We start from the raw sequence: 254590 nt of genomic DNA, 5'->3' as shown, positions 1-254590 counted from the left end.
GCCTCTCCTGGGACAGGTTAAAGTCCTCTCCTCTGTGCCCCTGCCCATGGCACCCTGTGCTCCCTCCTGTCCCAGCACCCATCCCACGACATGGTCACTGCCTGTGTACAGGTCTGTCTTTGACTCTGAGGATAGGAACGGAATCTTACTCATGGCCTGGCACATGTAGGCACTTGACAGATGTTTGTTGGAATGACTAATGTTTGGCATCACAGTATCTTGCTGGAGGACATCTTGTCCTCTAGATCCCTTGAGGTCCCTTCCATCCTTCCTGAGACGAGGTTCTATAAGCAAGTCCTTGAGATAGCTGTGGAATGGGAGTGGCCATCTTCTACCAGCCTTGGCCTGGCTTGTTTCTCAGCCCCTTGAAGGACTGTAGGTTTATCTGCCTTAATTTCAGGCTTAAGTAAGAAAACGAGGGAAATGGGGGCCCATTACCTTAATTCAATTACAGATGTTTTGTGGGCACCTCCAAGGTTCAAAACGCTGTGCTGGTTGCAGGGCATATGGAGTTCACCAAGACACTGTACTCAGGAGGAGCTAAAACCTAATGATGGTGTCAGACCTAGGAGCGTAATTAATGAGATGGAGTAGGTCCTCCAAGAACTCAGTGGAGAGCCTGACTCACTCAGCCTGAGGGAGCTCGGAAAAGCTTCAGAGAGGAGGTGACAACTGAGCTGCGTCTTGAAGGAAAATGAGGATTCTGACAAATGGAACAGGGGGTGGTGCTGCACCTCTTCTGACCCCCAGTGGGGTCTCAAACCACATCATCAGTCAGGAAGACTACTGATTCCTGTTCAACCCACTGCAGTCCAGAAACTCACCGGAAATTAGGTTATTGCAGGTTCTTCTACAGCTAAAATAAGGCAATAGAGTTTCCTTAGGTTGTTGAGTATTTCCTTCCCACTTTGTGGTTTAAAGCTGGCAATCCAGACATGTATGGTATTTCAGAAGAGAGACAAAAGCTACCATTTATTGAGGGAAGATGAGGAACTTGAGATAGTTTTTCACAAAATCCTTAATTTCATTTGCAAATAGTAAGGCATATGGTGAGATCAGGTTACCATGTTATCATTTTACAGATAAAGAAACTGAGGCTCAGGGAGATAATAATATCCAAGTTAACACAGCTAGTAAGTGGTCAAATAAGGATTACACTCGATTCTGTCTGATTCTGAAGACTGTGCTCTTTGCATTTGACCCCATTTCCTCTTGACCCTGTGAGGGTGCACAGAATGACTTAATGGGGAAAACGTGGGAGTAGAGACACAGGGTATATTTTTAAAAAATCTGTATACAGCAGTTGTTGCCTATACTTACACAGACATTTATGCTACAGCATAACTTAAACCCCCTGCGTTTGCAAAGTCAACCCAACAAAATAATAGGATTTATGAGAAAACTCGGATTAGAGACAGACCACATAAAACCAATGGAACTTTGTAACAGATCACTTTTACAGACAATACAAATCCTAGTGAAAATAGAAATCTATTTAAGTCTTCCCTGGTTAGCATCAAGCATTATGGTCAGTTAGCCTTAAACCTTTGAAGCCTACCACAATTTATTTCTAGTAGAGACCAGTTTCTTAAAATTAAAAATGTCTCAGGCAGTACTTCTGATTGTAGAGTTGGGGATCTCTCTTTTAAGAATTTGGTTTTCATTACATCTGCTAATTTTTAGCTATGTGCTTATCTTTGTACTTGAGTTTTCTGATTTATATATGGGCATATCCTGCCTTCACTGGCCATGGGAAAAGACCAGAATATGTTGCAGGATGGAGTATACTGCCCACTCATCTTTTAAAAAACTGATCCAGCGTGGAGCTTTCTTTATCACTATAGTATTTTTTATGACATGAGGGAAATACCTTTGTGTCAGTCAGTTTAAGTCAAGTTATACTGTGGGAACAAACAGCTCCCAAATCTCAAGAAAGTGTTATTTCTTGCTCATACAATATGTTGTCACAGGTTGATTCAGCACCACTCACGTCTTCCTCATTCTCGGACTCAGGCTGAAGATCAGTCCAGCTCCTGGGACATTGTTGGTGTCACAGCAAAGAGGCAAAAAAAGAGACAGCATCATGAGATGACCCTTATAGCTTCTGCTTAGCAGAGGCTTGTGTCAATTCTGCTCCTATTTCATTATCCAGAGCAATTCACACATCATCAGACAATGGTTTATAATCCTCCCTCAGGGAAAGACAGTGAATATATTAAGCAATAATAATACTATCTACACATCTTCATAGTCTCTTCATCTACATCCATATTTTCACCCATATAGCTTAACATGATGGGAAGTGACTATTCTTTAAATCATTAAATAGCATGAAATGAAGGCATTTGTGCAGAATATTCAGCTTTTTTCTTAAGGCCATATATATACTTGATTTAGATTTTGTCTTTCACAGTGGAAAATCTTGTTCCTTATTACTTCCAAATGGCAATGGAACCCACAGAGCTGATCAGCCTCTAGACTACAAAACCAGGAAGAGAAGGAAAAAGGACAGAAGTGGGTGTAAGGGTACGGAAGGTGCAATGAACGATGACCAACACATTCACCACCTCTAACCAATTGTGAATAGTCTGTCTTAGTGGACACTAAATTTCTTCATCCCTACCCTCTCTCAGCACCTTTAATAAAGCCCCATAGCTCTAGATCAAGTGAGGATAAAACTCACCCTACCTTATAGAATAGGTAAAGCTCATTCAGAGGTGACCCAGTCTAATTCAAAACAGGAATTTTAGAAACATGAACATCATACTTTGAGGATCTGAGAACAAGCGTCACTCGATGTCCCTCCGGTTCCAGAAAATGGGGCATTGATGCCTCAGGTGGCTGATCTTGCATCAGCTCCCAACCTGGTGATCAAGAGAGGCTGAAAGGGGAGCTTGTGTGTTTGCCACACTTAGGCCGGAAGGTGGGGTGATTCTACAGTATCCCCAGCCAGACTCTTTCCCTTACATTTTTCTTGAAACACTCACAAACTTACTGAATACTTGTGAGTACAATAAGAAAGACCTTTTTTTTCCTGAACCATTTGAGAATTAGTTGTCCACATGATGTCCCAGCACTCCCAAGTACTTTAGTGTGTATTTCCTCCCCATAAAGGCACTCTCCTACGTAACCACAACACAGCCATCACACCAAGGAAATCAGCATTGATATATCATTACCTCCCTATCCTCAGACCCCATTCAAGTTGCACAGGTTTTCCCAGTATATTCTTTACAGTAGAAGAATTCGGTTCAGAATTACTTATCGCATTATCCTTGGTCCTCGGTCTGGAAAATGTCCTTGGTCTTTCCTTGATCTTCACGAGCCTGACACCTCTGAGGATTACAAACCAGTTATTTTGAATAATGTCTCTCAGTGTGGGTTTGTCTGCTGTTTCCTTGTACCTGGACCCAGACCATGTGTCTTTGACGAGAACATGAGAGACGTGAAGCTGCGTTCTTCTCATTGCGTCCTGTCAGGGGCACAGTTGGGAAATCAGGCTGCCACCTTCTTCTCTGGGGAAATCACCAGTCCACACTAAGCAGCTGCCCTCTGGCCTTCCACTATCCCCGCCCCCTTTTCTATCACGTGCCACCCCACGACCTGGAGGAGGTGTTGGGTCTGATGAAAAGGCCCCACCAGATCTCCAACCCCGCACCAGGAACAAGCAGCTGCAGGCGCTTATCAGAACAGAAATTCTCAATGGCAGGGTCCCCTCCCCGGGAAGAGGATAGAAACCACACTCAAACAGTGTAGACTCGTCTCTCTTCCCTGGCCCCAAGTGGGGCTTAAGGAGCTGTCATAGATGGACCTGGACCAGGGCAGCTTTTGGACACACCAGGAGACCAGCCGTGATGGGGAAGCCCTACTCTTTCAGCCCTTGTGCTGTGTAAGTGACAAGAAGATTATTTGCCCTTTCTGGACTTTTATTCTGTGCAAGTTGAGGAAGGGATCGTTAATTTGCTGAAAGTTTCTGTTGTGCCCTGAACCTGTGTTCTCATGACACACCATTGTAGCAGCTCACTGCACAGCACAGGATTGTAATATGTCCTGTTATCCGTGGTAGCTTTCACCACTTGATTAAGGACGGGTGTGTGCAGTCTTCTCCACTCCAAAGTTACTCATTCACCCATCACCATGAACAGATACGTTGTTGGGAGGTTCATCAAGACCCTGAAAGCCTCTCAATTCACCAGTAAACTTTCAGTTTATTCATTTATTTATACATATATGCATGGACTCTTGCATTTCTATTTTATTGAATGGGTTAGAATCCATTGTTATCGTTATTTATTATGATGCTCAAATTTCTCCAGATTTGGCAGTGGAAGCTCCTTCCTAACAGGCTTCTTTGACCTCTGATATGTCCATATAATTCTTAAACACTTACTTTCTGACGTAAGGTATTTCAGGCTCATCTTGTGTTTACTCTATCCTAGCTCTGAAATGAGCTATTTTTCCAAGGAGCCCTTGTCTCTTTTAGTGGAGAATGGTATTCAAAAAAGAAGATCTGAGGTATGCTCACTCTTCTCAGGCCCTCTCAGTGCCCAGATCTAGAATTGAGACTGCATATTCTTTACTTTGCTTCTATATGCGTTTCTGCATATACCTCTTGATATTGGAGACCCTTAGTTTATACCAATGCTTCAATTCCGAATCAACATACCACAGAGTTCTCAAGTTTTCTCCCTTTCCATATTTATATCTCCCTTCTCTGACAGTGAAAAATCTCACTCCCATTTTCTTTCATTTATTCACTTACTTGACCAGCCTCTCTCTATGTAACTTCTCCTTGCACTGCTGCTGCTCTCTATCCTATGTTCATGACCAGGAACTTCATGTGTGAACCTCCCTATTCAGGAACTTACCTTGCTTACCGTATGGCTTTTAGACTGAAATTTCCAGGAAAGATGCAAACTAGAAGGGAAGGAAAGGAAAAGGGAAAGAACGAGGAGGAGGAGAAGGAAAAGGAAGAAATTTTACAGCACTTTTATTCCACTTGCTTTTATTACTTTCCTTCTATTTTAAAACACAGGTAGTATTCTATACACTTTTTTCTTTATTTTTTTATGAACTTGATAATATATCATGGAAAGATTTCCATAGAAATATTCTCTTATTACTGCAAGTAGACCATTGTATACATACATCATAATTTAAGTAATCATTACCTTTTATTATCACAAAAAATTTGCAATGAATAACCTTGCACATGTATCCTTTAGCACCCATAAACTTGAAATGGCTGCTCAAAAGATATCTATAGTTACAATTTTCATAGAGAATGCTGGATTGCAAATAACAGTGTATGGAGGGTAATTCTTATTGCATTCCATTGTATGACTATACCTCAACTTGTCAATTTGTTTATTCATTCTCTTGCTGAGGGACGTTTGGGGGATCTCCTCCTCCTCCTTCTTTTTCTTCTTCTTTTTGGTAATTATGAATAAAACTGCTATGAATATTACTTTAGAAGTCTTTTTGTGGACATTTATTTGGGGTAAATTCTCAGGAGTAAAATTCCTGGGTCAAAGTATAAGTGTATGTTCAACTTGATTGGAAATTTCTTTCTCAAAGTGGTTGGACCATTTTACACTCCCATCAGTAATCCATGAGGAATCCAGTTGCTCTGCATCTTAACCAACATTTGGTGCTATTGGTGTTTTCTATTTTAGTCATTCTAGTGGATATGGAATTGTACCTTCTTGTAGCTTTAATTTGCATTTCATAATGACTAATGAAGTTGACCATCTTATTGTGTGCTTATTGGCCATGCGTATATCTTCTTTTGTAAAGTGTCACTTAAGTCTTTTGTCTACTTAAAAATGAGTTGTTTGTATTTATGATGATTAATTTGTAGGAGTTGTTCAAATGTATACTTATATATATCACAAGTCACTTAGCAAATTTGTAAATATTTTTTACTAATTTGGCTTGCCTACTTGTTTTCTTAATGGTGTTTTTTTTTTAAGTTAGATAAGTTGTAGGTTTATAGAAAAATCAGGCAGAAAATACGAAGTTCCTATACATCCTAATGCACACACTCTTTTCCCTATTATTAACACTTTGCATTAGCGTGGTACCTTTGTCACAGTTGATGAAACAATATTATTAAAATTATACTATTAACTATAGTCCATGGTTTACCTTAGGGTTCATTGTTTGTGCAGTTCCCTGGATTTTCTTTTTAATTTTATTCTAGAAAGATATATACAACCTAAAATTTCTCTTTTTAACCACATTTCAATATATAATTCAGTGGTGTTACTTACATTGAAATTATTTTGCTACCATTACCCCATCCACTACCAAAACTTTTCCACCACCCAGACAGAAACTCTGTACATTAATTCCCTATACCTCAGCCTCTGGTAAATTATATTCTGGTTTCTGATATGCTGAATTTGCTTATTGTAATTATTTCTTGGCAATGACATGATACAATATTTGTCTTTTGGTGTCTCATTTTTTACACTCAACATGCTATTTTCAAGGTTCATCCTTGTTGTGGCATGTATCAGAACTTCATTCTTTTAACAGCTGAATAATATTCCATTGTATCTATGTACCACATTTTCTTTATCCGTTCATCAGATGACGGACACTTGGGTTCCTTCCATCTTTTGGCAATTGTGACTAATGCCACTATGAACATCAGTGTGCAAATATCTGTTTGAGTCATTGCTTTCAATTATTTGGAGCATATTCCTAGAAGTTGAATTGCTGAGCTATATGTTAATTCTATGTTTTCTGAGGAACTGCCAAACTGTTTTCCACAGCAGCTGCATTATTTTACGTTCCTACCAACAGTGAATCAGTATTCTTATTTCTCCACATCCTCTTCAACACTTGTTATTTTCCATTTTTGAATAGTAACCATTCTTGTGGGCTTGAAATGTTATCTGAATGTGGTTTTGATTTGCATTTCCCTAATGCTTAACGATGTTGAGCATCTTTTCATGTGCTTTTTGGCCATTTATATATCTTTCAGGAGAAATGTCTATTCAAGTCTTTTGCCAATTTTTAAACTGGATTGTTTGTCATTTTTTTTTGTTGAGTTGTAAGATTATGTATTCTAGATAATAAATTCTTACAGGAAATGAATTTTCCAAATATTTTCTCCCATTCTTCAGGTTTTTTTTTTTTACTTTCATGATGAAGTGCTTTGAAAGTTTATTTTTTATTTTGAAGAAGTCCCATTTATCTGTATTTTTCTTTGTTGCTCTTGCTTTTGGTGTCAAGTCTAAAAACCATTGCCCAACACCAGACTTTGAAGAGGCTTCCTTAAATTTTCTAAAAGGAGTATAGTTTAGATTCTTATATTTAGATCTTTGATCCATTTTCTTTTCTCTGTATGCTGTACGGTGGGGATCACATTTCATTCTTTTTCCATGTGCGCATCCCCTTATTGCAGCACCATTTGTTGAATTTTTTTGGTTTTGTTTGGTTTTTCATTTGTTTGTTTGCTTATGTTGTTTTGTTTGGGAAACGCATGGGCCTGGAATTAAACCCAGGTCTCCCCCATGGCAGGCAAGAATTCTACCACTGAGCTCCCCTCACACCCCATGATCCATTTTGAGTTAATATTTGTATATGGTAAGAGTTACAGGTCCACTTCATTCTTTTATATATAGATATCCAGTTTTCCCAGCACCGTTTGTGAAGAGACTTTTCTTTCCCCCATACAGTGGCCTTGGCACCCTTGGCAAAAATCAGTTGGGATCCTGGGGCAAGATGGAGGCTTAATGAGGTGTAGAATCTAGTTTGTCCCCCAGAGCAGCTAGTAAATAGCCAGGAACAGTACAGAACAACTGCTGGGGCCACGTAAGTGACTGGACACACAGCGTACCCTAGTCTGGACAAGTTGGACCGGCTGTGACCCCAACAGAACTATAAGTCCCCCGTCTGCAGAGGCTGGCATCCCTCCCCTACTGCCATGGCAGCCTGGTTCCCCGAGGGGAAAGGAAACAGACTTTACTAGCAGCAGGGGCTTAGCTTAACCAAGCTCCAATTAATTAACAAATTCTGACTACTGAAAATAGGCCCCCAGCTCAGATAAACCTGTAATAAGAGCTAATTCCTGGAAAAAGGAGTTTTTACCCTGGAGAGAGGAGGCAGAGCTGATGGGGGTGGGGGGAGGGAGAGTGGTTGGGTCGGACAGCACAAAATACTTGAAAATGGCTGGACACTAAAAAGGCACACACAGAGCCTGGAGATACACAGAGCAACGTACCAACTTAAACTCTTGATTAACAAATCGGAGGATGGGTTTCCTGCTTTGAAAGGGATTTTTTTTTTTGCTTTGTTTCTACTACTTAACAGCTCATTAGAAAGAACTGCAAGGCTTCTCAGGCTCCAATTGTCCCAGGCAAGGGTGGAATTAAGCATGTCTGAGGCGCAAAGTGACTGGTCAGGTGAAAATAATTAATTCCCTGGCGGTGTTCCCGAGGAGAGGGGTGTGGCCCAGCTCAGGTGGAATCCCTCCCTCAAGGAATTCAGACCCCAGGATCTGGAAACTGAAGCAATTAAAGCCAGCCTACAACCTCTCCTCTGTCTCAACCATATATCCCCCGAGCAGGGAGAGTCTGCTGAAGTTAAAGGTACCATATCACCTTATGTTGGTGGGACCCACAGGCAGACAAGTGCCACATACTGGGCAGGACAGGAAAAGCACAGTCTAGAGGCTTTCACAGGAAAGTCTGTCAACCTGCTGGGTCTCACCCTTAGGGAAACCTGAGGCAGGTGACTCTTTCCTCCTGAGAGGAGGCCAGTCCACTCTGGGAAGATCTGATTGGGGTCTATAATATCTGAGTAGACCCTCCTAAAGAAAAAAGGCTCCATACAGGTAGGGCAAGAAACAGAAAAACAAGAGCTGAAAAATTCTGATCCGTTAAACAAAACCTGTACTAGAGGTCTAGAATAAGCTGAACAGAATATCAGAACAGATAAAGAACAGAGCCATCCAGTAAGAAAATCTTAGGTGAAAGAGTGAAAATAATCTCCACAATAAACTAATTAAGGAAATCAAATGCCTAGACACCAGCAAAAAATAATCATACTAGGAAAATCGTAGATATGGCCCAAAGGAATAAACTAACAATTCAAGTGAGAGACAGGAGTTGAAGAAACTAATTCAGGATGTTTGAACAGACAGGGAAAAGCTTTTAATCTGGGTGCTCACCCCTATGAACCTTATCCCTGCAAAGGACAGGCTAAGTCTACTTAAAATTAGGCCTAACTCTCTGGAGTTACCCCCAGAGAACCTCTTTTGTTGCTCAGATGTGACCTCTCTCTCCTAAGCTTACACAGCAAGTGAACTCACCGCTCTTGCCTGCTATGTGGGACATGACTCCCAGGGGTGTAAATCTCCTTGATAACGTGGGACAGAAATCCAGGGATGAGCCGGGACCCGGCATCAAGGGATTAAGAAAATCTTCTTGACCAAAAGGGGGAAGAGAGAAATAAGAAAAAACAAAAGTTCCAGTGGCTGAGAGATTTCAAATTGGCTCTAAAGGAGACACCAAAGTAAATGAAATTCCAGGCACTTCTTGGTGCTTCTGACCTTCAGCAGAGTGTCATGGCCTGAAGCACCTTGTGATGATAGGCAGCCAGCATTGTCCTCTCTGACCTTGCCAGGGATGCCAAGGCAGGAGAAATACAGATCCACAGTTGCTTCTTTTTCCTTCATGAAGGGAGTGCCCATCAGATTTTTTTATACGCTATATTCTTGGAAATGACCTCCCCATAATGACTAGAAGCTGCTGTAGATTGGGTTACAAGTAAAGGTGCAAATGTCCTGGCAAAAAGGACAATGAATGAAGTAGCTAAAGGTAGTCATGGTGTCTTAGCTGTAGAACAGTGAGGCAGTTAGCTTACGTCAAGGTCTGAGTGGTTTTGATCATCAGATGCCAAGAGAAGTGACTCAAAGGCAACATGCCTGTCTCGTAGAGCTGATCTCTTCTCTTATTCCTTTTCTGGAAGGCAGTAGAAATTGAAGATAAGAAGTTGTAAGAAGGTGACTGATGTTTACACAATAAAGTAAAAGAGAGACAGCCTAACTTGAGCTGTAATCTCCTTATTTCCTCCTGGGACTCCTATTATTTCAGTAATGACATATTTACTTCTAATATGCAAATCTCTTAACTCTTCTTTCATATTTTCCTCAGCTATATTCCTTCATTATGTCTTCTGGGAGATTTCCTTGACCCAATTTCTAGCTCACTAATTCCGGGGAAAGAGCTGGCTAAATTTCCTTTGAAAGTGAGTGTGAGATTGTTTTAGTTTGCTACCTGCCAGAATATACCAGAAATGGAATGGCTTTTAAAAAGGGGAATTTAATAAGTTACTAGTATACAGTTCTAAGGCCAAGAAAATGTCCCAATGACAACAAATCTACAGAAATGTCCCATCAAAGGCCTCCAGGGAATGATATCTTGGTTCAAGAAGGTCGATGAAGTTCAGAGTTTCTCTCTTTGTGGTGAGCACAGTCACAGTTTCTCTCTCAGGTGAAAGGGCACATGGTGAGCAAGGCGTCATCTGCTAGCTTTCTCTCCTGGCTTCCTATTTCATGAAGCTCCCTGGGAGGCGTTTTCCTTGTTCATCTCCAAAGGTCACTGGCTTGTGGGCTCTCTGCTTCTCGTGGCTATGTCATTCTTCTCTGCTGTCTCTGACTCTCTTTCATTCTCCAAAATGTTTGCTCTTTTATAGGACTCCAGAAACTTATCCAGACCCACTGAAATGGGTGGAGACACGTCATCACCTAATCCATCTTAACAACCACTCTTGATTAAATCACATCTTCAGGGAGATGATCTGATTACAGTTTCAAACATACAGTATTGAATAGGGATTATTCTGCCCTTATGAAATGGGATTTTGATTAAAACATGGCTTTTCTAGGGTCCATGCATCCTTCCAAACCAGTACAGAGATCAAGGATGCAAGTACCTGTCTCAGGAAGCAGAAGTGATGGAGTAAGGAGAGTGGGAAAAAGGGAAAAGCCAATCAAAGGTGTGTTTCTAGACAGTTACTACTCTGGGCAATTATGCTCAATCCCACTGGAGACCCTCTGAAAAACCGTGTGGAATGTGCTCAGAATTTTCCCACTGAAAGGAGGCTGTGTATTCTTAACCTATGCAGATTCTAGCGGTCACACATAGTCCCCCTGGGTTGTCTGTTCCTTAGTATTTCATAGCTGCACCTGCATAGGCGATCTGGCATACTAAGGCAAAAAAAGAGAGACTAGTGTTGACTTGAATTGATTCAGAGACATCATGCACAGACCTACCCATCATAGGTCCATGCCTGTATTGAAATCAGGTAGCCAAGGGGGACAATATGTAAGGACCACAGGCATTTGTTCCAGCCCTAATCTCCAGGTCTGAGAACCAATAAGTCTGCCCTGTCTTTAGGAGACGCTGACCCCACATAGGCCTCAAGCACTGTCTCTCTTCAGGAACCCTTACCTCCTGACTGCCATCACCCCACCTTAAGAATGTAGAGGGGGAAGAGGACCCAGTCAGGACCTCCCTCTCGTTATTTTCTCTGGCGAGGCATCACCTTAATGCTTACAGATGACTTCTGTAGTGTTGGGCTGCAGAAGTCACTCTTCTCTTCGTCAGTAAAGTCTGGGGAGGGGTTGATTTGTCCGGGACAAAAGAGAAGAGGATAAAATGAAAGTCATTCCCCAACCTGAGAGTCCTCCTACTCTACACTCTCTCTCTTCAAGTCAACTAATGACCAATTCTGCAAATTCTGCTCCTTTAGCATGCCTTCAATGGTTCCATCCCACTTTCTCTCCAGTCTCTCTGCTATGATTGGCATTGTTCCATGACGAAGAGACCTGAGCCTCATCTGCTGATGCATCCTCCTTTGGAGAGAAACTTGGATTGATTTCTGTCGATTGGTAGCCCCCAGGGGTCCACATAGACCTCTGTGAAAAAAAAGGTGGCGTGGCCTCTACTCAAGCAAGTGTCTACACTAGGCATTTCAATAAGGTATCACTCATAATTATCCCCATCTCCTTGACTGACTTTTTTTGTATGCTGTATGGTGGGCTCTCATTTCATTCTTTTTCCATGTGAGTATCCCATTATTGCAGCACCATTTGTTGAGTTTTTGTTTGTTTTGCTTTTTTCTTTATTTTTTTGGGAAGTGCATGGACCCACACCTGGGTCTCCCACATGGCAGGCAAGAGTTCTACTACTGAACTACCCTGCAGCCCCTCCTTGACTGACTTTTAAAGCCAATGTCTTTGCACTTAGCTGGTAACAAAGAATATTTATTTGCACTCCATGTTTGAGTTTGTTAAAGCTGCTGGAATGCAATATACCCGAAACGGAATGGCTTTTAAAAAGGGAATTTATTAAGTTGCAAGTTTACAGTTCTAAGGCCGTGAAAATGTACAAATTAAGGCAACAACAAGATGTTACTTTCACTCAATAAAGGCTGATAGCACCCAGAGCAGCTGTGTTAGCTGGGAAGGCCCTGGCTGGTTTCTGCTGGGGTCTCTGGTTTCTGGACACCTCTCTCAGCTGGGAAGGCACGTTGCAACATCTGCTAGCTTTCTCTCCTCATTTCATAAGGCTTCCCCAAGGGCATTTTCCTTCTGAATCTCCAAAGATCTGTGGCTGTGTGTGCTCTGCTGGCACTAAAACTTTTTCCAAAATGGTTCCCTCTTAAAGGACTCCAGTAAGCAATCCCACCTTGAATGGGTAGAGATACATCTCCATGGAAACCATCTAATCAAAAGTTACCATCCACAATTGGGTGGGTTACATCTCCATGGAAACAGTTAAAAAAGTGATGTTGAATGACGATTAAAGAAAATGGCTTTTCTGGGGTACACGACAGTTTCAAACAAGCACACCTCAGAAATCTTATGAGATTGTGACTTTGCACTTATTGTTGCTTTTTAAATTTGGTTTGTTCATTTATTTTTAACCTTTTCTTTTGAAATAATTAAAACTTACAGGAAAGATGCAAATATAATAGAAAAATAATAATACAGAGAACTCCAACATACCCTGTACCCAGATGCACAGATTTGCCAACTTTTCACATTTAGCCACATTTCTTTTATCTTTCCATCTGTCTATCTATCATCTACAAATAATATTTATATAAAACTGTATAAAGTAAATAATACTCATTACTTTACCCTTGGTTCAAGCCAAACCATCAGATCTGCATACTGGCTTGCACTATCTCGACTCCTGGAATTGTTTTACATAGCTTCTTTAGCATTATTCTACTGGACTCTATTATAGGAGATTGTTAGAAACAAAATTATGACACTCATTTTTGTATGTACCGTTAGGGTGTTGTTGAGAGCATTGCTCACTACACTACAAATTTATTGATGACAGTCCACCAGAGAAAGTTTTCTCAGGTCTGTTTACTAGGACAATTTTTTTGCTACTCATGAATAACAAATTTGCGATAGACAAATTGTTTAATTTATGGAAATTATAAACTATACGTGGTGGTTTGGAGTTGTATGCAACCCTGAAAGACATGTTCTTAAAGTGAATCCTTTCCTGTGAGTGTGAACCCATTGTAAGTAGGAGCTTTTGATGAGATTACTTCAGTTAAGAAGATGTGGCCCACCTGAATCAGAATGGATCCTAATCCTATTTCTGGAGTCGTTTTACAAGTGGAGTAAAGTTCAGAATTCAGAGAGATAGAGCATGCCACAGGAAGCAAGAGCTGAAATCCACAAAGCCAAGAAGAGGATGGAGAGGCCAGGAGAGGCTGCCATGTGCCTTGTCATATGACAAGCTAAGGACCAAGGATTGCCAGCAGCCTGCCCCAGAACACCACAGGCTCTGGGGAGAAAGCATTGCCTCGATGATGCCTTGGTTTGGACTTTCTTTTAGCCTCAAAATCATAAGTGAAGAAATTGTGTAACCTGAACCATTGCATTGGTATTTGTTTGAGCAGCCAAGGAAATTAAAATATTATATATAAATTTATGTTTCCTTCTTGCAAGGACTACTAGGATGCACATCACGCAAGCATATTAGAACTTCTCTATATTATTTTGTGAACAATTATCCGTTATTTCATCTTATTTTTTCTGCCCTCATTTTAATCTTCACATTGCTTTTGCTCTTTTTTTGTTACCTTTTTTTTTCATTTTCATATTTTAAGCCTTTTTTGAATTCACCTTGAATACTTTTGGAAACCAGATGGGATTGATTGCAAATAAATAAAAATAATGAAAACGGAGGTGGGGAGTGAAGTATAAGTGCCTGGAGCTCTGAACAGAGTTTTGGCCAATTCAGAAGTGGATGCTCAGGAAAGGGATCAAGTCATGGACATGGAGTAGATACCTTAGGTAAGGATGAGTGTGAAAAAGGAGCCAAGGATGGAGTCCCAGGGACATCTTTAGCAGCAGATGAAGGAAGAGAACTCAGCACAGGAGATGAGAGTGCAAGTTCCGGAGAGGGCTGGAGGGAAGCTACCTGACTCCCTCACAGGTTCTGAGGTAGCAAAGTGATGGACAGTCATGTCTTTAAGAAACACAGACAGATGGAAGGACTTTTAGGATATTTTAATTCTCCCTATTTAGTTTTTTATTTTTATTTGCCTTTTTGAATAGGTAATACAACCATGATTCAGCACCCAAACCACACTCAAATTTACACAAGGAAAATCTCCCTTCCATCCTCGTCTCATGCACCTAATCCAACCCCACCCTCCCAAGTTAGCCACTGTTACTTCCTTACGGATAAGTGAAAGATGTGGATATAGACTCTTCCTTCCTCCCCCCCCCCCTTTTTTTTTTGACATGGGGAGGCACCAGGAATCGAACCGGTGTCTCCGGTATGGCAGGCGAGAACTCTGCCATTGAGCCACGGGTCGCACCACCCAGACTCTTCCCTTTTCAAGTATTGTTTAAACTACTCATGATGCTTCCATTCCACCTTTTTCCTCATAAAACCAACAAGAGGCATTCTACAGTGGAAAGTCTTAACTGGGCATAGCAGTTTCAGTGTGCCAGTCTCCTGACTGACGTGTTTTGTTTTTTCTTTCTGGATCTAAATAAGACTTTCCACGGAGAGACAAGCCTTTCTGTTTCCACCTACAGTTTACTCCCAGGTTCCCAGCGTCCCTGCGGACACCAGTCTGCCTGCTCAGTGGGCAGGTGTAGTGGGCCTTCCAGTATCCTCAGCCCGACTGCGAGCCCGGGACCACGGGGCTTGCTGACCGAGTGCGCACCCGCTGTTGTGACGGGCCTTTCCTGCTCCAGCCGCGGTCGGTGCGGGAACGCTCCAGGCAGGCTGCAGGCGCGTCCCGGCGGCTTTCCCGGCGGCCTGGCGGGTGCGGCGGGCGGCCACCGCGCCACAGTGGGGGCTCCGGGCGAGCCCGCGCTCAGGGCGCTCCAGGCACCCGCGCGGAGAGCCCCGGCCGCAGAGGGCAGGAGGTGGGCCTCTCCGCAGGCACGCACCTGCGCTCACAACGTAGCCTACTTTCGCTCCCTCCCGCACTTGGCCATCGAAACCTGAGATGCTTTTTGGATTTTCTTTTGTGCTGCCCAGAGAGGAGATAGGCTCGTGGTGCCAATCGGCGATTATTTCATGTCGCTTTAAAAAGAGCACAGGCTGCAGCTACCTGGGACGGGTGCTTGGGTCGGTGGATTCAGTGTCTCATCTCGCTCAGGCATCCGGGAAGAGTCTCAGTAGCCGGCTGAAAGACTAATTACGCTATTTTCTAGAAAAATCAGCATCGATCAATCCCAACTAGTCTTCCTAACTAAGTATCTAGTGGGGTGTGTACACAAGTTTGAGGTTGTCAGGGGTGGCAGCAGTTTAGCAGATGTTCAGGTTTCATCCAGGAAATGAAAGAAGCGGTGAGCTTTATAGAGTGTACCCACAGACCCGCGCTGTCCGCCACGCAGTGTTAGTTTGCATATATTGGTGAAGAGAAGCCCAGGCTGGGCACATTGAAGTGGCTTGGTAAGGATCATGCGTGTTAGTGACAGACCTGGGACTCTCACCCAGGCCTCACTGGTTAAGTTCTGAGCTTTATTATGGAACGTTGCCTTTCAGAGGGTGATCCAGGACCCCTGAGTACATATGGTGAGGCTGATTAACTAAGGGCAATTCATCCCGTGAGCCTTAGGCCCTCCCTTCACCAACAATCTATATGTTTTATCAGCTCAGGGCAGGCTTCCTCCTCTCCGGCATGTTGCTTTTATGTTCTCTGATTTTCTCTGATTTTCAGGGTCTCCCTCATAACATTGCAAACCTCCTGTGGTCCGGTGGCCCAGAGGGCTCTGTGGTTTGGGACCTAAGTGTGGTGCCAAGAAACAGTCAAGAAGAAACAATTCCACCACCCCATTAACAAGAGCTGCTGTCTAGACCACACTCAGCCAAAGGCCAGGATTGCCTTGGCACTATTTTGGCTCCCTTGACTTTTTTACAAGGTTGATGTTGTGGAAATAACCCAGGAATACCTGAAACTCAGGGGCCCCGTCTCTGTCATTAGCTGTGTGACTGAGCAGTGACAAGAGCTCTGGATCATTTTCCCCTTATCCATGGAAGGGGAGAATGAGACGAGATGAAGTCTCAGGCCCTCTTCCAGCACTAACACTCATCTCCACGGCAGGACCGTCACCACTGCTTTTGAGTAACTAGTAGGTTTGATATTCAGTTTCTGGAGACCACAAATGCAAACCTGGGGACAATCCTATAAGAGAAGAATATGTTCTTTCAGGTATGATTTCAGCCTGAATCAGGACAATAATGGAATTTTATCCTTCATTAGCTTCCTGAGAGATTAGAATAAGTTCATTCTTATATCTCTAGTGCCTAGAACAGTATTTATTTGGATGTAGCATGTGCCCAATAAATAATGATTAATTGATGAATAAATGAAATTAACTTAAGCAGCCACGAAATCAACTATTTCTCAGCTCAGATTTCTAAACCCTAATCAATATTTGAAAATAGTTTGCTTTTGTCCTTGTGCTAAGTCCATGTCTGTTATACTTCATGATCCCCAACCCACCCTCCAATGGCAGTTTCACCTGGACTGAGGTTTCTTTGGCATGTCCCACTCTTGTTAGAATCTGAGACTTCATCAGTCAATTGAAAGAGAAGATAGTAATCTGAAACATAGGAAAAGCCTGAAAAAAGAACCATCAGAAATATGAACAATGCACAGAAAAGAAGGAGAAAAGTCTCATAACCATGTGAAAAGATGCTCAGCCTCACTCATAGAAAGACAAATGTAAATCAAAATAGACCTTTTTTGATAAAAAGATACTTTTTCTCACCTAGAAGACTCAAAATTTAGATCACCTAGTCTGGTGCTGAGGCCGTGGTGAGGCATTCTTACACACTGCTAGGTGGAATACAAACTGGCATCATTCCATTGGAGGGGAAGTTGGTAAAATTTTGGCAAAATTATATATGCATTTAAAATTCAACCCAGCAATCATCCTGGAAATTTGTCTTTTAGGAATCTATATTCTAGAAAACTATCCCAAAGATTTACCAGCAAAAATCTCCTAAGACGTAAGCGTGAAGTACTACTGCCAGCATTATTTATGATAACGAAAGACTTGCAACAAACTGAATGTCCACAGTAGTGAAACAATTCAATAAACAGTGCCCCAGACACACCATGAAATATGATGCAGCTGTAATAAAAAAGAATGAGGAGTATCTCTATATAATAAAATGGAGTTATCTCTAGTATATAATATTAAACAAAAAAGCAAAGTGAAAAAAATGTATGTAGTTATGCCACCATTTGTATAAGAAAGGTGGATTTGAATAAATATCAAATACAAGTTTTTGTTCATGTTAGAAAGTCAATAAAGGAATAATATAAAATTTTAAAATGGCTATGTAAAAGGGGAGAGGGAAGAACTTTTTTAATATTCCAAAGATTTGTCTTTGGGAACATAAATATTTTACACAATCAGAAAACAAAATTACATGAAACATGACTTCTAAAGAGCATAGATAAAATGAAACTAGTGATTAAATCTGTGTGTTCAGTTAACAGCATAATCAAAACTGAAAGGACCTATTTCAAATGACCTTAAAACAGTAATTTCACTATATATTCCCTGTGATCAACCCTAAGGACAAAAATAACTACTAAGCAAAGCACAATCTTAAACTGTTCATGGTAATCAAACTGTTGGTGGTAGAGTTGGCAGACTAAAGAAAATAAGTAATTATTGGTTATTATTGAGAACCAAGCATTCTTGATATAGTTTAAGGAATACAGATGCAAGATTGATGAATTTAATAAGAACCTGTAATCCTGTACTTCATTTGGAATGTCAATATGAAGTCATGATGTATTTTATCTTAAAAATACGTATTTTCTAGTTATCTACTCAAGATGCCTATTCTCATTGCCTGACCCAGTAGCAGTGAAGCTCCACTAGAATCCAGATGGGGTCCTTAAATGCCATGGCCACTAAAGGAAAATGGGACTTGTAGGAGACGTGGCTGAATCCGGGTCTAGGGCAGGAAATGTACAGGATGAGCCTAGAACGTATTTGGTGCCAGAGTAAGGACATCATCACAGACTATTCGAATTGTATCCATAGGACTCAGAAATCAAACTAAGTAAGTTTTCACTGGCCAAAGATGGGACAATTTGAGCAATAATAAAGATAATGATTGTAGTAGAGTAAAACACATCAAATGCTTATATTCGTTGTTCGTAATAATACTAAACAATGACAACTCATTGGTCCCCTTTGCAAGATGCTAGGAGCGACCTAGATCACTAATATGAAAATGAGTAAATAAAGGGAAAGATTCAGGCACTTGCTCTCTCTTTCCTAAATGATCAAGGCAACCAGAGAGTTGGTGGCAGGGCTGATTTTCTTTTAGAAGTATTGCAGCTAAAAAAAGAAGGACGATAGAGTATCACTGTTCAAACACTGCTAAATTAGTGGATCTGGGCAATGATTGTCACCCACCAAAAGAAAGAAAACTAGATGCTACAGTGCTCCATTAGAAGTACGAACACCACCTGTAAAGCAGGATCGAGAGAAATAACAAAAATGTGACCGAGCCTCTGGATCTAACTACCAATTAATAGTGATGCAGGGGACAGGGGAACACACTAAATGGCACCCAGGAATGCAGCCAGGTCATCAGCAAAATCCAGATTATGGGAAACTACAGGACAACAGCGCTTACTTCTTCAACAAGATATTGTAGAAAATGAAAAGAGATGGAGGGGGAACCCGTAGAATAAAAGATACACATTCCCCAGTTAGAATGTGTGATACTTGTTTTAATCCCAATCCGAACTACCAAAGTATAAAACAAAAAGCAAACACAAAGAATATTTATAAGACGACTGGGGAAATGTAAATATTGACAGAATATTTGATGATATGAAGGTTTTTTTTTTAATTTTAGGTATGATAATGGTATGCGTGTCTTTTTTTTTTTTTTTTTGGTTTTTTTGGTTTTTTTTTTTTGAGTCCTTATCTTTTAAAGGTACATATTGAAATACTTAAAGATAAAATTATGTGATATTTGGGATTTGCATCAAAATAATCTAGTGGGTATACAGGGAATGAATGGGAGTATAGATGAAACAAAATTGACATCCTTATTGTCATGGCATAAAAGAAGTTATATGTGATGCCTCATCATTTTTGCCTAGTCTTAGGTTTCCCTGTTGAGTGAACATTCCAGGAAACCCTGCTTCAGGCATAAACACAACTAGCAAGACATGCACCTCCAGATGGTTTGGATGATGAGAGCTCCCTTAAACCCTTGCTGCTTTTGTTTTTCATGCAAAATAGTTTGAAACTTCCAATCCCCAGTATCCCCAGCAAAGACCTACCTCTCCCTTCTGGGTCACCATAAAAGCAAGAGCCTGGCATATGTGCTCTTCGTCCCCTAGACCTGGGTTAGTTAAGCCCCGGGTCCCTTGCCACCCCCATTCTTTCTTCCCTCTCCAGTGCCTCTGATCTAACAAAGGCATGAAAGCTGCCCATTCGTGCTTTTTTTTAAAAAAAATTTTTATTAATTAAAAAAAAATTACAAGAAACACAAACATTCTTAGTATATGCTCATTCCATTCTACATATATAATCAGTAATTCTCAATATCATCACATAGTTGCATATTCATCATCATGATCATTTCTTAGAACATTTGCATCAATTCAGAAAAAGAAATAAAAAAACAGAAAAATAAAACGAAAACAGAAAAAAAAATTTCACATATCATAACCTTACCCCTCCCTTTCATTGATCACAAGCATGTCAAACTAAATTTATTTTAACATTTGTTCCCCCTATTGTTTTTTATTCCATACGTTCTACTTATCTGTCAACAAGGTAGATAAAAGGAGCATCAGACACAAGGTTTTCACAATCACACAGTCACATTGTGAAAGCTATATCATTATACAATCATCATCAAGAAGCATGGCTACTGGAACACAGCTCTACATTTTCAGACAGTTCCCTCCAGCCTCTCCATTACATCTTGAATAACAAGGTGGTGTCTACTTAATGTGTAAGAATAACCTCCAGGATAACCTCTCAACTCTGTTTGGAATCTCTCAGCCATTGACACCTTGTCTCATTTCACTCTTCCCCCTTTTGGTCGAGAAGGTTTTCTCAATCCCTTGATGCTGGGTCTCAGCTCATTCTAGAGTTTTTCTCAATCCCTTGATGCTGAATCTCAGCTCATTCTAGGATTTCTGTCCCACGTTGCCAGGAAGATCCACACCCCTGGGAGTCATGTCCCACATAGACAGGGGGAGGGTGGTGAGTTTGCTTGTTGTGTTGGCTGGAGAGAGAGGCCACATCTGAGCAACAGAAGAGGTTCTCTTGGGGGTGACTCTTAGGCCTAATTTTAAGTAGGCTTGACCTATCCTTTGTGGGGTTAAGTTTCATATGAACAAACCCCAAGACTGGGGGTACAGCTGTAGCTTTGGTTGTCCACACCGCTTGTGAGAACATCAAGAATTCAACTTGGGGAAGTTGAGTTTTCCACCATTCTCACCATTCCCCAAAGGGGTCTTTGCAATTACTTTTCCACTCACTGATCAAATCACTCTGGGATTCATCGGGGCATCACCTGGACAAACCAACAAAATTTCATGTCCTATCCAAGGTTCCATGTACTTATGGTGTTCAACCAACTGTCTACATAAGTTATATTAGGAGATGCACTAGTCAAAATATAAATTTTGTACCAAATAAACTTATTTTGCTTTAGTCTCACACATAAGTTGAAATTTTAAAAATATTAATTACCATCTATTTTCAGCACCCTGCACTAATGACATTCATTTGTTCTTCCTCATGCAAAAACATTTTTTAAATTTGTACATTAGTCACTATCATTACATACTCTAATCATTCCTAGATTATACCATCTCAGTCTTTATCATCTATCTTTCTTTGTGATTTCATTTTGCCCCCAGCCCTCATCCCTCTATCATTCTCACATTCAGCTTCATTTAGTGTTTTAACATAATTGTATTACAGTTAGGTAATATTGTGCTGTCCATTTCTGAGTTTTTACATTCAGTCCTGTTGCACAATCTGTATCCCTTCAGCTCCAATTACCCAATATCTTACCCTATTTCTATCTCCTGATGGTCTCTGTTTCCAACGAAACATTCCAAGTTTATTCACTAATGTCAGTTCATAGCAGTGAGACCATACAGTATTTGTCCTTTTGTTTTTGGCTAATCACACTCAGCATAATGTCCTTAAGGTCCATCCATGTTGTTATATACTTCATAACTTTATTCTGTCTTACAGCTGCATAATATTCCATCTTATATATATGCCACAGTTTGTTTAGCCACCCATCTGTTGATGGACATTTTGGCTGTTTCCATCTCTTGGTAATTGTAAATAATGCTGCTATAAATGTTGGTGTGCAAATGTCCGTTTGTGCCCTTACCCTCGTGTCCTTTGAGTAGAGACAGCATATAGATGGGTCCTGTTTTTTAATCCATTCTGCCAGTCTACGTCTTTTGATTGGGGAGTTTAATCCATTAACATTCAGTGTTATTACTGCATGGGTAGTACTTTCTTCTATTATTTTGCCTTCTGGATTTTATATGCCATATCTAATTTTCCTTCTTTTTACCTTTACTCATAGTCTTCCTTTCTACACTCCTCTCCACACCTCTCTCTTCTATCTTCCTATCTGTCTCTAGTGCTCCCTTTAGTATTTCTTGCAGAGCTGGTCTCTTGGTCAGAAATTCTCTCAGTAATTTTTTTGTCTGAAAATGTTTTAATTTCCCCCTCATTTTTGAAGGACAATTTTGCTGGATATAGAATTCTTGGTTGGCAGTTTTTCTCTTTTAATAATTTAAATATATTATCCCACTGTCTTCTTGCCTCCATGGTTTCTGCTGAGAGATCTACACATAATCTTATTGGTCTTCCCTTGTACGTGATGGATTGCTTTTCTCTTGCTTCTTTCAAGATTCTCTCTTTCTCTTTGACCTCTGACATTCTGATTAGTAAATGTCTTGGAGTATGTCTATTAGGATCTATTATGTTTGGGGTATGCTGCACTTCTTGGATCTGTAATTTTAAATCTTTCATAAGAGTTGGGAAATTTTCAGTGATAATTTCCTCCATTAGTTTTTCTCCTCCTTTTCTCTTCTCTTCTCCTTCTGGGATACCCACAACACATATATTCGTGTGCTTCATATTGTCTTTCAATTCCCTGAGTCCCTGCTCATATTTTTCCATTTTTCCCCTATATTTTCTTTTTCTTGCCAGATTTCAGATGTTCCGTCCTCCAGTTCACTAATCCTATGTTCTGTCTCTCGAAATCTACCATTGTAGGTTTCCACTATTTTTTTCATCTCTTCTACCATGCCTTTCATTCCCATAAGTTCTGTGATTTGTTTTTTCAGACTTTCAGTTTCTTCTTTTTGTACTTTCCTTGCCTTCTTTATATCCTCCCTCAATTCATTGATTTGGTTTTTGATGAGGTTTTCCATGTCTGTTCGTACATTCTGAATTAATTGTTTCAGCTCCTGTATGTCATTTGAATCGTTGGTTTGTTCCTTTGACTGGGCCATATCTTCAATTTTCCTAGTGTGATTTGTTATTTTTTGCTGGTGTCTAGGCTTTGAATTACCTTAATTAGTTTATTCTGGAGATTGCTTTCACTTCTTTTACCTAGGGTTTTCTTGCTGGATGAATTTGTTGTCTATCTGTTCTTTGACATTCAGTTCAGCTTTATCTGGACCTCTAGCTTGTTTTGTTTAACAGAGGAGAATTTTTCAGTTCTTGTTTTCTTGTTTCTTGCCCTGCTTGTATGGTGCCTTTTTTCCCTCACCCTTAGGAGGGTCTACTTAGGTATTATAGACCCCAGCCAGATTTTGCCAGACCAAAGTGGTTTCCTGTCAGGAGGAAAGCGTCACCTGCATCAGTTTTCCCTGAGGGTGAGACCCAGCAGGTTGAAAGACTTTCCTGTGAAGTCTCTGGACTCTGTATTTCTTATCCTGCCCTGTGTGTGGCGCTTGTCTGACTGCAGGTCCCACCAGCATAAGATGATGCGGTACCTTTAACTTTGGCAGACTCTCCCTGCTGGGGGCGTGGTGGAGACCGAGGAGAGGTTGTAGGCTGGTTTTAATGGCTTCAAATTACCAAGCCCTGGTGTCTGAATTCCTTGAGGGAGGGATTCCACCTGAGTTGGGCTTCACCCCTCCCCTGGGGAAGGCACAGACTCCAGACAAGCTCTCAAACAACCTTGTTTCTGCCTATGCCTGGGGCAGCTGCAGGCTGAGAAGCCCTGCTGCTATATGGAAAGGCAGTCAAGCCTTTGTAGAAACACAGCCACAAAAACTTCTGTTTCCTTTTTTTTTTTTTTTCTTTTTCCATCAGCCCTGCCCCCTTGGCGCTGGGGCAAAAATGAGCGACCTCCACTTTGACCAGGTTCACCTAAGCTGGGGGCCTATTTTTAGTAGTCAGAATTTGTTAATTAATTCCATAATTGGCATTTGGTTGCGCTCAGCCCCTGCTGCTGGTAAAGTCTCTCTCCTTTCCCCTCTGGGAAGCAGCCTGTGGGGGAGGGGCACTGGCCACTGAGTCTTGGGGAACTCACGGTTCTGGGGGTGCTCGCAGCCGGTCTAGCTGGTCCAGACTGGGGTACGCTGTGTGTCTGGTCACTGATGTGGCCCCAGGAGCTGTTCTGTACTGTTTCTGGTTATTTAGTAGTTGTTCTGGAGGATGAACTAAAATGTGCACATTGTTAAGCTGCCATCTTGGCCCAGAAGTCAACCCATTCGTGCATTCTTAACTGGCTGGCCAAGAATCTGCGTTTGTGTCTCATCATGGAAGAATTTCCACATAACACTTATGTAATTGTTCAAGCAGGGTGAGAGGTACAGTGGATTCATTGTATTTCCTCTCCGCATTTTTGTTTGAAAAATTTTACAACAAAAAATAATAAAACAAAAACAAAAGCTCTTATCAAATGCCAAGGTGGTCCCAGTATTTTGCCTGAAATATGAAAGAATAAGTAACCTCATTCATTCATTGAACAAGTATTTATTGAGCATCTACTCTGTGCCAACTGATGTGAAAACAGCAGTAAACAAAAGAGAAAGAAATTTCCCTGCCCTTCTGGAACATACATTCTAATGATGGGAAAAGGCAATTATTAATAAAATGAGTAAGGGAAACAAAATATGTCAGATATGTAACTTCAATGGTGAATAATAAATCAAGCTAGGGTACTAAGGAATGTGAGGAAACTGCTATTTTGAAAAAAAGATCCAGGAAAACCTCACTGAGAAAACCCTTAAAGGAAGTTAGAGAAGAGCTATGCAGGTATTTGTGGAAAGAGCGTTTTAGCAGGTGGACCAGCTCATGCAAAGACACTAAGGCAGCAGCATGTTTGAGGTACTAAAGGACCACAGGGGGAATAGGTGCCTGGAGCAGGGCGAGTAGAGATGAGAGTGGGAAACAAGGACAGAGAGGTCACGTAGGGTCTTGGTGGCTATAGAAAGGAAAGGGAGGGCTTGGACTTTTCAGTGAATTGAGATGGAAAACTATAAAGGTTGGTTTGTTTTTTAACAGCTTTATTGAGGCATAATTTACATTCCTTAAAACCCCTTAAAATTATTTTCATGTACAATTCAATGATTTTTAGTACATTTGCAGAGTTATGCAACTATCATCACAATCCAGTTTTAGAAAAGTTCTGCTAACAGCACCCCGCCCCCACCAAAAGATCCCTTAGGCTTAGTTTGCAGTTAGTGCTGTTCCCAGCCCAAGGCTAATCCTGTAACATACTTTCTGTCTCTATAGATTCGTCTTCTCTGGACGTAAATGGATTCATACAATATGTGTGGAGTTTTATTCTTTTGTTTTGTTTCTTCTGGTGTATTTCACTTAGCATAAGTTTTTGAGATTCACCTATATTGCAACATGCATCAGTAGTCTATTTCTTTCTCTCGCTAAGTTGTATCTCATTGAACCGTGAACCACATTTTGCTTATTCATTTGCCAACTGATGGACATTTAGATGTTCCCAGTTTTGGGCAATTATGAATGATGTTGCTGCAAATATTTGTATCCAAGTCTTTGTTTTTCATTTCTCTTGTGTCTATACCTAGGAATTATTGGGTTGTATGGCAAGTTTATATTTAACTTTTTAAGATGCTGTCAAACTGTTCTTAAAACTGGCTGCACCATTTTACATTCTCACCAGCAGTGTATGAGGGATCAAGTTTCTCCACGTCTTCATATTGTCTGTCTGTCTGATTTTAGCCATTCTAGTGGGGGTAAAGTAGTTATCTCACTGTGGTTTTAATTTGTATGTATCTAATAACTAAGTGATTTTGAGCATCTTTTTATGTATTTATTAGAGATTCTTTTATCTTCTTTAGTGAAATATCTATTCAACATTTTAAAAAGTTGAATTGTCTTCTAAGAGTTCTAAGAATTCTTTATATATTCTTGATACAAGTACTTTACCAAATATATGGTTTGCAAATATTTTCTTTGAATCTATGGGGGTTTGTCTTTTAATTTTCTTAATTGCAGCTTTTTAAAGCTACATTTTATATTTTGGAAAAATTTTAGATTTACAGATTCAGTTCCAAAGATAGTACAGCGAGTTCCCACATTCCCTCCCCCAGTTATCTCCATCTCACATTATCATGATCAGCGTTAAAACTAAAAAATTTATATTTGTATACTATTATTAACTAAACTCAGACTTTATTTGGATTTCACCAGTTTTTCCATAAATGTCCGGTTTCTTTGCCGATCCAATCCGGGGTACTGATTTGCATTTGGTTGCCTTGTGTTTCCTCTGTCCTGTTTTTCTCAGGATTTGATTGAGGTTATGGATTTTTGGAAAGACCACCAAAGAGGTGAAGTGCCCTTCTTGTCAGATTGCAGATTGCATAATAGTGCATATATATATATATATATATATATATATATATATATATATCTGATGAAGTTTGGAAAATTTCTCCACTATAAGGTTAATGTTTTCCCCTTTCCTTGCTCTATTCTATAGAAACACATCACTAAGTAGAGCGCACTCAAGCATCATGGGTGGTGATGGTGGTGAGGACCTGAGTTCCACCTCCTGGAGGGGATGAATCTATTTATATTATCAGAGATTCTTATTTGTTTATTCAATCCTTTATTTATATCACTCTGGGCTCATTCATATTTGCTTTATACTTTGAGCCATGGTTTGGGTTATGATACAGTATTACATTATTTTGTTGCTCACATCGTTCCAACTTTGGCCATTGGAGGCTCTTTCAGGTGGCTCCTCTGTCCCTTAGGCATGCCCACTTCCTTTTGTTCTTTTTGGGCACTCCCTTACTTTCTGCTACAAGTTGCTCCATCCTCATCCTGAATTTTCTCTGCCTCAGCCCTAGATCAGAATGGTGTCTTTTGAAATGCAAAAGTTTTTAGCTTTGATAAAGTCAAACATCAATTTTTCTTTTATGGATCATGTTTATGGTGTCATATCTAAGAACTCTTTGCCTAAAATGATTTTATCCTATTTTTCTTCTAGATGTTTTACAATTTTAGTTTTCAAATTTAGTCTATGATTCATTTCATGTTCATTTGTCTATGGTCTGAGGTAAAAGTCTAAATTCATCCTTTTTAAATGAGGGCATACAATTGTCCCAGCATTATTTGGTGAAAAAACTATCCTTCCCTCCTTGAGCTACTTTGGCATCTTTGTTGAGAATCAATTGACCATAAGTGTAAGGGTTTTTGGACTCCCAATTATTTCCCAATAATCTGTATGACTCTCACTATGTCAATACCACACTCTCTTGGCTAACTTACCTTTGCAGTAAATTTTGAAATCAGGAAGAGTAAGTCCTGCTTTTTCAAAATTGTTTTGTTTATTTCTTTCCATATAAATATTAAGATCACCTGTCAATTTCTTCAAAAAGTTCTCCTGGGGTTTTGATAGGAATTGTGCTGAATCTTTAGATCAAGATGTGGGAGAAGTGACAGCTTAACAATTTTTTGTCTTCTAATCCATAAACATGGAATCACTCTCCATTTCATTAGCTCTTCTTTAATTTCCCTCAACAATGTTTTGTAGTTTATAGTGTACAAAGTTTGAGTTACAATTTCCTGAGTTGGGGAAAATTGGAGAGGAGCAGCCGTTTAAGGGAAGATCACGCATTTTGGACATGGTAAGGTTGAGGTGTCTAATTGACATACGAGAGAAGATGTTGAGTAGGCAACTGGATATTAAAGTCAGTGTTCAGGTGAGAGGTTAAGTCTGGAGGTATCAGATTAGGAATTGTTTGCATATAAGTGGCATTTAAAGACATTGGGCTGGATGAGATTACTAAAACTGTAAGAGTAAGTAGGGAAGAGGTCCATGGACTGAGCACTGAGAGGCTATAAAACTTTGAGAAAAGGAGATGATGAGGAAGCAGCTAATAAGACTGAGAAAAAACAATCAGAAGGGAGAATGTGGTATTGTGGGGCCAAGTGAAGAAATCATTTTAACTGTGTCTAAGAAATGTGATAGGGTAATTAAGATGAGGTCTGAGACTTTTACCATTGGATTTAGTGATGTGATAAGCCACTGGTAACTTAATAAGAGCACTTACAGTTGAGTCACATGGACAAAAGAACTGGACACAGTTCTAAGGACAATGAGAGAAAAGGAATTGATGACAGGATGAATAGACAGTTATTTTGAAGAACATTGCTCTAAAAGGGTGTCAATAATGGAGCATTAGATAGAGGAGTACAAGTATTGTTTTGTTTTTATTTTTAATGGGGAAAGAATGGCAAGTTTGTAAAGTGGTAAGAAAGCTACAATACGAGGGAAATATTGGTGCCAGAGAAAGAAGGGAGAATCTCTGTAAGAATGTTCTTAGTACTAGTGAGAGAAAGGAATGAACCTCCAAGTAGAGGGGGATTGATCAGAAAATAGTATGAACAGGCCATCCATTCCAGTGGGGTGGAGAGGGGGGTGACACAGTGTATGGGTGTTGGCAGGTGGCTGGGTAGATGTGGTGGTGGGAGTGTGTAGAAAGCTCTCTTCTGGTTGCTTCTTTTCTCTCAGTGAGGTATGAAGCCAGGAGTGAGGATGAGGAAGGAGGTATTGAAGTTTTAGAAAAAGAAGGGAAGTTATGAATAGTCATCAAGTAGAATAGGAGAGTGAATGGACTGTGGAAATGTAGCCTGATGGGCAGGCAGCATTACGGGCCTCTTTGAGAATGGTTGTCATGAATTTATAGTGAGAGCTGGCAGCATGTTTGCATGTTTTTCTCCAGCTACATTCAGCTGTGTGGTGCAGGCATAAAAAACAGAGAGCTGGTTTTAGAAAAAGTTTAGATTGTTTCAGATCAAGAAAAGAAATAATAAGCAAGGGAGGTGAGAATGGAGTGATAATAATGCCTGATTGTGGAATTTTCACAGGGTTAGAGCAGTGAGGACAAAAGTATGGTAAATGACAGGGAAAAATGGTGGCAGATTCAATGGGTTATAGGTCCCATATGCAATAGAAGAATTGCTGAAATTTAACCAGAAGGTATGAGTTAAAAAGACAAGAGTGGAATGCTTGAAATAGAATGTATGGAGGTGTTATTATTGGTAATGATAAGGAGTAGGCTATGATAAGGGAGTGGGTAGTTGAGACTGGATGAAGGACAAGTTCCCTGAAGAGAGGAAGTCAAAGAGCTGAGACTATCATAGTCTCATAGACTTCGGCATATCAATACTGAAGTCGCCAAGAACCATGGCAGAAATAATATTGAAGAGTATAATTGGAGAGTCCAGAGCTACGATTATTGAAGAATGAATAGGAGATCTGGTGGAGTAGATGACAACACATGGAAGGGCAGAGGGTGATATAACCTGACAACAAGACACTAAAATCTGGAGGCTTTTAGGGAGACAAAGTAGTCTGTGTAGCGCAGTTAGGAGCCAGGGGCTCCTACCTCCCTGTAGGCCTTGGGGTATGAGGAATGTGGGAGGAAACCAGTCAGTAGCAGAGAGATCTGGGAACATGAGGGTGACAGGAGAGTTGTGAGAGGAGATGATGGATATAGGAGTATGAGCTAGCAATTGCTCTTGAGTTCCAGATGGCCCAGTGAAAGAGTTTCTATGAAATAGGGAGGGAGGGGAGATAGGGTCAGAAAAGAAATGTACAAGGCTGTGTGGGGATTTGAATGTGGGAGATGAGGAATGACCTGGGAGTCTGGTGTTTGGAGGACAGGGAGGAGAGGGTGTGATGTAAACAGGCATAAAGGGCATAATGAGATTGGGACTGATGGTCTCAAGGTATATGGTGGTGAAGCTGTGGTGAGCAGGGTGTGAGGGAGTGGCAGGGTCTGGGAACATGGTGACATTTCTGCTGTTTCAGTTTGCTAAAGCTGCCAGAATGCAATATGCCAGAAATGAGTTGGCTTTTACAATGGAGATTTATTAGTTTACAAATTTACAGTTCTAAGGCCATGAAAATGTCCCAATTCAGGCATCAACAGGATGATACCATCTCTGAAGAAAGGCTGCTGGCACCCAAGTTTCCTCTGTCACATAGAAGGCACATGGCCAGTATCTGCTGGTCCTTTGCTCCCAGGTTTTGTTGCTTTCAGGTTGTGGCTTCAGTGGTGTCTGTGTGTCCTTGCTTACTTCCCCTGGGCCTTTTCTGTCTGAGCTCTCCCAGTTTTTTCTGCCTTTTATCCTCTCATAAAGGATTCCACACAGGAATGGATTAAAAGAACATGGCCTTTTCTGGGAATACATAATGGCTTCAAGCCAGCACACCTGCCAATGGGGATGAGGAGGCTGCAGGGAGAGGTCATCTGATCAGAGCATTTAGAGATCCCTGGGGGTGTAGGAGTCCTTGTGGCTTGTCTTCCTTAGTATTTATTTAGTGCCAAGCAATGTTCTAAGTGTTTTACCTGTCTTAACTTTTTTACTCCTCCTAAAAAACTTGTAAGGTAGGTGCTATTACCCCTACTGTTAGATGAGGAAACAGGAGCTCAGTGAAGTTAAATGACTTGCCCAAGCCCACACAGCCAGTTAGCGATGGATTCCAAAACTGAACAAGATAATCTGCTTTCAGGGCCCTAGTTCTAGATCACTGTGCTGGTTTGAATCTGTTGTGGACCCCTGAAAAGGCATGTCCTTTACTCCTCATTCAATATTGCTGGGTAGAAGCTTTTTAATTGTTTCCATGGAGATATGACACACACAGTAGTGAGTGGTAACTTTTGATTAGGTGGTTTCCATGGAGATGTGTCTCCACCCGTTCAAGGTGGGGTTGCTTACTGAATCCCTTTAAGAGGGAATCATTTTGGAAAAAACTTAAGAGCCATGAGAGCCCATGCAGCCAGAAACCTTTGGAGATGAAGAAGAAAAACACCTCAGGGGGAGCTTCATGAAACAAGAAAGCTAGCAGACTTTACAACGTGCTCTTCCAACGGAGAGAGAAACCCCGAACTTCATCGGCCTTTTTTTGAGTGACGTAACCTCTTGTTGGTGCCTTAATTTGGACATTTTCGTAGCCTTGCCTTAATCTGGACATTTTCACAGCCTTAGAACTTTAAATTTGCAACTTGATAAATTCCCCTTTTTAAAAGCCGTTCTGGGTGGACATTGGTGGCTCAGTGGCAGAGTTCTCACCTGCCGCGCCAAAGACCCAGGTTCGATTCCTGATGCCTGCCCATGCAAAAAAAAAAAAAAAAAAAAAAGAAGCCATTCTGTTTCTGGTATACCACATGCCAGCAGCTTTCAGACTAGAACAACGACTAAACTCTACCAATACAAAGCTTTCATTGAACATTGATTGAGTATCATCTATGTACCCACTTCTCTGTGGTCCCTATGATTAGGAATTTCCACCCATCTTTTCTCTCCTGCACCTGGCATAAAAGCCAATAAATGTTTGAATGAATGAATACATGAATGAAACAAACAAATGTAACTTTGGGAAGGGTAGAGGTAGGGTTAAAAATTGAGTGAGATCATTCATCTCTTGCCAAACTTGTTAAAAAATAGGAATCTATTATGTGAAAAAGTTGTATTTTGAAATTGATGTAAAATATGTATAATGCAATAAATGATGTTAGGAAATTGGGTAAACATCTGGGAAAATATCTGAATCTATATCTTACATGACCATCAATATTTGATCTAGATGGATCAAAAATTAAAATATAAAACAAAGAAATCCTAAAAGTCCTAGAAGCAAACATGGCATGCTTTTTAAATCTCAAAGTGGGGAAAGTTTTTTAAATATATAACACCAAATTCCAAAAGATAAAAGATTGATAAATTTGACCAACATAAAAATAAACTTTTCTGCATGGCAAAAAACCACAATTACCAAAGATAAAAGATGCGCAGCACTTAGGATATTAGCAGCTCATGTCATAGATAAAGGGCTAATATAGAGAGGGTTCTACAAACCAAGATAAAAGTCAACTACTCAATGGTATAGTTGACCAAGGATAAGAACACTTAGTTAGCAGAAAGGGAAATATAAACTGCTCTTAAAGCATGCGAAATATCCTCAGTCTCTCTCCTAATAAGAGACAGTCAATTGTAATTGCACGACAATACGATTTTTACCTATCATATTGGCAAAGATTTTAAAATTTGATAACATACTGTATGGGGAGACTAGAGAAATAGACACACGTGTACTTGCACATGTACAGAATTACATATGTACAAGGATCTTCATTGCAGCTTTTGTTACAGCAAATGATAGAAACAACCTAAGTGCACATAAACAAGACCTGTTAAATACAGCATACAGCGAAATAACATGCATCTATCGGAAAGTACAAAGGAACTCTATCAAGTTATATTAAATTAACTCCCAAGATATATCAAGTGAAAAACAAAAAAAGAGCAAGGTATAGAAATAGTGTGTTTTTTTTAAAAGAAAGATAAAGAATCTATGAATGTATGCATGTTTTGTGTGCTTCTATAGGTGTAAACTACTCTGTAAGGATACCCAAGAAACTGGCAACATTGGTTGCCTCTGGAAAAGAACTGCATGGGGGAGGGTGGCATAATAAATAAAGTACCGATTCCAAATGATAATAATGACAATAATTGAAAAGAATGTCTTTGTCCTGAAGTTGGGGAGATAAAATAGATAGACTTCACTACAAGACGGAAAGTGTTAAGTTCCATAAGGCACTTATGCAGAGATGAGATTAAGTCTGGGTTTGGCTAGGAAAACAAAGCTGGTAGAAATTTAGCATCCGTGTGATCCTGTATTTTGTTTAACGATTTTTTAAAATAGAATTAGAACGAGTACACTCAGCTAATCTCCAAGTCCTCGTCATATTTAGCAGTGCTTTGGACTCCAACAAGTTTTTCTGGTTAAAAACAGGGGCCTGAAAATTTGAAGAGCCCCTGCCCGAAGAGCGCTGATAGCATTTGGTAAAAGTCAAGGGTCTAATGCTACTATTAAGGGTTTTTAAAGCATTTTCACGCTCTTCTGTGACCTGTTCTAATGTTAAAGAGCTGTGCTTAACACTATTGTGTGTCAGCAGGAGACAGAAAATACCTGTTATTCTTAGCAAACTCCAGTACAAATGGTAAATGCTCTTTGGACTCAACGGGCAGACTTACCTCTCAGCTCCTGGGAAGCCAAATTGTTTAAATTGCCATCCTTGCTTGCCATCTCAAATGGTAAAATGGACTTTAAAAATTCCTCAAACTGTGACGTGGTGGTTGAATAAATTCCCCAAGGTGGCATCCAACTGGGGCTGAACTGAAAGGTTTTTTGCTGTTGTTGCTTCACTTTTCTTTCTTTTTTGCGTTTTTTCTTAAAGTTGAAAATTACATGAGCTTCAGCTCAGTTGCTGATAAAGACATCTAATTTACTGATAAAACACATAGGATTCTCCATCTTTTATTTTCTAATATAGATGAAAATTTCAGATAAGACCTCTTTAAAACCAGGTCTTTCCAAATCAATTATTGACAAACTGTCTTCAGGATTAAGATATCATAACATAAGCGAGAGAAAGAAATTCTTTATTTTACTATTTATTGACTGTCACTAAAAAGCCTCTATTAAAATGTGCTCTTTATTATAATTTTATTTACGAAAACGAACAATACATTTTAGAAGCACCAAAAAATGGATATCTTAGTTAGCTTATTCATAGGCATATTTAAATAAAATATCCAAATAATCACTGTAAAACCTGTGTTTGCAAAGGATGTTTCATAAACCAATTTAAAATTAAGGCAACGGGGGTGCAAGGGTAGTTCAGTGGTAGAATTCTTGCCTGCCATGCTGGAGACCTAGGTTCAATTCCCGGCACATGCACTTCCCCCCAATAAAACCAACAATAGGAAAAAACAACAACAAAAATTCAACAAATGGTGCTGCAATAATGGGATAGTCACATGGAAAAAAGAGAAAAGAATGAAATGTGACCCTGCCATACAGCATATAAAAAAATTTAAGGAAAAAATCTGCAAATTTAGATATTAGAGTTTCTTAAATTTCAAATATTAAACACTAACTTAAATACCATTTGATCAGCTGTCAGAACTGTGAATGTTCTGTGAATGATAATAAATGATTATTATCATTTTAAATATAATATTTGACATGCATCCCTCTACTTTCCCACTTCTACTCCCTAAAGGCAATCATTATCTTGAATTTGTGTTTTTAATTTCCAGTTTGTGGCTTTTCCCCCACATTCCCTATAATTTCTTTTGTTTTTGTTTTTTAATGAACAGAAGTCCTTAAATTTAATGTAGTCACATTATCAATAGCTTCTTTTACAGTGAACTTTTTCGGTATCATATGTTAAAGAAATCCTTATACACTCAAAGTCAGAAAGATATTAGTCTACATTTGTGTCTAAAAGTTTTAAAGTTTTTCCTTTTCCCATTTAAGTCCTTAAACCAAGTGGAATTGATTTTTGTGAATGGGTTTGGGCTGGGTCCAATTTCAATTTTTTCCCTTTATGCATTAACTAATTGTCCCTGGACAATTTTTTGAATAGTCCCTCTCTCCCCACTGCTCTGAAATGTTGCTTCTGCAAATGCATGGTTCTTTTGATTCTGTTCCATTGGTTAATTTGTCTAGTCTTCACCACTCAGAAACGTTAATTACCACAGCTTTAAAGTAGATCACAGACCTGGTGGGAGTACGCCCCACCTCCATATTAGTTTTCTATGGGACTGTCCTGGCTTTTCTTGGCCTTTATTTTTCCACATTATTCCTAGAATTAACTTGTGAGGTCCCCCCAAAAAACAAAGCTAGAATTTTTATTGGACCTGTAATTAACCTGTAGATAATCCAGCAAGAACTGAATTTTTACATTATTGAAACTTTCTATCCATGAACATAGGAATACCTATTTATTTAGTTCTTTATTAATGTTTTTCAGTAAAAATTTATAATTTTCTGTATATGGTGTGGTAGTTAGGTTCAGGTGTCAACTTGGCCAGGTGAAGCTGCCTAGTTATTTTGCCGTGGACATGAGCCATAGTCCTGTGAAACTCCTCTGTCACTGACTGCATCTGCGGTGGGCTAGGAGGAGCGCCTCCTGAATGAATGATGTTTGGTTTAATTGGCTGGATGCTTAAACTGGATATCTCAACACAGAACAGCGGGAGCACCTCATCATGCCTCCTCTCAGCACTCGCAGCTCAGCCTAGACCTCTGGAGACGTAGAAAGGAATTACTCCTGGGAAAGCTATAGGAATCCAGAAGCTGGGAGAGAAGACCCAGCAGAGATCTCCCTGTGCCTTCCCGTGTAAGAGAGAACCTCAGATAAAGGTTAGCTGCCTTTCCTCTGAAGAACTATAAGTTTTTAACTAAATAAATCCTCCTTTATTACAAGCCAATCCAACTCTGTTGTGTTGCATTCTGGAAGCTTCAGCAAAGTAGAACAGATTTGGTACCTGAGAAGTGGGGTGCTGCTGCAGTTTGCAAATACCACATGTTGGAGCAGTTTTTGGATGGATAAGGGGAGGATTCTGGAGGAACTGTGGGGAGCTTGAGGAGAAGGCCTGGAGTACTTGAAGAGACTGTTAGTATAAACAGAAGCACTGCCAGTTTGGACATAAAGGGACAGAAGAGGGACGGGTTGGAGTTTGCAGGGTGAGAGCCATGGAAGCTCAGGTCTGAAGCCAAGAAACCTCGGCTGGGAGAGTGGACCCACCCATATACGTGGAGATGGTGAGTTTTTCTTTTTTCTTTTCTTGTAGTATCTTTGTCTGGATTTGGTATGAGGGTGAAGTTGGCTTCATAGAATGAGTTAGGTAGCTTTCTGTGCTGGTTTGAAATGATGTATGTACCCTAGAAAAGTCAGGTTTTGATCCTAATCCCATTTTGTAAAGGCAACCATTTCTTCTAATCCCTATTAAGTATTGTATGTTTGAAAATGTAATTAGATCATCTCCCTGGAGATGTGATTTAATCAAGAGTAGTTGTTAAGCTGGATTGGCTGGAGGCGTGTCTCCACCCATTTGGGTGGGTCTTGATTAGTTTCTGAAGTCCTATAAAAGAGGAAACATTTTGGAGAATGGGAGAGGTCTCTGAGAGAACAGAGCAGGACAACATAGCCATGAGAAGCAGAGTCCGCCAGCCAGCGACCTTCGGAGATGAAGAAGGAAAATGCCTCTCATGGAGCTTCATGAAACAGAAAGCCAGGAGAGAAAGCTAGCAGGTGATGCCATGTTCTTCATGTGCCCTTCCAGCTAAGAGGGAAGCCCTGACTATGCTTGCCATTTGCCTTTTCACTTGAGAGAGAAACCCTAAACTTCATCGGCCTTCTTGAACCAAGGTATCTTTCTCTGGATGCCTTTGATTGGACATTTTTATGGACTTGCTTTAATTGGGACATTATCTCAGCCTTAGACTGTAAACTAGCAACTTATAAATTCCCCTTTTAAAAAACCATTCCTTTTCTGGTACATTGCATTCTAGCAGCTATCAAACTAGAACACCTTCCCTCCTCTTTAATTTTTTTGAAGAGTTTGAACAGGATTGGTACTAATAAAAAAAAAAACTCATACATACCATACACCTTACCCCTCCCTCTCATTGACCACTAGTATTTCCACCTACCCAATTTATTTTACCCTGTTCCCCCTATTATTTATTTATTCTTTATCCATATTTTTCTATTCATCTGTCCACACGCTGGACAAAAGAGCAACAGACACAAGGTTTTCACAATCCCACAGTCACACTATAAAAGTTTTATCTTTATACAATCATCTTCAAGAATCAAAGCTACTGGACACAGCTCAACAGTTGCAGATAATTCCCTCCAGCCACTTCACTATACCATAAACTAAAACAGGATATCTATATAAGAATAACCTCCAGAATAGCCTCTTGACTGTTTGAAATCTCGTAGCCACTAAAACTTCATTTTGTTTCATTTCTCTCTTCCCTTTTGGTCAAGAAGGCTTTCTCAATCCCTTGGTGCTGGGTTCCAACTCATCCCAGAATTTCTGTCCCATGTTTCTGGGAAGATTTACACCCCTGGGAGTCATGTCCCATATAGGGGGGAGGGCAGTGAGCTCACCTGCCAAGTTGGTTTAGAGAGGCCACATCTGAGCAACAAAAGAAGTCCTCTGAGGGTGATTCTTTGGCCTAATTTTAAGTAGGGTTGGCCTATCCTTTGCAGGAATAAGTTTCACAGTGTCAAAACCCAAGATTGAGGGCTCAACCTATGGATTCAGTTGTCCCCACTCCTTGCAAGAATATCAGAAATTCTACAAACGGAGGAGTTGAACAGCTCCTCCTTTCTCCCCAGTACCCCCAGGGGACTTTGCAAATACTACTTTTTTTCTCTCAATATTTTTATTGTCAAACTTTAACAAACAAACATACAAACATTCTTGACATACAAATATTCTATACATGGTGTACAATCAGTGGCTCACAATATCAGCATATAGTTGTATATTCATCACCATGATCATTTTTTGAACAATAGCATCACTCCAGAAAAAGAAATTAGAAAGAGAAAACTCATATATACCATACCCTTTACCCCTCCCTCTCATTGACCACTAGTTTCTCCATCTGTCCAATTTATTTTAACTTTTGTTCTCCCTATTAGTTTATTTTCCATCCATATTTTTTACTCATCTGTCCATACTGTAGATAAAAGGAGCATCAGACACAAGATTTTTGTAATCACTCAGTCACATTATAAAAGCTATATCATTCTACAATCATCTTCAAGAAACGAGGCTGCTGGAACATAGCTCAACAGTTTCAGGTACTTCCCTCTCCCACTGCAATATACTATAAACTAAAAAGGGGATATCTATATAATGCGTGAGAATAACCTCCAGGATAACCTCTTGACTCTATTTGAAATTTCTCAACCACTGACACTTTATTTTGTCTCATTTCTCTCTTCCCCCTTTTGGTCAAGAAGGTTTTTCTCAATCCCTTAATGTGGGGTCCCGTCTCATCCCTGGATTTCTGTCCCATGTTGCCAGGAAGATTTACCTCCTGGGAGTCATGTCCCATGTAGAGGGGGAGGGCAGAGAGTTCACTTGCCACATAGGCTTAGAGAAAGAGAAGCCACAACTGAGCAACAAAAGAGGTTCTCTGGGGGTCACTCTTAGGCCTAATTTTAAGTGGGCTTAGCCTATACTTTGCAGGAATAAGTTTCATAGGGGCAAAGCCCAAGGTTGAGGGCTCAGCCTGTTGATTTGGTTGTTCCCACTGCTTGCTAAAATATCAGAAATTCTCCAAACGAGGAACATGAATATTTCCCCCTTTCTCCACATTACCCCAAGGGGACTTTGCAAGCACTTCTTTATTCACGGTCCAAATCCCTCTGGGAATTATTGGGGCATCACACTAACCTGGACAAACCAACAAAATCTCATGCCCTATTCAAGATACCATGTACTTATGATATTAACTAAACTGACCATACAAGTTAAATTAGGAAATGCCCTATTCAAAAATATATATTTTGCATCAAATAAACATCTCTCCCTTTGGTCTCTCACAGAATTTGAAGTTTTAAAATATGGCCATGTCATCTTTTACTCTGTATTCTGATTTACCTTAGTCCTATCCAGATCAGCTTCATTCATATCTTTATTCAAAATCTGATCACTTTCTCAACTTTTTGAACAGTTCCTGTATGGGGTATTGCTGACCTTCATAGCTTCAGAGCTATAACTCTGAGTCTCAGGTGTCACATAAATACCTGAAGTTTCTAGGAACACCAAGGTTATAAACAGCTCAGTATCTCAGAATTGAGAAATAGCAGTTACAACTCTGGAATAGATGTGACTGCTGTAAGAGCTCACAGTCTAGGACTCTTTACAATAAGACCCAACCTAATAACCCATGTTTTGGAATTCATTTCATGGAGGTTTTATTATTATTATTATTATTTATTACATGGGCAGGCACCGGGAATTGAACCTGGGTCTCAGGCATGGTAGGCGAGAACTCTGCCACTGAGCCACCATGGCCCACCCCATGGAGTTTTTATATTACAGTTAGTCCATATGATTGAGGCATGATACTGTTTGCCTTTTTGTTCCTGACACTTCATTCAATACACAGTCCTTAAGGTTCATACACTTAGTTGCATGCCTCACAACTTCATTCCTTCTTGATATGTATACACCATAGTTTCCTGTTCAATTTCTCAGCCATTGTACCCTTAGGCCACCTTCATCCATTGTGGATCACAAAAACTGCCACCAAAAACACCAGTGTGCAAATGTCTATTTGTGTCCCCACACTCAGTGCCTCCAGATATATACTGAGCAATGGGTTTCAGGATCACATGGTAACTCCACCCCTAGCCTCCTGTGGAACCATCATATTGCCCTCCAAGGGGCTGCACCTCTCAGTTTTCCTACCAGCAGGGAACAGGTACATGTCTTTCATCATATTTTCTCTAGCACTTGTTTCTATCTGTTCATTTTTAAACAGTGTTAGTCACACATCATACAATCTAACTTAAGTGTATAGATATGACTCTACAACCATAATCTATATGAAGACATTTATTCTAAAAGTTTTATGGTCTTAATTCTAACGTTTAGATCTTTGATCACATTAAGATGATTTTTGTATAAGGTGTGAGAAAAGGATCCTCTTTCATTCTTTTGCATATGGATATCCAGTTCTCCAAACACCATTTATTGAAGAGACTGTTCTGTCCCAGGTGAGTTGGCTTGACCACTTTGTCAAAAATCATTTGGCCATAGATGAGAGGATCTATTTCTGAACACTCAATTCGATTCCACTAGTCAGTATATCTATCTTTATGAAGTACCATGCTGTTTTGAGCAGGTAGCTTGCTAATATGCTTTAAGGTCGGGTAGGGTGAGATGTCCCACTTAATTTTTCTTTCTCAAGATATTTTTAACTATTCAAGGCACCCTACCTGACCTTTAAGCATATTAGCAAATTTATTTATATCTCAAGATATTTTTAGCTATTCAGGGCACTATTCCCTTCCAAATAAATTTGGTTGTTGGTTTTTCTATTTCTGCAAAGTAAGTTGCTAGGATTTTAATTGGTATTTCATTGAATCTATAAATAAATTTGGGAGAATTGACATCTTAATATATTTAGACTTCTAATCCATGAACACAGTATGCCCTTCCATTTATGTAGGTCTTCCATGCTTTCTTTTAGCAATTTCTTATAGTTTTCTGTGTATAGGTCTTTTGTATCCTACTTAAATTTATTCCTAAGTATTTTATTCTTTTGGTTGCTATTGTAAATGTTTTTTTTCTTGATTTCCTCCTCAGATTGCTCATTACTAGTTGTAGAAACAGTACTGATTTTTGAATATTTGTCTTGATCCCTGTCACTTTATTGTACTCATTTATTAGCTCTAGTAGCTTTGCTGTGGATTTTTCAGTATTTTTGACATATAGTATCATATCATCTGCAAACAGCAAGAGTTCTAATTCTTCCTTTCCAATCTGGATGCCTTTTATTTCTTTTTCTTATCTACTTGCTCTCACCAGAACTTCCAGAACAATGTTGAATAACAATGGTGACAGTGGGCATCCTTGTCTTGTTCCTGATCTTAGGGGGAAAGCTTTCAGTCTTTCCCCATTGAGGATGATGTTAGCTGTGGATTATTCATATATTCTCTTTATCATATTGAGAAAGTTCCCTTCCATTCTTATTCTTTAAAGTGTTTTCATCAAGATGTTGAATTTTGTCAAATGCCTTTTCTGTGTCAATTGAGATGATTATGTAGTTTTTCCTCTTTGATTTATTGATATGGTGTATTACATTAATCTACTTGTGTTGAACCACCCTGGCATACATGGAATAAATTCCACTTGGTCATGGTATATAATTCTTTTAATGTGCTTCTGGATTTGATATGCAAGTATTTTGTTGAAGATTTTTGCATCTATATTCATTAAAGAGATTGGTCTGTAATTTTCTTTCCTTGTAGTATCTTTGTCTGGTTTTGGTATTTGGGTGATAATGGCTTCATAGAATGAGTTAGGTACCTTTCCTTCCTCTTCAATTTTTTTTAAGAGTTTGAGCAGGATTGGTACTAATTCTTTCTTGAATACTTGGTACAATTCACATGGGAAGCCATATGGTCTTGGACTTTTCTTTCGGGGGAGTTTCTTGATGACTGATTCAATCTCTTTCCTTGTGATTGGTTTGTTGAGATCTATTTCTTCTCGAGTCAATGTTGGTTGTTCATTCCTTTCTAAGAAGTTGTCCATTTCATCTATGTTGTCTAGTTCATTATTAGCATATTGTTTTTCATGATATACTCTCATTACCTCCTTTATTTCTGTGGAGTTAGTCGTTATGTCTCCTTTTCCATTTCTGATTTTATTTATTTCCATCCTCTCTATCTCTCTCTCTTTTTTTTCTGTCAGCCTAGCTAAGGGTCCATCAATTTTATTGATTTTCTCAAAGAACCAACTTCTGGTTTTGTTGATTTTCTTGACTGCTTTCATGTTCTCAATTTCATTTATTTCTGGTCTAATCTTTGTTATTTCTTTCCTCTTGTATGCTTTGGGGTTAGTTTGCTGTTCTTTCTCTAGTTCTTCCAAGTAAACAGTTAATTACTCAAGTTTTGCTCTTTCTTCTTCTTCTTTTTTTATTATTTTTTTATTTTTTACATGGGCAGGCGCCAGGAATCAAACCCGGGTCCTTTGGCATGGCAGGCAAGCGTTCTTGCCGCTGAGCCACCATGGCCCGCCCTTTCTTCTTTTTTGATATAGGCATTTAAGACAATAAATTTCCCTCTTAGCAATCCTTTTGCTGCATCCCATAAATTCTGATATGTTGTGTTTTCATTTTCATTTGCCTAGAGATATTTACTGATTTCTGTTGTAATTTCTTCTTTGGCCCACTGGTTGTTTAAGAGTATGTTGTTGAGCCTCTATATATCTGTGAATTTTCTGGCCCTCTGCTTGTTATTGATTTCCCATTTCATTCCTTTATGATCTGAGAAAGTGTTTTGTATAATTTCAATATTTTTTAATTTATTGAGACTTGCTCTGTAACCTAGCATATGGTCTATTCTTGAGAATGATCCATGAGCAATTGAGAAAAGGGTGTATCCTGCTGTTGTGGGGTGTAATGTTCTATAAATGTCTGTTAAGTCTAGTTCATTTGTTGTATTATTCAAGTTCTCTGTTTCTTTACTGATCCTCTGTCTAGATGTTCTATTCATTGATGAGAGCAGGGAATTGAAGCTCCAGCTATTATGGTAGAGTGTCTATTTTTCCTTTTATTCTTTACCTCATGTATTTTGGAGTACTCTGGCTTGGTGCATAAATATTTATGTTTGTTATGTCTTCTTATTGAATTGTTCCTTTTATTGATACATAGTGTCCTTTTTCTGTTTTAATTGTTTCATATTTGAAATCTAATTTGTTGGATATTAGTATAGCTATTCCTGTTCTTTTCTGATTGTTGTTTGCATGAAATATCTTTTCCCAACCTTTCACTTTCAAGATATGTTTTTCCTGGGGTCTAAAATGAGTCTCCTGTAGACAGCATGTAGATAGGTCCTGTTTTTAAATTCATTCCACCAGTCTATATCTTTTGATTGGGGATTTTAATCCATTAACATTTAGTGTTATTACTGTAAAAGCAGTACTTTCTTCTACCATTTTGCTTTCGGATTTTATATGTCATATCTAATTTTTTTTAATCTTTTTACCTTTACTGATAGTCTTCATTTCTACGCTCTTCTCCATACATTTCTCTCCTGTCTTTTTCTATCTGCCTCTAGTGCTCCCTTTAGTATTTCTTGCAGAACTGGTCTCTTGGTCACAAATTCTCTCAGTGATTTTTTTTTCCTTGTACGCTGTATGGCAGGGGTCACATTTCATTCTTTTTCCATGTGAGTATCCCCTTATTGTAGCACTATTTCTTGAACTTTTGTTTTGTTCGTTTGTTTGTTGGGGAAGTGCATGGGCCAGGAATTGAACACAGGTCTCCCACATGGCAGGTGAGAATTCTACTACTGAGCTACCCTTGTACTGTGCCCCCTCAATGATTTTTTGGTCTGAAAATTTTTAATTTCCCCCTCATTTTTGAATGACAGTTTTGTTGGATATAGAATTCTTGGTTGGCAGGTTTTAGAATTTTAGAATCTTAAATATATCATACAACTGCCTTCTCACCTCCATAGTTTCTGCTGAGTATCTACACATAGTCTTATTGGGCTTCCCTTGCTTGTGATGGATTGCTTTTCTCTTGCTGCTTTCAAAAGTCTATTTTCTTTGACATCTGACAATCTGAATAGTAAGTGAATCTTCTTGAATCTATAATTTTATGTCTTTCACAAGAGATGGGAAATTTTCAGTGATGAATTCCTCCATTAGTCTATCTCCTCCTTTTCCCTTCTTTTCTCCTTCTGGGACACCCACAACACATTTATTCACGTGCTTCATGTTGTCGTTCAATTTTCTGAGAGCCTGCTCACATTTTTCCTTCTTTTCCCTATATATATTTTTTGTGTGTTGGATTTCAGACATCCAGTCCTCTAGTTCACTAATCCTGCCTTTTCAAATCTGATGTTGTAGGTTTCTATTGAATTTTTGTCTCTTCCATTGTGCCTTTCATTTATAATTTCTGTGATTTGCTTTTGCAAAGTTTTGAGTTCTTGTTTTTGTTCATCCAATGTCTTCTTTATATCCTTCCTCAACTCACTGATTTGATTTTTGATGAGATTTTCCTTGTCTGTTCAAACATCCAGAAATAGTTGTTTCAACTCCTGTATCTCATTTGAATTTTTAGCTTGTTCCTTTGATTTTCCTAGTATGACTCGGTATTTTTTGTTGGCATCTAGGCATTTGATTTCCTTAATTAGTTTAATCTGGAGATTATTTTTACTCTTTTACCTAGGATTTTCTTGCAGGCTGGCTTTGTTCTTTATCTGTTCTTTGATATTCAGTTCAGCTTATTCTAGACCTCTACCATAGGTTTTGTTTAACTAATCAGAATTTTTCAGTTCTTGTTTTTCTGTTTCTTGCCCTACTTATAAGAAACTTTTGTTTTAGGAGGGTCTAGTCAGATATTATAGACCCCAGTCAGATCTTCCCAGAGTGGATTGGCCTCCTCTCAGGAGGAAAGCATCACCTGCATCAGGTTTCCCTGAGGGTGAGACACAGTAGGTTGACAGACTTTCCTATGAAGCCTCTAGACTCTGTGTTTTTCCTTTCCTTCCCAATATGTGGTGCTAGTCTGCCTGCAGCTTCCCATCAACACAAACAGATGCAGTATCTTTAACCTCAGCAGACTCTCCCTGCTGGCAGTGTGGTTGAGACAGAGGAAGGGTTGTAGGCTGTCTTTAATTGCTTCAATTTTCTAGTCCCTGGTGACTGAATTCCTTGAGGGAGGGATTCTACCTAAGCTGGGCCCCACCCTTCTGGGGAAGGCACAGTGTACAGGGAGTTAACTCCTTTCACCTGACCAGCCACTTTGTCTCAGACAAACTTAATTCTGCCCCCTCCTGGGACAGTTGGAGCCTGAGAAGCCTTGCATTTCTATCTAATGAGAATTCTGTGTGGGGTCACAGCTGGCCCAGCTTGTCCAGACTGGTGTATGCTGTATGTGCAGTTGCTGATGTGGCCCCAGCAGTTGCTCTGTACTGTTCCTGGCTATTTACTAGGTGCTATGGAGGATGAATTAGATTTCACCCCTCATTAAGTTGCCATCTTAGAATCCCCTCTGGAGCCTTTTTTTTTTTTCAGGGTCTCTTCAATATTATCAACCCCAGTCAGATTTCCCCAGACCAGACAGGCCCACATCTCAGGAGGAAAAAGTAGCCACTATCAAGTTTCCTTGAGGGCAAGAACCAGCAGGAGTCAGACTTTCCTGTGAGACCTCTAGACTCTGAACTTTTCTTTATCCTACCCAGCATGTGGTGCTTGTCTGCCTGCAGCATCCCACCAGTGTAAAGTGATGCTGTCCCTTTAGTATTAGCAGACTTTCCTTACCAGAGGTGTGGCTGAGACTGAGACTGGGGCTGAGGTAGTGGGCAGGCTTTGATTGCTTCTGTTTTCCAGCCCCTGGGGCCTGAACTCCCTGAAGGAGGGGCCCCACTTGAGCTTGGCCCCAACCACCTTTGCTTGGGGAAAATATACCCTTTAGGGGATTGCCCCTTCCATCTACTTTGTCTCTCGGGCATGCTTTAATTTTGCCCTTGTCTGGGGTAGTGCTGGAGCCTGAGAGTGCTTGCAGTTCTATTTAGTGAGCTGTTAAGAAGCTAAAAAAAAGAAAAGAAGAAAGTCTTTTTAGAGTGGGACCCCTGCTCCCTGGTTTGCCAATCAAGAGCTAGAGTTGATACATGAGTCAATGTATCCTTAAGCTCTATATACCCCCTTTACTTGGGGTCTACCCTTTTCCAGTATTTTGTGCTGTCCAACTCAGAAAGCCTCTGTTTTTTTTATTCTTCCATCAGCGACCCCCCCCCCCCCGCCACCACCCAGTGAAAACTCCTGGTTCATTTAGTGCTTACTCAAGGTTTATCTGTGCTCAGGTCTTATTTTAGTAGTCTGAATTTGCTAATTAAATCTGCAATTGGAGTTTGGTTGAGCTAGCTCCTTGCAATTAGTAAAGTCTGTTTCCTTTCCTCTTGGAGAACCAGCCTGCCATACCTGTTGGGGAGGGATGCAGGCCTCTTTGGCTTGGGAAACTTACAGTTGTGTGTGAAATCTCAGGCATTCCACCATTCCAGACTGTTGTACAATATGTCTGGTCACTGATGTTTCCCCAGCAGTTGTTCCATACAGTTCCTGGCTATTGGCTAGCTGCTCTTGAGGATGAACTAAATCACACTTCATCTTGCCCTGCCTCCTCTCTAGGATAGAATTTCGTTTTTTTTTTTTTTTATGCTGCTTGGGGTAAGTTTTCCTTCCTGAATCTAGAGATTCATGTTTTTCATCATTTCTGTAAAATTTTGGCCATTTTCTCTTTAAATACTGCCTCTACTCTATTTTATTCTCTCCTCCTTGGGATTCAAATCAGAAAAATGTTAGACCTTCTCATTTTTTCCTCCATATCTTTTATCATCTCTTTCCTATTTACCATTCAATTATCTTTCTTTTCTGTATTCTAGGTAATTTATTCAGAACTATCTTCCAATTCACTAATTTTCTCTTCAGCTGTGATTAATCATCCATTGAGGTTTTTCTCCACTTCCACAATTATATATCTTTTCATTTTTAGAAGTCCCCCCCCCCCTTTTCTAAATACGTTGTTCACTCAAATACTCATTACTTATTCTCTGGAATGAATCCTTTATTTATTTAAACATTTCATGCACAGTCTATATGCTACATCCAACAAATCCAAGTATCTGTAGTCTTTGGATGGTTAACTCTGTATTTGCAGAATCTGATCTCAAATATAATGTTTCATCTTCTACTAGGCTCTCTGCATGGTTAATGAGCTTACTTCTAGATCTTAATCTGTGGAATGTTAGCAACCTTTCCTTCAAAGAGAACTGTTTTTTGTATCTGACAGTGTCTAGGGGGTGCCACCAACTTGGCAGTATTTCAGAACTGTGAGAAGAAGTAGTTCTAGCCTCAGACTCTCTACCTTGCTGCTAGCCATTGGCTCAAATAATAGCAGTTCTGCTATTTTGCACTGAGCCTATTCCACACTTCCTACCTCCAGGCTGTCCATACCCAAGTTCTCAGCTTCCTAAGAATTCCTCTTGTTCATCAACAGACATTTATAGTGATCAAATCTCCCTCAATAGAGGTCTAGCATGAACCAGCGTATTGAGTCTAGGACCATACATCCCACAGCTCTTCTATCCTGATCATCATGAGTAAAGAGAGAGTTAAAGAACCCTCCAAATCTGCTAACTATCATGGCCTTACTATCACTATCTGCCTTGAATTCACCAGGACCAATTTTACTGTGCCCTTAAATCCCTGTTTTTGTCTACCACAGGAACCATCAGACTCCTATGTCATTGCTTAACTTTACCTAACAGTCTACACATTTCCTATTCTTCCCCTTCTGTCACTCTTCCTCAATTCCTGAAATCCTTACACTGCACTCTCTAGAATTCATTCATGGTTTATCAGCAAAATTGTCTTAATTTCAACCTCTTTTCTGAATTCTCCCTTCACCTCTTTGCCAAAACTGAAATCTGGCTCTCCTCTGAAAGCACTGATTCCCCTGCAGCCTTCTCAAAGGCCAGGCTATTTCTCTTACCCATACCCCTAATTTTGATGTCATCAACCAGCCCCTGGGTACCCCCCTCATTCTCAGCTCTCTCCCCTATTACCCACATCCTTATTATTGTAAATTTAAATATACATAGATGATTCTTTCAACACCCTACCTCTCAAATCCTTGAACTTGATCTTGACCTCCATATACCTCAGCCCCTCATTTCTTAACCATACCAAATTTTGTCATTATAACTGTAAGCCACCTATAATATTTGCATTCATTCCACTCTCTAATCACCACATCTTATCTTTCTAGCTGACTCTCTACCACAAAAGTCAATCTGTCCTTCAATCTTACCTCCAATCTATTGATTTAATCCTTTCTATTACATTCACCTTTCTACCCAGCCCGAATTTCATGAAAAATCATTATATTTGCTTTCTAGCACACATTCTTGATTGTCAGTTCTTATCTTGCCAATCTGCTTCTCAGCAAAACCACAATTGTGGAGAATCCAGATTGCTTCCAGCCCTGCAGCTGCATCTCTGTAGCTTTCAATGGCTGAAGAAAAACACACAACCATGTTGATTAGTCTTTCAATTCTTGACAAAAAAAATACTAAATATTCTCTTAACACAGCCAGGCAATCATAAAATGTGTCCAATCCATTCATTCTCCCACTGTCCTTGACCATTGTGTTAGTCAGGGTTCTCTGGAGAAAGAGAACCAACAGGAGAGATCCGTAAATATGAGATTTATAAAGGTGTCTCATGCAACTGTGAGAATGGAAGAGTCAAAATTTATAGAGCAAGCTGCAAAACTGGTGGCTCCGATGAAGGGTCTGAACAAACTCCACAGGACAGGCTTGCTGGCAGAAGAAGCTGTCAGAGAGTCTCTGTTTTTCCTTAAAAGCCTTCAACTGATTGGATTTTCTCATTGTAGGAGACATGCCTTTGTTGATCATAAATGTAATCAGCCACAGACGCAATCAACTGGCTGATGATTTAATACACCAGCTTTCCGGTTATCAACCAGCCACAAAATATTCTTGCAGCAATGCTTAGGCCAGTGCTTGCCTGACCAGACATCTGAGTATAATCACTTCAAGTTGACACCAGAACCTAACCATCACAACCATTATTTCATACCTTTTTCTCAACCCTCAAACCTTGAGCAGCTCTTTTCTCATACTCCATCTCAGCTGACCATATCAGTTTACCAATCTCAGATAATCTGCTCCATTTCCAGTAGCATACAATCATGTTTCTTCTTTCCTCACCAACTACTGCCCCATTCTTTGCTCTCTTATAGAAAAATTCATTCAAAAGTTATTTGTATTCTCTGTGGTTGATTCTTCTCTGATAAGTCTTTTCTAGACTTATACCAATCTGGGCTTTCACCCCATCACTCCACAATAATTGTCATTGTCAAGATAATGAATGATGTCCACAGTGGTCAGTTCTTAGTCTTCATTTTATTTAACCTAAGAGCAGCGTTTTATTTAAATAATCACTCTCACCTCTTTAATATGTTTTCATTTGATTTACAGGATTGCATACTTAGTTTTCCTCCTATGCCTGCCATTGCTCCTTCTTAGTCTGCTTTGTTGGTTCTTCTTCTCCCTGATTCCTTAAAATTGGAGTGTCCCATGGCTCAGATTTTGGTCCTGTGTTCTAATTGCACTCACTCTCTTCATGATCTCATCCAGTTTCATGAAGTTTGGGACTTCTCTCCCAAACTCTAGCATATCCAACTGCCTACTTGACATTTCCACTTGGATACTAATAGACATCTCAAAATCAACACGTACAAACTGAGTCATAATCATCATCCTCCAAAACTGCTCTACTACCATGTTCCCCATTTCAATTGATAGCATCTCTTCCTTTCAGTTGCTCAGGCCAAAAGCTTTAAAGTCATCCGTGACTTCTCTCTTTTCCTCACAATGTATATTAAATCCATCAGGAAATTCTCCCTTCAAAATATATCAAGAATCCACCTATTCCTCACTTCCTCTGCCACTACCATCATCTCTCAGTTGTATTAATGCAAGAATTTCCTATCTGAATCTACCTGCAATGTATTCTCAACACAGCAGCCAGAGTGATTCTATTAAAGGATTAAAGTTTTGATTCAGATCAGATCACGACTCTATTCAAAACCTTGCACTGGCTCCTATTTCACTTAGAGTTAGAACTAAAATCTTTACTATGTCCTACAATATCCTTACTGATCTGACCATCCCCATCCCTTTAACTTCCTGACTCCATCCCACTGTGATCTTCTTCATTCGCTGTTTCAAATGTATAAGTCTCCTTGCCATTCATCAAGACACACACCAAGCACTTTTCCTCTGCTGGGAGTGCCACTCTCCCAAATAGCTACTTGGTTAGGTCCTTGCCTCCTTCAAGTCTTTTCTTGAATCCTACCTTCTCTATGAGACCTACCCCGACCACCTTCTTTAATAAAGTAATGTGCCTCTTATTCTCGAATATTCAGACATTTCTATTCTCCTTACCCAGGTCTATTTTTCTTTTTTTGTCCCATAGTATTAATCAGCTTCCAGCACACTATATAATTTAAGTATTATGTTTAATGTTTGACTCCCTGACAACTATAAGCTCCATAAGGATTGAGAACTCTGTTTTGTGAGGATGTATTCCAAGTACTTAGTAGGGCATGGCACATAGTTGGTGCTCAACAAATACATTTAAGATTTTTATTGAGGTAATAATTTACATGCTAAAAATTCACCTGCTTTTAAGTGTACAATTCAATGATTTTTAGTAAATTTACAGAATTGTGCAACCATCACAATTTAATTTTAGAACACTTCCATCACACCAAAAACATCCTTTATGCCTATTTACAAGTCAATCTCTTTCCCCACCTCAATAAATATTTGCTGAACGAGTGATATACCTTCAGGAAACCACTCCTCTCAGTCCCAGCTAATCTTTTACTTTTCTTGGCAGAGAGGGAGACTTTTACTATCTCTTAAGGGAACAATGAGACCTCAAAGTGCATGTTCTGTGCAAACTATTTTCAGCAGTGAGAGGATTCTGTGAGTGCCTAGACAGTTGCAATACAAACAGTGGAAGTCTATAAGTCTATTTAGCCATGCTTTCTCTGACTTAGAATCAGCATATTCAACTCAGAGTAGGAAGACCAGTTCTGATTCTGTCTCTTATTAGTGGTCTGACCTTGGGCAACCTTAACTTTGAGTTCTTCTGTGAAATGTAGGTTGGAAAGATTAAGTAATATAATATTAAAATAATTTGTCATTTATAAAGTTGCTTCTATTTGCAAGTTACATATTCTATTTCTCTAGTAGTTTTATCCTTAAACTAGCAACATATGCTTATTTTTTCTAATTATAGCTTTGGTTAACAAAGTATCTGCATTTTTCTTCTGAACAAGGGAAGAACTCTTGGCATACTTTTACTTCCTGTAGTTCACTACCCGGTGCCTACCACATATCTCATTCAGATATAATCTGGAATTAGTTCCAGAATGTTATTTCTAAAAGCCTTGTAAGAACTAATAATTTAGACCAGTAGTTGGTGAAATTTTTCTGTTAAAGGGCTAGGTAGTAAATATTTCCAATTTTGTAAGCCATATATTTGCAACTACTCAATTCTGGAACATGAAGGCAACAACTACTAAGTGTGGCCATGTTTCAATAAAACATTATTTACAAAAATAGGAAGCAGTCTGGATTTGGCTGGAGGGCCATAGTTTGTGTTATTAGTAGGGTTCTCTAGAGAAACAATCAAAAAGAAATATCCGTAAATATAAAATTTATAAAAGTGTCTCGTGTAGCCATGGGAACATAGAGTCCAAACTCTGGAGGGTAGGCTGTGAAGCTGATGACTTCAATGGAGGGTCTGGAAAAACTCCACAGGAAAGGCTCGCCGGTCGAAGAAGGAAGAAAGTCTGTCTCTTCTGAATCCTCCTTAAAAGGCTTCAGTGATTAGATTAAGCATCACTCATTGCAGAAGACACTCCCCTTGGCTGATGACAAATGGAATCAGCTGTGGATGCAGCAATGTGATCATGATTTAATTCTATGAAATGTCCTCATAGCAACAGACAGGCCAGCACCTGCCCAACCAGACAAACAGGTACCACCACCAGGCCAAGTTGACACATGAACCTGACCATGACAGTTTGCCAACCCGTTTTAGACAGTTTTACCAAATTGTTTAATATTGATTCTTGTATCTGTTTCAATTTCATTTTTCTTCTTATTGAAGAACATCTTCTTAGTTCTCTCAGAAAAGAGGCTAGAGATGATGAACTTTGAATCCTTGTACAGTGAAAATGATGTTTTACCTTCATGTTTGAAAGGCTGGATAAAGACTTCTTAAGTTTCTTAAATACTTCAACGATATTACTCCATTGTCTTCTTGCATCCAATATTATTGATGAGAAGTTTGAGGTGAATCTGATTATCAACTCTATTTTGCAGGGAATTTTTTCTCATCTCTAATAACTTTTAGGGTCTTCTCTTTATCCACAATTGGATAAAGATACAGAAAACAGGTCTTGGTATAGTTTTATTTATGCCACTTGGGTCTTGGGTTCTTTCCATTAGCATTTCCTCAACTGCTGATCTTCTGAGAATTTATCTTGTTTTTGAGTGTGATCTAGTCACTTGTGTATAAAGATTTACTTTAAGTTATTTTGGGGTAGATGAGGTAGGCATGTGGTCAGTACTCTTATCTTAAAACCTTGTTTCTTAGTTCCTGTTTGTCAGCCCAAAAGTAAACTACTTGACATAGTACGCTGCATTCTTTTCTACCTCTCTCTCTTAAGCATCCTACATTTCAGTCAAAATGCTTCAAATGTGCCACTTCATTCCAAATCTTCATGCGTTAGCAAATACTGTTCTTTACATACCCTTCTGTTTTAGTTTGCCAAGGCTGCGATTACTAGCACCACATACTGGTTGGTTTAACCAACAGTTTATTTTCCCACATTTTTGTAGTTTAAAGTCCGAAATGAAGGTGTTGTCAGGATCATGCTTTCTCTGAAGTCTGTAGGATTCTAGTGGTGGCTTGCTGCAACCCATAACTAAATCTCTACGTCTGTAACATGGCCACCAGTCTTCTGCTGTCTCCTACTAGTCACACTATTACTACTTCCAAATTCCATCTGCTTAGGACTCCAGTCATATTGGATTAAGGTCCATCTTGATTCAATTTGGTCTCATCTTAATTGGAACTTCAAAGATTCTATATGCAAATGATTTAATATCTGCAGGACCAGTGGTTAGGACTTGGACACTTAATGTCTTTGTGGGAGACATGATTCAATCCATAGACCTTCCCAACTTCTTCTATTTTAAATAGCCCCAATTCATCATCTATTTTTGTAAAATCATCCCAGATTTCTCTTATATCCTTTCTCTAACAAAAGTGAGCTAACCATTCTTTGTCCTACTACTCTACCTTGTCCATGCTTAATAGTATTTTTGTTAAAATATAATTTGCATACTGTAATAATCATGATTTTAAAGTGATTTTTAACATATTCACAAGGTTGTATGACCACTCCTGGTATCTAATTCCAGACCATTTTCATCACCTCAAAAGAAAATCCCATATCCACTAGTCATTCCCTATTCTCTATGCCCCTGGCAACCAATAATCTACTTTCTGTCTCTATGGATTTGCCTGTTCTGGACATAGATAGCATCTAAATGGAATCATATAATATGTATACTTTTCTCTAATTTCATTTAGCACAATGTTTTCAAGGTTCACTTCTTTGTAGCATGTACCAATATTTCATTTTATGGCTGAACACCATGATATGTATATACATCTGTGAGCTGATGGTCACTTGGGTTGGTTTCACTTCGGAGCTATTGTGAATAATGGTCCTATAAATTTTTGTGTCCAGGTTTTTGAATGAAAATATTTTTAATTCCTAGGAGTGGAACTGTTGGATTATATGGTAACTCTATGTTTAATCTTTTGAGGAAATTCCAAATCATTTTCTACAGCAGCTCACTATTATACATTCTTACCAGCAATGTATGAGGGTTCCAATTTTTCCTTATCTTCACCAAATTTTTTTTTGTTATACCAGTCTTAGAGAGTAAGAAGCGGTATGTCATCATGTTGTTTTGTAAAAATAGGCTTTCTTACAGCAGTTTAAGGTTTACAGAAAAATTGCACTAAGAAGCACAGAGAATTCCCATATTTCCCTTATCTCCAGTCACACAGCATGTGATCTTTTCATACTGACTTCTTTTACTTAGTAATATGCATTTGGATTCCTCCCTGTCCTTTCATGGCTTGAGAATTATTTCATTTTATCACTGAATAATATTCCATTGGATGGGTATACCATAGTTTGTTTATCCATTCACCTACTGAAGAACACTGGCTCCTTGCAGTTTTGGCAATTATGAATAAGGCCTCTGCAAACATTCACATGCAGGTTTTTGCATGGGTTTAAGTTTTCAACTGATGTGGTTAAATAGCAAGAAGCTTTATTACTGATCATATGGGAAGACTATGTTTAACTTTGTAAGAACCTGCCAAACTGTCTTCTAAAGTGGTTGTACCACTTTGCATTGCCACTAACAAGGAATGAGAATTCCTGCTATTCACATTTTCACTAGCATTTGGTGTGTCATTATTTTGGATTTTAGCCATTCCGATGAGTGTATACTGGCATTTTTTTTTTGCATGGGCAGGCACTGGGAATCGAATCCAGGTCTCTGGCATGGCAGGCAATAATTCTACCACTGAGCCACCACTGCCTGCTCCATCTTGTTATTTTAACTTGCAATTCCTTAATTACATATAATGTTGATCATTTTTTCATACGCTTGCTTGTCATCTGTGTATCTTTGGTGAGGTGACTTTTGTCCATTTTGTTATTGGGTTTTATTACTGATGAATTTTAAAAGTTTTCTTTATACATTTGGATGCAAGTCCTCTATCATGTTTTGTAAATATTTTCTTGCAGTCTGTGGCTCGTCTCTTCATTCTCTTAACAGTGTAGAAGTTAACTTTAATGAAGTACAATCTATCAATTTTTTCTTTCATGGATCATGCTTACAGTATTATTTCTAAGAAGTCACTGCCTAACTCAAGGGCAACTGCATTTTCTTATATTATCTTCTATAAGCTTTGTAGTTTTGCATTTTACCTTTAGGTCTATGATCCAGTTTGAGTTGATTTTTGTGAGTGGTGTAAGATCTGTGTCTAAATTCTTTTTTTTTTTTTTTTCCATTGGTTACCTAGCACCATTTGCTGAAAACGCTCTCCTGTCTCCATTGAAATGTTTGTCCCTCATCAAATATAAATTGACTATATTTGTGTGGTTCTATTTCTGTATTCTCTATTCTGTACCACTGATCTGTTTATTTTTTCACTAATATCACACTATTTTGATCACTGTAGGTTTACAGTAAGCCTTGAAATTGGGTAGTGTCAGTTGTCTGAATTGGTATTCAGTATTTTGTTGGCTATTCTAGGTCTTTTACCTCCATAAAAACTTAGAATCTGTTTGTCAATATCCACAAAACAACTTTCTGGAATTTTAGTGGGATTATATCGAAATTTATAGGTCATATTTGGAGTTGACATCTTTATATATATCTCTCCATTTATTTAATCTTTAATTTCTTTCAGCACTTATACAGTTTTCTTCATTTTGATCTTATACATCTTTTCTAAGATGTATATATACCATATATATATATATATATATATATATATATATATTTGTTGTATGCTGCATAGCAGGGGTCACATTTCATTCTTTTTCCATGTGAGAATTCTTTCATTGCCAACACTATTTGTTGAATTTTTTTTTTTTCTTGTTTGTTTTGGGAAGTACATGGGCCGGGGATCTAACCCAGGTCTCCCACTTGGCAGGAGAGAATTCTACTAATGAACTAAGCTTGCACCCTCTTGTATATCATATTTTATTTCATTTTTTTGGTGCTATTGTATATGTCATTTTTTTTTTCAAATTCTGTTTATTGCTGGCATATAGGAAGACAGTCGACTTGCTTTTATTTTTTGCTTGGGCAGGCAGCGGGAATCAAACCCGGGTCTCTGGCATGGCAAGTGAGAATTCTGCCTGCTGAGCCACCGTGGCCCACCTGATTATTGACTTTTGAATATTAATCTTGTACCCTGCCACACTGTTGTAGTCGCTTATTAGTTCCAGGAAGTTTTAGTCAATTCTTTGGGATTTTCTACACATATAATCATATAATTTGAGAACAATTTTTTATTTCTTCCTTCCCAATCTGTATACTAATGTAACTCTGTATTAGCTAAGAATTCCAGTACAGCGTTGACTAGGATTCGTGAGAAGTGACATCTTGTCTTATTTTTGATCTTAGGGGGAAAGTGTCTAGTTTCTCACCATTAAGTGAGATGTGAGTCGTAGGTTTTTTTGTAGATTTTTTTTTATCATTTGAGGACGTTCTTTTCTTGTCCCAGTTTGCTGAGTTTCTATCATGAATGAAAGTTGACTTTTTCTGCATCTATCTATATGATCATATGATTTTTCTTCTTCAGTCTGTTGATGTGATGGCTTACATTTCTTGATTCTTTTGAAGTGTTGAGCCAGGCTTGCATACTTGGAATACATCCCATTTGGTCATGGTGTCTAATTCTTATACATGGTTGGATTCAATTTGCTAATATTTTGTTGAGGATTTCTGTATCATGTTCATGAGATATTAATCAGTAATTTCCCCTTATAATGCTTTGTTAGATTTTGGTATTAGGGTATTACTAGCTCATAAAATGAATCATGGAGTGTTATTTCTGCTTCTATTTCCTTGAAGAGGTTGGACAGAATTAATATCACGTCTTTAAATGTTTGATAGAATTTCAGTGAAACCTCGTGCTTTTTGGGAGGCATATTATTGTTGATTCAATTTCTTTAACAGATGTAAATCTATTTAGATTACCTAATTCTCCTTGCGAAAGTTTTGGTAGATTTTATCTTGCAAAGATTTTTTGCATTTCCTCAAAGTTATCTAATTTGTGAGAATAGAGTTGTCCATAATATTCATTGATTACCCTTTTAATGCCCATGGGATTAGTAGTGATACTTCATTTCTGGTATTAGTAATTTGTGTCTTCTATTCTTTTCTTGGTTATCCTGGCTAAAGGTTTACGAAGTTTACTGATCCTCTGGAATAAAAGTTTTTGGTTTTGTTGGTTTTCTCTATTAACTTCCTTGATTTCATTAATCTCTGTTCTTTTCTTCTGTTTCCTTTGGGTTTAATTAACCCTTCTTTCATGAATTTTCTGTGATGTAAACTTAGATAATTGATTTTAGATACTTTTTTCTAATATATGCATCCAATGCTATAAATTTTCCTCTACGCAACTGCTTTTGCAGCACTGCACAAATTTTGATAAGCTGTATTTTCATTTTGGTCAAAATGTTTTTAATTTCTCTTAAGATTTCTTTGATATACATAATTTAGAAGTTCAATTTCCAAATATTTTGGGACTTTCTCACTTTTTCTGTTGTTAATTTCTAGTTTGATTCTACTGTGATCTGACAGCATACTTTGTATGATTTCTATTCTTTTAAACTTATGGTGTTTTTATTGCCCAGGGTGTAGTTTATCTTGGTGAATGTTCCATTTGAACTTGAGAAGAATATGAATTCTGTCATTGGACGATGTATTCTATAAATGTTAATTAGATCCAGTTGATTGCTCATGTTGTTCAGTTCAACTATATTCTTACTGATTTTCTGCCTGCTGGATCTGTCAATTACTGACAAGGGGGTTGAAGTCTCCCTCCATAATAGTTGATTTATAGCTATTTCTATTTTTAGTTCTATCAATTTTTGCCTAATGTATTTTAATGCTTTGTTGTTAGATGCATACACATTAAGGGTTAGGTCTTCTTGTAGAATTAACCCCTTTATCACTATGAAATGCCTTTCTTTATCTCTGATAATTTTCCTTGCCAAGAAATCTGCTTGTCTGAAATTAATTTAGCTACTCCAGCTTTCTTTTGATCAGTGTTAGCATGCTATATGTTTCTCCATTCTTTCATTTTTGATGTGTCTTTAAATATAAAATGATCTCTTGTAGACAAAAGTAGTTGGGTCTTGCTTATTTATCCACTCTAATAGGTGCTATATTTTAACTGGGTGCTTTAGATCATTTGTATCTAAGGTAATTATTGGTATAATGGTATTAAAATATACTGTATTTTTAACTTTGTAACTGCTTATTTGCTGTTCGTTTTTTTTTTTTTTTTTTTTTGTCTTCCACTTTTCCCTCTGCCTTCTCTGGCTTTAATTGGGCATTTTATATGACTCCATTTTTCTTTTAATACATCAATTATACTTTTAAAATTTTTTAGTGGTTATCTTAGAGTTTGCAAAGGGAATGCTATTTCAGAGTGAACAAAATAACCTCCAACCAGGATTATCTAATATCACAATTACTCGAGTATTCTTGAAGGATAATTAATTTTTGGTCAAAAGAAATAAAAAGATTGGAGTTTGAATTTTACAAATATGGGAAGTGGTCTAGGGATTTTGATTATCTCTGAAGGGAAAGACTGGCTATTCTGAACTAAAACCCTGGGGACAGTCTACTGAATTGTTTGGATATTTGGCAGATAGAATACACACCAGCAGTACAACATTTTCTTAAATTTAAATTAAGACAACTTGAATAAGTAACACAAGATTAAATTCAGATGACAGAAAACAGGGTTTAGGCATCTGAAGCCATGAGTCTGAGTTATTTTATGCGTTTTCTCCAATTCCCCAAGTAATCCAATTTTTGTCATGCTGATTTTTATTTTTTTTCACATGGGCAGGCACTGGGAATCAAACCAGGGTTTTGGGCATGGCAGGTGAGAACTCTGCCATTGTGCCACTGTGGCCTGCCCTGTCACACTGATTTTTAAGAAAGATAAAATTGTTTCAAAGTAAGGGTATAAGACTTTTTTTAGAATCTGCTAATAGAATATATATAAATGTAAAATCTCAAAGATCCGTATCAGAAATAAACTGGAAGATAGAGGACAGTGCGGTATGCTAGTAACACAGTCTTCCGAGTCAGACAGGCCTGACTGTGGAGAAGAACAGTACCTCCAGCTTAGCAGCTATGTGACGTGAGTCTTTTTATTTGTAAAATGGGGCTCTCTCCCTTAGAGCTGTTATAGGGATTTCACATGCTGATGTGTAAAATGTCCATACACCAGGTACTCATACTAGTTATTATAGGAGAATATGGATATTAAGAAAACTCAGAATCTCCTGATAATGCTTTTCTGTATCAAAAGGGACCAGGACTTTGGATAATGACAGACATAAATCAGAATGCTGCCCCTGTCATTGCCATGTGTGGTCCTGGTTTGTGGTTTGAAGTAAAAGGGGTTACTACATCCATTTTCCATCTCCCAAAATGCACAATACTCCAGATTGAGAACAGGAACCAGTTTAAGTAAGTTAATATCAAGGTGAATACTTTACTTAATAGAAGATCTGCTTGGTATAATGTAAAGAGTTTTGTGGTCAAACGGACCTGGAATTCGATCACTTTTTAGCCATGTAATTTGGCTAAATTTTGGGGCAAAATATAATCTCTTATATCTTGGCTTCTCATCCTTCAAGAGACTATTAGTATATTTCCAATGGCAAAACTTTGTTTTGCTAAAGACTAATTTTCTTATATTGTTGCAATGAAAATAGTCTTCACCTGTCTAGAGTAAATTAAAGCCCCACATTTCACAAGGTGAAGAAATATACTAACACTACTTTAGAATCTTTCAAAACAGATATTCAATCCCTTTATTGTAGAGGAAAAGAATTAACTTAGAACATTCCCAAAATACAACTCTGAGCACGCCAGCTTTGTTCTTAGAGGACTCAAAACTTGTATGGCATTCTAATCATACAGTCAGGAAGCAACAAGCCCTTGATAAAAAAGCAAAACTGCCAAGTTCTTCTCTAAATACAATTGTTTTTAATCTATGAAACAATTTCCTTCTGAATTAAGTAGCTTTTAGAATACTGATATTTATTATTGATGTGATCTATCTGTTCAATGACTGTAGTCAGAAGGGAAGATGGGCATGTTATTTTTCCAGAAACTGAAAAAGTACCATCATTAAGATAAGGAAGAGAAAGATTTGTATCCATCTTTTTGGGCCATGTAAGGTGAGAGTGAAGCCTCACAGCTGGAGAACGTATGGATGTTGCTGGAGCAACTGGAGATACTATCTAGTAACCGGGTAATCCCTCTTCCCCGAACATTGCTATTTTGGCCAGAAATTTTCACTGCAGATGGATAGGCACCTAGGATATTGAAAATACAAGAAAAGAAATATAGCAATTTTGTAATGTGTTATAAAGAAATTTCTAACAGACTTATCCTGCTGTAGGCTTCTCATTAGCAAAGCCATAATTAAAGAGATTAATTACTTAAACTGGCTAAATCCACCAGGAGAGAAATTCTTAAAGGCAAACAGACTGCTAGAAAAGAATGTTTCTCTTTGGTTTTAGGTCAGGACATATTTAAGCCTGGAAATTTAACTTAAGTTTTTCAGGCACAATCTGAAATTTTATGCCCCTAGATTTTAAAGCATCCCCATCTCCCCAAAACACTACTGCTACAAGAAAAACAGGTTCTCTTTTACATGCCTTGAACAAACTCTGAGGAATAAGTTAAATTGTATTAAACTACTACACATCCAAATTATTTAAAAGTGCTAATGCCAATATAGCCCCCAAATTCAACAACTTCCTTATATCCTAAAGCTAGTTTAGAAGCATCTGTTTAAGTACCACAGCCTGGGATCTTCATAAGCTTTAAGGCCCTAACCTCTCTAGGGTGCATATTATAAAACATAAGATGCTTACCAGTGGGTGCGTTTGATCTTTGCTCCTGATTAGATGAGCTGAAATGAGAGAATCCTGAACTCTCAACCCTTAGCTTCTATAAGAAACAAAAAGATACCAGGGAGAAAAAATGTTCATTTCTCATCAATTATTGGAGGAGCTGCCTAACTTTCAAATTACTCTTTACAAAATGCAAACTAGCATCCAAATATTTTTTAAACATCCAATCAACTTTAACTTTCATAGATAAACAAGTTCCTTATATTCTGGGAGTTGCTTAAGTTGTTTGTTTTTTCATAGTCCTTTTTACGAAGTTTAAGTGTTGCTTTCTTTCCACAGCAACCCTTTAAAAACATTTAAATCACTTCTGCTCCAGAGAATATTCACAGCAGTGCCTGATTTAAGTTGGTACTTTCTAATGGACGGGGGTTAATAAAACAGAAAGTGTAGTATAATGGAACACCGGCTTTGGAGTCAGACTGCCTGGGTTAAAATCCTCTCTACCATTATGTAACATTCTTGTTAAGCCTTGGTATATCATCTGTCAATGGGGCATTTACACAAAGCAATAACAACAACAACATTAGCTGTATTTATTCAATGCTTAATAAGTGCCAAGCACTATTCTAAGTGATTGTCACAAATTAACTTTTAATCTTCATAACCCTTGAGGGAGATACTATTATTTCTATGGAGGAACAAAGATTAAGCAATTTCCCAAGGATCACAGGCCGAGCCATTATATGAACACTTGTAAACACACATTAGTCATACAAGAGCCATGTTCTTAACTTCTATTAATTAAATGAAATAGTGTACAAACTGTCTGCCCCTGAATGCATATGATCCGTTATTCATTCCCTCTTTCAACTAATGTTTACTTAATGGATACTATGTTTTAAACAGTAGGGGTTGGGGGTGGAGACACACTTGCTAGAATGGCTGGTATTAAAAAAGCAAAAACTAACTGTTGGCCAGGATGGAGAAAAACTGCAACAGTCAGGCATTGCTGGTGAGAATGTAAAATGGTGCAGCCACTGTAATAATAAACAGTTTAGCAGTTCCTCAAAGAGTTAAACATAGAATTACCATATGACTCTGCAATTTTACTTCTAGGCATATACCCAAAAGAAATGAAAACGTGGACTCAAACTTATGTTCAAAAAGTGTATCTGTGTGCATATTCACAGCATATTATTCACAGCATATTATTCACAATAGCCAAAAGATGCAAACAACCCAAGTGTCCATCAGTTGATGAATGGTTAAACAAAAAGCAGTATATACGTACAGGAGAGTATCATTCAAAAAGGAATGAAGTGTGCCAGTAGCCATGTTTCTTGAAGATGACTGTATAATGATATAGCTTTCACAATGTAACTGTGTGATTGTGAAAACCTTGTGTCTGATGCTCCTTTTATCTACCTTATCAACAGACGAGTAAAACATATTTATCTACCTATCAACAGACGAGTAAACCATATGGAGTAAAGATGAATAATAGGGGGAACAAATGTTAAAATAAATTTAGAGTGAAATGCTGGTGATTGGTGAGGGAGAGGGGTGGGGGGTATGGTATGTATGAATTTTTTTCTGTTTTCTTTTTATTTCTTTTTCTGAATAGATAACAAATGTTCCAAGAAATGATCATGATGATGAATATGCAACTATGTGATGCTATTGTGAATTCCTGATTATATACGTAGAACAGAATGATCAAAAATTACAAATGTTTGTGTTTGGTGTTTTTGGCATTTAAAAAAATTTTTTTAATTAAAAACTTCAAAAAAAAAAAAGGAATGAAGTTTGGGTACATGCTATAACATGAATGGACCTAGAAAACCTTGTGCTAAGTGAAATTAGATATAAAAGGACAAATATTGTATCATATCACTTATTTGAAACATCTAGAATGAGCAAATTTACAGAGACAGAAAATAGATTAGTGGTTACCAGGGTCCTGGGAGGAGGAGGGAGGAGGGTTATTGCTTAATGAGCAGAGAATTTATGCTAGGGATGATGAAAACAATTTGGTAGTGGATAGTGGCAAAACACCATAACTAGAAATTAAATGAGGGTTAAAATAGCAAATTTTTTAGGTTATCACACTTTTTTTAAAAAGAGTAATGAGTATTAAGATGCACTAAGAAAACAGGAAATAATCCACATGGAACAGACATTTCAGTCAGAAAAGACAAACAAAATAAATCAGAAAATTTGTTAGACATTCTATGGTAAAATATCTTTGTAAAACTTGGGCAAGAATGATGGAGATACCTGCCTGAGATAGAAGATATATATTTTTTCCCTTAGTCCTCACTCTCCAGGCTAAAAGGTAAAAGCAGAGCCCCAAGATTCAAAGGATTCTCAAAGAAAAAATAAATGTGCCAATCCATTATGAAAAGACAGAACAGAAATTATAAACACCTTTCTGTGGTATTAACTTTTTCCCACTTTACTATTGCCTCATTTTAAAATTTTTTTAGCTTTACTGAGGTTTAACTGATGTGGTGATAACTTTTTAATTCCTTCCAATGTTTAAAACCCACAAAGTTTTCATCAATAGCTAGATGTTGTGACTATGAATATTAAACCAAATTGAAACAATACAAATAAAAAAATAAATCAGTAGATTATTATGTTAGATAAGTACCAGAGAGAAAAATAACATGGTTTGATTAAATGCAATAGTCTGGGAAGCCCTCACTGAGAAGGGGGCACTGGCAGAGATCTGAGCAAGGTAAGAGACCCAGTTGTGGAGGTATCTAGAAGAACATTTCAGGCAAAGGGAAAAGCTGATGCCTGATGTTGGCATGATTGCAAACAGCAAGGAAGCTAAAGGAGCTTAATGTAGTGGGTGGGAAGCAGAGTGGGAGGAGACGTGGTCAGAGAGGCAGTGAAGGACCAAAGCATGTATAATCCTGTAGGTCACAGTAAGAAATTTCTTTTACTTGAAGTGAGATGGGAAGCATTTAGAAATCTGAACAGAGAAGTCACTTTAAGTTATTCATATCTTACCAGATCATACCTGTTCTAGCTGAGAATAGATTGCAGTGAGGCAAGAGGAGATGACATAAGAGATTACTGCAATAATCATGGTGGCCCAAACCAGGGAAACAGCAGTGGAGACTGCAGTGAGGAACATTGTTGAATTCTGTATATACTTTTTGAAGATAGAAAGTGAGGAAAATAAGTAAAGGATGACTATGATTTTGGACCTAAGGAACTGAAAGAGCTGCCATTTAATGAGCTAGGGAACAGCAAGGAAAGAAAGGGTTTTTGAGGGAATATTAGGGTTTTGGCTTTAGAAATGGTAATTTAAGACTGTCTATTAGATACCCAAATGAAGATATCAAGTGGTTTGATATAAAAGTTTTATGTTAAATAGGAAAGATCTACTTTAGAGGTATAAATTTAGGAGCAATTGGGTATGGATGTGGTTTATAAAGCCATAAGGCAGATGAGATTACTAGAAAGTGGACGGGAATAGAAAAGAGGAAATTTCCAAGAGCCCTGGACATTCTAACATTTCAAGGGACAAGAAGGACCCAACAAAGAGAACTGGCCAGTGACATAGGAGGAAAAGATCCTGGAAGCAAATGAAGAACATGTTTTAACAAGAAAAGTGCATTCAACTGGTTAAGGCTGCTTTTATATCAAGTACAAAGAGGCCTTATAATTGTTAGATTTAACAACATAAGAGTTCAGTGGTTACCATGACAAGAGCTGTTTCAATGGTGTGGCAAGGGCAAAAACCTGTGTGGAAAAGATTAAAAAAGAACAGTGAGTTAAGTACTCTTTTGAAGAGTACTCCTCTAAAGGGGATCAGAGAAACAGGGAAGTGTTTTTTTTGTTTTTTCTTTTAAAAGATGAGATTGTACAATGCAGGTTGATGAGAATGATTCAGGAGAGAGGGAAACCTTGATGATGCAGGGAGTGGAGAAAATTTCTGGAACTATATCCTTGAATAGTTTGGATGATGGAATCTAATATAAATAGGTTGGGCTTAGATAGGAATACAGACAATTCATTCATTAAAAGAAGAACAAAAGCAGAGTATGCGGCTACAGATTCAGGTAGATGTGACTGTAGGAACATGTGGAAAATCTCTCCTGATCGCTTCTGTTTTCTCAGAGAAAAGGCAAGGTCACCAGCTAGAATGAAGGTGAGAGAAGTGATAGAAGGGTGATAGAAGGTGAGAGGAGAGGACAAAATGTTTGAAACAGTTCTCTAGCAGAGGTAGAGATTAATCAAACTAGAGAAAGCAACAACTGCCAAGCAACGCTAAGGGCCCTCCTGAAGCTGGTGGTAATGCAAAATTAGCAAAACCAGTCAGCAAGGCAGTTTCATTCCATCCTCACTTAGCCTCACAGGTTTAGAAGTAGAACTGATGGAGTCAGATTTAACCAGGGTTGGTATGTGTCAACCACGTATGATGATGAAAAGAAGGGCCAGAGTTGAGGGTAAACACTAAGCAGTGGAAACGATAAACTAAGGTATCTAAGCTGGGAAGGAAGGAGGTGAGGAGTAGGGGTGAAGGGATATAGAAGGGGACATGAAACTGCAGAGCTGTACAAGTGTGAACCTGAAGTTGTGTGATACAGTGGCTCTTAAAGGAGTATGAAACAGTAGAGGCATTAATGAATTGTAGGTCCCAGTAGGGGGTCAAATAATTGTTGACACTGGTATACTAGAAGAATGGGAGTCAGAGATTAGGATACCTGAAATTGATGTTATGGAAGAGGTGGCACTGGGTTCTAGGAAATGATCATGGAAATAGGTACTGATGTGTGGTGGAAGATAGGATTATTGGAGGAGATGTCAAGGAACAGAGGTCAGGCATTTGTAAGGATCATTTGTAAGGAAACTGAAATCAAGAATTCTGAAAGGATCCTGAAAACTATGGCAGCTTAGTGAGACGTGGAATTTAGTTCATCCTCCAGAGCAGCTAGTAAATAGCCCAGAACAATTGCTGGGGCCACATCAGTGACTAGACACACAGCATACACCAGTCTGGACAAACGGAACCAGCTGTGATCCCACCTAGAACTGTGGTGAGCTGCTGAGGCCGGCAGCCTTCCCTCACAAGGCTGGTTCCCAGAGGGGAAAGGAAAGAAACTTTACTAGCAGCAGGCTCAACCAAGCTCCAATTGTGGAATTAATTAACAAATTCTGACTACTGAAAACAGGCCCCCAGCTCAGATAAACCTCAAATAAGAGGTAAAGTTATTATTATTTTTTTTTGCCCTGGTGCAGAGGGAGCAGGGCTGACAGAAAAACAAAACGAAACAGATAATTTTTTGGATTGGACAGCACAAAATACTTGTAAAGGTCTGGACCCTAAAAAAAAAAAAGAGGGGCACATAGGACCTAGAGATACATAGAGTAACGTACCAACTTAAGCTCTTGATTAACAAACCCAAGGAACTGCTCCAGGTAATGGCAGAATTAAGCTTTTCTGAGACAAAGAGGCTGGTCAGGTGAAAGGAGGAAATTCCCTGAAGGCTGTGCCTCCCTGAGGAGAGGAGAGGCACCCAGCTCGGGTGGATTCCCTCCCTGAAGGAATTCAGACACTAGGGACTAGAAAACTGAAGCAATTAAAGCCAGCCTACAACCTCCTCCGTCTCAACTTAGCCCCCAGCAGGGAGAGTCTGCTAAAGTTAAAGGTACCACATCACTTGATACTGGTGGGAAACTGCAGGCAGACAAGTGCCACAAAATGGGCAGGATAGGAAAAGCACTGAGTCTAAAAGGCTTTCACAGGAAAGTCTTTCAACCTGCTGGGTCTCACCCTCAGGGAAACCTAATGCAGGTGACTCTTTCCTCCTGAGAGGAGTCCAGTCTAATCTGGAAAAATCTGACTGGGTTCATAATATGTAAGTAGACCCTCCTAAGGAAAAAAAAATAGGCTCCATACAGGCAGGGCAAGAAACAAGGACACAAGAACTGAAAATTTCTGATTAAACAAAACCTATGCTGGAGGTCTAGAATAAGCTGAACTGAATGTCAGAGAACAGAAAGAAAACAAAGCTATCCAGCAAGAAAATCCTAGGTAAAAGTGAAAATAATCTCTAGAATGAACTAACTAAGGAAATTAAATGCCTAGATGCCAGCAAAACTAATAAATCATACTAGGAAAACTGAAGATATGGCCCAGGCAAAGTAACAAATCAACAATTCAAATGAGATACAGAAGTTGAAACAACTAATTCAGGATGTTCAAACAGACATGGAAATCTAATAAAAAATCAGATCAATGAATTGAGGGAAGATATAAAGAAGGCAATGGGTGAACAACAACAAAAAAAGAGATATCCAAAGTCTAAAAAAATCACAGAACTTATGGGGATGAAAGGGTATAGAAGAAGAGAAGAAAAAAAACCAACAATAATGGAAACCTACAGTGCCAGAGAAGAAGAAAGGATTAGTGAACTGGAGGATGGGATACCTGAAATCTGACAAGCAAAAGAAAATATAGGGAAAAGAATGGAAAAATGTAAACAGGGATTCAGGGAATTGAATGACAACATGAAGTGCATAAATACACTTGTTGAAGAGAAGGGAAAAGGAAAAGAAAGACTAATGGAGGAAATCATCACTGAAAACTTCCCAACCCTTAAGAAAGACTTAAAATTACAGATCCAAGAAGTACAGCACACCCCAAACAGAATAGATCCAAACAGACATACTCCAAGACACTTACTAACTTGAATGTCAGATGTCAAAAGAGAAAGAAAGAATTCTGAAAGCAGAAGGAGAAACGCAATCCATCACATATAAGGGAAGCCCAATAAGACTACATGTAGATTTCTCAGCAGAAACCATGGAGGTGAGAAGACAGTGGTATGATATATTTAAGACTCTAAAAGAGAAAAATGGCCAACCAAGAATTCTATATCCAGCAAAACTATCTTTCAAAAATGAGAGGGAAATGAACATATTTTCAGATAAAAAAAAATCACTGGGAGAATTTGTGACCAAGAGACTGGCTCTGCAAGAAATACTAAAGGAAGCACTAGAGGCAGACAGGAAAAGAAACGAGAGAGAGGTGTGGATAACAGTGTAGAAATGAAGACTATCAGTAAAGGTAAAAAAAGAAAAAAATTAGATATGAAATTAGATATAAAATCCAAAAGGCAAAATGGTAGAAGAAAGTACTGCCCTTACAGCAACAACACTGTTAATGGATTAAACTCCCCAATCAAAAGACACAGACAGGCAGAATGGACTAAAAAACAGGACCCACCTAAATGCTGTCTACAGGAGATGCATTTTAGACCCACAGACAAACATAGGTTGAAAGTGAAAGGTTGGAAAAGGATATTTCATGCAAACAACAATCAGAAAAGAACAGGAGTAGCTATACTAATATACAACAAATTAGACTTCAAATGTAAAACAAAAGAGAAAGAGAAGGACACTATGTATTAATAAAGGGAACAATTCAACAGGAAGACATAACAATCATAAATATTTATGCACCAAGCCAGATTACTCAAAAATATATGAGGCAAACAATGAAAACACTGAAAAGAGAAATAGACACCTCTACCATAGTAGTTAGAGACTTCAATTCCCAGCTCTCATCAAGGGACAGAACATCTAGACAGAGAATCAGTAAAGAAACAGAGAACTTGAATAATACAATAAACAAACTAGATTTAACAGACATTTATAGAACATTGCACCCCACAATAGCAGGATACACCTTTTTCTCAAGTGCTCATGGATCATTCTCAAGAATAGACCATATGCTGGGCCACAAAGCAAGTCTCAATAAATTTTAAAAAGACTGAAATTATACAAAACACTTTGTTGGATCATAAAGGAATGAAGTGGGAAATCAATAACAGGCAGAGGGCCAGGAAATTCACAAATACATGGAGGCTCAACAACACTCTTGAACAACCAGTGGGTCAAGGAAGAAATTATGAGAGAAATCAGTAAATATCTCGAGGCAAATGAAAATGAAAACACAACATATCAAAATTTATGGGATGCAAATTCACTGTCTTAAATGCCTATATCAAACAAGAAAGAGCAAAAGTCGAGCAATTGACTGTTTACTTGGAAGAACTAGAAAAAGAACAGCAAAATAACCCCAAAGCAAGAGGAAAGAAATAACAAAGATTAGAGTAGAAATAAATGAAATTAAGAACATGAAAACTTTGAGAAAAATCAACAAAATCAGAAGGTGGTTCTTTGAGAAAATCAATAAAGTTGATGGATCCTTAGCAAGGTTGACCAAAAGAAGAGAAAGGTTGCAAATAAATAAAATCAGAAATGGAAGAGAAGACATAACCACTGACTGACCCCACAGAAATAAAGGAGGTAATGAGAGGATACTATGAAAAACCTTATACTAATAAACTAGACAATGTAGATGAAATGGACAATTTCCTTGAAAGGCATGAACAACCAACATTGATTGGAAAAGAAATAAATGACCTCAACAGATAAATCACAAGTAAAGAAATTGAATCAGTTATTAAGAAGCTTCTCCAAAACAAAAGTCCAGGACCCGATAGCTTCATATGTGAATTCTACCAAGCATTTAAGAAAGAATTAGTAACAATCCTGCTCAAACTCTTCAAAAAAACTGAAAAGGAGGAAAGGCTACCTAACTCAATATATGAAGCCAACACCACCCTCAATACCAAAGCCAGACAAAGATACTACAAGAACAGAAAATTATAGAGCAATCTCTCTAATGTATATAGATGCAAAAATCCTCAACAAATTTCTTGCAAATCAAATCCAGCAGCATAATAAAATAATTATACAGCATGACCAAGTTGGATTCATCCCAGGTATGCAAGGATGGTTCAACATAAGAAACTCAATTAATATAATACATCATATCAACAAATGAAAGCAGAAAAACCACATGATCATCTTGATTGACAGAAAAGGCATTTGAGAAAATTCAACATCCTTTCTTGATGAAAACACTTCGAAGAATAGGAATAGAAGAGAACTTCCTCAACATGATAAAGACAATATATGAAAAACCCACAGCTAACATCATCTTCAGTGGAGAAAGACTGAAGGCTTTCCCCCTAAGATCAGGGACAAGACCAGGCTGTCCACTGCCACCCGCTGTTAACATTGTGTTGAAGTTCTAACCAGAGCAATTAGACAAGAAAACAAAATAAAAGGCATCAAAATTGTAAAGGAAGAAGTAAAACTCTCACTGTTTGCAGATGATATGATATCTACGTCGAAGACCCTGAAAAAATCCACACCAAAACTATTAGAGCTAATAAATGAGTACAGCAAAGTAGTAGGTTACAAGATCAACATTCAAAAATCTGTGTTTCTATACACTAATAATGAGCAGTCTGGGGGAAATCAAGGCAAAAATTCCATTTACAATTGCAACCAAAAAATAAATTATTTATGAATAGATTTAACTAAGGATACAAAAGGCCTATATAAAGAAAACTATAAGAAATTGCTAGAAGACATCACAGAAGGCCGAAATAAATGGAATGGCATACCATGTTTATGGAATGGAAGACTAAATATAGTTAAGATGTCAATTCTACCTATATGATTTATAGATTCAATGCAATACCAATTAACATCTCAAAAACTTACTGTGCAGAAATAGAAAAACCAATAACCAAATTTATCTGGAAGGGCTGGGTGCCCTGAATAGCTAAAAACACCTTGTGAAAGAAAAATGAAGTTGGAGGTCTCACACTACCTGATTTTAAAGCATATTACAAAGCTATAGTGGTCAAAACAGCATGGTACTGGAATAAAGACAGATATACTGGACAATGGAATTGAATATAGTGTTCAGATATAGATTCTCTCATCTACGGACAATTGATCTTTGATAAGGCAGTCAAGCCAACTCACCTGGGACAGAACAGTCTCCTCAATAAATGGTGCTTAGAGAACTGGATATCCACAAGCAAAACAATGAAAGAGGATCCATGTCTCACACCCTATACAAAAATTAACTCAAAATGGATAAAAGACCTAAACATCAGAGCTAAGAACATACAACTTTTAGAAGAAAATGTAGGGAAATATCTTATAAAACTTGTAATAGGAGGTGGTTTCCTAGATCTTATACCCAAAGCATGAGCATTGAAGAAAGAAAGAGATAAATGGGAACTCTTCAAAATTAAACACTTTTGTGCATCAAAGGACTTTGTCAAGAGTATAAAAAGGACCTTCCTGGCAACATGGGACAGAAATCCTACAATGAGCTCGGACTCAGCATCAAGGGATTGAGAAAACCTTCTGACCAAAAGGGGGAAGAGTGAAATGAGACAAAATAAAGTGCCAATGGTGGGGGATTCCAAACAGAGTCGAGAGGTTATCCTGGAGGTTATTCTTACATATTAAATAGATATCATCCTTTTTAGTTAAGGTATAATGGAGAGGCCAGAGGGAACTGCCTAAAAATGTACAGCTGTGTTCCAGTAGCCATGTTTCTTGAAGATGATTGTATAATGATATAGCTTTCGCAATGTGACTGTGTGATTGTGAAAACCTTGTGTCTGATGCTCCTTTTATCTACAATATGGACAGATGAGTAAAAAATATGGATTAAAAAATAATAGGAGAACAAATTTAAAATAAATTGAGTAGATTGAAATACTAGTGATCAATGAAAGGGAGTGGTAAGAGGTATAGAAAAAATAGGGGGACAAAGGTTAAAATATATTCGGTAGATGGAAATACTAGTGGTCAACGAGAGGGAAGGCTAAGGGGTATGATATGTACAAGTTTTTCTTTTTATTTTTCTCTGGAGTGACGCAAATGTTCTAAGAAATGATCATAGTGATGAATATACAACTATGTGATGATATTGTGAACCATTGATTATACACCAAGTATGTAATGTTCGTATGTTAAAAATGTTTATACTTGTATGTTGTTTTGTTAATAAAAATATTTTTTAAAAAAAGGAATTCTGAAAGGAATACTAAGCAACACCCAGCCAGGAGTACAAAGAAGGAACAACTACTCAGGGATCTTTTGACTCCAAAAGGGCATAATAAGGTAATCCAGCAGCCTGGATGGCATGAAATTCAAAGCCTAAGAATTTTAAGGAGAAGAGAGGAAAAAAGTCAAGAAGCACAATATTAAACAAAAACTACCACCTCAAATCTAAGCCCATGACAAATTAGGAAGAAAAGGATGAGTATCCTTTGATGACGCTACTTCAGTTAAAGCATGACAGGTCTTAATCCTCTTACTGGGGCCCTTTATAAAAGAATGAAATTCAGACAGAGAACAGGAAACTACAGAAGCCGGAAGCTCAATCAATGCAACCCATAAGAGAAGGGAGAGTCCAGCAGATACCACCATGTGGCAGAGGACCCAATGATCACTGGCAGTTGGCCTTCAGGAAGAAAGCACTGCCTTGATGATGGCTTGAATTGGACACTCTCAATGCCTCCAACTGTAAGCTAATAAATTCCCATTGTTAAAAGCCAACCCATTTCATGGTATCTGCTTTGAGAAGTCTAGGAAACTAATACAGAGGGAGAGAGAAAGGTCTTGTCCAGAGTACATATGGAGAGCTCTAGAGTTCCTCTTAAAAAATATATATTACCATACAATAAAATTGACCTTTTTTGGTTGTACACTTCTTTGAGATTTAACATATATAGAGATCTGTGTAACTACCACTATAACCAAAAACCTCCCTCATACTATCCCTTTATAGTCCTTCTTTCCTGTAAACCTGGAAACAACTGATCACATCTCTGTAGTTTTGTCTTTTCAAAAATGTCATAAAAACAGAACCATATAATATATAATCTGTTGAGACTGGCTTCTTTCACTCAGAATAATTACTGTCTTTAAGATTTATCCAAGTGGTTGTTCATATCAATAATCCACTCCATTTTGAGGGGATCCCTTTTCATGAACTGTTTTATTACTATTTTTAAATAGTAATATTTATTTTAGCATCTACTATGTTCCAAGGCAGAGTACGTGGCACTTTCATGTATTGCTGCATTTAATCCTAACAACTAATAGACCACATTAGTGTTCTTATTTCAAAGAAATCAGTACAGAAATTTCAAGTAATTTATATAAAGTCACACAGCCTACATGTTGCAGAGCCTGAAAGGTGATTCTAGCCCCATGCTCTCAACTGTTATACTCTTAGTAGGATAGAAAGGCCAACAGATGAGCAAGGAGTGAAGAAAGGCAAGAGAGAAATTAGGTAGTTATTAATCAAATTTTGAATCACGTCTTACTTTAATGTTTGGAATAAATGTTTGATGTGTTTTGCATAATGAGTAACTGCTAATTTAAATTTTCTTAAAACTTTGTTAAATGTAGCAGAATTACATACCAGGAAAGAAAAAGAAGTTTATGCAAGATATAACTGGATTAAGAACTATATGAAGTTCCATGAAAGATTTCATAAAAGTTTAAGGGAAGGCAGAGAACTAAACAAAGGTTAACTTCTGGCTGCTGTTGCCTAGGACCACACTGTGTATGACATTCTGAAACCACGAGATCCCCCAAAAGTCAGCTCCTTACCTGGTAACGTCCTGCATCCAGTACAACCATTTTGGGTGTCACACTACTGCTGGCCTCATAATCTTGGAGTGGTACATGAGCCTCTGTGAGCTGGATTCCAAAGAGAGTGGCTAGAGAATTACTAATGCAATACCTTTAAAAGGAAACAAGGAAAGTTCACTATCAGAATCCTACCTCATTCACTCTAACAGCATTCACACTTTTAAAATTTCTAACATAAATAAAGCATCTGAGAAAGACTGTTCTAAATTGGAGAAAATTTAGATAATCAAAGCACATCAATACTGATAAGCAGTACCCTATTAGACAAAACTTCAGGTTTATTTTAGGGGGATGGGAATAAGGGTAAAGAACATTAGGATTCTCATATATTTAAGGTAGATAGGGTAGCCCAGAAATAAGCCTACAATCATAAGAAACTTTTCTGTCCTCAAACCCAACAATCATCTGCTGTGGAAAGGGCTTACCAGAGCACCCAGAAACGTATGGGTCTCTAGGTGCTTTCACTGCAAAATAAGAAAAGAGCCTGTATTTTTGAGCACCCTTATAACAAAGTGCTGTCCTTAATGATAACAGGGAATTTCACTCTCTTACAGGAGCCCTGGAAAGAAAAGCTTTCAATAAATAATTCTGAAGGTTCACCCAAATTGTTCAGGAGGTAACCATACCACATATTTAGTGACACTTGTCACTAAGCATAGTAATAAAAAGTAACGTGAAGCAAAAAGTAATCTTTGTTTAAAAGAGAATTGTAAAAATAGAGGTGAACAGAGATTCATTCCAAATGCCAAAACCACAGCAAGCAAAATGGCTAAGAAGAATTCAATCCTGAAAAAAGCATTATAAAGAAACTCTTTCCCTGACTTACGCAATCTTCTTACAAACGGCTAAAGCACAGAAGAGGATATCATTTTCTTCATGCCACTTGCATCTGTATCAAAAAAAAAAAAAGACAACTTTAATACCCTGATCTAACTGAAGTTAGCACTGCTTAAGGATTTTTATATGCCAGATATAGAACTTATCTAGGTGAAATCATTTAAGGAAAATCAACAATATTATTCAAAGATTAAATACAAAAACAGATTTTTGAAAGCTATGCGATCGACACATAACAGTTGCATTTTACTTTTGAAGTAAAATGAGTGCCCTAGATGCACATTAGTGACTAATGTCACTCATTCCACAAAGATTTACTGAGTTCATATTATTTGCCAGGCATTGTTCTAGGCAAGGGATACAGTACTGTATGAAAGACAAAAATTCTCATCTACACAAAACTTACATTCTAGTGGGGAATGCAGACCAAAGAAAATATGTAAGTATACACAGTGTTAGTTGATAAGTTCTAAAGAGAAAATAAAGAAGAAAAAGATGGTATGACATGTTGGGGGACGATGACATTTTAGGTGAGGTGACCAGGAAAGGCATCTCTAAGAAAGTCAAGTTTGAGTAAAAACAACATGTTTTCATGACAAGAACCACCATAAACTTGTGGATATTTTCCAGTGAATACATAGTATCACTGCAAAGACAGTTTAGACTCAGAACAGTACTATTTAAATAACATAAAGCTTGCCTGAAGTTAGTAAGACTCTTCATTTAAAATTATAAGCAGTAAGTGCAAAAAGTCAGCATTGCATTTAGTCATAAAGTGGGAGATTAAATACATGATTTCCCATTCTTTCCAAACAAAAGTGACACAATAAAGGTTTTCATAAAATTCTAAAATTTAAAAACTCTAAAACGAGGAGTGAAGTGCTCAGACAACTTCAGAATCAAGAAATGTTTAGTTTCTAGTTAGTTTTATTCCTTGTCCAAATCTTAAACTTCAAGACTACCTATCTCATATACACATTTTCCATTTGAGATAAAATTTAAAATGGAAAGCAACTGACAAATCAACAATATATTTCAGGATTAAAACAAATAAGCTGGGCAGGCCACAGTGACTCAGCAGGCAGAGTTCTCACTTTCCATGCCAGAGACCCGGGTTTGGAGTCCCGGCGCCTGCCCATGCAAAACCAACAAACAAGCCACTTGTATAAATGTGTGTACATGTATATATATAATATTCACACACGCACACACCTGACACCAGAGAAAAATGCCTCACAATCTACAGTTATATTATGTTTTTACTCATCTTTCTTTATCCTCTTCCCCCAAATCATGCTATCAATATCTGTAAAAATGAGTGTTTTCTAGTAAAGGAAGGTTTGTTCATTCTATTAATCTGTCAAAAACCAGAATTACTTGGTACACTTTGTCAGTCACTAATGTTTACTGGAGTCTCAAATCTAGCTCCAAGTTTACCTCATCACAACCTTATGTCTTCTGAATAAGTTCATGTCCTACTCTGAAAGCTCCAACTCGTATATCTCACCAACTCAAAGGATGTGTAGCATACAGGTCTTTAAACTCTTCTTTTACTCTCGATCTCAGAAGATTGCAATGATCTCCTTTCATCCTACTTCAGGGTTACTCTTCAGCAATAATCCCTGCCTTTACTTGCCTTATGAACTACTGTCATCCTACAGATACATATACTCTATGGTCTAGTCACACTGACTCATTGGTTTTTCTTAAATTGTCTGTGTGCTTTTGTTCCCTTGAGCCACACTATTCAGGTCAGTTTCTTCTCTTAGAAAGGTCCTTTCTTTAAACCTAATCTCTGCTCATAGAAATTCTATCCATCTTTCCAGAAGAACCAAATAATACATTTGTTGTATAACGCATTTCATAATTTTTAACCCTTACAATGAAATTATTTTTTCCTCATTTGGTCTACCACAATCCTTTGAAACTCTTAAAAGTTATGAGCAATTGCCATATATGACTGTAGTGTCTTCACATGCTTAATTGCTCTTATTAGACAGCAAACTGCAAGGGCAAGGATGAGCATTCCACCAAATCTAGTCTAGTGCCTTATATACAAAAGCTGCACAATATTTTGTTGAATATCAAGAGCTCATTAAATTGGACTAGGAAAAATTATTCTAAAGTAATGTCAAATATAAAACTGCATCTCAATATTAATATTGCTGGGGTTTCTGGTTCAAGACAGTGACGTGAATGCATGTATAAATTTATCTCCTCTTGCTATGACCCTATCAAAATGACAGTCAAAGCTAAAGCAAAAAATGTTTATCTGGTACAAAATTTATATTTTGACTAGTGCATTTCCTAATATAACATATGTGGACAGTTTAATTGAACACCATAAATACATGGAACCTTGAGTAGGGGATGAGATTTTGTAGGTTTGTCCAGAGTGATGCCCCGATAAATCCCAGAGTGATTTGAACAGTGAATAAAAAAGTATTTGCAAAGTCCCCATGGGGAAATGGCGAGAAAGGGGGAAAATTCAACTTTCCCATGTGGAGAATTCCTGATATTCTCACAAGCAGTGGGGACAACCAAAGCAATGGGCCGAGACCTCAATCTTGAGATTTGTTCATATGAAACTTAACCCCACAAAGAATAGGCTAAGCCTACTTAAAATTAGTCCTAAGAGTCATCCCAGAGAACTGATTTTTTGTTGGTCAGATGTGGCCTCTCTCTCTCTGCGAACACAACAAGCAAACTCACTGTCCTCCCCGCTCTCTATGTGGGACATGACTCCCAGGGGTGTAAACTTTCCTGGCAACGTGGGACAAAAATTGTAGAATGAGCTGGGACTCTGCATCAAAGGATTGAGAAAACCTTCTCGACCAAAAGAGGGAATAGAGAAATGAGACAAAATAAAGTGTCAATGGCCGAGAGATTCCAAACAGAGTCAAGAGGTTATCCTGGAGGTTATTCTTACACATTTAATAGATATCACCTTTTTAAAAAGTTAAGGTATAATGGAGAGGCTGGAGGGAACTGCCTGAAAATGGAGAGCTGTGTTCCAGTAGACATGTTTCTTGAGGATGATTGTATAATGATATAGCTTTCAGAATGTGACTGTGTGATTGTGAAAACCTTGTGTCTGATGCTCCTTCTATCTACAGTATGGGCAGATGAGTAAAACGTATGGATTAAAAATAAATAATAGGAGAAATAAACGTTAAAATAAATTCAGTAGATTGAAATGCTAGTGATCAGTGAAAAGGAGGGGTAAGAGGTATGGTATGTATGAATTTTTTTTTTAAATCTTTTTCTGAATTGATGCAAATGTTCTAAGAAATGATCATAATGATGAATATACAACTATGTGATGATATGAGTTAATGATTATATATCAAGAATGGAATGATCACATGGTAAAAATGTTCATGTTTCTATGTTGTTATGTTAAAAAAAAATGACAATCAAAGAATAAAAATGGTAGATGTACACTATAAAGAAGAAAATAGTAGAAGGTATCCATGGAAAACAGTTTAATGAATCTGCGGTAAACAGGAAGTAAACAGAGGAGTGGTAACTGAGGAAGTCACAACCTTCAGTACTCAGAACAGGCTGCAACAGAAAAGGGAGATCTGCCTATCAGAACTCTGAGGGGCTCTGAACTTGTAGTCAAGCCCCTATCTAGAGGGGTAGGGGTAAGAGACAAGGCTGCACTACTTTTGTAGAAAGAACAGTACCTGTGCAAATAAGCAATCTGTTCTTGGAGAACTAGGCAGCAAGAGTAGATCCTGGTACCCCACAGCAAAGCCCTCCATATTCCAGCATTTAGGGTTCTGCCTCTAGCTTAATAGCCAGCTGCCTTGTCTGCTTTCCATATAGCAAAGCCTAATGCCTAATCAGTCGATACTTTCCACTGATCAAGAGAGCATTTATGGACAGATCATGGTGGCTCAGCAGGCAGAGTTCTCGCCTGCCATGCTGGAGACCCGGGTTGGATTCCTGGTGTCTGCCCATGTAAAAAAAAAAAAAAAGAGCATTTACTTGATTTTAAATCTGGAATATGAACAGATAATCAGGGGTTATCAGACATTAAGGAAAGCCTGCAACTTGAGAAGGACCAAGAAAGGAAGACCAAGTTGAACAAGAGGTAATATAACCCATAACCCAATAGAATAAGATAAGTCAGGAATGAAAACTTCTTCCCCAACAAAAAAGTATCTCACGGAGATTTGCAAAAAATTTCATACCCATGACCTAATTTTTCTTCTCATCTCTTCAACCCTCATCAACACTGATAATCGCTATGATCTGTTTAACACGAGAAGGCTGAAAGGACAAAGATTAAGTCTCTACCCAAGTTTGAAAATACCAGAACCTTTTAGGGCTTTGTGTCAGGTATTTTTCTTTTTCTGATGTCTACCTAAGTGATCTCAACTATAAGCTCATCAAGGCAGAGGATTTGTCTCTCATCATTGTATCTTCAGTGCCTAGAAGTCTGCCTGGTACATAGGGAAATAATGCTGGCATTATCCAAACCTCTTCACCAAGCTCTGGACCAGGACAACCAGCTGCTTGTCTATTACTGCAGTTCTGATGCCTCACCAGTGCTTCAGACTATTCTAAACTTGTTCCTCTCCTTCTTCCCCTTCTACTTAGTTGTTCACACCAAAAACCTGGGCATCACCCTTTGGCTTCTTCTTTATACTCTCACTACCTATATCCAGTCTATCAGTAAACTCTACCAGTTTTTACCAATCAATCTGAAACCCACCTCCTACTCCTTTCCATCTTAACTGTCACCACCCTAGTCCAAATCATTTCTTGCCTGGACTACAGAAATCACCTACTAAATACAGACTCCTAACTTCTTTTCTTGTCTCATTCCAATTCATTTAAAATTCAGAAATCTTTTAGAAACCTAAATTTAATTCTACTGCTTTTCTGCTTGATAAAATTCCTTCCAAAAGCTAACAAGGCCCTTTAAAGTTTCTGGTCCATGCTTTTTCTTCAACCTCCTTTTGTGCCCTCGCCCTTTGCTCACTAGCCCCCAGTTGTACTGATAGTCTAACAATTCCCAGTAAACACTAAGTTTCTCCTAAAGCCTTTGATCTCTGTGTCCAGGATTTTTGCATGACTGCATCCTTCTCTTGCTTCAGATCTCAGCTTTGTTACAATCTTTAAAAAAAAAAAAAAAAAGCCTTCATGTGTATTCTATTTAAAGTAGTAGCCTATCTTTTCCTCCATTCTCTCCTCTATCAGAATACCCTAATTTCCTTTTAAGCACCTATCACAAGTGAAAACAAACATTTTTAATATTTTCTGGATGTCTTTCTTTCCCATGTACATGTTAACTTCATGCAAGCAGGACTACATTCATATTTGCCACTGTACCTTGAATACAGTGCCTAGCACAATGCCTGACATAGTGGAGATGTTCAATAAATATTTGCTAATTAAATAAAGGCTGCTAGGTTTCAATCATCAGGTCAACGACAGTGAATTAATCCAAGGACAATTATGAAAAGAGGCAAAGCGAGTGGGGGGAATCTATAAAAGTTATATACTAACCTCCAAAATAACATGTTGGTTATTAATTTACTTACTGAGTATTCTAATGTTCATTCTGAATAACTATACTCAATTCCATTAATATAAATTCTACCTATTTCTCATAGATAAAGAGACAACACTTTTGAAGAATTTATTGCAAACGTTAAGGTCTTTTAATAGGTGTTTAAGAATAAGAATAGTGTTTGAAATGAGTTCCATCTGCTTATACTCTTATACTAAGAGATTCTAACACCTGTTTCTACAATCCATTACTACCCAAATTCCCTTGTGATATACTCTATTTTGGAATCTCACTACATTATGACGATCCATCCTGTTCAAAGCAATTATTAAAATGCCTAAAAAACAGTTTAATATTTGACAAAATCCCATGGCACAGACCTAAAAGAATGTTTTAGACCAAAAATCTATTTGGTTTTTGTTGCAGCCTAAACTTACTACTGTATTTCTTCAATTCTAAAACTTTTTTTTTTTCACATTTTAACTTAAGTTGTAATATATATCTTAGAACTGAAGTATTCTACAATTGCTTTTGAATACTTTGGAAATAATTGTCATTGCCTGACCATGTACAAATTTGATTATTCTTGATGATTAGACTACTGCAATCCCTCGATATTTTAATCAACAACCCAGTTAAAGATTATCTGAGGAAGTATTAGTTTATGAAGTCCCTGAAACTTTCTACTGAAAGCTTACAATAACATCAAGAAAGAACCAGCATTAACACTTGGTAAAAGGGTGTCAGTGGCTTGGAAGAAAATCTGAGAGACAATAGTGGAATTCTCATTTAATACGTTGCATCCATTATAAATTATACTATATTAATAATGTATAAAACATAGACAATGAATGACATTGCATATGAGGTTTTAGAAATACAACAGCCAGTAACTGAGGTAATAGTGGCTATATAAATTTAAATAAACACACCATCCATAAACATTACAGATTAAAAAGAACAAAATTAACCAAATCAAAATATATACCTGAGAGAACACTACAAAATTCAATTGTCTGTAAATAGAAAAATGTAAACCTTAATTTCTAATGGAGCAATTTCTCAAGCTCCTTCCCTAAGCCTTTGTATATAGTTTTATATGGAGAGAGTCAGAAAAAACTGTAGGGAAGAGAGAAAAAGGAGAATATAAGATTTAATTAAAATTATCCCTACAATGACAAAGTCCACTCTAGCTGTCTAAATACTGAATGAATACTGGTGAATAAGAGAACTGACTACAGAAAAGGGACTTAAAAGTGTCTGTGGGACTCAAGGAGGCAGTTTTGTAAGTAATGATTCTGGGCAGAAAAGGGTAAAAAGAAGGAGAAGAGCTATTTGGAAACTGCACGGAGAAAAAAAAAGTAGGACTGGGGAAAATTAGGATCCTGCAGGACAAAATAAATGGAAGGACCCATAATCACCCTTCCGAAATCATTCATTAAAGATACTTCACTACTCTAGCAGAAGGAACTTCTGAGCTAAGAATCTCATAAATTTCCTAAAATCATCATCCTTGTCCCAAAAATGCAAAGGAAAATGCATGTTCATTCACAGAAAGCTATTGTAAGAAGAAAACAGAAAATGAGAATCAAAACACTTTGGCTAATAACATACCTGCCTCCAGGAAGAAAACATGAAGACAAAAACTAACATAAAATTCCATATTGAATTAAAATATCCTCAAATGAGAATGGGAAGATAAGAAAACACAACCTGAATGAGAAATTTTTAAACTCAAAAATGGACAAAATAGGATGAACTTAAATAAGAGTTAACTAAACTCAGGAAAGAAATAGAAGACAAAAATTATATCATAAAAGAGCTAAAATTCAAAGCTTCAAGGAAGAAGAGATTCAAATAAAAACTTAATGGAAACCAAAGGAAACAGAAAATAATCATGAGAATAAAAACAAGATTAAAGAAGGAAGTACAAAGGATCAAAGAAAAGTAAAAGGAATGAAAAACAGGTAAGAAAGATTAAACATACATATTAGATTCCCTTAGGAAGAAAAATTAAACAATGGAGCAAGAAATCAAATAAAGAAAAATCTCCAGAAATTGGACCAAATTCTACATATTGAAAGGGCTCACTGAGTACCTATGAAAACTGAACTGCAATAATAAACTCAGAGAAATACCCTAGTAAAATGATTAAACTTTAGAGATGAAAAAATTATATTTAAGGTCTTCAGTTAAAAAGACCAAATAACTTACAGGACAAAGAGAATCAACTGACCAAACTTCTCAAAAACAATACAGAGCAATTCAATAGTGGAGCTGCATTTTATAGAAAGTCAAGGGAATAAAGTATAAACTAAGGATTTTATCTTCAACCAAATATCAAGACAATAGGAAAAGCTATAAATATGCAAGAATGCAGGGGATACGGTACCCACGAACCTTTCTGCATCAATCAATCAGATCAAGGCCCAGCAAAGTTTTTCTGTAAAGGTCCCGAGAGTAAATACTTTATCTTAGGCTTTGCCATCACTGCAGAAACCACTCAACTCTGCCACTGTAGTGTATGAAAGCAGCCATACACAATATGTAAATCAATGGGTGTGGCTGTGTTTCAATAAAATTTTATTTAAAAAGAGGGCTGGATTTGGCCCGGAAGGCACAGTTTGCTGACTTCTGTAAAATCAAAAGATGAACTTCATATAACCAAGAGATGACACAGAAAATTTGAGCAAAATGACTATAGTGAGCATTTAGAATATCTAATTGAAAATAAAAGGTGAAGTATTAAGATGAAGGAATAATGAAAAATTGCTATAAGTTCTGACAAAGCAGAAGTAAATAAATAATGGGAAGAGGAGAAAAAAGACAAAGTAGATTAAGTTTACTGATAGTTGTAAGGCAATAGGTGGGAGGCAGAAGATACCACTGGAAAACTCACAAATCATCGACACATATTCTTGGCAATGATGAAGTAGAAGGGAACAGATTTACCTTCCCATGTAAACAATTAGAAAACTTGACCAAAAACGAAAAACTGATTTCAGACTGTGGAAAATAGGCAAAGGATGGTGATACCTGACAGAGAGGGATCAAACAATGTGTGCCCTACAATTTTCCCAGATTCCTACCTAGAGGTACATACACAAATGTCTTCAGGGTGGGAATGCAAGTTGGAGGATCCCAAGCAGAGCAGTCGTTTTACTGGTTGAAGAGAAAAAGATGAGTTTGGGAAGGGTGAAGTGGCTGGAAGTCACAAGGCAGAGTTCTGGAGTGGAGAGCGCTACACAGAAAGAGCTTCAGAACTTTGTATAAGGGTTTCCTGGAGTCTTTTCTGAGTACATGGCAGAGAACTGTTAAAGAATGATTGGGAAGCTGGAAGCTAAATAATTCCCAGAATACACACACATAGGGCAGGGCAATGGACAAACTCCAACCAATCAGAGTGGAGAGGCCTTGCTGACCAGCTGGGCACTAAGTAGAAACTCCAGAAGGGTCAAGTCTGAGTAAGTAGAGCTAAACAAGCCATAGATTAAGTAAACACTACTGTAAAGCTGCCCTAACAAAGTTTAAAAATAAGATACAAAAGGATCAATCTAATCCACAAGTAATTTAATTCACTCACAGAGAAAATCCCAACATGCTCAATGAAGATGACAGAATCCACAATCTTAACAATGGAACATTCACAATATTCAGCATTTAATAAAAAAAATAAGACATGTCAAGAAGCATGAATATGACTCATCAGCAGGAGAAAAGTAGTCAATAGCAAGAGACCCAGAAACAACAGATGATGAAATTAGCAGACAGAATAACTCCTATAAATATTATCAATATGCTCAAGATTTTAAAAAAAAAAAACACAAACATGAAATTGTGAGAAAAGAAATGGAAGAAATTAAAGAGACCCAAGTAAAATACTTAGAGATGAACACAGTATATGAAATAAGAAATCCACTGTTTAGAACTAAGTGGAACATCTAGAAATGAAAAGTATATCGTATCTGAAATGAAAATTTCATTACATAGGAGATCTAGCTGATTAGACACATCAGACATACTATAAGTAAATCTGAAGACATCACAATATAAAATGTCCAAATGGTAACAGAGAAATTAAAAAGACAAAAAAGATAAACAGAGAATTCAGTGACCTGTGGGACACTTAAGCAGTCTAACATATGTGTAGTTGTGTGCGTGCAGGGGGAGAGTAGTGAAATATATTTGAAGTAATAATGGCTGAAACAGTTCCAAATTTTATTTAAAAAGAAGATATAACCAGAAAGGACAAAGATTAAAAAAAATAAAAACACCAAAACAAGGTACATCATAACCAAATTATGGAAGAGAATACTTTAAAGCAGCCAGAGGAGAAAAAGGATACATTATGGTATAGAGGGAAAAAAAGGTAAGAATTTTACTAATTTCTCATCAGAAACCTTGCAAGCCAGAGGGAAATGGAACACTTTGTTTAAACTTCTGAAAGAGATTATGGGAAGATGGGGGAGTAGAGAGCTCTAGGACTCAGTCCTTTCACCAGAACAACTATTAAATAAGCATGAACTGTCTGAAACACCTATTTTGAAAAACTCTGTAAGTCAGAACACTCTACAGCATCCAGGGAAGAGGAGGAGGAAGAGGCTGATAAATTATGGTAAAGGAGGATAATTTTTCTTTCCACCAGGCAGCTACTGGAGTCCATTCCCCACTCTCATGGTAGGACACCAAGAGGTTCAGTCCCTGGCTAGCTTGCTGATAACAGAAAGGGACATAAAAATCCTCTTCCGAGACCAAGGGTGAGCACAGCCAATGCACCATCATGACTTGATTTGCGGCTTTGGATCGTTGGGGCCCCAGATCTGAGGGAAGCCATTGCTTCTACCCACCTGGGATAAAGGCTGTAGCCGAAGAGACTTAAAAATGCTATGCGCTGCCTCAGGGCTGCAGAGGACAGTTAGTTGAGGAGCTGCACTTGCTGAGCAGGCTAGGAAAGTCCAGCTTTGGGGATTTGTGGAAGAAGGTCTTGGTGCTCTTTCCAATCCCCTTTCCCCAGGACACTCTGCAGCCAATCTGTACCCTTTTCACGGGTCCCTGGCCTGATTTTGGCTGGGAAAGACTGACTTGGGGAAGTCCTCTCCAGTGTGCCCCTTCCTCTCAGAATCTGCCCTCCAGGCAAAAGCAGCTTGAGACAAGGAAAGGAGTAAAAGAAATCACAGAGGCGGACAGCGTAGGACAAAGGCTTACAGACTTCAAACACCCAGGAGAGGGAGGTCTGTCTCCTGGAAAAGAGAAGGGACAACCAAACTCCAGTAAACAGGGAAACGCCAAAACAACTAAAAGGCAAGAGTCCAGGACAAGACACAGGCCCAGAGAGACAGGAAAATCCCTGCACACTGCATTCACCTTGGGCAGACCATGCTGTTGGGAGGGCTGAAGCTTAAGAAAATCTGCCTTATGCCAGCTGTCACAAAACCAGGAAACAGACATCCCAGGGAATAAATCCCAGAATTAACATTTTAAAATATTACAATGTACACTGTGCAAAAAAGAGTACCAAAAAAAGAAATGAGAAATAACTCTTCCAAAGGAATAGGATAAAAATCCAGAAAACACCTTGAAGAATATGAGAATGTGGGCATACTGAAGAAAGCCTTTAAAAAATGATCTTAAAAACGCCCAAGGGTGGTGTGATGGTGGCTCAGTGGCAGAATTCTCACCTGCCATGCAGGAGACCCGGGTTCGATGCCTGGTACATGTCCATGTCAAAAAAAAAAAAATGCTCAAGAAGGGTGCACAGGTGGTTCAGTGGTTGAGTGCTCGCCTGCTACGTAGCACAGCTGGGTCTGAGTCATGGCCTATGTCCCCGCCCACCCCTCACCCCCCCAAAAAATGCTCAAGGAGATGAAAGAAAATACAGAGAAAAAACAAAAGGATATCAAGAAAACAATGAGTAAGCAATATGAGAACTTAAGTAAAGACAGAAATTTTAAAAAGGAACCAAACAGAACTACTGGAATTGAAAACCACAAAACTGAAATGAAAAATGCCCAGGAAGATTTCAAGGACAGACTGGAGTTGGTGGAAAAAATAATCGGTGAAATCAGACACAAGAAACTTGAAATGACTCACTGAGGAACAAAAAGAAAAAAGAATGGCAAAAGGTGAAAACACCCTAAGACACTCTTGGGACACCATCAAGCGTATGAATTATGGGAGTTTCAGAAGGAGAAGAAAGAAAGGGGCAGAAGGATTATTCAAATAATAAAAACAAAAGACTTCCCACATTTAGCAGAAGATGCAAATATGCATAATCACGAAACCCAAAGAATATGAACAGGATAAACATGAGGGAAAACACCCTATCCTATACTGATCACACTCAAAAGCAAAGGACAAGGAGAGAGTTCTGAAAGCTGCAAGAGAAAAGCAACAGGTCATGCAAAAGCGAGTCCCAATTAGCTTGAGTACCTATTTCTCATTAGAAACCATGGAAGCAAGAAGAAAAGTGTGTTGAAATACATAGCGTGCTGAAAGAAAACAATTGCCAAACAAGAATTTTATATACAGCAAGACTTCTTTCAAAAATGAGGAAGAAATTAAGACACTCCCAGATTAACAAATGGACTGATTAGTTCATCACTACTAGACCTGCCCTATAAGGAATGCTTTATAAAGGGAATTCTTCAGACTGAAAGGAAAGGATACAAGACAGTGGTTAAAAGCAGCATATAGAATTAAAGACCTCCGGTAAAGGAAACCATTCGGTTAATCAGAAATGTTAGTATAACTGTAGTGTATTATTTTGCATGTAACTCCACTTCTTACTTCCTACAGGTGCTAAAATGCGAATTCATAAAACCTAATGATAAATTTATTGTTTAGAACACACAATATACACAGATATAAGTGGCAACAAGTACAAAAAACAAAAAGGTGGAGAGAGAGAGGTAAAGGAAAAATAAACGTGTATGTTATTGAGGTGAAGTTGGTATCAAACCAAATGTGATTGTTACATATTTAGGATGTTAAATTTTAACCTCATGGTAACCACAGGAAAATAGATGAAAAATATATCCAGATAGTTATGAGAAGGCACTCAATGTGGTACAACACACAAAAAAATCAAATAAATAAAAGAAGGCATTAACAGAATAACTGAGGAACAAAAAAGTTTTAATACAAAGGCTAAATAGCAAAATGACAGATAAAAGTCCTGCATTAGCAGCAGTGACCCTTGGTATAAATGGATTAAATTCTCCAATCAAAAGGCAGAGATTGGCAGAATGGATAAAAACGCATTATCCAACTACATGCTGACTGCAAAAGATTCAGCTTACATTCAAAGATATGAATAGGCTGAAAATGAAAGGATGGGAAAAATTATACCATACCAGCAGTAAACAAAAGTAGACATTACAAGGGACAAAGACAGTCATTATAAACTGATAAAGGGGACAATTCAACAAGAAGCTGCAACAATTTTAAATATACATAGACCTAACAGCAGATCCCCAAAATTATATATAAGGTACTGACAGATTTGAAAGGAGAAATTGACAGATCTACGTTAATAGTAGCAGACTTTTAATATACTGCTTTCAATAATGGATAGAACATCTAGTCAAAAGATCATTAAGTAAATACAAGACTTGAACAATATTCTAAGCCAACTAGTTTAACAGACATACATGGGACACTTGATCCAACAAAACCAGAAAACAAATTCTTCTCAATTGCATATGGATCATTCTTCAGGACAGACCATATTTTAAGTCACAAAACAAGTCTTGATAAATTAAAAAATATTGAAATAATACAATGTATTTTCTCTGACCACATCAGAATGAAGATGGAAATTAAAACAACAGAGAAATGGAAAATTCACAAACACATGAAAATTAAACAACATATTCTTAAACAATCAATGGGTTAAAGAGGAAATCAGATGCAAAACTAGGAAATATCTTGTGGCATATGAAATAAACATACAACATACCTAAGCCTATAGGATGCAGCAAAGGGATATTTATAGCTCTAAATGCTTACCTCAAAAAAGAAGAAAGACTTCAAATCAGAGACCTAACCTCAAAACAGGAAGAACTAGAAAGAAGAGCAAACTAAACCCAAAGCAAGCAGAAGGCAGGAAATTAAGATTAGAGGCAAATGAAACAGAATAAAAAAAAAAGCACAATAGAATCAACAAAACCAAAAGTTGGCTCTTTGAAAAGATCAATAAAATTGTAAACTTTTAGCCAGACTGACAAAAAAAAAAAAGAGAATACAAATAACAAAACTCAGAAATGAAAAAGAAGTTATACTACTGACCCCACTGAAATAAAAAGGACTATAAAAGGATACTATGAATAACTGTATGCCAATAAATTAGAAAACCTAGTTGAAATGGACAAATTCTTGGAAACAGGCAAACTACCTACACTGACTCAAGAAGAAACAGAAGATTTCAACAAACCAATTACTATTAAAGAGATTGAAAAAGCAATCAAAACATCCCAATAAAGGAAAGCTCAGAACCAGATGGCTTCTCAGAGGAATTATACCAAACATTCCAGGAAAGTTTAACTTCAATTTTGCTCAAATTCTTCAAAAAAAATCAGAGGGGCCACTCCCTAATTCATTCTACAAGGCCAACATTACCCTCACACCAAAGTCAGATAAAGATACCACAAAAAATAAAACTGCAGACTAGTATCTCTAGTGAATAGATGCAAAAATCTAGCAACAAATTATTAGCAAACTAATTCCAAAAGTATATTAAAAGAAGTATACTCCATGGTCAGGTGGGATTTATCCCTGTCATGCAAGGTTGGTTCATCATAAGAAAATCAATTATTGTAATATAGCACACATCAACACAATGAATGAAAAAAACCCACATGATCTTAATGGATGCAGAAAAGGCATCTGACAAAATCCAGCATCACTTCTTGATTAAAACACTTGGAGCACCAGGAATAGAAGGAAACTTTCTCAATATGATAAAGAGCCTACATGTAAAACCCATAGCTAACATCCTATAAATGGTGAAAGTCAAAGTTTTCCCTCTAAGATCAGAGGAAAGACAAGGATGCCCAGTGTTACCGCTGTTATTCAACATTGTACCGGAAATTCTTACCAGAGTAATTAGGCAAGAAAAAGGAATAAAAGGCATCCAATGTGGAAAGAAGTAAAACTTTGTCTATTTGCAGATAACATGATCTTACATACAGAAAATTCTCAAAAAAACAGCAACAAAACTCCTAGAGCCAATACGTAAATTTAGCAAAATGGTGGGGTACATGATCGACAAACAAAAATCAATAGTGCTTATATACACAAGCAATGAACAATAAGAAGAAATAAAAAAAATCCTTTCACAATAGCAACTAAAAGAATCAAATATTTAGGAATAAATCTAATCAAGGATTTAAAGGATCTGTACACAGAAAACTTTAAAAAGCACTGATATAAGAAATTAAAGAAGACCTAAATAAATGGAAGGACATTGCTGTTTATGGACTAGAAGACTAAATGTCATTAAGATGTCAATACTACCCAAAGCAATTTATAGGTTCAATACAATCCCAATAAAAACTCCATACCTTTCTTTGCAGAAATGGAAAAACCAATCATCAAGTTTATATGGAAATGTAAGGGACCCCAAATATCTGAAGCCATCTTGAAAAAGAAGAATTTGAGAGACTCACACTTCCTGACATTAAACATTACAAAGCCATAGTAAACAAAACAGCATGGTACTGGCATATATAGGCCAATGGAATCAATTTGAGAGCTCAGAAATGAACCCCCACGTTTGGCCACCTGATTAAAAAAATAAATTCTTATTGAGAAATATTCATATGCATATAATCAGTGGCTCATAATATCATCACATAGCTGTGTATTCTTCACTATGATCATTTTTAGAAAATTTGCATCACTCCAGAAAAAAGAAATAAAGAATAAAGAACTCATACATCTCATACCCCTTACTCCTCCTTCTCACTGAGCCACAGTATTTCAATCTACCCAATTTTTACCCTTTATCTCTCCCTATTATTAATTTATTTTTATCTTTATTTCCTTTAGTTCTCTGTCCATACCCTGGATAAAAGGAACATCAGAAACAAGGTTTTCACATTTCACACAATCACATCACAAAAGCTATACAGTTATACCATCTTCTAAATGAATCAAGACTACTTAAGAGTCACCCCTGGAGAACCCCTTTTGTTGCTCTGACGTGGCCTCTCTCTCTCTCTAAGCCCAACTGTGCAAGTGAAACCATGTCCCCTACGTGGGACATGACATCCAGGGGTGAAAGTCTCCCAGGTGACGTGGGAGATGACTCCCAGGGATGAATTCAGATCTGGCACCGCGGGATCAACAACTCCATCCTGACCAAAAAGGGGAAAAGAAGTGTAATTAATAAAGTATCAGTGGCAGAGAGAGTTCAAATAGAGTTGAGAGGCTACTCTGGAGATGGCTCTTACGCAAGCTTTAGATAGACCTTGCTACCTATCATAACCTGCCAACCCCCAACCAGGACCATTTCAGCCAATACTAAACAACACTGAAGGCAATTTATAAGATTCCACAAGGGTTCCAGGCACTAGAGTAACTTTCCAGAAACATACAACCTCCAGATGGGTTCCTGGTACAGATTAAGTCCTGAAACCTAGCCCAGCTCTCCAGAACATCAGATAGTTCCATCTCTCTACCTCAAATTAATGACAGACCCTTCCAATATCAAAAACTTAGAATTGCCATGGCCCAAACACCCTAAAGAGAGGTATGGAAAGATCAAAGGTGATGGTGGAATTATACATAGAAGATAGGACTTAACAAAAATATGAATGTTGAATCTTAAACTGATATATCTTTTAGTCTCCAGTATTTTAGAGCAGCTAGAAGTAAAAACCTAAAATTGTGAAGTTGTAACCCATATCAAAGTCCGAAATATGTTCTACAACTAATCGTGGTGCTATGCTTTGAAATTTATAGCTTTTTTGTATATAGGTTATTTTTCACAAAAAAAGAAGGAAAAAGGCGATTGTGATGATAAAAAACTATTTAAGCCCTCTAGCCTCCTATATTTTGGAGAGGCTAGAAGGAAAAATATGAGAGGATCACATGGTAGCCCATGATAAACTCTGGGGTCTGTCCTGTAACCACCTGTTGAAGAGTGCTTTGAAAATTATTGTTTTTATTTCTTTGCTTTGTATATATGTTATACTATACAATAAAAAAAGGAAAGACATCAAAATTAGAAAGAAAGAAGTAAAACTTTCACTGTTTACTGATGACATGATACTATACTTGGAAAATCCTGAGAAATCTACCACAAAGTTACTTGAGCTAATAAATTTGGCAAAATTATTGGATATAAAGTTAATGTCCAAAAATCAATAATGTTCTATACACAAGCAATGACCTAACAGAAGAATCAATTAAGGAAAAATATTCATTCAAAGGAGAAACAAAGAATCAAGTATCTAGAAATGAAGTTAACTAGGGATGTAAAGGACTTGTATACAGAAAATGATATAACATTGCTAAAAGAAATCAAAGAAGCTCTAAATAGGTGGAAAGACATTTCCTGCTCATGGACAGGAAGGTTAAATATAGTTAAGATGTCAATTCTATCTGAACTGATATACAGATTCAATGCAGTAGCAATTAAAATTCCAACAACCTACTTTGAAGAGACTTGGAGAAACTAGTTACCAAATTCATCTGGAAGGGAAACAGACCCCAAACAGTTAAAAGCATCCTAAAACAGAAGAATGAAGTGGGAGGATTAACTCTTTCTGATTTAAAAAATTATAAAGCCACAGTGGTCAAAACAGCATGATATTGACACAAAAATAGAAGTATTGACAAATGGAATGAAATCGAGAGTGCAGAAATAGACCACCAAATCTACAGCCAACTGATCTTTGACAACTGATCTTTGACAGGTCAAATCCACTGAACTGGGACAAAATAGTTTTTTCAATTAATGGGAATGGAAGAACTAGGTATCAATAGCCAAAAGAATTAAAGAGAACCCCTACTTCATACCCTATACAAAAATTAACTCAAAGTAGATCAAACCTAATTATAAGAATCAGTACCATAAAGCTCCTTGAAGAAAATGTAGGGAATCATCTTCAAGACCTAGTAGTAGGAGATGGCTTCCTGAAGTTTACACCAAAAGCACAAGCAACAAAAGAAATAATAGATAAATGGGAATGCCTCAAAATCAAATGCATTTACACTTAAGATTTTGTCAAAAAGGTGAAGAGGTGGCCAACTCAATGAGAGAAAATATTTGTAAATCACACCTCAGATAAAATTTGATATTCTCTATACATAAAGAAATCATGCAACTCAACAACAAAAGAGCAAGCAACCTAATTTTAAAGTGGGCTAAAAAATATGAATAGACATTTTTCTAAAGAATAAATACAGATGGCTAAAAACCACATGAAGAGATGCTCATTCTCATTAGCTATAAGGGAAATGCAGATTGAGACTACAATGAGATACCACCTCACATCTGTAAGGATGGCTGCTATTAAACAAACAGGAAACTACAAATTTTGGAGAGGATGTGAAGAAATTGGGACACTTCTGCACTACTGGTAGGAATGTATAATGGTACAGCCACTATGGATGACAGTTTGGTGGTTCCTTATGAAACTAAATATTCAGTTGCCCTAAGACCCAGCAATAGCCCAAAGAGCTGAAAGCAGTGACACAGACAGACACTGCACACCAATGCTCATAGCAGCAGTATTCACAATGCCAAAAGATGAAAACAATCCAAATGACCATCGCAGATGAATGGATTAACAAAATGTGGTATAAGCATACGATGAGATATTATGCAGCAATAAAATGAAATATGTTCTGAACCACATGACAAGATGAATGAGCCTTGAGGACATAAGGCTGAGTAAATTAAGCCAGACACAAAAGGATAGATACTGTATGATTCCACTCTTATGGCTATGGCCCAGCAGATGGAGATAGCGGAAAGAGGCATTGATTTTCTCAGAAGTAGATTGGCGAACGGTGATGTATACATATGACCAAATACTATGCTGCGACAAAAAGGAATGAAGTTATAAGGCATTCAACAATGTGAATGCACATGTGGGACATTTGGTGAGGCAAAATAAGCCAGAACCCAAAGAGCAAACATTGTATGATCTCATTTAGAAAATACTTATAAGAAAACCGGGGCCTAGACTGTAAGCTCTTACAGCAGTCACATTTAGTCTGGAGTGGTAACTGTTATCCCTGGATTTTGAAGGACTGCTTTATATAACCTGATGTTTAAAGATAAGAAAAAGTTGATTGGTCGGGATTAAGGTAATTTAGAATACAGGTTTAAGGAAGATACTGCCCGCACTTCACCTAGTCTTTGAAACCAAAGGAAGAAAGGTTTCTTTTGTCCAGAACCTAAATTTTCAGTAGCACATAATCTAACTCAACCTGTCTGGATAGATCACTTAAACAATACAAACACAGGGCGCCCGGAATAAGAATGAGAGCCTTTAATCCTGTATAGTTTAATGTAATGCATGGATACATCCCAGAGTTATGTTAAGCAGATAATCAAAAAGTATTGACAAAGTCCCTTGAGGGATGGGAGAAACAATATGGAACTATTAAACTTTACCCCTAGAGAAACTCCAGACAATGTGTCAAACATTAGAGAAACCTAAATCAATAGGCCAACCCCTTAATCTTGAGGCCTACTCTTGTGAAGCTTACATATGCAGCAGAGAAGCTTAACCTACCTCTAGTATGTCTAAGAGTCACCTCCAGAGGACCTCTTTGGTTGCTCAGATGTGGTTTGTCTCTGTCTCTCTCTCCCCAACTCTACAAGTGAAACCATTGGCCTCCCCCCTACATGGGACATGATATCCAGTACTAATGTCTTCCTGGCAGTGTGGGAGATGACCCCCAGGGCCCTGGCACCGTGGGATCAACAATGCCATCTTGACCAAAAGGGGGAAAAGAAGTGCAACCAATAAGGTATCAGCGGTTGAGAGAGTTCAAATAGAGTCAAGAGATTACTCTGGAAGTGACTCATACATAAACTTCAGTTAGACATTGCTACCTATCATAACTTCCCAAACCCCAACCAAAACAATTCCTGCCAATCCTTAAGAATACCTAGGGCATTACATAAGATTTTACAAAGGTTCTATACACTACAATAACTTTCCAGAAACCTACAGCTTTCAGATGGGTCCTGGACCAGATAAATCCTGAAATGCAGAGGGCCAGCCATTCCAGAAAATCAACTAGTTCCATCCCCCATTCCATATTATCGACAGCCCCTCCCAACAAGAAAAAGCCAGAATGGCCATAGCCCAAATACCCCTCAAGATTGAGAGAAAGATCAAAGGTGATACTGGAGTTATACAGAGAAGGTTGGGTTTAACCAATGAGTATGAGTGCTGAATCAGTATACTGACATTTCTTTCACTCGCCAGTACCTAGAGCAGCTAGAAATAAAAACCTAAAATTGTGGAATTGTAACCCATATCAAAGTCTGAAATTTGTTCTACAACTAACTGTTGCAATGTACTTTGAAAAATTCATTGTTTTATATATACGTTACTTTTCAAAAAAAGAGAACGAAGAGTATAATAGAGAACATACGATTTAACAAATAAATATGACTGCTGAATAAATATATTGATATTTCTTTTGGTCTCCAGTATCTTGGGGTAGCTAGAAGAAAAAAATGAGAAATTGTGGAACTTCAACCTATACCAAACTTTAAAATCTGTCATATAACTACTTTTTAAAATGCACTTGGAAATTTGATTTTTTTGTATATATGTTATTTTTCACAATAAAGAAAACATTAAAAAAAAAAGAAGAAGAAGAACTGCCAGAATAACCTCTCAACTTTGACACTTCTCAGCCACTGAAACTGTCTCATTTCTCTCTTCCCTCTTTTGGTCAAGGCTTTCTCATTCCCATGATGCCAGGTCCCAGTTCATGGTCAGGGGTCAGGTCCCACGTTGCCAGCGAGATTTTAGACACCTGGGAGTCATGTCCCACGTAGGAGGGGGGGCAAGGCAGTGAGTTCACTTGCCAAGTTGACTTAGACAAGAGAGGCTACATCTGAACAACAAAAGAGGTTCTCTGGGGGTGACTCTTAAGCATAATTATTATTAGGCTTAGCTTCTCCTTTGCAGGAATTAGCTTCATAGAGGCAAGCCCCAAGATTGAGAACTGAGCCTATTTAATTGTCATCAAGTGGTTTTTGATAAGGTGGTAAAGACCACTCAATTGGGAAAGAACAGTCTCTTCAATAAATGGTTCTGGGAAAACTAGACTTTGACATTTGCAAAAACAAAATCCCTACCTCACATCATACACACAAAAAATCAACACAAAATTGAGATCAAAGACTTGAATGTAAGAGCTAGAACTATCAAACTTCTCAAAGAAAATGCTGGGAAGCATCATCAGGACCTTGTGTTTGCAATGATTTGTTAAGACTTTATACTGAAAGCATAAGCAACAAAGACAAACTAGATAAATAGGACCTCATAAAAATTAAAAAGTTTTGTTCCACAAAGAACTTTATCATGAAAGCAGAAGCACAGCCTAAACAATGGAAGAAAATATCTGGAAACTAGATATGCAATAAAGAATTAATACCCATAATATACAAAGAAATCCTTCCAAACTTAACAACAAAAAGACAAACCAATTAAAAAACAGGCAAAAAACTTGGTATATAAATGGCCAGAAAGCACATGAAACATCATTAGCCATCAAGGAAATGTGTATCAAAACAACATGAAATACATTTCACACCCATTAGAATGACGCTATTAAAAGAAAAATGGCAAATAGCAAGGACTGGTGGGGTTGTAGAGAAATAGAGACACTCACTCATTGCTAGTGGCAATGTATAATGGCGAGCTGCTGTGGAAGACAGTTTGACAGTTCTTCAGAAATCTAAGTATAGAACTATCATATGACCCAGTAATCCCACTAACAGGTATATACCCAAAAGAATTGAAATCAGGGACTCGAACAGATATTTGCACCTCACATTCATACTGGCTTTATTCACAACTGGAAATAAATGGAAGCAATCCAAGTGTCCATCTACCAATGAACAGATTTAAAAAATGTGGTATATACCTACAATGGAATATTATTCACTGTAAAAAGGAACAAGGGGTGGGTAACGGTGGCTCAGTGGCAGAGTTCTTGCCTGCCACACTGGAGACCTGGGTTTGTTTCCCAGTACCTGCCCATGCTAACAACAAAAAAAAAAGGAATGAGATCCCGAAACATGCGATAACATGGGCAAAACTTGAAGGCATCATAATAGAGTGAAATAAACCAGACACAAAAGTTCAGTTATTGTATGATCTCACTGATTTGAAATAATTAGAACAAGCAAATTCACAGAACAGAATCTTGAACACTGGTTACCAGAGGATGGGTAGTGATACGGAACGGGAAATTAAGGCTTAAAATGTACAGGGTTTCTATTTGGAATGATGGAAATCTTTTGGTAATAGATGGTGGTAATAGTGGTACAATATTGTGACTGTAATTAATAGCAGTGAAATACATATCTGAATGTGATTAAAAGGGGAAATATTAGATTGTATTATGGTTACAATATAAAATTTTTAAAAATCCATGGAACTTCACTCCACAGTGAACCCTAAATTAAGTGATGCACTACAGTTAACAGAGCAAATATAAAAATGTCCTACCATCAATTTTAACAACTATTCCACACCAAAGCAAGGGGTTAATAACAGGTGGTCTATAAGAATCCTGTATTTTATGCATATTTACAGAACTGTAAACCCACAATTTGTCTAAGAAAAAAGTATCAACAAAAAACACTTTTTTTCTGCAACAAAAACACCCATCAGTCTAAAATTCTATTCCAACAAAAATATCCTTAAACAATAAAAAGGCTCTTTTTTTCAGAAAGATAATGGCTGAGAAAATTACTTTTGAATAGTCTCACAATATAAGAAACATGTCAGGACATTCTTTGGGCAGAGAGAAAATTACATCAGATGAAAATGTGGATCTACACCAAAGAATGAAAAGTGCCAGATATGGCAAACACGTGGTTTAACATGAAAAGTTTTTCAGGTTCATTAGAAAAAACTTTAAAAGATAGTTAACTGCTTAAAACAAAAATAACAGGAGTGGCGCGCGATTCCCCGAGCTGAGGCAGCTGGCAGCCGGAACACCTTTCTCCCTCCTTCCTGGGCCAGCTGAGAGTCTCGGAGAGGCAAGTTTCCCAAGCCACGGCGGCCGGTGCCCCTCTTTTGCAGGTGGCTTCCTAGACCGGCTACGAGTCTCGGACCAGAGGGCTACCCAAGCCGCGGTGGCCGGCGACCGGTACGCCTCACCCACGAGTGGCTTCCTGGTCCGGTGGCGAATTTCCCAGGCCGCGGCGGCTGGCAACCGACACCCCTCCACCGCAGGCAGCTGCCTGGTCCGGTGGCGAATTCCCCGGGCCGCTGCAGCCGGCGACCGACACCCATCCAGGGAGAGGAGGGAATTTCTGACAGTGGCAGGGACTGGGTCCAACCAAACACCAATAGGGGAATTAATAAAGGAGCTACAGGGTCCCCTCGAGCCACAGCGGCTGACGCCCCCACCACGCGCGGCCCCCCAGTCCAACTGAGAGAATTGGATTGGAAATCCCCAGGCCGCAGAGAACGGTGACCGGGGGGATCCTTTCGAAACACGTGAGACAAACGTGTGCCACGAGCGCCACCTACTGGGCAGGATAAGAAAAACAGAACCCAGAGATTTCACAGAAAAATCTTTCAACCTTGTTGGGTCCGACACCCAGGGAAATCTGACTAAATGCCCAGACGCCAGCAGAAGATAACGGTCCATGCTCAGAAGATTGAGAATATGGCCCAGTTAAAGGAACAAACCAATAGTTCAAATGAGATACAGGAGCTGAGACAACTAATGCTGAATATACGAACAGAAATGGAAAACCTCTTCAAAAATGAAATCGATAAATTGAGGGAGGACATGAAGAAGACATGGGTTGAACAAAAAGAAGAAATAGAAAAACTGAAAAAAAAAATCACAGAACTTATGGAAGTGAAGGATAAAGTAGAAAAGATGGAAAAAACAATGGATACCTACAATGATAGATTTAAAGAGACAGAAGATAGACAGTGATTTGGAGGATGGAACATCTGAATTCCAAAAAGAAACAGAAACTATCGGGAAAAGAATGGAAAAATTTCAACAGGGTATCAGGGAACTCAAGGACAAAATGAACCGCACAAATATACGTGTTGTGGGTGCCCCAGAAGAAGAAGAGAAGGGAAAAGGAGGAGAAAAACTAATGGAAGAAATTATCACTGAAAATTTCCCAACTCTTATGAAAGACCTAAAATTACAGATCCAAGAAGTGCAGCGCACCCCAAAGAGATTAGACCCAAATAGGCATTCTCCAAGACACTTACTAGTTAGATTGTCAGAGGTCAAAGAGAAAGAGAGGATCTTGAAAGCAGCAAGAGAAAAACAATCCATCACATACAAGGAAAACCCAATAAGACTATGTGTAGATTTCTCAGCAGAAACCATGGAAGCTAGAAGACAGTGGGATGATATATTTAAATTACTAAAAGAGAAAAACTGCCAACCAAGACTCCTATATCCAGCAAAATTGTCCTTCAAAAATGAGGGAGAAATTAAAACATTCTCAGACAAAATGTTACTGAGAGAATTCGTGACCAAGAGACCAGCTCTGCAAGAAATACTAAAGGGAGCACTAGAGTCAGATACAAAAAGACAGAAGAGAGAGGTATGGAGAAGAGTGTAGAAAGAAGGAAAGTCAAATATGATATATATAATACAAAACGCAAAATGGTAGAGGAAAATATTATCCAAACAGTACTAACACTAAATGTTAATGGATTGAATTCCCCAATCAAAAGACATAGACTGGCAGAATGGATTAAAAAACAGGACCCTTCTATATGCTGTCTACAGGAAACACATCTTAGACCCAAAGATAAACATAGGTTGAAAGTGAAAGGTTGGGAAAAGATATTTCATGCAAATAAAACCAGAAAAGAGCAGGAGTGGCTATACTAATATCCAACAAATTAGACTTCAAATGTAAAACAGTTAAAAGAGACAAAGAAGGACACTATATACTAATAAAAGGAACAATTAAACAAGAAGACATAACAATCATAAATATTTACGCACCGAACCAGAATGCCCCAAAATACGTGAGGAATACACTGCAAACACTGAAAAGGGAAATAGACACATATACCATAATAGCTGGAGACTTCAATTCACCACTCTCATCAATGGACAGAACATCTAGACAGAGGATCAATAAAGAAATAGAGAATCTGAATATTACTATAAATGAGCTAGACTTAACAGACATTTATAGGACATTACATCCCACAACAGCAGGATACACCTTTTTCTCAAGTGCTCATGGATCATTCTCAAAGACAGACCATATGCTGGGTCACAAAGCAAGTCTTAACAAATTTAAAAAGATTGAAATCATACACAACACTTTCTTGGATCATAAAGGAATGAAGCTGGAAATCAATAATAGGCGGAGTGCCAGAAAATTCACAAATACGTGGAGACGCAACAACACACTCTTAAACAACGAGTGGGTCAAGGAAGAAATTGCAAGAGAAATTAGCAAATACCAAGAGGCGAATGAAAATGAAAACACAACATATCAAAACTTATGGAACGCAGCAAAGGCAGTGCTAAGAGGGAAATTTATTGCCCTAAATGCCTATATCAGAAAAGAAGAAAAGGCAAAAATGCAGGAATTAACTGTCCACTTGGAAGAACTGGAGAAAGAACAGCAAACTAATCCCAAAGCAAGCAAAAGGAAAGAAATAACAAAGATTAGAGCAGAAATAAATGAAACTGAAAACATGAAAACAATAGAGAAAATCAATAAGACCAGAAGTTGGTTCTATGAGAAAATCAATAAGATTGATGGGCCCTTAGCAAGATTGACAAAAAGAAGGAGAGGATGCAAATAAATAAGATCAGAAATGGAAGAGGAGACATAACTACTGACCTCACAGAAATAAAGGAGGTAATAACAGGATACTATGAACAAATTTACGCTAATAAATACAACAATTTAGATGAAATGGACGGGTTCCTGGAAAGACATGAACAACCAACTTTGACTCAAGAAGACATAGATGACCTCAACAAACCAATCACAAGTAAAGAAATTGAATCAGTCATTCAAAAGTTTCCTAAAAAGAAAAGTCCAGGACCAGATGGCTTCACATGTGAATTCTATCAAACATTCCAGAAAGAATTAGTACCAACTCTCCTCAACTCTTCAAAAAAATCGAAGTGGAGGGAAAACTACCTAATTCATTCTATGAAGCCAACATCACCCTCATACCAAAACCAGGCAAAGATATTACAAAAAAAAGAAAACTACAGGCCAATCTCTCTAATGAATATAGATGCAAAAATCCTCAATAAAATTCTAGCAAATTGTATCCAACAACACATTAAAAGAATTATATATCATGACCAAGTAGGATTCATCCCAGGTATGCAAGGATGGTTCAACATAAGAAAATCAATTAATGTAATACACCATATCAACAAATCAAAGCAGAAAAATCACATGATCATCTCAATTGATGCAGAGAAGGCATTTGAAAACATTCAACATCCTTTCCTGTTGAAAACACTTCAAAAGATAGGAATACAAGGGAACTTCCTTAAAATGATAGAGGGAATATATGAAAAACCCACAGCTAATATCATCCTCAATGGGGAAAAATTGAAAACTTTCCCCCTAAGATCAGGAACAAGACAAGGATGTCCACTATCACCACTATTATTCAACATTGTGTTGGAGGTTCTAGCCAGAGAAATTAGACAAGAAAAAGAAATACAAGGCATCAAAATTGGAAAGGAAGAAGTAAAACTATCACTGTTTACAGACGATATGATACTATACGTCGAAAACCCGGAAAAATCCACAACAAAACTACTAGAGCTAATAAATGAGTACAGCAAAGTAGCAGGTTACAAGATCAACATTCAAAAATCTGTAGCATTTCTATACACTAGTAATGAACAAGCTGAGGGGGAAATCAAGAAACGAATCCCATTTACAATTGCAACTAAAAGAATGAAATACCTAGGAATAAATTTAACTAAAGAGACAAAAAACATATATAAAGAAAACTACCGAAAACTGTTAAAAGAAATCACAGAAGACCTAAATAGATGGAAGGGCATACCGTGTTCATGGATTGGAAGACTAAATATAGTTAAGATGTCAATCCTACCTAAATTGATTTACAGATTCAATGCAATACCAATCAAAATCCCAACAACTTATTTTTCAGAAATACAAAAACCAATAATCAAATTTATCTGGAAGGGCAGGGTGCCCCGAATTGCTAATAACATCTTGAGGAAAAAAAACGAAGCTGGAGGTCTTGCACTGACTGACTTTAAGGCATATTATGAAGCCACAGTGGTCAAAACAGCATGGTATTGGCATAAAGATAGATATATCGACCAATGGAATCGAATAGAGTGCTCAGATATAGACCCTCTCATCTATGGACATTTGATCTTTGATAAGGCAGTCAAGCCAACTCACCTGGGACAGAACAGTCTCTTCAATAAATGGTGCCTAGAGAACTGGATATCCATATGCAAAAGAATGAAAGAAGACCCATATCTCACACCCTATACAAAAGTTAACTCAAAATGGATCAAAGATCTAAACATTAGGTCTAAAACCATAAAACAGTTAGAGGAAAATGTAGGGAGATATCTTATGAATCTTACAATTGGAGGCGGTTTTATGGACCTTAAACCTAAAGCAAGAGCACTGAAGAAGGAAATAAATAAATGGGAACTCCTCAAAATTAAACACTTTTGTGCATCAAAGAACTTCATCAATAAAGTAGAAAGACAGCCTACACAATGGGAGACAATATTTGGAAATGACATATCAGATAAAGGTCTAGTATCCAGAATTTATAAAGAGATTGTTCAACTCAACAACAAAAAGACAGCCCACCCAATTACAAAATGGGAAAAAGACTTGAACAGACACCTCTCAGAAGAGGAAATACAAATGGCCAAAAGGCACATGAAGAGATGCTCAATGTCCCTGGCCATTAGAGAAATGCAAATCAAAACCACAATGAGATACCATCTCACACCCACCAGAATGGCCATTATCAACAAAACAGAAAATGACAAGTGCTGGAGAGGATGCGGAGAAAGAGGCACACTTATCCACTGTTGGTGGGAATGTCAAATGGTGCAACCACTGTGGAAGGCAGTTTGGCGGTTCCTCAAAAAGCTGAATATAGAACTGCCATACGACCCAGTAATACCATTGCTGGGAATCTACTCAAAGGAATTAACAGCAAAAACTCAAACGGACATTTGCACACCAATGTTTATAGCAGCGTTATTTACAATTGCAAAGAGATGGAAACAGCCAAAATGTCCATCAACAGACGAGTGGCTAAACAAACTGTGGTATATACATGCGATGGAATATTATGCAGCTTTAAGACAGGATAAACTTATGAAGCATGTAATAACATGGATGGACCTAGAGAACATTATGCTGAGTGAGTCTAGCCAAAAACTAAAAGACAAATACTGTATGGTCCCAATGATGTGAATCGACATTCGAGAATAAACTTGGAATATGTCATTGGTAACAGAGTCCAGCAGGAGTTAGAAACAGGGTAAGATAATGGGTAATTGGAGCTGAAGGGATACAGACTGTGCAACAGGACTAGATACAAAAACTCAAAAATGGACAGCACAGTAATACCTAATTATAAAGTAATCATGTTAAAACACTGAATGAAGCTGCATCCGAGCTATAGGTTTTTGTTTTGTTTTGTTTTACTATTATTACTTTTATTTTTTTCTCTATATTAACATTCTATATTTTTTCGGTTGTGTTGCTAGTTCTTCTAAACCGATGCAAATGTACTAAGAAATGATGATCATGCATCTATGTGATGATGTCAAGAATTACTGATTGCATATGTAGAATGGTATGATTTCTAAATGTTGGGTTAATTTCTTTTTTTCCGTTAATAAAAAAAAACATTAAAAACAAAAACAAAAAACAAAAATAACAACAGTGTACTGTTGAGTTTATAATGTATGTCAATGTAAAACGTGCAGCAATCACAGCACAAAGGACAGGAGCAAGGAAATGCAAGTATATTGCTATAACATTCTTACATTACACACAAAGTGGAATGATATTATTTGAAAGTTGATTGTGATACATTAGATGCATATTGTAAGTCCTAAGCAATCACTTAAAAAAATAAGAGATAAAGCAGAAGATTAAAAAATACTAAACTGGGACATACAGTTGAAGACAATGGCGGCTCTATAGTAATCAACTGCCCCAAACCTCCTCTTCAAATAATATAACTTCTAAACTACAACTTCACATTAAATCACACCCTCAGTATTATCTGAAGACAGAGAATGCTGAAATTGAGAAACAACTGTGTAAAAAGAGAAAAATCAACACATCCCAGCGTGTGATCCCTCATAATCACAATACATCCTCTTTGCCTCGATAAGGCATTCTCGCTAGTAGAGGCAGATTGAGAAAAATCACCATGAACAGAAGAAAAAGCTAGCAAAAGGGCTTAAGGTGATTTAGAATATCACCGGAAAGATCTAATCTATTCTATATCTGGAAATACTATAAAAGTAACCAGCCACATCACAGCAAGGACTACAGAAAAGAAATATCAAAGTGTATGTTACTGAAAGCACCAAAAGCATAAAAAGGGTCACATGCATGATTTAAGGGCCAGATACCATATAAAGAACCAGGCAATTTAATGGGACAGATACCATTTAAAGGGGGCAAGCATAATATAAAAGGAACAGATGAGCTTTAAAGGGACAGTTTTCAAAGCACACAGCTTTTGGGGGAGAAAAAAATGTAAAAAGGAAGGAAGCAGAAACTGGGTAATAAAAGAGACAAGAAGGGAAAAAAGGAGAATTTGGGGTCCTGAAAGACAAAAAAACATTTAAATTTAAGAAACTCACAACTCATCCACCACTGAAATAAATAGATTTATTCTATTTATTTCATTATACATTATATAGCCTATTATATATATAGCCTAATTATACATTAGGCTAAAGTACACAGATCTAGCCTAACTGATAGAAAAGTATGGCAATTCTTATAAAACACCCCAATGTCTTAAAAATGACCAAGAGGAAAGAAAAATCCACATGAACAATTGCAGAAAATGGAGCTAATTTTAAATGAAATTTCACACAAATCAGCTGAGATAAATATCCTATGCTGAGGCCCAGCTAAAAAATCATGATCAGAAGAAAACTAAGTCTATACTCTAAAAAGAATTAAATACATTCAAACGTGAGAATATGAAAAACCACTCTGAATAGAAATACAAAGACTAAAAATGAAATGGACAAAAAAATAAAAATACTTTTTAAAAAGTTGCTTGAATTCAGGAAAGATATGGAGGAAAAAGACAAATTATAGCAGAAAGGTAGACTAAATTACAAGGTTCCTAAAGGAGAATAGAGGCAAATAAAAATTTAATAAGGGACGTTAAAGAGAGGAGAAAAACCACCAAGAGAATGAAAATGACAAAGAAGTAAACAGGGTCAGAGTAAAATAAGCAGAAATAGAAGATAGGTAAAAAAGGAAAAATATTTGTTCTATGAGAGTCACTGAAGAAGAAAAATCAAACAATGGAATAAAGCTAGTATCTAAAGCTATATTCTAAGAAAATGCTCCAAAAATAAAAAAAAAACATGTATATACATATTAAAAGAGCACACTTAACCCAGGACAATCGAATCTGAAACATATTTTAGTAAAACTATGAGATTTCAAAGAAAAAAGATGAAAACCCTCTAAATCTCTAGGCAAGAAGAGCAAATAACTTAGAAAGGCAAAAACGTTAGGTTGGCATCATAAAAAAAAACAAAGCTACAATGTAGCAGCATTTAAAAAAGTGTGAACCAAGGATTTTATAACCAACCAAGCAGTGTGCTCCAAGTATCAAGGCAATAGAAAAAGTTTTCAACATGTAAGAACTTAGAAATTCTGTATCCATCAGACATTCTTGAGGAACCTAACAAAGGATGAGTTTAATCCAATGAAATGATGACTGGGAGAACTTCAGCACAAGGACTGATGGTTAGCCATTTTAAAGTATATAAATGTACAAAGAAAATCACAGCAAAGGTGCAGGATGAAGATTAATGCATAAATCTATACATTATGATAAAGTACAAAGACTGCAGCTATAATAATGGGTGAAAAGGGACTGGGAAAGAAGAAAATGGAAAAGTCTCATTGCTATATAGGCAATAAATGGGTGTTGAAGAATACCAAGGAAAACATAAAACAAGATAATAAAAGATTAAATAAGAATACAAGGGACTTAAAAAACATGAGCATTAAAAAAAAAGAGGGACTTCCAGAGAAGATGTCGGCTTAGTAAGACGCGCGGGTCTTAGTTCCTCCTCCAGAACAGCAACTAAAGAAACAGAAACAATACGAAACAGCTCCCGGAGCCACGACAGAGACCAAAAAGACAGCGTACCCCATTCTGGAACGGCTGAACGGGCAGGGGGAATCCGCTGCGGTGAGATACCCGAGGGGCACGCGTTTTCCCAGCCGGGGCGGCTGGCGACTGGGGTCCCCTCCACGCACGTGACTCCCTGGTCTGACTAGGAACGTTGGATAGCGGGGCCCTCCCGCCACGCTTGGCGTCTCGGGCTAGCTGGGCAATTTGGACCGGCACTCCCCCAAGCCAGGGTGGCCGGCGACACCCCCCGCCCTCCACGCGCGGTTTCCCGGGCCGACTGCGAGATTCGGAATGGCAAGTTAAAGGAGCCACAGCATCTTTTACCGGTGTGGCCCGCAGACAGACGAGCACCACGAGCGCCACCTACTGGGCAGGAAAAGAAAAACAGAGCCCAGAGATTTCACAGAAAAACCTTTCAACCAGCCGGGTCCCACACCCAGGGAAATCTGATCAACTGCCCAGACACCAGCAGAAAATAATGGATGATGCTCGGAAAATTGCAGATATGGCCCAGTCAAAGGAACAAACCAATAGTTCAAATGAGATACAGGAGCTGAGACAACTAATGCTGAATATACGAACAGAAATGGAAAAACTCTTCAAAAACCAAATCAATAAATTGAGGGAGGACATGAAGAAGACATGGGCTGAACAAAAAGAAGAAATAGAAAATCTGAAAAAACAAATCACAGAACTTATGGGAGTGAAGGACAAAGAAGAAAAAATGGAAAAAACAATGGATACCTACAATGGTAGATCTAAAGAGACAGAAGCTACAATTAGTGAACTGGAGGATGGAACATCTGAATTCCAAAAAGAAACAGAAACTATAGGGAAAAGAATGGAAAAACTTGAGCAGGGGATCAGGGAACTGAATGACAATATGAAGCACACAAATATACGTGTTGTGGGTGTCCCAGAAGGAGTAGAGAAGGGAAAAGGAGGAGAAAAACTAATGGAAGAAATTATCACTGAAAATTTCCCAGCTCTTATGAAAGACCTAAATTTACAGATCCAAGAAGTGCAGCGCACCCCAAAGAGAATAGACCCAAATAGGCGTTCTCCAAGACACTTACTAGTTAGAATGTCAGAGGTCAAAATTGGAGCTGAAGGGATACAGACTGTGCAACAGGACTAGATACAAAAACTCAAAAATGGACAGCATAATAATACCTAAGTGTAATGTAACTATGTTGGAACACTGAATGAAGCTGCACCTGAAATATAGTTTTTTGTTTGTTTGTTTGTTTGTATCTTTTGTTTTTGTTTTTACTTTTTACTTTTTATATATATATATTTTTTATTAGTATTATTATTTTAATTCTCTTCTCTATATTAACATTCTGCTGTTTTGCTAGTTCTTTTCCTAAATCGATGCAAATGCACTAAGAAATGATGATCATACATCTATGTGATGATACTAAGAATTACTGAGTGCATGTGTAGAATGGAATGATTTCTAAATGTTGTGTTAATTTCTTTTCTTTTTTTTGATTAATAAAAAAAAAAAGGTACAAAGTAACTACTAGAACAAAGACACTCACCCTACTAAATAACCTTTAGCATTTTTTTTTTTTTTTTTTTTTAAAGGAAAGACAGAGAGAAGGAAGGAAGGATAGAAGGAAGGAAGGAAGGAAGAAAGGGAAACATCTTTAAACATTTTCTTGTTTTATTGTATTTTGTTTTTCCGTTTTTTGTTACATGGGCTGGGGCCGGGAATCGAACCGAGGTCCTCCGGCATAGCAGGCAAGCACTTTGCCCGCTGAGCCACCGCGGCCCGCCCACCTTTAGCATTTTTAATACAAGAGCAAACACACGTCTTAGGGAAAGAAACATAACAAATGTAACAAAATGTACATAATCATGAAACATTATGATAGATTTTAAACCAAGTATATCAATCATAATAGACTTAACTTGAGCAATGAAGGAAAAACAATTTTCAACCTGGCTCTACAAAAAAAAACCCAACTAAATGTTGCTTACAAGTGACACACCCAAAACAAAGTGATTAAGAAAGGCGAAAATAAGGAGCTGGAGAAAAGTGTATCAGGTAAATGGAAATATAATGAGTACGGGGGTAGATTTTGTTATCAAAGTGGAATTCAGATCTAACAGTATCAAACGTGACGAAGAAGAACATTTTTTAAAGTTAAATGTACCATCTACAATGAAGATATCATTTATTAATGTTTATGTATCAACAATTTTGTGAACCAATTTAAAGATACGAGACACAGAAACACAGTAATAACAGGAGATTCTAATACACCCCTCAATATAAGACAGAGCAAGTGGACAAAATATAACCAAAGACATGATCTAAACAATAATCAATTTAGATTTTACAGATACATATTGTTATAGCTATTAATTTTTTTGTGTGCTGCCCTGGCATTCATCTCATTTTGGCTAAGCCACCTGCCTCCACAATGACTTTTAGTCTAGTTAATAAACAGTTTTCCACCCTTGGGGCCTTGACTGGCCAAAGCTCAAACCCACATCTGTAGCTACACCCCACACCACCCACATGTCTCACCTAGAACCCACAGCGGGCCCCAAGTGATAAGTTAACCATCCCCATTGTCCTTGGTCCCGCAGTTCCTTTCCCTTTTTGCACATGTTTAAATCATTCAAATGGGCTAATATCCATAGGTCCCATTGGCTCCTTGAGTAGGTGTAGGGACAGGAGATGGGCAATGCCCTCCCTGGTGCTAGGGCTGCTAGGGCAAAGAACATGTAGATGTTAAGAGGTCTGGTTCTGTAGCAGCTGGGACAGTAAGCTGGAACCAACCACTAGTTGTGGTAGACTGTGCACTTGAGACCACACATATTCACACATACGTATATGTACACATACACATATACAGACACACAGATACACATATACACATACTAACAGCAAGAGGGGCACCCCTTCCAAAGAATAACATGACACCTGCTGACAATGCTGTTGTTGGGGCCTGTGGTCCCTTTTATGGTAGTTGCTGCCTCTGTCATTGCTTTTCATTTCCTGGCTCCAAGGGTACTGTGGGTCTAGTCCCTGGAACAAGGTAACTAAAGTGCTATGGGTAAGACAAAGAGTCTGAGCTTGGGTGCTAGCTCCCCTCTACAATGCCAGGGGATGCCTCAAATAAAAAAAAAAAAGCACAACACCACACAGCGTGGTCTAGTCCTATGAAATGCTGTAGATTATCAGTAGGCCAAGCGCCTAATACTGCACTCTTTTATATATATATATATGTATTTTATTGGTAACTGTTTACACACATACACTCCATACATGATGTAAAATCAGTGGCTCACAATATCGCATAGCTCTGTATTCAACACGATGATGAGCTTTTAGAACATTTGCATCACTCCAGAAAAAGAAAAAACTCATATATACCATACCCTTCCCTCTCATTGACCACTAGTATTTCTATCTACCCAATTTATTTTACCTTTTGTTTCCCCTATTATTTATTTTTTATCCGTATTTTTTTATTCCACACCCTGGACACAATATTTTATTTCACAATCCCACAGATATAAAAGTTTTACCTTTATACAATTGTCTTCAAGAATCAAGGCTACTGGAACACAGATCAACAGTTTCAGGTACTTCCCTCCAGCCACTCCAATATACCATAAACTAAAAAGGGATAGCTATATAAAATAACTTCCAGGATAACCTCTCGACTATGTTTGAAATCTCTCAGCCACTGACATTTTATTTTTTCTCATTTCTCTCTTCCTCCTTTTGGTGAAGAAGTCTTTCTCAACCCCTTGATACTGGGTTTCGGCTCATCCCAGGATTCTGTCCCACATTGTCAGGGAGATTTATATTACTGGGAGGCACATTCCACCTAGGGAGGAAGGCAGTGAGTTCACCTGTCAAGTTGGCTCTCTCCAAGCCACATCTGAGCAACAAAAGAAGTTCGCTGCGAGCGAACCTTCAGCCTAATCTTAAGTAGGCTTAGCCTACCCTTTGCAGGAGTAAGTTTCACAGCGTCAATCCCCAAGACCGAGGGCTTGGCCTATTGATTTGGTTGACTCCACTCCTTGCAAGAATACTAGAAATTTTCCAAATGAACAAGGTGAATATTTCCTCCTTTCTTCCCAATTCGCCAAGGAGACTTTGCAAATACTTCTCTATTCAATGCTCCAAATTACTCTGGGATATATTGGGGCATTACACTAACCAAGAAAATCTCACACCCTATTCAAGATTCCATGTACTTAGGTGTTCAACTAAACTGATGATACAAGTTAAAATAGGAAATGCACTACCCAAAACATAAATTTTGCACCAAATAAACATTTCTCCCTTTGGTCTCACACAGAATCTGAAGTTTTAAAATATGAACCATAACATCCTTTACTCTGTATTCTGATTTACCTTAGTCCTATCTGGATCTGCTTCATTCATAGCTACTCGAACTCTGATCACTTTTTCAACTTTTTAAACACTTCCTGTACGGGTTATCGCTGATCTTCACAGCTTCAGAGCTCTAACTCTGAGTCTCAAGTATCACAGAAACACCTGAAGTTTCTGGGAAAGACAAGGTTATAAACAAACATCTCAGCATCTCAGAATTTAGAAATAACACTTACAACTCTGGAGTAGATGTGACTGCTGTAACAGCTTACAATCTAGGATCCTTTACAATAGGACCCAACCTGATAAGCCATGTTTTGAAATTCAGTTCATGGAGTTTCAATATTACATTCAATCCATATGATTGAGGCATGATAATGTTTATCTTTTGGTTTCTGAGATTTCATTCAATATACAGTCCTTGAGGTTCATACACATAGTCGGAGGCCTCAAAACTCCATTCCTTCTTGAAGCTGCTCAGTAGTCTATTGTATGTATACACCACAGTTCCTTGTTCAATTCTTCAGTCATTGTACCCTTAGGCCACCTCCATCCACTGTGGATCATGAATATTGCTGCCAGAAACACCAATGTACAAATGTCCATTCATGTCCCCACACTCAGTTCCTCCAGGTATATACTGAGCAATGGGTTTCAGGATCATATGGCAACCCCACCGCTAGCCTGTGGAACCACCACAAAGCCCTTCAAGGGGCTGCACCTCTCGGTTTTCCTACCAACAGTGAACAGGTACATCTCTTTCTCTGCATTTTCTCTAGCACTTACTTCTTTCTGTTCATTTTTAAAGTTTTATTCACACATTATACAATCCAACCTTAGTGTACAGACAAGCCTTTGCCACCATAATCTATATGAAAACATTTCCTTTTCTTCCACAAAGAATCCATACCCCTCCCTCATGTTCCCTACTTGTTAACATTTAGTTTTAGCATAATGTCTTTATTACATTCAGTGTAAGCAAATTACAATGTCACTGTTGAATACAGACGCTTCTCAATCATACTCCCATTCAGTGTACTTATGAAATTCTGCTACAATCAGGTATTGTGCTATCCATTTCTGAGCTTTTACAATCAGTCCGTTGTACAATCTGTATTCCTTCAGCATCAATTGTCCAATCTCTTCCCTATTTCTATCTCCTGATAGTGATCTTAACTTCAGTTCACAAAGTTCACTCATTAATGTTAGTTCATATTAGTGAGACTATACAGTATTTGTCCTTTCGTTTCTGGCTATTCTCACTCATTATAATGTCCTCAAGGTTCATCCCCACGTTGTTACGTGCTTTGTGACTTTATTCTGTCTTACAACTGCATAATATTCCATTGTGTGTGCATATATATATATATATATATATATATATATATACATACACACACACACACACACACATTATCACAGCTTGTTAAGCCACTCATCCGGTTACTGACATTTGGGCTGTTTCTATCTCTTGACAACTGTAAATAATGCTGCCATAAACACTGGCGTGCAAAATGTCTGTTTGTGTCCTTGCCCTCATTTCCTCTGAATCGACACCTAGCAATGGTATTGCCGGATCATATGGCAACTCTATACTTCCTCTATATTCCTGAGGAACTGCCTTCCAGAGTGGTTGTACCATTTTACATTCCCACCAACAGTGGATAAGTATACCTCTTCTTCCACAGCCTCTCTAGCACTTGTCATTTTCTGTCGTTTTGATCAAGGTCATTCTAGTGTGTATCAGATGATATCTCATTTTGGTTTTGATTTGCATTTCCCTAATAGCCAGTGAAACTGAGGATCTTTTCATGTGCTTTTTAACCATTTGTATTTCCTCTTCTGAAGTGTCTGTTCATATCTTTTGCCCAATTTTTAATTGGGCTGTCTTTTTGCTGTTGAGTAAAAAAATCTTTTTATATTTTCTGGATACTAAACCCTCATTGATACACGATTTCCAAATATTGACTCCCAATGCATAGGCTGCCTCTTTACTTCCTTGGCAAAGTTCTTTGAGGCACAGAAATGTTTAATTCTGAGGAATTTCCATTTACATATTTTTTTATTCGTTGCTTATGCTTTGGGTGTAATCTCTAGGAAACTGCCTACTACTACAAGTTTTATAAGATATTTCCCTACATTTTCTTCTAAATGTTTTATGATCTTAGCTGTAATATTTAGGTCTCTGATCCATTTTGAGTTAATTTTTATATAGGGTATGAGATATGGATCCTCTTTCTTCTTTTCACACAGATATCTACTTCTCAAAGCACCATTTATTGAAGAGGCTGCTCTGTCCTAGGTGGACTGACTTGACCATCTTATCAAAGGTCAATTATCCATAGATGAGAGGGTATATTTTGGAACACTCTATTCTATTCCATTGGTCAGTATATCTATCTGTATGCCAGTACCATGCTGTTTTGACCACTGTAGCTTTGTACTATGCTTTAAAGTCTCATAGCGTGAGACCTTCCACTTGACTTTTGTTTCTCAAAATATCTTTAGCTATTTGGGGCACTCTGTCCTTCTAAATAAGTTTGGTTATTGGTTTTTCTATTTCTGGAAAGTAAGTTGTTGGGATTTTAATTAGTATTGCATTGAATCTATAAACCAATTTCTGTAAAACTGACATCTTACCTATATTTAGCTTTTCAATCATGAGCACGGTATGCCCTTCCACTTATTTATGTTTTCTATGATTTCTTTTAGCAATTTCTTGTAGTTTTCTGTGTATAGGTCTTCTGCATCCTTATTTAAATTTATTCCCAAATATTTTATTCTTTTGGTTGCAATTGTAAATGGACTTTTTTTTCTTGATTTCCTCCTCAGAATGCTCATTACTAGTGTGTAGAAATACTACTGATTTTGGGGTGTTGATCTTTTACCCTGCTACTTTGCTGTACTCATTTATTAGCTCTAGCAGCTTTGTTGTAGATTTCTCGGGATTTTTGACATATAGTACTATCATGTCATCTGCAAACTGAGAATTTTACTTCTTCCTTTCCAATCTGGATGGCTTTTATTTTTCTTGTCTAATTGTTCTGGCTAGAACTTCCAACAATGTTAAATAACAATGGTGACAGTAAGCATCCTTGTTTGTTCCTGATCTTAAAGCAAACACTTTCATTCTTTCCCCATCAAGATGATGTTAGCTGTGGGTTTTTTCATACATTTCCTTTGTCATGTTGAAGAAGTTCCCTAACTATTCCTATTCTTTGAAGGATTTTCATCAAGAAAGGATGCTGAATTTGGTCAAATGCCTTTTCTGCACCAATCGAGATGATCATGTGGTTTTACTGCTCTGATTTTCTGATGTGATGCATTATATTAATTGACTTTCTTATGTTGAACTATTCTTGCATACCTGGGATAAATCCTACTTGGTTACGGTGTATAATTCTTTTAAGGTGCTGCTGGATTCAATTTGCAAGTAGTTTTTTGAGGATTTTTGCATCTATATTCATTAGAAAGACTGGTCTGTAAATTTCTGTTCTTGTAGTATCTTTGTCTGGCTTTGGTATTAGGGTGATGCTGGCTTCATAAAATGAGTTAGGTAGCTTTCCTTCCTTTTAAAAATTTTTTTGACAAATTTGAGCAAGATTGGTACTAATTCTTGAATGCTTGGTAGAATTCACATGTGAAGCCACCTGGTCCTAGACTTTTCTTTTTGGGGAGTTTCTTGGTGACTGATTCAATCTCTTTACTTGTGATTTGTTTAATTAGGTCATCTATTTCTTCTCCAATCCATGTTGTTGTTCATACCTTTCTAGGAAGTTTTCCATTTCATCTACATTGTTTATTAACATATAGTTGCTTGTAGTATCCTCTCATTACTTTATTTCTGCAGGCCAGTGGTTATGCCTCCTCTTCCATTTCTGATTTTATTTATTTGCATCTACGCCCCCCCCCCCCCCCACTTTTTGTCACTCTAGCTAAGGGTCAATCGATCTTATTAATTTTCTTAAAGAACCAACTTCTGGTTTTGTTGATTTTCTCTATTGTTTTCATGTTCTCAACTTCATTTATTTCTTCTCTAATCTTTGTAATTTCTTTCCTTTTGTATGCTTTGGGATTAGTTTGCTGTTCTTTCTCTAGTTCTTGCAAGTGAAGAACTAACATCCTGAGTAGTTCCTGCAAGTGAACTAGAGAAAGAACAATTCCTCAATTTTTTCTCTTTCTTCGTTTTTAATATAGGCATTTAAGGCAATAAATTTTCTTCAGCACTGCCTTTGCTGCATCCCATAAATTTTGGTATGTTATGTTTTAATTTTCATTTGCCTGGACATATTTACTGATTTCTCTTGTAACTTCTTTCTTGACCCACTGGTTGTTTAAGATGTGTTGTTCAGCCTCCATATATTTGTGAATTTTCTGGCCCTCTGCCTTTTATTGATTTCTAACTTCACTGCATTATAATCCAAGAAAGTGTTTTTTGTAATTTTAACCTTTATAAATTTATTGAGGCTTGCCTTGTGACCCAGCATATGGTTTATCCTTGAAAACGATCCATGAGCTCTTGAGAAAAATGGGTATACTGCCGTTGTAGGGTGTAATGTTCTGTAAATGTTTGTTAACTATAGTTCATTTATCATATTATTCAAATTCTCTGTTTCTTCATTATGTTCCTATCTAGACGCTCTATCCATTGATGAGAAAAAATGGAATTTTCTTTTTTGAATATGCTATATGGCTGGGTCACATTTCACTATTTTTCCACTATTGCAGCACCATTTATTGAATTTTTGTTGATTTGGTTGATTTTTTGTCTTGCTTGCTTATTTTTTAAGAAAGTACATGAACTGGGAATCGAACCAGGGTCTCCTGCTTGACAGGTGAGAATTTCTACCATTGAACTACCCTTGTACCCCCCTCCCAACTTTGACTTTAAACATATTTTTGTCCTTGGGTCTAAAATGGGTCTTTTGTAGCATATAGATGGGTCCTGTTTCTTAATTAATTCTGCCAGTTTTGATTGGGGAGTTTAATCCATTAACACTTAGTGTTACTATTGTAAAGGCAGTACTTTCTTCTATCATTTTGTCTTCTGGATTTTATATGTCATATATAATTTTTTTTCTGTTTTTACCTTTACTGACAGTCTTCATTTCTACATTCTTCTCTAGACTTATCTCTCCTGCTTTTTTCCTATCTGCCTGTAGTGCTCCCTTCAGTATTTCTTGCAGAGTCAGTCTCTTAGTCATAAATTGTCTGATATTTTTCTCTGAAAATATTTTAATCTCCTCCTTAATTCTGAAGGACAATTTTGCTGGATATAAAATTCTTGTTGGCAGTTTTTAGAATTTTAAATATATCATATGACTGACTGCCTTCTCGCCTCCCTGGTTTCTGCTAAGTAATGTACACATAGTCTTATTCAACTTCCCTTGTATGAGAAATTGCTTTTTTCTTGCTGCTTTCAAAATTCTCTTTTTTGTTTTGACATCTGACAATTTGATTAGTAAGTGTCTTGGAGTATGTCTATTTGGAACTATTCTGTTTGGGGTACACTGCACTTCTTGGATGTGTAAATTTATGTTTTTCGTAAGAGATGGAAATTTTTCAGTGATTATTTTCTTCATTAGTCTTTCTCCTCCTTTTCCCTTTCTCTTCTCCTTCTGGGACACCCAGAAAACATTTATTCATGAGCTTCATTTTGTCATTCAATTCCCAGAGACCCTGCTCACATTTTTCCATTCTTTTCCCTATATTTTTTGTGTCAGATTTCAGATGTCCAGTTCTCTAGCTCATAATCCTTTCTTCAGCCTCTTCAAATCTGTTATTGTAAGTTTCCAATGATTTATCTCTTCTATTGTGTCTTTCATTCATAAGTTGTGATTTGTTTTTTCAAAGTTTTGAGTTTCTCTTTTTCTTCACCCAATGTCTTCTTTATAACCTCCCTCAACTCACTGATCTGATTTTTGATGAGATGTTCCATGTCTGTTCAAACATCTTGAATCGTTTCAACTCCTGTATCTCATCTGAAGTGCTGTTCTTTTTCCTTTAACTGGGCCATATCTTTGATCTTCCTAGTATGACTTGTTACTTGTTGTTGGCATCTAGGCATCTGGTTTCCTTAATTAGTTTATTCTGGAGGTTGTTTTCACCCTTTTACTCAGGATTTTCTTGCTGGCTGGCTGGTTTTGTTCTTTATCTGTTCTTTGATATTCAGTTCAGCTTATTCTAGACCGCTATCATAGGTTCTGTTTAACTGATAAGAATTTTTCAGTTGCTTTTCTGTTCCCTGCCCTGCCTATATGGAGTTTTGCTTGTTTGTTTTTTGAGGAGGGGCTTCCTCAGATATTACAGACCCTATTCAGATTTTCCCCAACCAGACAGGTCCATGTCTCAGATCGAAATTATAGCCACCATCAGTTTTACCTGAGGGTGAGACCCAGCAGTTTGACAGATTTTCCTATGAAGTCTTTGGACTTTGTGCTTTTCTTTTCCTGCCCAGCAGCATGTGGCACTTGTCTGCCCATAGCTTCCCACAGGCATAAAGCGATGTGGTGACTTTAGCAGACTCTCACTGAGGAGATGTGGTTGAGACAGAGGTGAGTTAATACGATGGCTTTAATTGCTTCAAGGCCTAAATTCCTTGAAGAAGGAATTCCATTTGAGCTGGGCCCCACCTTTCTCTTGGGGTAGATACATTCTTCAGGGAATTAACTCCTTTCACCTGACTACTTACTTTGTCTCTCATACAAGCCTAATTTCACCCTTACCTGGGGCAGTGCTGGAGGCTGAGAGAGCTTCCAGTTTGGTGTGGGGTGTCTCAGTTGTTCCACTGGGTCCAGGCTGGTGTACTGTGTGTGTCCAGTCACTGATGTGCCCCCAGCAGTTGTTCTATACTGTTCCTGGCTATTTACTAGCTGCTGTGGAGGATGAACTAAATTTCACACCTCACTAAGCCACCATCTTGCTCTGCCTCCTTGTACTGTGCGTTAGGGAATCTCCTTAATGGTCACACCACCATGCTAATAGAAACAGATCCCAAACCTAATTAAGTTGACTGCGACATGGTTCAAAGAAAGGAAGTTGACTACTAGTCCAGTGACAGGTGGCTGCCTATGAGTTCAGTCAGCAGGAACCATAGATCTTTCCTATCATCACACATAAGGTCAAGCAGGGCCCCAAAAGGGGACCCTAACTGGGAACTGAAACTTGAAATTTTACTTGATTGGACATTCAAATCAAAGCTCCTACTCCTAACACCATCTAATTAATAAAAATATACAAAAAGGAACTTGGCAATTACTTTGCTGTGATAGACTTGGTCAACATGTTCCAATAACTCAAGAATCCTAACCTCTGCCACCAAGATTTTAAGCTATCTTTAAAAATACAAACACAAAAAAACAAAACCATGAAATACTGATACTATACAGCATATCTCCAAACCAATTTAGGGGCAAAACTAAAGAGGGCTGATCAAATAGTGTGCTGCCACAAGAAGGAAAGAAGTCGCACATCCAACACTGTGAATGAACCTGTGGGACATTCAGTGAGGCAAAACATGCCAGAAATAAAAGAGCAAATATTGTATGATCTCATTTAGAAAATACTTAAAAGAAAACAGGGGCCTAAACTGTAAGCTTTTATAGCAGTCACATTTAGTCTGGAGTAGTAATTGCAACTTCCAGATTTTGAGAGGCTGTCTGATATATGTATAACCTGGTATTATAGATAAGAACGAAGCCTTATCTTCTATCTCTAAAGGTCAGGATTTAGGTAATTCAGAACACCAGGATAAGTAAGACATTGTCTATATTTTAAAACTTCATCTATTCTTTGAGACTAAAGGAAGAAAGTGTTATTTTGTCCAGAACCTAAATTTTCTGTAGCACACAATCTAATTCAACCTGTCTGGAAAGATCATTTAAACAATCCAAACACAGGGAGTCCAGAATAAGAATGAGGGCCTTTAATCTTGTAGAGCTTACTGTAACTCCTGGATACATTCCAGAGTATATAAAGCAGATAATCAAAAAGCATTGGTAGGTGTGCAAGGGTAGTTCAGTGGTAGAATTCTCACCTGACACGGAGAAGACCTGGGTTTGATTCCCGGTCCACACACTTCCCTCAACAAAACAAACAAAGCAAGCAAAAATCAAACACAAAACAAACAAAATGTTTGTTTTTGCCCTCCCCTCTACTTGGGACATGACATCCAGGGGTGAAAGTCTCCCTGGCAGTGTAGGAGATGACTCCCAAGGATCATTCCACAGCCTTGGTACTGTGGGAACAACAATGCCAACCTGACCAAAAGTGGGAAAAGAAATGGAACAAAAAGGTATCAGTGGCTGAGAGAATTCAAATAGAGTTGAGAAGCTACTCATACACACACTACAGTTAGACGCTGCTACCTATCATAACTTGCCAAACTCCAACCAAAACCATTCCTGCCTATCCTAAAGAACACCTAGGGCGATATATAAGATTCTACAAAGGTTCCATACACTAGGGTAACTTTTCAGAAACCTACAACCTCCAAATGGGTCCCTGGACCAGATAAGTCCTGAAATGCAGAAGGGCCAGCCTTTCCAGATCATCAACTGGTTCCATCTCCCTATTCCATATTATCAACAGCCCCTTCCAACATGAAAAAGTTAGAACAGGTATAGCCCAAATACCCTTAAAGAGTGGAAGAAAGATCAAAGGAGACGATGGAGTTATTCAGAGAAGGCAGGGTTTAACAAATGATATCACTGCTGAATCATTAAATTGATATCTCTTCTAGCCTCTAGTATCTTCAAGCAGCTGGAAGTAAAACTGTAGAACTATAACCCATACCAAACTCTGAAATCTGTTCTACAACTACCTGTTGCCATGTGCTTTGAGATTTATTGTTCTGTATATATTTTATTTTTCACAAAAAATTTGACTGTGATGATAAATGACAGTTGTATGATGATACTGTGAATGACTGATTGTACACTTTGGATGACTACATGGTATATGAGTATATTATATAAAAAAGAATAGAAGGATAAGGTGAAGTTACAAAAGAGAAGATAGGATTTAACAAATGAGTATAATTCCTAAATCATTATATTGATATTTCTTTTAATGTCCAGTGTCGTGGAGCAACCAGAAGGAAAAACCTAAAATTATGGAACTGAAACCCATATGAACTCTCAAATCTGTTCTATAAATAATCATGTGATATGCTTTGAAACTTATTGCTTTTTTGTATATATGTTATTTTTCAGAATTAAGTTTTTGAAAACAAACAAAAAACTAAAGAGGGCCGCTGAGAGGACCTAGCAACACGCATACAATATTTACAGGAATAAGGTTGGGCAATAGCACCCAGAAAATACAAGGGCCAAACTCTGTCAAATTCTTATAGATCATGTGGTCTTCTAAGAGGAAACAAGTTCCTATTACCATCAAACACAAGCTCACTAAGACATGCAGAACACCTATCAGGAATTTTTCTTATTCTGGTGGTAACACATCTTACATCTTGTACAGCTCACATGGAAAATCACTACATATACTGCTTTCCCTGAGAAGAGCCTAATAATAAACCTCAGCATTGGCACAACGGGCCATTTCACAAGTCATACCCCTTTTCCCCACCAGAAATGGATTTTACATAAGAGGTCTTAGCTACTTCAAATTATGCATCTTGGAGTCTTTGGATTAAGCATAACCAACATTTCCTATGGGCTCTTTGGATTAAGGGACTCCCCTTGTCCACCAATTGACATACCCCCTTAGAGAATATAGATCCTGGCTGTTTACTGTTCTTTTCTAGAGATGGAGGCACTTAACAAGACCACATTGGTCAGCCTGTGCACACAAATTCCTATAACGCCATGGATGAGAGATAACTCTTATTAGAAGCTCAGTGTGGTCACTGAAGCCTCAGTGGTAATATGGAAATGATACTTGCAGGTAAAGGCTAAACATGACAAACAGGGCCTTTCCAAATTATAGCAAGATGTGGCTTTCCCCATGCTCAGCCTCTTGTCCATGAATCTTGAGAAGCTGGTGATGGTGCCCTCACTGCTCCTCTTCAAGCCAAGTGGGAGGCCCCTTGGACCAACTGTCTGCTAGTATAACGCAATGATAGTGACACTATCACTGAATATGATGCAGCTCGCTGGAGGGCCATGGTGTATCACCTGGCCTCAAACACCTTGTTACCTAAGATGACTGCATGGAGTCTGAGAAGTTGGCAGAGTTGGAAGCAGTTCAATTAGCCCTCCAGGATGCTCTGAGCCACCAGTTGCCCAATCTGTGAATCTTTACTAACTCTTGGGTGGTGACCAAGGAGCTGGGAGCAGGGAGGTCAGGCCAACAGAAACAGAATAATTTTCATACACAAGGAAGGTCCTTGGGCCAGTGCTCTACAATTGGAAATAGCTTGCAGTCTCACCCATTTCCACATGCTCTACTCACCACACAGGAATTACTGTTCACTGACACTGCTGATAATCTACCTAAAATTCCTTTCTGCACAGCAGGTTCTTCAGAGACTTCCCACTCGGGCTCCTAAAGTTTCTCCTAACAACTGGTAGTCTAGACCCATGATACTTCAAGGCTCAGAGGTTCCTTGGCCCTGATAGAGTAGGAACATAAAAAGGTATTGTCTCTAGGCCCACGACTGACCAAGACAGTTACTAAAGGTTGTGACAGTTACTAAAGTGTGCTCCAAACTCAGACACTGGCACTTCATAGATGGGTCATGTTCCACAGGAGTGGTAGGTGTGGAAGTAAAATAAACCCTTCTCCTGCTGCCATGTTAATTACATAGAACCACTTCTCATCACTAACAGAACTACCAGGAAGTATAGATTATTGCTCCCAGATCAAACAGTGTGATGGTCTGGGTCACCTTTAGAGGTGAAGAGAAGTTATGTCTGGTCACATAAAAAAATGACCTCCTTTTACCCTGGCACAGGTACCTATTGCCAAACAAGACACGACACTGGGGCTGACAAGCACCAGACATAAAGCAAGCTGTGAGAGAAAGCAGGGTACAATTTCTTGAAAGGGAGGAAAACCACCATGTCTGATTGTCATGATACAAACAGCAGGCTCAGCAGCTGGCCCTCCCTGCCTGGTATGTTAATGATTATGCTGGCTCTAGGTTTTAGCATTTTTGCTGGCTGCATGGGTCATAGACTAATTTACTGACCCATGAGGTCTCACCACACAGGCCCAGGAATGCTCAAACAATACTCTGTTAAGCTTAAAATTGCACCATGAATGGGACAGAGGAGATCACCAGCTACTCCTCAACTGCCTATGCTCAGCATCCCACAACGTGTAGCTAATGGCCCAAAGTTATCCAACACACATTTCAAAGATATATATCCAACATATATATATATCCATTGGCAACAATGCTTGACTGATTCCCATTCCAGGGCATAACCTAAATGAGATTCTCATACAACACAAATGGCCTCACAAATGTAATAAAATCAAACATGCATGGCTTAATTTTCTTCTGCTCTATCTTGCTGGACATACTGTTCCAAGGCAAGAGCTTGGACATATTCTCCCTGTGGTGGGTAATGTGAGAGGCCCTGCAGAAACATGCAGTTACCTTTGCTAAGTACATCCCACAATACCCCTTAAAAGTCTTGTGATGACAATCTTTTACAGAAACCTGCAGAGATATCAAGACTAGAGCTGCTCAATTGTATTTAATAGCCCACGTCAAAACTCCCCATACGTTTTGGATGGTTACCTGGATGGATACCTTTCCCACATTTGGCCCCCCCCCGACATCACCACCTAAGAGAATACTGCCCCAACCCACAAGTTTATCAATGAGGATGACACTGCCCAAAACCATACCAAGGGTCACCCACTGCTACAACATAATCCTGATCAACCAGAGCCACCCCTATGCTAATGAATCTAAACACTGCCTTGAGAAATGGGAAAACTGTCAGAATACCACTTGGCTAAAATGACAGACTGCCTAACCATGGCGATGCTTGCCACCTGAGTTGTGCCTCCCAATACTGCCTGGTGCTATGCTGTCCCCTACTGGCAATCAAAACATTGTATCTTTAACATTAGAGAACAGGGACAACCTTCCAACATCTCTGAGGCCCACAAATTTGCCCTCAGTCGTTCGCCTGATAGCCCATTCCTCGGTATGCTAATAGGGCTGAGGAATAGACTTCCTAATTCAGGTAGTCTTGATAACAGCCTAGCTTTAGAGTAATTCTTGGCCAAAGAAGGGAGTACTGTGTCATAAGAAGCACCTCCTGCTGCATGTATATTAATATTTCAGGGCAAGTCAAAATCAACTTATAAAAGATGGCTCAAGAGATTAAGGTGTTTCACGATAAAACCAAAGGTTTTCAACAGATATTTCAAAACTTCCAACATTTTCTCTGGCTATTTCCTAGAGGGTGGGGGGAATAGCTACCCAAAGCCATTTGTTCTTAGTTTTACTATTTATTGGCATTTTTATAATAATTAATATCCCTAGGTACCTTACGTACTGACTCAATAATGCTAAGCCCCTGGCAGCAAATGTATCAGTCACCCTTACTGCCACACTCCTCCAAATAAATGATGCTGAAGCATCAAGGGATGAATGATTACAACTATCAAAACTGGGTGTGCTGCCTCGGCACCTATCTTACTTTAGCTAAGCCACATGCCTCAACACTGACCTTTGATCTGGTTAGTAAAGTTTTCCACTGCTGGGACTTCAACTTCTCAGAGCTCAAACCTACATCTGTAGCTACAACCTGAACCCACAGATGTCCCTACATGATAAGCTAACAATCTCCACTGTCTTCAGACCCCCATTTCTTTCCCTTTTTATTCAAGGTTGCTTTAAACCAATCCTTGACTCCCATGGGAGATCTACTAACCTCCATTCCTGAATCACAATAAAGGCACAAGCCCATTTGCTCTGTTGTGTGCTCCCCACCCACTGGCTGAGCCTCCCAAGCAGACTACACACCCTGCAGAATTCCTGTTGACCAGTCACCGTACCCCCTCTCTCTGGGAACTGTGAATGACAAAACTATCTTTTCTCATGCATCATGGTTCAATTTCCCATTGTGTCAACCTCCACTTGGACCACAATTTTAAAAGTCCAACTTAACTAATTTGAAATGTATAACAACCCTCATAATAACGCATAGTCTTTCTTCTCACATGTCCACACAACATTCACAGAAACTGATTAGATATCAGGTTAGGAGGAAAAAAGAAAACCCCCAACACCAGTAACTTCCATAAAGTATAAATATTACAAATAATACTCTAACCACAATGCTTGATGTTAGAATTTACTAATAAAACCTTTAGAAAGGTCTTTCCACCTGGACATTTAAAAGCTTCCTATTAAACAGCTACTGGGTTTAAAAGAGAGTTGGAATTACAGAATCTTAAATGACAATGAGAATACTATATAAAAGAATCTATGAGATAAACTGAAAGCAATGATAGAAAATCCATTCTACTAAGCACTTATCAACAAAACTGAATTAAATTCCTAAGCCAAAAAACTAGAAAAAGAACCACAAAGTACCAAAGAAAAAAGATAAAAGCAAAAATGAATGAGGAAGAGAACAGAAAACAGATCTAATAAATTCAAATTCTGTTTTGGAAAAAAAAAAAAAATAGACAAACTGCTAAATGGATTAGGGAAAAAAAGAAAAAATAACCATTGAAACAAGAAAATTTAAAAATCATGAGAAATTACCTTGTGGACTTCTAAACAAATTTTAAAATGAAAAAAACTGCTTATAAAAGCCTTTATTGGGACCACTGGCAAAAATGAGTATGTTCTTCAAATTATATAATAGTACTTTTATTGATCATAATACCCTGATTTTTATAATTATACTGTGATGATTTAAGAGAATGTTATTGTTCTTAGGAAGCACACCCTGAAGTATTTAGGGGTAAAGGGGCATCAAGTCTGCAACTTCCACTAACATAGTTCATTTTAGAATAACCAACACGCATATATTTAGAGAAAAAATGATAAAGAAAATGTATTAAAACGATAACAATTAGGGAATCTGAAAAACGGTTATATGGGGCTTCTTTGTACTATTCTTGCAGTGTTTAAGTCTGAAATTATTTCACAGTGAAAAATAGGTTGACTTAATTTCACTTATATATTCCTTTTTTACAAGAGTTATATACAGTAAGAAATAATCTAAAATAAATCTAAAAAATTATTTTATTAGTATGGAAACGTAAGTGATAAAACAGCAGTGTGCCAGTTTATTTGGCAATTTAAAAAATCTTTAATGGTATCTAAAAATAACACTGTAGCCTAGAATCAACGGAATTTTATATTCAAGGAAATTTGTTTTTAAAGTTTTACAGGAAAATAATGCATAAAAAGACACATATGACTAATTCTACCGTATTTTCTCAGTTCAGAAAAGAAGCATAAAATCACTACATGTACCTTGTGTTGCTAGAATAATCCCACATGGCCACATCTAGAAGGCTCCGAACCCAGGTCTTAGAAGGTTCCTTGAGAAATTTTTTCTGGTAGATCCCCACTACAAGGTCCTCTACAGTGAGAAGTTCTAGATCTTGCCTGATTTCTTCCATTAGTAAATAGAAAAATATAAAATTGGTGCGAATTTAGGTACTGGAAACATGATCAAAGTGAAAACAAATACAGGTATTATGAGACACTTTTGCAATGGCTAAGAGTTTCTTACCTGATGCCTTTGCCATATGCTTCAAACACCAGTTGACTCTGGGTCTATCATCAGACTGGAGAAGGAAAAACAAGACATCTTGTACTTGTTACTTTTCTCCTATTTTGAGCTACTTTTAATTAATGCTGTCCTTTCAAACTGGGGATGGGAGAAACTGAAGAGTCTATGATAAGTGAATGAAGAACTATAAAAACAAGCAACATATGTTAGAAAAGACCACTGCTATTAATAAAGAATTACATTTATATTAACAATTAACATATTTTATGAAAAACAAGTGAGACTTAAGCTAGCCAAATGAAGAAACCAGTGTTCAGAAAAAGATTAGGTAACCTGTTCTCAGTTATACTAACAAGTAGTAAGGAAAATCCAATTCTTTGACTCTTAGCCTAAAAGAATTTAAACAAAATAAAGAACAAATAGAGTCTCTCTAAAAATCTTAAACAGAGGGCAGGCCATGGTAGCTCAGCAGGTAGAGTTCTCGCCTGTTGTGGAGACCCGGGTTTGAGTCCCAGTGCCTGCCCATGGGAAAAAAAAAAAAGTACTAAAACATTTTAAAAAGAAAGGCAAGAGACTGTTGCTCTTTTAAATCAAAATAATCTTGCTTAGAAGAATTAGTATACAAACTAGAACATCCATTCTTCAAGGGAAAAAGATAAAGATATTTCAGAAGCATGAACTCAGAAAAACCATGAGATCTATGAAAGGAGAAATAAATTCAGCTTTTGCAGTCTCCAAAATCTCTCCAAAACCAGAAAAAAGGCATTATACCTAATTACATTTAAAATTATTCAGAATGAACATTTTTCAACACACACAATTAATACACAGCACAACTGCTTTCTGGATCTTCAAAAGAAACTCTTAAACTGAAATTACCTTGCAATAGATAGGTGGCCAGATCCCTGGACTTGGATGAACAAATTTATAAAGGTTTTTTAACACAGTAGCTTGGTCATGCCCAGATTCAAAGTTTGAAATGGGAATCTTGTGACTAGAATCACCTGAAGGAAATAAAGAGGAGGAAGGAGTTCAAAATTTAACCAGGACAAAGATTATGGGGCAGGTATGGGGGATGGGAGTGGGTGGGGAGTGACACAGGAAGAAATAATGGGTAACTCATATTTAAGCACTTTTAGCAAAAGCCTGTTTGGGCTAGGTACTTCACATATTTTATCTCATAATCTTAAAACCACCCTATGAGGTAGGTGATATACACATGTTAAAGAAGAGACAACTGAAAAATCACAGAAGTTAGTAAGTTAATACCTAGTGAATAGTGGAGTCAGGACTCAAACCCTGGTTTAAGTGACTAAGCTTACAGTGTTTTCACTATTACCATACTGCCTTTTATAAATCTGTTTTATTAATAAGACCAAAGAAATTCACAGTAATGACTGCTTTTAAAAAGGCTAGATGATGATTTCCATGTTTGTAAACAAACAAACAAAACAAAAAATGAGCCAGGTAATTCAGACCAACACTTCCACAAAAGAATAAGAACACTTGAGGATATCAAGAGTGCACACAGCAGTGAATTACTGGGTCAAGATGCCACTAAATAAAGCAGTTCCATAGGTAAGCCTAGCTTTTGGGGCAGTTCTTTCCCTGGTCTCATTTGCCTGTTCCAGAAGAGAAAGCTAAATAAATACCTGAGCAGTATGCTTCTAAAAGATTTTGGGGGTTGGCTTGCTAGTGTCCTCTATGTGTCTGGAAGAAGCCAACATAAATCCTTTCCAGAAGAAGGTAACATCACAGGCCTCAAAAGACAAATAATTTTTTTCCCAAATACATTATATGAATAACCAGGTATACAAAGAAACGACGAGAACCAAAACAAAACTGATATAGAGACCCAACAGGGACTCCAGATACTGAAGTTATTAGATACAGACTTCACAAATTTTAAACAATCATTTATTATAGTTGAGAAGATTAAGTAATGAATTAGAAACTACAAAAAAGGATAAGGATGAGTCCTACTTCTGATAATAAGAGACTAGGTAAAAGCTAGACAGCACTGAAGAGATAATGCAGCAAAGAATTATGGGGCCCAGATCTTAGAGAAGAATAAATCCTAGAAAGCTGTATCTGGCATTTGTGATTGTTTTTCCCATAGATGCCTTTGTCAATTAAGGAAGGAGAGACCCAGAAGTAAAGAAACTGAGCAGAGTTTTCAAAAAACCCAGAGCTAGAGGAAAAGAATATTTAAATATTATTCCATTATCTTCTGGCTTCCATTGTTCATGCTGATAATCTTCCAGCATATTTTTATGTAAATTTTTAGTAAACAACTAGAAATTTATTTATTGAAATATAGCTTCAACTCATTCTCTCTCTCACTTTTTTTTAGTAAACAACTAGAAATAGACTGATCCTTGGTAAGGTTTGAAACCCAATTTTAAATGATTTCAATCCCTAAAATTGAATTAAGGTAATTTGAGATGGCAAGTAACTTCAGCTTTCTGCCAGAAACAATCACAAATCTTTGGAGAGGAATAAGTTTTCATATACACTATTTGGCACTCAATTAAAAATAACTAAACATATGAAGAACATCTGAACTTATCAGAACATCAAAATAACCAAGAGTCTATAAAAAGAGATTTAAAAAAAACCTCTGTAACAGGGTTATCAGACATAAAATTTTAAAATAACTAGGCTTATTATTTCAGGGAAATTAAAAACAATATAATTTCAGCAGAACCTTAAAAAAGAAATACAAATACAAAAAACTGAAAACACAGTAACAAAGATTAAGAATCCAAAGGATGGATTTAACAGGTGATTTGACACAACTAAGAGACAATTACGAGACTAGAAGATACAGAAGAAAACATCCAAAATAATGGAGAGACAAGTAAATGGAAAACGTACAAAATAATGTAAGAGAATACAGTGAAAAATTCTAATATTCATGTAACTGGGATCCCAAGTGAGAGAGAGAATGAGACAGAAGCAATATTTCAATAAATAAATTAGTGTTAATTTTCCAAAACTGATGAAAGATAGCAAGTACTACAACCAGCCTCAAGAACGATAAATTAGAAATAAAACCACACTGAGACAAACCAAAGAAAAGCTGCTGAAAATCAAACAAAAGAAAATCATAAAAGTAGCCAGAGATATAAGATGGATTTATTGCCAAAGGAGCAACAATAAAACTGAGTTAAACTTTCAATAGGAACAAAGGTGATCAGAGAAAACTTGCATTATGTAGTTAAGGTGCTGAAGAAAAATACCAATCTAGAATTCTAAACTAGTCAAAAAATTTTTTAAGAAAAGTGACAATTTCTCTAATAAAAAAGTGAAATAAAATAGACAGACAAAACACATTTTATCACCAAACTCTTCACTGAGGGAAATACTAAATGATGTTTTTCAAACATATGGAAAATGGTTTTAACCAGATTATTAGATACTACTGATATCCTCCTTCCCCAATTCCCCTTATTTTGTTAATTTTTTTTTGCCTATCATTTATCACATTTACATACATTTAATTTACTTTTGTTTGCCTTCTCCATGAAAATACAAATTTCAGAAAGGCAGGGATTACATATGTTCACTTATCCTCAATATCTAGTAGAACACTGCTTAGCACATGATAGATCTCAAGCATTTCTTAAATGACTGTGACACACGCATGTTTATTTTCTCCTACTACAGAGTTTTCTTTCTCCCTTTCTCCAGTTTTCTCTATTCTAAGATTATAAGCATTCTCCTATAATTTCTTTAATACATTTATAACTTTGTATTTCTTTTTTTAAACATTTAATTCTTTATTCCATCTGAAATTTACAATGTGTATTTGGTAGGAAAAGTCTAACTTTTATTTTCAAACGGGTATCCAAATGAGTCAATAATATTGGGCTAATTCCCCCATTCTTTTTCAACTGTTTTGAAATGCCACCTTTGTAATAAATTAAGTCTCCATATTTATATGGCTCTATTTTCAGATTCTATTGTTAGTCTCATTTTTTAAAATTCCTATGCCCATATCACATCTGTTTAAATTTCTACAGCTTGGTAAATGTATGGGTCTAATAGTCAAAAAATTTCTCCATAGCTCATGGTTCTTTTTCAAGCATTTCTTGGCTACTTTGGATGTTCTTTTCTAAACATTTATTCCAAATTAGAGTAACTGCTAGACTCAATGACCATTCTGTACAACTCCAATGGGTAAAGACAGCACTGCTCTACTAATTTACTATGACTTTCTTTTACAAATAAACATTTTTAGCGTAATCTTTATCTTTAGACAATAGCACCTCTTCAAATGAAAGGTTCTGATAGTATACCGGGCACTCTGTACCAATTTTTTATGCTTTAAGAGTTCCTCCCGAGACCTAGTACCTTGGTGATCCACAAGGTTTTGCAGGTGAATTGTATGGAACATATCATACTAATATTAAAAATATTTTTCAACTACAAAGTGAGAACCCTTCCCAACAATTTTATGATGGCAAAATAATCTTCATAAAATTAGATTAGGTTAATCTGAGTCTTTAATATAAAGGCACTAATCCTAAAACAAAATATTAGCAAACCAAACTCAGCAATTTAACAGACATACTGTGACTGCGTAGGGTTTGTTCTGTAATGCAAGGTTGGTTTAACTTAGCAAATCACCATATGAACAAAAAAAAATCATTCTGGGTACAGAAAGAGCATTCATTAAAATTTGCAAATGGCGGGCCGCGGTGGCTCAGCGGGCAAAGTGCTTGCCTGCTATGCCGGAGGACCTCGGTTCGATTCCCGGCCCTAGCCCATGTAACAAAAAACGGAAAAACAAAATACAATAAAACAAGAAAATGTTTAAAGATGTTTCCCTTTCTTCCTTCCTTCCTTCCTTCTATCCTTCCTTCCTTCTCTCTGTCTTTCCTTTAAAAAAAAAAAAAAAAAAAAAAATTTGCAACTGATCTCTCTCTAACCAAACTGGGAATAGAAGGGAACTTCTTTATCTTGATAACGGAATAAATAAATAGTAAAAGAAAATTATAGCAAACAGCATACTCCTTTGTGAAACACTAGGAACTAGAGGTCCGAGCCAGCAAACTAAGACAAAACAAATTTAAAAATTAAAAAATAAAGATATGCAGATTAGAAAAAAAGATAAGCCACTACAAAGATCAAACTAAAAAACCAAGAAGCTATAAAAATTCATAATTAGAGGCCAGCAATGATTGGGATAAAATCAAAATCCAAAGCAAACAATTAGAAAATAAAATTTCAAAAGAGACATCACTTTTAACAGCAACTAAAAGGGTAAAATAAGCTATAAACTTGACAAAAGATCTGAAGATCATTATGGGAATAATTATAAAATTTTATTGAAATACTGTAAAGACCTAAAAAATAAGAGTAACCTCATGTTACCAGATAGAAAGAGTCAATATCAAAATGTATGTACATTTTCTCCAAAATAATCTATAGATTTAAAGATGATCCTATCTAAATCCCAACAAGGCTTTCTGTGAAATGTGATAAACCGATCCTAAATTGCGTACAGAGGAGCAAAGGTTCAAGGAAATTCATTAGAATCTAAAAGAACTAGGGTTAGGGTACATGTGTAAATAGATAAATACTATCAAACTATTGCAGTTAAGAATATGGTATTGACACCAAAACCAAGGAGACCAACAGAACATAACAGACAAAAAAAAAAAAAAAACCCACACATAAACAACATATGACATTTGATGACTATTAGGGAAAGGATTCTGAGACAACTAATCATCCATATTGGAAAAAAATGAATAATCTCTACCTCACACCACACCAAGTCAATTCCAGGTGGAATAAGGACTTAGACAAGAAAAACAAAACTTGATAACTTTTAGAAGTATATCAAGACCACAGTCCTGCATAACTTCAGGGTAGGGGAGAATTCTTACAACATCATAATCATAAATTATAAGGGGAAAGAGTGATATATTTGCTAAGTTAAAAATAAAAATATCTGTTCATAAAACACCACGAAGAAATACAAAGCACAAACTAAAAAAAGATACATGAACATGACTTAAAAACCAATAACAGATATGATAAACTTACACAAACCAGTAAAAGACAATCCAATAGAAAAATGGGGAAAAATAGATTGCTTAGTTAAAATATACACACACACAAAATACGTAAAAGCAAATGAGAAAAATTAAATACATCATTTATATAAATATGTATACAAAGTAAAAATTATTCAGAAAAGAAAGGAAATGATTAGCACAAAATTCATCATTGTGGTCTCTCATAAAAAGAGAAGGGGCTGCAATCAGGAAAAGACAGTGACCTTCAATGGCTATGTGCTATTTCTTCAGCTGACAGTGGACGCACTGGTGTTCATTAATATTCTTTACACCTTAAGTGAACCTTATATTCTTTTTTGTGTATGAAGCTGTAGTAGTTACAGTCAGTTGTCAACTTGGCCAGGTGAAGGTACCTAGCTGTGTTGCTGTGGACCTGAGCCAATGGTACACAAACCTCATCTGTTGCTCATTACATCTGCAGTCAGCTAGGAGGCGTGCCTGCTGCAATGAACGATGCTTGATTTAACTGGCTGGTGCGTAAATGAGAGAGTTTAAAGCAGCACAGCCCAAGCAGCTCAGCCCAGGGAAAGTTGTTGGAACCCAGAGTTCTGGAGAGAAGGCCAGGAGAGATCTCCTTGTGCCTTCCCATGTAAGAAAGAATCTCTGTTACAAGTTAGCTGCCTTTCCTCTGAAGAACTAACAAAATAAATCCCCTTTTATTAAAGGTCAATCCGTCTCTGGTGTGTTGCATTCTGGCAGCTAGCAAACTAGAACAGAAGCCTAATTTTAAAAGCTGATGGACCTTTTTGTGGGAAGCTGAAAACAGACACTTTCAAAGCTTTTCTTGTTTTAAAAGTAGAAATTCCCTAAAGAAAAACAGAAGCAGAGCTCCTCTGGATTAAGTGGAGAAGGGCTAAAATCTACCCCCCAATTCCCCATGCATACAGAATCCAAGTACCTTTTCAGAGGAACACAGATGGAGGCAAGAGAGAATCGCAAGACTCATATCAAAATCTCTTCCAATACTGTGATTGCTTATGATTCTAATGTGCTAAACCATAATGCCCATAAAGCATTCAATTGACTTCACTTACACATACTTTATAAAAGGCCAGATGGCACAGGAGTATTTGACAGACATACATACACATTACTTATTAATGCTTAGAGTGATCATATCCACATGTAAATTTGTTTCAGTGTTACTGTATGAAACATGGTCTTCTAATCAGCTTTGATTTACACTAGCTTGGCATTTTTAGTTACGTCGACATAATTGTCACTAAATATACTCATTTATCTTATTTAATTGGCACACCTCCCAGGGTTATCAAGTTGGCAATTTAACACATGCTTAAACTGGTAAGCTCCAAACATTTTAAGTTTCCTGAATAAGAAATACTGTGCTCAGTTTCAATTACATTTGAATAATAAATTAAGAAAACATTCCTAGGATCTTTAATATATTTTTTAAGAACCACACTTTTTGTTAATTTGGTTAATTTGAAATGGCTATAAAAATTAAGCCTTTAAAAAATTATTGATTTTTAAAATCGTACCACCATCAAATAGCAAAGAAACAATAAATCCAGTGATATTCTCACAAATGAGTATCTGGCACACAGTGAGGATTCCAATGCATTCAAACCAGAAACAGAGTTTAAGTAAAAATTAGTTCACCAGCTTGGTTTCTACATTCATCTGGTCCTGTAATTTCAGATGATGCAATACCTGGAGGGACTACTACAGAATTTATTTCCTTTTTTTTATCACAAATTCTTTCACTCAAAGTCATTTAAGGAGACCTACTAAAAATCTCTCCCTTAAATGATACAGCCTCCAACTCTAATTCTATGCAAACAAAAATGGACCAATACATATTTTTCCACTAAGACTGGAAGAAACTCAAAGTGCCCAAGCAACTATTAATCTAAAATATTATCCTCGTCTATGCCAAACAGTGTTACAAATGTTACAATGTAGCTGCCTGTCATGGCAGATTTGGAAAACTTCAGGGTAACTGTTTTAAAGTAAAAAAAATTAAACCTATTATTATTTGTATTCTAATAAAACAGGAGATTTGTTAAAAACCTAATTTCTAGAAGAGTTTATTTCAAGAGCTTATGTACGCATAACCATGTCTCTTGGATGCAAAATACTTAAAAATAAAACCTTTTTCTCATCTACAAAATGAATTCAGAGCTATATTTTTGTTTACCATTATCATTCTATTTATTTTGAAGCATCAACTTCTACCTTTTTTTTTTTTTTTTAATTTTGAATGGACATCCCTATCAGTGGCCCTAGATCTAGATAATCTGAGCTCTCTCAGAAGGCTTACTTTTTAAGTATCTGGCCACTAACAGCAGCTTCTACTGAGGCCAAAAGATATACATTATACAGAAAATAAAACAAAAATCCCCGTATAGAAAAAGTCTATAAAAGTTTAACATTTTTTAAAGATGAACATACATTATCTACCACTTCTATGAAGATGCTCCAACAATAACTTCTCTTATGTTTTATGTTCTATTTAAAACAGTGAGTCTTAACAAGGTACATACATATCCTACTCCATACTTTTATACTTACTTGCAGTTTGACAATGAAACCGAAATCCTCGTGGAATTTCACCTATAATACAAAATGAAGTATTTTACTGAGAGAGGCAGAAATCTGAACGCTCTCTGGTTGTGCTACAGTAATATTTCATAGGATTACCAGGCCATTTACATAGGGAAGTAATTTTTATTATTATGTGAAAATACAAAAGAGTAATCTTCATAGCGCCTTTTTTTTTTTAACCAAAGACATGAGGACTATCAAAGAATTTTGGTATATTGTTTAAGCTACTTTAAAAAGACACTCCTTACAGAGAAAGAACACTCGTTAAATTATGTGTTAAAGGAGTCTTAGCTCTGAGTGGGGTTAGGGGGTCATGTGGCCTTTGACACAGCAAGGGGGGGAAAAAGTCTCCCAATTTTCTTTTTTTTTAAATGTTTTACAACATTAAAGAATAGTCACTATTTGGTCCTAAGCAACTATTCTCATAAGTGTGAGAAGCATTAGTTTTTCTGTCATCTAAAAGTTAAGGAAGAGAAAAAAGTGCTGGGATATCCTAATGGATTTTAAAGTAACAGAAATTCTTTCCCCAATCTCTTCTCCCTATATGTTTCTCTTATTTTCAAGGGCAGGGTGTTCCCCTGCCACCATTTATGCTCTTGGAACTAAATCAAATCCTTTCCTCTCCACGACTATCTTGCCTTAAATGGGATGGAACAATGAAAACATATACCTGAAACATCTGAAAGTCTATTAAGTACTAGGCTAATTACATAGATTTTCTTCTGTTCCTTAGCACAGCCCACCTTAGAATGGCCCCACTTTACAGAAGAGCTAATAGGTTTGAGGAGGCTAAGTAATTTGCTGAAGGTTACAGAGCAGTAACAGGTTAAAAAAAAAAAAAACAGTGACAGCTGAGGTAAAGTGTGCAGTAGAGGAAGATGCAAAGCTTTTAGAAAATCCCCAAATTTAAGGCCCCAGGTAAGATAATAGTAGGCAATGCATTTTTCAGGTAGTCTATCAACCTGACTTTAATGCTTCTTTGAAGTTTAAGCCTAAAACCAAAAATCTCCTGTAAAGACCTCATTCCTAACCATTCTTCAACTAACAGTCATGAAGCCTTGTTACATTTTAATAACTCAGCTGTACATCAACTGTCAAGAAAACAAATACTATTATCAAATGAAGGCAGGATGAAAAAAAAAAACTATATATTCTTTAAAGATCAAGCATGCTTTCATCTACCCACTCGTTTGGCTACTTACCAGGATCTATAAAACTGTGGAAATCTGCCATAATCCCTTCTTGGAGAGAATATTTAACACAGCCAATTTCACAAGGGAGGAAGCGCTGTTCACAATGAGGAGGTAGTTCGCCATGGCTAAAAATGTTTAAAAAATAAAAAATGCCTCCAAGGAGAGCTAAAAACAAAACAAAACACAATAATCAAAAACATAAGACAAAACCAGCAGACGAATGTCTCAAATATATCCCCTGCAAAGTTCTAGAACCATTCTCATGTTTCACTATTCTTAAATGAGCTAGAAAAGAGAAAATTAATTAGGTGTAGCAGACAAATGAATTGAAATTTTTATAATTACATCTGCTAATGCTAAAAGTACAACTATTCTTCGCATGAAGCAACAATATTATTCAAACTTGGAGCCAGCTATATATAAACTCTCAATCTCAGAAATGACTTAAGAGAATCTATGACCCATATTCAACAAATGAAGGGTTTGAGAAACAAAGCCAAAAAAAAGCCAGTGTAGAAAAACTCTGTGAGAATTACTGACAATTTAGTTCTTCTTTACTTTTTACCAATATATGTACCCGAAGCTCCCAATAAATTACCTAAAAAAAGAAAGAAACATGAGAATGGTGAGAAGTGTTCTTATTTATTAGGACTGTCTGCACTTTAAGACTTAAATGTTTATTAATCTTAAAAGAAAAAGTGTATTACTCTTGAACAAAGTCAGAATACAATTAATAAAAACAGCCAGAAGGAATAGTAAAGATCCTTATTATTGTTATAATCTCTTGTAGGCCAGTTTAAGGATTCATCTTTACTTTCACAATTCAATGTATTTCAATGCCTAGCTACAATCACTTAATCTAAAAATATCTTGATTAATAACGTATGAAGTGGCAGAAACCAAGAACCCAGATAATTTGGTAAAAATTCTCCAGTATTACTTCAATGGTGGGAAATTACCTATTTTTTTTACAACTTTAACACCATCATATTTAAATACTTACAGTCAATTGCTTTGAAATGAAGGATTGAAATGAACAGAAAATATTTTTACAGCTCAATATGTCACAGTGTTTACAGCAGGCAAAGTTAAGCAAAATATTTTGGGATTTCTTTACCTTGGTCACTGTCTAGAGACAAGCTTGACATATCTGGAGGTGAAACATTTTGCTTTGGTACAAGCAAGCCTGGCCTCCTCAGTGGTGTGCAGACAGGTTTCTAAAGAGAAAGAGAATGATTGGCCACAAACTCCTGCTATGCACTTTATGGCATTTATTTAAATTTAGCAAATGAATTACAAAAAAAAAAAAAGCCACAGATTACTTCAGTAGCCTCCCCAGGTCAATGAACCCAATGACTAAATAAACACGTATTCCTTAATAACACCAACACCTAATGGCAACAACAGCAAAATCCAGAAATATTCTAAATCAGAAGGTGAGTGACAAATAATCAATTCAACTGCTACTTAAAAGTCATTTGGCCACTACTGAGAGTTAATCTTACAAAGCCACCTACTATATATCAGACCAGTGGCCAAAAGATTATCTGCCAAAATACTCTCCCATTGTTGGTTTTTCACTTAAGTAAAAACTGGATCATGCTGGCTTGAGTCTTACATGAAGTCTACACACAATATATTTTAAATTTTGAGGGAAAACGTTTTATTAGAAGAAAAAAAAAGTCACGGCTTAAAAGTATCCTATGTACAAATTCATCTGACTAGAGTTTAAACTCAAACATAAACCCACAAAATGAAAGTCTCAAACCTAAAGCAAAGTTCTCTTGAATTTCAATCCAGTGCTGACAGCTTAAATTAAGAATGGAAACACAAACGGAGAAAAAAACAACTCACAATTACCCTGCATTTCCTGATATAAACCCGCAAGAAAACAATTTTTATTTAGGATTTTAACATTCTACTACCCAGAAATGTAGTCAAATAAACTTTATTCAAATCTTTCACCTGTAAGACATAAAAAACATTCACCATAATCTCCAAGTCCTGTTATTTCAATATTTTAAACGCAGCAGCTGGCTGGTTCCAAAGCTGTCATTTTTCAAAAGAGAGAATGGCCCAAACAGCTTTTAAGCATCAAAAAAGGCTCTTTAATCAAGGGGAGTTGAAAAGAGACTTAGAAGTCATCTCGTACAACTCCTAAATACCAAACACCCCCATTACTCATCATGGATTATTGGCTGCAGGTTTCCTAATAAGGATTCTACTGGCCTTTCACCACTAAATGAAATACCAGCGTATGTCCCCGATATGGTGTCTGTTTTAAACAGGCATTCTGACACCAGCGGGGGGGGGGGGGGGGATTTAAAAATAAACTTTCCTTTAATCCAAATCACCCAGTCTTCTACCACTCACCCACCCAGCATTTATCGAGCATGCTTAGGTGCCAGGCAGGTGGCCCCTCTTCTCCAGATAGCCTTACCTGCTTCTCTGAAGGCCCAGAATCCTTTCCCTGGGCGGCCCTCCACTCTCGAGCCATCTCTGCATATCTTTCCTTTTCTTCCTCCCTGAGGAGCTTGGGGGATAAAACGGGGAGACAAAGAGAAGACGCAACAATGAGCCCCTGGGAGGCGGTTCTAGGGTCAGTCTACCCTGACCAGAAGCAAGGGGTTGGGGGGCCCCCCAAGGCTTCTTTCCCTTCCACCTGGCCCCACAAATCACACTCCCGCTTGCCCAACTGCCCTTCCCGGCCCTGCTCACCCCGCTCCAGCCTTACCGCCCAGTCGGCCGAGCAGTAGGGGATGGCATCAGCTACGCGAGCCACGGGCAGGCCTCGCCGCCGTAGTTCAGGGATCTTCTCCTGCACGAAGAAATAGTAGGCATTACGGCTGGCCCGGCGGTTGGGCATGGCGAGCTCGGCCAAGCGACGAAGGCCCAAGGACAGCACAAGCCGCCTGCCCCCTCGTCTAGCTCCCACCCTTAGTAACCGTGACCGTCGCCCGCACGCGCGGGCGGGCAGCTCTCAGCCAATCAGGGCGCAGCGCGCAGTCGCATTGGCCCAGCTCAAGGAAAAACAGCCTGAGGCCCGGAAGATTCCATCTCGCGTTGTGGCTGGGTAGGCGGGGAAGGAGGTGGAGTCACAGGTGAGACGCATCGTGATTGGCTGTGATGAGTCGTTGGAGGGTGTGGTGTCAAGTGGAAGGCTTGGAGCCATTTCTGTACTTTATTGCGTAATGTGCGTCAAAGTGGTAGAGAGGAACGGACTGGTAGGCGCTTTCGGTTCTTCCTTATTTTACTTATTTTAAAAGGGCCACCTTTGTGCGAAGTACTGTGAAAGATACCGAATGGGGTATAGAGGGAAGAAAATGACAAAAAAGAGCCTCACCCTCAAGAAGTTTACAATCAGGTGGGGGGCAGGGGGATGACAAAAACAAGTGAACCAAAAATGTTTTTTAATGCAATTTTAATAAGTGTTAGGAAGGAAACATGTATGGTAAGAGGCTTAGATATAAAATAATGTCCTTGAATAAAATTTTATAGATTTCGTCATAAAGGTCTGTTTCATGTCATAGTTTCGAGTTTTGGTGCTGCTGTGAAACATCTATTTTCTATTTATCTTACAATTGCTTACTGTTGGTGTGTAGAGAAAGTATTGATTTTAGTAATCTGTATTTATTCACCCTCCTTCACTCTCATATTGGTTCAAATAGTACCATTTGATTTTCTAGTTAAATGCAGTTCCCAGAGGAAATTCCCTTCTTTGCTTTATTTACTACACGTTATGTATATGTTGCATCTATGCTTGTGTCTATATATGTTGTATGTATTTTTAAATAAGGAATGGAAACTGAAAAATTATCAAATGCTTTTTCTATATCCTTTGAGATGACCATATGATTTTACCTTTTAATATAATAAATATTGATAGATTTTTCTAAAGTTGAAGTGTCGTACCATTCCTAGTATAGACTCTTGATAATGAGGCTGTTCTAGTTTGCTAGCTGCCGGAATGCAATATACCAGAAACAGTATGGCTTTTAAAAAGGGAAATTTAATAAGTTGCCAGTTTACAGTTCTAAGGTGGAGAAAACGTCCCAGTTAAAACAAGTCTATAGAAATGTCCAATCTAAGGCATCCAGGGAAAGATATCTTGGTTCCAGAAGGTTGATGAAGTTCACAGTTTCTTTCTCAAGTGGAAAGGCACATGGCAAACACAGAGTTTCTCTCTCATCTGGAAAGGCACATGGTGAACACAGTCAGGGTTCCTCTCTCATCTGGAAGGGCACATGGCAAACACAGCATCATCTGCTAGCTTCTACTGGCTTCCTGCCTCATGAAGCTCTCTGGGAGGCATTTTCTTTCTCCATATCCAAAGGTCACTGGCTGGTGGACTCTGCTTTTTGAGGCTATGTGGTTCTGCTCTGCTCTCTGAATCTCTCAGTCTCATTCTCCAAAAAAAGAAATAATAAAAGTCCTCTTTTATAGGACTTCAGAAACTAATCAAGGTCCACCCAAATGGGTGGAGACACGCCTCTACCTAATCCAGTTTATCAACCACTCTTGATTAAATCACATCTCCAGGGAGATGATCTAATTACAGTTTCAAATATACAATACCAAATAGGGATTAGAAGAAACAGCTGCCTTTACAGAATGGGATTAGGATTAAAACATGGCTTTTCTAGGGTACATACATCATTTCAGACCAGCACAAAGGCACAGTTTATTTTTTAAACATATTTAAGATTTTGCTTCTTTGCAGTGGGTGAATTATATTTATTCATTTTTATTTTGCCCTAGCCTTACCAGATGTTGGTACCAAGGTCATGAGAGCCTAATAGAATGAACTGCCATCTTTTTTCTGCTTAGATTGATAACAGATAGGATTATCTATTCCTTGACTGGTAGATTTTACCATAAAACGATTTAATCCTGGTATTCATGGAATGGGGTAAAGGGAGGGGATGATACAAACCTTTAGCCACCATTTCAATATCGTGTATGATTGTTTGTCTTTTCAGGTTTCCTAGTTTTTCTTAAGCGAATTTTTGTAACTTATGCTTTCCTAGAAAATTGTCCATTTCATTTAGGTTCAAATATACTGGTATAGAATGCTGGCAAGAATGTTAGCAACTGGAACTCATAAAATTAAACATATATTTAACATAGTACCCAACAATTCACTCATTTAAGAGAAATGAAAATATATATCCACATAAAGACTTATACTAACATAAATGTTAGTTTTATTCATAAGAGTTTTCAACTTGTAATCAACCCAAATGTTCATCAATAAGTACATAGATAAATTGTGGTATATCCATGCAGTAGACTACTACTCAGAAATAAAAGGAATTACACTATTAATAAACACATCAATAGAGATGAATTTCAAAATAATTTCATTGCGTGAAGGGAGGGATATATAAAAGAATACAGAGTGTATGATTCAATTTGTGTGAAACTCAAGAAAAGGAAACACTATTTATAGAAATCAGATTAATAGTCAGCTGGAGCCAGGAAGTGTAGGGTATTGACTGAGAATTGGACACAGGAAACTTTGGGTGCCAGAAATATTCGGTACCCTTGATAGTGATGATAGAGATTACAGGAGTTATATATTTGCCAAAACTCATCTAGCTATACATTTTTAAAATATGCTTTTTGTAAGTGTGCAAACTTGTGAAAATTATTCCTCAATAAAGTTGAAGTATAGAGCAAAACAAATTATTGACATAAACTTTCCTCATAATTTTAAATATATATTCTAATGTATAATTTTGTATTTTATTTATGCATTTGTATTCTAATATTTTTCATTCTTAATGTTATTTGTTTTCCACCTTTTCTCTTGCCAAAATTTGTCCATTTTATTGATCTTTAAAAAAACAGGTTTTAGTTTTATCAAGAAATTTTTTAGCCCTTTTTTTCCTTTTCCTTTTTAGTCATTTCTCTTTTCGGTTATTAATTCCTTCTTGCCTCTTAGATCAAGTTATTTTGTGGTTCTTTATCTTGTTTCCTGAATAAAAATCTTAGCTCAATTCTTTTCAATTTCCATTTACTATGTCCCTAGAATTCTTGTTTTTCCCTTTTCTGCTATAGTTGGATTGATGAATATTTCTTGTTCTACTCTCTCATCTGCTGATATCAAAGTTATATGTTCTGTTTTTCTTTTTTTCAATTGTTGCCCCTTCAACATTTAAGATTTTTTTTAACTAATATTTTTCTAACATGTTCTATAGTAAATATCCATATTCTGTCTTCCCAGACTGCTTTCCACTCCACCATCCCACTCCCATGTTGATATCTGGAATTTTCGTTTCAGATTGCTTTTTAATACCAATGTTAAGACATAATTGATGAATAATAAACTGCATATTATAAAGTGTACAATTTGATGAGTTTTGACACATACTTCTATGAAACCATCATCACCATCCAAATAAGGAATATATTGTACCCATCACCTGCAAGGTTACCTCATTACCACTGTATGCTATTCAAAGTTGTCCCTAGGTTCACTGATGCTTAGTACATTTACCTTTGGTCTTTTTTCTCTCAAATCATGCATTTTGCATAATTTCTTTTATGTTGTATTAGTTTGTTAAGCTGCCGAAATGCAATATACCAGAAATGGAAAGCTTTTAAAAAGGGAATTTAATAAGTTACAAGTTAACAGTTCTATGGCTATGAAATGTCCAAATTAAGGCACCAACAACAGGGTACGTTCACTCAAGAAAGACTGATGCTGTTCAGAACACCTCTGTCAGCTGGAAAGGCACGTGGTTGGCATCTACTTGTCCTTGTTCCCAGTTCCATTGCTTCCAGCTTCTGATGCCAGTGGTTTACTCTCTAAAGCATCTGTGGGCATTCCCTTAGTTCCTCTGGGACAGAACTCGGGGTTTCATCTCTTAGCTTAGCATTTCCCGGGGCTGGAGATTTCTTCTTTTTAAGGTTCTGGCTATTTCTCTGAGTCCTTGCTTAGCACCCAGTCTATTTCTGTCTCGATCTCCAACATCTACATTGGCTCTGCTCTCTGTCATTTATGAGCTCACTCCAAAACGTTTCCTCTTTTAAAGAACTTCCGTAAACTAATCAAGACTCACCTGGATTGGGTGGGGTCACATCTCCTTTAAATCAAAATCTCACACCCACAATTGGCGTGCCACATCTCCATGGAGATAATGTAATCAAAAGTTTCTGCCCTATAGTACCAAATCAGGATTCAAAGAAACAGCTGCCCCCACAAGAGTGAATCAGGATTAAAACATGGCTTTTCTGGGGTACATAATAGGTTCAAACTAGCAAATATGTCATTATGTTCATTAACCTTTTCTTCTATGAGCTACTATTAATTCCATCCAGCATATTTTTTCATATCAGGTAATTTAGTTTCCACTTTTAAAAGTTTGATTTAGGTCTTTTTTGTATCTTCCATATCTCTACTTAACATGTTCTATTTTTCCTCTACAGTCTTTGACATATGAAAGATAGTTATCATAACCATTAAATGTCCTTAACATTTATGTCACTTCTGAGTCTTGACTTCTCTCCTTTTTTATAGCATGATTTGTCCTTCTTTGCGTTTTTTGGTAATACTTGATTTTGTTAGTCATTGTGAATTTTAGCCTGTTGAATTCTGGACATTTTTGTATTCTTATAAATATTCTTGGGCTTTGTTCTGGGATGCTTACAATGCTTGGAAATAGTTTGAGGCTTGCTTTTATGCTCTGTTGTTCAAATTCTCTCCTCCTGTTAACACCTTTCTGAGTACCCTCTCCAATATCCAGAACTTTGGAGGTTTTCCACTTTGGCTGATGGAAACACAAACTATTCCTGGCCCAGTGTGAGTTCCAAAGATTGTTCCTTAAAATCCTTTCAGATTGTTCTTTCCCTGGTGCTGTGTGGTTTCCTCCCACCCACGCTGATCAGCTGAAGCTTCAAGGGAGATCCTTAGCAGATTCCCAAGCTCGCTCTTTGTTCTACTTTTTTTCCTGGAACTCTTCTCCGTGAACTCTAAACACTGCAGCCAACTTCAACACCCAATTCCATCTCCTCAACCCAGGGAGACCACTGGGCTCAAGCCTACATTACCCCACTTGACATACTGCATTCTGGAAACCTTCCAGGCAGCTAGCTGGGGCAATCACAGGGCTCATTTTTTTTTGTTTCTGTTCTTTCAGGTATTACTCACCTGTGCTCCCTAATGTCCAATGTCTGAGAACATTGTTTCATATTTTTGCCCAGTTTTTAAGTTATTTCAGGTTGCTGGATATATCTGTTCCGTATTATTCCATCTTGGCTAAGATGCTTTTCTTTAATACATTTTAGCAATGTTTAGATTTAACAGCTAATTTTTAGATAGGTGATCATAGCAAACCTCTCTGAAGAGCAGGTGATGTAAAATGTGAAAGGATACAAAGGAGCAGAACTAGTCAGAGGGCACAGCATATGCAAAGGCCTCGGACAATAAAAAGCTGGGTGTATTCTCCGAACAGTTGGAGAACTAGTTGGTGTTGCTGTAGAGTATCCAGGCAGGTGGAAATGGTACACACAGTAGTTTCAGTGATTGGCAGGGATTTGGGCATGGCACTGAAACCATCATAAAGAGTTTAAGTATTACTCTAAGTATAGTGGGTGATCATTTAAGGATTTAAAATGAAAGTGTCATGCTGTGGTTTTCAATTCAAGAGGATCAGTCTTGATGCTATTTGGATAATGCATTTAAAACTGCAAGAATAAGTACAGAGAGACCAGGTAGAAGGCTCCTACAGGAGCTCATGGGAGAGATGATGGTAACCTGAACAAAGAAGAAGCAGAGATAGAGAAGAAAAATGCAAATTGTATTTTTTGGGGGAAAAAAAAAAAACACTGGATATGGAAGTGAGAAAAAGGGAGGATTCTTAGGGGTTTGGCATGAGTATCCCAATGGCAAATGGTGCACTTTACTAAAATAGGAAGGACTGAGACAGGGCAATGTTAATGACAAGGGAGGTTCAAAGGTCCCCCATAATTTCCAATATCTGTTTCTCCTCTTCTTTGATAAAATTGTTTTTTTTTCTCACCTTAGTTAAGTCAAATCCTATATAAACAGAACAGATTTCCCTCTTTCCAACCAGATTGATTTTCCTATTCATAAATTCTAGAGAGTGGCAGGTTTTGGTTGTTGGTGATGCATGGATGTGTGTGGGGGGGTGTCAAGAGTTCAGTTATGGACATGTTAATTTTGAGATGGCTGTCATACATTCAAGTGGAGATGTCAAGTAGGCAATTGGCCATGTAAGTCTGAAGTTCTGGGCTAGAGATAGAATTTGGAAGCAAGCCACATAAAGACGGTATTTAAATTCATGGAAATGGATGAGTTCACCTAGGAAAAGAAGAGAGAGTAAAAGGATCCAGGTTGGAGTCCTGAGCAACACCAGGATTTAGAAGTCAGCCAGAGAAGGAGGAACCAGGTAAGGTAGTTGAGAAAAGTCATCTGAAGAAGCAGGAAGAAAACCAGGGAAACCATGAAAAGGAAATGTTTTGAGGAAGGAGTGAATTATTCATTTATTAATTCAGTAAATATTTATTAAGAACCTACTGAGTGCTAGGCTCTGTTACTAGGCACAACAACAAGTTAAATGGAACAAGTCTCTGTCTCATGAAGCTTATAACTTTGTGAGGACAGCACACAATAAAGAAACAAAAATATATAAAAAGATGATGACTGGAGATAATATTTGGAAATGACCTATCAGATAAAGGTCTAGTATCCAGAATTTATAAAGAGGTTGTTCAACTCAACAACAAAAAGACAGCCAACCCAATTACAAAATGGGAAAAAGACTTGAACAGACACCTACCAGAAGAGGAAATACGGATGGCCAAGAGGCATATGAAGAGATGCTCAATGTCCCTGGCCATTAGAGAAATGCAAATCAAAACCACAATGAGATATCATCTCACACCCACCAGAATGGCCATTATCAACAAAACAGAAAATGACAAGTGCTGGAGAGGATGCGGAGAAAGAGGCACACTTATCCACTGTTGGTGGGAATGTCAAAGGGTGCAACCACTGTGGAAGGCAGTTTGGCGGTTCCTCAAAAAGCTGAATATAGAATTGCCATACGACCCAGCAATACCATTGCTAGGTATCTACTCAAAGGACTTAAGGGCAAAGACACAAACGGACATTTGCACACCAATGTTTATAGCAGCATTATTTACAATTGCAAAGAGATGGAAACAGCCAAAATGTCCATCGACAGAAGAATGGCTAAACAAACTGTGGTATATACATGCGATGGAATATTATGCAGCTTTAAGACAAGATAAACTTATGAAGCATGTAATAACATGGATGGACCTAGAGAATATTATGCTGAGTGAGTCCAGCCAAAAACTAAAGGACAAATACTGTATGGTCCCACTGATGTGAACGGACATTCGAGAATAAACTTGTAATATGTCATTGGTAACAGAGTCCAGCAGGAGTTAGAAACAGGGTAAGATAATGGGTAATTGAAGCTGAAGGGATACAGACTGTGCAACAGGACTAGATACAAAAATTCAAAAATGGACAGCACAATAATACCTAATTGTAAAGTAATCATGTTAAAACACTGAATGAAGCTGCATCTGAGCTATAGGGTTTTTTTTTTTTACTATTATTACTACTTTTATTTCTTTTCTCTATATTAACATTTTATATCTTTTTCTGTTGTGTTGCTAGTTCCTCTAAACCGATGCACATGTACTAAGAAACGATGATCATGCATCTATGTGATGATGTTAAGAATTACTGAGTGCATATGTAGAATGGTATGATTTCTGAATGTTGTGTTAATTTCTTTTTTTTTCTTTCCATTAATAAAAAAAAAAGATGATGACTGAAATCAATAGGTCCAATTAAGAAAAATAACGCAGGATAAAGTATTAGAGACTGACAGAGCATGCACCTTTAGGGTAGTGAGAAGAGCCTCTGTTTGAAGAAATGAAATTTGAGCAAAGACTGGAAAGAAGTAAGGAGGCAAACTATACAGATTATCAGGGAATGAGCATTCCAGGCAGAGAGAAATCAAATGCAAAGGCTCTGAGGTAGGAGCATGCCTGGTATGATTGAAGCACGGCAAAGCAAGTCTTGTGGCTGAGTGAAATGAGCCAAGGAGAAAGTAGAGAGGATACTGGAGAGGAAGCTAGGGCCAAATCATATATAGCTTATATAGATACCTTACAGACTTCGGATGTTAGTATAAATGGGTGAGAAGCCATTGGAGATTTGGATGGTTTCTATTTTTTTTCATATAAAGTATGATGTGATTTTCAGCTGAGTGTTTTGGAAACCACCCAAAAAGACCTCAGAATTTTATCATTTTCTTCTGATGCTAGTTAAGATCCTAACATTATTTAGAATGCATCCTCCAACCTGTGCTAATAATAACCAGAGTAATAACAGCTAACATTCATTGAAAGCTGTGTGTAAGAATCTCTGTCAAACACTTTTCAACAGGTCTCTCATACCCTTCTCACAGCAACCCTATGACATAGGTTCTACAATCATCCTCATTTTATAGAAAAGGAAATTGAGGCTCAGGTGGGTGAAGTAACTTTCCCAGACCACAAAGCCTATGAGTGACTCTGAGCTCTGTGAGATAATTGTTCTTTTAAAACTCTTATTCTAATATTGAGCATCATCATAGATGCTCAAGGGATGTTTATTATATAATGCTTTGCGAAAGCAGAAGTGAGAATTTTCAAGTACCTTCTAGACATTGCCTGAATGCATGACCACAACCTGAGGTCTGGTTGATTCTTCCTGCTTGCTCCATCAATATACATGCAACCTCTTATCAGGTCTTGTGCATTCTACCTCTTGTGTCTCCCTGTAATGTCTCACTTGCTTGCCATTTGCTTCCTTTCCTACTATGCCTGAGCCTAGTTTTGGTGCTCATTCCTTCTTCCTGAGCTCTTTTAAAGAGTACCCTCATGGAAGAGGCCTCTGCCTCTTGTCTCTCTCTCTCTCTCTCTCTCTCCACCAATCCATTCTACACTCTGTAGTCAGAATAATTTTCCTGAAACACAGGTCTGAAATTGGCTTTTTGCCCAGAAATCCATATGGGTGATCCATTTCCTGTGGAATGAAGTCCAGATCTAGTGGTCTGGCTTCCTTTGGTCTGACCTCAGTCTACCTTTCTAGCCTTATTGCTGACTCTGTCTTTGGTGAGCTTATGTTGAGGCCAGCACACCCCACTTTCATCCCTCCTTATTGCCTCTGTATCTACATGACCTCCTGCTCCCTTTCCGTCCTAAGAAATTCTGCCCAAGTCATGTTTAAGACTCAGCTAAGGGCTTGCCTTTTCCAAGAAGGCAGCACACCTCACAGATAATGGTCTTTCCTCCTTTGTGCACCCACCACACCTGGTACATATCCTTGTCACACAATCCCACTTAAAAGACCATATGCCTGCCCTCCAGGGCTACAACTCACCTGTAAACTCTTTGATGTAATCCATTCATCTTGGAATTCCTATTGAGAAGCCGTGAATTTCTAGACAGCATATAGTAGGCACTCAATAAATGTGTGTGGAATAGGTGAATGAATTCAAGGAAGAGAAAAGAAGATGAGGAAACCATAAGATGAAAACTCTGAAGCAGTTTTTAATTAATTAGACAAATATATATTGATTATCTTTATGTGTAAGGCACTCACTCAGAATTGGAATAGGGATAAAGAATGAATACTTGTTAGACATTCTCACTCCCAACTCCAAAGCAAAGGTCAAGGTCACTGATACTTAACACTGGCTTTTGGAAGCCCACAAATGAGCCTTCTCTTGAGCTATTGCCTTTCACGATGACCTGTGTTCTGTACTTCTCATTCCAGCTCCCTTCCCTGCCCATTTTCTAGGGTGAGGTCATTGGATGACATACTTGTCTGGCTCACATCTCTCCCCTCAGTGCCGTCTTTACCTGCACCAGAGAGAAGGTCTCTGGGAAAACTCTGCTTAAGGCTCTGTGGAGCAAATGTCCACCTTGATTGCCAAGACCCAGGACCCAAGGACCTGGATGAAATAGAGACAGCCCAACCCTCTTTCTTCTTTTCCCTGTGGACTGAAAGATGTTGCTTGATCGCTGAAATCAGAATTCGTTCTGCTGTTCATTTAGGGGGCTTTCAATGCTGTTCTAGTCTCCAAAGGATGATAACATTGAAACAAAAGCCAAAATTGGAGGCAGAGCTCACAAAAGAGAAGCAGCTTTATTTCATCTTTGGCTGTGTAATTTACAAAGAAATTATAGGTTGAACTATCAGTTTGGTAAGGGCTTCCTGATTAACTGCACATGACTAAAAGACAGAAAGAAAGCAGGCGTGCATTTGGGGGCTTTTTATCTGGCTGTAGGTGTAGGCCTAACAAAATACCTGTCACCCGTTCTTCCTGCCCCTCTCCTTCCTCCGGGGATGTCACAGAGACAGTTTTGGCACAGTGTCTCTTTTGTCCAGCAACTTTTTCTACGTTGTAGAAATACTAGAGTATAGAAAATTATAAAGAATATAAATGAATGGTAATACTACCCAGAGATAACATTGTCACTTTGGTGACTTTGTCTCTTTTAAGTGCTTTTATTCCATATCTGAGATCATGCTATAAATATAATTTTATGTTCTGCTCCTTTTTCCTCGCATTATCCTTGAAAGAACTGTTTTTGTTTCCTGGCTGCTAGAACAAATTCCATACTATGGGTTGGCTTAACAACAGGAAATTAATGGCTCACAGTTTTAGAGGTTAGAAGGCTTGCTTCCTTCCAAGTTAGTACCTTTTGGCAGGCCTGCAATCTTTGGAGTTCCCTGGCTTTTTTTTTTTTTTTTTTTGACATTAATTTTTTTATTGTGAAAAATAACGTATATACAAAAAAGTAATAAATTTCAAAGCACACAGCAACAATTGGTTATAGAATAGATTTCAGAGTTTAGCTGAGTTACAGTTCCACAATTTTAGGTTTTTCCTTCTGGCTGCTCCAAGACACTGGAGACTAAAAGAAGTATCAGTATAATGATTCCGGAGTCATACTCATTTGTTAAGTCCTATCTTCTCTGCTATAACTCCTTGTTCTTTGATCTTTCTCACACTCTTTAGAGGTATTTCAGCTATGTCCACTCTAACATTTTCATGTTGGAAAGGGCTGTCGATAATATGGGGTAGGGGGATGGAAGTAGTTGATGTTCTCGAGCAGCTGGACCCTCTGCATTTCAGGACTTATCTGGCCTAGGAACCCATCTGAACATTGTAACCTTCTGGAGAGTAATCATAGTCCATAGAACCTTTGTAGAATCTCAGATAGAGCCCTTGGCAGGAACGGTTTCTGTGGGGGTTGGCAAACCATGATAAATAGCAATATCTAGCTGAAGCTTGCATTAAGAATAACTCCAGAGTAGCCTCTCGACTCTACTTGAACTTTCTCAGCCACTGATAACCTTATTTATTAAAATTCTTTTCCCCCTTTTTTTCAGGAAAGCATTGACAATCCCATGGTGCCAGAGCCAAGCTCATCCCTTCATCGCTGGGAGTCATCTCCCGTGTCAACTAGAGAGACTTTCACCCCTGGATGCAGGGGGGAGGGCAATGATGTCACTTGCAGAGTTGGGCTTAGAGAGAGTGAGGCCACATCTGAGCAACAAAAGAGGACCTCCAGAAGTAACTCTTAGGCATGCCTATAGGTAGTCTAAGCTTCTCTGTTACCTACATAAGCTTCACAAGAGTAAGCCTCAGGATCAAGGGCATGGCCTATTGAGTGTCCCTAAAGTTTGACATAGTATCAGGGGATTTCCTGATGTAAAGTTTAATAGTTCCATATTTTTTCTCCCATCCCTCAAGGAACTTTGCCAATACTTTTTGGTTATCTGCTTAATACATTCAAGGATGTATCTAGGTATTACATTAAGATACACAGGATTGGACTTCCGGAGAAGATGGCGGCTTAGTAAGACGTGCGGGTCTTAGTTCCTCCTCCAGAAAAGCAACTAAAGAAACAGAAACAATACGAAACAGCTCCCGGAGTCACGACAGAGACCAAAAAGACAGCGTACCCCATTCTGGAACAGCTGAACGGGCAGGGAGAATCTGCTGCAGTGAGATACCCGGGGGGCGCGCGTTTTCCCGGCCGGGGCGGCTGGCGACTGGGGTCCCCTCCACGCACGTGGCTCCCCGGTCTGACTGGGAACGTTGGATAGCGGGGCCCTCCCCTCACGCTTGGCGTTTCGGGCCAGCTGGGCAATTAGGACCAGCACTCTCCCAAGCCGCGGCGGCCAGCGACCCCCGCCTCCACGCGCGGTTTCCCGGGCCGACTGCCGTGCAGACAGACGAGCACCACGAGCGCCACCTACTGGGCAGGAAAAGAAAAACAGAGCCCAGAGATTTCACAGAAAAACCTTTCAACCAGCTGGGTCCCACACCCAGGGAAATCTGATCAAATGCCCAGACACCAGCAGAAAATAATGGATGACGCTCGGAAAATTGAAGATATGGCCCAGTCAAAGGAACAAACCAATAGTTCAAATGAGATACAGGAGCTGAGACAACTAATGCTGAATATACGAACAGAAATGGAAAAACTCTTCAAAAACCAAATCAATAAATTGAGGGAGGACATGAAGAAGACATGGGCTGAACAAAAAGAAGAAATAGAAAATCTGAAAAAACAAATCACAGAACTTATGGGAGTGAAGGACAAAGAAGAAAAAATGGAAAAAACAATGGATACCTACAATGGTAGATCTAAAGAGACAGAAGCTACAATTAGTGAACTGGAGGATGGAACATCTGAATCCCAAAAAGAAACAGAAACTATAGGGAAAAGAATGGAAAAACTTGAGCAGGGGATCAGGGAACTGAATGACAATATGAAGCGCACAAATATACGTGTTGTGGGTGTCCCAGAAGGAGAAGAGAAGGGAAAAGGAGGAGAAAAACTAATGGAAGAAATTATCACTGAAAATTTCCCAACTCTTATGAAAGACCTAAATTTGCAGATCCAAGAAGTGCAGCGCACCCCAAAGAGAATAGACCCAAATAGGCGTTCTCCAAGACACTTACTAGTTAGAATGTCAGAGGTCAAAGAGAAAGAGAGGATCTTGAAAGCAGCAAGAGAAAAACAATCTGTCACATACAAGGGAAACCCAATAAGACTGTGTGTAGATTTCTCAGCAGAAACCATGGAAGCTAGAAGACAGTGGGATGATATATTTAAAATACTAAAAGAGAAAAACTGCCAACCAAGACTCCTATATCCAGCAAAATTGTCCTTCAAAAATGAAGGAGAAATTAAAACATTTATAGACAAAAAGTCACTGAGAGAATTTGTGACCAAGAGACCAGCTCTGCAAGAAATACTAAAGGGAGCACTAGAGTCAGATACGAAAAGACAGAAGAGAGAGGTATGGAGTAAAGTGTAGAAAGAAGGAAAATCAGATATGATATATATAATACAAAAGCCAAAATGGTAGAGGAAAATATTATCCAAACAGTAATAATACTAAAAGTTAATGGACTGAATTTCCCAATCAAAAGACATAGAATGGCAGAATGGATTACGACCCAGCAATACCACTGCTAGGTATCTACTCAAAGGACTTAAGGGCAAAGACACAGACGGACATTTGCACACCAGTGTTTATAGCAGCATTATCTACAATTGCAAAGAGATGGAAACAGCCAAAATGTTCATCAACAGACGAGTGGCTAAACGAACTGTGGCGTATACCTACGATGGAATATTATGCAGCTTTAAGACAGACTAAACTTATGAAGCATGTAATAACATGGATGGACCTAGAGAACATTATGCTGAGTGAGTCTAGCCCAAAACTAAAGGACAAATACTGTAAGGTCCCACTGATGTGAACCGACATTCGAGAATCAGCTTGGAATATATCATTGGTAACAGAGACCAGCAGGAGTTAGAAACAGGGTAAGATAATGGGTAATTGGAGCTGAAGGGATACAGACTGTGCAACAGGACTAGATACAAAAACTCAAAAATGGACAGCACAATAATACCTAAATGTAATGTAACTAGGTTGGAACACTGAATGAAGCTGCACCTGAAATATGGTTTTTTGTTTGTTTGTTTGTGTGTTTGTATCTTTTGTTTTTGTTTTTTTTCTTTTTCCTTTATATATATATATATATATTATTAGTATTATTATTTTAATTCTCTTCTCTATATTGGCATTCTATATCTTTTTCTGCTGTTTTGCTAGTACTTTTCCTAAATCGATGCAAATGTACTGGGAAATGATGATCATGCAACTATGTGATGAAACTAAGAATTACTGAGTGCATTTGTAGAGTGGAATGATTTCTAAATGTTGTGTTAATTTCTTTTCTTTTTTTTTGATTAATAAAAAAAATTAAAAAAAAAAAAAAAAGATACACAGGATTAAAGGACTTCTTTCTTGTTCTGGGCTCCCTGTATTTCAATTGTTCAAATGAGCTATACAGATAGGTTGAGTTAGATTATGTGCTACAGAAAATTTTAGTTACAGACCAAATAAAACTTCCTTCCTTTGCTCTTAAAGAGTGTGTGTGGTTCTAAAGTATAGACATTGTCTTCCTTACCCTTGTGTTCTGAATTACTTTAACTCCAACCTGATCAACTATATTCTGATCTCTAAATATCAGATTATATATATAAAACAGCTTCTTGAAAATCTAGAAATAATAATAACCATTCCAGAAAAGTGTCTGCTCTAAAAGCTTACAATCTAGGCCCCTGCTTTCTTCTAAGCATTTTCTAAAGGAGACCATATCATTGTTGTTTCTTTGTTTCTGGCTTATTTTGGCCTTGTTTTTTTTTTTTTTAATCACATAGCCATAGACGTGGAAGTGTCTTCTTTCTCTTCCTGTTTCTGTTAACTTCCAGCTTCTTGCTTCTCTGGAGCCTTCTATTTCTGAGTGCAATTTCCTTTCTTATAAAGATTTCAGCCCTATTGGATTAAGACCCACCTTCACTCATTTTGGGCACACCTTAGTTAAGAACATTTCAAAGGTTCTATTTACAAATGGGTTCACACCCACAGGACCAGCATTTGGAACCTGAACATGCCTCTTGTGGGGAGCATGATTTAATCACCAATAAGGATTTTTCCAGGCTAAAATCCAAATGGAGGCTGCCCTGTTTTCCAGTGGGATTAAGATCCAGGATATGGCACAACATATCACCTAATTCAGCACCGAGCAGGCTCATGGGTTAAATCTGCCTTAAGTGGAATTTTCAGCACATTCTCTCAATCTTTTACTTATTATATACTTACCACCCTTCTTGGCAATTTAGCTTTTTGTTGGCATCATATACTTTACATTTGCATTTCTTTTCTTTAAACCATTTTCTTAATGAACCAATTTATTCCTCAATATGAAAGGGCTCCCAGATTAAAAATATGTCCTAGTTTCCAGTATTTAGTGCCTACAGTCTCCAGAGTTTTAAATTCTTTCATTTAACTTAAATATATATTTTAACTTGTTATTCATTGTGAGTGGTTTTGAAGATATGGGGAGGATAAAAAAACCTAAAAGGTAGCACAAGGGGAGGAAGATGAATAGAACTTAGATAAGAAACATGGATCTGTTTTAAAGTCAGACCACATATACTCCCCTCGAAACTCAAGATCAGAGAGGAGAAGTAGAAATGTGATGTTATCTCTGTGCTTTTAAAAGACCTATGTTAAGCAGGATTCTTGTGCATGTGTGCCTGTGTGTCTGCAATGAAATCATGTTTGAAAGAGGATTCAGCTGCATTATATTTATAACCATGTGGTTGCTACCAGCTACCAGCAGGTCTCCTTGCAATGGTACACTTCCCTTTCCTCCATATTCTAATTCTGTTCTTCGTTTAACTTTGTTCAAGTGTGTAGCTTTAACGAAGCAGCTTGTTAGTCTACTCCCCTTCCCTACTGCACACAATCCCAAACTGTGCCTTCCTGGGAATCTATTCTGGTCCCACACAGGACCATGTTCTGACATGTTTGTCTCTGGTTTCAGCCAAAAGTTTGAAGTGTTGGAGATCTGCAGTCTCCCTTTGTTTATGATAAATCAGTCTCTTCTGGGGGTTCAGAATAAATGGGCAATTGAGAGACTTTGAGGCTCATGTACAACTGTCAACCTGACAGCTCCCAGGAGAATACGAAGATGATTAGACAGAGTTTCTTCAACATTAATGTGCATCAGAAGTACGTAAGGCAGTTATCATGAAGATTTCCAGGCCTCCACTAAAAAATTTTGATACCACAAAAAATTGTGTATCTACCTAGTTTTTGATAGAGTTTGGGAATCTAAATTTTAAGTAAATACCTGAATGTGAGTCTGATGCTGGAGATTAAAAAACCACACTTGAAAAAACACTATGATTTTGGGTATATATAAACCAGTCATCACTTTGGTAATAACGAGTATTTAGGAGGGACACACACTAGTTTATTCTGGTACATTCGCTTGAGGAGTCCAGAATAGACCAGCTGAATCTCTCTAGATATAAGGGAGACCTGCAAGGTGCTACAGAGAAAACAAATTCTGGAGATGGTGGATAAGGCATCCTGTGTTCTATGATTCACAGGCACATTTCTTTGCCCAGTTTATCTCCCATTTCCAATATTCTCAACTAAATAAACTTGTCCTTATGTCCAAGTTTTGGAAAAAGACATCAGGGTTTTTGTGCCTAGATACAAAACCCTATTCAAACTCTTCCTCATGCACACACACACACACACACACACACACACACACACACACTAGAGTGTAAAACAAAGACATCATCATAACAACCTCTCTGGTTCTAGATGTCCTGTTGTATAATGCAAAGGCTGTGGAGTCAGGAGACTTGATTTCAAATCCTGGTACTGCCACTTACTAGCTACATTATCTTAGAAAAGTCATTTAAATTCCCTGGGCCTGAGTTTCACACATTAAAAGTAAATGAGAGAACCATGCACCCCCCCAAAAAAGGTAAACGAGAAAACTTGTAAAATATCTAGAAGTGTGCTTAAAATAGAACCTAATGGGAATTCCACAAATGTTAGTTACTTCCTTCATTTTAATTTTCTGAATTTTTTTTTTTTGCATATGAAAAGAAACAATCCTCCAAATTTCTCTCATACAGCATATTAGGATTCTTAATTATAAGCAACAGAATTATCTCTGGCCAAAATAAGAAAAAAAAAAGGTGTTCATGAAAGAATATTAGGTAACCCCCAGAACTGCCAGGAAGGCTAAGGAACTGGGCTCAGAAAACAGGCTGGAGCCTAGAAAGGCTACACAGCCAGGACCATAGCCAAAATCCTATCTCAGAATGGCATGCTGGCTGCACCTTCCCCACTGCTAACCGTGGACACTGGTTGTCGCTGTTGCCCCAGTGGCATGAGTGATTCTTCACTGTCCCTGCTTCTTGCATGACTTCATCTAGATCCATAGAGCTCTGAGAGGCTCAGCCTAGCCATGCTTGGGACCTGGGCCTGAACTCCAACTGGGATAGGTGGGGCAGTGAATCTAGACTTTTGGCTTCTGTAGTTGGAATTTTTCAAGACACCTGAGCAGGGTCTACTTTCACCATTCTCACTATTCTCAGGTGTTTCCTATCATCCCTATTTCATAAATACAATCACTCTTAAGTGTGGAGTCTTTCTCCTCCAGGAACTTCTCTCAAGCCTGGAACTCGTAGAACTCCTCGGTTTTCCCGGCTTCAGAGGCAATTTTATACCCCTCTGCTTTGTCTCCTCTCTGGCCTTTGCCTGGAAAGCCCCTGCCTTGCCCTTTTTCCATTCCAATCTCTGAACAGCCAAAACCTTGCTCATTCTGCAGGTGCCAATTCAGATATTACTCCTCCTTTGTTGTTGTGCTTCTTCCTTCCCTGACAACATAAATTGTTCTTTCCTTTGTGTCCCCACCTCATATTCTCTGTATCTCCACCATGGCATTTACCCTCTTCAACTTTGATTATGCATTATGTGTTTAATGGTCTGAACGTCCTCCATTCCCTGGACCTAAAATGACGTTCCTCATCTCTGTAGCGTTGGTTCTTAGTACATGTAGATGTTCAGTATATATACATTTATTAATAAAAGCCTACATTTCTCAGTTGTCTCTTAACACCTACATTTTAACTCCTTTCCAACATACAGGAAACAAATCTGTTTTTCTAAAAAAATGAAATAGTTCATGTGAATGTGCCCTGCAAATTACAAAGTGTTGAAGAAATGTAAGCATTATAATGGTTTCATTCTAGCTTTACATATTTTCAGTCAAAGGGCTGTATGCCCTTACTCTACCTCATCGTGTTTTAAAAGGAAAGAGTTCTTACGCGGAATTCCCGCCTACCTTTCTCAGTTCTGCTGAGCCTCCTGATTCCTTGCACTGTCAACGAGGGAACCACACAGAACAGGGAGAGGCATGTGCAACAGAATCAAGCACCCCTACCTAGAGGACTTACTAGCCTAAGTCCCCCAATAGGTTATGCCAAGTCCCCGCAGGTGTCCCCCACCTTGCTCACTGTGACCCTCTCTCCCAGTTCAGGTTGGCTGAAGCCCACATGTATACACTGATTCCCTCTCCTCAAGTCCCCAGATTTACTTGGGTACAAGTGCCCAGTCTTCCCAAAGGCTTCCCTGGGGGAAGCCACCGTGTTTGTTTTCTGCTCTGCGCAGCGCACCCTGCCGCCTCCCCCGTGTCTCTCCCTGCCCCTTCGCCCCCTCTGCCCCCTCCGCCCCCTCCGGCCCTGAGTTCACTGCTACCCAACGGTTAGGTCCCGGCGGCCGGAGGCCGGCACGTGACAGAGTAACTTTGGAAGCCCCGGGCCCACGGGCGGGGGCGGGCCGGGGAGGGGAGCAGGCGGCGCGGCAGCTGAGCGCCCCCGCGCGGGCTGGCTCTGCGGCGAGGAGGCGCTCGCCTGGCGCCGCGCTGCCTGGGCGTGCGGGTGCGCCGCGGTGGTGGCGGCGGCGGCGGCGGCGGCGCGGGCTGGCGGGAGGGAATGCGCCCTCGGAGCGCGGCGCGGTGTCCGGGAGCCCGCGGCAGCGCGCGCCCCGCAGTCGGCGCGGTCCATCCGGGGGCCCCGCCTGCCCCGGCGGGTGGGCGGTGGCTCGGAGGGACGCCCGAGGCACGCTCACGCCAGCGGTCGCAGCCCTGCGGCTGCCTTCCGCGTCTTGGCCACATAGATTTCTCTATTTCAGCCGTTTCTCACTTTCCTCACTCCTTAATCTGGATGGGAAGTTGGGGATGATGGACAGGATCTTGTTGAGGTGGATTGCTCTCTTCTGGCTAACAGGTAAGAGCCGTTTTCTACAGAGACGAATAACTTTGTGTATTCCGTAGTGATACTTTCTCACCCCAGCCCACCCTCTCCCCCATCCCCCCTCTCCCTTGCAGAGACTGCGTTTCAAAAGCTGCTTAGCAGACTGGTGTTAAGTGGGGGAGGGGGGCTCTGCGTGTGTGTGTGTGTGTGTGTGTGTGTGTGTGTGTGTGTGTAAGGGAGAGAGCGAGAGAGCTGATTCCAAGCGAGAATCGAGATGCAGGTGTTTGACTTGATGATATTAGATGTCCGTACAACGGTCTTTCCTCAGTCTGAGTTTGTAATGCTGTGAGTCCTGGGAAAAATCCGGCTGGAAAAATGAAAGCTCGGAGGAGACTGATAAAGAGAATGGATTTTTTTTTTTTTTTTTTTTTTTTTTGCGGAGGACACCTGGATCTCCTTAATTTTTTCCCTAGAGAAGTAGGAAGCTTTTCATTCTGTGGCTGTTTTGGGGGCGGGAAGCGGGGTGGGGGTGCTGGGAAGCAGAGACAGGGAAAGAGATGGGGATGGAGACATGATTGGTTGTGGAGTTAAGGGAACGGCTCTCTCTCACTTGGTATCTTTTGGGGAATGGTCCCATAGTTAGAGAAGCAGAGCTTTCTTGATAGATGCAGATAATTTGCAAAGAGATTCGGAGTTAACAGTTCAGTGTCAGAGAGAGAAGAGTTGGGCATCTCTGGCAGAACCCAAGCCACTGTGTCCGGCTGGGTCATTTGTGTCCTCCTCCTTCCCTTTTTGTGAACTTCCTTCCCATCTTCCTGAAGTCAAGAAAGACTCTTGTCCCTACCGTGTTACCCCACGTGATGTTTCTGTGCAGTTAAGGCACGGTTGGCTGGGTGGGGAGCCCTGAGAGATTACTTCCTGTTGAGGAATTTGAGAAAGGTTTGGTGGCTTGGAGGCTTGGACTGAATTCAAAGCGAGGAGAGCAAGTGTTGGAAACAGAGGTGAGGGTCCAGAAAGGTTGTGAGTAGAGGATGGGGACGGTACAGGGCATGAGAGAAAATGCGAAATAGTGCAAAAAATGAAAGTTATTCCCCTTTAGGGGTATCAATCAAAAGATTTGGAAAAAAATCAAGTTAATGGGAAAAGGAGAAAACAAATTTAAAATATTGAAGGCAAGTAATTCCAAGAGAGGAAAATACATTTAAGAAGAAAAAGACAAGACTCCATTTCCCTTAGCTTCAGAATAAGATTATTGTTGCCTCAATTTTTTTCTATTCCAAATATAGGGCCCCTAACGCTTGCTCTTGTCCCCATATTGAGTTTAGGTTGAGAGGCGGGGACTCTCAGCAGAGTTAGCCTCTTTTCTTGGCTGCTCTGAGTTATCCCTCCTACATTATTCAAATATGAATCATCTCTAATTTCAGGGTTTGGCTGATCTATGCCTTCCCCCTCCCCTGGGCCAGTGCTTTCCACTTCCACCCTCATTGATTCTGAACGTCCCTAATTTGCCTCTACTCGGTTAGATTCGAGGGGGATTTAGGCCTCCAGCTTGTTGGCCCCTGTCTCACTGGGAAAGGGTCTCTAGGTCAGTGCTTTTCCAGTCACCCCAGGGTTTGTCCAAGAGAAATATTCTGGGGATTTGCAGGGAGGGGGTGGGAGCTGGAGAAGGGAAATATATAGACAGGAAGGGACCACAGTAAATCTAGTCCAACAAGGCCACATGTACACTCCACATTTGGGGTAGAGCATGCACAGAGCCCAGTTCTCCCAAACCCCGGGCCAGTCCTATTTGCACTGCCCTAAACACCCTCTCTGTATTTTTGTCATTGTTGTTGGGTTTTTGTTTTGTTTCTTTTTGTTTGTTTTGAGGGGAGGCGATGCTTTATGACTTCTGCCATCTGCACCTGGAGAGGCTGCTTCTGCCTTGAAGCAGGCAACAGGTTAGTTGTCAGGGCCATCTCAGCTGTCAGATGCTCTGCAAGTGCGGCCAGCTGCAGCGATCCCATCGATCACCCACTGGTGTCCCAGTCCCACCTTTCCACCCCCCACCCATGCCATCTGTTGTCAGAGGTACTGGTGGACATGCTGCCTCTTAGCCTGAGCAAAGTAGAGAAGCTAACAATGGCGGCTGGGGAGGGGGAGGGAGGAGAGGGGAGCAGTCAAGAATGAGATGGATTCAGGCTCATTCTTCACAGAGAATCCATGAGAGGAAAGGTAAGAAATTTTAGTTCAGCCCAATCAATGAATTCTCTCTTGAGGGGGTGGTAGAAAGGGAGGGGAAGGGGAAGGATAGATTAAAACTCAGAGACCCAAAAAAATACACATTGATTTTCCCCTCCCTCTTTATCTCATTCCCTCTCCCTTTACATTCTCTTTCTCTTTTCCTCCCCCCCCTTTCCCTTTCTTTCCTCCCACCCCCACCCCCCTTGTTTCTGTTTTAATGCAGGCTGAGCGATTTCTAATCAACACTTCAGTTTTTTCCTCAGGCTCGAGCAGCTCCTTCCTTGTCTTTCATTGCTAAAATTCCATATTTCTTTCTGCTGTATATTTAGTCTCATGATTTCTTATTGTCATTGTGATGCTGCTTCCTGTAATAGATTGTTTTGTTGTTGTTTTGAATAAAGCAAAATGCTTACCAGCTGCTATTTTAGCAACAGGTGCCATGTAGCAATCAGACTTGAAGAAGAAGGTTCACTCTGTCTTTGTTGCTGAATATGGATGGTGTTTCATCCTTTCCTGGTGACAGAGGCTCTGAGAAACACTAGAGCTGTGTCGACACTGGAAACACACTGCCTGAGCAGTGTGTTTTCCTGGGGATTCATTTGGGTCTTTCTCTGATGAAAATTGCTTGTTCTATTAGCATTTATTTTGATACCCTTTTGGTTTCATTCATTTATCCATCCATCCATTCATTCATTCTGCAAGAGTGTATTAAATTCCTATTGCTTCTAAGTTCTATGACAGGCCCTGAGACTAAAGAGATTAAAGACACAGTGCTTGCCCACAAAGAGTTGTCAGGCTAGGCAGTGACTTAACCAAGTTTGCAGGTAATTTTGATATGGTGAATGGAGGGCCCTATGATAAGAGCCACACATGCTATGAGAGCATAGGGAAGGCATACCCAATCCCAGTCAGGGGTGAAAGTGGAGCTTCTCTGAAAGCAATTCCCAGAAGAGATGGTGGCAGTGTTAAGACATTTATTCATGCATAGCCAGTCATTGAGTTGCCACCGTGTCCCAGGCGCTGTACTGGGTTTAATGAGATGAATAAGACACAGCCCTTGCCTCCAAAGGAAATTTGGATTATTAAATTGAATTAAATAATTTAATTAAAGATTATTAGCCCTGGAGAATGAAGAGTCCCTTTGAGATTGATGACACCTTAACTTCCATTAAGTCCTTTCCTGTTCTATGTATCTTCCATTTTTAATTTCTTCTCTGTTCTACTGCCCCACGGAACAGACCTTGTTCATACTACAACATCTTCTTTCAATACCTTGTCATGTCTCCCCGCTCCCACCTCCTCCTCCTAGCGTGGTTGCTTCTCTCTGGACTAGGAGAGGATTATTTTCAGTATCTCCATTACTCTTTAGATTTTAGACTCACGTGATTCTGCTGGGTACCTTATTTATACAGACTTGGGTATTAGTACTAGTATTCTTAGTACAAACTAGTGCTATATTACTAATATTAATATTAGTACTTGATTAATGGAAAGAACCCTGACACGGGAGTTGAGGGCTGAGTTCCAGTCCTATCTCCTGCAAATATTAACTGTGTAATAATGGACAAATTGGGCCCTTGGTCTTATAATGTGTTAAGTAATGTGACTTCTAAGGTCATGTTCAGCTCTAGGATTCTGTGGTTCTCAGCTTGTCTCCATGTAATTTTGATGATCATCTGGGAGTTGTAGGTCCAAACTAAAAAGCAACAGGCCAGGCTTCATTTTATAATTCATCTAGTGAAGAGCCATCAGGTAGCCCCAGTTATCTTCAGTCTTTCCAACAGCATTTGTGATTGAAACGAAAAACACCAGCTAGGCTCTTAGAATTTTCAGAGGAACAAATGGAGTAATATCCAGAGCATGATGAACAGGGTAGGGTCTACTCTGAGTGATTAATCGTGTTCAAATTGAGGACTGGTAAAGAGAGGCAGTCACATGGCATGAGTTCTGCCCTAGCCAAGAAGGCTCTTAGAATGTCCTTTCCAGTCTCAACTTTGCTTCAGAATTCACCCACTTCACTCCTTCCGACTGTTTTAGCTCCTATGTTTCCTTTTCCTCAATCAGGAATATGAAGAAAGGTATGATGTAGTTGTGGTTGTTCTTATTTTTGTTGTTGTTGTTTTGTAAAGCAGGGCTGACATTATGTACCCATGCATAAGAAGACCAAGGCTCAGAGAGATTAAGTGACTTGTCAAAGTCCATTGTATCTTATTGATCAAAAAAAATCACTGTCACTGATTTAATATACCTTGGTTGCATATTAAACAGTGTCACTGATTTAATATACCTTGGTTGTATCAAGTGCCCGAATCCAAGGAAAACATTCTTTTTCAGTCACAGAGGATCATACTTGAACTTTAGATGAACATACATGATGTCTGTTCCACATATTAGGTATTAAGGCTCAGAGTTCGTAGAATTCAGGGAAATATTGCAGGGGAAAAGCAAGAAAGAATGGCTATTAATATTTATAATTAAATTCTGAGATACATGGAACGGAGTGAGTAAGGTGTTTGCTTGCAAGCCATAGCAGTACGCAGTGATAAGGCAGATACTGCGCTCTTTTCGCTCTCTGAAAATATAAAGAAGTAATTTGGGATGCCTTAGGTTCTTTATGGGCCAAGACAGAAGGATGAACTTAAAGGAACATGTTGCTTCTTCTGTTCTGCTTCAGCATCTGGAGCTCTGCAGGAAATACTGTTCTGAGTTAGGAATAGGACCTTCGCATTCAGCTGGGATCCTGCATCGCTACTCCTTCCATGTCCGTGGCTTATCAAGAGGCAGCCTTACAGGTGCATAGGGTGGGGATAGGCTCACACTGACCTGGATTTAAAAGCCCCCTTAACCTCTTTTAACCTTATTTCGGCGGGGGGGGGGGGGGAGTTGCGGGGGAGGGAGGGCTTTAGAATGTGATGCTTAACTACATTATATGGTTATTATGATCATTAAAATGAAATTATGTAAAACTCCTAGCACAATATGTGGCACATAGTAGACCCTTAATACCTGCTATGAACCTCCTCTTCTATCTATGACCCCATCCCAGCCAAACTAGGTATATTAGCATTTTGGCGCATCAATAAAAAGCCTGCAAGTCTCAGTAGGGCAGAACAACAAACATTTAATTCTTGCTCATATTATATGAAGGCTGCAGTCAGCTGCAGGTCATCTGTGGATTGGCTGAGATTGGCAAACTTGACTCAGTTCCAAATGTCTTCTTATTCGAGGATCCAGGCTGAAGGAGTAGCCACTATCTGGGGCATGGCATATTGTTCTCATTGTGGACAGGAGATGCTCAAGGGAAGGGTCACACAGAGAGAAACCTCACAAGTTCTTTTCAAGCTTCTGCCTGGATATGGCTTATGGCACATCTGCTCTCTTTCTGTTGGCCAAAGCAAGTCATGTGGTCAAGTTCACAGTCAATGGAATGGGAAGTATACTTTATCTACAGGGAACAATTCAAGGATGGGAGGAAACAAATAATTGGGAAAAAATAATACAATCTATCACCTGGGTAAAATCATTCAACAAATGTATTGAGTATTTATTGTGTAGTAGAGCCTTTAGGACCCTGAAGAAAAGAACTTGTTATTAATGGAGGAGATAAATGACCAAATAGGAAATTCTCAGGCAAGGTGAAGTGATTTCCTGGGGTGTTAAAACTTCTGTAAAAGCAGGAAGAAGTTTCTAGAAGCCGAGCCAAGACCTAAAGGATAAGAAGGAGTTATCAGGGAAAGAGTGGCTTTGGGAAAGGGAAATTTGTAGAGGGAACAGCATGTGCAAAGGCCAGGAGTCAAAGGAGGACGTGATGTTTTCTTGAAACTACAAATACTTTAGTATGGTTGGAACATTTAGTGATGCAGGAGGAAGGAGGGAGTTGGCTCAGTCTGAAAGGGACCTTTGTGCTCCTGAATTCTAGAGGGAATCTTTAATGTGTTAGAGCAAGGGAGTGGCATGACCAGATGTGCATTTTAGAAATATCATTTGGTCCTCACTGAGAATGAATTAGACATGGGCAAGACTTGCAACAGCAACTAGCAAGGGGATCCTTACAAAAAGAGAGATAAGATATGATAAGAGTCTAAGCTCACAAGGAGTAGTAGGGAGGAGAGAAGTAGATAAAGTGACCAGAAAAAGATGAGGTAAGACTGGCTTGAATGGGTGTGGACATTGAAGGGAGAAGCATACCAAAGATGCCTCCAGTTTTCTGGCTTGAGAGTGATGAAGAAGTCATTTATGGACACAAATTAATACAGAAGGAGAGAAATATATATGGAGACAGATAAAGGTTCCATTTTGGGCATTATATTAGATAAAGTATAGTCTAAGCTGTTTAGAGAGACCACCAAATATAGTAACTGAAACAAAATAGTTTATCTCTCTCTCCTGTACCAGGCCAATGGTAACAGATCTTACAGGGGAAACTGCTATTCCCAGCATGTGGCTCCAAAGACTGCTCCAGACATAGGAGCAAGGAAAGCAGAGGTCAGGGATAGCAGCTTATCTTTAAAGAGATGCTCCAGAAGTTTGTGCACATCTCGTCTCATATCCCACTGCCCTGAACTTACTCACATGGCCATGAATAGCTGTAATAAAACTAGGGACTGTAGTACTTGGTTGGCTTAGCTGGCCAAATTAAAACCTGGGAGGTTCTCTTACTAAAAGAAAGGGTACAGGCAGGGTCTCCATCTACAGAGTGATGAGTTTGAGGTGTTGTGGAACTTCTAAATGGAGAATGAAGTTGTATGTTTGTGTCTGTCCCACAGAACCCCGTCCCAAATGCACCATTCTGCCTATAAAATCCTGTGTCAGTCCCTGTTCGGAGCTCAGGCTTTCAGAGGCTACTAGGCTGAGCCCTGTGGCCATAGACTAATAAAATCTACTTCCTGAAACTTCGGAATCTCGATCCCGGTTTGTTCTCTTTCCGCATAAAGTTCCTGGTTTCACATTACAATAAGTGCTTTACGAAATTCATTTTGTGTCTTCACATTTAAACATGTTTTCCAAATTTTCTAAGCTACTTTTTAGGAACAACTGATAGGCAGAACTTCTGAGCATAGGAGATGAATACGGGGTGTCCATACATTTCCTCTAGGTTTGGTTCATACTCCAGGAAAGAAAAGAAAGTTTGTCCATCCATTAGTGGCACTGTCAAGGTAGAGGGAAAACATTTTGGGAAATGTTGCTCAGAGGAGAAATCTAGACTGGAAATACAAATAACAAGTTGATAAGGTTGATGAGAGCCTTTTTATAGAAATTTTCTCTGTCTGAAATAGCTGGTCCATCCCAGAAGTCTGAACCACCTGAACTGGAACATTTTACAAAGTACCTCTGCCCTGCAGGGTAGATGCTGACCTCTTTTAATACTGCTATGGTCATACTGGAATAGCATGTGAGCCTGCTAGACATCACCCATGGGCTCGTTTCAGATCTCTGGAAGACTAGGCAAATCAGACAGAAAGAAGATAGGCTTCTGGCTTTTATCTGTACGGTGGTAACAGAGAATGGGAAAGCATGACTTAGTTGGACACATAGAACATATATTTAATGAATGTCAAGGTCTGTATGCACAAGCACTGGAGTTATTTATTGGTAGAAAATAATAACTAGGCCATGAGTAAAGCCCACGTGGGAAAGGTCAGAACTGAGATTTACCATAGCCCCATGGAAAAGGAGGACATACTGGTACATTTTGGTACTCTTGAGGAAAAACATACAAAAGTGCTATAATGTTGTTAAGTCTCAAAATCTGTTCTAATCCTAAAGTGGATCAAGCAATCAAGTTTCATGGTGGCAGAAAAGAGAAACTGATTCTGGCCAGTTTAATTAGGAAAGGAAGTTATTGGAAGGAAATTGATTAAGTCTTAGAGTCAATGAGAAGGCTAGAAAACCAGGTTCAGAAAAAAAGCTGATATGAAGGGAATCTCTATTATTCTTAGTAAAGCCTTTTAATTTCACTTTTAACTCAATTATATCAAGAAAATGAGTTGCTCCTATTTCTGAAAAAAAAAATTCAAACCACATTCTCTTTGGCTTTAAACCTCAAACTTGTCGTTCAGCATTTCCCAAAATGTTTTCCATCTATCTTGACAGTGCCACTAATGGATGGACAAACTTTCTTTTCTTTCCTGGAGTATGGACCAAACCCAGAGGAAATGTTTGGACACCCCATATTCATCTCCTATGCGCAGAAATTCTGCCTATCAGTTGTTCCTAAAAAGTAGCTTAGAAAATTTGGAAAACACGTTTAAATGTGAAGACACAAAATTAATTTCGTAAACCACTTGTAACGCGAAACCAGGAACTTTACACGGAAAGAGAACAAACCGGGATCGGGATCGAGGCTCCGAAGTTTCAGGAAGTAGGTTTTATTAGTCTATGGCCATAGGGCTCAGCCTAGTAGCCTCTGAAACAGGGACTGACACAGGATTTTATAGGCAGAATGGCGCGTTTGGGACAGGGTTTTCCTCATATGGTAGCTAGCGGTGCTCAAGGGAAACGATTGGCTGTGTACCGACGATCAGACCCGGAAGGATTGCCAAGCTGAGTTTACAGGAGCAGATGAGCATTCATGGGGGAGGGGGTCCTACAGAGGCCTCTTATCTCGCCTACGTGCCCTTTCAACCGTCCTTGGGGCCTGGGAGACTTTCCAAAGAGGAAGTGGCCTGAGTAAACAGGGGGCCTGCTTGCTGCCAGGGGCCTGCCTGCTACATTATAACTTGAAGGCAGGAAAAAGAAGATTTATATTCTTATAGTGAGTAGAAGTAAAACCTTAGGAGTCAGAAGGCTGAGATATGCTAGGAATTGAGCAATTCTAAGGTCTAATCCTGCTTCTGGAACTTAAAGAGTTAAGGGAAAAGTGAGCACTATCCAAAATTTCAAAAGATGCCTGTCTCTAATAATGATAATTTCCCCTGACCTTTAGCAATCTCTAAAATGGGGCTGTGCTTGCAGATCTGCCTCTCAGAGATGCTGGCAAGCATAGCATACAGCTAGTGGAGAAAAGGAATTGCTTTGGAAAAAAAAAACCCAAAGTGCTAAAATAAGAACAGCATTGCTTTAGATACTGCTTTTGTTATTTTTGCAAAAACTTAGTTTGTCATATATAGAATCCTTTTCTTTACGTGAGAATTGGGGCAGGACCTGATTTTGCCACATGCAGGGAAGCATTGTTTGCAGTTCTTCAGGAACTCCTCTTTCCTGGCTTGAAGACTAACTGAGGGGGGACAGCTGCTCTGAGCTGCCACTCACCACACCACCTATAGGCAGCTTTCCAATTTATTGCCCAAAATGATTCTCTGCACTGGGTACTGCCTACTAAGGAAGGCCCCTCAGACTCCCTGTTCATTCATTCATCCATGCATTCACTCCACAAACATTTTTTGAGCTGTGCCTATGGCTTTATATTCTGTGGCTTTGCTGTACACTGGGGATTCAAGACCAACTAAATCCCGGTCCCTGCCCTCAGGGACTTTGTAGTTAGATATGAAAATTTACACTGAATTTCTCAAGATCAGGGAGTGGTCATTTAAATGCTTCCCCAGCACTTAGCATAGTATTTTCAAATATGTTTTTGACTGGATTTGCATTAGGTAGTCAAGGGCAGTTTCCCGAGGATCAACTGTACAATAAAACCTGAAAGAATGGTTTCTGTGTTCTATCAGCAATGACTCCCTCCTCTGCAAAGGTAGCATACTCCCATGGAGCGCTTCTTTCATTCAGGAGTCCTTTTTTTATGTACAAGTTCTAATTTTTACGTATGTGTTCTATGCAGTATAATTCCTTTCTTCACTCCTTTTGCTGTTCTTTGCTCTCTTCCATAAGCTGACTCTCTCCAGGTTTCTGGAACATCTGCTTTAGTTTGTAGGATAAAGCACAAATTCTTTCTGCACGTCTGTAGTTTTATTTATAAGAACTTCGAAACACAGGTCTCCTGTGGTGTCACTTGTGTCTGGACTCAAAGTCCCACCTACTCATTGTGCTGGTGTGGACATGCCTTCATGTGTGTGCATAACCCACACTCAGTAATTCCGTCTGGCTCCCAGTAACTCCTTCCCAAATGGACAGAACAACATATTCATAGGCAGGAGATGGAAAATATTTCAGTATGGCTAGAATGTGGTTGGAGCCAAATCATGGAGAAGGCCTTATATGCCTCATCAAGGAATTGGGATTTTATCCTGAAAGGAATGAAGCATCACTGGATGCCTTAAAGCAGGGGACTGGCATGACTGGATATATTTTTAAAATATTACTCTAGAAAGAACATGGAGAGTGGATTGGGCTGGAGACCACTTAGGAAGCTATTTTAAAACCCAGGAGGAAATGAGAACCTCTGCATAGTGATGGGTCAGAGTTTTGGAGTCTGTCAGTCTGGATTCAAATCTGACTGGCACTTGCTGAGATGTTAAGCTGGTTACAAACATTCTCTGAGAATTAGTTTCTTCATCTATAAAATCGGTATAATAATAATAATTCCTATGTTATAGGGTTTTTGAAAGAACTAATTGAAATACTACATGAAAAGTACTTAGCACAGTCTCTGGCACATAATACATACTTAACAATGATGAGCTAGCAGGAAGAATAGAAACCTGGTTTAAAGAAATGACAGTGGGATAAATTTGAGAGCTATTTAGAGTGGCCAACTGAATGTGGTTAGGACAGAGGTAATCAAGTGTGAGTAAGATTTCTATCTAGGGTGATAGGATAAGTGGTATACTGGCAAAAGAGCTGGGAATGGAGGATGGGCCATTTATAAGCAAGATTTGGTGTGGGTTAAGAGGAAGTAATGAATGAGGTTTAGATATGTTTAACTTAAAGTATCTGTTAAGTATGCAGATGATGCTCAAGGGAGTAAAAGGGCTGTAATCTTAACTGCTAGCTGAAACTATGGAAGTGAATAAGATTTTTTAGATCAAATGCACAGATCAACCACATAGTGTCTGTTTAATTTTAATTTATTTAACAAACATTCAGTTATAGTTATATATTCCTATTAGCCTATATAGACATATACAGACTATAAGAAGTACTTGTGGCATAAAAGTACTAGGTTTTTGGCATCTGTAAAATGATGAACTAGAAAAACAAAAAAGCTGTAAGTGGGGCCAAGCTCAGGACACTAACCTAGCCATCATTCGGACCTTTTAGGAATGGGAGCCAAAGCGAGCGTGTTCCCAGGCCAAATCTCAGTATCCATGGGAAACTGACAACCTGGTCCCCACCCCAATTAACTACTGTCTCTGAGAGGCCTGATATAGGAGATGGATCCAATGAGAAATACTTTAGGAAACTGCGTGGGTAGCAGTGTTCCTGGAAAATGGAGGCTCACTGCCCAGAATACACAGGAATCAATTCTGTGACACTAGGGTTTCAAAGAGAGAAAGAGTTTTATTGCATGACTGCCTGTAAGGAGACTGGAGCAAAGCATGTTCAGATGTGTCTCCCTGGGTCAAAAGGTTTCAGGGTTTTTATAAGATTTAGACAAAGGAATGTGGAGATAGTGACATTGGCAGATATTGATTGATTGGTTATGGTTAATTGAAAGTATGTAAGCACGGCCTGAAGACTGACAATAGCCGAGATAAGCATTAGGTTACAGTTTACAATAGGATTGTAAATCATTCAGTTAAGATAAGTACAGAGACTAAGCTAAACAAATGGACTATAAGATCTGACAAATACCAGCTGGGGCAAATAGATTGGTACTGGTTATAGCAGTGTTGTAAAACATGAAATAACAACTAAGGGAATGGAAGTAAACTAAAATTCCATTTACAACTGAAATCTTGTAGTCAGTAGTTATATCCACAGGGAAACAGAGGGTTTTCCCAAGGACCCAATGGAAGGGTCCCAAAGGGAAATGAGCTAACTGGTGACAACAGAGGCTGCACGGTTACCTCAGTATCACTGGTTCAGATTTGGATCAGCTGAGTGGTATAGGAAACAATAGCAAACCCAGAGGAGAAGGGGCTGATGTTGGGACCCTAGGCAGGCAGACTGGAGTCAAAGCAAGGCTTCAGTCCAAGTGGGGCAGCCTAACTACAATTCAGGCCATCAAGACTGGAACACAGTCTTCTGTACAGATTGAGGGAAGGAGATGCAGCTCAATGTACAGGTAGGCCAAACCTCACCCAGGATCCAGGGTTAGGACCAGAAGAGCAATTCTAGACCCACCCTCTGGTAGGAATGAGGTTCTTAATAACGCTTAGCAATTGGGTTGGCATTCATCCTACAATGTGAAGCCTTTGGAGCTGAAACAGGACTGGCATTCTTAAACTTTATCTCTAACTTTTTGTTCTTGTGGTCTTCAAAGATCCAACAAACCTTTAGCATTCCTAGTTTCATCCTCTCCATCTACACAGATCTATCCTAATTTAGAACCCCGGGGTTCCCATTAGACCTGCACATGTACGTATGCCTAGGCAGGTGCAAAATACACACACACACGTGATTTCTCTCTGTTTCTGACTTCCAGGAGACACGTATGTGTTTGTTCTTGAACTACGGATTACATATTCTAGCATTCCTGTGCCCTTCTGCTTTACTCACACTTAGTGTCTCACACACTATGATCTGTGCTCACCTAGCTCACACAGTCAATGCACTGTTCTTGGCCACAGCAGCAAGAGCAGCAACAGCTGTATTTATTGAGTGCGTACTATAAATCCACATGCTCTCCTTAGTATTTAGGATAAAGTATCATTTAACATTCAGAAAACTCCATGAGCTAGTTACTCCTGGTTTTACCAGAGAAAATTGAAACTCAGAAGAGTTGAGTAATCTGCCTGGGTTTGTGCAGCTAGGAAATGGCCAAGCTTGGATTCTAATTCAGGGCCTACTCCAAAATCCGTGCTTTTAACTATCATGCTATAAAAAGGTGCTGTTTCTGAGAATGTGTTCCTTAATCCTGGGGACAAGGGTTTATATGTATATCACGGAAGATGCTGAGAATTGACTAACCTCTATTAATAATTGTTAAAGAAGTCCCATAAATTGCCCAACTGGCTAATCTCATTAACAGAGAATAAGAGGTTAAGGAGGGAAGGAGGCAAGTTTTAGTAACCTAATGAACAAAACACTATTCTTAACTCTCAAAAAGAAAAAGCAATAACAAAACAACCAGAACATTTCTGCATAGCATCTGCCTTCCTTGCTGGTTTTATTTATCCTAGAATAGCTGAGAAATGTGGTTCATCCAAGCAGAGCCTGACTAGGTAGCAGAACAGAAAGATGGTATGGTCATGGGCACAGCATCGTACGGGAAACAATGCCTGTGATAACCCAGCCTCAGCTACTGCTAATTGAAGTCACTTCATCTCTGCCCCATTTTTGGACCCCATAAAATAGGGATGCAAATAAGTGTTTGAAGAAGAATTACAATTAATTTAAAAATTTAATGCAATAAAATTTAAGGAGACAATGTAAAGGAAATACTTATTTTCCTAAACCAGCTGTGTGAGTCAGGGAACATGGAATGAACCCTGTTAACACTTGGGGATGGTGAAGCGGCCTGTCCAGAAGCAGTAGCACCTGAGAGCTGGGTATTCTTCAGTGAGCTTCCAGATGGGAATTATTTCCCCTTAATGGAGCTGATCTGTATAATCAGGCTGTAATCAAACTTGTTGATGCTAAATGACTGTGAGATTTAGGAACCTCAGAATGGGAGGTAAAGAGAAAGGAGAGGGAGATTAGGCATTTGAGAGTCTATTTTCTGCCAGTCACAGAGCTCTGCTATAAAGTCCTCTGCAAGCACCCAATAAAATAATATTTGGTAACAGCACTCTCAGAAATGATTACAATGCTCAGTTTATACATGAAGAAAATGAGTCTCAGAGAATTTGAGACTTCATTAAGGCCTCACAACTAGTATATGACCAAATGAGAGGCAAAGCCCTGTCTTTTTAATACCTATTTAATGCCAAAGATATTTTACTGTGCCACACTATCTATGACTCATTTTATTGATTTTCTCTGCAAAGTCCTAGAAATTCTCATATTAATAGTCATTCATTAGCTTATCCATTCCTTCATTTATTCCATGGAAACCTATTGAATGTATGGTAGGTCCAAAACCCTTCTGCTGATAAATCTCAGATACTGTTCTGTTCAGTTCCGAATTCCATAGAACACAGAAACCTTTTCTTTCTAACAGAAACTGGAACCTAATTTTTTCACAGGAAGACTCCCATTGAAAAGAGACACTGGTCTGGAAATCAGACATCTGAGCACAAATATGGTATCTTGCCCTTGTCAAGGGTACTTTAGTAAAGAGGCAAATTCATGAATAAGTGTATATTTGAGCTGTGAGAGTGAGTTTGCTCTGTAGGATATCATTGTGAACATTAGCACTAAGACAGAAAAGGAGACACTCCAAGAAAATAGTGCCCCTTTCTTACATGTTCCAAGTTGACCCTGTGGTTCTAGGGGGGAAACTGTCTTCCTCAACCTACCTGAAGCTGGTTGGCAGGTTCCTGGATTCAGCTCAAACCTCTTTATCATGTCTTTCTATTCAGATTATATTTTTTTATGTCTCTGATCCTGAATCTATTTCTGCTTCTAACCTAAGATCAAGATAGAAACTCTTTGACTCTACTATTCACTGAGGAAGTTGTGTCCTCTTTGCTTGGAATTTCTAGATCTTACTATTGAGTTCATAAAGACCCTTTGCCTCTCAAACACTCCTCTGGTCTTCCATTCACTGAAATTTCCCTCTCTTTCTTGGGCACCAAGCTTCAGACTGGCTCCTTTCACCACTTAAACTTCTCATCCACTTTCTAGCCCTTTTTTGTTCTTTTTTGATTACCCTTCAAAGCTTTGCTTTTCAACTTAGTCTACTGCTTTTGATCTGAAAATTTCTGTTTTTCTCAAAGCCTGATATCCCCCTTCATCTCTTCCCCTTTGCTTAGTCACCAGCTGGAAGGGAAGTCACTTCCTCCTGAAGTCTTGCCTGCTGGCTTCACTGTCATTATTTATCAAATATTTTTTGGGTATCTATGACTTCACAAGCCAGGGCAGCAAAAATGAGAAACAGCCCTTGCCTGGCAGGTGTGATAGAGGTTTTATTTTGTTTGTTTGTTTTGCTGTTCACATGAAAATAAATACTTGCAAATTACTGTAGTAAATTTCCAGTGCAGAATGCTGGATATATTGATGGCACAAAGAGGAAGTGACTGATTGGTCAGAGAAGGCTTTACAAGAAGCCTTTGAAATGGGTTTTGAAAGAGAGAAAATAATTTCCTAGGGAAAGAAACGAGGAAAAAGCATTCTGGAAATGGTATGAAACAGCATGACCCATTTGGGGAAATGGTTAGTTGTTTGATACTTCTGGATCTTGGGGTTCAAAATGAGATGTTGCAAGAGTTGAGGACTGGGAAGCAAGAGGAGCTAAATGATGAATTACCTAGGAGGCCTTGCCAAGAAATTTGGAATTTATCCTGAAGGCATGGAAGATGAGCAGAGGGTTTTAAGAAGAGCCACAATAGCCAAATTTAGAAAAATCACCTTAACTATAGCAATGAGAATGTACTGGATGGGTAGACTGCAGGCAGGGAGACCAGACAAGAGATGATTGTAGTATTTTAAGCAAGAAATGAGGAGGGCCTAAGCAAAAGCAATGGAAGTGAGGTTGAAGAGGAGGGAAAAATATTTAAAATGTTAAGAAATCAAGTTGACATGACTTAGTGACTGATTGGATATGGGGGTGGGGGTGAGGGCATGTTTCTGGACAAGGCAACCAGATGTATATTGATGCCATTAATTATGATGGAGAAAACTGGGGAAGAAACAAGTTAGGGAGGTGAGGTGAAAATGAGTGACCATGTGGTATGAGGTGAGATCAGAGTTACGGATCCTATTTGGACCTGTTGATTCTGTTTTACAGCCATGACTGAAGGCCTTCAAGTTACAGTACCTGAAAAGAAGAAGGTGGCCATGCTCTTTCAGCCCACTGTGCTTCGCTGCCACTTTTCCACATCCTCTCATCAGCCTGCAGTTGTGCAGTGGAAGTTCAAATCCTACTGCCAGGATCGGATGGGGGAATCCTTGGGCATGTCTTCTCCCCGGGCTCAGCCTCTCAGCAAGAGAAACCTGGAATGGGACCCTTACTTGGACTGTTTAGACAGCAGAAGGACTGTCCGAGTGGTAGCTTCAAAACAGGGCTCTTCTGTCACCCTAGGAGATTTCTACAGGGGCAGAGAGATCACGATTGTCCATGGTAAGAATGCCCCCTGTTTTGAACCCTAGGGAACGGGAGGAGGCTAGTTCCATTCTTCCCAGACAGGGGCCTTTCAGCTTCTCACCCTTTCCAACCTTCAAGAGTTTGATTTTATGGGAGGCTAGAACATGAAGAGAACTAGTAGATGGCTTTGATGAGATTGTGAAAGGAGGAAGGGTGGAGGATGTAGAATCTAGGGCAGGCTGAAGTAAGCTTTGGAATTAGTCTTTCCAGGCCCTGACCTCCAGTCTCATGGGCTGGTTTTTGGAACTGAATTAAAATGGGTTCTAATGAAAGAACTTTTTCAGCCAAACATCCCTTACCTTATATTAGCGTTTATGGCTATTCCCCAAATGCAGAAAACAGCCTTCCCTAAGATGTTCCTCTACTGGGAAAAGGAATGTGTGCACACAGGTTGCAGAGCCAGGTGGATGTCAGGACCCAAGCTGCAGATGGCTTTGCATCAGTTCACCTTTTCTTCTGCTCCTAAAGCTTTGGACAAGAAAAGGTCCTCAGGGTCTGGCATGACCTATTGGATCATTTGAATTTTGGAGAACTGTGAAGTCAGCTCATTTCCAGAAGTCCAGAATAATTCTTGACTTTATCTGACTCTGAGAAGCTTCTCCAGGCCTGGTTCAAAGCAATATTCTACACCTGAAATTGGTCTAGAATGAGCCAGTTTCCAGTTGTGCACTAATTTGCCAGCCTCAGCAATTCTAGTTTTTGTTACTTTTTTGTTGTTGATGTTTTAAATAAAGTAGACATCTTTTCAACTACCACCCAGATAAGAAACCAGACCTTGCAGATACCCCAGAGGCTGCTACCATCCCACTCTGACTCCCATCCCCACCCTCCATATTCAGTAGTTTTCATTTAGAGAACAGAGTTTGAGGACAGGGCCCTTCTTTTTTGTGATACAGATGCAGATCTTCAAATTGGAAAACTCATGTGGGGAGACAGTGGACTCTATTATTGTATAATCACCACCCCTGATGACTTGGAAGGCAAAAATGAGGACTCGGTGGAACTGCTTGTGTTGGGTAAGTGAAAACCATTAGCAACATTTTCATCTTAGACTGCTTGCATTGTGTAACTTCGCCTCCCTGTGTGTATCAGTAGGGTGCTTCATGCTTGCGCATAAACTCGTTTTAGTATATGCTCTTTTATGAGCAGTGGCTATATTTATTATGTCTTGTTTCTTGGAGGCTATAGCCCCCTTTTTAGCATTGTTCGGAATGTTTCTTCTGCTTACTTAGTTTTATTTTTCCACTCTCCCACTTTCACCTTTAACGCTGATTTATCTCTTATTTTTTACTAGTCTTTTACATTGTTGAATAAAATGCAAGAGGCCTTTGAAGCAGGTTAGAGATGACTGAGAGATAAGAATTCGTTGTGTGTCAGGTTCTCCTGAACGTCAGGTGCATTTCCCCATCCAATTACCTCCGCTTAAGACAATCATAAAGAAAGATAACTGTAAACTGGAGAGTTTATGGTAAAAGATGTCCAATGAAGAGAACTGTTGAGGAGGGATGTTGGTGTTTAATTAGAAGGCAAATTTTTGAAACCTATAAGTATCTGAGTTACTCTAAAATCAAATGTATCTAATCTTTATTAATTTCTCCATAAATGAAAATTCATTACTTTTTGCTACTTTTCTTCTGTCATGGATTGGAGGAGTGTTGGTGGGAGATGCTCTCATTGTTTGTAGCTGACACTGAGCATATATTCCATGTTCTATAAATGTTGGTTGAATAGTAAAATTAGAATAAAACAAATTAATTGAGGAAAAAACTATGTTAATAGTGGGAGAAAAGTTAGCTCAGGATATACATTTAAGCCATCTTTCAAAAAGAAATTGCATTCTTTTTTGTTAGTGTCCAAGAAACCAGGTGACAGTGATTTGTTCAAATGGTACTTTCTTTTACAGGCAAATGGGATTTAAGGCTAATTTTACCCTCTGTGGGAAAACTTGAACCCCTAAGGGAGAAAGTGGTATTCACTATTTAGGATTTTTAGGTTTAATCTCTATTATGACTGTGATTTTAGCGAAGCTACTCTTTTTCTACCATTTTACTTTTATCTTTTGCAAAATGGATTAAGGTAATAATGGTCTATGTTGTTAGAGGGTTGACTTATTCAACTACATAGTCCCTGTGTACAATGTATAAAGTATAACTACTCTGATTTGTAAAAGAATGGAAACATGACAGATATTTAAAGGAAATTAAGACGTGAATGGTGTATTTCAGCATTGGAAAAGAACACAGGGAAATCAGATTTTGAATCTGCTGTGGCTCTGTAAACCAGAAGGGAATAAAAGATAAATTTCTGCTTAATCACACAACTCTAATGGCCAAGTTTGAAGGAACAAGTGGCTCATTGAGCCTGCAATTAGCTAATTGTGAACACAGTTATTTGGCCAATGCGGCCATTTGCAGAGAAGTAATTGCCTGTGCAGGAAAAGGAGGCCAGGTAAAAACCACTTTAAATAATTTGGTCCCAGTTCTACAAATGTGGCAAATGAATTGAATGAAAGCCTTGTCTTCTGAGGATGTGCTAAAGTGTATGGAGGACATTTCTCTGGATCAAAACATACAAAGCAACTTGTGTGAAGATGCTATTCCTGGAAAAAAAAGGGGTCAACAGCTGAGAGGTGGGTGAAAGGAAGACACAGATGAAATGATCATCAATGATGTGAGGAAAGCTGAAGAACAGAAATCAAAAGAATTGTAAAAGAAAATCGAGGAGGCTGCAAATTGAAATACATCACAGTTGAAGCAGCATATCCATGTAATAAACATATATGCTAGAATTCTTGGGGAGGGGAAACACATAATTCTGCTGTTTCACATTAGAAATGTTCAAAGCATAGTAAATATGTCTTGTAAACTTTTTAGGGCAACCTTAGCTGTGTTATATATTTAAAGGAGTTAGTATAAAATCTGTTGGAATTTTCTGGGTGCACAAAGTACTGTATTTAGTTTCCAAGTACGCTTAGAGCGATAACAATTTTTAGTTTTCTTTACCTTGACATTCCATTATAAAATTTTTTCAAAACACTTTTGCAGTTTTAAAAATTCTGGTTGTCTAGTTATTATATTCTCCAGGCCTATTTGTTAGTATTTTGCTCTTATGAGACCAGGTGAGCAACGGCCAAGGGGATGAAGACATTTGGTGGGAACATAACTGTGTCCACAGTTTACTAATTGCAGCCACCAAGAACTACGGGGAGGATTTTGGTTTAGTGAAAGAGGACCTGGAACCGGGCATGGGAAGTATCTTCAAGCAGCATCTGAAGTGAAATTTTGTAGAAGTGGGATTGGAAACTTACTCCGTGTGGCTCAGTAAAATTAAAACTATCTTGGTGTAAAGAAAAAAACTGTTAACAGCTGGAGAGACGTAAAGATGGAATAGGTGGTCTCAGAAGGAGTGGCTTCCGTGTCTCTGGAGGTTATTCAAGAGGGTGGAAAATTTCTTATCTGAGTTATTGGCATTTATGCATAGGAAAAGTACTCACGTAAATTACTTTGGGCCTATATTTCAATCTGAAAATCCTTGGATTAAAAAGTAGACGAACATGAGTAACGTGGCTACCTTGATGAAGGAAAAAAGTGGCCTCCCAGGAATTTGATCCTCAAGGCATAGATAAAAGGGGAGACAGGTTGGTTTATAAAAACATACAGGGTCATGCACATTCTCAAGGAAGCCAGAGGGAATGAACTGTGATATTTTGCAGTAAATCAGGGCTCAAGGGACTCATCCCATGAGAGTGAGGAGAAGAAATTAAGGATGATGGCTTGAATTATTTTACCACTTTAACTTTTTCTAGAAATCATCATAAGATGGGGAAGAGAAAATTTGTTGGAATTTCAGATGATGAATTAGTAAGGAAAAAGGAGTCAAAGGAATAAGCTAGAGACAAAGTTAAGAATTTGGTTACCTTATTATGCTAACAGAGATACAGCTGGAAAAGTTGATGGAGCAAGATTGTGAAGTGTCTTAGAAGACAGAGTAGGAAGTTTGGACTCCATTCTGATAATTTTGGGGAGCCTGTGAAGAAACATTAGCAAAGAAATGAAGTTAAATTTCAGGTTCAGTACAATAATCAGCAGTGGGGAGGTGATGCACTGGAGAGAGGAGACTGGGGCTTACAGATCAGTATGGAACTCCTTCAGGAGCATGGCTGAAAGGTTATGAGATTCTAAAAGTAGTGAATTGACAGGAGATAACAGAGAAACAATGGAGCTTAGTGACTAATGTGTGAAGGAGAGTAGAGAGATGAGTCCAGAGGACCCCATGATCTATAGCTGGCTGGGTAGCCATTCATTTAACTAAGAGAGAATCCAGGTGGAAAAGCGAGGTTGGAAGGCAGGAGAATGAGTTTGACTTTACACATGTTGAAAATGAGATGCCTTCAGAACAATAATGTGGAGATGTCTAGCTGATGATTAAAAATTGTCTGGAACTCAAAGGAGAAGTAAAGATTAGAGATAGTAAATTTGAGAATCATGAGTGCTAGTCATGAAAGAATATGAGTCTATGAGAGACTAGATAAGTCACTCAGGAAGATTTTACAGAATTAGTGGTAGAAGAGCCAAGGACAGAACATCTTGGTCTTCTCTCCCAGTTTTACTTGGGGTGAATAGTAACACTGATACTGCATGTGCTGTATTTGACTCGATTTCCCCTCAAAATGGGAACGCTTTTAATGGTACTGGATTGTGAGCCTTTCAGAGGCAAGGACAGTTTTCATTCATCTTTATATCTGCAATGCCAAGCATGATGTCTAGAGTATAAAAGCCTTGATGAATGTTTTTTAAAATGATAAATGAGAAAACTCTATAAATTATACCTATCTTGTGTCTCTTAAATGTTGGCCAATGCTGAGATTACCTTTGTTAATCTGTAAAGCATCAATACTATAAATCTCTACACACTCAAACAACATAGAATAATTTAATCTCCTTGGTCATAATTATTTATTTGGTTATTTAAGTTATTATTACTCGTGATATATCCATCAGGAACTGTGGTTGAAAAGAAAAGAAACAGGCCCTGGCTAACATAAACAGAAAAGGAATTTATTGGAAGGAGATCAAATTTGAAAGATGGCCAGAGAGCCAGCCCCAGAAAAGGATAGTATAACAGGGTAATGCTTGCTAGCTTCTGTAAAAACAACCCTAAAATCTCAGCCACTCACCACAATAAAAGTTTATTACTTCATCTTGTCTTAGTCAGATGTGGGTTAAGAGGCTCACTGGGTGGCTCCCATCTAAGTGATAGTATAGAGATCTAGGCTTCTTCATTGCTTGGCTCTGTTTGGCTCCTTGACACTTTTGCTTCCAGCTGCACAGATGAGAAGGAGAGAGAGTTTGGAAGACCATGTGGGACTTTTTAGGGGCCAGATCTGATGGTGGCATGGATGGTGGCAATGAATTGTGCTGTCATTTTATGTATGCCTGGGAAGAAAATAAGAAAATAAGCAGTCTCTTCCTTATCAGAGATGATCTGGTTGTTCAGGATGACGTTGATCAGGATGTTCAATGTAGCAGGAACTAATGGACAATGTCTTCAGGGATTCATTGCCAGGAAAAATCAACTCAATGGTTTTTTGTTTGTTTTTCTGTTCTTGCATATTCTCACTGAACAATTAAAATCTCAGGAAAGAGTATCGAGTTGGCCCAGTTTAGACAGGTACCCACCACTTAGCCTTGGAGTTGTTCTCTAGTAACCTTGCAAGGTAGAAGGGCAGGCATTATTTTTCTCATTTTCTGAGTGAAGAAATTAATGTTCATATTTATGACTATTATTCCATTAAAGAATAATGTTGATGGTCAAGTCCAAATGTTTTGATTCCTAGCTTCATCCTTCTTCTGCCATACCATACTGTCTATATTAAGAAGCTGTATGGTATCTGTAGTAATATATCAATATTACAATATTAGTTTCCTGATTTTGATGGTTGTTCTGTGGCTATCTATGAGAGTGTTCTTGTTTGTGAGAAAATGTATACTGGCATATTCAAAGGCATCATGTCTACAGTTTGCTCTCACATGGTTCAGGAAAAAAATTTTTTGTACTGTAATGGTATCTTTACTATAAGTTTGAAATTATGTCAAAATAAAAAGGAAAAAGTACTTTGTGATTGATTTTTAAAAAAAAGAAGAAGAAGATATGGAATGCTCCCCTTTAAAAGCCATGTAAAAAATTATGCTTGCTACTTCAGGCCATGGGTCATAATTTTTAATGGCCCCAGGTTGGCTTTAGTGTTTCACTTTATTTCTTAGTGAGACTGCCTACAACCATTGTCCTAGGCTCATGCTTGCTTCAGAGGTCTAGTTCTTGTCTCTATTAAATGCCTCCCCCTTGAACATGACCCAGCCCTCCTTCAACCCTAAGCTACTGAACCATCTACAAATCTCTGTAGATGCTTCTTGGCTTCTAGAACTATCTAAAGATTCCTAGAAAATGGGAGGAATACCACTGATTCAACACTAAGCACAAAAACTATATTAAATACCCTTTCATCTTTTTTTTTGATGATTCAGAAGGTAAAATCACTCTGAAGTTGGAAATGCACACAGTATTTTGGGTGCATTGAAATGACAACAACAGGTACCTTAGAAATATTTGGACCAGTTTTTGGGATTGGAGGGCCATACCAGCAGACAGTCACAGCAGGTGGGAATGTCCAAAAATCTGCCACCCTGAGATTAGACACTGGTCTAGGATCAGTGTCAAGGACAGGATGTTTATACCCTGGAACCATGCCACTGTTTGGATAGGAATAAAGTTTCCTGGGGCAGCTCCAGCTGGCAGGAAAAGGACTTCACCATTTCAGGAAGGCTCCAGCAGGGAAGTTATTATTTTAGAATCTAAAAGGAACTCGCCTTATTCTCACTTCTTTCTATGCACAATATGAGGGCCTGACCTCTTCTTTCTGATGTTCCACGTGGTAGCTTGTTTTTAAGGGCTTTCAAGTAGAAACACGAGAAAAAGGACCCTGATGGATGAACACACCTCCTGCATCTGCACTGACTGAGAAAAGAATAAGAGGACGTGCGCCAAGGGGTGTCTAGATTAAAGTTAGGGAAGGCTTCCCTAATGACAAATAATTTTTGGAAATTGTGGGCAGTTGAGGAAAATTAGAGAGACTCTCTGATGAGCTTTAAACATGAAATAGTTTCTTCCTTCTCACATATTAGAATAAACAGATGACTTTTTAGAGTCCTTTCTCTGATTTTTGACTTTATTTCATTGATCCACAGATTATAGAATGAATTTCCATATAGAGTGATGCTTCAAATACTGTTGTTTTGTTTTCATATTGTTTCTGTTTTAGGAAAAATGATTCAGGACTACTGTAAACATTTCAAATGAAACAGAACAGCCCAAAGGAAGAAAGACTTTCCCAGATTTCACAGCTCAGGGGCAACTGTTGTATTGCTTAGACCTCTTTTGTTTGCAAGGGACAGACATTTAAACTGGCTTAGGATAGCTTTTTGGCTCAGGAAACTAAGTCCAGGAGTTTTTCTAGCTTCAAACATAGCTGAATCCAGGTGTTCAGATTACATTTTCAAGAACCTATCTCCTCATCTCTTGATGTAAACTTTGTTCACAGTCTGGCTTTCTCCATATTTCTCCTCCACAGGTCCAGCCTTATGGTCTTCAGCACCTTTGATCTCAGGAGGATAGAGTGCCCCTGTCTTCATAACTTCAGCAAAGTCCTGTTGCTGGGGTTGTGCTGTGTGTGTGTTTAGGAACATGGTAAACAACCAACCCCAACTAAACCATGCCAACTGAAAAGAGAATGGAAACAGGCTTCCTAAAGGAAAATTGGGCAGTTGTTTCCAAATGAAGAGAAGAATGCCAGACAGGCAAAAGAAACACTGTTAACATTTTGTTGAATTTATTACAAACATCAATTTCTATTTCTTTATGGGCCAAAAGCAGTGCCCTTCCAGGCGGTCAGAAATAGGTGTGCTCCCAGCAGGTCCTAGGTGTGCTCCCGGCAGGTCCTGGAGAGTAGGCGCTAATGTGGGATCGATTCTTTCCCATGAATGTAATGCCACAGAATTAGCTTTTGTTTTCTGTCATGCTTCTGTTTTTCTTTACCTCTCCTCCTCTGACTTACCCAGAGTAAAGAGTATATAACCTAGACCAAGGATGAGGAGACGGTATAGAAGATAAAGCTAGGGTTGTGCATGAATTTTTTTCTTAATCGAGCTATTCACAATACTATGCCCGAAATTGTTATTCTGGTTGAAAATAAACCTTTCAGCCTGTTGCTATTAAAAAGCCATTCAGGACAGAATAAGAAATCAGTGAATTCTTGGGAGGGGCCATCTCTGAACTTCCATTTGCCTTTAGTGATTTTTGACAGGAAAATATTTCCTCAGGCTGTGTAGAGATGCTCTGGCATCCTCCCATGTATCACTGCTGCCTCAGTTTGAATCCCGCCCCACCTCCCACCCCTATGACTTTAGTTCATGCTGTTTAGAAAGGCTACTTGTTGCCAAGACTCCCCTCCCCCTCCTCTTCCTATTTGCCAGCCTAGCCCCAGTGCTGCTAACCAAGGAGATTTGCCGATTAACAGGGCCTCAGCCCGAAGAGTTCCCATGGTAACAGCCTCCTTGGAGGTCTTTGTTGCCTGCTGCAGCTTTGATCTCTGAGAGTGGCTGCTGCTGTTTTCCTGAAGATTTACAAACAGAGGAAGAGGGAAAAAGAATTGGGGTAGAAGAAAGAAAAAGTTTACTCTGGGCAGAAGGGAGAGAAGGAATTGATTGCAGAACCACACTCTACCTATAAATCTGGAAGTTATTCCTTTGGAGCATCTGATTTGGGTTGTGCCCACATTTTCATTTGTAGATTGAATTGTGTGCATCAGATGTCCTAGCCCCACAGGAAAGACTTAAAGTGAGATTTATTACCCTAGAAGGATGTAATCATCCTTTCTATCTTCAGTAATCACCTGTGCCTTCATGTCTCCAGGAGAGCTCAGATAACCTCAAGCCTTTCACAAAAGGAGAGACAGAAAACAAATGAAGAGTGGACTTCTTGGGTCTCAGCCCTCACTACCTTTTCCCTAGTCCTCTTTTGGTCCTCACCTGCTCTGTCCCAAGCTTACCTAGATGTCTCTGTTGGTCTTGTTTTTTCAGAAGAAGCAGAGAAACATATGAGTGGGTAGAGCAGAAGAGGGGGGATGATGGGGATTATGTGCCTGAAAAGTTAGCCAGGCATCAGCTAGAATCTGGTTCTAGTTAATGACCATCAGTAACGCGCATTCTGCTGTGTGAAGTGGGGTTGTGGATGCCTCTTCAAGCCTCCTATGGCTTCAGACCTCTATTGTATGATCTCAATCTTGTTCTTTGAAAGGCACCATGGAGTGGAGTCAGTTTTGCTTTAAGTATGATTTGAATTTAACTAGGAATTTCTGAATACTGACTATGGCTCTAGCACAGTGAGGATACCAAATAAATAAATGGTAGGTCTTGTCCCTATAAAAATTACAATGTTTTGGTGAAGATAAAAGTGATATTTCTGAAACAGAGAACAATGCAAGAGAAGATTAAAACTGTTCTTGGATATTTAATATCTAGGTCACTGGTTTTCAAGTGGGGGCAGTTTTATTTCCCAGAGACATTTGACAATGTCTAGAAACATTTTAGGTTGTCACAACTTGACAGTGCTCCTGGCAGTGATGATATTAAACATTCTGCAATGTACAGGACATCCCCACCCCAAGCAAAAAATTATCTATCCCAAAATGTAGTGCCCAGGTTGGGAAACACTGATCTTGGCCAAAGGTCAGTCTCGATGCTGGGTATGGTCCATTGTGAACAGCATGGGTTTTGGGGCAGACGGCCCTGGACTCAGCATAGCAATATGACTTTGGACAAGTCAGTGTCCTTGAGACTCGTTTCCTTATCTGTAAAAATGGGAGGGGTAATGAAGAATAACATGGAAGACCTATTGTGAGGATTAAATGACACATAATAAGAGTTTAGTGAATGTTGGTTCCCTTCTTTCACCCCTCCCCACACCCCCACATCTCATTGCTATTGTGTCATCCGTAAGGAGGGAATCCTCTTTAGGGAATTCTGTTTTCAGAATTCTGTTTTCGGTCTGCTAGGGAGCAGACTTTCCTTTAGCCAGTACCATAGGCAGAAGCTTTAATGGACCATCTGTGAACTGGCAATCCTATTACTAATAGATTCACATTTTCTCAGTAACATCTATGCTGTGCCTTGCCAGTGGGGGCCCTAATCAGCCCTGTGGGAATCTTCCTGCTAATGGGTTTCAGGTCTGTCCCAGCATGCTACATTTTGGTTGGTGTTGGGAGCCCCCATTTCTTAGTGTATGACCCTTAGTTAATTACATGGTGTCTGCTGCCTAAGCTAAATACAAGAATTAGGCCACACAGACCATCTGATGAAGCCTGGAGGGGTTAGAAGAACACCTAAGACTCGGATTAGGATCTGGGTGAGTCTGGATGGGAAGGCTTCACTTGGGGTGACCTTGTAATTTATTGTCCAAATTAGGATACTTTTGAAATTGAAAAGGGGACATTTAATAAATATGCCAAGACAACCGGCATAAACTGAGACTGTCTAGGCAAACTGGTATGAATTGGTCACCCCATCTTTAGATAATGACCACCTTGAAGGGTCTCATTTTGATTAAGAACAGAAGTTCAGAGGACTTTGAGAGGGCTGGACAAATTAGTGTCAGTCTCCTTCCCTTGCTGAGCCCTTGCTGATAACTGACATTTACCAGGACCTGTGGGCGTGCACATCTTCCACTCAAGTACTTGAACCAAGCAAAGGGGCCTCTCAAAGAGATGGTGGTCTGGCATAATAGTTGTGCACTGAAAAATTTGCGGGAGGATTTCTTAATCCCAAAGGACGTCAGTTGCGCCTCCCACTGCCCTCAGTTGTTATGAGAACAGATGAGGTCGAGAAGGCGACATTTCCCCCTCCCTAATCTATCAGCCACCCAGTCCTGCGCTGTGACTGTGTCGGCCCCCACCCCCGCCTCTCCCTGCTCCCGGCCTTTATCCCGCCTCACTATTTTTGCTTCACTTGTTGCTCATCCCTGTGGGAGGACCTCGGCCTGCCATTAGCGCGCATTCCTGGCGCCGGCGCCCCCGCCCCGCGTTGCCGTGGATACCCCGCCGGAGCCGGAGCGCTGGGTCAGCCCGCGCGCCGCGCTGTGGTCGACTTAACCCGAAGCCGGGGACAGGGAAGGAAGGGCTGGGGTCTGCAAATGGGGAGAAAGCTGGGGGCGAGCGCGAGAGGGCGTGTTACGGAGAAATCGGCTCAGCCCCTGGAAAGAAAGAACAGCAGCCCTTGAAAGCCCGTCAGGAGACAGTCATTGAATTTTTCTCCAAAGCTAGCTGCCACTATTCAAGTGTGCAGGTTTGCGTTCTCACGGGAGCTGGGCCTCCGGCGTTGCTGGATTGGCTTCTCTTGAGATGGCTCTTGGAAAGCCTTCATGGTCAAGCCCCTCGTTTAGCAGGAATTCCAAGCAGGAATTCTGACAATCCAAGACCTACCAAGTTGTCTGCCAGAGACCCTCCTGGCTTTTTTTTTTTTTTTTTAAAGTAGACATTCCCTATATCTTTGTATCTGAAGTGCCTTTAAAACCTGATGGATAGAGCAACGAACTCAAGATAACACACCAGGCACCAAAAAACCCAATTTCCTCCTTCTATTAAATCCCAGCCTCTTTCACATCAGTTTTTGAGTCCCATCCAATTGTCTTCTTCATTTTGTCTGAGGCCAAGTAGAGCATGTTATATTATTAATACTATTTTGCATCTACTTATTGCAGCAGAGTTTGAATTACTATAGCACTTTGCAAATACAGAGTACTTTGCAATGATTTTTATTATTATTAGTTTGTGGCAGCATGCTGAATGCCTTTTAATTAGAGCATACTGTGTTATGATGCATTCAGTAATCATTTTCTGGCCGCAACTTTAAAAGGTGCTGAGATTTTTTTCAATGATCTTCAACATTTCCTACATCTAAAAATTATTCTTTAATTATCTAAGTAGAGCAATAATGCCACAAACACAAACTTAAAGGTTGTACACTGCAAATACTGAGAGACTAGAAAGTAGTTGCTGCACATTTCTGAATTAAGGATAAGCAAATGTTGAAGGGCAGTGAGGTACTAGGGGGAAAATGATGGACTGGGCGTAAAGAGACCCAGGTCCTACTCCTGGCTTGATTGCTGGCTGGCTGTGTTCACTTTGGAGAAGATCCTTAACCTTTCTGAGCCTCAGGTTCCTGAAAACATAGCATGTGGTATGGGCGAGATGACCTCTGAGTTCCTTTCTAACTATAGAATCTAATTGTAGAATTCTGTGTGAAGTCAGTGTCTTACGTCAGACTTATAACCACTGCCAAAAAGCCCGAAAGTATTTATTAACAGTTAATTGCAGATGGTCTAATACAAGCCATTTTATGGAGAAAAATCACTGTCAGAATTATTTTCCTCTAGGAGTTTATAATTTAAAGTGAACTAAAATGTAGAAAACACACAAAAATTAAACACATGAAATACTTAAATATAATGTTTATAAATATATGAATAAGAAAGAAGGCTATATCCACACTTGTGGCATGTAGTCATAAGCTATATTTATTGAATGCATGGTTGCCATGGAAAAATAGCACAAAAACAGGAATATGTGTGCCCTTGGGGAATTTCCAATCGATTTGGGATTCCAAATAGCCATAGAAACAACACTTAAAATTATAGCCATAGAAACGACTTAACACTTAAAAGGGCCAGAGAAAGCATCTGTTCTCCTCGAAGAAATGGGAGAGAAGCATTTTGGGAGGTGAGGAACTGAGAGAATAGGGGGTGGATATGGTTGATCCCTGGAAGTGAATCTAGAGCATCTGAGGAAAGCTTGGATGTGGGATGAAGCCAGATGCGCGTTAAACAGAATGAAGAAGAATGGAACCATAAGGAACTGGGGAGGAAAGCATTCCTGAGTGTCCTGAGCAGAGAGTTCATTTATCCAGTACATTGGCAAATCCCAGAAAGACTCAAAGTTAGTAAATTAAAAGAAATGAATGAATGGCAGTGATGACATCCTAAGTATGAAGGAAGTGTTGTTATCTGTACTATTCATATGTTCCAGTGCAGTGTTTTAAACGCGTCTGTTGTCACTGAGTGATGCAGCAGCAGACCTAGTATCTGAAAACAAGACTGTCGTAAGTCCAGAACTTCTGAATCTTCCGTTGCAAGCTACTCCCACTTAGGATTGAAGCCTGGAATTAATCATCAAGACTTGATTTAAGTTGTGAGAGTAGAAACAGAAACAACCTTATTGACTAAAATTTGTGTTCATATTCTGTCTCTGTAATGGCTGTGTTAAAAATTCTATAACCTTGTGGTTCTCAACTTGGAGGGAAAGTAGTTCCATCCCCCTATGTAGCAAGATGGCATTTTGGATATTTCAGTGACTCTTGGCATTGAGGCCTGAGTACATGGATACTAGATATTCTGCAATCTATAGAATTGTACTACATAAATGAATAAATGTTACCTTCATAATCACAATATTAAGAGCCTATATCCATCTGCACAGAAGGCACTATAATGAGAGGCAGGCCAGAAGTCCAACCAGAAACCTAGTATACCAAACAATGGGGGATTTGCTACTGGAAACCCTTCACAGTCCTAATGCGTGAGGTGCCTCCCCATTCTGGATTAGTGGCGGTGCCAAAGGCAGACCACAGTCACTGCTCTGGAGGGATTTCAGGTCTGCTAGTGCAGGCACAACTCCAGCACAGTATAAATACTTTAATGAAGGCATGTTCAGTGGTGCCAGGGAGGAGGACGTATCATCTCAGTGCATTAGGATTATAGGGTTCTAGCAGACTGTATTTCAAAGTCTTGTAAACTGTGTGTGGTAAGATTCTCATAAAGCAGGAGGCTGAGAATTGATTTAACTGGTTATTTTACTGAAGAAGGTAAGTTAACCCTGCCTTAAAAGTCTACCAAAAAAAAGACTGTTAGAACCTTGGGGAAATGTCACTAGGGCATGGTTTGTTTGAAATGTCCAAAGATAATGTTATGAGTAGAAGAGAGGTAGGAAGCCAGGCAAGGACTGTGATCACAGGGAAAGGCTCATGACCAGGTAGAACCTGGCATCAAAAAAATGCAAAAAAAAAAAAGGTTGATGAATGGTGTTGAATGTACAACTATGTGATGACATTGTGAGCTATTGATTGTACACCATTATGGAATATTTGTATGATAAGAATATATGTGCTTGTACGTTTTGTTTTGTTTTGTTTGCATGGGCAGGCACCAGGAAACAAGCCTGGGTCTCCGGCATGGCAGGTGAGAACTCTGCCTGCTGAGCCACCATGGCCCACCCTTGTACGTTGGCTTAACAATAAAAAATTAAAAAAAAAAAATTTTAAACCAGGGAAGGGTAAGGTAAAACTAACAAACAAACAAACAAAAAAAATGGTTGATGAGAAGGTTGGATTTGGCTGGAAGAAAGTCCTTCTGGCTTTAGTCTAAAGTCTTGTCATTCAGAGGCAGATAAACTAAAGCTTATTCTTATATTCAGGCTGATGGACAAGCAGTGTGGGCTAGACTGTGTGCCCCTCAAGGGTAGGGCCCACATCTTGTCCCTCTCTGTATCTCCAGCACCTGGCCCAACATACATTTCTTTGTTAAATGACTGAATGAATGAATTGGAGACATTCCAGAAATGAGCTTATTCCCAGGAATACACTCAGCGAGTTCAGTCAGGGATAACTCCAAGCTGTCAGTGGCAGGAAACAGCTGAAATAGGAGACTATATAGGTAAAGTGTGTAGGTTGTTTGATTCGTAATATTCGTAATGTGCTTCTACCCTAATCATACACCTAAAGTATGTGAGTGTGTTTGGCCATGAGGTTTATGACACTGTGTTGTAAAACTGGCATTTTTGTGTGTGCATGCACATATTATTAGTATGCCTAATTCGTTTGGTCTATTCATGTGGAAATTTCTTTAAAGTAACGGATTCTGCAAAAAAGCTTGGGAAAAACTCTTGAGTGTTTACATGAAAACTGTATTTTCTACTGATAGTTGGAGCTGGTGTTTGAAAAGATTAAATGTGGTCTTCTATTTGCAGGATCTGCTTTCCCTCCTTTTCTCAGATGCTTAAGTGACTTGTAGTTACCACTCTTAAACTGAATCCTGGAAGAATGACAGTGATTCACAAGTGTTGGTAAAGTGCTACTGAAATCTTGATTGTATTTACTGCAATTGTTAGACTCTCTAAGATCAGAACTTCATTGACTGTGATAGGATAGAATAAGAAAGAAGGGACAAACATTTCTAATTGATGGAAGCATTTCTTAGGAATTGTTAGGCCAGAACTGGAAGCAAGATGACTTTCAGAAATATAAGATTCCAGTGTAAAAAAAAAAAAAAAGATTCCAGTGTAAATCCACTTTCTGAATGGCTTTAGTGCCAATAAAATACAAGTCATGGCATAAAAGCCAGAGAGCTTTGCACTTTTGCTGCTATTCACATGATATAATGGAATTCTCTGCTATCCCAAAACTCCTACTGTGTTCTGAATTCTGAACATTTAATTTCACCCACTTTACTGCAAGAGTCTGTCACCCATACCACCCTGATGCTAACACTATTCAGGTGCATTATGGAATGCTTTCACCTTTTTCTGAAGCTCCAACTATTGACTTGCTTGATAGAAAATGAAAAATTTGATGTATGTCTTCCTGTTGGAGTGATAAGCTCTGTGAGTCTACTGTCCATATTCCTTACTTTTTTCCCTATCCTTACTTTAATTTTTTCAATTTAAAAATAAAATCGAAATAATAATAATAGTAATAATAATAATAATAATAATAATAATAAAATCTCAAGTAAAAAATTAAAGACCTTTCAGTTTTCTACCATGATGCTCGATCCAGCTTCCCAGAAATAAGAAGGGCTAACAGTTAGGTGTGTAATACTATGGCTTTCAAATTTTACTTCTGACATGGTCATCTAGAGCTTATATTCACTATCATTCTGTGTATAGAAGCAACGTTATACATTATGAAGGTTATCTAGGCAGCCTGTGGGTAAGTCCAACATTTGCGTTTTATCAGCCCATAAATATATCTGTGTTTATATACTTAGCAGAGGTTGCTAATGCATAACCTCTGGGCTGCATCTGTCTTACAGATACATTTTGTTTGGACTGCTTAATGTTTTTAACAATATTTGAATTGGTGGCCAACATTTGAAAACCAGAATATTTAACATTAAAATCTTGGGTTCTGGCTAATATTGAATACTAGGATGACTTATTCCAGACTCACTCCTATTGGAGCAACAGTGGGCTATAGGTGAGACACACCATCTGCAGTCTACCACATCCCCCATTGCTCCTTGCTGTCTTACATTGGGCAAGCTCATTTGCATTACCAGCTGGTCCCTATAGGCAATTTGAATTTGTAACTCTAACCACTGTCTATCAGATTTGAGAACAAGAAATGTTATAGACAGAGTGACCATATAATTAATTGTCCAAACTAGGATTCTTTTGAGAGTAAAAAGGAATGCTATCAGTTACACCATGATACTAGGCGTAAACCAGGACTGTTCTGGACAAACCAGGATCTATGGTCTTCTTATTTATAGACCATTTAACTCCTTCATTTTACAAATGAGAAAACCAAGACCCAGAAAGTTGAAGTCATTTGTCTATCATCTCCAGGTGAATTAATAACAAAGGACAAAGCTGCCTTAAGTGCCCTAATGCCCAGGTTACTGCTTTTTCCAGTATAATATTCTGATCTCTAATATGTACGGATTTTCATTGCTAATTATCACATAGTTTCCTGTGAGATCCTACAGATTGGTAGCTTATATAACTTATGGCATTTATATTATGAATCTAATTAATGACTTGGGCTATAGCATTTCTAGAGAGGTTTAAAACATTGGTAGGCTTGAAAACTAGAAGAGTAAGCACAAGTGCACTACTTATTTTGCTAGATACAAGAAGAGATATATTTAGAAGTAAAGGTTCATATTGAAATAAACAAATAAACAAAAAACACTTTAAGTATCAGATGACTATTTTTGCCTAAAAAACACTGTAATGTTCACTTCCTGGTCACTGGATATTGACTGGTTATACATACTAATTATGCTTTCAAGAAATGCTCAAGATTCCCAAATTCTCAATCAGCTATCTATTGCCTTGTTGAGTTTTCAAGAAATATTTGTAGAGAGAAAACTCCAGATGAAGCCAGTGCATGTCCTTTATCCCTCTCTCTGATTCTGGCCCAGATCCTTGTCTGGTCTATTACCGTGGGGAACTGTGTGAGCCTTAAGGGTCCTTCTTAGCCTGAGAAGTGTCCTTTAGGACCCCTTTCTTCAGTGCTCCCTCGTGTCAGCTCCCACATGTCCTTCCAAGGGACTTCCCGAGTGGCAGATCCATCTTACCATGTCAGCTGCATAAGGAAAACAGAAAGAAGAAAGCTCTTCTTGCCGAGCAAGTTACCCATTCTGTGCTTTTTTTCCTTTGCAATACACTCTCATTCCCATTAGCATTCCAAATATGAAGTTATCATACAGGAGACATGAACAGGACACATTTTCCCACACTAGCTTCATAGAGTTGAGGAGCAACAAGAAAAGCTTCAGTGAGCAGAGACCGCTTTTACTTCACTCACTAACATCTTGCCCCTGCTACAGTATCTTCCCCTGTGCTGGGGGAGCTTCATGTTCTTTGCTTCTTCTCTGAAGGGTGGCTTGAGAGAGGAAGGGACAGTGACCAGCCATGGTCTGTAGCCTCAAAATATAAATTAAGTCATGGGTAATTTTTTCTTTAAGGCACCTCAGCAAACTTTAATAGGAAAAAATTGTTTTCTAGATGAGCCAAATCCATATGCATAAAGTATCTCTAGACCTGTCCTTTCCGGTAGTGGCAAGGGGCTATTAAGCCCCTGAAATATGGCTAATGGCACATGTTGAAATTATGGTAAGGACAAAATGCTATTAAATTAATTTCACCAGTTTCTTTTTACTTTTTTAATGCGACTGCTAGAATAGCTGAAATTGTCCGTATGACTTTTGTTACGGTTCTATTGGACAGTGCTGTTTTAGAGGCATATGTTTTAGGTCCTGCAGTGACTTAGTACCATCACAAGTCTGACGAGACGGATGTTTACTAGTTGTTGCTAAGTGCAACTTACTAATTTATTAGCAAGGATTCGGTGTGGTAGAGATAGCTGCAAGAGCAGAAGTCATATCAGGACCTATACATTTACCTTGATGTGTGAACATGGTGAAAGCATTCAGTACTTCCTTCTGTAAATCAGACTATTTTTAAAAAGGGCTGATCTCCCCTGCATCTTTCCATGTCTTGTTTCCTTTACAGCTCTTTGCCTTCCAGAGTCTCCGAGGGGCATCTGTTCTTCACACATCAGCCTTTAAGCTTCCATGCCATGCCATACAGAAGGCACTTGGGTCTGTGCAGTGCCAGATGCAGGTAGCATATGGAAAAGCCATACCATATACATATGTATGGTATGAATGTTTCTGGAGCCAGAAGGAGTGTAGAGAAGTGTGTAACTGATCTAGCTTTAACTTTTTCTTGCATTTGAACATTTTAATCATTGAAATATCTTTAGGACAGGGTGGGTCACGGTGGCTCAACAGGCAAGAATGCTTGCCTGCCATGCCAGAGGACCCGGGTTCGATTTGTGGTGCCTGCCCATGTTTAAAAAAAAAAAGAAAGAAAGAAATATCTTTAGGACATAAATAGAATCATGTAGTGAGATAGTTCTGAGTTAAAACCAAATATGTACTTTTGTTTTTATGTGGACATAGGACTGTGTGTTTTAAGTGTTTGGATGTATGAAAATGGAGATTGAACATTTGGATACTGATGGGTTTGACTTTTCAATGAAGTGTGTGGACAAGGATGCATTAATGAATAGAAATGTATGTCACTTTGCTTAAGCAGGGTTTTGTCATATTGAAGCAGAGATTTCCTCCTCCGATAACTAGTTGGAGAGAAAGTTCCATTTCGAATACTTCCACCTAGTTTAGGTGCAGAGTTCAGAGATGGCTGTCACAGGTTAACGGCAGGAAGGGTAGTCTCTTGACTAAGGCTTTCTACCACAAAGGGAATGGCTCGGTGGTCGTGCACGGGGATGGTACCTCCTGGAGTCAGGATTCAGGCTGTGTTTTCTTTTGGAGTAACCTCTTTCCTTCTTCTTTTCCTTCCACCTCTTCTAGGCAGGACAGGGCTGCTTGCTGATCTCTTGCCCAGTTTTGCTGTGGAGATTATGCCAGGTATTCAGTCATTTAACTCTTTATTTGCTTAATTTGCTATTGTTCCATCTGCCTTGCCTCTACATTAGTTACTAATTGCTCCTTTAATTTATTTGTACATTTGTTTAAGTACGTCTGTAATCTTTTCCAAGATGAGCTAAGCCCATTGGAAGAGCCTTTAAATGTTATTCCTTCTGTAACTAGGCCCTCCCTCAAAGAAGAATAATGAAAAGTTAGGCTCCGATGGAGACCAGCCCCTTAGTGTCAGGCAGGTAGGATCTTTAGCAATCCCCAAGCCCATACCAGTGACTCATCAGCACTACCCTTAACATAGTCATTATTATCTGCATTCCGTATTCCTCAAGTTGTATATTTACCCACTCATTATTGCACAGTCATAATTACTCTGGATTTCCATTTATAACCTTATCAAAACATTTTCTAACCTTATGAAAGCTGTGTACCTGTACCCCCTCCTCCCTTGAAAAATACATATTTATGGACCTCCATTACTTTGCAAAAACTTCAGGCGCTTCTTAGATTCCTTAAGTTCACATGAGATTTCATGGGCCATATGTCAAAGATACCTTCCCCAGTGCACACCTGTGTCTCCTTAGGTAGCTTCCATTGAATGTGCCAGCCAGGCAAGCCAACATCAATTTCGTGCAGCCATGGGAGAAGGTTCATAGAGAAACAAGAGTGAACTGTGGGAGATGGCATATGCAGGCTCAAGGAACAGTAAAGTATATGATTCAGTTCTTGCTTTGGAGGGCTTCTGCCAAAGATTTAAGAGCTGCCTAATGTTAATGACAGTTAAAATATTCCTGGCCATTGGTTTTGACTTGATTTAAATTATAAGAACCATCCAGAGTCTGTACAGTTGAGCTTCACTAATTATTCTTCCATTAATTTTTCTTTTCCCATTTGCTGGACAACCCAAATAGAGACTTCTTCTTAATGGTGTTGATCCCAAGGATACAAGTAGATATGTCTTGGTGACCCAGTTTATCCATACTTCCCTCAATTTAGAAGCATTTGCTCATCACAAAAAACCATGTTGCATTGCATTGCTTCAATTCAGATGTTATGTCCATAGTGGCAAGAAAGAGTTACTGTATTTTTTTCATATCTGGTCCTGGAGGGCTGAATCCACCCACTCCCTTGATTCTAAGAATCCGATCATGGATAACCTTGTTTCATTTCTCAAAAGTAATCTGCTGTTCTTTCTCCTTGGTTGCCTGACCCAAGTTGTAGCCACCAATGGGCACAGCTCATCTAATTCGCAGGACTCACATCTTTCTCAGGCTACACTGTGTATTATGTTATTGCTAAGGTCCAGGCCAGTGCTCTCAGCTCTCTGTCCTTAGCGTGGGTGCTCTCCAGACCATCCTAGCCAGACACAAGGCCTTTGCCAAGAGGTTTGTCTGGTTAATTTGAATGAATTTCAGATGCATGAGTGAGGAGAACACTGGGGAAATGTAACATGTTTGTGTTCACTCTGTGGAAATTATGTTCTGAACAGTGGTCAGAAATTTAATTGTTATCACAAACCCCTTTATATAATGCAAATACCATATTCTCAAGATCCTCCTGAATTCTCATTTAATGAAAGACACATTTAATCATCAGAATTCAGGCAAAGCAATGTGTACTTGGGGATCATTGTCAAGAGGTTTTTGGTGGATGGTTTTCAACCAGAATGAGTCACTCTGTCCCCAGTCTCAGTCGGAAGTGAGGTCTTGTATCTCTTGATCTTTTGAATGAAGTAGAATTCATAGTCAGCCTCTGGCAGGGCTGTTAAAATGGCAGAAGTTAACAAACACACCCAGATATACACATTTAATCCTTGCCATCCATCAGAGCTCTAAGCCAATTTAGCCCATGGCCGTGCTGACGTTCAAGAATCAAAGAGAACCAAGCCTGTTCTCTTAGGATAGGGACGATTCGATGCCTTCTCTGTCTAAGATTATGTCTTTTGCTTTCTCTGGCCATGGTTTCTGGTGTGGGTGTAAGCTGAATATAGGAAAAATGTTAAAGGGGGTGCTGTCAGAGGAAGCAGATGAGTGCATTATAAAGGGCCTGGGCCACCTAAATATGTTCTGCATTTAGACTGTTTAGATATAGAGAATTTTTTCTCAGGACTTAGACTTTTATAGACAAGATTTACTTGACTACAAAAGAGATGTATTAAAAGAACTCACCTTGTGAATATACCAGTAGCCGTTGATTGTATTGGATGGATTGTATGGTGTGTGAATAAAACTGTTTTAAAATAAATTTAAAAAAAAAAGAACTCACTACTTCATAGCCCCGTAAGCAAGGTTTTCCCTCTCCCCAACCAGGAGTCTTTCTACTACTGTCCTGTACTTGCTCTGACACCACAGTCAATTTGGTAAACCCTTTCCCCATTGGGTAACCCTAAAATTACCCCCTCACTTTGTGTTGGCCATTATGTGGTGCCCAGAATGACATGGGTAACCTTCTCCCCTCGTTGACATGTCCCAGCCTTAGGAGGGTCTGCACTTCACAGTTCCTGTTGAGTTTTGAGGCTCTGTCCCCTGTTTTGAGGTTATTTCTTCCCCTCCAGATCCCTCCTATTTGCCTCCTCTCACAGGGGAGACACAGATTAGCACTCCCCCTGTCCTGAAGGTGGGCCACCGCGAATGTGGATTTCTTTGTACGTCCTTTCAGAGTGGGTGTTTGTTGGTCTGGTGATCCTGGGAGTCTTCCTCTTCTTTGTGCTGGTGGGGATCTGCTGGTGCCAGTGCTGCCCTCACAGCTGCTGCTGCTATGTCCGCTGCCCGTGCTGCCCGGATGCCTGCTGCTGCCCTCAGGCCTGTGAGTAAGGCAACCTGTGGGAGACGGGGGCAATAACAAGGAATGTCACCTCTCTGCAGCTGTACGTTGCAAATTCCCTCTCCATCTCCTTTCCTTCCAGCCCTAAATTTGGTCATTCCAGACTCTCAGCTGGGTGCTCCTGGCTTCCAGAGCTGACCATTCTTGTTTTCCTTCTCACCCACACGTACCTCTCCATGCTTTTCATCCACACCTATCACCCCTGCATTTGGAATTCTCATTGATGCTATTGTTGAAAGCAGGGGCACGTTCAGGACAGTGAGGCTGGGGGTGAGGCTTTTGCCTTTTTAGGGCATTCAAGCTAGAGGGAACTTTCTGTGGTCATTCTCCTCACCGGGGCAGGGAACCTCCTTTAGAAAGCCAGCATGTGGCAGCCTTTGAGTACCTTCCAGCCCTAGGGGGGATTTCTTTTACTCTCATGCTGAAATGGACCACAAGAGGGAATAGTCCTCATTTGGGGATTCCGTTTTACTTTACTGGCTGAGCCAAGGTAAGTATTAATGTTTTGCACCCTTGTCATAAACCAAACACATCTTGAAGGAGAGAGGTACAATGTGTTTCTTTTGGATTAAAGCAGTTTCTGGGCGGAGTCAGGTTGTTTGCTCTGCCTTTGAGATGGTGGAGTAGGGGCCTTGTGCTAGGTGAGCGCTGCTTTGTTCCTCTGGAGAAGGCTGAGGACCCTCCTGAAAGTGGTCCTGGGCAGCCCTTGTGCTGGGCCTTCTCCAGAGGAACCGAGGCATATGCAGACAGTGTGGTTAAGAGTGGGCTGCCGCTGTAGCTGGGGATGTGGCTGTGACAGCTTCCAGTGCCGCTTAGTTATTCAGTTGCCAGGTACTAAACATTGTAATTCCTTATGTTGTTCCCTTTTGACAGAACTGGAGAAATTCAAGGGAGTAGGGGAGAGTGGTTTTGATGAATCAATCCAAGCCTAGGAGAACACACACAATCACATATATACACACACATACACACATACACACATGCGCACGCTGTATTGGGCTTTGAAGCCAGGAGCTTCCTTAAGTGCATCCTCAGGGATTTTTGGTGTGAGGGATGTGGAGGGTGGGACGACATAATCTCTTTCGCTCTTCATCTCCCTTCACAGTGTATGAAGCAGGGAAAGCAGCAAAAGCCGGGTACCCTCCTTCTGTCTCCGGTGTCCCCGGCCCTTACTCCATCCCCTCTGTCCCTTTGGGAGGAGCCCGCTCATCTGGCATGCTGATGGACAAGCTGCACCCACCTCCCCTGGCACCAAGTGACTCCACTGGAGGAAGCCACAGTGGTAAATGTAGTTCCAGACTGCCCCATCCCATCTTCTCCTGGGACCTGATTCCTCGTTCATAAGTATGATCAGTTCTGTGACGTTTCTTTGGAAAACAGTTCTCTTCATTCCAGAAATGGGATACTTTCAGTACATCACATATATTCTAGAGTGCATATCAAGCTTTTCAGGGGCTCAGGATATTGCTGCCCTACCTTCTTCCCAGGCTTCTTAAAAATTAAAACCATAAGAAAAAGAGGCAAGATATCCCTTATGCCTCATGCTGGTCATCCAGTTAATAAGTACTTATCTCATCCTGATTTAGTGCTCAGGGTTGTAATAGGCTCCAAGGGAGCCCAAGTATAGGCCACAGTTTCTGCTAACAAGGAGTATGGCTAGTCAGAGAGAGAAAGAGAAAATTTATGAAGACAGTGAAGTGCTGAAGAGTGTGTTATTGGGAGTTCAAAGAAGAGAGAGCTGGAGTCATTACAAAGTCTTCAGGAAAGAGGTGATATTGAGTTGAGTGGAGAGGCATGAATAAGATTTAGGAAGGCAGAATGGGGGATGTTGAGCACCCCAAATAGGAAGATCAGGATGGTGAAAGCACAGAGCTTAGAGAACCCAGTGCCTGTGTCTGACAGTGTCCAAACTGTCTGGAAGAAGGCGGAAGGATATGGTGGAGCCAAATTAGAGCAGACCTTGAAAGGCCCTGGAAGAGCTGGGGCTCGGTATAGTGAGCACTTGAGTGCCCCTGCAGGCAGGCTCCTGAGTGGAGAGGTGACCTGATGACAGCTACATTTAGGATTATTAATCAGTCATCAGTGAACCAGTTGTGTGGTAAGTGGGAGAAAAAGTGGGACTGGAGATGACAAGCTGAGATGCAATTAAAGTGGTTCAGCTGTGAAAAGTGAGCATCGCCATTATGGTGGCGACAACAGGTGTTGAACTGACTCGGTAAATCTGAGAGAGACTTAGAAAGAAGAAGCAATGAGACTTTAGGGAAGGAAGTGAAGGAAAGTGAGGCCCCAATATGACCCCAAATTGTCTAGTCTATGATGTTACAAACCATCGACAGAAATTAAATAATTGGTAAGGAGAGCTGCTTTGTGTGAAAATAAGCCCCATTTGGGGCATGATGAATTTGTAATTATAGGCAGGGATGGAAGGGTAAAGAGGTGGATGGGTGGAGGTGCGCTAAAAAAAGCTTTCCTGGGGCATATGAACAGGATTACAGGGAAGTGAAGATTAGGATTGTGCTTGTGGTGGAGATTTAGGCGGGGATTTTTAAATTGCTGCGAGTGGATGAGCCACTACTGTTGGTAAAAACAGACATTTCTCCCCTGTACTGCCTTAAAGCAGGGTGAGGAGGGGTATCTGGCCCACTTAATGAACTGCCAGTGCCTGACTGGATGGAGTGGATAGCCTCAGTAAGTAATTTGTATTTGTGTTTTTCTCTCCTGGGAACTATTAGTAGAATTCTGACATCTGAGACTGGGAATGAGTCACAAACTGAGAAGTAAAAGTTAATGGTCAAAAAAAAAAAAAAGTTAATGGTCAAGGACACACAGGGAATTAGAGAGATAAAGACAATCTTGTCCAGTTCCCTAAAGGATGGAGCACACAGAAGTGACTTTGATGGATGTTGTCTCGTACTCTTTGTGTGCTTCATCCCCCTTTTTTCTGATCTTCTTTTTCCTTCATTCATTCCTTCCTACCAGAATTCTTTCCCCCTTACTTTTTATGTAATGGATTCTCATAATAAACAATTCTTCATAGAATGGCAGATGCTTCTTTTCTGTTTTCAGCCTTTTCACAGTTTCCTGCTTGTTTCATTCAATCTTTTTGCCCCCTGCCATACTAGTAAACTTTTACAAAGCCACCTGCAAGTGCTAGTGGGTCGGGCAGGATTCTTTTGAATATAAAGTAATGGAAACTTCAATTAGAAGTAGCTTTAAAAATAAAGAAAATATCTTATTTCACATAGCAAGAATTCCTAAGGTAAGGTGATTCTAGAATTGATTAATTGAACAGTTCGAGTGGCATCCCTGAAGGATCTTTCCCTCTTTTTATTTTGTCATCCTGAACACAACTTCTTGTCCTCCTAGGCTGGCTCCTCTCATGATCCCATGATGACTGCCTTAGTTCCAGGTGTTAAATGCATTCAGAGATAGAAAAAGGTATGCCCCTGCCTTGTGCTGTTTTTTTCAAGAGTGAGGAAAACTTTTCCAGAAGCCCCTGCCCTACCCAGCAGACTTTCCCTTGCTGTTTCATTGGCAAGAATTGTGAGCTGTGCCCATTCCTCAGCCAGTCTCTGGTAAAGGGAATGGAATTACCATGATTGGCTTGGACTAATCAAGGCTTACCTCTCAGGCCTGAATACCTATTTACCTTGAAAGTGAACAAAATCAGGGGTCTGTTAGCAAGGAAAAGGGACAAGATGACTACCAGTGTTGGCCACAGCTAGTCTGGCCCATGTTATTATTATCTGGCTGGTTGAGTTAGGACAGAGTTGTACATGATCCCCACTGGGCACATTTGTGTATTCATAGTGCCACGAAGATGGAGTTCGGTTAGTTCCCCTTTAAGAGAGGTGGCTTAGGCCAATGTTTGTATGTTAAAGAATGCTAGCTAAAAAATGTGAAGAAATGCTGATTTATAAAAATGTAAATTTAGCCCGTTTCTTATTTATATGCTACTTCAATTTTAGGGTAAATCATCGAGCAACAGTAATTTTTCAGATTACATTTGCACACAATACTCTTTTGAATACTCTGTGTAGTTGAAAAGGCATCTTTGAAGAACTATATATAGTTTATGCGGTTGATTACTGAATGGGAGAGCGATTAGAGGCACCCTGAATCGATTCCCATTCTTCACAACAGCTATTTGAGACCTCTCCTTTCCTCAAACCTAAATCCTGCTCTCCTCCTGTCATTCTCAACACATGAATTCATCTTTTTCTTCTTATAGAAAAGAGAGGCCAGGGGATTTCCTCCACCCAGTCTACACAATTACCTGCTTCTACGCCCATTGTTGTCATTTTTTCTCCTGTTATAATGAAAAAAGTCTCTCTTTCTGTCCTACTGGATTCCCCTCAACCTTCTCAAGGCTCTTTTCTTAGTAGGTTATCTATCTTCTACCTGTTCCCACCTTACATCTCCAACTTTTCCTTCTTTCCCTTCCTGTCAGCATCCAGAAAGTGCCCAAAACTTTCCCATTAAAATACAACAATTTGCAAAACCTTTAGCCCTGTGATGTTACTTTCCTATCCCTTCTCCTCATAACAGCCAAATGCCTTGAAAGAGTTTTGGAGATTGTCTTCATTTTCTCTGCTGTTGCTAACTCTTCAATATACTTCCCTCTTGCTATTGCCTTTACCACTCCAGAAACTCCAGGGAAAAATTGCCTTTTTGCTCAACCCACATGGATGTTTTTTGGTCCTTACTTCCCTCGACTTCTCAGAAGCATTTGCCACCCTGACCCACTCGTCTTTCTTTGTCTTCCTTCCTTCTGTCTTTCCATACGCTGTGCGTCCCCCAGATGTTGGTGTTCTTCGTTTATTCAAGGTCTCTCCCTGGGAAATCTCATCTACGCCCAGGGCTTTAATGACCATCTACATGCTGATGACTCCCAATCATTATCTCCAGCTTCTGCCCTGTGCCTCAGTCCCATACATCCAGCTGCCTTCTGGACATCTCCACCTGGATGTCACACAGGCAATTAAGGCTTGGCTCTACCTCCAGGAAGTTGAATTGGTCTGCTTCTCTCTGCTTAAAACCAAATTCTGCATGTCTTATATTAACAACTGGTACCACCATCCACCTGGTTACCCAAACCAGAAGCAGAAACATCATCCTCATCTCTTCTCCCTTACTTCCCTCATCTAATTGGTCACCAAATCCATTAGATTTTTACCTCAAAATAACCTTGAATTAATTTTAATTTCTTCCATCTCCACTGCAACTGTCCTAGTCCTAGCTGCCATCATCTCTACCTGTGATTAATGCAGCTATCTCCTACCTACTCTTTTCACATCTCCCCTTGCATTGCTCAAGTCCATTTTATTTTCACAACTACCTGGCCTTCATTTATCCTTCTAACAAAAGAATCGAGTAGGCAGGTAGGTTTTTGAAATGGCATTTTCAAAACTAATAAGTATGTGTGTCTATATATATGCTTACTGTATGTATACAGAGAATATGCATATTTTAAGTATCACTTCTCCCACTACTGAGCTGCTGTCACCCTGGGGGTGGAATCTGGCAGCTGTTCCATCATCCATATACAGACTTACTTAGCTCATTAAGATAGAACAGGAAGAACAAGGCTATATTCACGGGTATCTGCCTTAGAGACTCCTTTTGCAAGTTTTATAAGTTGGATTTTAGCTGTAAAGGGAAATTAGCTGAAAAACAGTAGAGCCTTAATTGAGTCAAAGCTTGAATATTTTAACAATATAAAATTTTTGAAGTTACAGTTTGGCTACAAGGTGAATAGTCCAGTATTTATTCTCCACTAAAATAAAATTTGGCAAGGATAGTAAACTAGAGGAGCTGAAGTATTGTTACCACACAAACCAAAGGACTTGGACCAGACTGAACTGAAAAGAGAAATAGCTCATCCATTGACCCTGAACTGAAACATCACCAGGAAAAAAAGTCACTTTCCAAATATGCTGGACTTTGGCCAATAGTCTGGAACAATTCTTATTAAAATATCAACATGCCTTAGAGAGTTCTTTGATCTTCAGACAAATTACAGATGAAAATCAATCTGACACCGTTCTATTTGTTTTCAAATCAAGAAAAAATTTATGAATGCTATGAATTTTCCCTGCCCTCAAGAATTTACAGTCTGGGGGTGGGGGTGGTGGCTGATAGCTTATGAATGGACTTAAAGTGAGTAACAAATTCAAGGCTGTATCTCTTAAGAACTATCCATGAATGTTGGCTCAGAGAAGGAAAGTCTCAAATGCTTGGAGGAATCAAGAAAGGTCTTCTGGTATTTTGTATGCGCTTAAGCATATATGTGACACAGAGCTACATTTTACCAGGTTGAGAGAATTAGTTGAAACACAATTGAACTTAGAACTCATAATTTAAAAAACAAACAAAAAAAAACAACCAATGCCTTTCAAAGGGAGAATTTAGTTAGCTTTTTAGCAACTAAAATGAAATGGATGCTACTGCTAAAGTCCAAAGATCAATACTTAGTGTTTGTCTTCTCTGACAAAATAAGATACATTTAGATTTCTGAAGTCATGGGCTGGTGTGATGGAGAAGTCAAAGCTGAAAGTACAATGGAGTCTCTATATTGCCAATATTCAAAGTCAACACTACCTTCATCATTTGAGGTTTTAAATAGTTAACTGTAACTTTTCAGGAATAACCTATGCGTATGTCATCAAATCTATTTCCTAATGAGGAGTATAATTTGTTACAATGACAAAAAACAATCTAAACTCCAGTACAAGTTGCTATTAACTGAGCAGCCATTGGCTGTTGCTCAATGTAGGAGCATCTCTCACTGCAGCAAACAGCTGGTACATTGTTCCATCTAGCAACAGGTCCCTCCCCCAATGACCTTAGTGTCAGTATTACTGAATGTTCATTATGCTAGTGCTTCACATATTAGCAACACCTAGATTGAGCCACAGCTGCAAATAGAATAAGCCCCTTACTTACTGCCTTCAAACAAATATCAATAATAATAACCATAGAACTTACCTAAATCTTGCTACTCTGTCAAGCTGCCATTTAAGTCTTCCCCTTCCTGGCCATAATTCCCCAATAGACCACTCACATGGGCTCATCTGCTGTATTTTGAGAGCCCTTGTAACATAGTTTCTACTCCTGATTTCTCCCTATTCATTCATTCATTTATTCAGACACAGGTACTGAGTGTCTACAGTGTGCCAGGTACCATGCTAGATGCTGGGATACAAAGGTGAACAGGAGGGACCTGTTGTGCTTATCTCAAGAGGTTTGCAGTATAGATAGACTCTAAAAATACTCTTTGCAAAGAAACCATTGCCCTCAGGCTAGCAGCAATTCCGTTCAGCAAATATTTAAGTGCCTACTATGCAGAAAGCACTGTCCTAGGCATGAGAGAACAAGAATGATTAAGTATTAGCCATTTGTACAAATAACTTGAAACCAACGAGAATGTATTAAAAGCCACAATAAAAGTTCAAATTAAATGATTTAGAAACTAGGAGATAGAGAGAGAGAAGGAAGCAGGGAAGGAGGAAGGAGAGAGAATAAGGGAACTTTTCTAGTTATAAGAATCAAAGAAAGCCTTGCAGATGAGGGAGCATTTGTGTTGCCCCTTATAAGTAGCAGAGAACTCAAAGTATTCCCATGATTGAGTCTTATTTGTCCTCTTTTCTTTAGGAGAATTTTTTAACTATAGGCAATATTAGCTGCATTTTATAGAATGAAAACAGTCCTAGATAAATCGTTATATTTCCGAGAGGTCCCTCCACAAACCAGTGGCAGCATGCCTACAAGATGCCCAGTTCCCTGCTTCCTAGCCCTGTGGCTCATCCATCAAAGATAAATGCCTCACAACAGACATTGCAGTTCCGTGGGATAATTGCATTTTAATTGAACTGTCTGTACTACTCTGTAAACGCCTCTGCAGAGATGGAAGAGTGTGTAGCTTGATAAATAAAATCATTTTTGCTAATAATTGCTTCTGCATAAGGATTATGGATCTAACCTCTGGGATAAGGCGCCACTAGAATGTATGTGCTGAGATTCATTACTTTTTTTTAATTCCACTGTTGCGAGATAAATGTGAACTGCCCAGCATGGCATCATATGGAAAGTCAGTGCACCTGCGAATGGGTGTGTGGGCGGCGGCTTTCTCTGTCTTCAGTGCCTGGGCTGTGATTAGAGTGCTGTGGAATTTTATATTTTAATCTTCAGTGTAAATAGCGTGATGAAGGGGGAGGTGGGGATTGTCCCCGTTCAGGGTGACATGACCAATTTGCAGGATGCAGGGTTTTCTCTGGAGGCACAGGCGAGTTTATGATGTTTGCCCCATTTTGGGAACTGGGATTATTGGTGTTGGGCGGGTCAAAAGAGAAGACTGTGCAACAGACCGTACAACCTATGGCCCACATAACACAAAAGCTCATTTCTTACTGCCTCTCATCCTAGACTCCATAAAGTCAAGATGGCCCCATATGTTTAAGCTTCAATCAGACTGCATGTTTCCAGTCCCAGCAGTGTCAGTTTTCTCAACTGTAAAATGTGGCTATAGTAATTTCCTTAGGTAATTATGAGAAACAAATACCCATGCATTGTACCTAGCACATTTTTGGTGCCCAGTAAATGTTGTCTCTTGCCACTATTATCTATCTCTTTCTCGTTCATTTCCTTCTCCCATTCCTCCCTCCTCTCCTCTCTCTCTCTCTCTCTCTCTCTCTCTCTCTCTCTCTCTCTCTCTCTCTCTCTCTCTCTCTCTTCGCTCTCATCTGTGCATTAGGTCTGCCTGTGTCTCATAGCCTTGGAGCTGGTTTTGGGATAGACTGATATTTCAGTGACACGGAGTTTAAACAGCCTTTGTCCCTGACAGTATGACTGATGGGCATGTAGGAGATAGTATTATCTCTCATGCTTTAGGCTTTCTTTTTCATAAAGCCCTGAAAAATAACACCTGCTTGTGACAGATAGCAGCAGGTTGAATTAATCATATCTAAAATATGATATTCCCTTTCATAAATGAAACTTGCTAAATAAAATGAAGCCATGATTGGAAATCCATGTATTTTGCATCTTGTTTTGTATTGCTGTTTATATGGCCTATAATCTAAAATTAGCTTTTGTGTACCACCCAGTTTATGGAATTTTTTGTACTATCTCCCAGGCAACTAGAGGCTTTCAGTCCACCTCTGTCAGCATCCCTGTTTTAAAGCTACAATCAGTTGTAGCTTGTAGATTGTTTTAAAGCCACAATCAAATGCTTTTCCACTAAATGAAGATATGATCTTACAGACTATAAAGTAACATGTGTCCTAATCTAGAAAATAGTCTTTTTAAAGTGTAAGTGTACTCCCCCGGTAGAACTCAAACACTTTGAGAAGATGAGCTTTAAGTGGAACTGTAGGAGAGCAAAGGATAGAAAGTAGAATTTAACAAACGTCTCCAAAAATATACTGTAATGGAATTCTGTCTTTGACCTGTTGGCCCTTCATTTCGATGGTACCATTTTAAAAAGGGATTTTAAAAATGATCACATATAAATATAGGTTATTACTTCTGGGTGATCAAAAAAAGAGTTGTAATTGGGAGCCATGTTTCCTACTTTGTGAAATAAATCAAGGCCTCCTTCTCCTGATATTTTCCTTTTCCAGCTCAACTTTTTGTTCTTTTCTCAACAGTTCGCAAAGGCTACCGGATCCAAGCTGACAAAGAGAGAGACTCCATGAAGGTCCTGTACTATGTAGAGAAGGAGCTGGCTCAGTTTGATCCAGCCAGAAGGATGCGAGGCAGATGTGAGCATCTGTTAGTTTTAAGTGATCCATGCATCATGCAGGAGTTAGTAGCTAAAGGGCACTTTGAGTTACCAAACTTGGGTGACACTGAGCTCTCAAGGTCAGAACTAGCAAGGGGGCTGGTGATGCAGTCTTGAAGAAAGTAGCTGCCAATATAAAGAAGAGAGAAAAAAGGGGTTCCTGGTATAAAAAGTAGAGTAATCATGTACTACCTTGTTTTTATTGTGTCCGTGGGGCAGCCAGTTTTGCTGGGACTGTGCAATCCTGGGGTTTGAAATATTTTATTATAACAGTCTTTTCCCCATGACCACCTTTCAGATATCTTCAAAGCAATGACTTAAGATGTGTAAGCTTAAGTATCAGCTATTTCCAATGTGAAGGGCTCTAACATTGAACAATTTAGCTGCCAAATTGCTGCATAGACGCCTCAATGAAAGTGAAAGAAAATGTTTCCCAAATGAATCTGGTTAAAAAGAAGCCTACCTTCCTCTGAGCTGCTCAATAGCAGAAATTGAGGGGAGAGCAAAGAGACTGCCCCTCTTGTTAAAGAACTTTTTAATTGCTAAGTCTGTAGGTGGCAGGGCCCCAACCCTTAACTCACCCACAGCCTTTGGAGCCTCTACAGCTGACATAGCTGATTCTTTGGGGTAGATTCCAAATTACCACCTTTTATGAGAGGCAGCACAGGACAGGTCTGACACAGAAGGGCTAATTATCAGAGAGTACTGGCAGGCATGGTAGTGAGGTCACCACGTCTCTCTCTTTGAGCCCTCCTTGCTTTGGAACCAACTAGAAATGGAATTGTTGGGGAAACAATCCCAGTTTAGAGGAGTTTTATTCAGATTAAGGACAACATATTCCACCCAGTTTGCGATTCTAAATTCATCCTGTCTGAGTTGCATCCATTACTGCATCCTCCCACCACCCTGACTATAAAAAGACCATCTCCAGATTGGAATGTCAGGAATGCAGATGTCACTGCACTTGACAAGCTAGTTGTAACAGTGTTGTCATGGATCCCTATAAGGGGCCAGAGGCAGAGATAGTCGGTGATCAGGAGAAAGAGCCTGCAGAGGGATCTGAGTCTCTCAGCTTGGGGAAAAAAAACAGTAAAAAGGGTTAAAACTAAAAGATGCATCCTGGTTTTTGTGAAATAGCTTAGTGGTCTCGAGGGTCTGGCTGGCCATAAGGTAACAGAATCTTAGAGTTGAAGGGGGTCTAGGTCAGTCTTTGCAGGGTATAGATGAGGAAACTGAAGCCCAGGGAAATGAAGTGACAAAGTCAGGACTACAACCCAACTCTTCTAATACCCAGTCCTGCGCTCTTTACATTCAAGCTGTGGATGGTTCTATGGCTGTAGCAGTAATTTCTGTACAGAGAACATACCTTCTAGCTCTTAGAACTTGAAAATGTTACAATTGGAAGGAACCCTGAGATTACTGAATCCACCTCCCCTCCCTTTACCAAGGAGGACACTAGGGCACAGAGGGAAAATAACAAGTGGCAGCACTCAGTGCTAATGCTAGAACTGGAGTCCCCTTCTCTTGGAACCTGCCAGTTGACATTTCATTAACTGGATAGAGAGAAAGTAGGAATATAGCTCCCTTTAAAGGAGAGGTTCTGTTCCTGAAGAGCAAAGTAAACCCTGAGGTGGCTCATGCAAGTGAGACATTCTTGAAAATCTCCTTATAAAATGATCTCGCAGCTTCAATTTGGAGCAATAAAGTAATAGATTCTGTAAGAATTGGGCATTTCAGATCAAGGATTATGAATTTGCTAGCTGGTATGAATTTCATTTGCTTTGCCTTTATAAGTGGGGGATTGCCCTTGGCTTCCAGGCCAGATCTGATCTGCCTCGTGTTTTTGTAAATGAAGTTTTATTAGAATACAGACATACCAAGTCACTTATGGCTGCTTTTGAATAGTTGTGACGACATGGCTGGCAAAACCAAAAATATTTATCATCTGGTCCTTTAAAAAAAAAAAAGGTTTGCCGATCCCTGTCCTAGAATTACATTATTTACTGTCTGTGAAGCAGGGAATGTGGATATTCATATTCAAGTTGGCAGAAACTTTAGTGCAGTCGTGGACAGTCCTTCCCCATGAATGATGAAACAGAGATAGCCTTCATTATCTGAAGAAGTGGAAAAGACCAAGTATTCCCTGAAGTTTAAGGAAAGTTTTGAGCCAATAACATTATTTGTTAGCTTCACTTTGAGCATTTTTTAATTCTCTTCTGTTTGGTTCCAAGGAAATTGGAATTCTCTGAGATCATGGGAAGAGAAAGGGTCTAGATTTTATTAATCAATAGTATCTGAGTTATTTTTTTTTTAAATAGGCACAAACTAATCTATTTAGGAGATTAGTTCTCTTAGGAGAAGGGAGAGGTGACTCTTTTATTTAAAAAAATGTATATATTAGAGCGGTGCCATGGTGGCTCAGTAGCAGTATTCTTGCCTACCATGCCGAGACCCAGGTTTGATTCCTGGTGCCTGCCCATGCAAAAAAAAAAAAAAGAGAGAGAGAGAGAGAGAAGAAAATTAGATAATTCAAAACTAACTGGTATCAGTGATTAAACTGAATGGCATTCAGGGTAAACCCTGTGCCTAGATGAAACAGGATTAGGAGTCTGTTTGCACCATACAGGGAGGCCCACCCTCCCTTTCATGGGTGGGAACCAGCAAAAACTCTCTGCCCCTTCAAAACTTCTCTGTTGGGGATAGGGAGGGGAAATAGTTGAGGGGAATCTGAGATGCACATTTGTACTGCCTACATCTTATCTTGGTTTACCTTTTACTCAACGGCCAGGCCTTGCAATTGTTGCTTTTGATAATATTTTGAAGTCCTAATGAAAGGGTTTTAGAAAACAAATGTATTCAGTTACATTGCAAATAGATTCCCTAGATTTATTTTTTTAAGTAAAATTCAATTCATTTCAAAGTTCTAATATATATATATATATATATATATAAGATATATATATATCTTTCCAGACATTGATTCTGGCCTTTGTTTCACAAGTGCTTTCGCAAAATGCTATTAGGGCCACCTTAGGAAATGAGAATGCTGTGACAAGGCTCACCCCTTACATTTGGGGGCTGGGTCAAGAGTACAAGTGGAGACCCACAGGCATGATCTAGAAGGGGGAGACGGGCACTAGGTAGACACATCCCCGTGGTCCTGTGCACTCCTTGCTTTGTTGGAAGGGGCACAGCCAAAAGAGGCCAGAATGGGATATCGCTAAAGCATGGGACAATGCTGACTGTGAAGACCCCATCTTGGGACTGGGTGGGCAGTAGGAAAGATGCTGAGATCTATGACCTCTCTTACTCTTCTTGCTGCTTTTGGCCCAACATGCTTGGTATCAGCCCGGATCATCACAAAATTATAATGGAAGAAGGAAAAATTTGGAACAAGGATGATAATGTACCAGAAGGAGGCCAACTATAGAGAGCCCGAATTCTGGGAAGCCTGCCTTGGGTGGAGCAGTAACAATTGTTCTTCCATTCCTAGAACAGGGCGTGTAGGAAGGGTCCCTGTCTGTAAGCAAGTCAGTTTCTAGCTAATCTAAAGATGCAAGCACTACTGTACTAGTCAGGGTCCACAGCCCACCTTGACAGGATTGAGGCTCTCAGGTGAGAGTGTCTCAGAGCCTCTGGTCTTGGCTCTCTTAGTTCCTTTCCTGTCTAACATGTAGAAAGTTCTGTCATGCCTGGTTTTGTTCCTGCAGATAACACCACTATCTCAGAACTCAGCTCCCTACATGAGGAAGACAACAACTTCCGCCAGTCTTACCATCAGATGCGAAGCAAGCAGCTGCCTGTTTCTGGGGACTTGGAGAACAATCCTGACTATTGGTCAGGTGTGATAGGAGGCAACAATGGGACCAGCCGGGGACCCTCAGCCCTGGAGTATAACAAAGAGGATCGGGAGAGCTTCAGACACAGGTGAAGGTGGCTGTGGAGGGGCAACTCTGGGGCTGGGTATGAGGGAGAAGGTGGCAGGACAGCAGCTAGAAGGCAGAGCAGATCTGAGGCTGTTTTCCCAAGATTCTGCCAGCTGTTATTATCCAAGAGCATTTATCTCATTCCAGATTATCCTACCACATCTCTCTTTCAACATCCCCATCTCACATTTATTAAACATGGGAACCCTTATGACACCAATGAAGAATTCATTCAAAGCCCTTTGAAATGAGTGTTCTAGACCTCTTAATGAATCTTGTTTATAATTTCCTGTCCTTCCCATATATTTTATCCTGCAGCCTCTGAAAAAAAAAACCCATCCATCATCTTGTTTATTGATCATTTATTCTGCTAAATTATGCTGTTGCATTTAATTCTCTGACAACTATTAAAGGTAGATACTATTAATGTCCCCATTTTAAGCTAGGGAAATGGAAACTTACAGATGTTAAGGAACTTAGCAAAGGAATATAGGTGGCCAAGATTTGCAGTGAGCTTGGTGTGGCCCCTTCCCCACCGAATAGCACCTTCAACCACTCACATGTCCTTTACCTTGCAAGACCAGTGGAGGTTGTCTTTCTCTCTAATTTACCAGTTGCAGGGGTCCCTGTGGCCTGCTGCTTCAAGAGATAACTTGGTCCTCAGAGTGTAAAGGCCTCTCTGTGTGTCACTGAATATTAACAGAGGCTCCTTGGGCCACAAATAAATGTATTGCAAACACCACTACCTGCCTGGCCTTGCGGGTAAATGAAATGAGATATGTGGCTGACAACTGGAGGTCACATAATGATTGAAAGACCCCTCACTGTGTTTCAGCACTCTACACATCACAAAGTATTTTTATCCATGACTGATTTTAATCCTTAGCACAAATTCATGCACTAGACAAATGCAGTTACCCTCAATTAAATTAGCATTTGAGATTCTGAGGCCAGAAAAGTAATGACTTGCTCAAGATTAATCATCCAGCAAGGAGCAGAATTGTGACTGGGACCCAGGTCTTCTGGCCGAGACCCAAGACTATGGTAGGTCCTCTTATATCCCAGCCTCAGGCTCTCTGCTTTGCACAGGACAGGTGTTTGATACATATGTATTAACTGGCCTACTGACCAATGAATCCTCTGCCAGCAGCCAGCAGCGCTCCAAATCGGAGATGCTGTCCCGGAAAAACTTCGCTGCTGGGGTGCCGGCGGTCTCCATGGACGAGCTGGCCGCCTTCGCCGACTCCTACAGCCAGCGGCCCCGCAGGGCCGATGGCAACAGCCACGAGGCTCGGGGCTCGAACCGCTTTGAACACCCCGAGTCCCGGGGTCACGGAGGCTTCTACCAGGACGGCTCCTTGGAGGAGTACTACGGCAAGAGGAGCCGCAGCCGAGAGCCCCTGACCGACGCGGACCGGGGTTGGTCCTACAGCCCCCCGTGCCGACGACCCGCCGAGGACGCGCACCTCCCGCGGCTGGTGAGCCGGACCCCAGGCACGGCACCCAAGTACGACCACTCGTACCTGAGCAGCGTGCTGGAGCGCAAGCCGCGAGCCGAGGGCGGCAGCCTGGAGACGCCGTCCAAGCAGAGCGCGCAGCTCAGCCGGCGCAGCGCCTCCTACTATGCCTGGTCGCCGCAGTCCACCTACAAGGCGACGGGCACCCCGCAGGGCGAAGACGAGGACACGCCCGACGAGGCGCTGCCGCCCTACAGCGAGCTCGAGCTGAGCCGGGGCCCGTCCTACCGCAGCCGCGAACTACCCTACCACAGCAACTCCGAGAAGAGGAGGAAAAAGGAGCCCGCCAAGAAAACTGTGAGACCGTGTCTGGTGCTCCTCCTCCAAGTGGGCTGAGCAGGGAGCCACCAAGCAGGGTCGCTGTCCAGGGACTAGGGACCAGGACCCAGGCAGGCCTGGGGCTGGGGAGGCGGTGAGAAAGGAAGCTGAGCAGGAGTGCGGCAGAGAGGCTGGGTGGGCATGGGGGGGCCAGGTGGAGGGAGCAGAGCTGCCCTGCTTTGGGAAATTTGTCCACGGAGATAGGCTCCTTTGTTTTCAAACTTGCTATATCCAGAGCTAGGTGATGTAAGTAAGCATAGGGCCCTAGAGAGTTGGAAAAAGGGCAGAAAATAAACAGAAGGTGTGCAGATGGTTTTACAGAGTTAAGAGGCATATATTCCTGGCATCAGGAATTCTAGGCACTATCGTCATCAGATGCCTTTAGGTGGGCTTCTGAGATCTCTGTGCAGAATGTTCTCAGCGTGTGTATGTGCATTCCCACCCCCACCCCCACCCCACAGGGTGAGGTTTGTAACTTTCATCAAATTCCCAAGAATCCTCAGTGCAGAGCAGGTTAGGAGCCACTACTATTTACAAAGGACAACTCACTACTTCTATCCTCTTTTGACACTTTTATTGAGTGTAAGCAGTAGTGTGCCCTGTATGTGTGAAGGAAATCCTTCAGTGCCTGCCCAGTTATTTGTCTACTTTGGAGGCCACTTTTCAATCACAGGTACTTCTGCCCTCTCGATTACCCTGCCTCTCCCCTATTTTGTTTTCATGATCCCAAGTTGGCCATATTCCTCAGGGGAGAAGGAACGTGAACAGGAAAAAAATGTGTTTACATTATTAGTAAACTTTCCAAAGCAATTGTCTTGTTTTGTTCTTTACATAGAAAAATGCAATGACTGAAGTACTTTGAGTAGGAAAATCTTTCAGGTGAATTGGGTGGGAATAGGTTTGTGATGCTCCAGCCACACTTGCTGTTTGTGATGCTGTAAATGTTGTGGTTATCCCTAAGATGATGACCCAAGTTATTCTTGGCCACGAAACTAAGTCCTATTAGATTTTTGTTGGCATCAGCACCAGTTGAGGCTAATTAACAGTCTTCACAAACCTAATTTCCTAAGAGTCAGGGTATTCTAGTTCTGAACAGGTTATGGACCCTACTCATTGAAGCCTCTATTGCGTAGGTTGTTATTTATTTAATTTCTTTTAACCAGCCTGTGGTTTAATGTTAGCTCTTTCTGCTCTTCCCCAGAGTGACTTTCCAACCAGGATGTCCCTTGTGGTCTGATGCTTGTTTTCAAGACATCTCTCTGGATATCTAGAAATCATAAGGAGACTTCAGGAACGAGACTCAGATCCAAAAGCCAGCGGGCCCGGAACCTTCTCTGGCCACCATCTTGGAAGATTTGCTGATCATCTGCTTTGGCAAGGGATGGGAGGCAGTCTTTAAAGGAGGCTGAGGCTGATTCCAAACCTCAGTGCCCATTAAACTAGTTTGAGAAAGTGATCAAGAAAACACCTAAGTGTGAAAACATTCCTATATACAGAGTTGATTACCCCCAGAGTTTATCCTGCCCAGTCTCTCTCCTTAGCTCGACCAAGACTTATTTTCCTATTCTGTAAGGGAGTTAGCTCTGGACTGCTAATCTCCAGAAATTGCCTAATGTATAGAGTATGCTTTTCCATACCTCCTGTGCTGTGCTTAGAGACAGAAGAATTTATTACTACTATTAGAAGGACTTCTGCTGAAAATGGAAGATAACTTCAAGGCAAAATATACCTTTTATCCCCCTCACTTTCCAGTCACTAGTCAATGACTGTTTTTACACTGAAATCAGAAGGTCTTTGTTGAGTTCAGTGGCAGTGACCTGCTGGACAATCACAGAAATGACTTCAATTTGCTGTTCTGAATGACAGTTCTTGAGTGTCTGGAACAAAACGAAGGCAAGCACACCTTTTTGAAAAGCTGTCTAAGTGGTACTTCTTTTTCCATTCAAAGAACATAAACTGCTTTTTCTCCTGCTGTACACATCAACATCTGCATCTTTTTATTAAGGGCTCATTCTTCCTCTCTCCTGGAATTTGCACAGGTTGGTGCCGTCCTCCCTCTACACTTGGATTAGGATGTCATCAGGTGCCTTTTGACAAATGCTTAAAATACACACAGAAGAAGAGAGAGAAAAAGGGAAGAAAGCAATAATGCAAAATAGAGAAGGAGAAGGAATTTAGGAAGAAAATAATTAATGTTCTCGTTATATTTTGAATATGGGCCATTTTCCCCACAAACCCCTCTCAATCTCTGCTGTAGTACTTCATTTTCCCTGGATTGTTTCTGCCGTTCGAATTCTGCCACTCCAGGACACCAGGGACGTGGAGTATGCATCTCTTGGCCTGACCAGGCTACTGCACTAGATGATTTTGGGAGAAGAAAGATACTGCTTTCTCAGGAAGGCACACTCCCCTGTCCCACCCTTGCTTAAATCCCAAAGTTAGATCCCTCTGGACTTTGTAATTTGTCTAGATTGCAAAACTGGCCACCAACTCTTCCCTTCTCATTGAAGGGTGAAGTCTATTTCTTCACCCCTTGAATCTGGGGTTGGTCACATGACTTGGTTTGGTCAATGACAAAATAGCAAACATGACACTAGTAGAATAAGCACAAGGGCCTTGTCCTTTATTGCCACTTAGAAACTTTGGAACTGCCACCACATGAATGAGCCTGGGCTAGCCTGCTATACAGTGAGAGAAAAGGGCCAAATTACCCTGACACCCTGATAGCCTGTAACTCTCAGCTGGTTGCAGTGAGCCTAGCTGAGCCCAACGGAAGAGCTGCCTAGCTGAGCCCAGCCTGAATTGTTGATTCCTGCTCAAGGCATGAAGAGTTGATGCACTGTTTGTGTCCATTTCTCTTCTAGGAGAAAACTGACTTTCCCTTCTTGTCTCAATGTTCAGTCCTGAATCCCTGACTCCACTCAACCTTGGGTGTCTCTCAGCCTCTACTTTCTTGGACAGACTTTTATCAGAGCTTTCCACCTTTCACTATCATGGTGAGGCACATATTTGGGCTAAATCATTGGCAAGCAATGATGCCAGACCTTGCCATCTCCTCTGCTTCCAGTTGTTGTCCCTTCCCTGTCTATGCATCCATGGACAGCCTCTGGAGAAGCTTTCTTCTTCAGAATTTCTTTGGTCTTCTCCAGAGCCAGCTGATTGGTACTAGATGCTATTCTCCAAATACATGCCACTAGTTCCATTATACTTCATGGCATCTCTAAAAAAGACCTATATGTGCAGTGAAATAAAGAAGAGGCTCTGTGAAGATCAGAGGGGATGAGTTAGTATCATTGCTGGAAGAAGAATTGGCCTGTCAAAGGATTTTACAGTGGCTTTGTCCCCAGGGAACCAGGAGGACAGTTAAGCTGACATGCCCAAGGGCTGGAAGACACAAGCCATTACCCTGGTGCTGAGTTTTAGACATGTTGGTCTCCTTGGCCTCTGAAAGCCTAGGTATAGTCTATTTTGGGGGGCCCAATTCAGATGGAAAAAAGTGATTAAAAAAACAAAAACATCATTTCTTAGTCACCAGCTTCAGATTTCAACTTGCTCAGGCAATTTTGGAAAATGTTGGATAACTGCAGTAGCTATTATCTCTTTAAACGGAGCACTGTGTCAGGTTTCTCACCACCAAAGAGCCCCATAGTACCAGCTGCAGACACCAAAAATATTGCTCTTATTAGCAGGGGGCATGTATGATTTTGATGAAGGTTGAAGGAAGCAGTGGGAAAGAATTATTGTAATTGGAAACCTGCAATTCCAAAGACAATAAAATTACAGATGATAAAATATACAAAGAAGATAACAGGCTCCTGAAATAACCAGAGGGGAGAGGGGACAGGACCAGGTTGCCCTCTGTAGGGCTGCTTAAGTCACTCAGACTCCTGGGCTATCAGAGAGAAAATAGTCACTTCCGGGCATGTACACAGCAGATAAGGCTGAATAGAAAAGTAAAGGCAGAGCTGGTGCTCATCAGCACCCCTGACTTTTTATGTCCCTTTGTTTCTTCTCTTGTAGATGATGTATCCTGCATAGGAAGTGCTTATACATGTTAGCTTCCTTCCTAGGTTTTCTTGGGGTCCAAATTCAGTCTTATAATAAGACATGGTCTCTGCCCTTGGGGACCCTGCAATTTAATAGGGGAAATGAGACATACCCAAGAAAGAACTAGGAGATTTTGTACATTTGTGAAATAGTGGTATGGATAAACTACCATTAACCCAGAGAATTAAATGATTTTTTTAATTTCATGAGCATATTTTGATATTTAAGTGTTACGTGTGTCCGCCCATCCCATTTAGAGATATGCTCAGTGATCTAAAAGCCAGTATTTGAAAATCTGAACTCAAAACGAGGTGAATTAGAAGGAAGGAAAGGCAGAAGACCCAGAGGGATAATTTTGTCTGTGAGTCACAGCTGAGTCAGGTATGTGCTGGAGGAGGGAAGATGCATGAGTGTTGGGAGGAGTCCCCTGGTAGATGAGCCACTTCCTTGTGTCCTGCTCAGACTCCCTAGGAAGTTGGGAACATTTCCCTGGACCTCGTGGAACATGTCAGCAGTTCTCCACAAGCTCACTAGGAAGTTGGGAACATTTCCCTGGACCTCGTGGAACATGTCAGCAGTTCTCCACAAGCTCACTTACCGGGGAGCTCTGCATCTGCTTCTCCAGGAGCCCAGAGTTGCAGCTTTGAGTGCTGCTACCCACTTTCACTTGTGAGAACAGGTCTTATGGAGATGACAGACCTCTCTGATTCCCTTTCCGAGCCCCACTTTGCCCTGGCTGGACCGTGCACTCTGTAGGTAGGAAGGGGCTGCCACCCCAGCCCGAGGCGCTCCATGCTGAACACAGCTAACCACGTCTGTAAATATTTCTAAATAGTCTGCAAAACTTCCTACAAGTAATCTGAAGAGACGTTAGGCAGCTTTTAAGAGAGGCTGGAGTAACTATTACAGTAATTTCTATTTTTTAAAGTTAGATGGAGAAACTATCACTGCTATTTGTGAAGTCAGGAACCTAATTAGGTCTTTTCTTCTGGATCACTGTTTCTCCCAAATTACCTAACCATAAGAATTTATTGATTGCTATTGTTAAAGATGTGTTGCTGTGCCCTGCCTTGGAGATTGGTTGGTTGGGTCTGGGATGCATTTCAGGAGATTCCTATGATCAGATGCATTTGAAAAATGTTGCACTAAGTTATACTTCTGGTGTATCCCAAACAGCTGGTCCTGATGGTTCCTTGGGCTTTGGAAGTTTTTCTTTAAACATCCCATTGAGGTCCTTCTCACTCCCTTGGAGCCACAGTCTAGCTTTCATTCTCATGTCTGGTGGGAGAACTATGTAAGGCAGAGAGAAAGGAGAGCTAGCAGAACGCCTCAGGAGCCTGATCTAGATGTTTCCATTCCCAGAATAGTGATTTGTTTCAACCTCAGATCAAACAACAAGGCTTACAGGTAATTGTCTCATTCCCTTGATGCTACTTTGAGCAAAACTTAGATCATGAAAGAAGTTTTGAGCAAAACTTAGACCATGATAGAATCATGGCTGGTCAACACCCAGTAGCACCTTAAGATCCAAAGTGGGGTTGGCAAGAATAATCGAATTTACAGTATATATATATATATATCTGACCAAGGTTGGATTTAAATGCTGCTATAGTCTTGCAGGAGTTTCAGATTGGTTTATAAGGTATAGAAATCCAAACTCACTGAGACAGTGGCTCAGGTACTTAAAATCCTAGAAGAAAAAAGTGCCTAGTTTTTATGTGCCAGGATCCTACCTCGTAGTCACCTGGAAGCTGATCAGTGAAGCTCAGAGTAAGGGGCTTTTAACATCAGAATTGGAGCAAGAATAATGTTGAGCTGCTTTACCCAGCAGCTGGAGCTTTAGCACTGCATGAGGGTAGTAAGAAGGTTGGTAATGACATATGTATTGGTTTTATGATGTTACTCCTTACACACCACTTTCACATGTGTTATCTCATTGGATCCTCACAGCAGCCACCTCAATATAGGCAGGACAATTGTTAATGGTGTCATCACAATGTAAAACTCTGTTTGAAAAAGGCTGTGACTTGCTTATATTTAAGAGATTTTTTAAATTATAGAGCCAGACTTTCTGTCTGTCTAGAGTTCTTTCCAATCCCTATAATCCCCGTGAGACTGGTGTCAGGCTAATTCACTTCATATTCAGATGGGAACAGTGCTGGACTGGGTGCTCACTTGTACCTCAGGTGAGGTTATGAAGACAGATGATGATGCTGCTTCATCCAACCAAGCACCAGTTCTCCAATGCTAAAGGATAGTTTCATTGTCATTAGCCATGCAGTGAAGGGAAAGGGCATGGAAAATAATGTGCGTCAGATTTTGTAATCCTTCTTGAAGAGAAGTTTCTGAGCCAGACTACAGATTCTTCTAGGCTCAGAAGTAGGGGCAAGGGAAAGGAGAAGGAGGCTGCTTAGAAGTGAAATATCTGGCATCTTCTCCACATTTAGGGATTTTAGGTAGAATGAAGAGGGGCAAGATAGATAGACAAATAAGATGAGGAGAAAATGCAGCAATTTAGCTAAAAGTTCTTTTTAAGTTTCTTGGTGGCTTTAGGCCTCAGGTAATTGAGTGTGACTCGTTTCGTCTGGAAAGACTAAGGAGACACCAATAGTTTTTCTCTTACATTGGTTTTGAGGAAAAGCCATTCTTTTTTTCAACTAAGGTGATCATTCCCTCTGGGAATAGAAGAAACAGTGGGAGCAAGAGAGGGTCAGATGTCTGTTTCACCTGCCCACTTGTTTTTGTGCCTTGTACGTGACATCAAAGCTGAATTACTTGTATCACTGTTGCCATGATTTTTTTCAGCATCAGACATATAAAGTGGATTTAGTTGTAATCTTTTAAACTCTAAATAAAGCATTTTCACCTGTGTCTGTTATCAAGGACTCATTATTAACACAACTAAGGTTAATCATGATCTGACATTAAATGACCTCAGCCAGAAAAATAATCATACACTACACAGACTGCTCAGATTGCTTTAAATACTTGACTGGAGGAACAATATGCTGTAGAATTATAGGGGAGGCAAGTACGGACAGAGCATAATGCATGTTTTCACTGATTTTAATAAGCTATGGCCTGGGTACATTCTGTCGCTACTTTTCCCTGTTGTTCAAGAGCTGTTTGACATTCGGGAGGAGATGGAAAGTAGGAAAGACGGTTAGATAGTGTGCTGGCTCTAGCTCATTTTCAAGGAGGACACAGGCATACACAGCTAGAAATGACCCTTGGTAAAGTGAAGAGGGAAGCTATTCATGGGAGCACATTTTAAATTCTGGAGAAATTTGAGAAAATCCAGAATACCAAAATTAAAAGGAGGTAATTAAAGGCCTTTGATGGGGGAAAAAAGTCTTACTGACCTCAGGAAACATCAATCTTCTCTTGATAGCCAGGGGCTCTCCAGACTTTGAAGTCCTGATTGAATGGAAAATCTGCCAATAACTCTACTTACTTGAAACATCTAAGCTGAATTCTCTTCTTTTAGTAGTTTGAAATGTTTACACATAGATTTAACAGAAAGGCCCTCAAATACTTAAACTATTGATTACTTCCTGTGGACTTTCTATTTTTGTTCATTGTTTTGGTTCTTTCTTGTGGGTTTTGTTTTTCAGCTTTATAAAATAAATATATTGTTACTGATTTATACAATGTTGAAAATCACCCAGGCTTTGTTTTATTTTCTACACATTTTTCTGCACCCCAGGTCTTCCTTTTGAAACCTTTTACCTTCTTTCTGAAGGAAGTTTTCTTTAGTGATGGTGTGTTGACAGAGTACTCAGTTTTTATCTAAAAGTATTTCATTCTTGTTCTTGAAAAAGAATTTTACTGGATATGCAAATTCTGGTTCATGGTTATATTCTCTCAGCACATTGGAGATATTATTCCACTCTCTTCTGGATTTCATTGTTTTGTTTTGTGCAATAGGGTTCGCTGTGTTTTTTGCTTTGTTTTTTTTTAAAATTTTTATTCTAGTAACATTTATACAACTTAAAAATTTTCCCTTTTAACCACATTCACGTATATAATTCAGAATTGTTAATTACTTTTGCAATGTTGTGCAACCATCATCATCCATCACTAAAACTTTACCATCATCCAAATAAAAATTTTGTACGATTTGAGCATTAATTCCCTAGTGTCTGCCCTAGCCCAGCTTCTGGTAATTTGCATTCTAGATTCTGACTCTATGAGTTTTTCTTGTTCTAATTGTTTCATATCAGTGAGATCATGCAAATTTTGTCCTTTTGTGTCTGGCTTATTTCAACATGTTATCTTGAAGTTTCATCCATGTTGTCATATGTATCAGGACTTCATTCCTTTTTTTAACAACTGAATAATATTCCATTGTGTGTATATGCCAGATTCTGTTTATCCATTCATCAGTTGATGGCCACATGGGTTGCTTCTATCTTTGGGCAACTATGAATAATACCACTATGAACATCGGTGTGCAAATATCTGTTCAAGTCCCTGGTTTCAATTATTTTGGGTACATAGCTAAAGGAGAATTGCTGGGTCATGTGGTAATTCTGTGTTTAATTTTCTGAGGAACCACCAAACTGCCTTCCACAGTGGCTGCACAAGGCAGGTATATTTTACAATTGGACGACGGGAAAAGCAACAACAAAGTTAGCGGTGAAAAAAGTAGTTTTATGGAGAAACCCAGAAAAATGGGCTGCTATTAAGGAAAATTTTTAAAAACCTCTAACTCACACCCCTCAGAAATTCCTGGAGCCAGCCTCCCACTAGAAAATCCATAGTGGCTGCACAATTTTACCTCCCCATCAGCAATGAATGAGTGTCGTATTTCTCCATATCCTCTCTAATCTGTGTAATTTTTTTTTTTACTAATACCCATTCTAGTAGGTGTGAAATGGTATCTCATTGTGGTTCTGATTTGCATTTCCCTAATAGTTAATGATGTTGAGCATTTTCTCATGTGCTTTTTGGCCATTTGCATGTTTTCTTTGTAGAAATGCCTATTCAAGTCTTTTGCCCAATTTTCTTTCTTTCTTTCTTTGGCATGGGTAGGCTCTGGGAATCGAACCCGGGTCTCTGTCATGGCAGGTGAGAATTCTGCCACTGAGCCACCATTGCACCACCCTACCCATTTTTAAAATAGGTTGTTTGTCTCTTTATTGTTGAGTTGTAAGATTTATTTATACATTCTAGATATTGAACACTTATCAGATATGTCATTTCCAAATATTTTCTCCTATTGTGTAGGTTATCTTGATTTTCATGATAGAGTCCTTTCATGCACAAAAATTTATTTTGATGAGGTGCCATTTAACTTTTTTTTTCTGTTTTTGCGTGTGTTTTGGGTGTAAAGTCTAAGAACCCATTGCCTAACACAATGTCCTGAAGATACTTCCCTACATTTTCTTCTAGGAGTTTTATAGTCCTGGTTCTTTTTCAGGTCTTTGATCCATTTTCAGTTAATTTTTGTAGAAGGTATGAGATAAGAGTCCTCTTTCAATTGTTTGCGTATGGACATCCAGTCCTCCCAGGACTATTTGTTGACGAGACTATTCTTTCCTAGTTTAGCAGACTTGACAGCCTTGTCAGAAATCTATTGGCCATTGAGAGGGACTATTTCTGACCTCTCAATTTTATTCCATTGGTCTATTTATCTATCCTTGTGCCAGTACCATGCTGTTTTGACCACTGTAACATTGTAGTATGTTTTAAAGTTAGAAGGTGTGACTCCTCTGACTTTTTCTTTTTCAAGATTTGGGCTATTCAGGGCCCTTAACCTTCCAAATAAATTTGTTAATTGGCCTTTACATATCTGGAAAGAAAATGTATTTTGATTGGGATTGCATTGAATCTGTAAATTGTTTTTGGGTCAGATTGACATCTTTAACAATATTTAGTCTCCAATCCATGAGCATGGAGTGCCCTGTTTATTTAGATCATCTTTGCCATCTTTTAGCAAAGTTTTATAATTTTCCATGTATTTCCCTTATGATTTCTTCTTTGACCGATTGCTTTTTTAAGAATGCTGTTTAGCTGCTATATACTTGTGGAGTCTCCAATTAGCCTGTTAATGATTTACAACTTCATTTCATTGTAGTCAGACAAGATGCTTTGTGTAATTTCAATCTTTTTAAATTTATTGAGGCTTATTTTTGTGACCTAACATGTGATCTGTCCTGGAGAATGGACCTTGTGCACTTGAGAAGAATGTCTATCCTGCTGTTTGGGAGTGCAATATTCTGTATATATCTATTAGGTCTAGTTCATTTATCATATTATTCAAGTACTTTGTTTCCTTATTGACCTTAGGTATAGACGTCTATTGATAAGAGTGGTGTATTGAAGTCTCCAACTATTATAGAGGTGTCTATTTCTCCCTTCAGTTTTGCCAGTGTTTGCTTCATGTATTTTTGGGCACCATGGTTAGGTGCATACATTTATTATGGTTATTTCATCTCGGTGAATTTCCCTTTTATTAATATATAATGTCTTTCTTTGTCTAATATAACAGCTTTTGACTTAAAGTCTATTTTGTCCAATATTAGTATAGCTACACAAGGTCTTTTTTGGTTACTATTTTCATGGAATATCTTTTTCCATACTTTTGCTTTCAACCTATTTGTGTCTTCAGGTCTAAGGCGAATCTCTTGTAAACAACATGTAGTTAAATCAGGCTTTTATATCAATTCTGCCAACCTGTGTCTTTTGATTGGGGTGCTTAATCCTTTAGTGTTCATTGTGATTATTGGAAAGGCAGTACTTCTTTCAGCTATTTTTCCTTTGGTTTTTATGTGTCATATCTTTTTTTCTTCTTTCCTTTATTGCAGCGTCCTTTTCTGCATAGTTGATCTTTTGTAATGTATCAGACTGATCTTTCTTATTTCGGTTTCTGTATATTTTTAAAATTCTTTCTTTGTGGGGGTTTCTGTTACACAACCTACATCTATAAACTACTAATTTGGAAAGAGACCACCTTAACTTCAATACCATACATGTGCTCTGTTCCCATATCTCTCTGTTTCCCCTCTTTGTGTTGTTTTTGTCCCACATTACCTCTTTATATTCTGTGTGTTCATTATCAGAAAATATGACATTTTCTTATTTAATTATATTCTGACTCTTGCAGGAATTAAAGAGTAGAATAATATATTGAGGATACAGTACTATTGGGTTTCACATTCACCTATTAGTTACCTTTAGTGAAGATCTTCACTTTTTCACACTGCTTCAAGCCACCTTTTTTTCTTTTCCTTTCAATCTGCAAAACTCCCTTTAGCAATTCTTATAGGGCAGGTCTTTTGATAATGAACCCCCTCAACTTCTGTTTATCTGTGAATGTTTAAAACTCTCCCTCATTTTTGAAGGTCAGTTTACTGGATACAAATTTTTGCCTGGCAGTTTTCTCTGTCAGAACCCGAAATATAACACTGCCTTCTGGTCTCCATGGTTTCTGATGAGAAGTTGGCACTTAGTCTTATTGAGGGATCCTCAATAAGATGAATTGCTTTTCTCTTGCTGCTTTCAGAATTGCCTCTTTATTTTTGACATTTGACACTTTGATCAGTATGTGTATTGAAGTAAGTCTGTTAGTATTTATTCTCTTTGGAAAATGTTGTGCTTCTTGGATATCTATACTATATCCTCCATAAGACTTGGGAAATCTTCAGCCATTATTTCCTCAAATATTCTTTCTGCTCCCTTTCCCTTTCTTCTCCTTCTGAGACTCCCAAGATATGTATGCTTGTATGTTTCATGCTGTCACTCAAGTCTCTGAGACACTGCTGAATTTTTTCCTATTTTCCCCTATGTGTTCTTCTGAACATATGATTTTGATTGTCCTGTCTTCTAGTTCGCTGATTCTTTCTTCTGCCTGTGGAAATCTGCTGTTGTATGCATCTAGTGTATTTTTAATCTCCATATTGTGTCTTCCATGTCTATAATTTCTGTTGTATTTCTTTTTAAACTTTGCAATTCTTCTTTTTGCTCAGGTATTGTCCTTTTAATGTCCTTTAGGTCTATATCCACCATTAGTTTATTTCTATCCATATTTCCCATCATCTCCTTGAATTGACCTAGATATGTTTTCTTAAATTTTGTGTCTTCTCTGAAGTTTTAATTTGTTCCCTTGACTGAGCCACATCTTTCTGTTTCTTATTATGGCTTGTAATGTTTTTGCTGATGCTTGGCATATGATTATTTTGCTGTGTTAACTCTTAAGGTCAGTTTCTCCCTTTTGCCTAGGGTTTTATTGTAGATTGGCTATATGTTAAGGCTCTTCTCTGACACTTGTTCCATCTTATATTGGACCTTTAGAGTAGCCTGGGTTTAACTTTTCAGATTTTCTCAGCTCTCCTGTACCTGATTCTTGCCCTGGATATGTGATACAACTTGTAAGATTGCCCTTTTAAGGGCTTCCTCCAGAAGAAAGTTTCCTTTCCTCTGTTAACTGCTCTGAAAATCCTGATCTGTTCTGTTTTTGTGCAGAATTTTCTCCCCAGTTCCTATAATTTGTTCAAATCCTCTTCCTCACTCAGTGTTCCCTATTCATTACACTTTCCAGTTCTGGAACCCATCCTGCCTTACAACAGGATGCCTTACAGCTCCCTCACTCCTGCCCCCTTTTTCCTTTCTGTGAAGTTTTCTGCCTCTGTTTACTACTCTGTTAGGCTTTCCCGCCCCAGGGAGCCAGATATAGGGTCAACTAGAAAGCTCCATTTTTTGTTTAGATCGTCCACAAAGACTGGGCTGAGTGTGTGCCCCTCATGCCAACAGTCCTGTCATGGCCCCTTCATTTTCCTGGGGCACTTTTACGTGGGTCACTTCCCAGCTGCCCTGGGTCTCTGCAGACTTGGGTGGCTGTGTGAGGATATGTGTGGGTTCTCACTCACGGCAGTGGCCCTATAGTCTGCATCTGTGTCCGGAGGCACTGGTGCTGTGCTCTCACTTCGTGGCTCTTAAGCTGTGCAAGTGAGGGGAGGGGGTTCAGACTCCCTGGTCCTGGATGTAAATCTCCTTCCTGTTTCGGGTGTTTACTTTTTCTCCTTCAATTCAGCATTTGCAGCATCCTTCTCCAGTTTCTATTATTTTCTAGAGTTCCATACAAATGGAATGTGTCCTTTCATTACTTTTTTCTGTGGGAGCCTTTTCCAGGAAATATCTTACATTCCATTATGATGACATCACCCCATTTTTCTTCATTGTTGCTTTGAGGAGTCAGTTGCCGATCTAACCGTCCTTTTAGAAGTGATTGGTCTCGTCTATCTGGCTGATTTTCAGATTTTTTTGTCTCTGGTGTTCTTCGGTTTAATAACATGTGACCAGGTCTAGACTTCTTTTTACTTATCAGTATTGGGAATTTGGAGGCTTTTCGAATCTGTGGATTGGGTTTTCCATTAGGTATAGAAAATTCTTAGCTATTAGCTCCTCAGATATTTCCTCTCCACTTTTCTCTAAACTCTTTTAAGGCTTCCAATTAAATTTATGTTAGACCTTCTCATTCTATCTTCCATATTGTTTAATCTAGCTTTTATCTTTTTCATTTCTTCATCTTTCTGTGCTCTTTTCTGGTTAGTTTCTATTTCATCTTCCAGTTCAGTGATTTTCCCTTTAGCTGGCTTCTTCCTTTGAAATTTAATTTTAATTAATATATTGTTCACTTCTAAAAATTCAATTTGTTTTTTTTCATATCTGCATGGTCATTTTTGATACTATCTTGTTCCTTACTCTTTTTACTTTTGTACCTTACTCTTACTCTTTCAACTCCCACTTATTTCTTTGAATATATTAAGCATACTTTGTATTTTATATCAAGTAATTCTAATATATGCAATTTTTGTGGGTCTAATTTTTTTCTTTCTTTTTTAAATGTCATTTTATTGAGATATGTTCTCTCACCTTACAGTCCACCCAAAGTGTACAATCATTGGTTCACAGTATCATCACATAGCTGTGCATTCATCACCATGATCACTTGGAACCTTTGCATTACTCCGAAAAAAGAAATAAGGACAAAAAAGAGAACCCCAAATATCCAGACCCCTTTCCCCACCCTCTTATCGGCCACTAGTATAGTGCTGTACCCAATTTTAAGACTAACAATAGAAGTAGGTTAACTAAGACAGTGTAGAATTGCATGTGTATATATAGTGTGTGGTGTGTGTGATATATCAACACGAACAGACAAAACATCTATATGTGGATGCACACAAACACAGGCAACTGACTTTTTTTTGCTATATAGTTTTACAATTATTATTGTACAACCAGTGCTACTGAATTACAGTTCAACAACTTCGGATATTTCTTATTAGCTATTCTGAAACACTAGACACTAAAAAAAAAATCTTTGTAATGAGTCAGTAGTCATAGTCATTTGTTACATCTTAATTTCTTGGTTACACCTCCTGCCTCTCATTTGATCTCCCTCTCGACCTTCAGGGAAAAATAAACCTACTCAGAACGACTTTTATAGAGAGTTAGATGGAGCCTAGAGCACTCCCTAGGATTTTCAGGAGCTCTGTGGGTTGGGGCTTCACGTACTGTGGTGATTAGCAATACCTGGCTGAAGCTTGCATGAGAGTAACTTCCAGAATGCCCTCTCGACGCTATGTGAAACCTCAGCCACTGCAACTTTATTTTGGTCTTGTGGGTCTGATTTTGAAGTTTGTTTCATCTGTTGACCCTCACTTACGATTTCTTGTCCTCTTATGTGTGTTAGTTTTTTATTTTGGACACACGTTTGGTGGAATGCCAAATTATACTGGCCAACAAAGCCTTTTCCTGCTCTTACCTGCCCTTCCCCGCAATAACTCCAATATACACATCAACCCTAGAGAAGCCAAGAGTTAAAAAGAGTGTGGCTACTAAGTGGGAAAATCAAGAAGGCACACAGTTTCCTCTGATGCAGGCTTCTAAAACTGAAACAAGTCTAAACTAGGGGAAGGGAAGAAGTTTTAGTTCTCCATTTTACTCAGTTTGATCGTTATAACGGAATAGATATTTTAATTACCTAGTTGGCTATTCTTGGAACTAAAAGTGAATGGAAAACTTTACCGTTTGAGTGACCGAGAAAATTATGCATCTAGATATCATCCAGAAAACAAGGAAGACCTAAACCTAAAATGAATTAGATAAGGTATTTGTAGGAGAAAATGTTATTTTATGTCTGAAACCTTATTCCCCATTGTTTAATGTAAAAGTAACTTTTATATACTTTCAATTCAAGAAATGAAGTACATTGTCAGGTTTGCCTTGTAAAATCCTAGCAGAAACATCCTAATAACTCATCACACCATTCAGGCGAAGTTACATTTTCCTGTTGAATTGATTTTAAGCATTTCCTGAATGTTTGTCCGGTAGCCTGAAATGACTCACCAACTATGGCATAGTGTAGAGATAAACGGGCAAACTGGCCTGAGGCGCCACCTGGTGGCATCTGTTCAGGAAATGCCTCTATTACTAACTTTCCAGGCAGGATCCAATGCCTGGTATAAAGATGTGCCTCAGTTTGCTTGAGAGATGCATTCTTGAAAAGCTGTGTATGAATTCACTTTTGGAAAATCAAATTAAGTGCACTCAGAAGTTCTTTATTTAGAAAGGATGAGTTTTCTGTAAGTTCTGCAAGTTTTGTTCTTGCCGTGTTGATGTTTTCTGAGCATCCTGCGTGTACCTCGTGGGGGACAGCTGCTTGGGACCAAAAGGGAATGAAACACACACTCCCTGGCTTAAAGCTATTTTTAAAGTGTGCTTTTTAACACCACAGAATTACAAGTGCTTTCTGAAGTTCGTTCAGACTCTGATTCTGCAGAATTAAAATGAAGACCCTTTCTCATTAACAAACACTCTGTCATAGAACCAAGCAACCAAACGATCTAAACCCTCCCTTCCCTGGCCTTTGACTGTAAAAGCTGAATTAATCTTTCTCATGTTCCTGCTTCCTTTAATATAAAAACAAGCAGGAGAGAAGATTCCACAGTCTCTTATGTTAAAAAAAAAAGTTACATTTTCTCTTTTTAAAAATAAGAGAAAAGAGAAATAAAAATGACTTGCTCTCAGGACATTTTTCTTGTATTTTATTTCATGCTTAACCCCAGTATATTCTTCCTGGCTCATTTTTTTTCCTTGCCCTGAGGTGTTCAGTCTCCAGAACAGCAGAGCCAGAGAGAGAGAAATACACAAACTTCAGTTGATCACTGTTCATAGAAACGCCGCTTGTTCAAATGAACAGAATTCATTTATGACATATATTACCACACCCCAATTCCCAATAGTCATTAGTGTTGCTGTTTTATTCTAGGCATCTGGCTTTTCTCATTCCTTTATATCGGTGAGGTAGCCACTGAGGTGTTTTGAAGTTTTAGACAAAAATCTTATGGCTGCCAATGACAGAAAACCAACTCAGAGTATCCTATTAAAAAAAAAAAAAAAAGAGGGAATGGAACAGTTTATCAGAAGAATCCTGGGAGTTGTGTGCAGGACAGAAGAAGACTTGTTAGAACTAAGGACAATTCTGGATCTTGACATAGGATCTTTTTTTCTATCCATCATCCATCTCCATTCGTCCTTTGATATCTTATATGTTTTCCCTGTAAGGGTAATTTTCCCCCTGCAGGGCAGGAACATAGCTGCTAGTAGTTCAAGAGTTCCAATTTTCCAGCTTCTATGACCAAACACTTAAAAGTCTTTATTCATGAGAACAATCTCGGGGAAAGACTGTAACTGACCAATGTTGAATTTTGTGCCCATCTTTGAACTAATCATTGTGACCAGAGAGGTGGAAAGTCCATTCGTGACCAGGAAGGGGTGATATTGGGATTGCAGATGCAAAAGCAACAGACTCTGGGGCAAAATTTTAAAATCCATTTATTAAGAGCTGTTCGTTCCCTCAGAAGAAGTGAGCATTGCCCACGCCGGAAGAGAACATGGAGGGTACTTATTCTTCCATGGTCGCGCTTCAGACTTAAACACCGTCAGCTGGACTAGATGACGGGATAGGAACATCGCTCCAAAGAAGAGAGGGACGTGTTATTAACAGAAGTAGAGGAAGGACCCTGGGTAGACAAAATACACACACACACACAATAGCAACAACAGGTATCCACTACTGCATCCAAAAGACTTTTTACAGTCACAGAGCCATGAACAACCTTTCCTTTGGGGCTTCTTTTTGTCATCAAACTCCTCAAACATCTAGGGCTTCAGGGAATTTTTTTCTCTGCTGTTCACTGACAGACCCCACCAGAGCCTTCCATTTACCAGCCTATCTCCCTGTGTTCTAGTTTGCTAAGCTGCCGGAATGCAATATACCAGAAACGGAATGGCTTTTAACAAGGGGAATTTAATAAGTTGCTAGTTTACAGTTCTAAGGCCGAGAAAATGTCCCAATCAAAACAAGTCTATAGAAATGTCCAATTTAAGGCATCAGGGAAAGATACCTTGGTTTAAGAAGGCCGACGACGTTCAACGTTTCTCTCTCAGCTGGAAGGGCACATGGAGAACATGGTGGCGTCTGCTGGCTTTCACGTGGCTCTACCAAAAGGGACTCTCTCCAAATGTTTCCTCTTTTAAAGGATTCCAGCAAGCAACTCCACCTTCAGCGGGTAGAGACACACCGCCATGGAAATCATCTAATCAAAAGTTACCACCCACAATTGGGTGGGTCCCATCTTCATGGTAACAATCAAAGTGCTCCCACCCAGCAATATTGAATGAGGATCAAAGGGCATGGCTTTTCTGGGGTCCACCACAGATTCAGACCGGCACACCCTGCTTACTCTCAGCTGCTTCTGTCTTCAGAAATCCATCTCTGTGTCACTGCCTCAGTTAGAACGTTTTATCTCCTTCCTGGATTATTTCAATACTCTCCTTTCTTCTCCTCCTACTTCCAGTGTTGTAGCCCCATAATACGACTTCCACACTGTTGCCAGAGGTTTCTAGACAGTTTCAAGAAAAATGCTTGACCTTGGGCAAAGGGCCTTCTCTCTTCCTCTCTGAATTCCATAGGAGACTTTTTGATCCCCTGTCTACCTCTTCATTCTTTTCTGCACAAGCAGGGCATGGGTAATCAGATTAGAGAGAGTCTGAAGTTCATTTACCACGTTTCTCCGTGTAAAGGTAAGGGCTCACGTAGTATCTTTTCTGGCCCCAAATATTCTTTAATTTCCTGATATCTGGATGGGAAGCAACTTTGTGCTTCCTTCTCCTAAGTAGAAAGAGCACTTGGGCAGTCATTCCTATGCATTTCAGTTTAAGGCCAAAGCTGCATATTTTAACATAGTTCCCAGAAGCCCTGCGATTGTGTGGGGTCCTTCGTGGGCCTGTATTTGATTTATAATTCTTATGGGCATGCAGCACATAAAATGGGAAAATAAGGTTGTGTTACCCCAAATTCATATCAGGATATTTGCTGACCAAAAAAAAAAAAAAAGGTTTGTCCAGGCTATGGTAAATTTATTGACAAGAATATATAATCTGTTTCAGGGCTGCTATGACAAACACCACACAAGTGGTTGGCTTAAACAACAGAAATGTATGTCTCACATTTTTTAAAATGAGAATTCAAATATCAAGGCAATGACAAGACCTGATTTCTCCTAGAGCCTGTAGCGTTCCAGCAGTCCCCTGTCACACGGCAATGTCTCTGTCCTAGTATCTGCTCGCCTGGTTTCCACTCACTTCCGGCGTCTTCTAATTGGCTGAGTCTGAATTTCCTTTGCTGTAAGGACTGCAGGTATATGGATTAAGGCCCACAGTGATTCCATTTGCCCTCCTCTAAATAGGGTCTTTGAAGAATCCCATTCACAAATGAGTCCACACCTCAACTAATAACCACATTATCAAAGGTCCTGTTTCCAAGTGGGCTCACTCCCACAGATACAGGATTAACACTTGAAAATGTCTTTCGTGGGGTATATAACTTAACCCCCAGCAATTGCTTGTTTTACATTAGGTTATGATTTTTAAAACATATTTTTCCCAAAACTCATTAATTCTTCCAAGCAACCAATATGTCACTCTCATTTGACCATACCCATGACACTAAACTTTCTCTCCATTCCAGCATTGGCACAGGAATCCAAGCAAAATATTGAATAAACTTTAATAAATTTAGAGCAGCAGACTTGAGGGCAAAAAAAAAAAATCCATTTATTAAGAGACATTCCCTGAGGAGAAGTGAACACCATGTCCGAGGCACTCCCCACGAGAAGAATTTGGAGAGTGTTCACTTTTCCATGGTGACTTTTCAGATTTAAATAACTCTATCAAATGAAGGCAGATTCTGAAAATGATCCAAGCTCTAATCACTCAGAATGAACCACTGGGAGTTTTCACAGGGAAACTTCTACAGTTGTGTGAGGGCTCTTGAGTACACTTTCAGTGTTTCAGAGGGACGAGTCTTCCAACTGGAAAACGGCTCCTTCCATCACGGCAAATGTATCTTTCATTCCAAGAAACTTCTCCACACATTTTTCTCTCAAAGAAGTTCAGACCTAAATGAAATACTTTGACTGCTTGACTCAAGGAGACCAGCATTTTTTGATAAAGGTGCCAAATGTTCCTAACAAGTAAAGATGACTGAAAATATGAGAAAGATAAAAGTTATGCAAAGAATCATGCTGTGAAAATTGTGAGGGGGGTTAGACGGGAGCTACTACTACACGCTGGCCTGAGGTGGAAGGAGGCCTGGCTGCGGGCGCTGTTGACCAGCAAACAGAGCAGAAGCTCTTGGGCACTGCACTGAGTGACTTGGAGGCTGTTTTAGTTTGTAAGGTGCTGGAATGCACTATACCAGCAATGGAATGGCTAGTAAACAGGAAATTTACTAAAGTCTCCCTGGCAGTGTGGGAGATGACTCCCAGGGATGGGTCTGGCCCTGGCACCATGGGATCAACAATGCGATCCTAACCAAAAGGAGGAAAAGAAGTATAACTAATAAAGTATCAGTGACTGACAGAGTTCAAATAGAGTTGAGAGGCTACTCTGGAGGTCACTTTTATGCATGCTCAGTTAGACATTGCTACCTACCATAACTTGTCAAACCCCAACCAAAACCATTCCAGTCAATCCTAAAGAACACCTAGGGCAATATATAAGATTCTAAAAGGGTTCCATGCACAAGGGTAACTTTCCAGAAACCTACAACCTCCAGATGGGTCCTGGACCAGATAAGTTCTGATACCTAGAGGGCCCAGCTTCTCCAGAATGTCAGCTAATTCCATCTCCCTACCCCATATTATTGACAGCCCTTCCAATGTGAAAAAGTTGGAATGGCCATAGCCCAAATACTCCTAAAGAGTGGAACAGAAAGATCAAAGGTGATGGTGGAATTATACAGAGATGGTAGGGTTTAACAAACAGATATGATTGCTGAATCATTAAATGATGTTTCTTTTCACCTTCAGTATCTTAGAGCAGCTAGAAGTAAAAGCCTAAAATTGTGGAATTGTAAACCATACCAGAGTTAGGTTTACAATTAGTGGCTGTGCTGTGCTTTGAAATTTATTCCTTTTTTGTATATATGTTATTTTTCATAAAAAAGAAAAGTCAATTGTGATGATAAAAAAGTGTTTATTCCTTCTAGCCTCCTATATTCTAGAGCAGCTAGAAGGAAAAATCTGGAAGAATGGTATGGTTGCCCATGACAAACTCTGGAATCTGTCCTGTAACTACTTGTTGAAGAGTGCTTTAAAAATAGTTGCTTTTTTCTCTTTGCTTTGTATATGTTATATTATACAATAAAAAAAATTTTTTTTTAAAAAGGGAATTTAGTTGCAAGTTTACAGTTCTAAAGCTGTGAAAATGTCCAAATTATGGCATCCAGAGAAAAGTGCCTTAACTCCAAAGAAAGAGCTGATGAAGTTTGGGGATTCTCTCTCAGCTGGGAAGGCACATGGTGACATCTGCTAGCTTTCTCTCTTCCTTTCATCAGGCTTCCCTGGAGGTGTTTTCCTTCTGTCTCCCCAAAGGTCTCTGGCTGTGGGGGCTCTGTTGGCACTTTCCAAAATTGTTCCCTCTTAAAGGGCTCCAGTAAACAACCCCACCTTGAATGGGTGGAGACACATCTCCATGGCAACTAACTAATCAAAAGGTTACCATCCACAACTGGGTGGGTCACATCTCCATGGGAATAATCAAAAAGATCCCACCCAGCAACACTGAATGAAGATTAAAGAATGTGGCTTTTTTGGGATACATGACAGTTTCAAACTGGCACAGAGGCTCTGAACTGATGGATACTTGGGCTCCCGTATTCAGGCAAAAAATAAAGCAGCACATACTGCATCCAAGAGGGCCAACCTGAAAAGTAACACACAACCCATATCATACCTTGATAATGACCCTCAGTTATAAAACCCCAGACTTATAAATATTTCCTAAGCAGAAACTCAAATATCAAATAGCCCAGTTGAAATTAAGAACCTACGAGACTAAAATCTGACTGTCACTCCTTGTTTAAAATCTTTCTGGTGCTCCACAGTCGTCCTAACACAATGCCAAGTGCCTTAGAATGCACACAAGGCTCTCTGTGACCGAGCCCCTTCCTGCTGTTCCAGCTTCATTACCTTTCACTCTGCACTTCTTTGCTATGTTCTGATATACAGACCCATTTGTAGCACTTAAACATGCAGTGTCGTTTTGTTCTTCTCTGTATTTATTACAGGATGTCTTCTTCTTCAGCACTTTTCTCACACACTTTTTAAGACTCAATTTGGTGTCACATCTCTAGGAAGCCCTGTTCCCACCAGGCTGAATTAAGAGGCCCCATTCTGTGCTGCCACAGCAGCCTTCGCCCCATCGCTGCATTTAACACGTTAATTCAAAACGATCTCTTTTTGTGTCTGTGTACACACTGGAAGGCAAGTTCTTTGAAAGTATTCTTTTTTGGTATCCTTAATACACAGTAGGTTCCCCAGTGTAAGCTCAGCTAAACCAAAGTGAAATCGTTTTATGGTAACCTGAAAGCTCGGATCACAGGAGGGATGGAGAGAGAGAACTTGCAAAAACTTCTCATATGGGTTGAATATGCTCAAAAGTCTTTATCCAGGTCACATCTCAGCAAGTATAAATAATATAAATAAGTCACTTTAAAGCTTTCCTCTGAACCATATGCTGGAGCAGAGGTTGGAAAACTTTTGTATGGAACTTGCCAAGAAGCTGGTCCTTTTTATAGTAACATGCAAGGCAGGAGGAGTTTGGGGATGGGGATGGTAGATGAATGCTATTTTCACTTACAAGCCATGGACAAGAGGTTCTGAGATAGTAGGTTGTTGAAGATTCAATCATGTCCCTCATAAAGACATGCCCAAGCCCTAACCCAATTCCTGTGGTTGTGAACTTATTATAGATAGGAACTTCGAAGATATTGGTTAAGGTAGGGCAAACTGAATCAAGCTGGGCCTTAATCCAGAATGGCTGAAGTCCTTCTGTGCAGGGGAAATTTGAGTACAGTCAGTTAGGAGAAGCCATAGAAGAAGAGAGAGATCATCATGTGATGAGGCAGAAATGCGTCTACAAGCCAAGAAACCCCAAGGATTGTGGCAAGCCAATACCACAAGGCTACAAGTTCCAGGATAAAGCATGGCCTGTTGATACCTTGATGTGGGACTTCTAGCCTACAAAACTATGAGACTTTAAATTCATATTGTTTAAACCAACCAGTATATGGTATTTGTCATAGCAGCTCTGGAAAACTAAGGAATATGTTCACAGATTTTGAAAGGAGAAATACCTGAGGCCCTAAATGAATGCCAACCTCAATAACTCCTTCCAGCTGATCATCTATAGCTTTGTAGGTTCTTTTTTTTTTTTTTTTTTTTTTTTTTTAAAGGAAAGACAGAGAGAAGGAAGGAAGGATAGAAGGAAGGAAGAGAGGAAGAAAGGGAAACATTTTTTAAACATTTTCTTGTTTTATTGTATTTTGTTTCTCCGTTTTTCGTTACATGGGCTGGGGCCGGGAATCGAACCGAGGTCCTCCGGCATAGCAGGCAAGCACTTTGCCCGCTGAGCCACCGCGGCCCGCCCGCTTTGTAGGTTCTTGATGATGATATGGATCAGACATGGAGAAGGCTACCAGTCCATAAGCCAAATGCTGTTTTATGTGTGTTTTCATCATCCCCCAGACTGGGACTTTCCATCTCCCAGCTCAAGAGAACCACAGAAGGTTATGACTTGTGTTCACATAATAGAGACATCAAGGGGGGCAGAAAACATCCTGTCTTGGTAGTGGTGAGAATGAGACAATAGCCACTAGAGACATCTACTCAGTCTCTAGTAGTCCCTGGGTCTTCTTCCTTTACCCTCCAACATAGCTGGCCCTTAATCTCCTTAGTATAAAAGACAACAAATCAGCCGATAGGTAGAAAAGATCAACCTTATAAGGATTCCCCAACCTCTTCCCACTTCAATGCACACCAAATTCTGAATAGCCAGCTCATTCTGCAATTCATGGCATAAAGCAGGGTAATGAGTGAGGGGAAGAACCTGGAGTCGCCTGGCCTGGCTTGATTGGTTTACATGGAAAGGAAGAGTATGAAAGGGAAAACGGAAAAGATAGAATGGCCAGTACGGGCTAGGAACGGTTGGAGAGAAAAATAATGTAGATTTGGGGATAACCACCACGTATATGAGACTTTAGAGAGAGGTGAAAAGAGGATTTTAAGGTGTTGTTTTTGTTATGGATGCAATCCCCTTTGACATTTTTGAGAGACTTTGCTATGTGCCAAGAGGAGGCTATGGATTAAACTGGTTAAAAATTCTCCCTTCTCAGCAAGACCTTGTGAACGGCACAAAGGGACATGTGTGTGTGTGCGTGTGTGTGTGTGTGTGGCTTCTTGAAAGAGATGCTTTATGCTTTGCATGAAAACCAGGGGAGTTAAGGCCAACATGCTCTATTGCTAACAGCAAAGAGGGAGCTGGTGGCTTGGTGATGGGCTACACACGATGGCCTCTGGACCCCCCACCATCTACTCAGGTCACATAGACTTTCTCTGACTTCTGTCACCTGCCCTGGAATACCACCTTTTACTTCAGTAGAATTTTGGATTGTTCCTTAACATATTCCTGCACATTATGTCACCTGATCCTCATAACATCCTCATGACAGCTCTGTGAGGAAATCAGAACAGGCATTATTTTCTCCATTTTACAGAGAGGAATGTGGAGACCACAAAGAGGAGAATGGCCTTCCTGAGGTGATTACCAAAAAAAAGACAATAATAGATCCTGCTTCCAGATCTCCTAAACTTTGGTGTATTATTTTCTGTGATATTTACTTCTTGCTTTGTAAACAAGTGCAAAGATTGTGGAAGTCCATATGAAAGAGGGGTACAGTGAAAAGTATGTGTAAATTAAAGAAGCTGGGAACCTTGAGTATACATTAAGACAGTAAGAGATGAGACTAACAGCCAACTAGTATAGACACTGGAAGGACCTGCAAATCCATCAGTAGTGAGAAGGTCCAGCACTAAATCCTAATAGAAATCTATAGACTGGGGCCAAATCTAGCAAAATGAAATTAGGAAGTATAAATGCAAACTCTTGAATTTGGGTCCAAAAGATAATTGCACTAGGTGAGATGGGGAGCTGTTGCTTAGTATCTTTTTATCCTTTTTTTTCAATTCACTTTAAAAAGTATTTTTGGCATCTACCATGTGCTAGACAGTGTTCTTGGCACTGAGGTTACAGTGGCATCCTGGCCCAGACCGAGTTCACGCAGAGCACAGGCTGGGGCTGCTGTAAGACCAAAACCCACACCAGGCACAGAACCAGACGTGGATTTATTGGAACTTAGGAACAGAAGTTCTCTGCTGGTGGCAGCCCAGATGTTTAGTGTTCCACGAGGAAGTACCAAGAGTAATATATGATTTCACAACGAAGACATTCCATATAGTATGAGGACATCAGGTCTCTAGTCTAAACATTAAAGGAGCCTAAAACCTGATGTTTCACTGAGATTAGTGTTTAAATCTAAGATATAATCAATGCCATTTTACATCTGTAGTTAAATCTTTGCCCTCGGGGGAGATTGTTTACTTTCTTGACCTTTGTCCTCGGTTAAAGCAGGTTTGTCACAGGCCGTTCAGGAGGGGCTGGGTCCTGGGCTGCCTCAAGTGGTGATTAAGAACCAGACAATTGAGGCATGCTTACGCACGTTATGCTACCTGATCCTCTACCCTATGGAGCTCAGATTACAGTGCGGGAGACAGCAAATGCACAATTGAACAAATGACTTCATGAAATTATCAATGTTTTAATGAAAAGTAAGCAAGTTTATAGGCAGTGACTGTTAGGAGAGGGCGATATTGAAGTGTGTTCAGAGAAGGCCTGTTACCTGAAGATTGTGAGAATCACTGGACAGTATTCTAGAAAAAAGGGGAAGTGAATGCAAAGGGCTTGAAGTAGGGATGGTCTTGGGACATTGAGGGGTAGAAAGGAAGCCACTGTGGCTCATAATTAACGAGAAGCAGAAATATAAGAGACAATGGTGGAGGGGTAGGCAGAGGCCAGACCATGGAGAGCTTGAAGGCACTGGTAAGAATGGCAGGTTGCTAGTCATAACCCCCAAATCTATTCTCCTTTTCTTCTTTGGTTAAGGCTTTTAGCTGGACACACAGTCTCCTAGCCAGATACTAAGTTCCTGAGGCTTCCTTGCAGTGAGGTATGGCCATGCAACTAAAGGTCCTATCAATGTAATTAAAGCAGAAGAGAAGTGTGCAATGCCTATCTCACTTAACTGAAGGGAAATTACCTATCCTTGACTTACTCCCTTTTCCCTTCCCTTGACTGACCAACCATGCAAATGAGGACAATATGCTAGCCTAAGGGATGGCAGAACAACAAGATGCAAGGAACCTGGCTCCCTGAATAACCTTATGGAGTAGAACTGTCTTGCAACTGGACTGTTATGTGAGGGAAGGATAAACTTTTATCTTATTTAAGTGAACATATTCCAAAGTCTTGATTACAGCAACTTAGTCTTCACTGTAATTAAATCAATGAGAAATATGGAATTCTTTCTAAGTGGAGAAACATTAGAAAGTTTCAGGCAGATTAGTGACATGATCTATGTTTTAAAAAGATCATTCTGACTTTTGTATGGAGAACAGATTATGGGAAGGTGTGGTGGCTTGGAATTATGTGCCCCAGAAAAAAAAAAAACATATTCTTGAGCTACTTCCGTTCCTATGGGAGTGAACCCGTTGTAAATAGGACCTTCTGATGAGATTACTTCAGTTAAGGTATTGCCCAACAGAACACGATGGGTCTCAATCCTATTACTGGACGCCATATAGAGAAGGCCATAGAGAGAGAGCTTATGGGAAGCAGCCAGAAGCTGGAAGTCCATGGAACTCAGAATAGAAAGGAGAAGAATGTCACCATGTGCATTGCCATGTAACAGAAAAGCCAAGGAACCCCAAAGGTTGTTGGCTGTGCCCCAAAGGCTGTTGGCTGTGCTGTTTTGAAACTGTTATGTGCCCGCAGAAAAACTATGTTCTTCTAACATAGCTTGTGAGGGTAGATCTATTGTTGGGTGGGGCTTTTTGATTAGTTTTTGCCATGGAGATGTGTCTCCACCCATTCAAGGTGGGAAAGCTTACTGGAGTCCTTTAAGAGGGAACCATTTTGTAGAAAGCTCACATGTAGAGCTTTGGAGATACAGAAGGAAAACACCCAGGAGACACTAGAAACTGAGAGAACCATTTGAAACCAGAAGCCGAGAGAGAGAGACACAGAAGCAGACATTGCCATGTGCCTTCCCGTGTGACAGAGGAACCCAGATGCCTGCTGCCTTTCCTCCAAGAAGGTAACCTCTTGTTGGTGCCTTAATTTGGACTTTTTCACAGCCTTAGAATTGTAACTTGTAACTTAATAAATCTTTACAAAACTTTACAAAAGTCAATCCATTTCTGGTATATTGCATTCCAGAAGCTTTAGCAAACTGCAACACTGGATACTGACCCCAGGAGGAAGCAAGCCTTCTAGCCTCTGAAACCATGAGCAGATAAGTTCCTATTGTTAAGTCAGCCCAGTGTGTGGTATTTGTCTTAACAGTTAGGAAACTAAAACAGAAGGCAAGAGCAGTAAAAGGGAAAACAGAAGGCTATTACAGATTTTATGTGAGAGACAATGGAATAATTTGTTGGTAGTAAAGATGGAGATACAGGGTTGATTATTAATATATAATCAGACAGAGGTGCTAAGATTGCTGATTGACTAAATTTTGAAGGGAGTGAAGGAAAGGGAAAATAAATATGATTCTTAGGTTTCTGACTTGAATAATTGAAGAAAGAATATAGAAAACTTAAGATTCAGGGTGGGATAGGATGGTTTGACTGCAAAAAATAGTAATCATGACTTGAAGTGACAAAAAAAAAGTTAGGGATTTATTAGCTTACAAAATGTAAGGCAGGCTACAATAAAGATTGTCTCATTGGTTTAAATTATAGTAACAATCTCTTTCCATCCAAGTTTAAGCTACATCCTAAACTGGCTCTTCTTATGGTCAGCAACTGGGATAATGTATTTGTTCACATTCGACAGGGAAGAGAGAGAAGTATGTAACACAAGTCCTTCCCTTTAGCCTGAATTTACTGACTTAGGTCTGCCATGTACTTATTGGTTTAGATGAAAAAGGACTATGCTTGGAGGCAGTGTCCTCAAAGTGATGAACATGGCATGGAGGGCAGTGAGCATGCGATCAAAATCAGATCCTGTTGGTAAGAACAGGAGGAAAGATTAATAAGAGTTTATGTTTATGAGTTTCAGCCCTTTGTTTCTTTCTTCCTAACCTGTGAAGTGAAAGAGATAAATAAATGCAGACTTTGCAGACAGAGAGGACCAGAAAATTCGTTTCACCAGGGTCTCAGAAAAGAGAAGAGATTTGTGCAGCTGTCAGAAGCTGAATCTTCTAGCACCGAGGGTGCAAGTCTCTCCTAAAATCAAAGGAACCCATAGAGCAAAACTGCTGCATGGATGATGTAATGGGAGTGTCGGTGACTATATTTTGGTGACACAAATGTACTGCCTGCAACTAATGAATCCAAGCAGCCAGTCGGGGAGCCAGGTCAGAAAGCAGCAAAATAAAACTTGCTGACACTGGTTTCCACATCTTAGAAATTCAGTCTTTTTGTCTGCTAGAGAATGATCACAAAGGATTCTAAAACTGTCTCCCTTTTTAAGTTAGGCCAATGATATTTTGAGAAGTCAAAACTGACTGTGAAAAACATTTGGGACAATGCTATTGAGGACAAACAGGGTCCAGGGTGAGGGAGGCAAGAGAAGAGAATCGGTAGGAAGGATGTGGTTGTATCAAAAAATCATGTTTTCTCCAAGGAGACAGAGTCTCTGGATGGTAGCACTCTCGTTTGTCATTCTATGAATAAGAAACTTGTTAAAAAGCTGTTCAGAGCTGGTCATGGAGAGAAGCTTTTAGGGGAAGTTCTTAGTGAAGCTTTGTTGTAACCCCAGAGTACCAGATGTCTATAGGATTAATAAGAGTTGGGGCCATCTGTCTCCTTCCCAAGAGGAAGGGAACAGGATTTGTTCTCAGTCACCAGTGTCACTGCCAAGAACCTGAGGATCTCAGGGGATAAATATGAATCATTTGAGGCTTACTCAAATAATCACCATCAAACACATAGACTTTCAACCCTGTGGAGCCCCAGTTGTGCTCACAGGCCATCAATTCCAATTGCAAAGGCTGAAAAGTAGCTGAAGACACCAGGAAATGTGACAAATTGGCAGTGCTTCATTTCCTTCCCATTTTTCAAACCACCTTATTTGTGGCTCTTACTAAGTTTTCATATCTCAGCTTGTATGTCCTCTCCACAGAGAAGCCTCCCCAGCCAGACTGTCCAGTGCCTCTATATCTTCACCCTGTTGATCTCCTTCAAGGCACTTAGCACAATCTAATTAGCTTGAGTATTGACTTGTTCCTTGTTTTTTTGCCTCTCTTCTCCACTATAACGTAAGTTTCATGAGGACAGGAATCTCATTTTTTGTTTATCATTATATTCCAGCACGTTGCTGAGAATCGCATCCTGGTCAAATATTTGTTGAATTAGTTAATGTAAAAGCAGTGAACCACCAAGATGATGTTATTTTTAATAAAAAGAAAAGAAGTCACTGCTTGAGAATGTTTCCTTTTATTGTTCTATTCTGACTAGATATTGAGTACTAGAGTAAAGGATGCCTAGATTCATAAAATGTCAGCACGGTAGTTAATAGGGATCTCATTTTATCAGCGAGGAACATGAAGCTTATGTACCTGTCAAGAACCACACAGCCTGTTAGGGTCAGATCAGGGAACTGAAACCCACACCTCTTTTTAACCAACACTCTTTGCACAAGCTTCCCATTGCCAGGGGTTACTAAGAGTAATTGCAATGTGATCAAGTTCAAGTCTTCCAACTTACGCCATTTGACAAACCAAACCATTAGCCCTCAAGTCTAAAGGCACTTGCTTTGAAAGAGTATACACAAGAGCCCTTACAATCAGGTACAGTGTCGGAGGCAAAGAAACTAAGGAAGCAGTTTGATTCTGCTGCCCCTATAATTCCAAGAAATCACACGTATTACATATTACTGTACCAGGAAGAAGTGCTGAAAGATGTACAGCACAGGTGAACAAGTCAGTCTCTTTCTTTCCTTTCTTCTTCTTGAACACCCTCACCCCTGCCAAAACCAAAGAAGGAAAGCTTGAATTCTGAAGTCAGGGAAAGTTGCTTTCTTAGAGCTACTAACAGGCAGGGGGCATGTTGTGTTCTTATACAATCCTGATAGTCAGTTAGTAATGGGTGGGCCTTGTTACTCTTGGGAACACATTTCTTTCCCAATTCCCATTCTAAGAAACTGGAGCATCAAGAGATTGCGCTCACCCTGCTTGGCACCACATCTACCTCTATCAAGATTTTTCTCCATCCTGGGAGAAGGTGATTGAGTCAGAGGTGAATTCTTCCCCATTAGCTCATTAAAAATACTCCGTATCAAGGGTCTTTATCAAGCAGTGAATATTTAGCAATAGGACTGAAATCTAATTTCCCTTGCATAATAATAACATTTCACAAAACTCCATGCAAAATTCTCCAAACAGTGCTTCTCAGATTTTACTGGGTATTCAAATAATCTGGGGATCTTGTCAAAATGCAAATTCTGATTCATAAGGTCCTGGCCTGAGAGTCTGCATTTCCAATAAGCTCCCAGGTGGGTTTTGAGTGATGCTAGCTCCAGAGCAGGGAGGGAATGAAGCCAATCCTTGCATTGTCTTTTGACCTATGTAGCCATTCTTGAAACTCCCATAGATCTGTTTGCCTTCTGCTTTCATGGAATTTGTCTCAGAATGATTCTTCATCTTTCCCTAGACCTCTTGTCTATATTCACATAACTAACTGTTGGTCCAAAGGGGATGAGGATTGTATAAGGGAAAGCTAGCATGTAAGCATATAAAAAGAAAGGATATGAAAAATGCTATTTTAAAAAGGCAGATAAGGTATTAGTGGCTGCGAGAGTACCAATAGAGTTGAGAAGCTACTCTGGAGGTGACTATTATGCGAGCTTCAGTTAAGACATTGCTATCTATCTTAGCTTGCCAACCCCCAACCAAAACCATTCCTGCCAATCCTAAAGAACACCTAGGGCATTATACAAGATTCTATAAAGACTCCATGCACTGGGGTAACTTTCCAGAAACCTACAACTTCCTGATGGATCCCTGGACCAGATAAGTCCTGAAATGCAGAGGGCCCAGCCTCTCCAGAACATCAACGAGTTCCATCCCCTTATCCCATATTATTGACAGCATCTTCCAACATGAAAAAGCTAGAATGGGCATAGTCCAAATACCCCTAAAGAGTGGGAGAAAGATCAAAGGTGATGGTGGGGTTAAACAGAGAAGATAGGGTTTAATAAATGAGTATAATTGCTGAATCATTATACTGATATTTCTTTCAGTCTCCAGTATCTTAAAGCAGCTAGAAGTAAAAACCTAAATTGTAATGGAATTGTAACCCATACCAAACTCTGAAATCTGTTCTACAACTAATTGTTATGATGTGCTTTGAAATTAATTGCTTTTTTGTATATATGTTATTTTTCACAAAAAAAAAGGATTTAAAAAGTCGGTTGTGATGATAAATGCACAGCTATATGATGATATTGTGAACCATTGATTGTACACTTTGGGTGATTAGATGGTATGTGAATAAATAATATAGCAATAAAAAGATTTTTAAAAATTTTTGTGTCAATTTACAAGCCATTATATATGTACAAATATTTGGTTTTCTGAAATTCAGCTCCTTGTATGAGCAAATCCTCAAGAGAACAGCAACAAGGCTTGTGGCTCATCTTGAATATACTAGCCTGTCAGTTTATAAAGGAGCTTTATTGTAGATTACCTCCTCAATTACGACTTATACACAATCACAGGATCAAAAGAATTTGGTGAGCATGCGAGCATTCGAATCTTCTCAGACATGTTAACAGCCATGTCTTTTCATTTTATACCCCTACTACTAAGTATGTTCTAGGTGCTCAAATATTTATTGGGGGAATAAAATTCATGTCTTCGGCATAGAATGAGTGGAGACTCAGCATCAAGGGATTGAGAAAACCTTCTCGACCAAAAGGGGGAAGAGTGAAATGAGACAAAATAAAGTGTCAATGGCCGAGAGATTCCAAACAGAGAGGTTTTCCTGGAGATTATTCTTACACATTAAGTAGATCTCACCTTGTTAGTCAAGATGTAATGGGGAGGCTGGAGGGAACTGCCTGAAAATGTAGCGCTGTGTTCCAGTAGCCATGTTTCTTGAAGATGATTATATAATGATATAGCTGTCACCATGTGACTGTGTGATTGTGAAAACCTTGTGTCTGATGCTCCTTTTATCTATCTTATCAACAAATGAGTAAAACAAATGGAATAAAAATAAATAATGGGGGAACAAATGTTAAAATAAATTCAGATTGAAATGCTAGTGATCAATGAAAAGGAGGGGTAAGGTGTATGGTATGTATGAATTTTTTTCTTTTGTCTTTTTTTTTGTTTCTTTTTCTGAATTGATGCAAATGTTCTAAGAAATGATCATGATGATGAATATGCAACTATGTGATGTTATTATGAATTACTGATTATATATGTAGAATGGAATGATCCTAATAAAAAAAATTAAATAAATAAATAATTTTTAAAAAATAATGAAGCATCTCATAGAGTTACATAATCACGTGATAAGATAAACGTAACATGAACGGGTTCACAGCTATACCCTCCCCACGCAGAAGAAAGAGGTGGAAAGGGTGAGAATCATGTGGGCGGATATCAGATGAAAACCAGTGACAGCAGAAGAGGAACCGTAGGGGGCAAGGGGTGGGGGTGGGGCGGGGGTGGGGCAGGACGGTGGTGCTTAGAGCCATCTGGTTATCCTGGCCACCGACTCAACCCTTGAGCAGGGAGAGAATTCTAGGGACCACTTCAGGCCAGGCTGAGCAGATCATAAAGATAATGGGTTAGTTTTAGGGTAGGGTTTGGGTGGAAAACAGAGAGGCATAGGAAAATCCACAGTGAGGGTGGGAAGTAGATAGGGCAGTGGGGGGGAGTGTGGAAGGAAAGAACCTTAGGGGATCCTCATGCAGAAAGATTCATATTTCAACATCTTACACATGCTTCTAAATTCTTATGCCAGCCCAGATTCTCTCCTGAACTCCAACTGTAACACAACCTAGACCTTTAACCCTGGAGGCACCAGGCTACTTAAAGTCAACAGGTATAACTCCAAATTCTTCTTACCCTGCTCTGACCCAGCCTGCATCTTCTACTGGGTTCTTTATATCCTTTAATCTAGAAATCGGGGAGTCATCCTCAACTAGTCCTCTTTCACCCCCAGCCATCAACCCATTACGAAGCTGTGCTGGTTTGAAAGGAAGTGTGCCCCTAAGAAAAGCCATGTTTTAATATAAATCCCATTTCTTAAAGGTAGAATAATCCCTATTCAATACTGTATATTTGAAACTGTAATGAGATCATCTCCCTGGTTGATGTGATTTAGTTAAGAATGGTTGTTAAACTGGATTAGGAGATGACATGTCTCCACCCATTTGAGTGGGTTTTGATTAGTTTCTGAAGTCCTATAAAAGAGGAAACATTTTGGAGAATGAGAGATTCAGAAAGATTCAGAGAGAGCAACACTACAAAGCAGAGAGTCCACCAGCCAGCGACCTTTGGAGATGAAGAAGGAAGACACCTCCCGGGGAGCTTCATGAAATAGGAAGCCAGGAGAGAAAGCTAGTAGATGACGCCGTGGTCGCCATGTGCCCTTCCAGCTGAGAGAGAAGCCCCGACTGTGTTCGCCATGTGCCTTCTCACTTGAGAGAGAAACCCTGAACTTCATCGGCCTTCTTGAACCAAGGTATCTTTCCCTAGATGCCTTTGATTGGACATTTCTTTAGACTTGTTTTAATTGGGACATTTTCTCGGCCTTAGAACTGTAAACTAGCAACTCATTAAATTCCCCTTTTTAAAAGCCATTCCGTTTCTGGTGTATTGCATTCTAGCAGCTAGCAAACTAGAACAGAAGCCATGCCGATTTTCCCTCCCAAACGTCTTTTAGTGAGGTTCCCCATTCATATTACACTGTGTAGCCCCTAACTGGTTCTTTCATGGACTTGAGCAATGGTCTCTTAAATGATCACCTTACTTCCAGCCCCACTCCCCCAATCAGATCACATGATTTCCTACACAAAAGCCCTCAATGCCTCCCAATAGCCTATATTAGCACTGTCTAATAAAATATAACACAAGCTGCATGTTATTTTAAAGCCACTTATAGCCTCATTTTAAAAAGTTAAAAAGAAACAGGTGAAATTAATTTGAATACTATATTTTATTTAGCCAAACATTTCCAAATTACTATCTCAACATGTAATCAATATATATATATTTTTTACACTGCTTCTATTTTTTTTTTTTTGTATGCTCTATGGCAGGGTCACATTTCATTATTTTTCCATGTGAGTATCCCGTTATGCAGCGCCATGAATTTGGGGGGGAGGGTTGTTTGTTTGCTTGCTTGTTTGTTTGTTTTGGAAGTACGTGGACCGGAAATCAAACCTGGGTCTCCTGCATGGCAGGTGGGAATTCTCCCACTCAACTACCCTTGTACCTCTACACTGCTTCTGTTTATAAATTTACGTGAATTAAAGTGAAACTAAATAAAAGATTCCATTCTTCAATTGCCCTAACCATGTTTCAGGTACTCAATAGCCATATAGATTAGCGATGATCCTACTGGGCAGCGCAGGCCCATGGTACCGGGTTCACCTCCCTCTCACTGTGTACAAGTCCTTCTCCTGCCGCGCTGTCCTCAGGCACAGGCACACTCTTTCCCAGGGGAGACTGCCCAGGCCCTCGGGGCTCAGTCCAGCTCACCTCTGTGCTCCCATCGTGCTTTATGCCTCTATTGTAGCTAAACCATATTTTCTGCATCAAAGATTGCAACACGTGATTTGACACATCAGCTGACAACTTGGCAGACTATTTGAAATCATGGATAAGTGGTTTTTTGGGTTTTTTTTTTTTGACGATAGCACTTACGGTGTTACATTGAAATTGCGTTTGTGCATGCCTGGGCGCTGAGCTTCTCCAGGACACAGACTGTTGCTCCTCCCCTTTGCAGCCCTGGTTCCAGTTCAGGGCCTGGCGAATGCCAGCTCCCTCCCCACTAATTAGATTAAACAGGACAAATCTCTCCCTCTGGATGCAGCAGACACTCCTGGGGGAGAAAGTATGTGGACCAGTTTTATGCACTATATCTTCTCTTTCATCTTGACTCCATGCTGCTTTATTAAAATACTCTTAGAACTTTTGTTCCTATTCAAGGAATACATATTGATGACAAGGGAAACTATGACCAATCATATTAGGCTTTGCATTTTGATAGAGTTCAAAGATGTAAACTAAGAATTTGAAATAGAAAGGGCAGAAAGAAAGGCATCTTCCGGTTAGAGGAAAGAGGAGGGAAGTTTTCTGGAATCTCTGAAAGCATACCTCATAATAGGTACTGCTGGGTACAAGATTAAATTATTTCAAGAACACAACTCTAGGGATAATGCTATAAAATTTTTACATGAGAGCATAGGGAAATCTCTTCAGGACACTGTAGTAGGCCAAAAGCAAAGGGAACAAAAGAAAAGAAAAATAAAATGGAATTTATTAAAATTAAAAACTTACATGCATCTAAGGAAATCATTATCAAGAAAGTGAAATGAGGTCTTATTTCCTCCTCCAAAGCAACTACTAGGTGAACTGAAACAGTTCAGAACAGCTCCCGGGGCCACGACAGGGAATGGACACACAGCGTACCCCAGTCTGGACTGGCTAGTCTGACTGCGAGACTCGGCTGTGGTGAGATCCCCGAGCGGCGTGCGATTTCCTGAGCAGTGGCAGCTGTGGCGGCTGGAGCTTCTCCCTCCCTCCTTCCCGGGCTGGCTGAGAGTCTCGGAGAGGCAAGTTTCACAAGCCGAGGCGGCCGGCGCCCCTCTTTTGCGGGCGGCTTCCTGGTCCGGCTACGAGTCTCGGATCAGAGGGCTACCCAAGCCGCGGTGACCCTCCCCCGCGGGCGGCTTCCTGGTCCGGTGGGGAATTCCACAGGCCGCAGCAGCCAGTGACCGACGCCCCTCCCCTGCGGGCGACTTCCTGGTCCGGTGGCGAATTCCCCGGGCCCGCTGCGGCCGGCAACTAGCCACAGGGTCCCCTCAAGCCGCGGCGGCTGACACCCCCACCACGCGCAGCCCCCCGAACCAACGGAGAGAATTGGATCAGAAACCCCCAGGCCGCGGAGATTGGTGACCAGGGGGATCCCTTCCAAACACGTGAGACAAACGTGTGCCACGAGCGCCACCTACTGGGCAGGATAAGAAAAACAGAACCCAGAGATTTCACAGAAAAATCTTTCAACTTGTTGGGTCCGACACCCAGGGAAATCTGACTAAATGCCCAGACGCCAGCAGCAGAATATAACGGTCCACGCTCAGAAGATTGAGAATATGGCCCAGTCAAAGGAACAAACCAATAGTTCAAATGAGATACAAGAGCTGAGACAACTAATGCTGAATATACGAACAGAAATGGAAAACCTCTTCAAAAACGAAATCGATAAATTGAGGGAGGACATGAAGAAGATATGGGCTGAACAAAAAGAAGAAATAGAAAAACTGAAAAAAAAATCACAGAACTTATGGAAGTGAAGGATAAAGTAGAAAAGATGGAAATAACAATGGATACCTACAATGATAGATTTAAAGAGACAGAAGATAGAATTAGTGATTTGGAGGATGGAACATCTGAATTCCAAAAAGAAACAGAAACTATCAGGAAAAGAATGGAAAAATTTGAACAGGGTATCAGGGAACTCAAGGACAATATGAACCGCACAAATATACATGTTGTCCCAGAAGGAGAAGAGAAGGGAAAAGGAGGAGAAAAACTAATGGAAGAAATTATCACTGAAAATTTCCCAACTCTTATGAAAGACCTAAAATTACAGATCCAAGAAGTGCAGCGCACCCCAAAGAGATTAGACCCAAATAGGCGTTCTCCAAGACACTTACTAGTTAGAATGTCAGAGGTCAAAGAGAAAGAGAGGATCTTGAAAGCAACAAGAGAAAAACAATCCATCACATACAAGGGAAACCCAATAAGACTATGTGTAGATTTCTCAGCAGAAACCATGGAAGCTAGAAGACAGTGGGATGATATATTTAAATTACTAAAAGAGAAAAACTGCCAACCAAGACTCCTATATCCAGCAAAATTATCCTTCAAAAATGAGGGAGAAATTAAAACATTTATAGACAAAAAGTCACTGAGAGAATTTGTGACCAAGAGACCAGCTCTGAAAGAAATACTAAAGGGAGCACTAGAGTCAGATACAAAAAGACAGAAGAGAGAGGTATGGAGAAGAGTGTAGAAAGAAGGAAAATCATATATGTTATATATAATACAAAAGGCAAAATGTTAGAGGAAAATATTATCCAAACAGTAATAACACTAAATGTTGATGGACTGAATTTCCCAATCAAAAGACAGAGACTGGCAGAATGGATTAAAAAACAGGATCCTTCTATATGCTGTCTACAGGAAACACATCTTAGACCCAAAGATAAACATAGGTTGAAAGTGAAAGGTTGGGAAAAGATATTTCATGCAAATAACAACCAGAAAAGAGCAGGAGTGGCTATACTAATATCCAACAAATTAGACTTCAAATGTAAAACAGTTAAAAGAGACAAAGAAGGACACTATCTACTAATAAAAGGAACAATTAAACAAGAAGACACAACAATCATAAATATTTACGCACCGAACCAGAATGCCCCAAAATACGTGAGGAATACACTGCAAACACTGAAAAGGGAAATAGACACATATGCCATAATAGTTGGAGACTTCAATTCACCACTCTCATCAATGGACAGAACATCTAGAAAGAGGATCAATAAAGAAATAGAGAATCTGAATATTACTATAAATGAGCTAGACTTAACAGACATTTATAGGACATTACATCCCACAACAGCAGGATACACCTTTTTCTCAAGTGCTCATGGATCATTCTCAAAGATAGACCATATGCTGGGTCACAAAGCAAGTCTTAACAAATTTAAAAAGATTGAAATCATACACAACACTTTCTCGGATCATAAAGGAATGAAGTTAGAAATCAATAATAGGTGGAGTGCCAGAAAATTCACAAATACGTGGAGGCTCAACAACACACTCCTAAACAACGAGTGGGTGAAAGAAGAAATTGCTAGAGAAATTAGCAAATACCTCGAGGCAAATGAAAATGAAAACACAACATATCAAAACTTATGGGATGCAGCAAAGGCAGTGCTAAGAGGGAAATTTATTGCCCTAAATGCCTATATCAGAAAAGAAGAAAAGGTAAAAATGCAGGAATTAACTGTCCACTTGGAAGAACTGGAGAAAGAACAGCAAACTAATCCCAAAGCAAGCAAAAGGAAAGAAATAACAAAGATTAGAGCAGAAATAAATGAAATTAAAAACATGAAAACAATAGAGAAAATCAATAAGGCCAGAAGTTGGTTCTATGAGAAAATCAATAAGATTGATGGGCCCTTAGCAAGATTGACAAAAAGAAGAAGAGAGAGGATGCAAATAAATAAGATCAGAAATGGAAGAGGAGACATAACTACTGACCTCACAGAAATAAAGGAGGTAATAACAGGATACTATGAACAACTTTATGCTAATAAATACAACAATTTAGAGGAAATGGACGGGTTCCTGGAAAGACATGAACAACCAACTTTGACTCAAGAAGAAATAGACGACCTCAACAAACCAATCACAAGTAAAGAAATTGAATTAGTCATTCAAAAGCTTCCTAAAAAGAAAAGTCCAGGACCAGACGGCTTCACATGTGAATTGCCGCGGTCCAGCCGCAGCAGAGGGAATGGGCTTGAAGGTGTGGAGGGTCGTTGGCACGAGAAGAACACCAAGAGACAGCTTAGAGAATTCTTTTCTGAGAAGAGTTGCTTAGATTTATTTTTGCTTAACTGATTTTATACCCTTATTCTTGGCAAGGAAACAGGTATTACAGAATCATGGTTGTGTCATGGCTTACGTTTTAGGTAAAGTTACAGGTTCAGGGAAGCAAAGCGAAAGTACACGTTTTGATTTTCTTAGGAACACTTACACAAGATTTTAATAGCAGCAAGATATTGGCTTAAACCGCAGACATTGTGTTTGCAGTTTTCTGAGTTTAGACTTTTTTTTCCTATTATTTTACAGGTGAGGCAATATGTCAAGACCTATTTTAATCTGGTTAAAGGTTAGCTTGTTTTGATTAAAAGGTTACATTGTTTACTTAGATTTTTTATTGTTTTATAGCAATGGACCGGTGCCGTGGTGGGGAGTAAATTTCTAGGATGGCTCAATGCAGGGTTTTTTAATTGTAAGTGTTTACTTTCTATGGGGTACTTTTCTGTGACTTGTTCTAAAAGCACTTCTGCCTGCTGTATTTGCAGCATGACTTGCTTAATGGGGGCGTCCCAACCTAATTTTTTCCAAACAGTCATTAACAAGGTTTTGCAATTTGTACAATTTGTACTATTTTTTCCAATTCTTTTGCTTTCTGATTCGTTTTGATATAATGCTTGGAGCACAACCAGCAACAAGAAACACACAATTAGTGTCGTTAATCCCAGTATTTTTCTATTACACCATTTTATGCCTCGTCCTCTTTTGGGGCATTGAAGGCCTTGCCTACCACCCTTCCTTCCAGGGAACCATGTCAAACCGGGGAGGAAAAAGAGGACGCAGCAGTGAATTCTATCAAACATTCCAGAAAGAATTAGTACCAACTCTCCTCAAACTCTTCAAAAAAATCGAAGTGGAGGGAAAACTACCTAATTCATTCTATGAAGCCAACATCACCCTCATACCAAAACCAGGCAAAGATATTACAAAAAAAGAAAACTACAGGCCAATCTCTCTAATGAATATAGATACAAAAATTCTCAATAAAATTTTAGCAAATTGTATCCAACAACACATTAAAAGAATTATACATCATGACCAAGTAGGATTCATCCCAGGTATGCAAGGATGGTTCAACATAAGAAAATCAATTAATGTAATACACCATATCAACAAATCAAAGCAGAAAGATCACATGATCATCTCAATTGATGCAGAGAAGGCATTTGACAAGATTCAACATCCTTTCCTGTTGAAGACACTTCAAAGGATAGGAATACAAGGGAACTTCCCTAAAACGATAGAGGGAATATATGAAAAACCCACAGCTAATATCATCCTCAATGGGGAAAAATTGAAAACTTTCCCCCTAAGATCAGGAACAAGACAAGGATGTCCACTATCACCACTATTATTCACATTGTGTTGGAGGTTCTAGCCAGAGCAATTAGACAAGAAAAAGAAATACAAGGCATCAAAATTGGAAAGGAAGAAGTAAAACTATCACTGTTTGCAGACGATATGATACTATACGTCGAAAACCCGGAAAAATCCACAACAAAACTACTAGAGCTAATAAATGAGTACAGCAAAGTAGCAGGTTACAAGATCAACATTCAAAAATCTGTAGCATTTGTATACACTAGCAATGAACAAGCGGAGGGGGAAATCAAGAAATGAATCCCATTTACAATTGCAACTAAAAGAATAAAATACCTAGGAATAAATTTAACTAAAGAGACAAAAAACTATATAAAGAAAACTACAAAAAACTGCTAAAAGAAATCACAGAAGACCTAAACAGATGGAAGGGCATACCGTGTTCATGGATTGGAAGACTAAATATAGTTAAGATGTCAATCCTACCTAAATTGATTTACAGATTCAATGCAATACCAATCAAAATCCCAACAATGTATTTTTCAGAAATAGAAAAACCAATAAGCAAATTTATCTGGAAGGGCAGGGTGCCCCGAATTGCTAAAAACATCTTGAGGAAAAAAAACGAAGCTGGAGGTCTTGCGCTGCCAGACTTTAAGGCATATTATGAAGCCACAGTGGTCAAAACAGCATGGTATTGGCATAAAGATAGATATATCGACCAATGGAATCGAATAGAGTGCTCAGATATAGACCCTCTCATCTATGGACATTTGATCTTTGATAAGGCAGTCAAGCCAACTCACCTGGGACAGAACAGTCTCTTCAATAAATGGTGCCTAGAGAACTGGATATCCATATGCAAAAGAATGAAAGAAGACCCATATCTCACACCCTATACAAAAGTTAACTCAAAATGGATCAAAGATCTAAACATTAGGTCTAAAACCATAAAACAGTTAGAGGAAAATGCAGGGAGATATCTTATGAATCTTACAATTGGAGGCAGTTTTATGGACCTTAAACCTACAGCAAGAGCACTGAAGAAGGAAATAAATAAATGGGAACTCCTCAAAATTAAACACTTTTGTGCATCAAAGAACTTCATCAAGAAAGTAGAAAGACAGCCTACACAATGGGAAACAATATTTGGAAACGACATATCAGATAAAGGTCTAGTATCCAGAATTTATAAAGAGATTGTTCAACTCAACAACAAAAAGACAGCCAACCCAATTACAAAATGGGAAAAAGACTTGAATAGACACCTCTCAGAGGAGGAAATACAAATGGCCAAAAGGCACATGAAGAGATGCTCAATGTCCCTGGCCATTAGAGAAATGCAAATCAAAACCACAATGAGATATCATCTCACACCCACCAGAATGGCCATTATTAACAAAACAGAAAATGACAAGTGCTGGAGAGGATGTGGTGAAAGAGGCACACTTATCCACTGTTGGTGGGAATGTCAAATGGTGCAACCACTGTGGAAGGCAGTTTGGCGGTTCCTCAAAAAGCTGAATATAGAATTGCCATACGACCCAGCAATACCATTGCTGGGAATCTACTCAAAGGACTTAAGGGCAAAGACACAAACGGACATTTGCACACCAATGTTTATAGCAGCGTTATTTACAATTGCAAAGAGATGGAAACAGCCAAAATGTCCATCAACAGACGAGTGGCTAAACAAACTGTGGTATATACATACGATGGAATATTATGCAGCTTTAAGACAGGATAAAATTGTGAAGCATGTAATAACATGGATGGACCTAGAGAACATTATGCTGAGTGAATCTAGCCAAAAACTAAAAGACAAATACTGTATGGTCCCAATGATGTGAATCGACATTCGAGAATAAACTTGGAATATGTCATTGGTAACAGAGTTCAGCAGGAGTTAGAAACAGGGTAAGATAATGGGTAATTGGAGCTGATGGGATACAGACTGTGCAACAGGACTAGATACAAAAATTCAAAAATGGACAGCGCAATAATACCTAATTGTAATGTAATCATGTTAAAACACTGAATGAAGCTGCCTCCGAGCTATAGGTTTTTGTTTTGTTTTGTTTTGTTTTGTTCTTACTATTACTACTTTTATTTTTTTTCTCTATATTAACATTCTATATCTTTTTTGCTTGTGTTGCTAGTTCTTCTAAACCGATGCAAATGTACTAAGAAACGATGATCATGCATCTATGTGATGATGTTAAGAATTACTGATTGCATATGTAGAATGGTATGATTTCTAAATGTTGGGTTAATTTCTTTTTTCTCCGTTAATTAATAAAAAAAAAAAGAAAGTGAAATGAGAGCCCTCTGAATGGGAGAAAATATTTGGAAATCATATATCTTGATAAGAATTTAAAATCTAAAATATATAAAGAACTCCTACAACTCAAAAGGCAAAGAAACCAATTTTTAAAATGGGGCAAGGATTTGAATAGACATTTATCCAAAGAAGATATTTAAATAGCCAAAAGGTAGATGCAGCCCAAGTGTCCATCAACAGACAGATGGATAAACAAATCGTGGTATATCCATACAATGGAATAGTATTCAGCCATGAAAAAGTGAAGCGCTGGTACATGCCACAATATGGGTGAGACTTGAAGAAACCATGAGCCAGTAAGATGAGCCAGACACAAAAGGACAAATATTGTATGATTTCTCTTACATGAAATACTTAGAATAAGCAAATTCATGGAGACAGAAGGCAGAAGAGTGGTTACTAAGGGTAGCAGTGGAGAGGAATGGGGAGTCATTGCTAAATGAGTGAGAATTTTGGTTTAGGATGATGAAAATAGCCTGGAAATGCACAGTGGTAAAGTTACACATTACTGTCAATGTACTTAATGTCAAAGAATTGTGCACTTAAAATAGTTACAATGATTTTTATATTATGTATATTTTATCACAGTTAAATAAATTTTTAAAATACATTGTAAAATGAGGAGCGCTGCAGTCCATAAGCATGGCGGTGCTTGAGGAAAGAGCAGTCTTATATGCTCTCCAAGGCTCAGAAGCCTCCCGGGATCCTCTACCACACGCACTTACTCCTCACCTCCTCTCCTTTAGGGTGGGGACTGTATTTGATGCAGTGCTGCCTCCCTATTGCCTAGCCCAATGTCTGGGCTTCTAGTAGATGCTTAATGCATGTGTGCTCGATTAAATCAGGGAGTGTGGGGAGCTAGTTAGCTGCCCTAAAGCATACTTGACTCCAAGACACCCCTTTAGTCCAAAAACCAATGCAGGAATAAAATTTGAATCCCTGGAAAATAACCCGTGAGAAATAAAAGTGAGCCTGGACATAAGAGTTTGTAAAGATGCAAGCCGGCAGGGAGGTGAAGAGTGAACTTTATGCTTTTCTCTAAACAAGAACCATCTTATATCTGGTTCATTTTTATCAAGTTTTTTCTCAAAGTTCACCTGTTACACGTAATAAGTTGCAATCGGTTTAAGTTACAGACTGTCCTGAATTTAATGTCTCTTCCAAATGAAGAATTTAATGTCTCTTCCAAATGAAGTCAAATATATCAGAATCATCTGGGATTTTCTTTTAAAGTTATTCCTTTTGTGCCCTACCCTGTCTTTAGAATTACCAGAGGTGGATTGTAGGACATCCAACTCTCAACATACAAGAAATGAATTTATGAACGTTTAGAATAGAGGAGTCTTTTAAAATATATATCTAATTGACAAAACAAAACAACATACAAACATGAACATTCTTAACATATGAACATTCCATACTTGTGTACAAAACAATGGCTCACAATATCATCACATAGTTGTATATTCATCATGATCATTTCCTAGAACATTTGCATCACTCCAGAAAAAGAAATAAAAAGAGAAAAGAAAAGAATTCATACATACCATACCCCTCACCCCTTCTTCTCACTGACCACTAGTATTTCATCTACCCAATATATTTTAACCTTTCTTCCCCCTAATATTTTTTCCTATACCCCTTACCACTACCTTTTATTCATCACTAGTACTTCAATCTGCTCAATTTATTTTAACATTTGTTCCCCCTAGATTAGAGGAGTCTTGATTGGATTCCCCAGGAAGCATACCTGAGACAGGAGTTTGAGGGAAAATAGTTTATTGGAAAGAGAACCTAGGAGGCACTGGTAGGAGAGTGAGAAGTGAAGCTGGGAAAGGAAGGAAGATTATGAAGAGTACATTGTCAAGCTGGTGAGGCCACCACATTCAGTCCTGATGGTGAATCTGGGAGCCTGGTAGGTGCCTCCGTTCTCCTAACAGAGAGTCATGGAATCTGGAGTATTTCTCCCTCAACTCCACTGTCCATCTTGGGTTGGGGGCTGCTTCTAAGGGCATTAGTCCTCCAGCTTTTTCCAGCTGCCCCCTTTGCTGGGCTGTGTGCTGCGGAGTCAACAGCTTTGGTTTGTAGAGGTGAAGGTTAAGGGGATATCTGTGGGACATCAACATCCTCTGCTGGAGAAATTAATACTACTAATGAAAAACCAGACAAAAATACAGACCTCCTTTGCAGTAAATGGCAGATTAAGCAATGTTGTATTAGATGCCCCAAATTCTTTCTTCCTCTGTCATTGCCATGGCTGAATGAGGGGCAGAGGGTAATCCCCCACCCTGATTGGGCTTGGCAGTGTGACTTGATTTACCCAACGGAAGGTTAAAAACCGTGATAAGACCAGAGGCATTAAATGACTTGCCTGGTTGGATTTGTTCTCTAACACTTATGCCATCCACCTTCCACCTAGAATTCCACTTTGGGGAACTGATTCTAAAGAAAGACACATTTACAAATAAATTATGCAAAAGGGTGTTCATTGCAGAATTCATTATAAAGGCATCAAAATGGAAGAAAAGCAATAGAAGAATTGGTAAAGTATAATATAGTCTAACCATGAAATTTTTTGC

At 39.2% G+C, this 254590-nt stretch overlaps 2 protein-coding genes and 1 long non-coding RNA gene across 13 annotated transcripts; 1 reads left to right on the top strand and 2 right to left on the bottom strand.

Moving 5' to 3' along the window:
- Positions 1 to 59136: 59136 nt before the first annotated feature.
- MAEL (maelstrom spermatogenic transposon silencer) lies at positions 59137 to 136454 on the bottom strand. The gene is made up of 12 exons (XM_077156850.1): positions 136127 to 136454; positions 135833 to 135925; positions 134510 to 134609; positions 133402 to 133557; positions 132167 to 132208; positions 124425 to 124549; positions 123546 to 123600; positions 123284 to 123425; positions 73369 to 73431; positions 72501 to 72633; positions 60000 to 60075; positions 59137 to 59435 (listed from the first exon to the last, which is right to left on the bottom strand). Exons 1-12 carry the CDS (start codon positions 136256 to 136258, stop codon positions 59248 to 59250), a joined length of 1305 nt encoding a protein of 434 aa, XP_077012965.1. The 5' UTR covers positions 136259 to 136454; the 3' UTR covers positions 59137 to 59247.
- ILDR2 (immunoglobulin like domain containing receptor 2) lies at positions 136008 to 217396 on the top strand. Of its 11 annotated transcripts, none has more exons than XM_077156840.1 (10): positions 155484 to 155640; positions 171716 to 172048; positions 172969 to 173088; positions 191333 to 191389; positions 194060 to 194206; positions 195330 to 195506; positions 203872 to 203985; positions 207716 to 207932; positions 209079 to 209745; positions 210968 to 217394. In XM_077156840.1, exons 1-10 carry the CDS (start codon positions 155592 to 155594, stop codon positions 211001 to 211003), a joined length of 1917 nt encoding a protein of 638 aa, XP_077012955.1. In that variant the 5' UTR covers positions 155484 to 155591; the 3' UTR covers positions 211004 to 217394. The 11 variants fall into 11 exon arrangements, with proteins under 11 accessions (XP_077012958.1, XP_077012964.1, XP_077012955.1 ...); XM_077156841.1 differs by having other exon boundaries at positions 209082 to 209745; positions 210968 to 217393; XM_077156842.1 differs by adding an exon at positions 160505 to 160622 and having other exon boundaries at positions 155528 to 155640; positions 209079 to 217396.
- On the bottom strand, positions 179645 to 183201 carry LOC143680398 (uncharacterized). The gene is made up of 3 exons (XR_013174056.1): positions 183116 to 183201; positions 180622 to 180740; positions 179645 to 180203 (listed from the first exon to the last, which is right to left on the bottom strand). It is a non-coding gene; the product is annotated as an uncharacterized LOC143680398 (long non-coding RNA).
- Positions 217397 to 254590: the final 37194 nt, after the last annotated feature.

The sequence above is a fragment of the Tamandua tetradactyla genome, chromosome 4, assembly GCF_023851605.1.
Source record: "Tamandua tetradactyla isolate mTamTet1 chromosome 4, mTamTet1.pri, whole genome shotgun sequence".
Taxonomy (NCBI): domain Eukaryota; kingdom Metazoa; phylum Chordata; class Mammalia; order Pilosa; family Myrmecophagidae; genus Tamandua; species Tamandua tetradactyla.
Note: the sequence above shows the minus strand (reverse complement) of the source record. Positions and strands in the feature narration are given on the sequence as shown.

Excerpts from the sequence above, each read along its gene's own strand:
- ILDR2 (XM_077156849.1), top strand. The coding sequence starts at position 155,592 with ATGATGGACAGGATCTTGTTGAGGTGGATTGCTCTCTTCTGGCTAACA. Across the intron at positions 172,049-172,968 it reads AGAGATCACGATTGTCCATG|ATGCAGATCTTCAAATTGGA; the intron begins GTAAGAATGCCC and ends TTTGTGATACAG. Across the intron at positions 194,207-195,329 it reads CTGCTGCTGCCCTCAGGCCT|TGTATGAAGCAGGGAAAGCA; the intron begins GTGAGTAAGGCA and ends CTCCCTTCACAG.
- MAEL (XM_077156850.1), bottom strand. The coding sequence starts at position 136,258 with ATGCCCAACCGCCGGGCCAGCCGTAATGCCTACTATTTCTTCGTGCAG. Across the intron at positions 134,610-135,832 it reads CTGGGCCTTCAGAGAAGCAG|AAACCTGTCTGCACACCACT; the intron begins GTAAGGCTATCT and ends CTTTCTCTTTAG. Across the intron at positions 73,432-123,283 it reads GATTATTCTAGCAACACAAG|ATGCAAGTGGCATGAAGAAA; the intron begins GTACATGTAGTG and ends TTTTTGATACAG.